The 278,779-nt window shown below is 39.9% G+C and overlaps 34 protein-coding genes, 2 long non-coding RNA genes and 1 other non-coding gene across 46 annotated transcripts in view; 16 read left to right on the top strand and 21 right to left on the bottom strand.

Moving 5' to 3' along the window:
* The window catches only part of LOC6738604 (catalase), a 5,568-nt gene extending 5,205 nt beyond the window's left edge, over positions 1 to 363 (bottom strand). The window contains exon 1 of the mRNA XM_002085372.4: positions 128 to 363. Coding sequence (XP_002085408.1) covers positions 128 to 184 — 57 coding nt within the window. The 5' untranslated portion in view covers positions 185 to 363. The remainder of the gene's footprint in view (positions 1 to 127) is intronic.
* Positions 364 to 932: 569 nt separating this feature from the next.
* LOC6738603 lies at positions 933 to 1,891 on the bottom strand. The gene is made up of 2 exons (XM_016171706.3): positions 1,799 to 1,891; positions 933 to 1,742 (listed from the first exon to the last, which is right to left on the bottom strand). The coding sequence occupies exon 2, from the start codon at positions 1,740 to 1,742 to the stop codon at positions 1,059 to 1,061; it is 684 nt and encodes a 227-aa protein (XP_016032447.1). The 5' UTR covers positions 1,799 to 1,891; the 3' UTR covers positions 933 to 1,058.
* A 283-nt stretch (positions 1,892 to 2,174) lies between these two features.
* LOC120284796 lies at positions 2,175 to 3,325 on the top strand. 2 transcript variants are annotated; one of them, XR_005544035.2, is made up of 2 exons: positions 2,175 to 2,651; positions 3,156 to 3,325. It is a non-coding gene; the product is annotated as an uncharacterized LOC120284796 (long non-coding RNA). The 2 variants fall into 2 exon arrangements; XR_005544036.2 differs by having other exon boundaries at positions 3,110 to 3,325.
* A 71-nt stretch (positions 3,326 to 3,396) lies between these two features.
* Positions 3,397 to 21,267, top strand: LOC6738601 (AF4/FMR2 family member lilli). The gene is made up of 5 exons (XM_016169283.3): positions 3,397 to 3,744; positions 13,744 to 19,120; positions 19,187 to 19,315; positions 19,502 to 20,160; positions 20,226 to 21,267. Exons 2-5 carry the CDS (start codon positions 13,753 to 13,755, stop codon positions 20,439 to 20,441), a joined length of 6,372 nt encoding a protein of 2,123 aa, XP_016032446.1. The 5' UTR covers positions 3,397 to 3,744; positions 13,744 to 13,752; the 3' UTR covers positions 20,442 to 21,267.
* A 619-nt stretch (positions 21,268 to 21,886) lies between these two features.
* LOC6738600 (nuclear hormone receptor FTZ-F1) lies at positions 21,887 to 63,178 on the top strand. Its single transcript, XM_016169284.3, has 10 exons — positions 21,887 to 23,167; positions 24,438 to 25,744; positions 50,710 to 51,243; positions 58,592 to 58,809; positions 58,961 to 59,331; positions 59,823 to 59,879; positions 59,944 to 60,142; positions 61,025 to 61,283; positions 61,350 to 61,450; positions 61,572 to 63,178. Exons 2-10 carry the CDS (start codon positions 24,559 to 24,561, stop codon positions 61,719 to 61,721), a joined length of 3,075 nt encoding a protein of 1,024 aa, XP_016032444.1. The 5' UTR covers positions 21,887 to 23,167; positions 24,438 to 24,558; the 3' UTR covers positions 61,722 to 63,178.
* A 799-nt stretch (positions 63,179 to 63,977) lies between these two features.
* Positions 63,978 to 65,816, bottom strand: LOC6738599 (ubiquitin-like-conjugating enzyme ATG3). The gene is made up of 4 exons (XM_002085367.4): positions 65,583 to 65,816; positions 64,983 to 65,118; positions 64,724 to 64,914; positions 63,978 to 64,669 (listed from the first exon to the last, which is right to left on the bottom strand). The coding sequence occupies exons 1-4, from the start codon at positions 65,652 to 65,654 to the stop codon at positions 64,076 to 64,078; spliced, it is 993 nt and encodes a 330-aa protein (XP_002085403.1). The 5' UTR covers positions 65,655 to 65,816; the 3' UTR covers positions 63,978 to 64,075.
* A 258-nt stretch (positions 65,817 to 66,074) lies between these two features.
* Positions 66,075 to 67,883, top strand: LOC6738598 (nuclear fragile X mental retardation-interacting protein 1). Its single transcript, XM_016169285.3, has 3 exons — positions 66,075 to 66,356; positions 66,413 to 66,693; positions 66,751 to 67,883. The coding sequence occupies exons 1-3, from the start codon at positions 66,165 to 66,167 to the stop codon at positions 67,829 to 67,831; spliced, it is 1,554 nt and encodes a 517-aa protein (XP_016032443.1). The 5' UTR covers positions 66,075 to 66,164; the 3' UTR covers positions 67,832 to 67,883.
* LOC6738597 (mediator of RNA polymerase II transcription subunit 11) lies at positions 67,866 to 68,667 on the bottom strand. Its single transcript, XM_002085365.4, has 2 exons — positions 68,512 to 68,667; positions 67,866 to 68,456 (listed from the first exon to the last, which is right to left on the bottom strand). Exons 1-2 carry the CDS (start codon positions 68,582 to 68,584, stop codon positions 67,999 to 68,001), a joined length of 531 nt encoding a protein of 176 aa, XP_002085401.1. The 5' UTR covers positions 68,585 to 68,667; the 3' UTR covers positions 67,866 to 67,998.
* Positions 68,668 to 68,785: 118 nt separating this feature from the next.
* On the bottom strand, positions 68,786 to 70,032 carry LOC6738596 (protein terminus). The gene has a single exon (XM_002085364.3). The coding sequence runs from the start codon at positions 69,973 to 69,975 to the stop codon at positions 68,839 to 68,841; it is 1,137 nt and encodes a 378-aa protein (XP_002085400.1). The 5' UTR covers positions 69,976 to 70,032; the 3' UTR covers positions 68,786 to 68,838.
* A 21,547-nt stretch (positions 70,033 to 91,579) lies between these two features.
* On the top strand, positions 91,580 to 92,700 carry LOC6738595 (E3 ubiquitin-protein ligase makorin). The gene is made up of 2 exons (XM_016169286.3): positions 91,580 to 91,733; positions 91,796 to 92,700. The coding sequence occupies exon 2, from the start codon at positions 91,800 to 91,802 to the stop codon at positions 92,577 to 92,579; it is 780 nt and encodes a 259-aa protein (XP_016032442.1). The 5' UTR covers positions 91,580 to 91,733; positions 91,796 to 91,799; the 3' UTR covers positions 92,580 to 92,700.
* Positions 92,701 to 108,513: 15,813 nt separating this feature from the next.
* On the top strand, positions 108,514 to 110,609 carry LOC6738594 (mitochondrial dicarboxylate carrier). 2 transcript variants are annotated; one of them, XM_002085362.4, is made up of 4 exons: positions 108,514 to 108,905; positions 108,964 to 109,207; positions 109,272 to 109,404; positions 109,482 to 110,609. In XM_002085362.4, the coding sequence occupies exons 1-4, from the start codon at positions 108,704 to 108,706 to the stop codon at positions 109,809 to 109,811; spliced, it is 909 nt and encodes a 302-aa protein (XP_002085398.1). In that variant the 5' UTR covers positions 108,514 to 108,703; the 3' UTR covers positions 109,812 to 110,609. The 2 variants fall into 2 exon arrangements, with proteins under 2 accessions (XP_002085398.1, XP_016032441.1); XM_016169287.3 differs by having other exon boundaries at positions 108,519 to 108,905; positions 108,964 to 109,203; positions 109,482 to 109,623.
* Positions 110,610 to 111,400: 791 nt separating this feature from the next.
* Positions 111,401 to 112,889, bottom strand: LOC6738593 (mitochondrial dicarboxylate carrier). Its single transcript, XM_016171705.3, has 4 exons — positions 112,657 to 112,889; positions 112,459 to 112,607; positions 111,888 to 112,261; positions 111,401 to 111,825 (listed from the first exon to the last, which is right to left on the bottom strand). The coding sequence occupies exons 2-4, from the start codon at positions 112,520 to 112,522 to the stop codon at positions 111,511 to 111,513; spliced, it is 753 nt and encodes a 250-aa protein (XP_016032440.1). The 5' UTR covers positions 112,523 to 112,607; positions 112,657 to 112,889; the 3' UTR covers positions 111,401 to 111,510.
* Positions 112,890 to 120,669: 7,780 nt separating this feature from the next.
* On the top strand, positions 120,670 to 122,497 carry LOC6738592 (probable cytochrome P450 12c1, mitochondrial). Its single transcript, XM_002085360.4, has 2 exons — positions 120,670 to 121,137; positions 121,335 to 122,497. Exons 1-2 carry the CDS (start codon positions 120,713 to 120,715, stop codon positions 122,482 to 122,484), a joined length of 1,575 nt encoding a protein of 524 aa, XP_002085396.1. The 5' UTR covers positions 120,670 to 120,712; the 3' UTR covers positions 122,485 to 122,497.
* A 472-nt stretch (positions 122,498 to 122,969) lies between these two features.
* LOC6738591 (charged multivesicular body protein 1b) lies at positions 122,970 to 123,894 on the top strand. Its single transcript, XM_002085359.4, has 2 exons — positions 122,970 to 123,153; positions 123,225 to 123,894. The coding sequence occupies exons 1-2, from the start codon at positions 123,132 to 123,134 to the stop codon at positions 123,812 to 123,814; spliced, it is 612 nt and encodes a 203-aa protein (XP_002085395.1). The 5' UTR covers positions 122,970 to 123,131; the 3' UTR covers positions 123,815 to 123,894.
* A 237-nt stretch (positions 123,895 to 124,131) lies between these two features.
* LOC6738590 (TCF3 fusion partner homolog) lies at positions 124,132 to 124,862 on the bottom strand. The gene is made up of 2 exons (XM_002085358.4): positions 124,656 to 124,862; positions 124,132 to 124,594 (listed from the first exon to the last, which is right to left on the bottom strand). Exons 1-2 carry the CDS (start codon positions 124,754 to 124,756, stop codon positions 124,270 to 124,272), a joined length of 426 nt encoding a protein of 141 aa, XP_002085394.1. The 5' UTR covers positions 124,757 to 124,862; the 3' UTR covers positions 124,132 to 124,269.
* Positions 124,863 to 125,031: 169 nt separating this feature from the next.
* LOC6738589 (SAGA-associated factor 11 homolog) lies at positions 125,032 to 125,846 on the top strand. Its single transcript, XM_002085357.4, has one exon. The coding sequence runs from the start codon at positions 125,203 to 125,205 to the stop codon at positions 125,791 to 125,793; it is 591 nt and encodes a 196-aa protein (XP_002085393.2). The 5' UTR covers positions 125,032 to 125,202; the 3' UTR covers positions 125,794 to 125,846.
* Positions 125,847 to 126,092: 246 nt separating this feature from the next.
* LOC6738587 lies at positions 126,093 to 129,482 on the bottom strand. The gene is made up of 7 exons (XM_016171703.3): positions 129,359 to 129,482; positions 128,576 to 129,307; positions 128,211 to 128,518; positions 127,954 to 128,157; positions 126,781 to 127,684; positions 126,388 to 126,722; positions 126,093 to 126,324 (listed from the first exon to the last, which is right to left on the bottom strand). Exons 1-7 carry the CDS (start codon positions 129,480 to 129,482, stop codon positions 126,127 to 126,129), a joined length of 2,805 nt encoding a protein of 934 aa, XP_016032436.2. The 3' UTR covers positions 126,093 to 126,126.
* Positions 129,483 to 129,486: 4 nt separating this feature from the next.
* Positions 129,487 to 131,683, bottom strand: LOC6738586 (gram-negative bacteria-binding protein 1). Its single transcript, XM_002085354.4, has 4 exons — positions 131,285 to 131,683; positions 130,324 to 131,108; positions 129,882 to 130,259; positions 129,487 to 129,827 (listed from the first exon to the last, which is right to left on the bottom strand). Exons 1-4 carry the CDS (start codon positions 131,400 to 131,402, stop codon positions 129,630 to 129,632), a joined length of 1,479 nt encoding a protein of 492 aa, XP_002085390.1. The 5' UTR covers positions 131,403 to 131,683; the 3' UTR covers positions 129,487 to 129,629.
* A 298-nt stretch (positions 131,684 to 131,981) lies between these two features.
* On the top strand, positions 131,982 to 133,939 carry LOC6738585 (gram-negative bacteria-binding protein 2). Its single transcript, XM_002085353.4, has 5 exons — positions 131,982 to 132,193; positions 132,437 to 132,869; positions 132,932 to 133,245; positions 133,310 to 133,366; positions 133,439 to 133,939. Exons 1-5 carry the CDS (start codon positions 132,070 to 132,072, stop codon positions 133,894 to 133,896), a joined length of 1,386 nt encoding a protein of 461 aa, XP_002085389.2. The 5' UTR covers positions 131,982 to 132,069; the 3' UTR covers positions 133,897 to 133,939.
* Positions 133,940 to 134,233: 294 nt separating this feature from the next.
* On the top strand, positions 134,234 to 139,334 carry LOC6738584 (caprin homolog). Its single transcript, XM_002085352.4, has 4 exons — positions 134,234 to 134,795; positions 135,800 to 135,982; positions 136,038 to 136,204; positions 136,303 to 139,334. Exons 1-4 carry the CDS (start codon positions 134,409 to 134,411, stop codon positions 138,452 to 138,454), a joined length of 2,889 nt encoding a protein of 962 aa, XP_002085388.1. The 5' UTR covers positions 134,234 to 134,408; the 3' UTR covers positions 138,455 to 139,334.
* On the bottom strand, positions 139,101 to 140,129 carry LOC27208329. The gene is made up of 3 exons (XM_016183924.3): positions 139,881 to 140,129; positions 139,678 to 139,823; positions 139,101 to 139,624 (listed from the first exon to the last, which is right to left on the bottom strand). Exons 1-3 carry the CDS (start codon positions 140,023 to 140,025, stop codon positions 139,493 to 139,495), a joined length of 423 nt encoding a protein of 140 aa, XP_016032435.1. The 5' UTR covers positions 140,026 to 140,129; the 3' UTR covers positions 139,101 to 139,492.
* Positions 140,130 to 140,298: 169 nt separating this feature from the next.
* On the bottom strand, positions 140,299 to 182,210 carry LOC6738583 (protein phosphatase 1 regulatory subunit 16A). 7 transcript variants are annotated; one of them, XM_039293532.2, is made up of 9 exons: positions 182,133 to 182,210; positions 181,107 to 181,259; positions 145,324 to 146,035; positions 144,137 to 144,839; positions 143,850 to 143,975; positions 143,712 to 143,787; positions 143,209 to 143,329; positions 142,649 to 143,145; positions 140,299 to 141,775 (listed from the first exon to the last, which is right to left on the bottom strand). In XM_039293532.2, exons 3-9 carry the CDS (start codon positions 145,467 to 145,469, stop codon positions 141,234 to 141,236), a joined length of 2,211 nt encoding a protein of 736 aa, XP_039149466.1. In that variant the 5' UTR covers positions 145,470 to 146,035; positions 181,107 to 181,259; positions 182,133 to 182,210; the 3' UTR covers positions 140,299 to 141,233. The 7 variants fall into 7 exon arrangements, with proteins under 7 accessions (XP_039149466.1, XP_016032433.1, XP_044778866.1 ...); XM_016171701.3 differs by having other exon boundaries at positions 182,039 to 182,176; XM_044922931.1 differs by having other exon boundaries at positions 140,299 to 141,472; positions 182,039 to 182,175.
* A 738-nt stretch (positions 182,211 to 182,948) lies between these two features.
* LOC6738582 (protein aurora borealis) lies at positions 182,949 to 184,964 on the bottom strand. Its single transcript, XM_002085350.4, has 2 exons — positions 184,670 to 184,964; positions 182,949 to 184,612 (listed from the first exon to the last, which is right to left on the bottom strand). The coding sequence occupies exons 1-2, from the start codon at positions 184,945 to 184,947 to the stop codon at positions 183,277 to 183,279; spliced, it is 1,614 nt and encodes a 537-aa protein (XP_002085386.1). The 5' UTR covers positions 184,948 to 184,964; the 3' UTR covers positions 182,949 to 183,276.
* Positions 184,965 to 185,539: 575 nt separating this feature from the next.
* On the top strand, positions 185,540 to 188,989 carry LOC6738580 (ubiquitin carboxyl-terminal hydrolase nonstop). The gene is given in 6 exon segments (XM_002085348.4): positions 185,540 to 185,708; positions 185,711 to 186,372; positions 186,988 to 187,389; positions 187,451 to 187,561; positions 187,624 to 188,438; positions 188,584 to 188,989. Coding segments are annotated over 6 exon segments (2,202 nt in total). The 3' UTR covers positions 188,627 to 188,989.
* A 388-nt stretch (positions 188,990 to 189,377) lies between these two features.
* Trnap-cgg lies at positions 189,378 to 189,449 on the bottom strand. The gene has a single exon. It is a non-coding gene; the product is annotated as a tRNA-Pro (tRNA).
* A 484-nt stretch (positions 189,450 to 189,933) lies between these two features.
* Positions 189,934 to 191,395, top strand: LOC6738578 (uncharacterized protein CG13380). Its single transcript, XM_002085347.4, has 4 exons — positions 189,934 to 190,076; positions 190,372 to 190,486; positions 190,543 to 190,904; positions 191,156 to 191,395. Exons 1-4 carry the CDS (start codon positions 190,044 to 190,046, stop codon positions 191,288 to 191,290), a joined length of 645 nt encoding a protein of 214 aa, XP_002085383.2. The 5' UTR covers positions 189,934 to 190,043; the 3' UTR covers positions 191,291 to 191,395.
* A 2,164-nt stretch (positions 191,396 to 193,559) lies between these two features.
* LOC6738577 (prolyl 4-hydroxylase subunit alpha-1) lies at positions 193,560 to 195,704 on the bottom strand. The gene is made up of 7 exons (XM_002085346.3): positions 195,467 to 195,704; positions 195,058 to 195,360; positions 194,808 to 195,004; positions 194,109 to 194,740; positions 194,001 to 194,054; positions 193,781 to 193,946; positions 193,560 to 193,720 (listed from the first exon to the last, which is right to left on the bottom strand). The coding sequence occupies exons 1-7, from the start codon at positions 195,673 to 195,675 to the stop codon at positions 193,662 to 193,664; spliced, it is 1,620 nt and encodes a 539-aa protein (XP_002085382.2). The 5' UTR covers positions 195,676 to 195,704; the 3' UTR covers positions 193,560 to 193,661.
* Positions 195,705 to 195,746: 42 nt separating this feature from the next.
* Positions 195,747 to 198,085, bottom strand: LOC6738576 (prolyl 4-hydroxylase subunit alpha-1). Of its 2 annotated transcripts, none has more exons than XM_002085345.4 (7): positions 197,860 to 198,085; positions 197,658 to 197,809; positions 197,169 to 197,319; positions 196,918 to 197,114; positions 196,237 to 196,865; positions 196,016 to 196,181; positions 195,747 to 195,955 (listed from the first exon to the last, which is right to left on the bottom strand). In XM_002085345.4, the coding sequence occupies exons 1-7, from the start codon at positions 198,069 to 198,071 to the stop codon at positions 195,882 to 195,884; spliced, it is 1,581 nt and encodes a 526-aa protein (XP_002085381.2). In that variant the 5' UTR covers positions 198,072 to 198,085; the 3' UTR covers positions 195,747 to 195,881. The 2 variants fall into 2 exon arrangements, with proteins under 2 accessions (XP_002085381.2, XP_016032428.1); XM_016171696.3 differs by having other exon boundaries at positions 197,658 to 197,795.
* A 108-nt stretch (positions 198,086 to 198,193) lies between these two features.
* On the bottom strand, positions 198,194 to 200,215 carry LOC6738575 (prolyl 4-hydroxylase subunit alpha-2). The gene is made up of 7 exons (XM_016171695.3): positions 200,013 to 200,215; positions 199,798 to 199,949; positions 199,512 to 199,662; positions 199,262 to 199,458; positions 198,684 to 199,207; positions 198,410 to 198,560; positions 198,194 to 198,348 (listed from the first exon to the last, which is right to left on the bottom strand). Exons 1-7 carry the CDS (start codon positions 200,168 to 200,170, stop codon positions 198,275 to 198,277), a joined length of 1,407 nt encoding a protein of 468 aa, XP_016032427.2. The 5' UTR covers positions 200,171 to 200,215; the 3' UTR covers positions 198,194 to 198,274.
* Positions 200,216 to 200,280: 65 nt separating this feature from the next.
* LOC6738574 (prolyl 4-hydroxylase subunit alpha-1) lies at positions 200,281 to 202,190 on the bottom strand. Its single transcript, XM_002085343.4, has 6 exons — positions 201,979 to 202,190; positions 201,627 to 201,929; positions 201,370 to 201,554; positions 200,686 to 201,302; positions 200,459 to 200,624; positions 200,281 to 200,398 (listed from the first exon to the last, which is right to left on the bottom strand). Exons 1-6 carry the CDS (start codon positions 202,179 to 202,181, stop codon positions 200,325 to 200,327), a joined length of 1,548 nt encoding a protein of 515 aa, XP_002085379.1. The 5' UTR covers positions 202,182 to 202,190; the 3' UTR covers positions 200,281 to 200,324.
* A 45-nt stretch (positions 202,191 to 202,235) lies between these two features.
* On the bottom strand, positions 202,236 to 204,261 carry LOC6738573 (prolyl 4-hydroxylase subunit alpha-1). Its single transcript, XM_002085342.4, has 8 exons — positions 204,047 to 204,261; positions 203,690 to 203,995; positions 203,435 to 203,634; positions 203,263 to 203,378; positions 202,782 to 203,207; positions 202,685 to 202,723; positions 202,431 to 202,596; positions 202,236 to 202,361 (listed from the first exon to the last, which is right to left on the bottom strand). Exons 1-8 carry the CDS (start codon positions 204,226 to 204,228, stop codon positions 202,267 to 202,269), a joined length of 1,530 nt encoding a protein of 509 aa, XP_002085378.2. The 5' UTR covers positions 204,229 to 204,261; the 3' UTR covers positions 202,236 to 202,266.
* Positions 204,262 to 205,611: 1,350 nt separating this feature from the next.
* On the top strand, positions 205,612 to 207,597 carry LOC6738572 (prolyl 4-hydroxylase subunit alpha-1). The gene is made up of 6 exons (XM_016169289.3): positions 205,612 to 205,848; positions 205,901 to 206,191; positions 206,249 to 206,448; positions 206,506 to 207,077; positions 207,137 to 207,284; positions 207,345 to 207,597. The coding sequence occupies exons 1-6, from the start codon at positions 205,652 to 205,654 to the stop codon at positions 207,365 to 207,367; spliced, it is 1,431 nt and encodes a 476-aa protein (XP_016032426.1). The 5' UTR covers positions 205,612 to 205,651; the 3' UTR covers positions 207,368 to 207,597.
* Positions 207,598 to 212,332: 4,735 nt separating this feature from the next.
* Positions 212,333 to 213,786, top strand: LOC6738570 (protein terminus). Its single transcript, XM_039293533.2, has one exon. It carries the CDS (start codon positions 212,478 to 212,480, stop codon positions 213,759 to 213,761), a length of 1,284 nt encoding a protein of 427 aa, XP_039149467.1. The 5' UTR covers positions 212,333 to 212,477; the 3' UTR covers positions 213,762 to 213,786.
* Positions 213,787 to 215,788: 2,002 nt separating this feature from the next.
* On the bottom strand, positions 215,789 to 217,269 carry LOC6738568 (protein terminus). The gene has a single exon (XM_002085337.4). It carries the CDS (start codon positions 217,098 to 217,100, stop codon positions 215,817 to 215,819), a length of 1,284 nt encoding a protein of 427 aa, XP_002085373.3. The 5' UTR covers positions 217,101 to 217,269; the 3' UTR covers positions 215,789 to 215,816.
* Positions 217,270 to 221,636: 4,367 nt separating this feature from the next.
* LOC27208457 lies at positions 221,637 to 225,564 on the top strand. The gene is made up of 3 exons (XR_001600877.3): positions 221,637 to 222,774; positions 224,615 to 224,737; positions 225,094 to 225,564. It is a non-coding gene; the product is annotated as an uncharacterized LOC27208457 (long non-coding RNA).
* A 5,091-nt stretch (positions 225,565 to 230,655) lies between these two features.
* On the bottom strand, positions 230,656 to 246,722 carry LOC6738567 (somatostatin receptor type 2). The gene is made up of 4 exons (XM_002085336.4): positions 246,182 to 246,722; positions 232,271 to 233,245; positions 232,166 to 232,213; positions 230,656 to 232,109 (listed from the first exon to the last, which is right to left on the bottom strand). The coding sequence occupies exons 2-4, from the start codon at positions 233,162 to 233,164 to the stop codon at positions 231,600 to 231,602; spliced, it is 1,452 nt and encodes a 483-aa protein (XP_002085372.1). The 5' UTR covers positions 233,165 to 233,245; positions 246,182 to 246,722; the 3' UTR covers positions 230,656 to 231,599.
* A 23,735-nt stretch (positions 246,723 to 270,457) lies between these two features.
* LOC6738566 (cell wall protein RTB1) lies at positions 270,458 to 271,026 on the bottom strand. Its single transcript, XM_002085335.4, has one exon. The coding sequence runs from the start codon at positions 271,005 to 271,007 to the stop codon at positions 270,504 to 270,506; it is 504 nt and encodes a 167-aa protein (XP_002085371.3). The 5' UTR covers positions 271,008 to 271,026; the 3' UTR covers positions 270,458 to 270,503.
* Between the last annotated feature and the right edge of the window lie 7,753 nt (positions 271,027 to 278,779).

Genomic DNA, 278,779 nt, shown 5'->3' with positions numbered 1-278,779 from the left:
ATTTTATTTCGTACAATGCTTCTCCCTTCTCTTTTTGCCTTTCTTGTTTTCTTATTTTCCTGCCGGCACACACACGCACACACACATGCAGCTGCGCTCTCTCGCGCTCGCACACCAACGCACTCACCGTTTGGGAGTTTTTGTAGTCAATCAACTGATTGGAAGCCGCATCGCGTCCAGCCATTTTGCTTGAAATTTAGGATATTTGCTCAACGGGATAACCAGAATTTAGAAACGCTCGAACTGGAAATTTGTTGATTTCTAGCCGCCTTCGGTTTTTTGCTGTGACTGCGTCGAGAATTCTGTCAACTAAAGCAACTGCAGCGCAGTTCCATTTGTTTTTATAGCCCAGCACCACGTACTTGTTGTTGTTCAGGGTTGTCGAGTGCGCCAAAGATATCGATATTTCCCTCAAGTACTCGATATATAAGTTGGAAATATATCGCTTAAATGTGATTAATTAAATAATATCCAATATTATTCATATTTATTTATTTTTGAATAGTATGAAATCCATTTTCATATAGGAAACTAATTTAAAACTACACTTTCTTTCCAGCTCTTTGCAATATCAATTCAAAAACGTGTTACAATATTATTAAAATTTATGATTGATAATTTATAGTACCATCGATGCGATTGCTTCCCAGAAAAGTTAATAAATTTGAACGGTTTAGTTAGTTATTTAGTGTTTAATATCATAAAAATGTTGGCCTCATTAAACTATAAACTAAAAAGTCGGCTATCTATAGGTGCTTCCTGCTTCAATGGCTTCTTTTAAAATAAGATGTAAACCTCTTCCAGTGTTCTCTTTAAAATAAATTTAAAAATGGCTTACTTCATTCATATAACAGATGAAATTATAGAAATTATCATTAATCATGTTAAAATTATAAACTTCAAGTGGCACATTTAAGTAAATCTCCAAACGGTTATCTTTCAGTGGCTCCTGCCAAACTAACATCTGTGTCTTTCTTTATTACAGCGTACAAAAATATCTAATTAAATGAAACTTAGAAACTAGCATCAACATATCTTGTCACAACTTAAAAAATCGACTAACCACCTGTGGTTCCCATCAAGTAAATATCCATGGACGGCTTGTCCAGGACGGTCGGACGCCTCTTTGGAATCGGCTGAATATGGGGCAGTCGAGTGCCATTCACGGCGTTCAAACTGAGATTCGAATTGGGGTCGTAGTCATCGCTATCCGAAGTAGTCTGGGCAAAGCTCACCCTCTGCGACGGTTTCCCCATTACGGTTGCCCTCGCAAGCTGGCGTTTTTGGATCGCTGCAGCGCTGGTAGTGGGTACGTTGTCTGAATCGTGACTTAAGCTTCCCTGGGAGCACAGCGCGTCATCGGCAGTCACAATGCCCTCACTGTATGAGGCACCGAACTCGGAACTTTGGCTAGAAGCCTGCAATTCCCGCAAAGAGGACGCAGACGAAGTGGACCTTTGGTGCGACGACGACTGACTGCCGCTTACGTCCGTAATGCTCGCGGCAGTCTCCCTGGCCATCTTGTGCCGTTTGGCATTGTCGTTCTTCTTCCGGTAGAGTCGCACCAGGTCCGTGTAGCACTTGCAGCAGATGAGGTTGCCCACCCGAATCTCGCTGTTCAGCAGGCAGGCGAAGCGCACCAAATATTTGTTGTTCAGTTGACGGTACGGCTTCCGCAGCGTGTGGCTGCCGAGTGCGCAGAATCTCCGCTCAACGCGCGAGCCCTCGTCAATGGAGGCCATCTGGAATAGATCATGCACCTAGTTCTCCACAATTCGGGCTTAAAAACAATGCTTACACTGGCATTTTAACTTCCAAACGCAACAAAACGAAACATGAAGCCAATTGTCCCGCCACTTTGGAAACATAAAGTGTGACCACATCTGGATTGCTGAAATATACCAAAATTAAGCGTAAAAATAAAATGCATATAACTAATAAACAAATTTAATTTTTTTAAATGTTATAAAATCTAAAAAACATACTATCATGGCCACAGTTTCTCACACTTAAAATGTGGCTTATTGTGATGCTCGTGAAGTAATTAATAAGAAGAATCTATTCGTTTAAAATTGACAATAATCATCTTATTGGAGTCTACGAGGTTCATGAAATACATATGTTATATCAGTTAGTTTGAAAATTGATTCTAGTTCTTTTGCTAGTTTTATCAGTTAAAATGAGTTTAAAATCACATTTTTTAATACCTTCAAACCACATTCAAATCGAACTGCAAATATACCAAATAATACTGAAAATACCGAAAACTGCAGAATCAGCTGCTCGCCGAACAGCACTCAGCGTGCTGTTGGACGCGAAATGTTAGCCCATTAAACCCAGGTTATTTTTTGTCATTCATTGTTCATACGTTCGTCTCGTCTGATTTTCTTTTTATAAAAACACAATTAAAATTTCAAACGAATACACATAATGTTTATAAATATAATGTAGTGCAACACGTATATGTATAATATAGCTTAATACCAAGTGCAATCCCCCGAAATATAACTTCAAATGGCAATCTAATTTACGTAAAGAGAAGAGACAAAAAAAGAAACGGCGCGTGTGAAATTTTTTCAAGCAAAGCAAAGGAGAGAAGTTGGAGCAACATAAAAAAAGAGGAGAGAAAAAATACAGCAACAACACACAAAGTAGGCCAACAACAACAGCAAGAAAAAAGCAAGCAAGCGGCAACAACAACAGCAAGAACAATAACAACGTCGAGCGAAAGAAGCAAAAACCTTGTAATTGTGTCAATAAATGTTTTAAATAATATTTCCTTTGGGAAAGGCAGCGTGTCTGTGTGCGCGCTTCGTGGTGTGAGTGTGCGAGACAAGTGAAATTTTCTTTGTTTCCCTGCGGGGGAGGAAAATACAAAAAAAAAAAAGAGTCAAGAAATAAAGTTGCCTTGAAACAACAAAAAACGCTGCCCCAAAAAAAGTGTATGCATGTGTGAGTGTCTGACTCGTTGTCTGCTGGTGTTGGTGAGTGTCTGGCCGTGTGTGAGTGTGTGTGGCAATGAACGTTGAGCAACAATAATTTTATTTATTTGGAATTTTGCTGCGCTGTTTGCTTGCTTTTATCTTTATAAATACACGCACACCTACAGCGCGATAAATGAATTATGAAAATAAAAGTCCCAAGTGCTCTTTTAGCAATGAAAATGTTTAGCCAAAAAACGAAAAGCAACAAAAACAGCGGCTTTAAGGCTGCTGGACAGGTTTCCCACGGCTAAAAAAATGTAAAATACGAAAAGGAGCAACACGACGGCGACGAAGAAGAAGAAGAAGCAGCAGCAATGCGTGAAACGCGAAAGCAAAGTGAAATTCAAGACAACAACAACAACAAACACGAAAGCATAGCGGCTAACAGAAACCGTTATTCAACAATTTCTTGAATAAAACAACAACGACAACAACAACAACATCGTAAAGCATACAAGTGAAAGAAGGCACAAAATACTGGTTTACACGAAATAAAAAAAGATAAAGCAGAAGAAAGAAAGCAAAGAGAGAAAAAGTTGCTGCACGAGAAATTTTGTTCGTGTATCGTCTCCCCATTTCTATCTCTGCATATATGAGAGTGTGTGGTGTGTGTGTGTTAGTGAAGTAAAGTGAAAAGCAATGCTGCAAGGAATTACAACAACCACAGCCAGTTTACAATAAATATATAACAGTAAACGGTATTTAGGACCACAACAAAGAGGGGAAACAAAGAAACGAAATATTTGGACACAATCTCAAGGTAAGTGAAGCAAAGCTGCATATTTCGATGATTTTCTTAAAAGTGCGTGCTTTAATTAAAGTGTGGTCATAAACATCATATAAAAGCGTTAACATGCGAGGCAGACAGAAAAGAAAAGGGAGGGAAGGCATGTTGTCTCGCTCCTTTTTTTTTGAGCATGCGAAATGTCTACAGGTGGCTTATTTACAGTTACTTTCTTGATAACAGCTGCTCGGCCTTCTCGTCTTTCTTTCGTCCATTCTTCTTTCGCAAAGCTCTTCTTTAAAGCTTCTCACGCTCGTCGAAGAATTTCGGCGTTTCATGTCTAATCGCCATCTAATTAACGGTAAAAGGTGATGCTCAATGAACACGGCTATTCCTTTTCATTTTCATTCACCCGAAGACAAATCACAAGCTTTTTTTCTTGCTTTAGCATGGTTTTTATTAAACTGCAGAACAATGGCCTTTAATGGAATAACAAAATGAACATGAATGTTTTTTAAAATATGGAAAATTGGTTGAAAGTGTATTATAAATTCAAGAAATTCCCATATGGCGTTTCGGATATTTAATATATATACTTCCAAGAATAATATTACTCTTGATGAACCTTTAAAACGTTGAAACATTTTTACAGATTCATAACTAAAAGTTAATTGCTATTCGAATTATGTTCATGACTAACTGCTTGTCATGGATGCACGATATATACATACGCTTTATCATTGAGATGTTTAATGACCTTAACATTCTACTGAGTTATATTTTAGCAACTCGGTTGCATCGTGCATTCCCAATGCCTATGTTTGCATAGCTTGATCAAATAGTTGGAATAGCCCGAGTTTCGTGGACTTACTGACCGCTCCAAGTCACGTTTCTCGGTTCGAGTTTGTTATCAGCCTGTAAACCGATACGATGGTCTATACATACATATGTACATATGTGTTTTATTTATACATATTCCTCTCGGGGAAATATGTAGTAGAACTGATTCACTAATTACCCAAATCAAACAGAACACAAAGTGGAAAACTTTGAAAGCTATGCACACATGAACATAAAATAAGCTGTCGAATTACTCAAAGCTAAGCTGGCTCAAATTGTGTAATTAAAATTTAACACATTTGTTTAGACTTATACTAACTGAAACCCGAAGTTGAATTTTACGGGGGTTTTCTCCGAAAATAGCTAACAATCCATACATAATTAACTAATATGCTAGTTGGGGAATTAAACAGATGATGAGAGAGAGACAACCTCTACCAGATTTTGATAGTTTAAATTACAATATAAAGCATAATAATTATAATTTTTTATTTTTTGTACCAAGTTGAATTGATACGTATTAGGTTCATTTAGGTCTCAAATTATAAATATAAAATAATAATGCTAACATTCGTTATTTTAACTGAAAGGCTATTATTGCATTATTTTCGGCTTTAAATAGATTAGATTTTAGTTTTGTTTATCATGCTCTGGTGTTGTGTTAAGGTGTTTCCTCATTTTGGGCTAATCTGTGAAACGAAATGGGTCGAAACCGTTTACCTCCGCTGATAAGAGCATAAAAAACAATAAAAATGCTTACAATGTTTGGCCGATCAGTATTCGATTGGTGATAAAAATGTTTCGAATGGAAATGGGAGGCCGAGAATAGAGCGATTTGAACTGATTGCGTTGTTGTACAGCTGTGCGCGATTCGTTAGGGTTGATAATTAGTTGTAGTCAATCTGAACCCGCCCCCCAATCTGCCCCCACCCCCTTTTAGATCACCCGAACCCTCTATAACTTAGCTATCTACGCCTATTGTACGCTTAAACGGTTTCTGTTTTATGTGCTGTTCTTTTTCCCTCGCCGCTGTTGCTGCTTTTTGCTAAAAGCAAAAAGCGTTTAACCGGTTTGTTTCGAAACAAACAGAGAAAACCGAAAACAGAACAAGCCAAGATTATGGTGTGTGTGTGTGTGTGTGTGCAAGTTGGCTCTGATGAATAACGTTAAGTTTGAAGAAATATCTGCTGGCTTTTTTTTTGTATCTCGTGTGGAAGTTAACCGGATCGGATCGGATGGGAAATGTAGTTATGAGCGGATGGCATGAACGGGAAAAGTGTTGACGCTTCTTTGCTGATTTTAAATTATGGAAATTACATACTTAAACGAGTATGGAATTGTACATATGTACATGTGGTTTAAACACTTTAATTTGCTGCTAATTTAAATAGGCAAAATCCACTTCTTAAGTACTAAAAGCAGGCCAATAAAAGTCAACTATCTTGGCCGCTGGCGACCTTATCTTTCAGATAGGCTATCAAGCAATTTCATTATTGTGCGAAATTAAATAGCTATAATTTAAAAAGCTATCACATTTCTGCCAACTCGACTTTCCGGCTTATATTACAATTATTTCCAAATCAATTGGGCTATAAATAGAACCAAAGTGAGTTAGTTTGCTGTGCTCAAAAATGCCAGGCAGCTGGAACGTGTTTTGAATACAAATCAACTTCAGTCGCCAGAGCCTTTGTCAATAAAATTTCACCGAGACCCTGAATGTTTTATGGTTTACCTTCATCCATCCGCTTAACGAAATTTACTGAGATAAGAACTTTTTCGCCTTTAAACTCCCATCAATTTGAACTTTGCTCGAAAACTTTGTGGGGGCTACGGAGAAGTGCTCATAAATTCAAGTTGAAACCCCTTCTATTTGCTGCTTCATTTCACCTATCACATGGCTGCACCACCTCCCCCTCAAAAATGTTTTTCCACACAGTTCCCTTCGCTTTTTTGTGTACTTTTTTTTGTTCATGTGTTCAAGCAACTATAAATTTACTTTGTCTGCCCTTTTTGCCAGCTTTTGTTTACTTGGTTTATTTTTAGTGAGCGTGTACATACATATAACACACACATATATCTAACAACTTACCAACCAAATTGCTGACTGGACAAAATTGGAAAACAAATACGAAAAATCACTTAAACTTCGCCACATTTCGCTGTCGTATTCACTTTTCAGCCAGGAAAATTTGCGTTCGCAATCTATGCAATATCATTTCACAAACAATTGTGTGACTAAACGCGAAAATATTTTATACTCCGCCTTCTTTTCGCCATCCAAATTGGCCACGTTTTCTTTGGTGGCTCAAATTGCTTGTCAAACTTGTTGTTCTCATTTCATTTGGGATTACATTGTGTTCTGAACAATTTGACACCTGTTGAAGTGTGAAGCGAATTTCAAAGTTACAAAACTCGGTTTACAAAGTTGAATGAATGAAATATGAAAACAAACACAAGTATTGGGGTAGATGAACCTTTCGGTAAATTATTTATATCGCGAATAAATTTGTTCATTTTATCAAGGGTATACAAGGTTAATTAATAATATAATTTTATAATTAATATTATTAAAATAATTGCTGAGAGAGTGAATTTAAATAATAAATAGTGGAATGAATTAAAATAGGCTTAGGTAACTTTAACTTAATTATTCAGATTGGTCAATAATTGCCCACTTAAATGTATAAATTATATAGAACTAACATGGTAATTCCTCAAACTAACTCCATTCATATGACATCTTAGCAAAGACCGTTATCATATTATATTTCTTCGTCGTCTGTTGCTTTCCCATGCAATTTCATAATTTTCCTGATTAGTTTGTCAAGTAGAAAGCAGAACGGAACTGAAGTAACTCTAATGACAATAATCAGAACGCATGCGAGTGGGCAATGCAATGCAAATGGAATTTGTGTCGCTCGTTTAGCGTGATCTAATTTCATATAATGGCATTTGTTACCTTATAAATTGAATCGAATGGAAATGAGGAAATGGGAACGTTACTAGGTGTGAAATTTGGGTTATTTTATAACGATTCACTGAATAAATATGTGCAATTTAATGCCAAGTTACTGGAAAAAGTGTGTGTAATTGGTGGGAATTTTGGTTGATAGTGTTTTCAATACTTTATAAAAACAGCAATTTGTTTTGAAATGAGATATACAATTTAATGGCTACAATCCACATAAGTGGAATTTTGTGCATACAAATCATTTTTAATGCAATATGCTTTGTTCATTTAAGATATATGCTAATTATAGCAGAGACCTTAGCATTGATGACTCAGAAATATATTTTTGCACTTGTATGTTTTATTAGTCATAAATGTTCTTAAGTATGCATACTTATTTATAAAAAACTCTTGTATATTTAAGACAATATTTGACTCATCAGTCGTTGTTTTGTTTAAATATCCTTTATTTATGTTCTCAAGCAATAAATAATAAATACTTTGGATATACAGTATAAAAAAGTAAAATTTTAAATGCTAGTTAAATACAAACTTTTTGAAAAATGGAGTTACATTTTACATTGTTTGTTATTCTACATTTTTGCTTTGAAGTCGTGTGTAAATTTTTTAAAAATGATGTAATTCGTTTCTCACTTAACTTCTTTCTTTCCATCTTTTCGCCCAACTTTCCTTGCCTTCCTTGACTTTGTATCTCTTCATTAAAGTTTTTGCCATCTATTTGCTCTTCCTCTTCTTCATGTACGCATTTCACAACTCATAATTTCGGGCAATTAAATCATTGTATGACAAATTGACTTCAAAAAGCAATGAAAAAGGGGCAGCAACAACAATAAAACAATTACAGAATCGATGAACAGGAAAAAAATGCCAAGTACTACAACAAAAAAAAAAAAACGAAACTTGCGGCAATGAAAAGGCAGCAACAACTGCAAATAAAATGCTAATAAATTGAAATGAAATTGACAAAAACAACAAGGGAAGCACGACAACTGCTGTTTGTTGTTTTTGTCGCCACTCGTTTTGTTGTTGTTCGTTGGAGAAGAAGAGAGAGCGCGACAATGTAAAAAAACGTGTGCACATTAGGTGGATGAGTGTGTGAGAGAGAGGTGGGGTGGGGGCGGTGCGAAAGAGAGGGCGGCAGTCGTTGACATTGTTGTTATCTTAAATTGTACCGCTTACTTGCTGGTTTCTTGTTGTTGTTGTTTCTTTAGCTTCTGTTTATTTGATTTTGTCATCATCTTAATGCAAACAGCCAGTGTGCGACAGAGATAGCAGCGCGTCAACGGCGTCGCTCCGTCCTTGTCGCGCACCGCGTTTTATGTGTATTACAACATTTTTTGCGGCGGCGACATTAATTCTACAGATACAGATACAAACAAGCGCACTTCAAGATACAGATACAAGGCAACAAAAACAACACACACGAACAAAAGAGTAAACAGATACAAACACAACAGCGATTCACTCACTAATTTATCTGTGCGTTTTGTTGGCCCCCAAAGGCGTACAACAACAACAACAACAACAACAATAGCTGTCAGCATGGTGAGGAGAAAATATCTCAATGATCATGTGTTCGTTCTGCCAACATTATCATAATCATTTGGACGATCATCTGCTCGAGTTTTGGCACACGTCTTCATTCTCTTTTGGGGCTTACACAAAAGTATCTCAACAGTTCATCTTAATATGCAAATACAAATCAAACAAAATCCATTTCGCTATTCACGGTGATCACTCGGTGTTGGAAAACTTTCAGATACAGCTGTAAAATCCGTACGATTTTATTGGTTTACTGTATTTGGTGTGCACTGTTTTGTTTATTAATGAATATTAACGATCTGGCTTGGGGTGTAATTTAAATTTAATTAAAAAGCATTGAAAATGAAGTTTGTGAAGTTTCGATAATTAAATTCCATATATTAATATATTTTGACTTATTATATACTTATATTTTACTGTTTATAGAATTACATTTGATTACATAAAAATCATATTTTATATTATTTTGTGTTTTAAATTCATAACTTAGCTGTATACAATGTTAAATAAATAAGAGGATTAACAGACACTATCATTAGTTATGTATTTAAATAAAGAAACAAATACCTATTTAATTCTATGGGGAACTTGGGGTTCCCGTAAATTCCCATGAAAATAAGGAACACTGAAAAATACTTACGAAGTCAGATCATTATAATGCTAATTTTCGTATTATAAATGCATTAGGTTTGTGTAAATATAATATATGTAGATTAAAATATTTTGAAGTTTCCTTAAGAATTATTAAAGAAAGATAGTTCCAAAGAAAGTTATACACAATAAATTAAGCATTCGCTCATTTCGAATGAAAATCTTTATCGAAGTTTCTTTGGCTTTAATGAGCATTTACCTGTACATCTATTCATCAACTGTCATGAATCACCAATCATTTGTTGGCTATTTTAATAACCAAATTAAAAGAATGAAATGCTATAAAATTTTTATGGTAAAACCCAATTTCCGTACATTAATTTGATAGTACACTGTATTGTTTATTTTTTAATATAACATTTCATAAACATTAAATTACACGGAAGACACATTAAATTGTTTTCCTTGCATATGTACAATATCAAGTTGATTGAATTCTGGGAAGTCGTTATCGCGGCCGAAAAAAAGGGAAAAATGCATAGTATATATCTGATAACTCTTTTAAGTACTTCCAAATATATCATACACCGGAAATAAAGTTTTAAACCGACTTGCATTAGCATATGACAACATAAATGAAAAGGCATTTTTACAGTGTTTTGAACTGATTTTTGTGGCTGTGCCAGTCCAAATATACGCCCGGTACAAAGTTTCAATTAAGTTGGCGTGCAGAAGCAAATAAATTAAATACACACAGATGTATAATAAAGCCAAAAAAAAGAAGGAGGAAAGAAAGAGAGAGCAATTTGGGGGAGAACGTTAGCCCGTGGCCACAGTTTGTAGATTGTAGAGGTCAAGGCTATAATGCTTTCTCTATATATGCATGGATGTACGTATGTATGTACGTTCGTGAGGGTCTGATACGAATAATACGAATAACCGACGGAAAAAGTGCAAATAAATTTGTGACGCATTTTTATTTTGTTATTGCAAATGATATAAATACACCGAGCGGCAAATGCACACAGTTGAACAAAAGGCACAGACAAACAAATGTACATATGTACACACACTTATGTATGTATGCCCCACTCAAGTGAAATGAAAAACGCGCTAAATGTGAACGAGAAAAAGAGAAGGCGACGTAAGAGCACAACGAACTTTTGCGAAATGTGAAATTATAAAACAAAGCGCTCGGCGTAGGCAACAACAACAATAACAACAACAACAACAACAACAATATAAAATAAAAACGAGCATTTAAACCACTACGAGTGCAGCGAAACCAATACGCATACCAATTCAATTGCCATACCAATGGCAACTGGCAACTCAACAAATGCCAAATTAAAGTGCTTAAAAAAGCGCCAAAAAGCAAAGCAGGCCGCAATGTTTGCCATTGTGTTGACTTGTTTTTGCCACTGTCTCTTTCCAACAGCACAACTTCGCATTGTTGTTGTTGTTGCCATTTTTGTTTGTTTTAAGCCAAGGCCAAGCCGATGAATTTTTCACTGCCCTCTTCTCTATTTCTTGTTTTAAGTTTTTATCTATTCATTTTCAAACACAAAAAAGTTTAAATTTTGAATTGCAAATGGGCACTCAAAACAAAGGCTAAAAGAAAATAATCAGCAGAGAGAGAAAAGATAAGGGAATTGCGAATAAAATGTTTGCCCAAAACACGAAGGGGAAAGCTTAAAAGTTGATAGCTAGAGATTGCGGCTTTTCAATGGGCGAACCAAGTTCATTCACATGAGGAAATCGAAAGGAACAAATTAATTAACTTGGTGGAAAATAAAAGAATTCAATAAATGATTGTAACAAATAGGTAGTTTTATGTAAATATTACGAGTGTAAAAGTTCAAAAGAAATTATTATTATTCGTATTTGCAGCAAGAAAGATAGTTTATCTCTAAGATACACAAGTAAGAACAAGAAATTTGTATTTAAATTCTTTTACTTTCGGCTTCAATAATCGCAGTGTTAGAAAACAGTTAAAAATAAGATGATGTATCTCAAAGATATTGCAATAAGGCTCTTTCCTTACTTTATGCCAGTTTGGCATGCTTTTTATTCATGAATCTTATTGGCTTGGTAGCCTCTTTCTTCTGCTTGACCCCAATTCGTTTGGCTTTCTAGACCTTGAGTTTGTGAAGGCGGTCGAGGTAGTTTAAAGTGTGCTTGTTCCCCCTATTTCCTTTCATTGTTAGTATTGTTTATATTAGTTTACTACTAATATTGTTGCACATTCGAATAAAATGTATTAATTCTTCGATAATCATTTTCTTTTTGTGCGCTAACAAATCAATAAAATCTATGAGCTAGCAGCCCAAAAAAAGAGTAAAAATTGCTCTGAACCATTTCGAAATCGTTTAAAACCTGCCATTCGTTTATTTATAGCTGTAGTTTATGCTGCTTTAAACAAATTAACAACTTGAATAGACACAGATGTACACAAATATATATATAGGTATTCACAATCTACGTATAGAAAATGACAATTAACAATGTCGAACACGCCCACAATACACAAACTAAAATGAATTTCGTTAAATAACTTTTGACGTGCCCCGTCAGCTATTTGTGCGCAAATCGAAAGAGATTTCTTCTCTTGTGTCTCTTTTAACAATTTGTTGCGTTTTATTTTATTATTTGTTTTTGTTTATTTTAGATGTGCGGCCTTTCGCCTTGTTGTGTATTCGCTGATTCGCGCTAATGTTTTTATCTCTGTCATAATTTTGTACAAATGCCTGTTCTGGCCATTATCGCTCTATTTGTTTATACACTTGTTAATCAGTCCACACGTGACTATAGTGTTAGTTTTGGGGTCGGTCAGTCCGTTAGTAATGCCCAAGAAATGATAACACAAAATGTGATTAGAAAATGAAGTGTTGAGTGCATCGAAGTATTATATTCACCAAAATGGAAACCAGAAAATGAATCTCGGGTTGCAGATCCACAGTCTTATCCACTATATACCATATGGTTCATATTCGAAATTTCGTGCTGAACACATGCTAAAAACTGCATATAGTTATCTTTTACAACTTGCAGCACTTTTTAACTTTTAGTTATGAGCAGGCAACTTTAAATCTTAAATAGTAGAGTTGCCAAGTCTTATGAATATCTAAATTCCTATTTATCTAACGGATTGAAAGAGATTAATTAATGTTTATTCTTTTTAGAATTCTACATTTTAAAAGAATTTTAAAGCTGCAATGCAAACTTATAGTCTTTTCTCCTAAATATACAAAGCATTTTTATGCCTGAACATTTTTGACTTAATCCAAATTTGTGTCCAATTTCTCTTAGTTTCGCCATAAGTGAATCATTTTGGGGCATTTTGTGCTGTGTTTCGGTTCATTGGAAAGTCAGTTTATTTTCGTGCACGTTCTTTAGAAAGTCGTTGAACTGTTTGCGTTTCCCTCGCACCCACTCTCCTCGCCCCGTCTCTTTCTCCCACGAATTATATTGTAAAAGGCAACGAGAATTTTTAGGTTTATTTGTTTATAGCAATTTCATCATCTTGCTGTGGAATCTTGTGCATATTAGAATGAGTGTTTTGTTGACTTCAAGTTTTATAGCCACAATAAATACTTTAGAAAATGATGAGCAAAAACCAAGAGAATATTAAACTTTGACTTTGACAATTGTTTATAAATCTTCTTTTGACCAAGTCAAATGCTTAAATTCAATGACATTTTTACGATATAAGAAGCAAATGAAGAATCGAACCAAAACTTTAAAACATATAATCAGATATAATAATGGTTTAATAATCGCGTATCTCTTTATCCACTTAAACCAATTAAAACATGATTGTTTAGTTGAATACTTTACTTATAAAGCTTTTTTAAAATATAACACAGAACTTTTAATAATAATAATACAAATTAAATAATTTTTCTTTTAGCATATTGCACCTGAATTAACATAAATATTAAATACTTTTAATATTTGAAATAGCTTTTTGTGTCATTATGTGTTAATTATCTTGTTAATAGTTTTTAATTATAAGGGATCTAAATATGGTAATTTATGTATTTATTTATGTATTTTCCAATTATTAATTGCTTTATATAATTGTTTTGCAGACCACCACCATGGAACCCAACAGACATCACGAATATCAGACACATCATCAGCCGCATCCGTCGATGCAGCACCATCCAACGCATCCGCATCACCAGCAACCGCATCACCAGCAGCCGCACCACCCGCAGCAACCGATCCACCAGCACCACCCGCCGCCACCACCACCTCAGCAGCAGCAGCAGCAGCATCAGCCACCGCAGCAGATCCACCAGCAGCAGCAGCATCCGCATCACTACCAGCAACTGCATCACCATCCCACGAGCTCCACATCGGTGGGCAGCTCCTCCTCCGCCAGCTATGTCAATCACCATCCGCAACATCATCCCACGTCCTTGGCCGAGGATCAGCGCTCCCGCTCAGCAATTTATATGAGCAGAAGCACTCAGCCGGGCTTGCCACCACCTCCTCATCCGTCGACCCAAGGATCGGGCGCCGCTGGGACGAGTGGCAGCGATCCTCACATGCAATATTACACCTCAAACCAGAATTTGGCGGTAAAGAAGATGTCCGATCCACATCCCATGTGGAGCTATAAAAGCCAAGCTGTTACGACTCCAGCTCCGGCGCCTGGATTGCGACAGCATGGGAATCCTGCCCTGTATCCAACGGGCAGCACTGCCTACTGGCCGCCACCGGATGAGCAGCTGCATCACCAGCAGCCGTCCCGGTATTCCTATGCGAAACCAGGAGGCCCAGTCACGGGCTCGAGACCCATTCAGGGACCCCTGCCAAACAGTCAGCGATACTACAGCGAGGACATTAAGTACTCCACTGTACCTGCCGCATCCAAGGTGCTTACCTACGCACCGCCAGCCAGCTCCTCGCAACCACAGCCACCGCCACCCACCTCCAGCTCGTCCGCCAACTCGTCATCCGTCCGCCACTATGAACTCGAGCATGTGGTCAATCCAAGTAATCCGAGCAACGAGCACCAGCAACCCAGTCCGAATTATGGAAGAAAGTGTCCGCCTCACTACGAAACTCCGCCGGAGCAGAGAAGTGCCGGGGCCACGCCCAATTCGTCGGGTACGCCCACATCCACGTCGCACCACCAGAGCCTGTATATTCCAATGCCCACATTCAGTACGGAAAAGTTCCAAACCACCGTGCATAATGCGATTGAGAAGTACATAAGGGAAACTCCGGGACCCAGTTTGGAGTATCCCAGAGGTGGAGTGGCACCAGCAGGGCGAACTGGTTACTACAATCAGCAGCCGGTGAAGAGCTCCAAAGCACCTCCACCTGTTCCCCAAACTGCCACTTCTAGTTATGTGAAAATGGAACCGGAGCATGCTCTTGCCGGAGGATTGGCGCAACCCACGAGATCATCGCTTTACCACAATCCCTATAATGCGGAGAGCAGAGAAAGGGACTCCTCACCAGCTATGGCCACTGTGCCGGCGCCACACGGCTATCCAACTAAATATGGAAAGCTGATACAACAACAGCATGCGGCCAGCGGAGTGGGAACTGGTAGCTCGGCGCCCTATCAAAGTTACTACCATCAGGGAACACCTTCGCCTGCGGCAGGAGCGGTGGCTTCGCCCACGCCAGCACCAGGACCTCCGCTGGCCGAAGCCCCGGGAACGATCTTTGGTCCTGGAACGGGTTTGAATCCCGGCATTCCTCCGCATAGTAGCCAACCGGCTCCACCACCCGCCAACAGCCAGCAACCCGCCTCATCCTCATCGTCTAGCAATGCCAACTTCTCCACCCTGCAGGTATATCCCCACGGACCAGATATCTGCTACCAGCCAGGAAGTCAGTCCCAGGCGCAGAACCAAACGCAGAACCATCCCAATCCTGCCAAAAAGTCACCAGCTGTAACGAAACCCAATTATCGTGCTTTAATCAACGATATGTTGAAAAGAAATACAGCCAGCGAACAAGAACTGAATCTGCAGATCATCAAGAAAACTCTAAATATGGAGCCGGCTTCCAGGAATCATCCAGCTCCAAGTAGAGTCATCCAACAGAGTGCTGCTCCCGCTGCAATATCAGTTCCATCTGCACCACCGCCCCCGCCGCCAGCGATTCATTCGCCCTTGGATTTGTCCATGCGCACGGTGAAGCAGACGGCGGATTCCACGGAGTACAAGTACCAGAAACCCAGCACGGACTACAAGCTACCGCAAGGGGGCTTGGGTGGAGGCCTGGGATTGCCAAGGTTCGATATTACACCCAACTTCTCGGCAGCCACCAGGGGCGGAGCACCCACGAGTCCGGCGCCCACACCTGTGATACGTCAGGCTCTGGCGATTCCGGCAGCTCCTGTTCCACCCACGGTTCCAGTTCCTCCGGCAGTGGCTGCACCAGCCTTGGTGATCAAAACGCTGCAACAGATGCGCCCCAGTGTGGTGGAAACCAATCCGTTTGCCAAGCGACAGCAACAGTTACCACCAGAGACGAGCATTGTGCAGGTGACCAAGCCGACAGTGGAACTGATGCCCACACCTTCGCCAAGCCCACACAACAGTAGTAATCCCAACTATTTGGGTAAGAAACGGCACCTGCAGGAGTACAATCAAGCCGCAGCGAAGCAGGCAAGATTGGACGCAGAATCGTCAGGATCTCTAGTCTCCGGAGCACCCGTAATTGCTGCTCCCACATCAGTGGTTGTAGTAGCACCAGTGCCCGTAATTGCTGTGAATGAACAGGCGCTGGCCGCCAAGCGGGAAAGGGAGATGCAATCCATGAGTGCAGAATCCTCCACTTCCGCCCATCTGGTACCCAAGATGGAACCACGCATTCGAACTAAAGCCGAGCTCAAGGGTTTCACATTTACGCCGCCGGTGCTCGTTACTTCCACAACAAATGCTTCTAGTACAATTTCACCACCCAGGACGCCACCCAACCAGGTTACCAATCACATTCAGATTAAGCTCGAGCCAGCGCCTCCGAAGGCGACCGATTTGGGTTTGGATGATGAACAGGTCGGTTTGGGTAACCTGATGGACTGGGGCAGCACATGTAATAACCTCGTTGAGCAACTTATGAGCAAGGTTGTGGTGCCACCGGCATTGCCAGCCAGCACCGGCATCAAACTGGAGCTCAGTGAAGATGACCTGCCAGTGGCTCGCATTTTAAAGAGACAACCTTTGGCAGCACCATCTCTTGCTGGCGGAGATGCCGAATCGGCAACTACTCAATTAACCACAACTACCAACGGAATCTCTTCGTCCTTGGGCAATGGCAGTGGCCAGAAGAAACTCAGCAAAGTGGAGAGGGAGAAGAAACGACAGCAGCAGGAACAGAGAATTGCCGCCCGCTTGGCGCCCAAACAGGGCCAAAGCAGTTCATCGGAGAGCGACACCACAGAGCTTCACAAGCGGAATACGGCGCGGCAAAAGAAACCTCTGCTGCGCAAGGGACGAACGAGGCAAAGGTCGCCGGAAGCAGCTAGCATTCAGCAGAGCAGCGATGAGGAGCAGGAGAAAGTGAGCCAGCGACTTAGTCGCAATCGAACCTCCAGCGAGGAAAGCAAGACAAAAGCCACCTCCGCCAAAAAGGATGTTAAGAAGGAGGCGAAGACTCCGAGCAACAAGAACAACAATAGCGCCTCCCTAACCAAGATCAGAAAGAAGACAATCGATTCTTCCGGCTTGAACAAAGCCAAAGGTGATGAGAACCCCAAGCAGGAGAGCCAGGAGAGCACCTCCTCGGAGAGTGACCAAGACGACAATGACAATGACGAGGAGGAGGAGGACCAGGAGGAGGATGAGGAAGAGCCCGAAGAGGACGACGATGAGGAGCAGGACAAGAAGAAGGAGAAGCGAGTGGGCAGGCGACCGGGAAACACGCTCAAAAAACGCATTGCCCACAAGCTGAACACCATGACCCGCTCCAAACATCGCAAGGAGCTCGAACTTCAGTTGGCCAATAGTAAGGTTCTCCGAAATGACAAGATCATCAGGAACTCCACCACCAAAATTAAGAGGAAGTATGTCCGCAAGGTGGTGGACAGCAAGAAAGAGATGATGGTCACGCGCTTAAGGAACAAACGTAGCCTGAACTCTGATTTAGGAGCTCTGAATGGTAGAAACGCCAAGATGAAGGGCAGCAAGGTGGGAAATAGTCCCGGTAAACCCAAGACCTCGCCTCAGCAGCAACTGTACCTGGAGGAGTATCGCTATAAGTTGGCTTTAAAAATCCCACACAGCCTGATCTCGATTAATAAGCTAAACAAAGTGGCTTCCTCACTACCGGACTTGGAGCGCCGTGATCTCAGCCAGGAGCTGGCCTGTTTTAAAAGAAACAGACCGAAGACCAAAGCTGCCAGCAAGCAGGATTTCACGCCGAAGTCCATAATCGACGTTCTCCACTTGAGGGTAACCAATGGCAGTACGGCTGGCACTCAAAGGAAGATCTCAGTCTCTGCTCCAGCTTCCACCAACCTTCAGATCCATAGTGAAACCTCGCAAACTTCCGCTTCTACTTCACTGTACGAGCAACCCCAGCAGGATAACCCAACGGAAAACCAGTCCCTGGATGATATGAGCAAGCGGCACTTTAGCATTTTCGACACCAAAGTGCTGCAGAGCAAAACCCGGACAGAAACCAAGCTGCAAAAGCACAGGGAGATCATCCGTGAAATTTTCGTCGGCCCGGAACGTCCAGCCTCGGCTCCGCCAGAATGTGTCCAGGAGGCAGATGGAGGGGAGGCCATTAGTTACCAGAAGTACGAGGAGTTCCTGCAGCAAATGAACAGCATTGCCAGCGCGAATGATAGCAAGTTGGCCAGGAGATCTCTCATGGAAGACAAGTCTGTCACGGCTCCCCAGTGTCCGCACAAGAGGAAGTATCGTTGTAGGAAAGGCAGCTCGGGATTTGACTATATACGAAAGAAGAAGAGACCAGCTCCGACCCAGACTCAGAACCACACCCAAAATCAGAGTCAGAGCCAAGTCTCCAATCAGATAAGCCAACATCTTTTGGAACACAATCAGAGTGCGGCGGATGAGCGATTGGAGGATACGGATAGCACCATCGCAGGCAGTTCCCATTTGCCTCCAAAGGTGAAAACGGAGATGGATGTCTGTCGTGAGATCCAGAAGTGGGTGCTCAACAAGGGAGTGGGCCAGAGCACCATGCACAAGGCTGCTCGCCAGGGCCTGATCGATGTGGTGGTTTACTGCTTGGATCGTATGAATATGAATCCTGACCAGAAGGATAACGCCGGCTACACTCCCCTCCACGAGGCGTGCACCCAGGGATGGCTGGAGATTGCCAGGATTCTGCTCCAATACGGCGCGAATCATTCGGAGGCGGCGCAATCTGGAATTAGGCCACTGCACGGAGCCATCGAAAACGATCACGAGGAGGTGGTGCGCCTGTTGCTCTCCTATGGAGCCGATCCGTTGCTGGCAACGTACTCAGGTTGGTGTTGGATGTTTAGCTTTGCATTTCGAGGGGATTGTAACAATTTTACTCTTTGGTTTTTAGGTCAAACCCCGCTAATGTTAGCTTCAAGCAAGTTGATGCGAGGCATTCTGCGCGCTCATCTCAGCGATGCACAAAGTGCCGCCGCTGACATCAAGCCAATGCGATTCAATGGACCCTGGGAGATATTTGGTGAGTGGAAGAACGAAATGTAATGAATTCTGACAAGCATATTTCTTGAATTAATGAAACTTGCGTTGTTCAAAGTGATTCCCCTGCAAAGAATCATATAGGTCATTGCCATTTCATACAATAAGGGATAAAACAACAATACGAATGATTAAGAATTTGACTAAACCATGCATTAATCTCTTCCAGATGCTAAGGAGTATGGTTATGATATATTCAGTAATGTACCGAATACAGCTTGTGATATGAGCAGAGCTCTACGTAAAGAAAGGAAGGAGGCCAAGCAGCAGAGGATGAGCAACAGTGACAGGACCAGCAACTTGAATGGTCTGTTACCGGAAAAAAAGGAGGAGCAGAAGCCCGAGGACTTCGACCAGGACCGGGTGACAACAACGATTAAGCAGAACGGGGAGACGAGTGCAACAAAGACTGGATCGGCGACTACGACGACGGCAACAACGATGGTTAAATTGGAACCAGGAACCGACGAGGATAGCAATAACAATAAGAACAACGAGGAGCTGAATGCTAATGTGGAAAATAATTTAGTAACAAGCGTTGTGAATGTCAAGAATGAAGTGAAGAAGGAAGTGGATGCTGAAGCAGAAGCGGAAACGGAAACGAAAGCGAAAGCAAATACGAATAGTAGCACTAGGCTAGACGAGGATCAGACGGACATCGAGACAATGGATAGTGAATTGAATGGTGATATTTTTGAATTTGAAGAGGCCGATGTGCCCTTGCCACCACTGTACTTGCTCAAAGACGAGGGCAGTGATAAATGGGTACTACTCAATGATTTGTGCAATTTACTTAAAGTTAAATCGAAGGATACGTTGCTCAACAAGGTATGTGGCATTTAGATGCGATGTTTAAAACTCTGAACTTATGATCAATCTTGTTATTTTTTCAGCTCTGTCCGAACAACAGCAATGCCTTGGCCAGCAGTCAGAAGCACCTGCTCCGGGAGTTCAAGATAGATGATTTCCTGGAGAAAGCCACCTGCCTGCAGCTGTTGTGCGCCGGTGAAAAGCTGAACATGTTCAGCTCGTCGAAGGTTGTGCTCATCAAATACAACGACAGTGTACGGAACTTGTTGGGCGTAAAGACCATTTTAATGAAATTTTAACCGAGATATCTTTAGCGATTGGACGGGGCAAGATCCAGAAAGATATGAATTAGATAATGATGAACGGATGAGCATAGTACTAACTGAACATAGAGTGTAAAGTGCAAACAAATATGGAAAAACTATTAGTACGAATATAATTGTAGATTTATATACTATACATATGTATATTTTAGCTAGTAGCTAGTTTTTACTCACACGTCTTTGTCTTTGGAAGATAAAGGCTTTTATAAAGGAAATTAAATTAGAGCTAATGCAAAGTGATACAAAGGTGCTATACACACTCAAAACGAAGAAAAAGGAAATGAATGAAAATTTTAGAGCGAGAATATTGAGAAAATCTGGAATCTTTAGGGATTGGCTGCAATTATGCAATAAAAGTAGAACAAAACAATGCGAGGCAGTTAGGAAACGAGGAAACGAACGGAAAATGTATGCCAGCCAATCAGCTAATAAATTGATATATACTTACAGATATATCTAGGGATAAAGTGTAATCTATGGTTTTTAAAAAAGCAAAACAAACTAGCTAAAGTATAAACTAAATAATAATTATTGTAATAATATTAAAGAAGCAACAAAGGCGTATTTATGTATTATGTATTTTTAAATGAAATTATTAACATAATATATAAAGTATATGTATACACAATATGATCCAACAACTACAATGTAAATCAATTTTCAGATAGGTTTGTAATTTTCTATGTAATGTACGTGTGTAAGTTTTGTGCAACTATAAAAGGAAACCACAAAAAACTGAGAAATTAAAAAAAAAAAACTAATAATGAAAAACAAAAATAAATGCAAAGTGAAATTTTGACAATTTAAAAGTGCGGTTTCACTTCAAAATTTTATCAATCTCCTAGCATTTGAAAACAAATATCGATGCGAGCTTTTAATTAATGATTCTTCAAAATTGGTTTAATGGCGATTTTACTACATGTCTGAAAGGCATATATTAGATGACTGAAAAGGTAATCTTAGATAAGTACTTAAATATACGTAATGTGATCCATTATCTTGAATTATTTCCTGTGAAATAATACAGCATTACAAAAACTTTTGTTGTTGTAATAATGTGTATTTAAATTCGTGTTCTATTTTTAAATTCGTAACTTATTAAACTAGATAAACTAAATATTCTCAATATAATTTTTATGGCTTATTAACATTTTGAACACGAATTTATGAAATATTTCATTGAGAAACCGCCAAAGTTTTAAATTTACGACCTATCGATTACTTTGCGATAGGTTCCGGCAGATGTCGCTCGAAAAAGCTCGCCACACGAGCGGTGCGCTAAGCGCGGGTGTGCGTGCATGTGAGTGCTTTCAGCTGAAAGCTTTCCGGTTTTCATATGATTGCCGTCCTTGTTCTTCAAACGATTTTTTAAAGGCCAAGAATGCTGCCTCTCTGTCCTTGGCCCCGCTCTTCGTTCCGGAGATCCAACACTATCCCGACCGCGCATGTGTGTGTGCGTGTGTGCGCGAGGGCTTTCGGTCTTCTTCTACCTACGCCAACAAACTTTTACTGTGTGTTGTGTTCCCGTTCGAGTTCGACCTAATTTCGCTCGAGACCTAATTTTTGCGTGCGGAATAGTTTTTCCCGAAAAAGTGAAGCCAGCGAATAAACAATAGCTGAAAGCGAGCGATAGCCAAGAAAGTGAGAGTGAAAGTAAACAAAAGCGGAAAGAAGAACAACTCTGGCGTTAATTATGTGTGTGTACATACGTATATATTTAATATTTCCGATGCGTCCATAACGGGAGTGTGTTCTGGTTTCTACCCGTCGCCCGCGCCCCAGTCATCGCCATTCTGTTCGCCAAACCCTAATTTCGGTGTGCAATTTTGTATAAAAATGACCACAAAGTGGGAAGATAGCGTTGTGTCATAGAATTGGAGCAGAGGCAAAAACAAGGCAAAATTAGCAAAAGCCAAGCGGAAAAACAACAACACAGAATGCCCAGTGGAACCCCAGTACATATGTGTATATATGTGCGGTGCGAGCGTGTCAGTGTGTGCGTAGCAGGAATTGCAATTTATAGTTGTTGTTTCTGAGAGCTTTCGCTTGTTGCGCGCGTGCGACGATTGTGCAAGAAGTTCTTGGTGTGCGTTCGAAATCGGGAAGAGGAAATCGCCGAGAATAGAGGAAGAGTAAATAGCAATAAATGCAAAATAAATAAAAGAAATAAGTAAAAAAAATAAAAATAAATTGCCAAATGCGTTTGGCGTCGCGTGTGTGTGCGTGTTCTGAAATATGCTGAAAGAGCTTTCGGAGAGCGAGAGCCAGAGAGAACGAGACGTAGAGCGATGCGATCGGGAGAAATAGCAACAACAACAACAGCAACAGCGACTACGATCGGCGAAATGAATCACACACAAGCTTTGTTTTGCGAATTATAAATTCGCGTTCCGTTCTCCACACATGCGAATTCCCACACTGAGAGCGGGACAGAGACAGCGAGAGAGAGGGAGAGCAGCTACGGCTACAAAAACAGAAACAACAAGAAGACCAAGACATAATAATAGAACTTTTGCTTTCGCTTCCAACTGGTTTTTGTATACATAAAAAGCGAGAGGGGAAGTGACGGAGACAGAGAGAGACGGACAGCTTCCAGCGCTTCTTTTTCTTCCGCGATCTTCGTCTTGGAATTCATGGAACCGGGCGCATGCGCAACACACAGTACTACAAAAGGAAAACCAACGACGTCAGCTGCATGAAAGGTAAATTCTCAATTCTCCCCGCTGCCTGACTTCCTCTCGCTCCCCTTCTACCCCCTAAAAACCCCCTTTTGCCTTTTGTCTAGTTGGGTGAGCTTTATTTCACTGTATTTACCATCTTTAATGGGGAAGTAGAAGCACGGAAAGAAATATAGTTTTGCCACGATCTTGATTTAGAAGCCATTCTTATAAGATACTTTTTAAATAAAATTACCTTTTTGGCAGTTTAAATGAATTTTATAAGGATCATTATTGCTCTTTTTTTTACAAAAATTAATGCGGCTCGTACAAATTTGGACAATAAACTGAAAAATAAGAAATATGAAAAATGCTAAAGTTTTTTATACGTTTTTTCTTTTTACATTTTGTATTCCAATAAGATATTTTCCTTTTAAAATATTAAATATGAAGTTAATGTCATTTGCTCAATTTTTTTTCGGTGGATTACACGAGGGTTGGTGTGATTCAACCACGAAAAGTAAAGAGCTTGAAGTCGAGTGAAGTTAATTAAAGTATCGTTAAAAAGGGTAACACAGGGCTTAAAAAATGGGGGAATCTTTCTAGTTGTCTGTTTCGCGAACTGGAAAATTACTGTAAATGGCGGAATAAACAATTTAGCGTGTTAATTTTTAAATGGATTTTAGTTACTCGAAAAAAAAATTTTCGTTTAAGGAGGTTTAATGCATTAACTTTAATGCAAACTCTTTTTTATTAATTTTTATTATTCTGTCAAACACTTGTATTTAAAAAAAAACAATTTTTTACTTTCTAAATTAACGATTCGACGTCTATTTTGAAATGTTATTTTTAGAGATGGTTTTATTGGTGAAATTGCATTGATACTGATAAAAAAGTTTCGGCACTCCTAAGATCTACAGAGGCTACATATTTTAGGCTCTAAACAATTAAGTTAAATGTCTTAAACAATAATTAAAAAGTAGAATAATAACAATAATGAAAATATACCATAACAAATTGGGTGAATATTGAAATGGTACAGAAAAAGCTTTGAAAGCTTTCTCTCCCCACAAAGAGTTGACCTTGGCCTGCTTCAGATTCCATTAGGCCTTTCCTTGGCCCACATTCTCTGCGACCTGACCTTCAACCTGACCTTGCATTAACCTAGGTCTTTAAAATCCTTGTCCTACTTCCTGAAAATTAATATTTATTACTAGAACGGATTGATTTTTTTTAAAGATAAATCTTAGACGGCTTTAAAAACGCTCAGAATAATTTTTTAAATACTAATAATCTGCTTTATTACCATTTTCAGGTCTTTAAAGCAATTATAAACTTACAACTACTATCGTTACCTGCCATTAAGATTCAACAAAACAAATCCCACACATCACAACGAAACGTACAAAAAAAAGTTAAATTATATTATTCATAAAATGGATACCTTCAATGTACCTATGCTGGCGGAAAGCAGCAACAACAACTATGCAACAGAAGCTACCAGCAATCATCACCACCTGCAACATCAGCATCAGCAGCAACATCCACATCAGCAGCAGCAGCAGCAGCAAATCCTAATGCCCCATCATCACAAGGATCAAATGCTGGCAGCGGGCAGTTCGCCCATGCTGCCATTCTATTCACACTTGCAGTTGCAACAGAAGGATGCAACTGCAGCAATAGGACCTGCAGCAGCTGCAGCGGCAGCAGTTGAGGCGGCAACAACATCGGCCAATGCCGACAACTTCAGTTCATTGCAAACGATCGATGGCAGTCAACTGGATGGAGGCATCTCCTTGAGCGGCTTGTGCGATCGTTTCTTTGTGGCCAGTCCAAATCCCCACAGCAATAGCAATATGACTCTAATGGGCACTGCGACAGCAGCAACAACTACCACTACCAACAACAATAATAATAACAACAATAATAACACTAACAATAACAATAACAACAACGTGGAGGCTAAGACAGTGAGGCCATCGAACGGCAATTCGGTGATCATCGAATCTGTGACGATGCCATCGTTTGCCAATATTCTATTTCCCACCCATCGCAGCGCCAACGAGTGCATTGATCCCGCCCTGTTGCAAAAGAATCCCCAAAACAATGGCACCAACAGTAGCATAATTGTGCCGCCCGTCGAGTATCATCAATTGAAACCACTTGAAGTCAATTCGTCGACTTCCGTTTCCACCAGCAACTTCCTGTCCTCCACAACGGCCCAATTGTTGGACTTTGAGGTGCAGGTGGGCAAGGATGATAGCCACATTAGCACCACTACGACCACAGGGCAAGGTTCTGGAACGGGATCGGCATCGGCATCGGGATCGGGATCGAGTGCAAGCACAATGGGCACTGCAACGCCCACAACGACAACATCCATGAGCAACACTGCCAATCCGACGAGGAGCTCATTGCACAGTATTGAGGAGCTGGCCGCCAGTTCCTGTGCCCCGAGAGCAGCGTCTCCCAACAGCAACCACACTAGCAGTGCCAGCACCACTCCGCAGCAGCAGCAGCAGCATCACATGCAAAGCGGCAACCACAGTGGCTCCAATCTCAGCAGCGACGATGAGTCCATGTCCGAGGATGAGTTTGGCCTGGAAATCGACGATAACGGAGGTAAGTCCTCTTTTTTGTGTCAAATGATTTATTTATCTCCCCAAAACCATCTTAACTCGAAAGGCAAATTGTTTGGCAAATATTCTGTTGTTGCTGCAAAAGTGAAAATGAAGCTCCAAGTGCAAAATAATACATAACGACTAAAAAGAAAAATACAAACTAATGACATACATAATTAACCAAAAACCGCGTATATTATCAAAAAAATTATCAATAAATCAAAAGCAAGCAATAATAAAAGTTATGAACAAATTGATAAGTTCATAAATAAATCAATATTTAATATGCAATCTACAAAATGATGAAACTTAATAAAAATTATGTAATTATAATGATAAAACGAAACAACAGTGTTACAAAGGCATTTAATTACCAAATATTTTTGGTTGCTCAGCAAATGGGCGTATAAACGACGCAACTTTAGAGCACTTGCTACCAATCGGGCCAATTAAAATGCGATTATATTCACACGCATTGCAACTGACATTTATTACATTTTACACATTCAATTTAAATTGAATCAGACCTTGATGTTTTCACTAACCTGTCATTACTGGCGGTTGCTTTTCCACTGGCTGCTCGGCCAGACGGTCGTCTTAAATCTTAGTGTGCCAAGTGCAATGCTAAGTTTAAATATGCACGGAGCACTCTCGGCGGTACAACCCACCCCCCTGCCCCTCCTTGAAGTCCCTCCTCCGCTCAGTTGGCCTCGCACTTAGCTCCATGTTTGTTGTGCGGCCTGGCGTCGGATGCAGCCATAAAAATCCATTTGAAATGTCTATAAAAATGCAACTAACCTACTTTTGGGTGATGATTTTGGTAAAGCCGAAATCGAAATGCTCTTCATTAAAACTAATGCGAATTAAATGGGAATTGAAGTTTAATCATACCATTTACAATGCAATATATTAATCTTTTTTTTTTATAATAAGCATTGTAGTTATCTCTTAATTCAGCAGAAAAGTTTCAGTAGTTAGATATGAGCTATTTGATTTTGGTATAAATAAATAAAGTTCCATATTAAATATACCAGATCTGTATCTCTATCTATTGAAGAGTATCTGTAAAATGCAAATGAGGAAAAATTCGCTCGATGCGTGAATAGCAATTAAATGGGCAAACTGAGACAGACCCCCCTGCCAAATGCCGATGATGAATGATCAAACATTACAGACATACAAATATGTATGTAAGATTTTTTATTTTTTGTTTTTTTTTTACTCGGCACTTGGTGGCATGATATGGCTTTTCAATTTTAAATTAACTTTATTGACATTCGGCAATGTCAGCTTGCAACTTGTGCACCCCTTTCCTTTCCAGCGTCACTCAATTCGCCCGCTTGGCCGTGGCGACCTTGGGGCGGGAAACCCCCCAAGTGCAGCTTAAATTCTCCAGCTGCTTGCGTCTCATCCTTAGAAAGAGAGGCAAAATGGAGCAAGGTCGCCGGCGGGGCATTAGAATTTGGGTCAAGCGCAAACGAATCGCTTTTGCGCTCGCTTGCGTTTTCTAATATTGGAGATTGGGCCCAAGGATGCGAGACAATAACAAAAAGCGAAATTGCATAGAAATTTGAAGGTCACTGTGTGCATCAGCCGCAGCGCAGCCGGCGTCGCAGTCGGCGCAGGCAGTCGCGTGCGCTCGCAACCTCTCTTTCGCTCTCCATTGCACACTCTCTACAGTGAGAGAAATTTTTGTGAATTCTACGAATTATATTTACATAGTAAAGAGGCAAATTAGAATGGTTTTTAAACAGTAGCATTTTATTTTGTTCTAAAATAATATGGTTTTAATGTTCAAAAACATGCAGTTCATAATATTAATAAAGAAAACAATCTGGGATTATTTTTATAACTCAAACTATAATTTTAACGCTAATTTATAGCAACCAGAAATCATTTAAGTACTTGAAAGTTCTCTTATAAAATGAATACCAAATATATCTTAGGCTAGCGATAGATGATGAATTAGTCGCACAATAAGATTGTACTCTATCTTTTTGAATTTGTTGAATAATTTTTCAAATTTACATTAATTGCCAAAATGGCCAATTTCTTTAGACTTTTCTTACTAAATTATTTAACAGTGAAAATCGTAAACTTGGTATGTATTTTTTCTGTGTGCATCTGTTGTTGCGGCTGCGTTTGTCGGTGGCGCGGTTCTGCCTCAGTTGGTTTTATTTGCCGACGACGCCGCCGCCGCCGCCGCCCGCAACGCCGGCTGACATTGACACAGATTGCGCCGTGCCGCACACCGCACCCCAACCCCCAACCAACACCCCACCCGCACCGGCGTCGCTGGCGTGCGTCTATGCTCACCTCAAAGGATTTAAATGGGTCAAAGTCAGCTAGCAGCTTGTTGCATTTTGAAAAATGCGCAAAAAGACGCAAAAGCGGCGACAAATTGGGGCACGACATTGACTGCTGCATATAGCATATGTACATATGTTGTATGTGCACTGCTACTAGCGTTGCATGCGGATTTCAAGGTCCTTTGGATGGATGCGAAGGTTGTCGCCGTTCTAGCGGGCATGAGTCCCAAGGACACGCCCACCTCCCACCGGGAGTATCCTTGGGCGCTCAAGGTCGTTCTATATGCAAATAGTGTCTGCCACGTCTGATTTAAGCTGCGGCTTTGTTGTGGCATGACTTTGAAGATGGATTTGGTGGAAATGGGAGAATGTTTGGCATTGGGAAGAGTTTAAAGATTTAAAATACACACTGACCTGGTTTCACTGTTGTGATTTAAAATGCTCTTTAAGATCGTAAAAGGGCTGCAATAATGAAAAAAACGAATAAGCTAATTGAAATTGGAAAATTTTAACTTAATTATAGCGAACTTAATTTAAACTAATAATTTAGCAATTCAAACTTGACATGTTACAAAAGTTTTTTATATATAATTAAGAATTTAAAATGTATTATTAAATTTATTGGTAACTATTGATTTGTTGTAACTTAATAAGAAAAGATCATGGCAAGCCATTCTTTGAGGTTTTTCTACATTTTTCTTTTTGTTTATATTTGTATTCAGTGATTAAGTCGAACACCAATCAATTATCGAGTTTTAAACTGTTCTGGGTAATTCCCTTAAAATATACACGGCCTAATGGCCAATTGTCTGGTCTTTGAAATGGTATTACGTGCAATTAGTGAGCAATTAAGTGAGGCAAATCGAAAAATCCCTCACATTCTATCCTCCAACACTGGTCATTCACACTTGCGTTGAATTCTAATTCTTTCTCACGATTCGCCATTGGCAAACCAAACCGCAAATTGGTAATTGAACCCAAACTAAACTGAACTGAACCAAACTAAACACTCCGAACAATAAGGCTTAGTCAAGCGATCAGAAAACAGAAATCTTGCAAATGCATTCAAGGATGGAACATTGAAAAATATCAAGTTTAGCTTCGTTTGTGCCCTTAAGAGAACAGAAATAAAACAAAGCCCAAGCATTCGATTGTAACAATTGAGCAATAATAATGATAATGCAAGCAATTAGAACGGGCAGTCAATGGGGGAGTTTCCGAGCGGGGTGGGCACTTTGTTTTGTTTGCAAATTGGTTAACTAAGTGCATAGTAATTGGGTTATTAGTTAGCATTTCGCAGGAGTGATTTTCTTTGAATGGAACCTCTGTTTGTTTTGTTGAACTGGTAATTAGGGTTCTAGTTTTCATAGTCTTTAGGATCGTTGAACCCTTCAGGGTTTTCAATTTATAAAAGGGAGCTGTACATATACGTTTCAAGTTTACTTTGATAAGTTACAAATGTATCTAAACTTTAACCGAGCAAAATAAATGAGTTGAGTAAGATTAGTATTTTAATACCAAACTGATGAAATTTGGTATTTTTTGGTAACAATTATGTTATGTATTATGCTTTTGGCAAAATAATAGTGGCATAATCCAATTCAAACCTAAAAAACAATATGATTTGAATAGATTTTCGTAACTGCATAATTTCCTGGCGGGCCTAAATTCTTTTTTTTTATACATAAATGCATGCCGCTAATCTTGAATAATCGCTCATAAAATTATCTTCCATTGTTGGTGCAACATTTTCCTTCTTTTTTTTTTGATGATGCAAGTGTGGCAAGTGTGTTGCGTTTTTCCTCTTGTTATTTAATGCTGTTATTGTTATTGCTGTTGTTACTGCGCCGCTTTGACCATTTTATTGTTGTTAACCTTAGCTCGGAAAAAAAGGCAAATGTCATTGAGAGTGAGTCTCGCACTCTCGCAATGTCTGGGGCGTCTGGCTCCTATAGCCCGGCATACAGTCATGCTGCTGCCACTCCCCCTGCACTGCAATACCGCCCACCGCCCACCACGCCCCGTGGAAAAGTGTGCTAATGGGTCGCCAGTTGACCCTGTGCCACATTCGATGTTTGCGATTCTGCCGACGCCTGCAGCGCTGCTTTGCACTAATTTTGCAATGCCAAATGGGTGGGGAATGGGTGGGATTTGTGCAGCGAGAGATGCAGTCGGTAAGAGAGAGAGAAGGAGAGAGAGAGAGAGCGGGAGAGCAGAGAAAACGAACAGAGAATGCGCATTGATTTTTCCTTACTGCGCTGCACAAGCTGATTCTCATCTTCTCTTGCCGTCCCCCTCGCTCATCCGGCCGTGCATCTCGCTCGCACTTGCACCCTGACCTAGTTGCATTCTATTTTCTTTGCATTTATTTATTTAATTGTTATTTTTCTTCGGGGTTGCACATTTGTAATTTAATTTATGACATTTTAGTTTTTTTTACTCTTCATGTGCTTTTATGGTTTTCATGTTGCAAAATATGTAGCGTAGCTTTAGAGGAAAATTACAATATTTATAGGTTTAAAATGTTGGTAAATGCTTTTAATTAATATAAATTTTCTCCTACGTATTACATTTGCATTAATGTTTTCCAGCTACATATCGAATCCCAGAATAAAAGCTAATCTAATCTAATAAAAGCTAATTTAATCTATAATTGACTATTGCTACTGCTCAAAAAATATAATAATTTTTGGAATGGTAATGCATTTTTCTGAATAATTGGCATTAATAAGTGCATTCTTCATCAATACAATTGAAAAATAAATGGTTTGTCGTTCTACTTTTATGTAACCCTATTTATTTAATATTTTTAAGATGAGTGGCATTTTTTATCCAATACTTTTTTATGAGAGTTTTATGTCAGTTTATTTGTTTTATTGTCATCAAAGGGTAATTTAGTGCCATATTTATGGGCACTGTAACCATTTCAATACTCAACTATCGCTCGTCTCTTCTTGAAATTGCGCTGTTACACTTACCACGAGCATTGATATCGGGCAAAAGTGGGCATTGCATTGCAGAGATACAGATACTGGCACAACTCGGCTCTTATCTTTGCTTATCGCGGCGTATACGTAATGTCGTCGTTTTGTGTTACGTATACGTCATGTGTCAGCGCGAATGATAGGTTATCAATTAATAATTATGTGGCGAAAAGGTAGAGAGTACACTTAACCTGAATTTAATTCGTAGCATTGATAGATTCGAAATGGGATTGTTTGTAGAACTATCGTAGCGTTTAATTGATCAAACAAATTGATCATGATTTAAAAAGGTGAACGAAACGGTTTGTTCATTATGGGAAAAACCAAATTAAAATGGGGTAAATTGATTTTTGAATGAAATAAAATGTATAGAGCTTTAAAGCCAGTTTATTGGTTTGTAACGAAAAAAAGCAACATATAGAAATAAAATAAAATATTTGTAATACAACCAAATAGTTTCTGGTGTTAAAATATGATATTCTTCTTTAAGAAAAGCAATTTATATATTTTCCATATGGGGAATTGCAACAAAGCAAAAATGCTTTCAAGCAAAATGATCAAAATCAATATACAGTAGGCAGTTACTACTCATTGTTTAGAGTGAGTTCTTGTCTCTTTTCCGTCTTTCTTCTCTTGCATCCTTCTCCATTTCCTCTCACCGACCCCACACGTAGCGCATTCAGAAATCGTCTGAGCTGAACGGTTTTTTTTTTAATCTTCCAGTCACAACTACACGCGCAATAGTTTATTCTTGAAAAAAAAATGTTAAAATTTGCTCTGCAGGCGGCAGTCTCGCAACACACAATCGCACTCCTCCGCACACACACAAGCACACACTCGCACATGGGCGTAGATAAAGAACCCGCATACTAGGGCAAATGGTGGAGCTTTTGCCGGTCGACCGGAGCTTTTGCAGTTTGCACATGTGTGTGTGCATTCTGGCTGTACGTATGTGTGTTTGTGTGCATAGTTGAGTGGCTGGCGCCAACTGCAAAAAAAAAAGCGAGCAAACAAACGGGAACCTAAACGATCCTCTAAAACAAGAGGCAGATGAAAAGATACAGATTTCGAATCAGAAACAGATACACAAAATATAAAAAAATACCCACGCGCCATAAAAAATGTGGCAAAGCTTTTCGCCAGCAGCATGCAGGGCAATGCAAACTAAACAAAAAGCAAAATAGAACTCATGTGAGCTTTCCGCCATAAAGCTCACACGAGGAAAAGAGGAAAAATACGAAATTCGAAAAGAAGAAAGAAAATAAAATAAAATAAAGTAAACAGCAGAAGCGGCAAAAGAAACACAAGCAGAGAGAATCAGCAACTGCGAAACGAGAACAACCGCTTGCAGTTTAGGTAAATGGCACACCAAACGCACTTTTTACAGATAAGCTCTCGCCACAATTTGCTCTTATCACTGCCACCTTATCGCTGTTGTCACATTTCCATTCCATTTTTATTTTATTTAACTCAAAATACATTTTGCTCGCCGATTGCACTTTCTGTTTACACTTCCTTTCTTCTTGTTTTCGCTTACATATACTTTTATTTGCATATTTATTTACGTACTTTTCGCTCGCGTTGCTTTGCAAAAATGTTGCGGCAGGTCTTGGCTGAGTTTTGCTTACTTCGGCCCTTTTTTTTATTGTTTTTACCGAAAGATGCAATGAAGTTATTTATGCAGCAATTATGATTATTTATGCTTCTCCTGTAGTTGTAAAAATGCTTTTAAATGATGAAATTACTTTGGGAAGACATATTACTGAAGAGTTTGTCATCGGCCTGGAAACCCTACACATTTGCTCCAGTGTTGTTATTTTCCTTTAAAATATAATAGTGGATCAATAAAAGGACTGGGCACACTTCCAAATTTAAAATAACAACCAAATCAAAGTAATAATTTAATGCTTGTCAAATCTCTAAAACCATTTCATTATAACTTTACTTAAAAATAAAAGTTATTAAATCAAGTTTATACGAATAAGTATGCAAAATATGTTATAAAATTCCATTCGTTTGTGCAATTCAATGCCTTTTATGACCTTAGATTGACCTATCTCGTTTCTAAAATTATGTGAATTTCAAAGTGTATAATTTATTAATGAGCTTATTTTCACAACCTCTTCCCCAATGAATACTTATCACCAACAAACATGTTTCAAAAACGGGTGAACACGTGAGAAGAAAACTACAATCAGGCAGCAAGGCCATAAACATGAAACATGTTTAGTCGCACTACCCGAATAAATGTCATAATCAAACCCCGGGACCTTTAAACCAATATAAAAATAAAATTGTTACAGCAAATAATGAAATAATTTACACCTCTGCCATATGTCGCTATGATGTAACCATATTTCTTATGCTAGTTGTTGTTGCTGTTCGTGTTGTCACTCTTCTCATATTTAAATAAACAAGAAATATTTTTTGGTAATGGGAGGGAGTGTGTAGTGTAGTGACGAAGTGTGTGCAGAAGGGAGGGAGGGGGTGCGTTTCGGCTTTATTTATTTTTATAATTTGCTTACAATTCGTGTTCGGCTTATCGGCTCATACGAAGAAAAACACGAAGAGGGAACGAGGCAAAGACGGAGCTTTCGGTTCGAATGGCGGCCATAGTTGATGTTGATATAGCTTTTGATAGCCACTTTTTGACCCACTTTGACTATTTGCATGGCCTACTGCACTTGGCCAAGTTTTTGTCTCGCTCCTGCGCACACACGACCGAAAATGTGACCGTTGGCCAGAGCGAGATGGCGAGCGTATTTAGATTTGGACAAAAAATGGTGATACGAGCGATTATAGTGACGCTCAAATGAATAGTGGCATTTAATTAAACAGGAATAAACGAACAAAATCTAAATTTAATACCAAATCTTAAATAATGTAAAATATTTAATTAAATTAAAACATTTTGAAGATAGTAACTAGTTTTGAAGTTTTCATTTGGTATTTTCTTGTAGTATTTAATGTCCATTAAAATGAAATCCAAAATTACTTTTACGCATTTTGCATATCGTACGCCTCTGTAAGTTTGTCGCAATAATTAGTTGGGAAATTTAGATCATGGCAGCCACATAACATTGTAAAAATAATTGCAGCTAGGCAAACAGAAAACTGTGAAAAACACAACATAAAACAGACATTGAAACAGTTTTTCGAGCTCCTGCCCCCCTCTTACACCCCTCTTCTATATTTTGTATATTATTATTTGAGTACTATTTCTCTGTATCTTGTGTTGCTGCTTTTCACGTGAACTTACATAATCTTTCGGCCTATCTGTGCGCGTGTATATGAGTTTTTATTGTCTTCACATCGCACACACTAACAACTTAAAAATTGCGTAGTTTTTTTTTTTATTTTGCTTCTGGTGCGTTTGATTTCGAAATCGATTTATACACATTTTGTACAAATATTTTTCCTCGTGATTTTGCCACTTTTAAGTTGACTGTTGCGAAATGGGATTAAATAAATGGGTGGAAATTGTGGGAAATAGTTGATGTCATACACAAAAATGTTTCTCATAAAATCTATATAACTTTTTATTATCTAATTATTATTATTAAATAAATAAATTATTTGAAAGGTCTAACAAGCGATTAAGGCATATTAAAGCACCATCAAGGTCCAAAATGCATAAGTTGGTAAAAATTCTTGCGTTATTTGCAAGCCAATCCGTCAGTTGCAAAATCCTTCGCTTGGCAAACAAATTAATTAGTTTTGACACCGTTTAACTTTAACCCAAGCTGTTGACACCATCGCATTGTCATTCGTCATTCCGCTCCATTGTCAACTTGCATATTGTTTGTCCTTCACTTGAATTAACATTGCAATGCACAAGCCACGAAAATAATAAAGAAACATTTCAACGGCTGTTGGTTTTATGACTTGCTTATTAAGTAAAGGTTTTATATGAAACGATCGCAAGAGAAGAAAAGAAAATCCAACAAATAAAAAATGTATCTACAGCCAGCTACATTTGTAAATTTCGGCTTAAGAAGTGACTCACAAAGTGTTTTTAAATTTAGTTGGTGTTGCATCAATGCTCGATCTCAAAGGACACATTTCGGTGCAGTTGTGCCTTCTTATTTGGTTTTGGGTGGCAAATCCCAACCCCCCGCCCACCCCCCTTTGAAACTGGGTCAATGCAATTTGGGTCACCTAGATTTGATTACCAAACCAACCAAGAGTCGTCGCCGTCATCGGTTCAAGCCGAGTGCGCTCTCTCTCTCTCTACCTCTCCACCCCTCTCGCTCACTCGCCTCTATCTTTCTCTCTCTATCTGAACCATATATATGTACATACATATGTACATATATGTATGTATGGAAGGAAGTATGTACAATCTAGTACATGGCTACAGCTGCGTGTGACTGATGGCTGGTGAAATGGGTTCTCAGTGGGTGGTGCATATAGGTACATATGTTTCTATATCCCTAGGAGGAAATCGCAGAGAAAGTACTACCAGGGATTTAACTAAACGAGATATAGGACTACTATTGAATAAGCACAGAACGGGATAAAATGCTAATCAAATAGTTGCAGAATATACATAAGTATGGGAAACACCAGAATTCAACTTATAAGGATATTTTTTTAGAGGATTTTGTGAGTAAGGATTATAACTCCTACTGAACTAGGGTTTATTTACCGTTAAGTACTAGGATCTCTATGAAATTCCTAAAAAATACGAACATTTGAAAACCTTTTAGATATGTATGGCTAATATAATATTATCACTAAATAATATTAATATAATCAGAACAAATGGCTTAACCGAACCTATCAAAAACTTATAGCTGATTGATGAAACCCTTGAAAAACCCCTCGAAAATGGGTCACACACCCAGTACATTTCGTATTCAGATCCATGCCAAATTCAACCATATGGCGTTGGAAACAATGGGACTTTCCCTGACAAAAAAAAGAAAAAACGAAACCGAAGTAAAAACTTAACGTAAATTGATGAAATTGATTGGAAAAACGTAGTCGGTCGACAGCAACAACGAATTTTAACCAAAATGTATTTCAAAACACAAAGCAAACCAAAAACCCGAAAAAAACGAAAGTGCGTGCGATGAATGAGCAAAATTGCGCAAACGATCGTGAATGCTTCACACTGTTCATTGTTTCGTTGGTTTTTTTGGGTATACTCTTCAAGTGGGCATTTAACTTTAGGTAACACAGTAATTAGATTAAATATTTTGTACAACTGATTAAATATTTTAAAATGTGTCCGAGCTTAGTACATACATATCTTTGCTCACAAAAACTAATCATACTGAAAAAGTTTTTATTGTAAAATAATATATAAGATATTACGAACATTTAAAGTGTAATATGATATAATATCGATTATTAATGCTCATACGCTGGAAATCAACTTCCTAACTTAAAAAACCAATCATAGGATTAAAATCTGATAAAAGATATCTACCTTTAATTTAAAAAAGACTAGGGTAATTAATGTCTCGACCTTTTAAGCATTTATTTTTGTAGTTTTTGTCTGTGCTCGCCCTTTACGCATTGGAAAAAGCTGCCAAAAATATCAACAGAAGCCTGAGAAAGAGACGGGAACAATAGGAGTGTGAGAGAGAGGGAGTGAGTGGGGAGTCTGAAAGCAAAATACAATGTGCGTAAGCTTTTTTTTTTTTGGTTTCGTTTTTGTGGCGTTTTCAGCGTTTTTTGTTGGGTTAGGTTCAATACTGAATAGTTTTCGTCTTTTTTTCGGGTGGATACAGTGGGTTGAATAGGGTGGTTGTGGGAGGGGGGGGATTGGTGGAAGCTTCGGTGCGTGTGAGGCGGGAAATGTTATTGCGTATGCTTTTTTTATGAAGCGTTTTTTGTTTTTGTGGGGAATCTCTCGTTTGTGGTTTTGGTTTTTCGGTTTTTTATTTTTGCGTTTATAAAAAAGCTCTCTTCGCTCTTTCCTCACGCACACATCCGTGTCTCCGTCCATTTTCATTTTCATTATTTCTGCTTTACTTTTTGTTTCTGTGTCGATTGCGTTGTTGAATATTTCCACTTTGTTTATATAATATTAATCAAAATGAAAAAAAAAAAATGAAGCACTAAGAAAAAATATACATTCGTGCGACTGCGAGTGTGTGAGTTTATACGTAAAAAGCTTCAACGTTTTCAGAAAAAGTAGGTTAGTGGGTCACCATATCTAACAACGAGGCAGCGCTGCTGCGACGTCAGCAGCGACGTCGACTTTTTTGACAGCCGCCAGACGAAGCGAATTTTATTTCATATATTTCCAAGTTTCTTCAGACGATTTTCCTCGTCTTTTTGAATTTTTTTTATTTTTTTTTCTGCTGCTGCTTTATTTTGCTTGGCCAAAAACGTGTCTCTGCTCCTTTTCCAAACACCATTAGAAATAGTTTTGGCATTTTAATCACCGCAGTTTTGCCGCTGGTGTTTTGGCATTTTGGGAATTTTAAGTAAATATTTATTTGTTTTCTATTTGGATTGGCGAGATGAAACGAATTTTACTGTTCTGGAATCCGAAAATATTATGGGAAATGGCTGTTCACATTTACAATTTTATGTAAAAGCCGCCGTCTATTTTAATGGTGTGGTTAAACATTCATAAAAACTATAAACATAGATTTTTCCAGAGCAGATGTAATGTACTTCCTACCTAAAAAAAAATAGTTTTTTATACAGGCAATTTGAAAAAATGTATAATTTTTAAGTCACATTTTCACTTGTATTTTACATTCAGCAAAATCATATAATTATATCGATTAAGTAATTTTTAATGAAATACACGAAATGCGCCGCACAAATGTTTGTAATTTTGAAAGTAAAGTAGCTGCTCATAAACTATAATGAATCGTTGATAAATGTGCACTTTTATAGTATGCAAATTGGCATTTTTGCGATTCATAAATCTGTTTTCGGCTTGCTCAGCATTGGAATCTCAACGATTTTGGTGTGCCAAAAACCCAAAAACCGCAGAGAAACAGCAACAAAGTTTATGAAAACCGCAGCAATAAAGAAAAAGCGAATCAGAGACGCACACACACACCGCTCTATTCAAATGTGAATTAAAATCGCAAAAATTGTTGGCTTGTTTAATTATTGTTGCCCAAGGCTCAAGGTGGCTGCAGTCCAAATTCAACAACAATAATCAGGGAAAAAACACAACTCATGTCTGCCTAATTGGGCAGATTTTCCTTTTTGCCGCTGTCAAACAATTAACATAAAACGTACATATAAATAATGTACATGCCATTTATAAGCATTTTTAATAAATAAAAAGCCATCTTGAGTAAGCAGTGTCAAAAATGGCATAAATAAAATAAAGACAAATGTTTGATACAAAGATAAAAGACGACGCCTCTACATAGACCATCATGTTTAGTTTTTTTGTAACAAGTTTTTTATTTATTCGCTTTTCTTATTATACCCTCTACTCTTAGAGTTAAAGGGTATATAAGTTTCGTTGAAAGAAAGAAAGTATTGAAAGTATAAGAAAGTATTGAATGGCCCCGTATGAAAAATAGAAAAAATTCGCATTTCACTAACTTAAAAATGGGTATCTGATAGTCGAGGAAGTCGACTTCTCTGCTTATTGATTGATTTTTGAGATATAATAAGCGGGTTGGTTGGAATGCCCATAAATAACTATGTACATATGTATGTATATATGCCATATATTTGCATATTTAAATATTTTGACAAGTAAATATATAAAATCTTAGGCCTATATTAGTTTTATGAACTTTGTATATTTTGATATAAATATAAAATAAATAAAAATATATAAAAATATACAAGTTCCAAGGATTCAGTTATACATTTTGTTGTAAAAATGATGCGTTTCACTCAATATTCGCAAGCTGTTAGTTTTTAAAACCATATTTTATTTTTTTAAGTTTAGAACTACTCAACTTAATTAGTGCACGAGACTAGCGAGTTTCTGCCGCAAAAATGCATGTCTAAAATGGTATTTTTTTTTTTCATTTAGTCGACTTTCTTTTGGGTGACCCAAATTGCGAACTACCAACGAGTCCTGTTCCACAGCAGCCACGCCCCCTCTCCTTTTACGTCTCACCTCCCGGTGGGCGCTCCCCGCAAGCGAACCTACCTACCGCTCCTTTCACTTGCAGGCGAATGCAACTTATTTGTTTCTACGCATCGGGCGGAGGCTTGAAGGACCAAAAGCTAGCCCACCCCAACCCACTGAAAGAGCGTCCACACGCTAGCACACCCTCGCTTTGGGGCCACAGACCCCCGCCAGCAGCAACACACCCCCCTCACCACCCCGCGTAAAAAACGCGCATTGCATTTTAAGCAGAAAAAACACCCGACGCCAAGCAGCCCCCTCGCCGAAAACCCCCCTTTTTTGCCGCCTGCAATTGTTTTTGTGGCCTCGTGACCCAGTTTCGAGCTTCGTCAACTGCAACGCCGGCAGAGTGGCTGTGGGGCAGGGGGGCAGGGGCGTCGGCAGAGGGGGCGAACGTTTTAAATGAATTGCAGTCGCGCTGTGTGTGTTTCTTTTTCTGTTATTGTATATTTTTCTTTTTGCACAAAAAGACGACGACGAAGAAGAAGAACCCAATCGGTACCATAAAATCGAGCAAATCAACAACAGACGACATATAAATGCAATATTTACAACGATTTTTCCGTTCAGCTTATTGCAATTGAAATTCCAGGCGGGGATTAGTCAGCTATTAGCACGTGGTCATCCGGCCAACTGAGACATGAATAAAATAAGGGGCATTCCATGGAACAGCGAAACGGAAAGCGGAGAGGAGTCATCCTAAAAAGGGAAAGTAAAATGGTGTTGGGAAAGTGAAAAGGATTCGTAAAACCATTTAATAATGTGTTAAAGTAGGCTGAAAATAATATTTTTTATCATATATAACATATTTTAAGTATATACATATATATAAGAGTTAATTAAGTTCTTTAGGAAAAATCGCGTATACGACCAGTGGTCGCTTTTTACTTTGATTTCAGTTTTTGACCTATTGAAAATGAAACTTTTTTGAAACATTGGATCATTTTATTAATTTAACAATATAATAAATAATAATTATAATAATACGCTAATTATATTTTGAATATTTTATTCAAAAAATTGTGTTTAGTCATAATAAAACGAATGATCTCAGAATGATAATGATTCAAAATCACATATTAATAATAAATTCCAGTTTAACCCAATTCGAAAAGCCCAAAAAATTCTTTCCATATTAACCCAACAAAGTGATTGATTAGTATAAATAAATAACTGAGCAAAGCATGGCAATCAAAAGCCCCATTGAGCCACACCTGTTCCAGCGGCACCTTTCGATTGGTGATGATATTCCACATGACAGACAAGATAGACCGGCGGGCAGCGGACTGCGAAGTCGGCGTCGCCGTCGCCGATCTACAGAAAAAAAAAAAAAAAAAAAAAAAAAGAAGCAACACTCAGCTGACCTCATTACAAATGTGCTATAACAAATATAATAATGGCTAATGAAATTAACAACGCAAAATAGTAGAGGCAAATTAAATATTAAATATTGTATAATTTATACGAGTTAATTTATTAAGTTTTCGCCAAAAGGTTTGAACAGGTTGCGTGAAAAAGAGTGAAATAGTGTTGGAAAGGAGGTTGGGGAGGGTATACGGGTGGTATGCGTAATTTATTGCGCATTGAAAAAGTGCACTTTGACTAAATGTTGAGTATTACGAGTTTTCTAAAGCGCACTGAAAATAAATAGCAGTCAGGACTTGTTTAAAAATGTTTTTTTTTTTCGTTTTTAATAATATTAATATATATGCAAACCTTTTGGATGGTAAATCCTCTGCCTGTTGTAAATTTATACGTTTTTATTGCTTATTAGAAAGATGAAACCTTTTTTGAGTTTTTTATGAGTATAATCTTAAAATGTATCTAAAAAACATCATTTTCTGTATCATTTTCTTATTTTTAGTTACATTAACTAAAAGGAACAGTAGATAATAAACTTCATATCTTAAGAACTTAATTATGTTCAAGAAGCGCTTTGCTTTTCAAATCGTTTTTTTTTTTTTGTAAGGTATACCTTCTTTTTCTTAGTGTACACGGACACATTTATATATAGAAATACACTATTATACAAATCTACATTAAGCTGACCTCCTCCTCGAGCGGCTCGCTGCGACGGCGACGCTGGCAGAGGCTGTGGCAGAGGCGCTGGCAGCGGCGGAGGCAGCGGCGAATTGCGGTCGAAACCGTCCCTGGGCGAATCTGTATCTGTATCTGTGTGTGAGTGTGCTTTGTATCTGTGCGCCGCGTGTGTGCTTGTGTGTGCGGCATATGAAAAGTGTGTCAAGGTTTTTTGAATAATATTTTGTGCAGCGTTAACGCGACGTCAGCAGAGAAAACGTTTGCTGTTGTTGTTGCCTCTTTTTCCCTTATTGTTGCTGCTCTCGATTGTTGTTGTTGCTATTGTTGCTGGCATTTTGTTGTAATCGCCGTTGTTGCCATGTTTGCTCTTTTCATTGTGCCACTCCCCCTCCCCCACCCCTTTCTCCACCCATCGCCGCCCATCGCCCACCCAACCCCCTTTGTGTTTGCTCATTTCACACTGTCATCGTTTCTTCTTCTCGCATTTTATTTGTACTTAATTTTGCTTTGTGGACAACACATTACTTGTGCTATTATTTATTGTTTACTTTTTAATACTGACTTCTTTATATTGAATTTAATTGAGATTCGCGCCTTTAATTGGGTTTATTCGTCAATCAACCGCATTTCTTTCGCTCTTTATCTTTTGTATTTGGGCAGCGTCCGATAAGAAAAGCGAAATGGAGACGATTGTAATGGTGTAATCGGAATGTGGGTGGCGCGAGATTTATTTCCGTGGGCTCTTCACTTGCCGTGGGGTAGGCTTAATCCGGCGTAAAGTTGCTGGAGAGTTGGCATAACCCACATGGGAGTGTGTTGCCAAACCTTTGCCTCTAACTCGTCCAATTAGCGTTCTTCTTTTTTATTGGGAAAGCCGAAACGAAGAAAACCGAACAACAAACGCAAACAGTTGTTTGCCTAAGTCGGTTATTTATGGGCACACACTTTTACCGCCTGGCAACTGTGATTCAAATGCAGGTAAAAGTTGAAATTGTTAGGTTGGAAGTTATAATTTCAATCCAAAGCTTTAAATATAACAAGCCTTATTTAGTTAGGATGTTTAAAATGCTTCTGTCTCACTCCGCAATTAGCAATGAGTCTTTGCAATATGCGTATGAAAGCAATTGAATCTATTGCGAGGAGTGTTCACTGTACCAAGCCCACACTCACGCACATGCTTACGTATAGGCCCGATTTCCGCTCTTTTGAGATCCCAACACACGCCCCACAAAATTTCCCATTGACCCATTAACATGGAAACCAGCCACAGAAAGCGAAACAGAAGCACACAAGAAACAGACCCCCACATAAATACATAAAACATACATATGTATATCCATACGTATGCGTGTACAATAAAAATAGAGTTTGGAACCTATCCTAAGGTATTTGTTGTTATTTTATGTTTCAACAACAACAACCTACACCAACATGGCAACAGTTTTCCATTACAGCACGCAGAGAGTTGAGGAGTGAAAGAGAGAGTGCAAGAGCATACAGGCAACCCCCAGCCGCAGGCATCTCGCTCTAGCTCATGGAAAAGGAGGCGTTGTTTGGGAGGGGGGTAGTGGTGCTGTAGTAGGCCTGAAACGAAAACGAAATCGAAATTAATCTCTCTAACATAGACCTGAATCTGTACAACAAAAAAGTAGGTCAACTGCGGCAGCGGCGTCGCCATACACACACACACACCCGCGCGCATACACAAAAACACACACAGCAACACACTTTCACTTATTACATTATTCAGGCCCCAAAAGCCGAGAGAGCGAGAGCGGCCGCTTGTGGGCGAAACTTGTTCGTGCTGTCGCAGTTGCCGTCGGCTGCGCTGCCGTCGTCGCAGTCGATTATTTCATATTGAAAGCAAAAGTGATCTGTGAGAGAGAGCGTGTCAGAGAGAGCCTCTCCCAGCGCCACTTAACCCCCCAGCGCCCCTCTTCGTAGCCGGCTTCTCAATTAAGCATTGGGGAAAAATGTTACAAGGTTTCGTTTCAGGTTAAGACGAGTTTTTTGTTTCTCTCTTTTCGGTTTTTTTTTTCAATTTTTGTATGAACAAATTTTGTGTTTTCTAAATTTAGCTCCAGTGTGTGCCTGTGTGTGTGTTGGTGTTTTTGTTTTGCTTGCGATGACGACAACGCAAAGAAGGCAAGAAGAAGATGGCATAAGATAGGTGGTTGGTAAGGGGGCAGAAGTGGGGCCGCGCGGAGCGACGTTGCTTTTTCGACTCGTTTTTCTTTCTTTTTCTCATTCCCCCCAGTGCGTCGACGAAATAAAATAAGTGACCTGCCTCATTTGAAATTTGTTTGCGGGCGGCTGGCAGCGTTTTTCCTTCTTTTTTTTTACACATACATACATACATACGTCTTGCGATGCAATTGAAAAGGTTGGAGGTTGCGTCTGCGGTGGGGTTAAAAGGGGGGAGGGGGTGGGGACCTGCGCGCTTGTCGACTAACGATCGCGGATGGCAAAATGTCTGGGAATGTGCGTTTAATTGAGGGCTTGCTTTCCTATGGGGAACTCGAAAAATTATTAAAAAAATCAATCGATCTTGTTTAACTTCTAGAAATGGTTGCAGTTAATTTAAATATTTAAAAATTGCAACAATCATAAGGTTTTGTTGTAAAGTTATTATCGAAACCATTTATTTGCTTTTACGATCTTTATTTCTTTAATAAACTACATTTCCCAGTTAATGTGTTTATGAATTTAAATCTTTAAAAAGCGTATGATTTTTGTTAACATATTTAAAAAGATACAAATTTCTGGCAATTGACATTAAAGTGAAAAAATACGTACAATTTGAAAAGGTATTTAAACTTGCCACCAAATAATTCGTACTTGCCACATTATTCCCCCAATAATGCTTAGTACCACACAATCCAAAAGTCACACAGCTCTGAATAATGGTCAGTGGCATACAAATAGCCAAAGATACGGCAGAAATAACAAATGTTTCCAGAAAATCAACACACAAATCTCGAACTCCGTACCCCAGAGTCGCCGAAAAAACTGAAAACAGAAAACATTTGGCAATCGTCACATAAATTAAAATGTCCAGCCCCGAATCCCACCGTTTGTTTTCCCCAAATTGTTCAGAATTAAGCTATGAAAATTAACTGCATATTGCGTAAAAACAAAAACCGGCACACAATAGCCGAAAAAAAAAAAATAAAGAAAACCTTCGACGGCTGACAAAATGACCAGCAAACCTCAATACGAATCGGATTCCAAATCTGATTCAGTGACCAAAATAAAAACAACAACAATTGTTGACAATTTTGGTGACTATTTGTATGCGGTGCACGTTCCACGTAAATTTTATACGTTTAATGTTTTATTATGAAATTAAACGAAGGCAGTTCGCCGTCAGTCGGTCAATCCCTCAGTCAATCCCTCAGTCAATCCCTCAGTCATGCCATTCCGTCAGTCAATCGTCAGTCAGTCAGTCAGTCAGTCGGTGTCCAGTCATCGCAAGAAAATACAATAAAAATCCAAAGGCCCAAAAAAAAACCTAAAATAACAAAACAGAATACAGTTAAAACAGTTGAAAAATTTGCCGTGCTTTTTTCCACCACACGACATTAACATTTGTGCCACCAGCGCAGGCGACAAATCGCCGGCGATTGGGGAGCTTTGGTTGGGGGCTGGCTTAATGTTTTGTCTTCTTATGTTTTGGCAGTCAAGCGCGAGCTTGCGCACATTTTTCGGCCAGTTTAATGTGCTGCCAAAACGGCTACAAAAGTGTCGCGTTTGATTTGGAAATGTCAAGCTGAAACTCAAGAAAGTGCGAGAAAAAAAATAGAATAAATACTTCAACCTATAAGTTTATTATCTAAAATATTAAATTACTATTTTAGAAGTAGGTTCACATAAATAGAAATTCTACAAATAATCATTAGGTGTACACCTGTCCCTAAAGTTGAATATTCTATTTAAAAATGGGAATAATATCTAATTGGCACTAGTTTATTTCCATTTGAACCCAACCATGCAGCACTTGACATTTTGGCCGCCTGTGTCCACTGTACAGTGAGGCATTTTGAGACTGAAACTCCGTCAGGCAGCCAGCCAGCGATTGACAAACAACTGTCGAAAAAGTCATTGCGCATGCGCACAAGTCAAAAAGGCAAACGTTAACGCAAACGAAACAAAACGAGAACCAAAAGAGTTAACCGATCTTTTTTTGGTGCATACATATGTACGTATGTATGTATAGACATGCACATACATATAGACGGACATATTTGGGCAACGGTTACACGGAGCCATTTAAATGGAGTAGCGAAGTGGAAGCTGATGCTGATGCCGATGCAAAAGTAGGTCTCCTCTCGCACACTCAGACAATCGGATATTCGGAGACTCGGATACTCGTATCTCTCGCTCGCTATCAGCCAAAAACCCAACCGAAACCCAAACCTGTTTGGCTGGCGCTGCCTGGAATGAATCAAACGGGACCGAGAGTGAGAGTGAAGCAGGGCCTACAGCGGTGGTTCGACAAATAGTGGCTACTTAAAATAGAACTTTTAAATGCAATGATTTCGAGATAGTTGTAATATTAATATTGTTTAAAGTTTTTCTTTTTGAAAAATATTAGTAATTTGTTTTTGGAACAATTATAAAATGTTATAGTACTATAAATATTTTATTATCCAGTTGATAAGTATTGTCTTATCTTTAATTAATTTTGCGTGGCAAAACTGAACATATTTTATTACTTTTTCTCTCTTAAGGATATGCTTTCAAAAACTTGGTTATTGAAAAGCATTGCATACTTTCTAGGGACCGACCGAGCTGCATTTCAAGGACTCCAAAATTAAATTTTGTTTAAGCATTAAATTTTGTTTTCATCGGCAACAAGCTCAGTTTTATTTTATAATAAAAAATACAATCATTCGTTTATTGGCACACGTAATACCTATTCTTCCAAAATAAATATATTTTTTTTATTAAAAATAAATTTAAGAAAATTTTTTTTAGGAAAATAAAAGGATTGAGAAATTTGAGTACACCGTTGCTATTTGACCAACCTCAACTGTGAGTGAGTTGTGCCTTTGGGATTCGTGTGTGTGTGCATTTTGTCATTACCTGCTGTCCATATGATCACAGATCCAAAGACTTGTTGGCTACGGTCACGAACATTTTTTCTTTTATTTTGGGGGGAAGGAAATGAAAAGTTGCCTTAGTCTTTTGTTTTCCGTTTCTGTACTTTTTCTTGGGTAAACTTTTGAGTGCGTTTGGTTATTTCGTAAGATCACCATACACACATATAGCATATCGGAGTTGTTTTAGTGGAGCAATGGAGCGGTAGACTTGGAGAAGGGGGAGGAAGAGGAAGAGGAAGCGGGAGAAGACAGAGCCGCGTCTCAGTCTCAAAGTTGCGTCTTCTTTCATCTTTGGTAATTGAGCGTTGAAATGTTGTAATCCCCCCAACCTACATGAAGGTGGCAAACGTGTTTCAGTTTTTTTTCGTTTCTCCTCTTTTTCATTTTTTACGCAAACAGAAAAGTTGGGAGACAGAGACACGTTTTCACGTGCATCGTTGAAAGTTCCCCCTTAAACTGCATTTTATGCACTTTTCTTCTCTTCGGGTTTTTAGGGTTTTTCCCCCACATTGAATGTTTCTGGCTCCTCTTTATTTGATTTTTTTTTTATATATTTTCGGCATTTATTTTTGGGACTCATGACTGTTGCATTTTAATGGGTGATGGGCCCCTTTTTCGCTTCATCGCCTTCAGTTCCGTTTTGGGTTAGTTAAGGAATCGGACTTGGACTTGGGTTCGGACCCCGGACTCTGGGGAGTGAAAGTTTATTTTGCCGGCCACGTTTTACCATATTGTGGGTATTTTATGCATGTGTTTCATGCTCCTTTCGGCGGAATCTTATGCAATCGCTGGGGTTTCTGCTTTTAATGGCCTCTCCATCGCAGGGCTTGCGTCCTTATTTGGGTTCGTGGAGTTGTTAAATTTTGGCTTTCTTAATGAGTGATTTAGTCGAAGTTTTTCGCCGTACGTTAATTAGCCGTAAAATATTACGTATACGCAACGCTAATTGTTTTTTGGGACGGTGAAGCGAGAAAGATTTGCAGACGATATAACATTAAAATCAGTTTTGGAGTGTAATAAAATTTTAAAACTTCAAATAACCTGAAAGCATGAAACAAAAATACAAAAACGCAGGACCACCCAGGCCTAAAAAATATTTACATTTAAAAAAGAAATAATTAACGCCAAAGTAAATCAAAGAACTAAATTTACGTTAATTAAGATTACCATATTAATAAAAAATGGACTACATTGTAAACCCAAAAAATTAAAAAGTAAAAACAAATAAATTCTTAATACATTTTATAAATTTATTATAACTATTTGATGTAATGAATTACACATTCTTTAAATTAGAATGACGAATGAGCTTACAAAAATTCCCCATAGCAACTTAATTATGGTTTTTTAACATCCAAACGCCCCAAGAAACCCCAAGAGACACAATAACTTTATATTAAACCAGCAAAAAGCCCAAAGCAATACTTATTAAATAAAAGCATGAATAGGCGAAACAATAACAAAAACATAGAAATAGGAAACGAAAACGCGCCACATGAAAACCGTGTCATGAACAAATGCAACAAAACCAGCAAAAAAAAAAAAAAAAAAAAAAAAACAATGAGAAACCCACAAACTAATTGAGACCAAAACACAGACACAAAACGGAAAGAAAAACGAAGAAACTAAACCAAGCAGCTGCAGTAGCAACAAAACCCAAAAATCCAAAGCACAAAAAATCGTACAAAAAACTGCTGAAGAAGAGACCCCAAAAAATTCCCAGTTTATTTGAGTGAGTAAGAAATTACAAAATAGCCACTTGAAAAGTTAAGGCTTAAAGGCTTTCATAATGCCAAACCCACAGTGGAGGATAGAAAAATATATACGACTTCAGAGACCGAAAACGAAATTTGTTTTATTTGTTATTTCAAGCAAGTGACACCTTATGACTATCTAATATTTATCAATGAAATATTAAAGGAAGATTTGATATTTCATTAAAATAGTCAATAAAATTTGTAAAAAAAATTTTATTTTCTTTATAACTGCTGTTTAAAATCTTATTGAAGAAAGAGCCACTTTGTGTATGAAATAATGTAATTGAAAGCAATATCTTTGGTTTTATTAACTAAAAAGAAAACATTGCTGTACCAAAACTTTTAAAAAATTTATTGAAAAAATAGTATTACAAAGTTTCTCCTAAAAAGTTGACTTAATGATGCTGAAAAAAACTTACCATTTCACTTGCCCACGACTGTGCGAAAGAATGACGTACTGTTGTTGCACTGCAAAGCGGTGTACAGTGGCTCAAAGCTATGCCAAAAAGTTTCACTTTCGCTTTCCGTTTGGGTTTGAGTTTGAGTTTCAACAGCAAAAACAAAGCCCCAAAAAAAAGGGGGGCACTAAGTCAAGCCAAGCAGCGCTGCTCGCTCTCTATTTGGCAAGAGAGAGAGAGAGAGAGAGAGAGCGAAAAAGAATACAAAGGCAGAGAGCGCAGCTTCGTTGAAAGTGAAACGAGCGAGTATCCGAGCGACCCACCGAGCGTATACGTAATAACCGAAATGGCCGACTGAGAGCGAGAGTGACGCCGTCGGGGGCAGCGACGCCGGCCGAGGCAGAGGCAGCGACGCCAGCCGAGCAGCGTATTGCGGTATCCTCGCCGTTTACTTGGGTTTAGTCAATCGAGATACGTGGTTGATGTTGGTCGTGTTTTTCGCATAGCTATCCACTTATAAATAAATATATATATACATGCAACAACAACAACACACACATAGATGACAAAGCGTTACACCTAACGAAATATTGTTAACAACAAATGTGCGCGTGTGAGTGACCCAAATATCGATCAAAATAAACAAAAGAGCCATTGCGAAATAGATAAAAAGGCAATCGAATTGCATGCACCGAATACAATACAAATACAAATACAAATACAAGCAAAATTGAAGTCAAACCCAATTGCACCTCACCCACACCAGCAGAACAGCCCAAGGATTATGTTCTCTTGCTGCGTTGCGTGAGAGTGTGTGTGTCTCAGTGCAACAGTGCATCAGTGTGTGTGCAATGCAAATTGTTTAAACAACAAATCCGATTCCCACATATAGTGCAATAAATTCGTGACCCACTTTCAATCAAAATACAAAAGTGAAAATATACTAAGCAAGCCAAAAAGTGTTTATACATCTCGTTTCAATTCAACGCACACAATCAAGCTTATATATAAAGTATATAAAAAAGTCCTACCTCTATCCAGGCAAACCAACCAAAAGTTTATAAAGAAATCATCCTTTTTGCTGTCTACTCTACATATAAATATACATAAACATACATATATCTATCTCACTCACCTCGTCAAAGTACCTGCAAAAAAGTAACAATTTAAGCAAAAGGAAAATAAAATATAAACAAAGCAAAAAGAAAACATCTTATCAAATGTCAAAATAATTGTCAAGCAACACACAGCGAGTTTGTTAAATGATTTTCTTGTAAAGGAAATCGATCAATTAACAATAAAATTACACATCTTCTAAAGAACCAAACAATTCCAAACATTTTTAAAATACATTTCTTTTAAAGAAAGTAAAACATAAATAGTTGTAAAAAAGCAAGTAAAACACCATTAAATTACTGTGTTAAATATGTCAAGATATTACGATACATTTTAACTGTCAACGTTGAAAACAAATCCAAGCAAATACAATTTGTTGCAGAACCCCAATTATTCTGTTCAACAATTGGCCTTAACAATGTTGCAAATAACAAATCTGCAAAAATTAAGTGCAAAAACCAGACCACCGTATGTTAACCGCAACCTATTTTACTACCAAATTTAAACCAACTCCGCAACACAAGTGCTGCTAATTGAGCCAACTAAAGCGAAAAACAATTTAACCTTCCGTCCAGGAAATAAAACAACAAACGATAACTCTTCGGCCTTCTAAAAAAGGGAGTTTAAAACCAAAAACCACTCGCCTTGAATTCTACGCAAATAAACGTACATGAAATGTTATTAGAAATGGATCAGCAACAGGCGACCGTACAGTTTATATCGTCGCTGAATATATCGCCGTTCAGCATGCAGCTGGAGCAGCAGCAGCAGCCCTCCAGTCCCGCTCTGGCCGCCGGTGGCAACAGCAACAACAACGCGGCCAGCGGTAGCAACAACAACAGCGCCAGCGGCAACAACACCACCAGCAGCAGCAGCAACAACAATAACAACGACAATGATGCACACGTTCTAACGAAATTCGAGCACGAATACAATGCCTACACGCTGCAGTTGGCCGGAGGCGGTGGGAGTGGCAGCGGCAACCAGCAGCACCACAGCAACCACGGCAACCACCACCAGCAGCAGCAGCAACAACAGCAGCAGCAGCAGCAACATCAGCAGCAGCAGCAGCAGCAAGAACACTACCAGCAGCAACAGCAACAGAATATCGCCAACAATGCCAATCAATTCAACTCCTCGTCCTACTCGTATATATACAATTTCGATTCACAGTATATATTCCCGACAGGCTACCAGGACACCACCTCCTCGCACTCGCAGCAGAGCGGAGGAGGCGGTGGCGGCGGCGGTGGCAATCTGCTAAACGGCAGCTCCGGCGGCAGTTCCGCCGGCGGTGGCTACATGCTGCTCCCCCAGGCGGCCAGCTCCAGTGGCAACAATGGCAACCCGAACGCCGGCCACATGTCCTCCGGTTCCGTGGGCAACGGCAGCGGAGGCGCTGGCAACGGCGGAGCGGGCGGCAACTCCGGTCCCGGCAATCCCATGGGCGGCACGAGCGCCACGCCGGGACACGGCGGCGAGGTGATCGACTTTAAGCACCTGTTCGAGGAGCTTTGCCCCGTGTGCGGCGACAAGGTGAGCGGCTACCACTACGGCCTGCTCACGTGCGAGTCCTGCAAGGGCTTCTTCAAGCGCACCGTGCAGAACAAGAAGGTCTACACCTGCGTGGCGGAGCGGTCGTGCCACATCGACAAGACGCAGCGCAAGCGGTGTCCCTACTGCCGATTCCAGAAGTGCCTCGAGGTGGGCATGAAGCTAGAGGGTGAGTCCGAAGTTCTATATATTCTTTTTTCTCTATATATAAAGTAAAGTTAAGTGACAGAATTTACTAAGGAAAAGATATGTTGGATGAGAAACATCTAGGCTACTAGATGATTAGGCAAAGCAAGTCCGTTTGATGGGATTCCCAAAATTCGGTTATCATTTTGGCAAAGAAAGAGAATTTTTAAAGAAGAAACGTAATTCAACTTAGCGGATTCATTTTGAATGTATTAAAGCAGTTACAGCTTCAAGTAAAAATGTATCTAAATCTAACTATATTATATATATATTTAAAAGAACCACACCTTATGATTTTCATTATATGTAGTGATTTCATACCTTCTAGATAGTTTTTTAGACTTCGTAAGAGTCAGCTCCAACCAAAGTCACGTATTTTCCCTGACCCTCGACAACAATTTGTTTACAACGTTGCGTATGAGTGATGTCCCTGGGGGAGCAATATAAAAATCGCCCGTATTTGCATTTAACATTGAAAACTTCTAGAAATCAGATATTTATAAGTTGACACTGAGTATTTAAGCCTGGAATGAAAATAAATATTTTAGATCAGGTTGCAACTGAAATATTTGAATTTGTACAAAGAAGTTTTTTAATTTCGAATTATTAAAGTATATAAAATGGTTTTATTTCTTGATCTTAGTACAATCTTGACAAAATTATTAAAAAGTCACATTGTGTACTTTGTTTTATTTCATCTTGTGCGTTTTAAGAAAAATGATTAATAATAAAGACAATATTTTAATATTATTAATATTTTTTAATTTAGAAAATTTGCAGAGGTAGAGAATTAAAACACTTCTAAAGTGCAATGTAGATTTCATTTGATGTTTTTAAAGATACTTTAAAACACAAAACGTAATTGTTTTTAATAGATTGTTTGGAAATGCATTTTGTAATATTTCATAATGAATTAGTTTACAAAGTTTTACTTTGATTGATTCGATTTTTTAGTAGTGCACTTGATATTGACTTGATATTGAATAATTATCATTTAACAATTGCTCGTATTCCTTGTTTCTTGATTTTCTGCTACAAAAAAGCGATATTTCGACTATTGGCAGCCTCAACCATGACCCCTTTTCCGTTTTGCGAGTCCGTTTGCATGGAAGTGCATATAATATAACAGGGTTCGTCTCTTGCTGGCAGTTTTTGGCATTCGGTTGCATTGCTTGGGCAGTAAATGAAATTAAATCGATATTTCTTATTATTTATAAATGTGCAGGCACAAAACGTACGAATGAGCCAGTTAGCACTAAAATTCTTTGGAGAATTGTTTCTGTTGCATATAGGGAACTTTAAATCCTGCTGTCCCATAGGAATTTCCACGATCTACGCAGAATTCACTCATTTCAGAACGGCTTTGAATGATTCAGCAAAGATTATGCAAAAGTGCATTATTGATAGCCTCCGCGGGGCTGTGCTCCCATTTCAGTCACATAAACAACGGCGTTAAAAATGTATTAACAAATGCATATGTATGCGGCCATATCCCAGACCTATCCCAATTATTTGTTCCGCCGCCTGTCTCGTTATTATTGTTGTTATTATTGTTATTATTGTTGAGTAGGTCGGTCAGTCTGCGGTTCGTATTTTCGATGTACTTGGCTCTGTCACGTCTTAATGACGCCAGCTTTTGTCATTGTTGTTGTCACTGCGTCAACATTTTTTGTCCGCCTTGTTTTATTTTTTTATTACACAAAAGTACTGTCTCTCATTTACCTCGTTCTCATTTACCTTTGCCTGTATATTTTTATATTTTCTTTGTTTTCTTTTTTTGCTTCCAGCATGGAGAACTTACTATGTATCTCAATGTTTCAAATATATTTAAAATTTTATAGAATTTGTTTTAACAGTTTTTAAACGATTAATAATCAATAAAGCTGAAAAATAATAATTGTTTTGTTTCCCTCTTGGATTTTCTTTTAATTTAAAGTACCTATTCATTTGTTTGTTAGATCAAAGCTTAGTTTGCGAAACGGTTTAAGCCCCTTTCATACTTATTCCATTGAAATTTAATACCGCTCCCTGTATTATTTTTGCATTTACCTTCTTACTTGCATAATTACTGTTCATCTCGGAAAAAATGCTCCCCATTTACCCACCCTTTTCCCATTTTCCTTTTTTTTTGCGTAAGTCAAAGTTATTTAAGGGAAAAACAACTTAAACCACACTAGTTGAGAGGGCGCCCACAAACAAGCATGTGCTGTGAATATAGTACACAGACATGTATTGCCATATGTACTGGGTTATACATACATACATACATACATACATACATATATGCATGAGACCCCATCTACAAATACACATACATAAATACATATATTCGTGGATCCAAGTGTACATGTATTCAGAGCCAGTGCAGCATGCACCGGTCCCAAAAGAATTCCACGCCCTCACCCACAAAACAAGGCTCTGCCTGCGTCGCTGCTGCGAGAGAGCCGGGAGAGGAGAGCGGGAAGGGGGCGGCCAGAGCAGAGCAGGGAGCAAAAACAAAGCTCGAAACCAAAACACAAAAAAGCGGCAAACCGAAAAAGAGAGACTTAGTCGAGCTCTCTCGCTTTTTTACAGGGCGCACTTTAAATAAGGAACATAAATTGGGTGGGTGCTGTCTTTAATATATATAAATTGTCAAGGAATTAACTTGTTTGATGTCCTGATTATATATTATAATAAGTAATTATACAGGTTTATAAACCTGTCAAAGGACTTTTCATATTTTGCATTTGTTTTCCTTTAAGTTAACAATTTTTAAATAATAATGAGTACATTAACAAACAAAATTCTATATTTTTTTTAACCTTAAACTATTGAGCGAATATGTGCTTCTCTTTTGTACTTGAGTGTTCTCTTTTCAAAAATTGTTTGCGTTTTGTAATAGATTTTTCCTGACTGACTGCTTTTGTGGACTGGATTCAAACTAGCACGAGCAATTTTTGTTTTGCGTTTCTGTTTTTCTTTTTTGTTTGTTACTTATCATTTGAAACGCTCACTTGACTTGCCACATGTTGTGTTGTTTGTGGGGCAGCGTCAAACAAACTGTGGAAATTATTATGCAAAGTGTGAAAAGCGTGAAAATTGTGATTGCCGGACGCCGAAATTGCTTTTGGGTGGAGTTTTTGAGCCTTAGATAAATTGTTATTTATTTATACATAAATGCTAGGAATTGTAATTGAATATGGTGGTTTTTAGCAACTCGAGTTGTACAATAAATGTTATTGTGAGATCAGTGAAATCTCTTCTTATCTTAAACAGTACTGAATAATTATTGCAGGAAAAGGATTCATTAATTTCGAGTATTAGTTTCCATATTTTAAAATAATTGTTGAAAATATATCAAATATTTTATCCAAGAATCGCATTTCACATTAAATATTAAAATTAGTAAATATGTTTGAACTTAAATTTTGTAACAAAGTTTTTCCCTGTAAAACAATTATTTTGATCTTATATCAAATGTAAATTATTGTAGTGTTTTTTAGGTTTACTCCATGCTAATTTCAATTAAATCTATCAAGTTGCACTTGCTAATTTCTGAAGGGATTGGCTTACTTCCGCTTATTTTCATTTTCCTTTTGGCTTTCCGTGAAAACACATTACCAACAAATATTGTCCATCAAATTTACGAGTGCTCGAACCAAATTCGTTTTTCATTTGAGTTTTATTTGTTGTCTTGTGTCGCTCGCTCACACACACACAGGCACATTTTCTCAAGCGGCTCTCCGGTCACCCACACAAGCAAATCACTTGAGTCAGCGGGCGCAGCGCAGTCGGCAGCGGCGGCGACGGCGACAGAGGCCGCAAAAACAACGTGTGTGCAATATACTCACTCATACGTATATCAATGTATCGCCATCTCAGTTCCGCCTTCGTGTACTTGGCCCATAGTGCCATCTCTTGCGCTCATGACCTAGATTCCACTGTGCGCTGGTGTGTGTGCACGTGATACGACAAAATGTTTGCCTCTCTCGTCGTTTTGCTGCGTGTAAGTGTGTAATCAATGCAACATGTAGTGTGATGTGCGCTTATGGCTGTATGTGTGTGTGTGCGAGTGAATTTTATTTTTAATACTCACTGAATTATTACGAACATTTTCGCTTCGTTGTCGTCGTCGTAGTCGTTTCTCGCCTTTTGCCTCTTTTCGTTCCGTTCCGTCTCTTTCCGTCCTTCCGTTTGCCTCTGATGAAATCTCTTTCGTCAGCGCCGGCTCGCCTCCCGCCCCCTCAGTTCACCCACCGACTATATCTCCCAGTCAGGCTTTGGCTTTGGTCTTTATAATTGCGGCAATTTTTAGCCGCTTTTGGATTTTGTGACTTGAGTGCTTTTTTTTTTTTTTATTTCAGGGGGCTATAAAGACCAGCGAGACTTTCGGCTTAGCTGGGTAACATGACTCACATGGCTCGAATGCCATATGTTTTTGTTACGGAGTTAGGGTCAATAGGGATTTCTTTGCCGCTGTCGAGTTTAATTGGGAGTTTTGCTTCATTTTGTTGCCAAGTGGAATTATTTGGGGTAACAAATTGTTTGTTATAATCGCAGGGATTAATTGTAATGATAAGACCATTTATTCACGGAAATAATAATCTATTATGGTTAAAGAATGAAATTAAGTACACTATTAAGAACAATTGGCTCGTTGCACTAATAATAATGGACGTTTAAAGAATATGAGGCGTATACTTAATATTACGTATACGCCACGTTATATGCATAATTACATTCATTCCTCAATATAAACTTAACGGTTTGTTGTTTTCTTTATCTCTAAGTATTATGCTTCATTTATCCTTAAATGCTCTTTCTTTGCCAAAGCATTGAAAATTGTTTTCAAAAATTTTTCAAAAATAAAAGAATCTTTTAAATAATAATATACTTTTATAGAAAAGAACTACTTCACTTTATTAACTTTAATATTTTTAATACTACGTTGCGTATAAACAATATTTGTAACAATTACCACTTATCGATTAACTATTTGTAAACTCAAAACAAATTGTAGCAGTGGAATAAAGCCTTTAGATTCCAGTGGAATCTAAAACACACTGCGACCCAACATCCGCTTGGCTGAAAAACAAACCAGAAAATAACGTATACGCACCACTGGTGCCAAATTAGTGTTTACCAAATTGCATATGCTGCGACCAGCTTTAAAAGTAAAGGCAATACACTAAAACGCCTACAAAAACGGCAAGTGACAGGCCTCGTATTGATTTTCCCGTTGTGTGAGAGATTTCCCAAAGAAAAAAAGAAAGAGTGAAATAAAGGAAGGGCCGGAAGGTGGGAATAACTTTCAACAAACAATTTTGTCGCATACAAATTGAACCACTTAACCCCTCTCGAAAAAAAAACTTCCAATAAAAAGGTGAAAATCTAAATAAAAGCCGAAACTGAAAGTGAAGAAATGCCGCTAGGAAATTATGTAAGAGTCAGCTAAAAAAAAAGATAGTAAAGACAGCAAAAAATGCGAAGGGAACGATTTTATGAACTCCATAAATTCCCTATCGATTGGCGATTAGCGATTTGTATTTCTCGTATTTTACCTTGCCCAACATAAATAGACTTGATACTGAGCCGGAAAAAGGAAAAGGCCATAAAGTAGCGGCTGTTGTAAGTCGTCCACAAATACAGACAACTTTCCCTACACACACAAGAGAGCGGTGAGAGTGTGAGAGAGAGTGAGTTTTTCTTTTTGGGAGAGTTGGCAGGCAACAACAATGGCCGTGTTGTCCCAGTTTTCACACACACTGTCCTTGACCTACTCCACTCGACAGCAACAACAAAGTTGTCTAATGCGGAAAGCCTCTCTGTCTTTGACGCTCCCTCGCTCTCTTTCGGGTTCGCAGGTGTGCCTGTGTGTGCCAGTGTGTGTGTGTCTGCAGGGAGAGAAATGTCGTAATAGAAAGCTCTTTCGCGTTGCCAAGCCAAAACATAATCGAAAGAGAGAGCCGCAACTGCGGCGTTTGAGAGCAGAAGTTGCAGAGGCCCGCTCTCTCTAACGCGCGCACAAACTCATTCAAATGCATATGTATGTTGATTATTTGTAAACAATACGCTTGACCTAAATTACAGTTACTTGTTCGCCGCACTAAAACTGCATATATCAAATGCTTGTGTTCGTATTCGTGTGCCTGTGTGTTTTTAATTTTTCCCCTTGCCTTTGGATCTGAGATGCATATTTTATGGTGGCCACCTGCCGCCCATTGCCACCCACTCGCGCGCTTTTTTTTTGTGTCTTTGTTTTTGTGCTACGGGTGTGTGAAAACAACCCCCGACAATTGCATCTTGTAATCAACATGGCGCTAGCTGCAATCGCAATCTGTTTTTGGCTTAAGCCGCCACCCTCGCAATTCTCACTTACACGTAGAGAAAATATTCGCAATATTAAGGTGTAAATTTATAAATAACAGTTTTATTTGTTTTCACAACTTTTGTAGAAGTGGAAGAAGTCTGTAATCATTTGACAGATAATATTTAAAATGTAGTTGCTAATAAGAACTTCGATTTACATGTAGTTAATATAATGCTTATCGGTTTTTGGTAGGTAATGTATTTATCACCTTTCCAAATTACAGATAATAAATACAAAACTTTGATTTTGACTTTTGTTTCCTATGATGTTGATTTTCCAACGATTTTATTTCTCTGCACACTTTACGCTCATTTTTCGTGCTGCGCCATAAGAAGCGCATTTTTATTGCGTTTCATTTAGCGTGTTCTCACACACTAACGCACGTAAATACACAGATGTGCGTTGTACAGTTTTTGTTTTACTACCGTTGTACAACGCGGAGTATGCGCAATATGTGTATGTAACCATATTTTCCATGTGCGTGCCCATATGTGCGTATGCATGTGCACGCTGCAGTTGATAGTGTGCGTTCGCCAGCTCGTTGTTTCTGTGAAGCGTTGTTATGAGTTGGCTTTTAATGAGGAGCATGTATGAAACGAATAGGATGCTTTCAGAACCCCTCTCCTCCCATACGTTGCAATTTTGCCAGCCCGAATTGTGGGTCAGTTAAGATGTGGGAGATGTTGAAAGTGTTCAAAATTGTGTAGAACCATTCAAAGTCAACAAGGGAATGTGTGTTTCATTAAAAACTGGTGTTCATTAATTTGAACTATTTTGCATTTTCTGAGAACCTCTGCTTATTCCCTAGTTTAGGAACTTCGCAGATTTTCATAAAGGTTTCCGTAGATAACAAATCAGACTTCTTTTAGCGCTTTGAGAGATAAGAACAATTTTTTGGGATATGGGGAACAGAAGAAACGATTTATTGCATTTTCCACTTAAAAACTTCATACTAATTTGCAATTGTGTTTTCTTGCAGCTGTTCGAGCGGATAGAATGCGTGGTGGACGCAACAAATTCGGACCCATGTACAAACGGGATCGCGCGCGGAAGTTGCAAGTGATGCGGCAGCGGCAGTTGGCGCTGCAAGCGCTGCGCAACTCGATGGGTCCGGACATCAAGCCAACGCCGATCTCGCCGGGCTACCAGCAAGCATATCCAAATATGAACATTAAGCAGGAAATTCAAATACCTCAGGTGAGCGATGCGATCAGGATTGTTTTCTCGATAATACTTTTTGATCGTTTTGATTGCTTTAATCGTTGTCATCGCTGTGGCATAAAACTGAAATTAAAAATTTATGGAATACACACTATAGTAATGAACGAACTTCTGCTTATATCTTCAGGTATCCTCACTCACCCAATCTCCGGACTCGTCGCCCAGCCCCATAGCGATTGCGTTGGGACAGGTGAACGCGAGCACGGGCGGTGTAATAGCCACGCCCATGAACGCCGGCACTGGCGGCAGTGGGGGCGGTGGTCTGAACGGACCGAGTTCCGTGGGCAACGGCAATAGCAGCAACGGCAGCAGCAACGGCAACAACAACAGCAGCACGGGCAACGGAGCGTCCGGAGGAGGAGGTGGCAATAATGCGGGCGGCGGAGGAGGAGGAACCAATTCCACCGACGGCCTGCATCGCAACGGCGGCAATGGCAACAGCAGTTGCCACGAGGCTGGAATAGGATCTCTGCAGAACACGGCCGACTCGAAATTGTGGTATTTAGACCAAAAGCCAGAACGAAACTCAATGAATATCCGAACTCAAACCAAATTAAACGACAAACGAACTCCAACAAACATTCAAAAGAAACTTTCGTTACATTACCCTAGTTGTGGAAAAGGATTCAACCTGATCATGCAGCAAGTGTGGAAAAGGGCAGTCTTGTCAGTTAACTATCAATATAATATAATAATAAGACTTGAAAAAAAGGCTATTGTATTGTAAATTATGCCTTGTATAAAGAAGAGAATATAAACTTAATTGGAAATATTTGAATTCATTATCAGATACTATATGAATTAAGCTGCTTCGGTTTCTACTTTTAAAATATATATCTGATAATGATATTATGGATCTCCAATTAAGGTGTTCATCAAACTGCCCTTTTACGAATTGCTTAGTTATCACTTGATGAGCTCTCCAATTAGAAGTCATCTGAACTTTTTATTTATAACTTTTCCTATATCTCTTGTTTTCTACCAAAAAGCTTCGATTCTGGCACACATCCATCGAGCACAGCCGACGCGCTAATCGAGCCATTAAGGTGGGTTTTTGCTGGCGTGAATTAAAGTCTTGATATCCATTTAATCACATTATTATTCATGCAGAGTCTCACCGATGATTCGTGAATTTGTGCAATCGATTGACGATCGGGAATGGCAGACGCAACTGTTTGCCCTGCTGCAGAAGCAAACCTACAACCAGGTGGAAGTGGATCTCTTCGAGCTGATGTGCAAAGTGCTCGACCAGAATTTGTTCTCGCAAGTAGACTGGGCACGGAACACCGTCTTCTTCAAGGATCTGAAGGTATGGACCGCTTTAAAGCATGGGGGTTGCCCCAACACCCCGATATCCTCACATCGAGTAAATCAGAAATCAGAAATCAGAAAATCAGCAAACACAGACAGCAGCAACATGGTTCAAAGCCAAAAACCAGTTTTCAAACTAGGGGCCAAGTCTGCGGCATGTTATGTAAACCACCGACAACTGAAAGCGACGTCGACAGCGACGCCGGCAGAATCTGCATTGAATTTCGATTTCATTTGGCGTCTGACCTACTTAGCCAGCAAAGCTGAACCAGTCAGTCAGCCAAGCAGCAGCGTCTCTCGCTCAATGACGCAACTGATGTGCTCACCCATACCACAGCCCATCAAGAGCGGAGAAACTGAACCGGAGACTGAGACTGAGACAGAGACATAGAGAAACCGAGAAACCGAGAGAATCCCCAAGAGAAAGAGACGGCGTGTTGTAATACCAGAGCATCCAAAACTAGGCCTTAACTTATCTACATACCATATCATCATTCAAAATGTATCTATTGACTTTAAGCGTGCGGTTGCTGCTTCAAAAAACAAAACTGTGATCACTATATTTTAAAAACATTTAAAAGAATAAGTAAATCAATTAAAAATGAATGTATAGAAAAGGTTTATTAGTTCAAATGCATATGATATTACTATTAGAAGAACTAGAAAGAAAACTTTATTAATACTATTAATCCGTATATTTGTTATTAATCAGCAAAACTTCTATAAGTGATTGTTATACAGAAATCTCTTAAGATCTTATTAATCAAAATCGCTTTTAAACCTTTTTTATGCATAGTGGCAACCGCGCCTGTTATGTTTAAGTCCCTTTTCATTTCCATTTTACTAATAAAATTTTTTTATATTTTTTTTTTACATTTAGGTCGACGACCAAATGAAGCTGCTGCAGCATTCCTGGTCGGACATGCTTGTTCTGGATCACCTGCATCATCGAATCCATAACGGCCTGCCCGACGAGACGCAACTCAACAATGGTCAGGTGTTCAATCTGATGAGTCTGGGTTTGTTGGGAGTGCCACAGCTGGGCGATTACTTCAACGAGCTGCAGAACAAGCTGCAGGACCTGAAATTCGATATGGGCGACTATGTCTGCATGAAATTCCTAATCCTGTTGAATCCAAGTAAGGCCGTATAAGTTGCGCTGCGCAGATTGACAACCTTCTCAAACCCATAAATAATTTCCATAGGTGTACGGGGTATTGTCAACCGGAAGACCGTCTCCGAGGGACATGATAATGTGCAAGCCGCTTTGCTGGACTACACCCTCACCTGCTATCCGTCAGTGAATGTGAGTAAAAGGATTCAGTTTTAATGTGTAGGGTATCTGAGCTAAAAACCATTAACTTTTGAAATCATGTGTAAATTGCGTACAAACAATTCTAAACCGCGTTTCTTTCGGCTGATTGCAGGACAAATTCAGAGGGCTAGTTAACATCTTACCGGAAATCCATGCCATGGCCGCTCGCGGCGAGGATCACCTGTACACCAAGCACTGTGCCGGCAGTGCGCCCACCCAAACGCTGCTCATGGAGATGCTGCACGCCAAGCGCAAGGGGTAGAGGTCGGGAGAACGTGACACGGAATACTTAATCATTTATGAAATGTAAATAACAAGGCGGGAAGGCCCTCGGGGCAACCGGGAAATGGAAGGCGAACGAAGGATACAGCAGAATTCCGTATTATGAATATGGGAATGCATCATCACTACTACCACCAACACCACCAACTATCACACCTATACACACACATGCACACATTTGTTGATTCAATGTTAATTATTATTACGTTTACGGTTAGGTCTAGTTTACGTTTAACTAATTAATTAATTTGTCTTAAATTAATTCGTGTTTTATTTGTAGTCCCTGATAAAGCAATTTTAAAAAACCTTGAACCTAAACGAGAATATGTAGTAGATGTATGGATTTAACTTTAAATACGGCAAGGAGAAACACACTTTTTTAGGCATTACAAAACAAAAGAAGCATGAGAAATTTTATTTTTATATACCTATATGAATACGATACTTATGGATAAAAATCTATATATATTTTTATGTAAATTGGCGTACTTTTAGCGTCCTACATATTTTTAATTAGAATTTGGTTATACTATAGTTTTCAAATTAGTATCGTTCCCACTTGAAGATCGATTCTTGTATTTTTTTGCGCCAAGTGTCTTGCATAGTATTTGCGTCTAATCTAATGGCAACAAGAAAATTGGAAAATCCATACAAAGAAAATGAAAACAAAGCAAATTTAGGTGTTCATGGTATGAATGTATGTGTATATTATAATTGTAATTTCATCTAAGTGTAAGAAAACAATGCAAACAACTACCTACAACAAGATAATGAAGAGCAAGAAATTATATAAATTAATAAAGATCGTGTTAAAAACTATATAGAAAATATATACTTACATGTATATTTAAATTTAGCAGCAAGTTTCAACTATTTGTAAATTTCAACCAAGATGTAATTGTTTCAATGTCAACAACAAAGAAAGTGTAAAGCTTATATTTAAAATACAAAATATATTTTGTGCAAGGAAAGCGATAAAATCCAATTATAACAATTTAAAAAAGCTGTATAACACTTTAAAACTAAAAGTAAAAGATGTTTAGTCATGAATTTGGGCAATGAGGCGGAAAAGAAATCGAATTAAAGAAGAACTTGAATATTGTAAAAATCAAAATCGGAATAAACAAACCAAATAAACTATTTTTAATGAATATCTATTAATGGGTCAACTTTTAATTCGAATATTAAGTTACCTGGCAAAGGATTCAAAAATTGTTGAATTTGTTAATGTAATGACCCCAAATCTTCTCGGAATTTCAAAATTTGCGTTTAATTTGTTCGGATCTAATCATTGCCTTAATTCTCGCCTAGGCATTGCGCTTAAACAAAACGTACCTTATAAAATTAAAAAGTTAAAGCTCCAAATTCAGTAAACAGAAACAAATTACCACACACATTTCAAATTTAAAGGCAGCGTGTATAAAAACAAACGTTTAATGAGGTGTAAAAAATCAGAGGTAGCAGAAAGATTCACGAAAATAATAGAAAATTCTGGCAGACGCATTAGTAGGGGACAAAAAATACAAAAAACGAAAGCACGACAACATCTATATAGGTTTGCCTAGGTATATAATATATATTTAGGTCTCTAGCTGGTATGTCTAACTTCTATATGTATTATAAAGTGTAAAAAAGTAAAGAAAATATGGGTAAATAATGTAAAAGTTGGCAATGCGAGTTGGCTAGATAGTGGATCAGTTATATTTAAAGATTATAAGTAATGGGCAAAATTGTTGACGTCTAACGTAACGCTGGCGGCATGTTGTTGAAAACACGTTAAAAGAAGGGAAGAGATGGAGGGGTCGATATACACATACAGATATATAAATGTTTATTCAGGTATGAATGGCGTTAGGTATGTTTATTGTAAAATTGATTACGATGTGAACCTGTTATTGCAAATGAAAAGTGATTTTAACTATTAAGAAATCTATATATATACTATAAACCCATAAAAAGTAAAAAGGATCTAACAGTTATACATTAAATGATTAATATAAATGCAAGCAACACACACACTTTAAGTTTGAAAAACTGTTAAAAATGCAAAAAAAAATCATTTAACTAGAAACAAAACTACCTAAAACTACAATGCATATTTGATCAATTGATTTCATATGCTTTATTATTATGTTAACATACAATTTCATCTCAGAGATGTTTCAAACATGCAACCAACCAACAACAACAAAAGCAAAGTGAAATAAAAAGTAATTATAAAAACGAATCAGAGGCGTAAGCGTTTGTCCAAATCTTTATTCAATTACTAGTTCACAAACTTGCGTTTAATGAGTTATATATTTATTGCGTCAATATTGAAAAGCATGGCGGGTCTTAAGACATGTTGAAGTTTTGCGTAAAATCGTATTCGATGGTTGGTATGACGGTCTGAACGAATTTGAGGAATATGATTAAGTATAAATGCACTCCCAGTTGACCGCCGCCCTCTTCTACCGTCTGTATAATCTTCTTCATGATATCCGCATGCCGACATGGATGCACAGAGGCCATATTGGGACCTGGAAGATGCGGATGCGACTCCATGGTGACAGTTTTCTTCGCGTGATCCTGCGAGACATCCTCGTACATCTGTTCCACGGTCAGCGGCTTGCGCTGCTCATCATAGCCCACCACCCAGAGTCGCGGCGTCTGATAGTACTTGTCATAGCTGATGTGCAGGTCGTAGGTGCGTGTGTGGAGCACTGAGTCACCGCTGGCCTCCGCGACGCCCGATGCGGCTGCCACTGGGCTAGCCTTTGCTTCCGGCTCCGGCTTGCGTATGGTGGTGGCTACAGCCGGATCGACCAGCTCCAGCATGCCGCTCTCCTCGAAATCGTCCATGTCAATAGCCTCATCGTCGTCCTCGTCTTCAGCATCGGCCCCAGCGCCCGGCGCAGATTTTTCGCTATCTGGAGTGTGCATTTCTTCCTGAAATGCAGTACTTGATTATGATAATCGTGGTAAAGCTTCACCCGCACTCACCTTTGTCTCCTCCATTGTCAGTTCGCAGATCTTGTCCTCCAGCTGGGTGGTGCCATCATCGTTCAGTTGATGAGTCTCCACCCAACCGCCGTCACCGGACTCCTCCTCCACCAGCGTCTCCTCGCCGACGTATTCCATCTGCTTGCAGCGACGATAGCAGGGAACATTCCGCGTTATCAGGAATTGCTTATCTAAGTGGGGGCGAAATGATTTTAATGAGTCAATTGGCTAGTTATTAGTGGCAAATCGCAGCACATACCCTTTGGTAGGTAGGGTTTTGTCTTCGTCTCATCGCCAGCGGCCCACTGCCAAGTGGGACAATGGTGCACCAGGTGATCACCGGCGGCCACGAATTCCTCCGGAGTGAGAACACCTGTCTCACGGAACTTCGATTCCTGCAAAAAAAATAATGATATTTGTACAACAATTCAAAAGCAACCAAAGTGGAAAGTTGTATTGAGAATTCTTAATTGATAAATAATCAGAAAGACTCTTAAACTTGGTTTCATTTCTTTAATCTTAACGCAAATTTAAGTATTTCCTTTAAACCGTTACATTATTGTAGACCGTTTTCTTAAAAGGACACAAAAATGAGCAGAGAATTCTGGGACGCCCCTAATTTTTGTTTGGAGACAGTCTGGCGGTGGATCCAGTTTTATAGCCTCTCGGGGGCCGTTAACACAAGTCTCGGGAAATGGGGAACGGGAAAATGGAATCAATATTTGAGCGAGGAAAACCCTTATCTATGCGGGTTTTCTTTGTCATGATGCATATGTACACCCTCGTTTCATATGTACGTATTGAAATACACATTTGATCGCTTTGATAGTCAGTTTTCCGTTTATTTGGCACTTTTTACCTTCAAAACGGGCGTCAGATATTCGGCCACATTGAGCGCTGTGCCCTTCACGGAGTTGAGAACACTCTGCATTTCGTTGGCCGCTGAGTATTCGCACTAATCTAAACGCTTAAACTTAATAAATACAATTAAGATGGCTCTCTCAATTGACTTGCACTTCGCAGCTAATTGTTTTTGTCTTGCCAGTCGCGACAACAACAGTGCGGTGCGGTCATACTAGTCTATCGATGTGGGTGGGCCTATCGATAGGTTGTTGCAGGAACAACGGCACTTTTTGCAATGGATTGCCAAAATATAAAAACAACCTTTAGTTTACATTGTTAACTCTACACTAACAAATCTAATAAATATTGTTAAGAAAAAATGACTAAAAAATTTCTAAATATATTATAATTCCGATTTTTAGCAAAATTCTTTTAAAATAGCCCCAAATCAAACTTATAAGTGATTTTAATAAAAATAAATCTTACTTTAAGAAACACATTCCATTTAATATATAGTACTTATGTTGGTATATTCGATAGCTTCGGTCACACTATGCCCATTCGCGCACATTTTTTCTAACGTTTGTATCGCGACGAAATGGAAGAAAAGGTTCTTCCGAAGTTTGTATTGCCGTCTCCAAAGTTCGGCAAGCCCAATGGATCCACCACGTCCAATCACCTCTACCTGACCCCCAGCGGGATGACCCTGCTGCCGCGATCTATGCAACCGCCGCCAATGTACGGCGCACGAGGATCAACAGTACCAGCAAAATATCTGCACCAAGAACAAGTGAGTCTGCAATAATCCAAGATTGTTCCTTAAACATTCCTTAATTGAAAACACAGAGCAGCCCAGTCAGCGTGCCAGCACCCCCGCCAGTTTACCACTCTCCTCCGCGACCGGAATATTGTCACACCTGTGGCATGGAGCTCGCCAACTCCAAGGACATGAAACTCCACCTGGAGCAACACGAGTTCTGCCCTGCCGATGACTGCGACTTCGCGGCGCTCCACAACATCCTGGAACGTCACATAGAAGCCAATCACATCACAGGAACCTACGTGAAAGTGAAGAAAGTTTGGACCGAGGAAGAATTGGCCGCTTGGAGGGCAGAACGAAGGAAAAAGTTAGTAAATTAGTAGCAATTTCTTTTGTTCTTTACAATAAATTGTTCAAATTGTAGATTTCCCACTGCGGCCAATGTTGAGTTGGCTAGATTAGCCAAGGAACAGCGAATTAAACGCGGAGAGCGCCTGGAGGCTTCGAAATCTCGCTTCGGAAACCGGGAAGATCGCCAACGGACCCGACCCCAGGGAGATCACAAAGCTCGTTTCGATCCTAAAAACAAGAAAAAGAGATGTGCCAAAGGGAAAGCCAACGAAAAGAAGAAAAAACAAGTGGGCAGTGCAATCAAATCTAATGATAAAGCAAACTCAGCTTCGAAGCAGAAAGAAACTGATGAAGATAAAAAAGAAGAGGAAGTTACTCTGTGCTCCTTGGGAAATGCTAAATTTGGAGGAACTGGACAAATGCCGGACTACCAGCACTTTAAGGCAAAAGTTCAAAAGAAGGATAATGCTTTGTCTGGCTTTCTTGGAATGTACGGGTCAGATAGTGACGAAGAAGATAGTGAAGAAGAAACTGAGAGTGACGATCAGAATACAGCAGCCTGCAGTAAGCAAGTCCCAGCACCAGTAGAGAGCTCCCACAGTGTGCCATCTGATATCACCGAAATGGCTCCACCCCTTGAGGCTTCAAATACACCTACCTCCCTTGAAAATCCTCAAACCTGTGAAGACTCTACACCAATGTCGGAAATGACATCAGCAGACCAAGTGCCGCAAGAAATCAACAACATTAGTGAAATAACTCCATCTAACTCAGAGCCTGCCAAGGAAGACGGCTCCTCTGACGAAGCACCCGATGAAGAGCCATTCCAGCGAGTAACCGAAACTATAACTGCGTCAGATCCAGTCAAACCACCCCCGGAACCACTGGAACCGAAGCCACAAACTGCACCCAAAAGAGCAGCTCCAAAGCGAATTTATGGCTTGAACTATAAGAGAGCGCGCAAGCAAACCCCGAGTACCATGTTGTCGAAACTATTAGAATCGGATATACGTCATGAACGAAATGTCCTGCTGCAGTGCGTGCGACACGTTTGCGAGAGAAATTTCTTTGGCATTGGTCAATCTAAATCAAATCAAGAAACATTGAATACCACTTGTGATAAATCCGTGGATTCAACACCGGATGCATTATAACTTTAGCTTCTAAGATAGGCAAATAAAGTACAAATAGTAGTATGCAAATGTATTTCTAAAAAAGACTGTCACTTATGTTTCGATTCACGCAATTGGTTGACAAAATGTGCTTATGTGGAATTCACTCTAAAAAATTTGAAACCCTTACCCTTAAAAATAGCGCAAGATTAGTTGGTTGACATTGAGGAGTCTCCTCCCATGGGATGATCTCCGCTGCCGGCATTTCCTCCTCCGGGTTGTTGTTGCTGCTGTTGTGCCGCCTGTTGCATCTGTTGTTGTTGCTGCTGCTGCTGTTGTTGTTGCTGCTGCTGTTGCTGGGCGGCGGCATGTTCCTGCTGACGCTTCAACTGCTGACGGGCAGCATGTGAGTGCTTGGCCTTGGTTTCCTCAAGTTCCCGCACTCTGGACCTAGCGTGCTGAATGCGATGCCAAGCCATTTGGAGCACTTTGGCGGATGCATAGCCGGAACCCTCGTGCGGCTGACCCGTGGAAACCTGGGTCAAGTAGTTGATCTGCTCGGACAGCTTCGATTCTACGCTGGACAGACTCTTGAGGAACTGCTGCGACTGGGTCTCCGCATTTTTCTGGGATGACTTTTCCTTGCCCAACTCCTGCAAGGCTTGTCCTGGAAAGTTTTCACATGTTACCCACTTTTTAATGATAAGCAAGTCTAATCCCACCTGCACTCTGCATGCACAGGATTATCTCCTTTTCGATCTCATCCAGAGCGTGTATTTTGTCCAGAGGATTCATTGCTTTTCACGTTCTGCATATAAACAAAACAATTCGGCCGGATAACAGTGTGACCAGAACACGAGAGGTAGGCCTTTAAAAATATAAATATACCAAAAAGTTGTAGTGACTGCAAAATACTACGGATTTCAAAATATCATTCGAAAATATTTTTAGAAAAAGAATAATTATCCCAAAAATCAGAATTCAAATAACATTTTATGCATTTTAATTAATTTATTAAGTTCTATCTCGAATTATGATCTAAAAGTACTCTAAATTCGCTTTCTTGCCAATCCGACCCACTCATATTTGAAGTACTCCTTTGGCAGAGGCAAGCAATTCTCGTGCAACTCGATGGCATCCTTGTCCATGTACCACACCATAAAATTCCTGCCACAGGCGATCTGCTTGTGGAGCGCCAGGTGCACCCGGTCCACAAAGTGGGATTGGCACTGGCGGCACTCGAATACCCGATCGTGGGTATCCGCGCGCAGGAACTTTCTAATATTTCGGATCTGAAGTAAGCCTTGAAAATCACCAACTACATCCGTTTGAATAATGAAGGTGGGTGTGTTTTCGACATCATCGCCACGGAGCAGATATGGCACTGCATATAATTCCTTGGAGGTGCTGCAGACCCGAAAAGTGTACAGGTTTATTTTTAGATTAGCCGGAATATGTTGATTTCGGTCCTTTTGATTTATATAAGTTTCAGAAAGTTGTGCTAAATCGGAGGACTGTTTACTACTTCCATTTCCAATGACTTCTGTTGCGTTTTTTACTCGGTACTGCAAAGGCAGTTTGAGAGAATTGCTTTTAGGCGAGACGCAAAATCTCTTGACCGTCACCTTCATTCTTCTGATGACACACGCCTCCAGTGGAACCTTCTGATGGAGCAGCACATAGTTGCTGATCTTCTCAAGCAGCATGGAGAATATCATATCCACCGCCTCACCAATATCAAAATGGTTTTCGATATTTAACGGACTGCTTTCGTAGTACATTCGCTCCTTCTTCACATCCACGTAGAATCCAACTGTGGCCTCCAATTTTTCGGTACCGAAACTTAAAAATCGCAGCAGTTGAGGAACTGCATCCATCCCAGCATCCAGAAGAAAGTCGTTGGTCCTGGCCGCAATGCTTCCATCACACAGGATAAACTCTTCGATGGCCTGGTCCTCGATCCTCTTCAGGATATCCTTTTCCTCAGAACCAATTTGAATGCAATGGCTTCTATTGTTCTCGATATCATTTCGCCAGTGATGATGGTATGGTTCGCTGACTGGCACTCGACTTTCACAGGTGGTGCAATCCGCCCTCCTTGCACCGTTGACGAAAAACTGATGGCGAAAAACTCGGAAGTTATCCTCGATGTCAAAGATATAGCGCGATTGTGTTCGACGGGCCATGCTAGAAAACTTTCTGATGCTGGGTGATTCGATCCGGTGATTTTATATATAAGTTGAGATTGCAAAATACCCTAGGTAGCTAGAATGAGCAGGTGTCGGTACATATCTGAACCAGGTGCTATTGACCGAATCTTAAACGCTGGCAGGTAGACATCAGGTCTGGCAGGTACAGCAGCTTTCTCATGTAAATCGAAAAAAAAAAGAATTAACAAACTCACTTTTATTACCCTGAAGGATTAACGATAGTATTTTACGAAGATCTGCGGCCTTAAAGGTGACAGATTTTTACAAAATTTAAGTAATCGGGTCTTCTTCAGTGTGGGCCAGTCTTTAATTGAACTCTCTCAATTGGCCAATAATCCAACTTTGCTTATCCTTTAAGGCCCAATGAGCCCTTTTTGCTTTTTCTATTATGGTATTTATGAGCTCTAAGTCTAAGAAGCATTTGAAAGCCAAGGAATCATATTTTACATTTTACGCGTTTGCCAAGTGCATATATTAATCTTCTACTTTACATGAGTAAGGTATTTACACAAAAGGGAATATTTTTCATAAAGGACAAATCCCATCAACAATTTTACCATAAATTTAACCACTAATTTTTGAATCTTCGTTTCCATAAAGTCCAACTTCTATACCATAAAAGTATACTTCCAGAAACACCGACGTTTTTGAGTCTCTCTCATATCGTAAAAGGGAATTTTCGGTAACACGAACAATTGCTTACTGATATAAAACAAATTGACGTAGAAAGATGTAATTTATATGTCAACATGCATGTAGAAACGATTGTTTTTAAAAAAATAATGTTTATGCAAGAAGCTTGAAAAAATGTTGTTACTGGTCCAGTACCAAAACTTTAACACACAATCTAAACAACTGTACATTTTCACTATTTTTTATTATTATATTTATATTATTATGTTATATATCTAATTTTGCACTTTTATTTGTAATTACATTAAATAACTCTTGTTTACAGTAAGACTTAAAAATAAACCTAAATAAAGATTTAAACTTAATACTTATTTAATTTTGTAATTACCAAATATATATTTAAATACTTTGTAGGACTTAATGTTAGCCTAGAGGGGAATCGATGAAATCCTTTATCCTAGGGCGGTCTCCCTTGTAACCGACTTTTTAACATACCCATCGCATCTTAAACTTTCCCCTGCAACTCGAACGGAGCGTACAACCTCTTGGTTGGAATCGAGCCCGGTTCGATCCGTGTCCTGGAAAATGTGTTCCCAGTTCAAAAATGGATATATTAACACAACAAAAACAAGAGAGAATGCTATTGTCGAGTTCCCCGACTATCAGATACCCGTTACCCAGCTAGTGTGAATGCAAAGGCGCAATTTCATCATTTTTCTGGGATATCGATAGATATTGGGGAATAAAATAAGAAACAAATTTAAAAATTGTTCAAAAGTGTGGTCGTGACCGGTTTGTCGACTTTAGGGCGTTCGAGTGGGCGTGGCAAAAAGTTTTTTTGCAAATCGATACATATTTACAGGTCTAATAATATTAGGAAAAAATACGAAAAAATTATGAAAATTGTGGGCGGGACCCGTTTTGACTGCTGACTGATGGCTGTTGCTTTATGGCTTCTTTAGTAGTTGAAGCATATTTTGAGGCGCTTCGTTCGTCCTTCACACGCACACAGACAGGCGGGCGTGGGCACACATACACACATATGTACATATATCTACAATATGTATATTATGCCCACATATTTCGTACTTTTGTCGCTGGGAAACCTCACGTGTCCCTCGCAGCTTATGTGGGTGAACTACAAAAATGAAAATAGAGTAAAAATACAAAAAAAAAAAATAAAAAAAAATGTGCATGAAAATAGAAACAAACAGAAACGCCGGCAGTAAAAGTAACGGAAAACTGCTGCCTGGCATCTTTTACGTATTTCGGTTGTTGATTTTCCTATTTCACTCCTTGCCGCAGTCGTTGAATTTTCCTTTTGGCCGTGGAATTATGAGCGCTCGTCTTTCCCCATTTTCTGTTACTTTTCGGCTTCCCATTCTGTATCGTTATTTTTGTTCTTTGGTGTCCTGGCATCCTGACGCCGGTTTTTCCAGCTATTTTGTTTGCTTTTATTTTCGCTCCTTTTGTTTTGGTCTGATTAAAAGTAAAGTTTTTCACGGGTTTTCGCTGGACTGCTACGGGTATTCTATTGTAAAAAGAGATTCTTACATTATACATTTATGTTTTTATTTTCACCTTGGGGCGGTTTTTAAAAGTGGATTAGAAGATAAATTTTAGGCTCTAACAGTGGCCAAGACTTTTATCTCATTTCCACGTTTAGCTCTTCATTAGGCATATTACTTTTAAACAAAGTTTTATTACTAATTTGGTGAATTTTTCTTAATTAGGTATTTCGCATTAAATCATAGCCAATGAGAACCCAAATTGTTTATATATCTTTTTTATCTAACGTTTCAGCTTTTGTGTATTTAAGTGCATGTCATTCGTTTAAAATCCTTTAACATTTTGAATATGATTGACCTTCTAACCCCTGTCACATCAATCAATGTGTTTAATTATGTATCTAGTTTTTATTAGTTCTATTTGAACCCAAACAGTTTTCGTTTGAGCTGACCCGTTTAAATGTACTCCTCATGTATCAACCATCAATTACTGAATAATTGATGAATATTAATAGCTTTTGGATGAAAAACTATACGTGTGCAGCGACGAAAATGTTTCAATTTATTTTTCCACTTTCCCGCAAACAGATACGCAAAAGGCTGAATAAACAATAAGTTAAAGGCTAAAGGTCAAGTTGGTAGCTTTTCGGCTTATTCGCTCTTATGTTTTTGAGTACACGCCTTCGTGCAAGGACTTTTCCTTTCTCTTTTTGGGCTCAGCCTCTGCTTTTGCTTCTCCCTTGCCTTTTGCCTTAACCTTGCTTTTACCTGGTAATTAACACTTTGTCGAGCTCATAAATCTTTAAACATTGATTTTTAATGGTGGCATTTTAACGCTTCGTCGAGCAGGGGAATCAGGAAGCCCCCGCCACCCAGGACACGTGCAATCCGTATACAGGGAAATCGTGTAAGGGGGTGGGGGCTGAATACCCGTGGGAAAAATTAATAAATTATTGGGGCCCGGTAGGCGGAGTACACGTGACTGTTTGTTTTTCCTTAGTCATTTTCATTTGCAGAAGGCTTTTAAGCGTGTTCAATGAGTTTCCATGGCAAGCAAATCATTGATTGTTGAGCTATATTCAAAATAAATATACATCATATATACAATTTATGTAATAATATTGAATATTATTATATATAGTCTATGGGTAATGCTCGCATGTTATGTATTTTATAATGTTTTAAGGCATATGGAGCTGAAGGATTTCACAGGATGTTTGTAGCAATCATTTTCGTGCATTCGAGTGCAAAAAGGGAAAACCTTTTAGTGATGTGCTGAAATTAAAACCTTAGCATTTGTTTGGCTACATTTTGTGTATGATTGGTTTTTGACCAGGACAGCTGAATCGTCCTTTATAGTTATGCTGCCGAATATTCCATTTTTTGTATGGGTTATGAAAAGAGCTTAAAACGATAAATGCACTTGAACTTGTGTTTGCATTCCGAGTTCTTAGCAATTTCTCTTTGAAGCTTTTTGTATTAAACGCATTTAGTGCACTTTCGACACAAGCAAACCGGAAAAAAGGAAAACCGACCAGCAAAGTTCGTTCACAATTTATATATAAAAGACACAAGCGCACAAATAAATGTTGTTCTTGGCATTGTGTGTGCTCCAATGTGTTGTATGTGTGTGTGTGTGTGTGTGCTCCAATGTGTTGTGTGTGTGTGTGAGTGTGTCAACGAATTATGTCCCCCAGATGTCAGTGCAATACAAGCGGGAAACATGACAATTCCGCCTGCGTCCGCCCACCAGAAAGTCCAACAGCAGTAGTTTGTGATGCGCTTGGGAACTAACCATAAGTATTCATGCATTTATGCGGGCGGGGTGCCACTCCCCCCAAGTACGCCCACTACCGCCCACTTCTTAGGAGAAAGCTCATGTGTGTCTGTTTCTTTCTTGTTCAAATCTCTACAGCTGACAGGGATGGCAATTTGTATTTTTAGCAACATTTGGAGCTGACATTCCTTAATAGACTTGTTTAAAATTTAAATTTAAAACTGTATTCGTTATATATTAATCGGGCTTAAAGGAAATTGGGCTTTAAATCAATAAAAAAATATTAAAAAAATTAAAAAAAAGTAAATAAAACTAAAATTTTCATAGGTAGATAGAAGAGGTTGCAAGTTAGAAAAGTTGATATTATTTTCAAAAATTGAGGCGATTGCCAACACTGGCTGGATTTTCCATAAGAAAGGGGCGGTGGTCCTGTTGTGGGTGTGGTCGATTGTATTCCATTTGTCAACAGCAGCGTGGGCAATGGGTGGTGGTGCAGGACGTGGGTGACGGGAAGTTGGAGGGCAGCAGACTGGGAATACACACTGGACGTGGCAGCCAAAAGGCCAGAGCAGAAAAGACGCTTCTGTGCGGATTCCGCTCCTGATTCTGGCACATCAGCAGCTTTATTATTATGCAAATACATACAAAATATGAATTATGTTAATGCCAAGTGTACACACCATACGCACGCAGGACACACAGCCTGGTCCAGGGAATGCAGCTCCTCCTCTCCACGGCCAGCAAAGCCGTCAACTTTGCTCCGCAAAGAGTCCTCTTTTCGCACGGAATCCCCGCTCTAAAATGCTTGGCTCGTGGGAAAGTTTTGTTTTTCCCGTCCAAGCGCTTTATTGAAGCGGCTGGCGAAGAGCTGTGCGAAGCTTAAGGCTTTGCTAGATGAGGCTTTCCGAGGATTTGGCCAAAGAACAATCTCAGATCAAGTGGCGGCGTGTCGGCGGCGATGAGTTTGCCAACTTCAGTGCGGTTGCAAGTGCCACAAGTCGTTTATCAGCTCTTAAAAGTATGTAATCTATGGAAATTCACATAAATTTAATACTTCTAATATATATATGTTGATTAATTTATTTTAAATATCAAATAAAATGCAGTTTACTTAAAACGACCTAATTGTGTTCTCTTGTTTTTATTTAATTACTTTGTTCCACAGGCAAAACTGCAAGCTTTCGCTTTCAAAACAAATACACACATGTGACAATGGTGCAAGGAAATGCATTCAATTAAATATGACCTGCTCAGCATTCTTATTATAGAATGCAGTTGAATGCATTTAAACTACCATTTATCCTATTCACTTATTTGAAGAGGGAATAATTTGCCATTATAATTGCTTATCTGTGCATTAAGATTTGCAATTCCATTACATTAATTACATAATTGAAATGGCAACCATAATATTTTCACCCCTACTACATTCCATTATTTTCTGCCCATAATTCCTCGATTGTACAGAGGCTCTTCAATCAAAGAGATTGAGAAACATTGCGGCTGTTCTGGGTTTGAATATTGCGCCTGTTGTCATGTGAGCCAAGTGAAATTGCTTTCCATAGCTCGTATCCTTTCAAACACTTGGCAAACGCAATCAATCTTCGACGATAAAGGCATATAGCAAAAGGCGAAATGTAATAATTTAAGCATATCCAAATGCAATCGCATATCTTCACATTCAATGCACCGGGGAAAATTGCAGTCTTTTGATTTAATACTTGATACTAGATTTATCACATATTTTATAACAATTAGAGAAAAGGTTTTCTATCTGTCCGTATGTCTGTCCGTCCGTGTATGTGCGTCCGTATGTCTAGATTTCGAAAACTTTAAGAGCTATTAGGTTAAAATGAAGCATAGAAATTACTGAGATGAATAACCAAAATGTCACAATAAAATGAAAAACAAACTGCCTCATTTTTTAACAATTTGCTGAAAAATATTTTTGACAGCGTAATATAAGATTTTTCACTATTTATTTGGGCTATTTAAAATGTTTGCATTTACAACACTGATGTAAACAATTTTTACCAGTGTAGATACGTTTCATACCGCTGCTTTGTGGGCTACAAAATGGCATCGCATGGGGCGATAAGTGCAGCTGGGGCAGGAACAGAAGCTGCAGCCATAGGAAACAATACTTTTATGCCCCAGCTTAGATCTGGGCTTCTGCAGCTTCGTAATAAATTGTTTTTGCATAAAATTGCCAAGAAAAATGCCTGACAGAAGTGGGGAAGTGGGGAGGGAAATGCATATAAAAATTGTTCACCTTTGCCTCGATTGCATATTTATCATTTCAAGCTGCCGGCAGGCAAACAGGGTGGTCTTGGGTAGGATTTCACCTGGTTGGCTTACAAACTTCACACACACACGCACACACACACACTTACACATATGCAGAATGCACGCATGGACTGTCAACACTTTGAACTGTTGCACCCGAGTTTCCATTTCCCTGGGAGCCTCGCATTCGAGCCATAGAAATTGCTAATGCATTCAACAGTCACATCGCAAGAGCCACATACATACCTCTTTATATGTATATATGGCTTGCGAAATACCTCAGCTTTATACATATATAAACTATATATATATATACATATAAATCAGTGCACCGTAGTTATCTATCGCCAAATCAATGCTTTTCATATTATGCTGTGCTTGCTGTTGCAATTTTACACAATTTCCCATTTGCCACTCGTTATTGTTTAATGCGCTTAGGAAAGTGGGCTATTATGATAATTTTAAGGGGTTTGCCATTTCTATATAATCCGATGCCACTTGTTAGATATTTGGGAGTGCATTTGAATACTCAATTTTAGATTAGAATCAAAGCTATGAATTTGTGTAGCATGAGTATCAGCTAGAAAAAATAATGGTTTGCCAGTGGATTTATAATCGTATTGCATTGATTATGTTATCAAATGCAAACCATTTTCCCATTATCCAAACTGTTAAATAAATGTTCCTAAAAGTTGAAATAGCTCTTAAATTTTTTATAAATAAATAGAGCATTTGCTGGTCATCGAACTTTGTTTTCCCCCTCTGTTGTCATGGCAAAGGACAAAAGCATGCTTGATAAAACAATTGCAATTTGTTTACACATGCATCCAGCCCCGCAGCCCCTCGCCCACATTTTCCGATTTAATAGTTTATTATGTGATATTATTATTATTTTGCCGTACGGATGCATAAGAGTGAGCATTATTGATGGGAAAGTGCTGTGGAAGGGTTTTTGTTGCCACTATTGTTGTGCCATTTTGTATCCTTAATTATAATTGCGCTTGTGATGATTTAACAAGGACAATAGACAAAGGACATCGCATGCCGCCAGATCCTTTGAGTGGCTTTCGAACAGATACATTTGCGAATTACGGGTTAAATGTGCATAATTTCTGTATCGCAATTCGACTAGTTGCTTGCGGGCTTAAATAATTGCCAATAGCGCGGAAATCTTAATCGACTCGCTTGGTTTTTCACTGGCCAACAACAACGAGTGTAATTTACATAAAGAGTTATTAAATATGACTTTTCAATTTGTAATTTGAGTGATGAATTATGAATAAGTGGTAGTTAATTTACGGAATACATTTCAAATTAGACCACATAAGTCTTGTTGGTAAAGCAAACAAATGTAATATTATAAAAATATATATATTATTTATATATTTTATTGAAATTAGCTTTAATTTTAATGGAGGCACTGCTAACCGCTAATATAAATTGTAAAACCCATTGTGATTGCCCTTTTTCCCGATGGAGCTTCAGCCATCAAAAGTCTCGAATTTCCCACAAAGGATGCAATAAAGGAATCAATAAATTGATTTCAATTGAAATTACCACCTTTGCCAAGCTAGATGGATGCACATGCTCGCCAGCTGGATTCTCCCACTCGGATTCCGCACCTGTTGATCCCTTTTCGGGATCTGGGCTGCATCTGCTGCGAAATTCGTGCTTTCTGGCGGAATCTCCCCATTTTGTGGCACGTACACGTGCACCCATCCACACCCACGTCCATTTCAATGGCCTCTAATATGCGCTCAAACGCTGGCACAATTTGCAGCGCAACAACGCTGCACCTTTCGGAAAACCCCGTCGTAGTCGCAGTTTTTCCGCTCGCAATCCGGGTACGTAATGTTTGTGCTGCTTTTCCGCATGCAATTTTACGGGCATCTAAGCAGCGGCAACAAATTTCCGCAGTCCGTCCGCATCGATCCCCGAAAATCCCTTGTAACATTTTCATTTTGCATTGCGAAATTGATTTGGTCAGCAGTTTGCTGCCATTCCCATTCCCATGGAAATGAAAATGAAAACGCATATACAATATATAAAGTGAAAAGGATAAAGGGAAATTGGGCAAGTTCTGTTTCGGTTGCGGCTTATCCGGCCAGGAGTTTAATTACAGTGCCGACCAATGCTGGAAGATGGTTTTCAAACTTTCGTTTAAGCAAGGATTTATTAAAAACGAATCATTAAAAGATTCTATCTACCATATATCGAATTTAAGCAATCATGAATTGCGCTCTTTAAATTTTATTAAACTTGCACGTATGCTTTTTTGAAACGTGATCTTCGAAAGTGCGTTAATATTCAGCACACTCGCGACTTTTGAAAAAGGTGATAAATATAGCAATTTCAATTTTTCAACTATTTAAAGACCAACTCTATTAACCAAATAACATTCGTATGTAGATTCAACTTAAACTTAAGTCCCCAAGAAACCAACTCGTATTCTATTCCAAGTTGTTTGTTTTTTTTAACGCATCCAATTGTGCAGCATGTGTTTGGCATTTAGTTGAGTTTTTATTTCAGCTGGAATTTATAACAACCCATTTTGTGTTGCTGGGCAATCGTGCGCTATAAATGGAGTTGTGTACAACTGTACGTGTGTGTTTGTGTGTGTGCCCCGGAGAGCATACATATCCATCATATAAACAATTTGCCTGCCGCGCTTTAAGTGCCATCAGTGTAGTTTTGCTATTGCGCCGTCGACGACAGTTTGGTTATCCTTATTCTGCGCCAGTTTACCTACCCACTGGCCACCCAAAAGGACGACCCACCGAAACGATACCTGCCCACAATCAATAATCAAATAAATCTGCGCTCTCGTTTCCAGAAATGTTGCTGCAGTGGAAAACTGAAAAGAACTCAATGGATGCGACAAGTGCAGGCATTTTTACCCATCTAGTCGAGTAGCACATGTTGGTTTTTGAAAAAAATATGGTTTCTAAATCAATAATATAGGAAATTAAAGTGTTATTTATTCTAGTCCAGAAATGTATTAATTCTAAATTTGAGTATAAAAAATTGAGTACTGTAATTGAAAGTTGCAGTACTATATTAATATCTGCCATGTTTTCATATTTATTAATAATATTTAAAGTACATAGACTCACAGTTTTAAAAGTACCACTTATATCTAAATAATCCAATTGTCTTTTATATAGGGTTTACATGGTATCCCACCATCTAATCAGTAAAACTTTTTGTCCGCCTGCAGCTTTGCCGTATTTTTGCGGAGCAGCCCTTGTTTGCATTTTTACCCTGCCATTAGATAAACAAAAAATTGAATAAAATTTGTTTGCCAGGTTAGAGCAGGTATTTTTTTTGCGAAATATTTTTTCTCCGCTCTTTGTTTATTTTCTATTGCATTGCATAAAATCCCGAGCGCTTGCATATTTGTTATCCTTTTACTGTGATGTTTTTCGTTGCGCCCTGAGAATTTGTAGCTTTCGGCAGTTGGTCACTTTTTGCTTTGCTCTGGTTGTTGTGTGCGAGGGGATGTCCTCGTATTTGCTTGGGGTTTTAATTTAGCTGGTCATACGAAAAAAGTTTTTTGCCAATTTGTTGCATTTTGTTGACAATCCATGTGACAGGCCCCCTCGTCCTCCGCAGCCACCGCTCCATCTGCTGTATGTCTGGAGGGTCGACCCTGCAGTTGTTGACTTTGAGTAGCTTCAAAGTTCGGTTTTGAAGTTGGTTAAACAGTGGGGCGTAGGTGCCTCTGTGGATATGTGGGCGTGGCCATGTCAGCAGCTCGGTTTTTGTTTTCAAAACTGGCCAAGAGTTTAGATCTAGTCTTTGCCCCTCCCTTTTTGCTGACTAATTTTACTGTGCAGGTTGCCGAATCAGTGGGTTCTTGCTAAAAGGTACATGACTTTTGCCTTAAGCCACTTTTGCCGGCGAATAACACATTCAAACTTGTTTGGCTTACCCCATTTTACATTTGCTTAAGCTGTATCTTCTTCCTATTTAAGAAAGCGCAAGAAAGTGGCTTTAGTATTTAGTTAAATAGATGTAGAGGAAAACTTAAGAATATCTATTATAAGTACATATGTATCTGTTAGTAGAAAACAAGTCTAATGAGATTACTAGTTTTAACTCGATTTAAGCTTAAATAACTATATGAATAAGATTATCTTTAGCGGTGGAATCCAATCAGATCAGCCCATAAATTTACAAGGCAAAGAGATCACTTACTCATCTAGACTGCTCATCTGCTATTTCTAGTTTCAGTTTCCAGTTCATTCGCTAATTTACTACCGACATCCCTAATTAATCACCAATTCGCCTAGCATAAAGCCTATGCAAATATCACGCATACGCCTAGTGTCCGGGCAGCGCCATCTGTCGTCCATTTCGGGCAGGCATTGAGGCGTGAAGCCAGCACTACCCGCGTCACATTCGCTTTCTCATTCCCATTTCCATCCACATTTCCATCCATAGACTAATGCCACGGCAGCCGGCGGCGTAGAGATTTTCCGATTTGTGGGAATGACTTATGGGCCACTTTTTGGCGCCAGGAGGGGGGCGTAGTCCGGAGCTATATCCTTTTTAAGGCACCTTAATCATGGCAAGGAACTTTTGGCTCGCATGAGGGGGAGCCTTTTAGCTTTTTGTTTGTAATGAAAATTGACATGTCCTTCGTCGGATTGTTGCACTGGCAGACGTGCCATGGTCTGGTCGCCCTTTTCGCTCCCCACCGATTCCCTTTTCCGTATCCTCATCCTCATCTCATCCATCTGCTGTAGTTTGCCTTTGTTTGGCCCTGACGCTTTGTCTTCGCGCTGTTCATTTACCTTGGGCCATTCACAAACGGCCGAGGACACAAATTCTACCCAACGTAGGCATATCCCTTAATGCATTCCCCTTCCCCTTCCCCTTGCCCTTCTTCCTCGCCGGGAGCGCAGGCGAGGAAGCACCTCGCAGCTCCCCTAGAAGCTCCATCGTTATGGAGGCACCTTTGTGACGAAGATGTATCGGCTTGCTGGAATCCAAAGCCGTGGGCATAGGATCTCCACACGCCCTGCCCCCCAACTTGTTGATGAATTAAAAATCAGCAAACACCGGGGAAAATGCGCTTTTGAGAGATGTTCAAGTGGGGCGGATAACAGGGGTTTAATGGATCATGCCAGTAATTCTGGGATTAATTTCAACGCACCGCCACATCGGGGGAGTGGCACAAAATCCTTCAAGTTACATGAAGTAAATCCTTCAGCCTGGAATTTGCATAGCTTGACTAATGCTTATTACCATTTTACAGCGAACATGTAGGAAAAGCAAATAGCTAACTATTATAATTAAAGCATAGTTTATTTTTCCCCTGAATGTGTTAGCTATTGCTGAATTCCGCCGAGACTCCAATTAATTTTCGAAATATTTTCAGCTCCCTATATATTTTTTGGAAACCCTTTTAATGCCGGCTAATTCCTCGCACATAGCATTGCAATCTTTTCACCTAATGAATTTGGAGTGGAGGGCTCATTATCCTCTAGCTGAGACCGGCGTTCTTTTATGTCCTTTCAGCGGACTATTATCTTCGTGTTATAAAGTTATCTGGCCGTCGCATCGTTCTCTTTGCTCTCTCTCTCTTTTTGGATGGCGACTGTGCGGCGGACAGTTCTCTTAATTGCTTGCCCGCGTAATTAATTTAATTTCGGAAAACTTAAAACTGGCTTCAACTCCTGCCCCCCCTTCGTCCATCCTCCTAATGTCTCCTGTCTGGTGCATAATTAAAACAAAGCATCGGCTTGCCCGGTTCTAATGAACTTGATTAAAGCAGAGCGGCGAAGAAGAAAACTTTTAAATAAAGTTTAAGTAAAAAATGAATATGCCAATTTCTGTTACTTTTACGTTTTTTTTTTTTTTTTTGGTCTGTTGTTGTGGATAGCACGGAAAAAATTGTATTACACGGTTCGGTTAACAAAGTCTGCTATTGATTTCCTCTCCGTCGAATAGGTGAAAAGGCTCGCCAGAAAAAAGAAAAGGTTTTTAATAAAAATTAATTGAAAAGGAAATGGTTGAAAAAGTTGCCCGCTGCTCGGGTTTCGAGGGGAAATGTCTGAAAAGTTTGATTTTTGCCCCAATAATGATTGGGATCATGTTGGTTGGTACGCGAATGGAGCGTGAGAAAGGCTATTAAATTGATTAATTGCTCGATTTTTGTTTTGGGTATTCGAATTTTGGTCAGAAAGAAAACGGGTAACCTGATAAAATGATTACCTTGGCAAATAATAAATAAATTATTACCTGTTGAGGTTGCCGAAGCTCTTTAATGCATTGAATCTTACCATTTGCTTGAGAATACTTTTACATTTTTAAATGAAGTGTTGAACTCCCACACGACCAAAACACCAAAAACTAAACAAAACAAAACAAAACACTCAGCCTCGGCTTAATTGAATTTCAGAGCGAAAAGGCTTCTGGTTGGGGAAATCTTTTGATGTGACTCCCCTGGCGCACACACTGAGTGATTGCAGTTGAGAACTCATGTCCTGGACATCCTTTGCCTTTTCCTTCGGATTTCCACTTTTCCCACTGTCAATCCGACAAATCCTTTGCCACCGTTTGTCGCAGCACTTGCCTCGGATTGCAGACACATCCCGACTTCCTCCGGCAGCATCTCGCTTTTATCAAAAATTAATATGACGAACTACTCAGACGAGGCGGGCTCCTATCCCCATTTCGCTCCTGGGTGTGCTCCATTCAGTCTGTCTGCGCTTTGCAAAAAAGTTCCACAAAGGGCATAAGGATTTGATCTCGCCTTTCGCATTCAATTTTGCAAGGAAATCAAAAATGTGACGACAGGCTATGTATTCATGTATGCATAAGTTGGTTGATGGAGCGGCAGCGGGGCGGGGCGGGGGCGGTAGAGATAGACAATGCATTCGGTGGAGCGTTCTCATTAAGTCGGAGGACCCAGGCGCCTTGTCAAGTCAGCGTAATGAAGCGATAAGCTGCTGACATATTGCCAAGTGCAACCTCAATCCATATATGGCCCCCATAGCCCGTAACCCCTGACCCCAACCCCTTACCCCTCGGCGCTGCAATTACCAGACAAACAACAATAACAGCGTGCCATGCCAAAATCAACGTCAAAAGTTCAACTGTTTGCAAATAATTTGCAAAAATCGTTTGAGCTTCGACTTGCTGTCTCCCCAATGCCGATTCCACCCACTGACCCCCCTTTTCCCCTTTAGCCTCCACCGCCGAATAGTTCATCTGCAGCAACATTGTTTGACACAGATTCATACATCTGTAGCACTGAACACTGAGAGAAAAAGGAGTTCTAAAGACAAAAAGAACTAAAAGCTATGATAACTAAAATATAATGATATTATAAGCAATATTGTAATAATATTTGCTAATCGAATTATTATTTGTTATATACCATATATAGTATATTATTATTATTTATATTTATGCTACAATTATTATTATTTATATTTTAGATACAAGATACAACGTTTTACTTTAATGCGCATTCAAGGTTCCATTTTAAAAGAAATTCCTTTTATTTTCATATCCCCATTATGTTAGCTTTGGTTTGTTTCTGAATTAATTTTTTAAGATTTTCAAAGTAATCGTTATTGTTTTCAGTGTGCCTACATACACATACAAACAGAGGGGCGGAGTCTTATCGGCAGCTCAAAATAGCGTTCGCGTTGTGCCTTCTGGTTCGACCTCGCCACGCAACGCTAAGCATTTTGGCTATGCCATATTTCACAATCGTAGCAACAAATAACTAGACATATGTATGCATTCCCAACGGTAAAGCTATCTCCACTTACACATATGCAAATCGGTAGAGTATGCCTTTATTGAGTAGCAAGGTATTGACTGGGATGGCACAAAATCTTTAGAATCGAAGGATTCGCGCTGCTGTGGAAATATCCTTTTGAAATGTGCACATAAAGTTTAATAAAATGTATTTGCTTACTAAAGTACAATTTGAAGGCTGTGAAACACTTTCAATAACTTTAAAAATAAGTTCCTAAGTGGTAAGTTTAGCTCATTACATAAGCAATTATGCCCGATACACAGTGTAGAGTATGAATAACTGGGCATTTCCCAGTTTTAGCCTCAAAGCGAGATGCCAGGACACGGCTTCTGCATTTTTGCATACAATTTTGAAATGCGTTGCGAAGAGAAGTAGGAGAAAGGTCCCGCATCTTTCCATATGCAGCTCCACTTTCAGTTCCAGTTTGAGTTCGAGTTGAGTTCGATTGCAGCTGCAGCTGCATCTGCAGCTTGTTTATGGCATTGGCATGTATGACAGTTGCATTCAATCAATATGCAGGCGAGCTGAGAGCGAGGTGCATCCATCCACGTTACCCCGCCAGCAGAATGGAAGAATGGGGCAATGGGGGTCAGAGTGGGCCAGCTGGCGAGGATCCCCGCCTCTGTGGAATGTCGAATGTCGGATGTCGAGCCCAGCGCCTCGGTTCTATGCATTTCGAGATGCATACTTTGCTGCTGGCGGCTGCATCTCAGCCTGCCGGATTGGCATTCGCATTCACGTTTCGCGTGGGGAATTGCAGATTCGATCGGGCAGGAATGTGAGTTTGTCGTTATTCTGCATATATAATAAACATATAAGTTGAAAAATTATTAAATATGATGCAGACTTAAACTAGAGTTCCTCAAAGGAAAATTCTAAGATATATTTCATTTAGACATTTTATGTTACAACTTTCTTCACACAACTTCTTTTTGAAAGCTTGTGAGTGTGAATAAATAGAGAAATGTTTAAAAAAATGGGTAAAAATAATTATACTTGCTTTCTAGCTTTGTAGTTAAGCTGCTACCACTGGTATTTTCCATAATTGTACTTCACAGTTGGCATCTCTAACTCTCGAACCCGAGAAATACTTCGCATTGTATCTGGGCCTCCCATTGGGCTCGTTGTGCTGGAATTTATCAATATGCATTCCGATTTTGCATACTTGTGAGTCACCTTTCGCAGGACTACGAGTAATATTAATTTCTTGGGTTCTTTTTACTCGGTTTTCCATCCCTTTTCGTGTTGTATGGGGGCGTGTCCGGGGCTTAATGTTTGTCCAGTGCCACACGCCTATAATGTCTTCTTTAGTCGCCAAACGTTGTCTCTCCATTTTCACTTTTTGTTCTTTTTCGAGCTGGATTTTTTTGTGTCCTCAGGTCACTCTTGACATTGCGTTGAGCATTACCCCGCCCAACCGACACTTGTCACTTTTTGGTGGCAGTGGGAGTCATGGAGCAATGCTGGAAATACAATAAAAGTAACACTTCAAATGCCAAGACACTCAAGGTCAAGGTGAAGTGCAGGGAGTGCTCCCTTCATCGGGCTCCAAAGTGGGGAATCTGAGTGAGTAACACGGTCTTGGAATTGTGGCAATATTTCAGGTTGTGGAATAATTTTCCGGGGAATTTGGGGATTTAATTGGAACTGGGAATTCCTGCAGGCAGGAAAAATGCGAGGCGAAAACAAGACAAGACTTAATGCCAGGGTGTGGGCATCATCGATGTGTGATTGCTTTCTTAGAAAAGCTTATTGAAAAAAAGGAAAACAAAGAGCACAAGTCAATATTTGTATACATATATTTGCAGACCAAAACGTTTTTAAAGTCGATTTTTTTTCTGTATAAGCTAGGAGATGTTTAACTACTTGCTTAGATTATGCTGAGTCACATATGTAAATGGTTTCACATTTCCACAATCGATTACTCTAAACTAGCGTGTGCAGTGTTAAAAAAGTGTTTTTAGTATTTGAAACCATGTATGCTGTAATATCAGCAAGTGCCCATCTACTTACAATTTAATTAACCTAACAGTCTGAAAGTATCCTAGCCATTAACCCGTCCACCTTCCTCGACATGACCCCTATTGTGCGAAACAGTTTCTCATCTCTGGCTTTTCTTTATTTGGCTGCGTTAAAAGCTTTTTTAAGCCGTTTTTATCAGGTCTTTCATGGGAGGCCCACCTCATTTCTCGGGTTACGTATGTTACGTATGGCACAACTCTTTTGTTTACTTAGGCATCCATCCAACACAACAGCCCCTACGAACCCAACCCCAAACCCAATGCGAACCCCAACCCACTGTGTACATGTCATTACAAACAAATGCCACATCCTCGGGCTGAGGCCATTTGAGGTCTATAAATAAACGCAACAATGGGCCTCCGTCTAACAGATTTCCTACGCACCACTCCCGATTACCGCCCCCTATTTCCCAGCACCCCACCCCCCATTTCCCAGCCCCCATTTTCCCGCAGAAAGCGTTAGCGTAAAAGATTAAATTCGTTACATGGGCAAAAGCCCAGGACAAGAAGAGAAGAATGAAAATGGGCAAATGTGACCCGCCTGGGTTGAGATTCTACGAATTTCCTTTCTTTTCGGCTGCGGAAAAGTTTCCCACGTCTCTCATATTTTTCTTCATATTGTTTCTTCTTCTTATTGTTTTTCCGCGTCAATTTCCTATTTGTATTTGTGACAATTTCTTTTCGCTTTGCGCCGTTTCCTTGGCTTTATTGCTTTTCTTTTACTTTCTATTACACTTGATTCTTTCTCAGTTTTTCCTCTTTTTTTGGGCGGTTTTTGTTTTCCCCATTTTCAATGAGCTTTTGTTTGACTTTCCGACTTGTAGTTCTTTTCCTTTTTTTTGCTTCTTTGCAGTGCAGAGTGTTTTTTTGGAAACAAAAGGTAAAAGTTTGTGATGCTATTTGCTTGGAATCTTTGCGCCATATATTATTTTTTTTTTCTCCGCCGAGTTTGAGTTGAGACTTTGATTGGCATTAAAAGTGTTATATGAGCTACGCATAAGTTTTAATAGCCTTGCGGGTACGTCGTCGTCACATGAAGTCGGCGGCTGTATAATTTCGGCTTTTCCCCTGCCAATTTTCCATTTTCATTTGGCTGTCTCGTTCTTGTAATTGCTCACTATCCCCCATTTTCCGACTCTGCGACTGTTGTTGTTGTGTGTGACAAAGTTTCCTTTTGGTGCTTGGACTTTAGTGTCGGCAGTAAAATACTAAGTATCCGTCTGTGGGTGTATGTATGAGTGCACTAAAATAAAAAATTTAATATAGTTTGATAGTTAAGATAAAAAAGAAACAAAAATCATAAAAAAAATGGTAGTCGATATAAGCATTTCATACATTTTTAAATCTCTTTCACTATCTGATTGTAAAATGTATAATGTGTTTTATTCGGTTTATTATGCATTTAATAGCAGCATTTCTCTTTGGTTCTTCATTGAAAGTAATCATATAGACTTTTCTCTCACTGTAGCAGTTGAATCTGGAATGGAAACGCTTGTTTTTACACTCCTTCCTTTATGTTTATTGTTATGCCATCGCCATCAACCATCAGTTGTAGCTCCATCATCATCAGTGGAATTGTCATTGTCCTTGGCGGTATTCAATCAAAGCTCAAATAGCCAGGATTAGAAGGAAAATTCCGGTCTTGTACTTTGTACGGTTTCATGTGCTTTTAATTACTTCAGAATAGCTGATTTCATGGCGGTTTTCAGTTAATGCAGGTGATAAAATCTGAGGGAAATCAAATTGCACTAATTGATTAATTCGAATGGTTGAAGCACGGGGTTATTGAATTGGCTTTATTAGTTCCTTACATTTTATTATTTCTTAAATATTAAAATATTTTCTTATTTTTTGAATATGAAAAGAAATTCAATCCAAAATGCGGTTATTACAGACCTAAATCCGAAATAAAACTTTTCCTTTAGCCTCAGCATTTCATGCAATCTACTTGTATTACTTTCTGCCAGGTAAAATTCAGCAGAAGTTTCATTTAATTTTCCGTAAAATTTTGTGAAGCTCAACTCTCCCTGGCAGACCCATTAAAACAACTAAACAATAAAACGCTTAAAGAAGCAATGGCTTGGGATTGAGCAAACTATTTGCTACCCATTGTTATACTTTTTTTGTTCTTCGACTAAGTATTTCGAGTACTCTTTTCCAAAGAGAATTCGATGGCAAATAATATGCTTTTCTTCTTATAAATATATATACTTTAAATATAAGTTTTACGATTCCCAACAAAGTTATTTGGTTACAAAATATATGCTTAAAAGGGTAAATAAAAACAATGCACTCATATTTATTCGTTTTTAGTTGACTTTTGAAGAAGTAGTCATCTCAGTTAAATATTTTTTTATTTGCTAAATTGTATATACAACGTACAAATAGGGTATTTACTATCGGTCTGTAAGCATTCCTTGTATTGTTTGAGTTTAACCATAATAGATCGAAAGTAACTGCAAATCTGACTTTGAATTTTTCATGAGTTAAGTTTCCATTTCATTGTTTCCACAAAATTTCCCTCGCATTTTCATGTTTGTGCCATTTTGCTCAATGCGCATCTAGAAATTGTTTTCGCTACTTGTTTTCAGACGGAAGAAAAAATATTGCTGCAAACTTCAAATGCAATTTGCTGCACTTTAAAGGGTTGCATCCCCCTCGACCCCTCTGCATTTCTGGGCAGGATCTTTGCCCAGTTTTTATTGTTTGTTTTGCCAGTGCAGACACGTACAACGAGGAGGAGCACTCCAATGAAGTTGAGACACACGACTGGCATAAGTTTGCCACTTCTGCATTTTCATTTTTTTGCACCCGCTTTTTTCTACAGATATTTTCCTTTTATTATATGATTGCCATAAGTTTTTGTCGCGCTTGCTTTGTTTGGTGATTGCAAACATATAAACACGTTTAATGGATGGAAATCAAACGATTGGGGGCGTCGAGATTTTTCAATTCGGTACTCACTATTTTTTGCAGAAGTAGTTAGTTTAGTTTTTAATATTAAGAAATGAATTATGAAGACTTAAGAAAGGAAAACAATGTAAATCAATGTTTAAAATAGGATCGCCACTTCATTTCCTGCCCGATTTGGTAGCATAAAATTCTTTAAAAATCGTTTAATTATTGATTTCACTTGAACTCAATGTGATTTGCCTTGCTTGTGGCTTTCTTCGAGATAAATACCAAAGTCCGTCCCACCGGAAATCCATCAAGCAATCTGTCATCCCCCCAAAACGACCTTCCAATCAAAACGCCCATAGAGCTTTGCTCATACGTGTGGGTGGCGGCTGAAAATGCATTTCCCGTATATATGTGCGCAGATATCCTTCCATTAGAAGGAGCCTCTGAGAGGCCGGTCGCCTTCGTTAGCTTTGACCGCAACAGGCAACAAATCAACTTAATTGTGTGTAGAACCGTCAGGGGCCAAACCATGTGACACTTCCTCGGCTTTGAAAGTTTTTGGCCCGAATTTGCATAGCAGCCATGTGGGCGAAGAGGTGGCCGGAAGTGCAGGATGGCTGTGGATATTTTCCATCATTTAAAAGCAACTCAAACGGCAATATGCTTGCGTCGCTCCGCTTGAGAAAATAAACATCCGCTCCATGGGCATTTAATTAGTGTCACTTCTCCTTCGGGCTTCTTCCGATTGCTCTGGTTTGATGGCTGTGGAGCGGTGGAAGGGGGGAAATATTGCCAGCAACAAGTACATTTAATTACACACACGAAAGTTTACGTCTCTTTTTACACGCTCCTCCCCTTTCCCCGCCCAGCAAAACTTCTCTAACTCAAGTCAACTTTTTATATTTCTTTGGCGCTGGCAAAAATTTTATTTGCCAATTTGCTCTGCTCTTGATTCTGTACTTCAGTGCTCCCCCGACCCCACCACCTCACATTTGTCATCTTCCTCTTCCTTGCAGTCACTCCCCTTCACATTTTGCAATAAGAAACAACACTCGCGTGACCCAGGGCAAATTTAATTTGAATGAAGCAGCATCAGCAGTGAGCACATTACGCATACGCCGCGTTGTACGCAGTTGTCTCACAGCAGCTGTTGGCAGCTGTTACTCCGCGTGGTGGCAACTTGGCATGCAGGCATTTTAGCCAAACGCAGACGAATAATAATAACAATATCATGCTTTGTCTGAGTAGCGCCTCCTGAAATTTTAATGACTAAATGTCACATTAACAGCCGAAATGGATTTGCACGACACAACAGTGCTGAGAAATGTGGCTCCTGCGAGCGAAGCGGAACCAAGCGGATCCAATACCTGGATACACTCTGAAAATTGGGGATAGCGTACATATATGCAGAGGTTATTTGAGATAAGTATCGATATTGATAATAGTAGATCCTTAAAGATACGCTTATGCCAGTTCTCCTAGTTTTTCCCAGTTAGACTGAAAAAATGTTTGGAAATTGAGTTTAAATTCAATTAAGATTTATAAAATCAGTTGCTTTCAATTTATTTTTCTGTCATCAATCTGTCGTGCTATTGCTGGTGCTGCAACCGCTGGCAGCTCCTCCGCGTGTCATGTGGCATCATCTCCACCTGGCGGATCTGCTCCACTGTTCATTTACCTCAGTCCATCAGACAAAGCTTATTTCGCGCTCGACTGCTCGACTCGGCTTGGGCCAACGCAGCAAACTGGCTGACTGAGTGAATGACTGACTGAGTCAGCGAGTGACTCTCGACTCCACCTGCCCACAACGGGAATATGTATACGTACCTGTGCCTTTATTATTCTTTCACCTCCATCGCCTTCGCCTCGCACACACATATGAGCAATCAACTTGGTGCTGCACGTAGCAAGGTAAATCTGGAACATAACTGCGGGTAATGACGGGGGATTCGGAAGGATGCGAGGATTGGCACGGAGGCGTCCTCCTGCAGCGTTTGATTTCAATTTGATTGAAATTGTTTGTTCGCTGATATCTTAAGCTGATTATATGCAGAGCATGCTTTGTGCGATTTCACTTGTTAACTGACTGCTAACAGAACATCGGTGGAAATCTACGATACATTTAATTGCGCTCTTATACCCTATTATTGAAAATTTGAACAACTTTTGTGATAAACAACAGACGCTACTAACACATACAAAGTTCATAATTCTGCTAATGGAAGCAAAGAAAGTGCCGTAGCATGCAGAATTGGAATGTCTTAGCAAGCAGTAAAGCGACTGCTTTAAATAGTGTCCATAGGGGTTCCCAGAATCTGCATGCGTAATTATCTTCCAGATCTTAAAGAGCTCAATATCTGAAAAGCACGAAGATTAACAGGGTTTTATCCCCACTAAAAAATAATTCGAAAATTAAAAGACGCGTCCAGTTTGGTGTTGCCACCTACAATGTAATATAGAGTTACCAGAGTGTCGAATCACCACATAACGCTTTTAAGCTGAAAGCCAGCGAAATCGTGATTTTGTGTTTCTACTCCAAAGATTCCGAGCATATCTAGCCATTATAACGTGGTCTGGACATCACATAAATACAGTATTTTGTCATTATGATATTGGAAACAGTTTCGTAAACTTTTTTCAACCCAACTGTTAAGTAGCTTGTTGGCAAAAAATTAGGAAAATAGGTTAAGGATACAAAATGCTCTGGTCACACTGCAGAAAGGAAATATCACCAGTCATAGCACGTGTGTGAAAAGGCAAAGTTGAAAATTGTGATTGCACTTGGCATTAAAGCTTCTTCGATTTGAGAAAACACCATTCCAATAAAGCAGGTAAATGTCCGCACCTTTCAGTGATTAGAAACCGTAAAAAAAACATCTTGCAATCATCGCAGCAAGATGAGTACAGTCGCAAGCAACGATCAGCACGAGGACACCGGTGTGTTGCCGATGCCCGGCACGGGCAGCCCCAGCTCCCAGATCCAGCAGAGGGGCAATGGCGCGATCGTGCCCAGCTACGAGCGTGCTACTGACGGCGAGCAGAGCGAGGCGCAGGCTTCAGCTAGCTGCACTGCAGTCGCTCTGGGTCCGTCAGGTGTTGCCGACGTAGTGAATGGGTCATCATCTGTGAGCAGCCCCGTGCAGCCGTCCTGGATGTGCTCCGTCGCCAGGTCCCAGGACAAGAAGTGCGGCATTTGCTTCGAGACGATCATGGAAAAGGAGGGAGGAGATAAGCGTTTCGGCATCCTGCCCAGCTGCAACCACGTGTTCTGCTTCCAGTGCATTTCCACATGGCGTCAGGGCAAGCAGTATTCCTATCAAGTGACGCGAACTTGCCCCGAATGTCGCGTTTGGTCTAACTTTGTATGTCCCAGTGTGGTTTGGGTGGATGAAAAGGAGGAGAAGGACCAGCTCATCAATGATTACCTCGCCGCTTTGAGTGCAAAAGACTGCAAGTACTTTAAAAAAGGAAAGGGCGTGTGCCTCTTTGGCAACAAGTGCTTTTACAAGCACGCTTTGCCCGACGGACAACTCATCGATGCGGGATTGCCGACCTATGCTCATTGGCTACCGATTCCACCTGATTTTATGGGGTTAGCCAATTGGTTTGTTGCTGATTACAGTAGTTCCGACGACTCCGATTTCTCGGATTTCTCGGATTCCTCGGACGAAAACTAGACTGCCAAAACTGGAGGAGATAGGAAAAAGCACCAAGTCGTTTCAGTTGGCTTACATCACAATCATTCACCACTTAATTCCAAGAATTTTGAGGCACTTTTTACTTGCATTCGATTTCCATCACGATTTCACTGAAGAAATATTAGTATCAATAAATAAGCAGTATAATTACATTTTGAAAATAGGTGCTGGTCTGGAACCTACAACTGATAACCTACAAACCTTAGACATTTAATATCAAGATATCAATGCTTTAACATAACTATTCTATTTTGGAGAACTTTCTTTCAAAATGAATCTCTATGATATACAATCACATTTTTTACAATTAAATAAAGGGGACTAAAATGAGAACTTTGTTTCTTTTTCTTTATCGGGGTCACCCCGCAATTCGAACTCTTTCGATTGTCCTTGGAGATCCAACGACATTTTGAGCCACACCTGAAAGGAACATCGCTTTTCCACTTGGCCATGTGCTCATTATCTAGCCAACCGCAATACGTAGAAACCCCGAGCCCCATTAGCAATCGTTATCTTCAGAGATGGCCAAGCGAATTCCCATTAACTGCATTTCAGTGAAATGTCAACTGGATTTTTCTCGTACCAGTTTTCCGCTTGGCTCGTCGCTGATGTGTTTCAGTTGCCTTTATCTGTATTTATTTTTGTTTTTGCCCGTGAGTATCCTTTTTGGCTGAAAGGATTATACGAGCTGCTGCTGACGTCCTTCTGCCGCATAAGTTGTGCAAATATATACACATGCAATGACTTACAACTGATTTAATATGATAATTGGAAAGTGAGTCAGGAGATAAAGCAACCCAAAGCCCTCGGCTTTCCCCCACTAAGTGCCACCTTGGATGTCGCTTTAAATGCCCCCACCGACTAACTAACTGGCTGACTGGCTGGGTCCTGAATGAATCACTTGCTGGCGTTTAGCATTCATGCAGGAAGACTTGAAAGGCTTCGCAGCCAACACCAAACATCGCTCTTTTTTTCAATTTTCAACTGCCTCAATTAGGCGGCTTCCCACACTCCCACTAACTCGTATATAACCCAACCGACTTAACTTAGCCAACCAAAAGCAACCAACTCGAGTCTAGCCAAAAGTGCAAAGGAAAGAAAAAGTTAGCATAAAATGCTTGTTATAAAATTTAATGAAACCACACACGAGCGCGGAGCGCATATTTTTGGAATTCCTAACTTTTTCAGGGTATAAATGAGGTAGATTACTCTGGGAAGCCAGGATGATAGGATTCGTTGTAGATTTTTAAAGGGTATCTATAATTGAAGACCACTTATATAATCTTTCCTTTGCCTCCAATAGAACATTTTGTTTTCATTTGACTAAGGTTGAGTAGGTTATAGTTAATGTTGCTGAGTTGAAGTGCATTTATGTTTCGGCTTTAAGCTTACCTAGGGTATTCTATGAGCCTTCACTTGAGAGTCGGAAAACCTTTCTTGTTGCTCTTTTCCGCTGACGTTAGCCCACTTTCCGCCCCTCATTTTTCGGGAAGCCAGCGCAACCATCTTAATGGTTTATGAATTTGCTTATCACGTATTTTTCTGGCAGGCCATATACGCGGTCGCTTTTCGCCAAATTAAATGGGTCGTACGTGTTTGCATAAAAGAGCTAAATTTCGTTGAGTGAGTGGGTTTTTTTTTCCTTTTCCCACCGAACGCTGAAGCTCTGGAGCCCCACAAAATGGTGGCGCTTCATTAGCCAATCGCTCGTCCATTCGGCCAACGGGAACCAGATGGAGCCGGAAAAAATAACCCTCACTTGGCTTCACTCGTTTTAATATTCGTGGAGTGTTTTCTTGGTCGCCATGTAAAATTTATTCGCTGAAAACTCATTTCGTTCTCCTCCCAGCGAATAAAAAGTACACAGAAAAGTTTAAGTTCGGAGCCAAAGTTTTCCATTTAACGCTTGCTTGACCAACAAATTCACTTTTATCCCCGAATGTCGCCGCCATTTCGCTTTGATGATCCGGATGCGGGTGTGAACACAACCGAAAGAAGTCGCAGTCCAGTGCCCCCATTATGTTTTCGGATTCCTTCCAGATTAGGCGAAACTAGTTGGTTTACTTTACAGAAAGCTATTTTAATGTGAAGGTAGTCCGACTACAGGACTACAATTATAAAACAAATGTAGTAGGTATACAAATGAATAAGTTATTTTTTAAATTTGTTATTTTAACTTTTATTAAGATTATTTGTATGCACCGAACTTCTTACGCAACTCCACTGCTCATTCTGATTATACTGAAGGAATATCTAATGGCTTTTGATTGGGTCTGGGGAAACTGCGGTCCAAGCCAAGGCAATCAATTACAAAATCCGTGAAAAAAGGGACGTCTTCCTATTTGTCTTAACCATCCCGGTGATTCTCTCTGCTCATCTTGCTCCGCGGGGACTTGCCATCTTTTCTAATCAGTTTGATGCAACCCAAGTAGCGGGAACAGAGCCTGGCTCATTAGGAAGTCAACTAGACCGCCAACAAATTGTCTTCTTTGGGTTGTCCCACAGCTTCCTAGGGGTTGGGTAGGTGGCTTTTTGCACCGGCACGTGCCCGGGAAAACGAGTGAAAAATACCCAAATAGTTAGCAGTCTTGCACTTGTCTTTATTGAGCGGATCCAACTGTTTGTGGGTGTGCCAAGCTGTCAGCCAGTCATCCAGTCAGTTTGTCAGATGGTCAGTTAGGCAATCTGTCAGTGGTCAGTGGTCTGTCGGTCCATCTGTCAGAGGTTTGTCCGGTGGTTTGGGCTAATAATCTGATTGACTTGGGGCCGCCGAACTGTTTCCTAACATCCTAAGTCAACAGAAGCACACAGAGTAAACCATTTTGGCATTTTCATTTATGAAACTAGAAGCCGTCCTTAAGTGATTTTCGGGTGGCACAAGCTGAAAGTATTATGATATATACATAAATATATCTGCTAACTCGTTTTGCAGCTTTTACTTTTCCATTAGTGCAGATATTTTGTTGAATGCATCCCCAAGGTAACCTTTGACTCACATTTCCTGTTCCCCTCCGCCCCCCTGGCTGGGATTTTAAAATCCATTTGAAGATATTTGCTCGATTTCTGCTGTATGGGAGCACGGCAAAAAAGGAAGATATATACGGAGTACCCAGAGCGTCGCATTATGAGACGACAAAAATTGAAAACTAAAGTGCACTTGTGCGTCCTCCTCGGGGATCGAGGGATGGAGAAATGGAGGACTATATATATATATGTATGTATGCAGATGGGGCCTGGCACGGACCCGATGGAGAGTGGTTCGGTTTCGGGCATGGTCGACCGAAATCCAACCAGAAAAGGCATGCTCGTTAGCATTCACTTGACTTGGCCGGCACTTGGCTCCGTTTCTTTTGGTCCTGGCTGTGTTTTGGTTTGCATATTCCCCGAATTTTCAGTTCATTATATTTGCGGGCATTCAAGATATGGGACACTTTTCAAATTGACTAAGTGTTCGGGGAGCCAGTATTCCACACGTGATAAATATCTATTATTAATGATATATACGGAACGTACATACAGGAAGAGAAAGTTAACAAGTAAAAGGTATTTGCATAAATTCTGTCAATATTTTAACTACAAAGTTAGATCCAACTTCGATTCGTATTGTAGTAAAGTTGGTTTTGTTCTTTAACAAGTTAAGTTAGGAATAAACTGAATAAGAATAACAGAAACTTTTTGGTATTTACTAAATAGTTAATTAATATATTTAAATTCTTCGTGCTCCATTTAATGCTTTTAAAGTCAGATTCCATTCAATAAAGCTCATTTATTTGTATAGCTCAAAAAGAATACTTTTTGCTTACTTATTACGCAAAATCGAATGTTTGCAATGCTTAATGCATTGTCATCACATTCGTTTTTTATTGAAAGCGTGTTCGGTTGGAGTGCGGTGAAGTAAACAAAATCCTTAGTTGTTATATTTCCCCTTTTCTACAGTTTGTGTTTGATACTCGAGTGGCTCTTGTAGCACGCGCGCCATTTTTCAGGATAAATAACGAGGCAAATTTGGGTAAACGATAGGTTGGTTGGTTGGTCGGGAAAACGGGGCACTTTTCTGCCTTTGGGCAGAACGAATTGCGGCAACCGCGGATCCGCTGGAAAATCCCCATCCAAAATCCAACTGAAAGTGAGGCTGGTGGAAGGATTTGGCGTCGACGGCAATGGCAGCCGAAAATGTTCACGTTTTGAGTACATCCCATACGCGGAATCGATGCACGCTGATTGATTGACAATAAGCGTAAAGTGCCGGCTAAGACAAATGTGATTTGATTCTTTTGCACATGTGAAATGCTGCAGTCTGACAAATATGATTAAATCGTGCCGCGGATATATACCCATGGCATTTGGCTTTGATTTGCATTACCATCTGCCTGTTTGGGATGGCTTTTCCAGCCAGCCAAATTGATTAATTGGCAGCGACACAATGACTCTTACACTTACTTCCTTGTGGGCTTTTCCATTGTTTTTAGAATGCGAATCGATGATAAATGAAGTGAAACGTGCCGAGCGTGGCTGTCCGCAAAGCATTATGCAAAAGTTCTTGGCCGTTTCATTGGGGAAAATGATGCGTGAGCAATTTTCCAAAAAGTTGAATTAAATGGAAAATGCCATCTCGCCATTGGGCAGTCGGCAAATTCTTGCGGTCTGCTTTTGTCTTTTCAATTAAATCGAATAATGCCAATCGAAGCGTGTTGAATAAATTTTGATTACGTGAACTTTTTGAGAGCGCATCGCACTTCAAGAAAGTGCTAATGCAAAAGTTATGTACACGGGATTATGTGGCTGTGAAAAAGTTATGTAAGTGACAAGAAATAGAAAACTTAAATGCTTTGTTAAGATATGTATCAAGTATTAAAGCTTGAAACTGAATCAGGTGGCTATTAAACCTTTAGAATCACGAACATTTCCTTCACTGTATGTGTTATTTATCACAATTTTGCGACTTATTAAATCTTACGAAAGTTTCAGACAGCGTTGCAATTACATTACCGAGCTGGCCCAAATTTTTCAGAAGCCCTAATCTGTCTTTGAGTATTTCGTTGAGTGCTCAGCCACCCACAGGGCGTATGCGTAATGCACTGCTGGCAGCGGCTAAACTCCGTTACTGCTTCCCGCACTAATTGCTTTAAGCACATAATTATACAGTCATCCAGCCCATGACAACACACATACACTGCGAAAAACGAAAAACACAAACAAGGGGAACGCGCACACTGAGCTGCACACACGGCGTATGCGTAATATGCTAATTTATCATACTTTTTATGCCACTCGCCCAACTCGCACAACTTTATGGCAGGGCAAAACATGAAAAATGCAAAAATGTAAAACAGTCGCCGACCCCGGCACCTATGCGTGGCTATAAATTTGCTGGTTCGCCCCAGTCTCGGGAGTGGAGCCCCTTTTTTTTTGGGGTTCCGCTCCTCGTTCTTCTCACTTTGCTACACTGGAACAAAAGGCACTGACATGCGCCCCAAACACACACACACACGTGCGGGGAAAATGAAAATTGCTGAAACGAAACCTCGTTTTGGACTCTTGAGTTGAGAATTTGAAAATTAAATGAAGTCAGTGACTGTGTCAGTGACGGAAATGAGTTTGTCTCCTCGCCAAGGACCTCCCTCGACTTCCCTGCCCCGAAAATACACACAAAACAGTTAACGTTGCATGAAGTCGGCACTCGGAGTATTTATGACTTTTGAAGTTGTATGTTGAATGAATTCATTAGCATTTGGCATTTGCATGGGGACTACCAGATAGAGACTGGGGCCAAGGCACACATTCAAACTAGGTGGGGTGGTTAGGACCTGCACCCGCGTCTGCTCCGAAACTCCCATCAATCATCTGCTAAAATGTTGAGCCATAAATTCATCGTGTTCAATAGGCAGTCGTCGGTCAGATGAGAGCCGGTTATTTGTGCTCGGCAGTAAACTAACTGCTCAAGTGTTGCAGTTGATTGACCAAATTGAATTATGCTTTGTGGCTCCAACTACGGCCTGTGCAGCTCCATTCCGATGGCTTGGACTGCAATAGTTCCTACTTCCAGTCGGGCCGGAACAATCAGCAAAGTTATATTAAAGTGCACATGTGAGATTAAAGTCTGTCAAATGCTTTATATGATTAACATTTTAAGTTAATAATTACCTACTGTTTGGCTTTCTTAGTTTAAAGTGAGCTTCCAGCAGTTTGTACATAAATAAGCTTACAAAGTATTCAATTTACCATCGTAAAATGTGCTCTTCATTTAATTAAAATACTTTACTCACAATTACTTTACTGTACAATTTCCGATGAAAAGTAAATTGTCAGAACAATTTAAATGCTTAAGCGCGGGAAACAATTAGTTTTGCATTTACTGACCAACATTCTCTTTTGTTTGGCTTTGCTACGTAATCAAATTAAGAGTTAAAAATAAAAAAAAATTCTACAAAATTAGGCTGAAGGCAAAGTGTGCTTGTGAACCCTTGAACTTTTTGCGACATCTTAGAACACAAAAAGCGACAAGGAGGAAATTAATACGCCTGAATGCTTGGCTAATAAGCAAACAAAATTTTCCGCAATTTGTGTCAGTTGAAAATGTGAACAAAACGATCAAATTGTTTGATGCTATTTGCCTTTTGAATCCGCATCTGCCATCTCTTTCGTCGGAAGCTATCCATCTCTGTCGCTCACTGTTATTTTCTGGGGACAACAGACAGGAGTCTGTTTACTGGCGACTTTATACTCGCTGTTTACTTGCGTACAAACAAACGCAATTTGCTTTTATTGAGTGCAAATGTTTGTTTAATATTTTCCAATTTAATTTACAGCCATTCTCGGACCGGAGTCAGTTCGGTTTAATATTATATCATTTCGGACCGATTTATTCTGCTTCGTTTGTAGTTCGCATATTAAATCCTTTTTTTTCTGAGTGAGATATATAATTTGATGGATTTCTTTATTTACTTACTAGCTGGAATGGCTTTATGCATTTTTAATCATGCGCCCCCGATTTCGATGCGCATTTTTTTGACATGACTTGTGTTAAAATGTTGTTTGATTCGGACAAATTAATGAATTCTACTTTAAAATGGAGTGTTAAAAATTGTTGGTGAGCAGTTTAAGAAACAAGCTCATGCTCAAAATTTCCTAAAATAAAAGAAAGGATTATTTAAAATTTATGTTTACATAACAATGAAATAGCATAAAAACAAAGACAAGGTAGACAGACCATATCATCAGCTTCCTTAGCAGCCTTTGTTTAATGGAAAATAGTGCAGATGGCAGACTTGCTGAATATCTTTTTTGCAAATAATTTGGTATTCTGTTCTCCAGACTCCATTGTCTAGTGTCTTGCAGTTGGATTTGAATAAAATGCAAACGTCTGGCTTACATTTAAATTATCAAATGTCTGGGAATGTGCAAATAATTTTTACCTTGCATAACGGTGCAGACAACTTATTGCGTTGCGTTGCCAAATTTGAATAACATGAGCAGCGAGAAGTGTTGCCTACTTTTTGGGGCAAATTAGTTAGATATGTTTCGCGCATAATTACCCCTCGAAATTGAAAGTTTCATTATGTCATGCTGCCTGCTGAGTTATCAACACTTGGCAGGATTCTTCTCGACACTGCTTAGCCATTCAAGAGCACCTTTCAACCGCTGCCGCCCATAATAAAACATTTCCACAGCCAGCGAACAAGTTGCTAAGCCGATTCAACCGCAGCTGCTTCAGCCGCTATACACTAAACAGTACTATATTGCTGCTCCTCCAGCTCTTGATCCTGCTCCCAAGGCTCTCACGGCTCCTTTGCATCCTTTGGCTCCTTTAACTAAGCCCAAACTCAGCTCGGGCTGTTCAACAGCCGCGTCACATTTTGCTAATTGCCAAGCGGCAGCAGCGGCACAAACTTCGACAAGGACACGACAACTTTGCGCCCTCTCTTTCTTCTGCTTTTGCCACTTCTTTTAGCCAAAACACTGAGGGAAAAGCAAATAAAAAGGTTGTACTGGTAAAAAATAATTAATTAATTGTACATTTCAGACACCAAAAATTGCTACCTTTGGAACGGAAATTTAAGGAAACGACTAGTTTTGTAATTGGTAAAAAAATTCCTTAAAAATCAGTCGCCATTATGAAGGACTTCGCATGCATTATAAAATAAATTTTAAAGTTTACAGAGCGCGTCCATGAGAATATACAAGTAGCTTTTCTCGCAGAGTGCTACCTTTAAATTAATGAAATCATAACGCAGCCCGGCTGCTCTTGGCGGGGGGAAACTGTTTTCAGGTTGCCCTTACAATTTAATTGCTAATTTTTTCTATTTTCGCCGTTGCTCCCCTTCTCCCCCTGCACCATTCCCTCACCTTGAGCCAAGCTTGATTGCTGTTTTTGTGTAAGGGCAGCGAATAGCAGAAGGGGGTGCATATTTTTAAATTCCATTAGCCTGGGGCGCTGCTCGTGCTGGGTAAATTCAATTTACATTAGATGGCAGCGCTGCGAACTAAACTTGGCATAACCCGATATCCGGATAAAGTTTGCCGGCCCTAAAAGACCTTGCCTTGGAACGCTCCCCAGCAAAGTTGCCCCAGGTTGCATATGAGCAGGCCGATGCAGTTGCAGTTGCACTCGATTAGGCTCAACTGGGCACAAATCTGGCTAATTGCCGAGTCTTGCCTGAGCGCTGTAATTGCTTATTACACGGCAAACCAACTCACAAATCCCAGCAACTAACTAACCCCTCGACCTCGGCCTTCCGCCCCCTCGGGCGACACCACCCCAACTACGACATTGTCAACTCGCCGTGTGGCACTGCTGCACTGAGAGAAACTTTGCAGTCGCATGCACTTCTGACTATAGCATGTGTACCATATACCTCACGAGTCGAACTTGAATTGAAAAGTGGCTACGGCTTCATCCTATATCTTTTTTAAATCCCATAAGTGGTAAGGTCGCAGTAGAAAATCCCTAATTGAGGACCAGTTTAAATGGCTTTATTCAGTGCCATAGGTAGCAGACGTGCAGTTACTGTGGCTGTAGTAATTGCCATTCCGGCAGTCGGCCAGAGGCATTTTGATTGCATTAAGCGGCTGCCTGGATAACGCAAAAAAAAAAAATGTCCTGTGAAAGGGGAGAAAGTGAGTGGAAAGCCAAGCGACCAAGTTGTTTGTCTCGGTGGTCCACTTATACCCCATGAAAAGCCATTTAAAGGGACTCAGCCTCAGGGCTGCGCGAAGTAGCTTAGTTTACCTCCTTATAAACCAGTTTACACCAATCAACTCGTTACACAACACTGTTTAATCAGCGCACATTTCAATTATAGTAAGCCTGGGCCAATGCGAATAACCCAATTACCTCAGTTGGAATTACGTCATGTAACTCCACAAATTGTTGTAAATTGATAATAAAATTAACCTTATAAAAAACCGAATAAAGTTGCCAAGCATTGGAACGGATCGCAATAAAAGCCGGAGTCATGAAGTCCTTGGTGATGGTTATTTTTTTTAAATATTCCCCACGACCAACGGGAATCGCGCGACGTCGAAAAATCAGTTAATTAATTAAGTATATTTACACACAACACACAAAAGAGAAGCTGCCATTAAAAAGAGGGGAGTGCGAAACTAAGAGGTGGAGCCATTGGCATTGCCTTTTGCACTTTTCCCTTTACCCTTTGTTGTTGGCCCCTCATCCTTTTTTTTTACTTTTTTGTATTTTTTATTCAGAAGCAACAATTGAGGTTAAGTGATTGTTGAGCGTGTAAGTGGCGCTCGTTAGCCGCTGACAAGACGTGTTCATCAGCATGTGGCCCACACCGACAGACACTCACACAGACAAACACACACACAGACGAACAGACTCGCACACAGACGCATTCGTCAGCAGGAGAGCCAAAGGATATTCCTGAAGTCGACAAACGACTGGCAGTTAGAGCTGAAAAAAGGAATGCAAAGAGCAAGAGCGACCGCCATTTAAATCGGTAATTTTTCATTTGACATCCCAAAAAGCTGAAAACTTTTTACCTCATTCCCCACACCCATCTCGCATTTTGGAACCACAGGTAACATTCACCTGACCAATCGCCCCAAATGTTGTGCAATTAATTAGCAGCTGAGTGCCATTTTCCCTGCCCTTTTGCTGCGAGAAATTAATTTACAAGCCCACTTCGTTGGAAATTCTGCATGCAATTTGTAACCACACTCGATAGGACATCTGTTCCAAACCTCTATAAAGATTTGAGTATGATTGGGAGATATTTTTAGAACATATTCAAGTTCATAAACTTAGAAGAAACTTCTATATATCCACTCATAGAATATATATCCATACTTAGAAATATATTATGTTATAATATGGTCTTTGATCTTAATTTGCCTTGCCTAAGTTGATGTATGTTGGTGAAGCTGATGACTGAGCAGAGTATCTTAAAAGTTCCACTCAAGGAATAATAAAGAACATCTTACTCAAAGTGCGCGTTCCATTTATCGTGCAGGTGCTCCGCTCCTTTCTCCTATTAAGTTTATCTCGTTTCTGTGCTTCAGTTGTAGATAATTCATCATATGAATTACTCAACCCATTTCGCAAACTGTCAATCTCGGCGGCACGAACACCTACAACTCGCCCTTCGCTTTTCCAAGTTTTGCCCCTTACCACGCCCACAATCACAGCTGCATGAATGGCTCCACTTTTAAGCGGTACTAATGGGTATGTTGAATTCTTAACAGTTCCTAACTATATACCAGGCTTATTGTATACTTTTTTTTGTATTGTATTCTTTAATAATAGAACAACTTAGCACTGAAACATTTTTATTTTAAAAGTAAATGTAATTGCATTACAATTAATAGGTATTCTTTAGTCGACTATAATTATCCTTTATGGCTTCTTTACCAAGGAGCTGCTCATTTTTATGGCCTGCCATGTTGTTTTGTTCTTGTTGCTACTGGCAGCCACATTCCTTACCCCTTTGGCTTTTCCCGCCGTTTTTCACTTCGGTTACCGACACAACGCCATGTGTCTTGGCCTTCCCCCGTTTTTCAAACTCCATCCGCTTGGGTTCTTTTATTATTTTTTGTAAATTTTCAACTGTAATCACATCATTTTACATCATATTTCATACTTCATCTTGTTTCGGGCGAATGCAAAAAAAAGTGGTATGAAAGGTGGGTAAAAAAACATCAGCTGCTGTCCCCTGTTCTTCATCCTGTATTCTCGTGTCCTTGTCCGGGATGCCACGTTTCCAACTCGCTTTCGTTTGCCATGAAACACCCATGTGATGGGACTATGTGTGGATATGGAGCAACCCGAGGATGGACATAATCACAAATACTTGCTCCCATCGCACAGGAAATTACTTTAATCAGCGACTCAGGGAAGCACAACAAGCCATCAGGAATAGCACAAAAATAGTTTTAACTTTGAAAAAAGAAGCGAATTTAGCGCATTTAAGAAATAATTTTTATTAAAAATGCTAGATTATTCGGAGATTTATATGCATTTAAATTACAAAGAGCAGATAGTAGAAATTGTTATTAAATTAAGCGTGTTTCTGCTTTTACAAATATAAATAAATATTTTAGCTTTGCATTACCATTACTTTGCATTAGCGTATAACTGGTATCGAGGAACTTGATTTTGGAGTTCTGTTAGCGTTTGATAATATACTATAAACCTATAATTAGAAAATTGTTATTTTCTTTCATATATGTATTTATTACATTTAAGATAAGATAAGCGGTAAGTTTTAAGACTATAGAGAACATTTACATATACTGGCAACATAGAGTATCTTTGACAACGATCTCCATTTAGTGTCGGTCAATAAATAGGACCTCGTAAAATTATCGGATAAATTAAATACTTAAATATGGAAGTCTACGAATAGTCATAAAACCAATCAAAGGACAATGCGAATAAACGTTTCGGCCCGCAATTTTATTATCAACAAGCTTCGGAGAAAGTTTCGGACTTGAAGTTTTGCATAATTTCCAGTTGAACGGTCACAAAAGAGCGGAACAAAGCCCTCAAGGGTTGAGGAAAGCCATTCCGACCAACATTTAACGACGCATAAAATTTATAAATATTGGTGGGGGAATCGGGCTTCCTAGATGGGTCAACTGCGAATATATTTTGCATAATTAATGCAAATTGCAATTTTTATGTATTTGTATTGGCCGAATCCTTGGGATTTTCCCGGATTTCTCTGCCTCTTAAATCAGTTTTTTTCGCTGCCTCGCTAAGGACATCAATTGGAAATTACAATGTAAATTAACTCGATGTAAAAGTTTTCCTGCAGCTCAAGCTGTTTGCTGCATACTTGATCAGATGAATTAGGACTCGGTTCGCTCGACTTGAGTTCATTTGAGAGTTGGAGCATGGTTGGTTGGACTGAGGACTCCCAAGTCCGGAGTCCGAATAGAAATTGATTTCTGCCCACCCAGATTGCTGCCCCCATATTGCCCCACCCAGCGACGGAAACTGGCAAGAGGCGGAAACATTCGCGTCAACATAAGCTCCCACGCTCCTACACATTGGCAACAGTTTGGCACGCGTATCGGATGGGAATCGGGTAAACCGGGAAAGTAAGTTTCGAAATTGGGCCGACAGGCTGACAGCCGGGAAAGCTGCGTGCCAGTCCCCTAAACATGACAGGCGGACAAAAACAAAGCAGTATTAAAAACTCATCATCCGGCCGCGTTGCAGCGCCACAAGGAAAAATGCCATGCAATGGAAAAGCGCTCTGCGAAGAAGCGAAGGAAAAGCGGGGAAAAACGGGCAAAAGCAGTGAAAATCTGCCGCCTTCGCTGCTGCTACCGGCAATCGCAGGTTGACTGACATTTGGAATGCAGCGGAGCTTCGTTCTCGTCGTCCTGCCGCCTGGGGGCCCACTTAAGTGGTAAGGATAACAGCCAACTGTTGTTGGCAGCTGGCGATGGGACAATGAACTCTCCAGTCGCCACTTGAACCAAGGTAAACCGATCTAGCTGGATGATTTAATTGCTGTCTTTAATATTCGTCCCAGTGATTTAAAATCATATTTAAAAAATCAACAAAAATCCTTAAATCAAGAGGAAAATAGTTAGTAGTCCTCAAACAAGACTGTTCTATCGATAGAGTTAAGACGATTTGCTTAAACATCGTTTTTAGATTAATACATAAAATGGTTGCTTGAATACTCAATGGAAATTAGCCAATATAAAAAATATCCTTTGAGTGGTGTACTGATGTGCTGATGTGTCCGCCAACAAACCAAACAGTTCGGGCACGCCATAAGATCATAATGCGCTGGATTATATGCAGCTGGCATGCCAAGCAGCGATTACGAGTAACCATCCACCGCTCATTTGGAGTTGGTCGAAACCTTAAGGTTGAATACACACTCCCTGTAATCGTATGTGTGGCGGCTCTTCAGTTTCCGTTCGAGTGCATTCGGGAAATTAATTGCTTTGCACTCAAATATACAACTCTTGGTGTTCACCGCCACCCACTCTGCGCCCAGTCGTGTTGACATTAATCAATGACAATTTGGCATGGCCAGGCGCGTCTTCGAGTAGGCAGTAGCAGAAAACCGGACGAGAGCCACTCCAAAGTGTCAATATCAAATGAATTGCAATTAAGCATAATCCATCAGGCCATGTGTGAGTGGGCGGAAGTGCGAGAAAGAGTTTGTCACCCGCTGGTAATGCCAATTAATGATTGTCGGGCTGCAATCGCATTCTCGAGCCACTTAAACACTCTGGGCGTTGACAATTAAAATGTTCCCTCGTTTCGCCACCTCCTTGTGGTCCTCCTCTCTCATTATACAAAAGTCCTGCAGAGCTGCAATTGGGACAGAAAAAAGTCAAACATTCTGCAACTGCTCTGAAATACCTCTTAAACGGCATGCGAAATATTATCAGACAAAGAAATGAAATACTTTCTATTTTTAGCTATGCTTAATCATAATCTGTAAGCAATATTACACACTTCGGTTTATTGAATGAAAATATATTTGAATTCCATTTTCTTATAATTTATATTAATTATAAATACCCTTTTGGACCTCAAATACCCTGTAAAAGAAAAAAAAAACAGCGGACGTCATACGGTTGTCCCGTTCTGCCTGCCGGAAACGGAAATGATAAGCGAGTGTCAACTTGCCAACTGCTTTTCAGCTTCCTCTGCCGGTCGAGTGTGTGTTGTGGTTTTATTTTTGTTGAATTTAATTAGAAAAGTTAGTTGGGCCTGGGCCTGGTCAGGTGCATGACCTGTTCCCCTCACCGCTCACCTCGCCAGCTGCTGAAGACGCCTCATTTACTCTTTTGGCACAAAAGTCGAAGCCACTTTTGATAAGTGCGTGCTGCGAAAAAGTTGCTCAAATTTCCAGCACCACCGAAAACGTGACAAAAACTTGTCAATGCACACGAAGTGGCGAGGAACCGGGATGGTGCCGAAAATTGCCAAAATGGAGAGGAGGTCCACCAGCAAAGGTCCGACAGAGCGTGTCGAGTATGCAAAATAGGATGGGTTGCAAGGACAGCGACAAATGTCCGACATTAGCTGGAGAGCCCGAGCAAAAAAAGTGGAATAACTCATATTTGTGCGGCCCGAAAGTCGAAATACCCTATGGATTCCATTTTTGTTGGAAGCTAAAGTGAAATACCCCGAAGCAAATTTATCTTAGTTTAAAAAGGACTCTAGAAATAGACACTTAGCTCTTTACAAGAGAAAACGAAGAATCACTTTGCTGCACATGAGTACAGAGTAAACAATTCTTTGAAATAATGAGTATCTGAAAATTGATTACAGTTTGTGCCAAATTATTATATGTTGTTTTTCATTATCCGTATTCTGTGTGAAATAATAGTTTTGTTTATCTGGAATTAAAATATACAATTAAATTAAATTGAAATAAACCACATCATTTTATTCAACTTAATTCTTCCTTTTATAAAATATGTTTCTACGTAATATCTATTTAATTTTTAGCATTAGTTACAATGAACATCAATATATGTCAGATTGTTTTTAGCTCACAGAAAAACCAAAGGACAACCTAGAAGTGTGTGCAATCGATGAGGAAGTGAGAACTTGGGCCAGGACAAAGTAGAGGAGCAAGTTCGCTGCTGGTAACCTCGTTTATTATGTCATCGGGACAGCGAGCGGGGAAACCATTTCGAGCGCTCTGCAGGAGGTGCCAATGGGTTGGTGGGTGGTGCAGCACCCACAGGTGATTGGGCAGGTGTGCAAAAAGGACGAAGGCACGTGCTCGGGGCAGAGGCGCAAAAGAGTGCGCACGACCAAACCGCGCGGAGGAAAAGTTTCGCTGGTGGAATGCCGTTGGAGACCCACTGGAATGCAGCGGGTCGCATCGGGGTCTCCAACTTGCTGGGCCGGGATCGGGTGTGCCGGAATCGTAACTGTAAACTTATGCAACTGGGCAACTGAGCTTGTTTAGATTTATAAGCTGCCACTGTCCTTGGATGGGCGTTGTCCGGTGGGCGGTCGCTGGTAAAATGCATTGAAGGTAAAAGTTGAGTGCGGAGTTGATGCTTCCTATCAGCGAGCTGCAGATATTGAAGTTAGCCTCCTCCTGCAGACATACACAATGAAGTTCCTGATTGGGGCTCAGAATATAGAGGAAATTACTTTGAAAAATATAAAATCTAACTATTAGGGTCGCAAAAAAGGATAAACATAGTGCATTTTTAAACTCTAACTAGGTAAATGTGCCATAAACATACAAAGATTCTTCAATGTTGACCAAGTGTTGCCTGGCTAGGCATTTCACAGATCCCTCTTAAAATCCAGAAACTGACTTTCACACAATTCTATTTTTCGTAAATTAATTTATTTTTCTTATGTCATAGTTAATGTAGTTGCTGATGCACAAGCCAGAAGTGTGCTTCGTCACTACTTGGCTTCGTCACAATCCAAATTTATCCCAAGTAAAAAAGCTCAATCTGTATTGATAGTTTACAACGATATACAATATTATAATGTTAAAATTGTCAGTGAAAGCAAAAAAGAAACACATAAGCCTTTCCCTCCCAATCAAAAACCAATTTCTTTAAATTGAGGCCAATCTGGTACCGTCAAGAATCCGAATGCACGGTGAAAGGAAGTGCGTCGACCATCTGGAGGAATGCCGGTTTTTGATGACCACTTCCTTGGCGACTGCCATGATGAGCCGGAAGGACTCTTGCCGCGTTGGTGGTTCGGTGGCTTTGCCTCGATATGCGTTGCCTTCGCAGTGGCGCCCATTGATATCGTGAAAACGCACATGCAGATCCAATCAAAAAAACGGACAATTTTAGGCACGATCAAAAGAATATACACTTTGAAGGGTATACGGACGGAATTGTAATATATATAATGAAATAATAATAATATTCCCGATTTTAGGATACTTGGGCTTCTACGATGGCTTCTCGGCTGCCATCCTGAGACAAATGACCAGCACCAATATCCATTTCATCGTGTACGATACTGGCAAGAAATTGGAGTACTTCGATAGGGATTCATATGTAGGAAAGATTATTTTGGGCTGTGTGGCTGGGGCATGCGGTTCTGTGTTTGGAATACCAACGGATCTGATTAACGTGCGGATGCAAACCGATATGAAGGAGCCGCCGTACAAGCGACGCAAGTATTTTGACCTAGCTCGCGAATAATCGCCATCAATCTTAGAGTTCCTTTCGCCTCGATCTCAGCTATAAGCATGTCTTCGATGGCCTCATCCGGATTCCCAAGGAGGAGGGCTGGAGAGCACTTTACAAAGGAGGATCGGTTGCGGTTTTTAAATCATCGATAAGCACTTGCAGCCAGATAGCATTCTACGATATTGTGAGTACCAAAATGACAGTATTTAGTCAGCTCTTGGCTTATCATTAACTGCGAATTATATGTTGTTATCTTTTAAGATTAAGACGGAAGTGAGGAAAAATATCTCTGTGAATGACGGATTGCCCTTGCACTTTCTCACTTCGCTGGGCACTTCGTTCATTTCGTCTGCGATCACTCATCCCCTGGACGTGGTAAGGACCATTATGATGAACTCCAGACCCGGCGAATTCCGCACTGTCTTCCAAGCGTCTGTTCACATGATGCGGTTTGGCCTAATGGGACCCTACCGAGGATTTGTACCAACTATAGTGCGAAAGGCACCGGCCACCACTTTGCTATTTGTTTTGTACGAGCAACTGAGGCTCCACTTCGGAATTTGTCCCCTGGGAGGGGGGAAGTACAATTAAGACGATCGTACTACTACGCATTTGGAATTTGACAAAAATACCATGTGAACTTTTACCAACGATTTTGTACGCTAAAGATTTCCATTAATTCAAAGATTTTGCTTACTAATGGAATAAGAAGTCCTCGTAAAGCAGAATTAAAGTAAATAAAAAATCGAAGCCCAGTATCACTGGATCATTGACCCCAAGAACCTTTTCCTTCCACCGAACGAAACATCAACCACAACTGGTCGCATTATAAATTGATTACAACTCGCAACGTGACTAATGAACATTAATTTGTCCAACTCCTTGACAAGGAGGACGCAGTTGTGCCACCGAAGATGGGGCTAAATGCCAGGACGTGCCGTGTGTGTAGTTCTAGTTTAGATCCCGCCACGATGACAACTAGGCGTATGAGCAACAATGCCCGGACAGCGTTGGCGGACTCCGCCATCCCATCCTGCCGCCACACATCCATCCAGTGCCGCATACTACGCTGTGTGGGTGTCGTGTCACGTAAACGTGGGTAAATGTTGCACGTATGAACAGCATTGTTGTGGATGGCTGGCGAGCATATGGAGGACACTCCGGCTATTACTCCACACGCACCCACTCTCGACTACCCTTTAATCGTGATTGCAATCATTGTGGAAATTGAATTTGTAAGTAGGCAATTTTAGAACGATGGCGAAGAGCAAAAATAAGAATAACGCGACGCAATTAAATTGAATAAAAGCTCTATAGAAGTTGCTCTCACACCCTTAAATCGTATTAGCACTTAACAAAATTATTAAATTCCGAAATTGTGTGTTTTTTAAGAAGATAAATTTAAATAATAAATAGAGGTTTATTATTTATATGCTTTGAAATAAATGAAACGATTACCATTGCCTGTAAAAATCTTCTTTAAAGTCTCATAAACTCGAGCATAAACTTTTTGCGAGTGTTTGATTATGACTAGTCCTTTAGCCCAAACTAACACTCAGGCGGGGCACCCACGATTTGCATAAATGCTTTGAGCCAAGTTTATGGCTGACTTGCGATTGCATCGACGATGAGTTGTGCCTCAGATGTCTGAAGACCTGGGGCAAGGGGTCAGAGGTCAGAGGTAGCGGGTTCGTTGCTTTCTGTCCCACTTGCCAGGTTATTAGTCGTTTGGCTGGGACATTTGGTTTGCCATTAAAATCATTTGCATAGTTTGTGTTTCTTCAGCCGCATTGGTCGTTGTGGCAAGCTCGCCTTGGTTTGCATTATTAAATATAACGCATACGCACTGTTGACCCGTTTTTGCGAGCAGCTCTGTGTGCAATCAATGCGGAATTGAATGCCTCATGAAGGTGCATGCGCCGTTTATTTAGCCTGACTCTGGTCGAGTTTGCTTAACAAATAAACAAGAGTCCGAGGCCAGGAGTCAGGAAGCTACCAATTATTTGACCAGCGTACAGTGGATGCCATTGAGGTCAGAGGTTAGAATAGGTGGCTTTGGAAGCAAATGTTTGAATAGACGGCTTCGGAGCTGAATGGCATAATATAACTTAGATTAAATTTTGGTGGTTAAGTATAAATGAAGGCAAATAATCAATATTTTAATATAAATCTTCATTCTATTTCTTGTGTGCTTCTTGTTACCAGAAAAGTATATAATTCTTTCTTTTGTGTTAAAATACATATACAAAAGGTAATACTACTTTTGGCTGTCACACATTGCTTCTCGCAATCATTCATCATCTTCAATTTCAATGTACCCAAAATGAACACGAAGCTGCTCGAAACTTAAAAAAGTAATGACCGTATTGGGCACCATGCGCAAAACGTAGGGCACCATACCGCGGAAAGGTCCGCGACTTCCGAAGCGCATCATATAGGAAATGGAATTTAACAATCTTCTGGAATCCACCATCCTGAGGTATCGCAAGTTCTCAATGGGCTTGATGATTGGACCGCAGATGAAAGCAGCCGTCACGGAACTTATCAGGTGCAACAAGGTGTTGTCGTGCTTCATATGAAAAACTTCCGCATAGATCTGCTTGGCCTGCGCAATTAAACATGGAATCAAATAACATTCATATTAATTCTATATTTATAAAACCATACCTGATCGTAAGCCGCATTTTGGCTGATGGTGATGAGACTAGACCGCATAAATGAGAGGAAACATCCGCTGTATAGCTTAGTAAAGCCCTCTTCCCTGGTCACGCGGTACAGTCCATCAAAGACGTTTCGATAATTCCATCGCGTTTCCTTGGGCAGCGCGCGATTGACCTGCATCCGGGTGTTGATCAACTCCATGGGTGTACCCACCACACCAGCCACACAACCAGCCAATGCAGCCACCAGCACTTTGTGCCACAAGCCAGCAGGATCATCCAGGTGCTCCTTTCCCATTTCGTACAGGTGAAACCGCAGCGATGTGTACGTCAGCTGTCTCACCAACTGGGCACTTAAACCGTCGTATAGTGAAATGAAACCTGGGAAGGGAATTTTCTATCAAATCAGGGCTCTGCATCCACACACAAGTGTGCCACAATAGGAGTCTTAAAAAAGCATACCTTTCAAAAGGACCCTCATTGATTTTTATAACAGCAAAGTTAGTTTTGCAAACTTTTATAAGTATTTAGATAGTGTTATGCTAGTGATTTTATATTTAGTTGTTCCCCATAATTACCATGCGTTCGAATTGCCTGTTGGAGATTTGAAGCCATTCCTCTGTCCTTTTTGATTACCACCATTCGAGCCTCGATCAGATCGAAAGGTGCCGTAAAGCATTGCGCAATAGCACCTGCCACACCGCCACTCCACCAGCGTGGACGTATTCTGGAATAGTTGGTTAGAGACAGAAGTTAAAGAACTGCACAGAACTCACATCGCTTTGATCTTTTCGTCTTTTGGGGCTTCAAACCGAATCGCCAGCTTGCTGGATGTTGTCCTATCCGCCACACTCTCGTCTTTATAACTCTTTTTGCTCGTATGTCCATCAATCTTTTTTTTCTTTTTCGATGGGAACTTTTCCGGATGGGATTAATTTGACAGGAATGTGAATGTGTACTTTTGAGTATTTGGCCGAAACAGAAACTGTCAGCTCTCTGTGCTTTCGGGCATAAATATTTCCAGATTGCCAGATTAGACTTTTATTGACTTATCGAACATTATTGTTTCACAAAAAACACTATAGTTTCATAACACTTATATTTGATTTCGTATGCGTTTCCTTATTATTGGAAGTTTATTAGCATTTTCACTTACCAACTATTGGGACTCCTACTTGACATGCGTCGTTCACAACCTCCTGCTGCTAAAGAGAACGATCCACGTTGCCCAATTGCTGGCCAGGAGTCCGAACTAATTGGTCCAGGACCTCCTTTTTGTTGCTCCGCAGTTGCTGGTTGGAAAGGAGCCACATCCACGCAGGTGTTGCAACGTTGTTGAGTAATTTTGGCACAGTTCCGTGGCTTCGAACTCGACAGACTGCCACGGGAGATGGCAGAACTTTCGGGAGTACTCCGATGTTCGCACAGTTGTCATGGCATTATCACGGCCATTAGGCATCAGCCACTGATGCGAGTGTGCACCACCTAGCTGCAGTTCGAAATTGGTTGCAACTTTTGGACATATTAGAGGCAAAGCTGCGGGGCGCCACTGAAAGTTGCATTCGCTGGGATGGGAAGTTAGGGGACTCGTGGGTTTTATTCTGTACACGTTGAGTGGTTTCAAATTGTGGATTAATCTGTAATTTACAAAGTTATCAACAATAGTTAAGTAGTTCATTTTGTGCAGCAATGGGTCTTTTAATTGTCTTTGCAAGCTACGAGTGGCACGAAAAATCATTAAATTCTTTATCGGTATAAATGGGAAGTAGCTCGAAATTATTACTAATCTCACTTTCAATAGAGTGGGTAAAAAATTTTTATTTAAAACTTATAACATATAATGAAAAAATTGCAATTTCAATTTTCATTCTGAATAAATTGCTTCGATTGGAAATGTAAAGCATAATCCAATATTTAAACAATGAAATTTCGGTTAGTGCTAAATGATTAACCAACACCAATATTCAATGCATTCAGTGCGCAAAAATGGTTTACTCATTAGGCGGTGAAAGCGCCATCAATCAAGTGCTCAATCAATCAATTCGCCATTTATTTTACTGCCTGCAATTTCAGTGCACATCGGCAATCTGGAATTGAAAAACAACAGCACAAATATAACTTCCGCACAAATTTATTTATTTGAATTTTTAGGAGCCAACACTAAAAAATTGATTCATAAATTCCGGCTGCGCAAGTAAACTAACACAATAAGCCATATATATTCCGTTCGTCCATAGATATATGTATCTCAGTTTACAGTTAGACGTAACTGTAGGGCATAAAAGGGGAAACGGCAGTTAAACTTGCGTATCCCCTACTTCCCTACAAACACTTTCGCCGGCCTTAGTGGAATATTTTCCCTCTTTATTTGTGTTTGGAATGGCTACTTTCTTGTTTTTTTATTTCATTGAGCTTTTCAATTTGCGCGTAATGTGAAATAATATATCACGTATGCACTTGCTCACACTCCGGCTAACTCGCTCGGCAAATTTACTTTTGCAAATTTAATGCCTCTCCTTGAAAGTTTTCGAAATAACGCGTCAATTTGATATGGCTCTACATCGACGGCATGTTCGGCTCTCTGTTTTGTGCCCTGCAATTTTTCTGGTGGCCCACATTATTCGGGGAGCCCCTCCCCGAACTTCCGAGAGCTCCTCACAGTGTCTGTTTGCGAGTATCTTAGGTTATTAGAAAAGTTTGCGGCCTGACTAAGAGGCTACAAAAAGTTGTCAGTCGAAGAAAATTGCATATTGAAGTTGTTTAGGACATTTCGGACCACAGATGAAGGGCAACTTGGGGCCTGATCTTCAATGGAGCGTTTTGCAGCTCAGCTTGGCATTTAACCATTGATGGTATTTTAAATACGGACTTTAACTTAGTTTGCCAAAAGACATTTGATTTCATAACGGAATCTGATTTTTATTTCGTTTAAGGTTATATACCAGACATTATTCAGAAAAGAAACTTTTCATTTAACATATATTTCAAAATACTTAAAGTTCTGATTGAAAAAATCATCCTCTACAAAATGAAACAAGAAACGAATGATTGAAAATGATTGGTCATACTTTTATACTGCTGTTTTGAATGTAAAATTTGAAAGTGTTGTCCAAAAAAATGTTTCGTATATAAAAACAGCTATCAAAGGGATATGTGTAAAGTACGGCCAGTTTAGTTGAGCCACAATTGCAGCGCATGCAACAGTCCATAAACGTACTTCCAGTATATCCTTGCCGCAAGTCCTGCTAAGCCCCATCTCACCACCATCGCCCCCGTAGGCAACACTTGCCCCCGCATCTGATGGCAAACTTTCGCCAAGTATAACAAACAAGAGCTTGCAACGGCTGTCGATGCAGCTCCGCCTCGACCACATGTAATGCAGCTGCAAGCCGACAAACTTGGCAAACTGAGTCGGGAAAACAGGAAAAATTCGGGGAGGGGGTTGGGAGGAATTGGGATGAGTGACAAAGGCGGCGAAGGGAGTGTCGGAAGATTCTATCAAGTTTTTCCGTTTTCCCTGTTTTTTTTTGTCTGCTTTGGCTTTTGTGGCTTGTCTGGTCGACCCCGAACCCGGCTGCTCCGTTTTGGCCAATTTTCGTGTTGAGCTCTTTTGTAAAATGTTTTTGGGCAAAATATCAACATCGGTACAACTGCAGACAGGGATCACAGGTGGCAAGTGCAAATGAACCAGGAAACAGCAACGAACGGGGTGTTAAGGGGTTAAAGGGTTAGAGGTCCTCGGAGTGGCGACAATCAACTGGTCAAAGCTTTCGCAGGAGTCACTCAAAGGACTAGAACCCGGCGCAGTCACGAATCGAAGCAACTTTAGCTCCCGCAAAGTGCTACGAAAATTCTAAATTCCATTTTACGATAATGCATCCTGGCAGGAAGCCAAACACACCAAAACCATACAAAAAAACAAAAACAAACCCAAAAAAGTAATGAAAAAACATGGCGAAAGATTGATAGTACCGGCGAGCCAAGTTGGCCCTTGGTCCGAATAAGGCCAACATTTTTTGCCTGCCCGGGCATCTGGGCAACATGTGCCGTAATAATAATAACAATACAAACACCCAATACAAACAGCTGCGAATTCACTGCAGTTATTGGCCAAACAATCCGTTTCAAGCCGAAATAAATTACCATGTGCTCGTATATTCTCGAGAGGAGACGGTTTTTATAAATTTATAAACTTCAGACCTTGTCCTAAAAAAAAATATATTATACATATTATATTTTTTAACCTAGAAGTCGCCTTAGTAGACAAAATATTATTCCACAGATTTATATAAATGTTTGGACAATGCTTTATATGTACATATTTATTTTAGTTTTTATTATATTAAAAAAATATCAACATTTAATATTTATTTAGTTTTTCACATTATATTTAAATTTCGATTACCCATTCACTTTAATTGCAATTAGCTTATTTATTTATACCTAACCGCAAGAACTTCCTTTGAGCTGTTCAAAATTACTGCCTAGTGTTTTTAGCCAAATCGGGATGCCTCCCATAAATATTAACAATTAACTTCAGTTTTCTTTCCAGCCCCAGACGATCAGGATATCCGCAGCTCGAAACAACCCTACTTCCCAGGGCAAGAGCCCGCAGAATTCCGGATATTCCGAAAATGCCCAGACAAGCGCTCAAGCCCCGAGGCTCTATGCATTCAGTGCGGCCAACGTGGCGTATGCGCAATTATCAAAGAAACGCCGCAGGACGCGGCATGCAGAAAGGTCGGGCGGCAGGAGTCGACTTGACTTGAATCCAGCTCTTCTGGCCAGGCCTGCCTTAAGTTCCGTCGGGTTATTTAAAGTTCGCGTTATTAATAAATGCCTCAGTGGGGCAGCCGTGCCCTGCCTTTAGTCTGATATGCAGCGCTTGATTAGTGCAGGGCCTAACTTATGGCCAGAGTGCTCCCATCGGCTCCTCGACTTCTGGGTGGGAATCGTGCTGGGCGCCGACTTCCTGCAAATTACTGAGAGTTTTGCTGGGCGCAAAGTTTGGCGCGTTATCGTGGAAAGTTTAATGGAACTATGTCGTGCCGTGCAGCGCCCCCAAAACAGGCGGTTCCAAGTCAGACAGCCCGACCCGCTGAAAACACCACGAGCAACCCACTTTGCCGCCGGGTGCAGTGCATCTGCGGTGGTGGAAAACGGGGTGTTAGTTGTCCGTGCTAAGCCTAGCTGGTTCTCTCAGCAGGGTTTTGGCTAATTGCTGAGGACACCCACACATTAGACAGATTTGTTGGCTCGAAAACTAGCAACAAAACTGGGTGGTGCAAGTAATGAATTAATTATTGCGGCATTAAATAGGAAAAGGAGATGAAGTTGATGCGAAAATGGTATAAATAATGATATAAAGCCAACTTTTAAGTCAAACACTAGGTTCCCATCCTTACATTCTTGGGTTTTTAAAACATAGTCATTTGGCTTTAATACAATTGAATTATTACTCTGCTTAATAGAAACCCAAGAAAATATAATAGTTCATTATATTAAGATTTGAACAGAAGATACTTGTAATTTGTAGTTATTTGTATCAAATATGGAATGGAATCTAAATTGATTGCATAATCCCGATATCTTTAATATTAAATTTCACTCAGCCTTGAGTTCAGCAGTTGAGTAACCACTGTGGAGCAATTACGCGTGGCTTATGCCAATAATGAAGATGCCGTTTCGATTGTTGACTGTCATCCATCCGGCGGCAGAGGCCCAAGAATCCCAGGATCCCATGTCGCATCAACGCAATTTGACCCACAATCGATGGTTTATGGTTAACCAGGGGGCGTGGCCGCCGGCAAGCCATGTCATCGGATAGAGGGCCCGATTGATGACTGACGGGGTGGCGGGGGAGTGGATCAAGGATAAGGGACGAGAAGTGCACTATTGACTCTCCACTGTCTGTTTGCAATTATCAGAGGAATATCTGAAATGGTTTCCTCTTGCCTGCAGTTAATGCGCCTTAAATTGTTTGCCTCACGGGGGGAGCAACTTCCTCAAAAGGCATTTAATATGTTGAAAAATCTCCGCCAGCGATGTGAGCTTTTTTCTTTATTTGCCCCATTTCCTGTTTACAGACATTTAGCAAAGTTTTCCCTTTCACTCCCTGATATGCAACTTAATTATTCTGTGTTTTCCACACTTGTTTGCCTTTAGTTGTACACAAACAGCGGTGCTCACTGTACTTAAATAAAAACTGCAATAATTAATGTTTGCCCCTCGCGCTTCGTGTTGATTTTGTAGTCCGGATTAGCAATTTATTCCCATATGGTACGGAGCTGAAAGGGGTGTAATCCTATTTAGATTTGGATAACAAATAAGGGTAGGCGATTAACTTCCCCGAGGAAAGACTTGTTGTTGAGTATCTCAGCAGATAGTGCACGATTTGATCAACCTACTTTACAAATTGCCTAAGCTATTAACTTCCTTCATAAGTCGAGGCATTATTAAATGTCAAATACAGTATACCCTATATTATATATACAACAGCTCTTTTGTAAACTATTTCAGTTAGTTTACTGAAAATAGAAGGAATCCCTTTACAGCCCCATTAATTTAGGTCTATGAAGTAGAGTTGCTATCTTGGCAGAAAGGACTTTCCTTCGGCTTACCTGCGACACTATCGCTGCATATCGCATTGCCAGTTAATTTGATTGACATTTATCCGTTTTACTCCGGGAGTGTGTTTTTTCCAGGAGCCATGGCCATATCGATGGCGTGTGTCTTTAGACGGGTTTTTTTTCGCTTGGTCTACACTTGACACAGTGTTTGCACTTTGCGCTGATTTAATCTCTCGCCCGCCTTTGGCTGTGGACTTGAGAATGGGCGGAACTTGAAGTGGAACTGGGAATGGGAATGGGAATGGGACTGTCTGGGCCCGATTGTGGGATCTGGATAGCGATAGCAATGGCTGAATGACCGCCCTTTCGTCCCCCGGCGCTAAATTGGGCGCGTGATAAAGAGCAGGAAAAGATGGAGCACGGTCTGGAAAAACTAGGAGAAATAAAGAAACGGGTGAAAGAAATCCGGCTGTTTGCCATTGGTCTCTAGGTGTCTGCGTGGCAGCGAGGGAAAATTATTGAACATCTGATGCAGTTATGATAATGTCAAAGCATTTCCACTCAAGTGACAGTTTGGCTACATTTCGATTATGACAGCCAAATGGAAGAGTTATTGCAAATTAATTCCAGCCCATCTAGTGGGCGGACATCGATTTGGCCCAGTCATTGCTAAATGGAAGTGGAAAGAGCCAGCTCTCGTCTTTAATGGTCTAACTTTAAGATATATATGAATTTGATATATATCAAATAGTTGTCGAGGGTGCACTTTACATAAAAACATTAGATTTGAATACACTTCCTTACTATATTAATAATATTCAATATCTGCGAGTAAATCATAACAACACAATGCAATTGTTTAGCTAATTCCCTTTTATTGTGACTAGGCAACACGCCCATAACTCGTAAGTTATATGCTCACTACGCTGGTAACAATGTACTTTCTATATTGTTTACAAATGTAGGTATTTTATTTTCGGTCTCGCCGAATTGTAATAATTTACAAAATTTATGTATAAACTTTTTTATGTGTTTGCGCCACAGTCGCAGTTAATTTGGCAAAGTTTTGCGGCTTGTTCGGCGGTCAATTGTGTAATTTGTGTACAATTTATATCCTTAAGCTTAGGGGTGGCCACTTACTTCAATCAGGACATACATATATTTGCATATTCCACCTGAGCACTTTATCATTGATAGCTGAAGATAAAAGCTGAATTTAATATGAGGAATGAACTGGAAATGCCTGAATTAATACGGAAACTACATATAAGCAAAGCAGTTATTTCTTCGTTTAAAACGTTAAGTGCAAAGTGAGTATTACTTTTACACAAAATAGGTCGAAAAGGGATTCACACCCACCCTTTGTACTGCAAGCCTTTTGAAACTCGATGATACCTGGAGTTCTGCGCCCCTCTTAAATGGAGCAGTAGATGCAAATTGAGCTTACCTACACTGGCTATTTTGGGCGTATGGGCTTAGGGGCGTGGCAGTGGCTATAAAGGGAATGGGCTATAATTTAAGCAGGCAACGTGTTATCAGACTTAATATGTAATACATTCTAGTGGTCAGTTGGTATGGGTGTTGGGTGATGCACAAAGTTGGCCAAAACAATGGGGCCCTCGCCCTATTGTTTCGGATTTGACCCTACGCTCGAGTGTTTGTATGCATGGCCGATTTGGCCCTTTTGTTTTGGCTTATTGTTTTTGAAATGCACATAAAATGCGTTTGTCTTTGTCCTCTCTGTTCCAATGCAAGCGTTTTAGAATCATATTTTATTGATAGCCGGCAGGGTGGCTGATGCCAGTGCAATCGAGTTTTGCGGCCTTAATCGGGGAAACACCATTAGGGCACTCGTAGCTTATCAATGATAATATATAGAATATATATTTTATTTTAAGTATGTAAATGTCTATTTTCGATTATCGCACCTGACCTAATCTCTACGCAATTTCAAGTGGGAGATACGTTAGTATACAGTAAAGGCTTATATAGATGAAATACTCATTAAAACCACTTTTGTTTTAAAATGATGTTTGCTTATTTTATAGAAAAAATTTTAGCTTCCATACATTATCATTTGTTTATAAACATATATGAAATCTGCGATCTTAAAAGCAAAGCTCCCTGAAAAAGCACAAAGATAATGAAAAGCACTCTCTTCTGTTGCCGATATTTGTGTAATTAATTAAAAGCTACATATATAGTAGGGGTTCATGTATTGTTGTTTACCATTGACAATTCATTCCACGGAGAGATCTTGACCATGTTGCGTCTCACAGTAAAACACGGCCTGCGGGCCAGTTCCCAGCTGGCTGCCACCAGAAACCCAGATGCATCATCGTACGTCCAGCAGCTGGAATCGGAATGGGAGGGCGCCAAACCCTTTACGGAACTTCCCGGACCGACACGCTGGCAATTGTTCCGCGGCTTCCAGAAGGGCGGTCAGTACCACCAGCTGGGCATGGATGATGTGATGCGGCTGTACAAAAAGCAGTTCGGCGACATATGCCTGATACCCGGATTATTCGGCATGCCCTCCACTGTGTTCACGTTCAATGTGGAAACCTTTGAGAAGGTCTATCGCACCGAAGGTCAGTGGCCCGTCCGCGGTGGCGCCGAACCTGTCCTCCACTACCGCAGTAAGCGGAAGGATGAGTTTTTCAAGAACTGCATGGGATTGTTCGGCAAGTGAGTTAAAATAAGTTTAAAACATAATCTAAAAAAATATCCGCAAAAAATCAACCTACACAACTAAAGCTTTTTCCATCTATTTATCTTAACGTACGTTATTAGCCAATATAGTTCATATATCTCATATAAAATAATTTAAATTATTAACTTATTTCATATGCTGGCTCTTTTAATCGGCTTACATTCAATTTCAGTGGCGCGGAATGGGGAAAGAATAGGAGTGCCGTGAATCCCGTCCTGATGCAGCACCGAAATGTGGCTATCTATCTGAAACCGATGCAGCGCGTCAATCGGCAGTTTGTGAATCGCATCCGCGAGATGCGCGATAAGGAGTCCCAAGAAGTGCCCGGTGACTTCATGAACACCATCAACCACCTGACCTTCGAGTCAGTGGCGACAGTGGCCCTTGACAGGGAATTGGGACTGCTCCGTGAAGCCAACCCGCCGCCGGAGGCCAGTAAACTGTTCAAGAATATCGAAGTCCTGATGGATTCCTTCTTCGACCTGGGCGTGAGACCATCGTTGTACAGGTACATCTCCACACCCACCTACAAGAAGTTCAGTCGGGCCATGGATGAAATCTTCGACACCTGTTCGATGTACGTAAATCAGGCGATAGAAAGGATCGACCGGAAATCTTCACAAGGCGATTCAAGCGATCATAAGAGTGTTCTCGAGCAGTTGCTGCAAATCGATAGGAAGCTCGCCGTTGTTATGGCCATGGACATGCTGATGGGAGGAGTTGATACCACCAGTACGGCTATCTCTGGAATACTGCTCAATCTGGCCAAGAATCCGGAGAAGCAGCAAAGGCTAAGGGAGGAAGTTCTAAGCAAACTAACTTCGCCGGATAGCGAATATACTGTGGAGGATATGAAATCACTTCCGTATCTGAGGGCGGTCATCAAGGAATCGCTACGAGTGTATCCAGTCACCTTTGGTAATGCCCGATCCGCCGGAGCTGATGTTGTCCTCGATGGCTATCAAATCCCCAAGGGCACCAAGCTTTTGATGACCAACAGCTTTTTGCTTAAGGACGACCGACTGTATCCCCGGGCAAAGGAATTCATCCCGGAACGCTGGTTGCGCCAAAAGGACGACGACAAGTCGGATGTCCTGATGAACAAGGACTTAAATGCTTTTGTCTACTTGCCGTTCGGATTCGGACCACGCATGTGCGTGGGCAAACGGATTGTGGATCTTGAAATGGAACTCACGGTGGCCAACTTGGTGCGAAATTTCCATATTGAATATAACTATCCCACTGAAAAGCCATATAAGTGCAGGTTTTTGTACAAGCCCAATATTCCTCTGAAATTCAAGTTTACCGATCTGAAATATTAAAATGTGATAAAGCCAATTTTGTGTTAATATTATTCAAAGCTCTGTGGTGCTTCACTTTTTGTGAAGCTTTCATGTGAATATCTATATATCCAGCAAATGAGGTAAATTATAATTAATATCTTGTATCTGTCCAAAATCACATAGTTCTTTTTTAAATTTTGTTTACCTTGGTTATTTGACCTTGATTTGTAAAATATTGAGCTTTTGTATAACTTCATTACTTTTTAAAATAGCACTTATAAAAATGAACGACCTACAGCAAAGTACATTTTCCTCTTTAAGTAAACTTAGTAAAAGCATTCATTAAACTAAAAACGTGTTTTTAAAATATATTGGTCTGCAATACAGATATCCAATTGGTAAAAGTTAAACTTTTAGTTTGTGTGTAATGTAAATGTAAAGAATGTTATTCGTTAACATTTGACTAGGCGACGTTAGTCCAACAAGAATTTTTACAGCAGGGCAACAGCTGTTGCTGGGAAATTCCCCACGTCTGGTCACACCAATCCTGACAAACAGAAGTGATTCATACAAATCCTCCAATAAAAACAACGTAAATTGATCAAATTCATCGGTTTGAGTTGCAAACCAACACCTAATAATTTTTCTTAGTTCGTCATTGTAAATTCATCAAGCTGGGTAACGACATGTCTACGAGTTCCATGGAAAGTAAGTGCAGCATAGCAATGACGCCAGACGAAAAGTCCGAATGACCCACACCTCTTTTTTTTCGCCCCCAGAACACCTTTTTAATCTAAAGTTTGCCGTAAAGGAATTGGAACGAAATTCCAAGAAATGTGAGAAGGAGGAGAAGCTGGAGAAGGCCAAGGCCAAGAAGGCGATCCAGAAGGGCAACATGGACGTGGCCCGCATCCACGCAGAGAATGCGATCCGCCAGAAGAACCAGGCGGTTAACTACCTCAGGATGAGTGCCCGAGTGGATGCAGTGGCCAGTAGGGTCCAGTCCGCACTCACCACCCGCAAGGTCACCGGCTCCATGGCCGGCGTGGTCAAGGCCATGGATGCAGCTATGAAGGGCATGAACCTGGAGAAGATTTCCTCCTTGATGGAGAAGTTTGAATCGCAGTTCGAAGACCTGGACGTCCAGAGCTCGGTAATGGAGGGCACCATGTCCGACACGGTAACCACCTCTGTGCCCCAGGGCGATGTCGACAATCTGCTCCAGCAAGTGGCCGACGAGGCTGGCCTCGAACTCAACATGGAACTGCCCAGCGGAGTCCAGAGCCAATCCGTTGGAGCCTCGACAGCAGTATCCCAAGAGCAAGACGAGCTCACCCAGCGACTGGCACGTCTCCGCCAGGCTGAATAAAAATAGCGAAGCCCTGCCCGTTGAATTTCTGTTTTAGCAATTAAGTACATTCAAAATATAAATAAGTATAAACTCAGTGATTGGAAGTCTATTGATGTCGCTTGGTATGTCTACCATAATCAGAAGAATTGTCATGAACCTTTAAGTGCGTGCTGTTTGTATAGGCTTCAAACGGATTATGATTTAGATGCTTTTCTAATACAATATACGATAATCATGTTTTAAAGGCTTTGTTGTTATAGTTATTTGAAGACCTGCCAATTTTTGTTACTTGTTTCCTTGGAAAGATATAGCTCAATTTGAAAATAGAAATGGTACTGAGGCAATCACAACTTTCATTGCTTTGGTTACTATAATCCATTTGTGGGTTCAGCTTTTAATTGTCTTAATAATATATTTAAAAGTATACATGCACTTTATCTTAAAACTAGAACACGCCAAGCAATCGCTATGACTCAGGTCAACAGTTGAGGTTGAGGTTGTGGATGCGGAGGCGCAATGACTGGATTGGGATTGATGGGAGGCTGTTTGGCTTTTTGCTTTCGGGGTTTCCGGGCAGCTGGAGTATTGGGTCCAGGCTCAGACCCGGGTGCTCCGGTTTCATCCGCCGCCTGCTTGTTTTTGGGCTTCGGTCCTCGGCGTTTCTGCTCGGTTTTTCCCTTGGGATGTGGAGCCACCATGGGAACGGATCGCCAGTTGTCTCCGTGCTTATCTAGTCGCCGTTTTAGAAGCTCCACGTCATGATTGCGCCTTCTTACTATCTTTTTGATCCCATTTACTCTGGATAATAGGTATTGCACATGTTTGTTTACGTTTCGTGGAGCATAAAAATGACGGTTACCTCATCACACATCGCTCATTTTCCGCCTGAATCCTTTGGCACCTGTCATACAGCTTTTCCACCAGCTGCTTGTACATAACTTCTTTCTTATTTAGCAACATTTTATACAGATATTGGTTATAGTAAAATATTTAGAAATGTTTTTATTTACGCCATGGCTCAGTGTGGCCAGATGGGCTAATTTGTACTTGCTCCGTCTGCTGAAAAGGTGCTGCCACCTTATATTTATTCAAAAAAGGACTAGTTCTATAAGCAAAAGTGAATAAAAACTTGTTTATTTTGTAATTTGCTATAACAGTTAATGCTTTTATTTTTAAAAGCAAACTATTTAAATTAAATATTCAGTTCTTAAGAACTATTTACGATTTATGTATGTTATTCCGCACCAGCCTGGCAACTCTCTCATTTTGCAAACAGCCGTGTTAAGCAAACCGACAATTAGTAACTTATGTAGTTCCACAACAACAACCGGCATGCCAAACAAATCTTCCAAAGCAGACAGGAAGACACCCAGAAGCAAATAGATATAGTATTTGCACCGACTATTATGTCTGCAGCCAACATGCCGACGACAACAGGAGCTCAGGGATCGGGAAACCAAGTTCCCACAACTAGCACTACGATTGTAAACCACTTCCGGGAGTTGATCAAGGAACCGAAGAACCTCGACGAGGCTGCCAACTATCTGTTCCAGACGCTGCTCGACGACGCCGTAGTCGGAATCTTCAACGAGACACATCACCTGCGAAAGTCCGGGAATCTAGCCGCCCTGGACGGAGTGCCGGAGGACTCGACCTATCGGATGTGCGAGATGCCCAACCTGGACATATTCGGCATCTCAACGGCCAAAAAACCAATGGACTGCACCTGCCCCAACTGTGATCGCCTGGTGGCCGCCGCCCGCTTCGCCCCGCACCTGGAAAAGTGCATGGGCATGGGCCGTATCTCGTCGCGAATCGCCTCTCGCCGCTTGGCCACCAAAGAGGGCGCCACATCCGCCCACCTGCACTCCTCGGGAAATACCGGAGGCACTGATGATGAGGACGACGTGGACTGGTCGTCCGACAAGCGCCGAAAGAAATCAAACCAGAACTCAAGGAACAATGGCTCCAAGAAGAACAATGGCAAAACCTTTTAGTCAGTGCTAAAAATCGTAGTTTATTCTGCCATAAAAGTACACCTTTAAATCAGTCACCAATGTATTCTAAACTAATGGGATTTTGGTGATCAACTAGAGCTCTTATTTCAGATGATTACTGGTTTTCTAGTAACCATTTGAATAGGAAAGAAGTTAGTGGCAATATCTAATCAATTAATATCTAGATATTGTAGAAAAAAAGTAATTTATTTTTAAAGTAAATACGAGGTTTCAAACATAGACTTTCCCGGTGCTAAATGAAGTAATTCAAAGTAATAATATGAAAGCATGCCTTAAAATCCTATTTTACAACTTAAAGAGTATATATTTTTTTTAATTTCCCTCCTTGTCAATGGCAAACACCCGGATATGGTCAACCACCAATGGTGTCCAGTCAGAATTTCTAGACAACTCCTCGAATTGTTTGTCCGCTTTGGGGTGGGTGTTTGAAAAGGGCTTGTGTTTCATCTCCAGAATGTCGTCATTGAAATTAACATTTCCGCCGGCGGTAAGTCCCAGGACTAGATGACACTAAAAAGGAAAGATCATAGAGGTTTTAAAACTTTAAAGAACTTTTAAAGAGAGGGGTCTTACCTCATGTTTTTGAAATGGCTCAAGAAGTGTCGCATTGTTTACTGCTCCGAAGAACTCGCCATCGAACTTAAAGATAATTTTATCAGTCTGCCAGATAATAGTGTAGTCGTGAAATCCGTCCCCATAGTAATAATCCTCATTTCTGACTACAAAATGCTCAATTGGATTCGGTTCGGCTCCTGTTTTGTTCCACACCACAATGCCTCCGAACAGAGAACTTCCGTCGAGGGCAGACTGGTGTTTGTCCTGCAGAACATAATTGCCCCTGGCGTACAAGCGAATATGATCGAAAAAATCATCATCAGACTTATCCATATGGGGCACCAGAAGAATGTCTAAGGTAATCAAAAACATGTTACGATTTCCAGCTATAAAAACTAAGTATCCACTCACTTGGAAATAACCAATCACCCTTGGGCATTTTAGCTCTGATCTCAACTCGCCCATATTTAAAGGTGAAGTTCGTGTGCATATTGGCGGATCTGAAGGTCTTGGAGACCCAAGGCTCCCGTTTCGATCTTCTTGACCCCCTGCCACACTCTTTTCTTTTGGCCAGACCCTCCTTTTTGCTGGTGCAGCCCAGAAGAATCTTACTGCGCTCATCTTTGGTGATTGATATGTGCAAATTGTTGTTGGTTATATTCGAATTGTCAGGATCGTCCACAAAGGCAACAAACTCCTGGTTTTTCCCGCCAGTATTGCGATACCTTACCTCGTGTATCCAGTTATCCGTGAGCTTCTGATCGTTCTTAAAGTTGTCTTCGAAGAGCAAGTCCCCGCTGGAGAATCCACTTCTATGGGAGCATTCTGATAACGTTGCTGAAGAATTCTTCTTAGCAGGCTTGCATTTGGCGGCCATTTCAAGCAGGTCAGTACTTGAGGTTAATCTAGGCCCATCAAGTAACTCTCCCATTCCATTATCGTTGATTTTATACTCCGAAAACTGAGTTGCAATCTTATTCTTTCTCTCCACCACAGTTTGAATTCTTAGTTTGGCATTGGGCTCAATGGTACTTTGTAGCTCAATCTTTGCACTCCATGGTCTCCCATTTGCAAACGAATATGCATTGTTATCGCACTCTTTGTCAACCAACTCGGCTTGAAAGTATATGGACTCAATCCCTTCCAGATCCCCGGGTAAAATTATGGATACCTCCCTGCCCTTCACATTTACCACTGGATGCGGCACCTCCAGGGCAATCATCAAAGAAACAAGACTGCCTAACCAAATTAGAAGAACACAGCCTTTCCACATGGCGGCTAAGTGAGACTGTCGTTTTACATGGATTCTTCTTAGCTACCAGAGAATCCAGTCTTGCAATCATTGTGATAACCTGTGGGTTACTGCATTCCCTGATTAAGAGCATATACGCTCTCTAACTTTTGCTGTTCTCTTGTAAAAATATGATAGATATGATCAGATTGGTTTAGGTGAATAGAACACTGCAAATAGCTCAGATATAGTTTTTTTATTGAAAGAAATCTTTTTTTCATAGATCACAGTTTCTTTAGACCGAATATTTAATTAAATGTTGTAGCTTAATAAGATCACACAAGACATATTTATTCCTCATACTCATCGGTTGAATAAACATTAATATTTTTTATGACCATCACAGCTTGGTCCCAAATGGGTGCATTGGTTACGGCCTTTTTAATTTTCGATGATAGGCCCGTTTCGAAATTGCGATAGCTCTTTTGCTCTGGCGGAATGCGGTTATCCGGAAAATTGTACTCTCCGCCGACAGTTAGGAACAATTCGATATGGCGCTGAGAAGTTGGAATTTTAATGCAAAACAATTGGTATTATTAAGTAAACTTACCTCTGTTTTACTTAGTTCTTGAACGATCGTTGAATTGGTTATTTGAGCAAAGGTGCGACCATCTATCTTAAAATTAATGCTCTCCTCCTTCCAAATAGCCGTGTAAGTGTGAAAGTCATTCCCATAGTGATCGTCGCTACTGGCAAACTCCTCCAATTCGTATGTCCGTGTTCCATAATCATTAAGGATTGCCCCGGCATAAAGGGTTCTTCCACCGATCTCGTTGCTGGCGAAATCAGTCAGCTTCTTATTGCCCCGGACAATGGCAATTCGAATGGCATCGCGATTAACAGAAGACAGTGTGAGTCCTAAATGAAGGATTGCATTTAATTATCCTTGTTACTATTCATTAAGTTCGAAATCACCTGGGAACAAAAAGTCTCCAATGGGCATCTTGGCTTCTATGTCTATGCGGCAGTACTTAAATGTATCCAATGAGATTAGTTTTGCCGAATCGAAGGGAGGCATAAACTTTCGAAATGGCAATCTGTACTTCTTCTCGCCACATCTTTGATTGGAATCCCTTTTCGTATAAGTGCAGTTCTCCAAATAGAAGGGGTATTTCGACCCATAGTTAGATTTAGTTACCTTTAGGTGGAGCATGTTATTTTCCACATACGAGTTGGCTTTTCGATTGACAAAGGCCACTCCCTCATAGTGAGGTTCCAGTAGCTGTGATTGCACCACGTGCTTCCAGTTTGTCCAAGGATTTTCATTATCTCCAAAGGACTCGGAGAACAATAGCCTACCGCTGCAGCTAATGGGTTTGCCTCTGTGGTGGGAAATCGTGGGCAGACAGTATTTCGTGGAGCTACGTAGCTTCTCACAATCTATACTTTTCTCGGATGATGGGAGGAATTTCCGTAGAGGTTCTACCGAGGCACTGTTTTCTCCCAAGGATCTGATCCTGAAGCTCTCTATCACAGTTTCGTTTTGATGGGTCTCTACGACGGCGGATATTTTAAGGGTACCATTGCCCAGGTATTCCCGTATAGCCCACGGATGCCCGATGCTCGGCTCCAATCTATAGTCATAGAAGGGACACTTCTCCCCTTCGTACTCAGTGTAAAAGAGCACCGACCTAATGCGATGATCCTCTTTTTCTTTTATTAATAGATTTTAGGCAGCAAAATGTGTGGCCATCTTACCTGGCAGCGATGCCCAAATCCATGGATCGTTTTCAGTGACATTCACCAGAAGCTGAGGAACCTGAAAGGAATCCAAGCCGATCAACTGGCTTAGTATTAATGCCAACCATAGACTCATCTCCATCCTGTCAGATAAGCAACCATACTGAAGCACCCGAGTTCACTGAGTTTCTCTCGGAGCTTTATTTATTTATAGATCTATAGATTTCGATCGGCACGTTCACTTATATGTAATTATATAAACATCTACATATATCATGGATTTAAGTTATCAGTTGGCGAAGACTCGAACATAATCGATCTTCAAGGCGGGCTGTTTCCATGTGGGTAGCCACTGATCTTGGGCCTGGTGGAACTGCAGCTTCGCCTGGGGATGGTAGTTGGCCCAAGGCTTCTCATAAGTGGCGGTGCGAAGATGGTCCACAAAGTCACCAAATCCGCCCACAGAGACGCCCAACGAAATGTAAAACTGCAATGGAGATAAATTTGAATTAAATTCCTTAAATTTAGCTCACTGGCTTACCATTTTATCGAACGGGGCCATGGGACCACCCTGCTTCCACCTGGGATTCTCGTCCAGTTCAGTGAAACCATTCAGCATTTCTCCATAGACCTGACCATCCACGGAGAAAAGCAGTCTATTGCTGCTCCAATCCAAGCTGTAGGTGTGGAAGTCATCGCCGAAATGGGATATCTTTCGCTTGCTCAGCCACAAGTCCTCCCTTTGGTGGGCATCCGTGGAGAGTACGGGTCCTCCGTATAGAGATCTACCGTCGACGAGCTTTCCGCGCGGCATCCTCAGCACGGAGTTACCCCTGGCCAAGGCCACTCGCAGCTGTCCGGATTCGTAGCCCGATTGCCCGTACCATTCGGTGAGGGGTTCGAGTAGTAGGAGTGGTACCTTATGAAGAGTGGGGAATATCAATTTCAAAGCTAACATGTTGTAGTTGCATAATCTCACTTACTATCCAATCCCCCTTTGGTAGCTTGGCACGCATCTCAATGCGTCCGTATTGAAAGGCAAATGTGTCCTTGGTGCTGACTCGGGGTGTAACAATTGGTGGCATTATTCCACTGGGTCCACTGCCCGTGGAATGTAGGATACACTCCTTATTTCTGTTGTGCGTTCCGGTACAACGCTCTGAGAGATCGAGCCTGGAGTTGGCTATGGAGAGATCCGGGCGATAGCTGGACCAAAGAAGCGGCTCAATCACCAGGTTGCCATCGTGAACTTTGGCCTTCCCGTCGTACAAGACGAACTCTGCATCCTTGGAGTCCAGGGGCAGGCGAACATCATGTATCCACAGAGATTCATTCAGCTGATCAAAGGTCTCCTCAAACAGAAGTTGTCCCTTACATATGGAAACACCAATTTGCGGCGAAACCTGTGTTTCAGAAGGTTCACAGACGGAGGGAGCGGTGGGTTCCAAAGCACTGCCCTCAGTACTTAGCTGGTTGTCATCCGTAAAGTCATCATCACCGGGCGAACATCCCTTTGGCCGATACTCTCCGCCGAGATTGCAGACTGGCAGTGGCTGCGCCAGATCTTGGTACACAGCCTTTTGGTGCTGCACACTTGTCCAAAGGTATAGAACATCTTGGGCTCTCAAGGGAACCGAACTGAAGTTGGTTGTCCACCTGCCGTTCTGGGGTTCAGTTAATCTCACGTTGTACTGTCCCTCGTTGATGAAGGATGTGAAATTCCGATTGCGATTCACATTAAAGGCCACCACTTTCACGCCCTCTTCATCTAAAAAATATCAAAATGGGATAAGTTAGCAAGTTCATTTGCAATGAAAATAAATTACTTTGTAGCTGATTATAACTATAAACATTGTTCGGTTTTTTATGGCTCCCCAGAGATCGTAAGGTGAAGAAAAAGATTAAGAAGCTATGTACAAAGAGGCTGGCTCATCCCTTACTTACCCGGTATAGAAACGCTGAATCCAGTCTCAAGGAGCTCCACAGTCGGTGTGGGGATCTTGTAGCCAGTGGTGCATCCAAAACCAATGAGCAGAAGGATTCCAATGCACAATCCTGACATTTTGAATCCTCGATTTTAGCACTTTTCCCCAAGAATCCGAAGCCTCTGACTCAATCTGTGTGTCTATCTCACTGGCAGACCGGTTTCTGTCGCTGGTGAGGAGCGATTACTATTATTTGTTTACTTTAAGTTGGTCCGGACAATCGCGATTCGGCGTATGCAAATCCACGTTGATATCAGCTCCGGCTGCGATCTGGCCTCTCTGGGACTTAGACATTTTTTAATCATCCCATAGACCCCGAAAAATTAGTTCTAGCGTAGCCCCTCCTCAGTGATCCACCTTCGAGTGAAAGCTTAAACAGCTGATGAGATAACAAAAGCTCGTTTTACACGACTAAAAATGTATGCTCACAATTTAAAAAAATTCGAAATATTATTTCTCAAAGAACTGGGAATTAAATAATGTATTTATGGGTTTTTATTCTCCTTATTCCGCTTACTGTTAAAATAAAAGTTCATTAGATTTGTACAAAAATTTAACAAAGTTATTTTTATTTTGAGTATTTTGATTCCAGTGCAACTATAATCGAGGGAAACTTGAATCGGGACAAGCTTTTGAGATCAATATTTTCAATCTGATGCAGCAGTCCCACCGCAGAGGTTCTCATGTTAATACGTTAATCGGATTCTAGTTAGTACATATATTAAGAGTAATTAAAACTGCGTCATGAGGTGGAAAACTCTGCCATGTTTGTTATTGCTTATTTCAAGCAATGAAATCTTGGGTTTTAAGATCCCCAGTATTGATTTTGAAATGCTAAAGAACGAAGGATTCGAGGTGTCCATACCAGGTGAATTGTACAACATTTTAATGGTTAAATGAATAACATCATAAATGTCAATGATTTCGCTAATTTATTCACATGGGAAAAGCTTTGAGATGTATTTGAAAAGATCGAACATATGTATGTTCAATAGTAAAAAATACGTTTTTAAAACAAATAAATTGTTGGATTAGCAAATTCAGTCTAGACTAACTCTTATTTGAATAATTACTTTTAGTAACGATACGTTGTTGCTTTTTTTCGCTCCAGATGAGCCTGGCATACAGCGGGTTTTCTACATGTTCCAAATAGACGACACTTGTCCGGCTCTAATGGACTACATCACGGAGGCAGTGAACGGAAGTTGGGTCTCCAAGCAAAAGATGAGTCTGCAGAACAACGACAAGCTGCAGATATCAATGCTGGTGCAGTTCAATGAGGAAATCTTCGAAAAGAGTGAAACCAGGGTGATCATAAACACCCGGCTGCTGACCACCAAAGACTCCAGCTCGCGAAGCATAACCTTCCTTACAGAAGAGGGTGAGTGCCAGGCATACCTATCTCCTGCACAGCAAGCCAAACGCTGCAAGCCCGCCCAAACGATAGTGAGCAATGGACGCCACACTTGCCAGGGTGAACTGATCTTCGAGGACAACTTCTCGGAGGCGCAGCTGAACAAGACCACCTGGAAGCATGACATCCGGTTAGTGAAATAAGTGGACTCATTGGATGTGTCTAAGATACTTATGTTTGACCACTTTTAAGACAGCGCATGTACCACGTGGAGGAGGAGCTGGTAGCCTTCGACGATGCTGCACGCAACTGCTTTGTGAAGGAAGGAGAACTACACATCGTTCCCACTATCGCCACCGAGGTCACCGATGGCAGCTTCAAGCTGGGAGATCGCTGTACGGCCGTCGAAAGTCCGGAGCAGGAATGCAACATTGCGCACGGCATCTTTTATAGCATCAAGCCTCCAGTTTTCTCCGCCCAAATTCACACCAGAAACTCTTTCAGTTTCAAATTTGGCAAAATCGTCGTGCGGGCCAAGTTGCCCAAGGGGGATTGGCTTTTCCCCTGTGAGTAACTTACTAACTTACCTTTTCTTATTACGAAAACTGTTTCATTTTTAATTTATTCAAGATCTGATGCTCCAACCGGTTTCCACTTACGCGGAGACCCACTATGCCAAACAACTGAGTAGGTTGCAAAAACTTCAACAGCTCTAAGGTGTCCATTTTGTTTTATCCTAACTTTATAACTTACTTTCAGGAATTGCATATGCCCGAGGTAATGCCAATTTGAGGACGAAACAAGGAGATGATATTTCCGGGAACCACTTATATGGCGGCGGTGTGGTTTGGCACCACGGGAATGCAGTGCAGTTCCTCAAGGACAAGATAAGCAACAGCCACTACGGGGACGACTTTCACAACTACACCATGATCTGGCAGAGGGATAAGATTACCCTGATGGTGGACGAGGAGGTTTATGGGGAGCTGTACGACGGACTGCCGTTCTTCAACGAGAAGTGCTTTATTATCTTTGGCGTTACGGTGGGCGGCTTCCTGAACTTCGACGATAGTCTATTGGCCAAGGATGTCAAGCCCTATAAAAACAGGGAACCCCGGGCTGCACTCTCATTTTGGCAGCACCGCGACGCTTGGGCCCCCACTTGGGGCAGGCACAGCGCCATGGTCATAGATTATGTTAGGGTTTATGCGGAGTAGCTGTGGCAATTGTCACAAATATATAAATAAAGTACTTAATCATTAATCATCGTTTCATATTCAAAAGATGTTTCTGAAGTCGAAAGACACATCGGTACCTGGAATTGTGCTCTTACTTCAAAAGTTGTTAAGAAGTAAATGCACAGAATCCTTTTCAGAATTTACATATTTCCTTCCAGAATCTCATAGTGAAAAAAAAGTGAACGAATTGAAAATTTACATGAAAAACATTTGAAAATTCTTCCCACATTTTCCATATCGCACACTGCAATCGATTGTTGCCGGATGCGACAATGTGCATCGTTATCGAACTGTTAGCCCCATCGGCATCGATACTATCGAACGCACATCGGCTCGCCGGCCAGCTCTAGTTTTTTTTCCCCGAGAGGAGTAGACAAGCGAACTGGACTGGGAAACAGCAGCAGCAGCAGCACTCGATTGAATTGAATATCATTCCCCATTTCGAGCTAAACGTCGTTGAGAGCCAACCAGGAAGAATCCAACGGCGCACCATGCCTTCGGCTGCAAATACCGCTACTGTTACCGCTGCAACTGCCACCACCGTCGCCGCCACAGCCAGCAACACCAACAACAACAGCGCCAGCAAGGAGAAACGCTCCTCCATCATTTCGCTTGGCGGTTCGGTAATCCCAGGAACAGCAGTTGCAGCTGGAGCTGGAGCCGGTGTCGCGACCACCAATGGCCAGAGCAACAGCAGCGCGCCAGCGACAGCGGATGGCAGCCAAACGGATTTGGCGAGCAGCAACAACAATGGAAACGCTGCCAAATCGAAGGCGAATGCCGTGTCTGCCGCCGCCGTCGTTCCAGAGCCGTACAATCCGCTCAAGCAGCTGCTGGTGACAATCGAGCACAAGATTCGGAACCTGGAGAAGCGCAAGGTCAGTGTTTGGGAAACTGCCGCAAAGGATTCCTTTATCGGCAGCATGGCCCACCATTTTTATTTTCATTCCTCAGTGTTGCTTTGTTTCGTTTTGCGCGCACCCCTTGCCCCCTTCCTTCCCCTTGGCCTAAGTTCTCGGGGCTGGCAGATTTTTCGCGACGCCATGTTTTCTAGAGCCCAGTGTTGCCAGATCGCACGCAGCGGCCGGCATGTCAATTAGAACCAGTCAAAAAATTACATGCTCCGATGTGCTGAGTGTTTTAAGCTGCTACCTTACGCGTCAGAAAAAGTTATTACATTTAATGATTATAGCGCGTTGATTCCAGAAAGTTCTTGCATTCAAAAGCACACACTGACGACAGCTGTGTTGCCGACGGTCTGGCAACGTTATTTGCCGGCTCGTTTTGTTTATAGATTCGCAGAATTTATATAGTGAAAAGAATAAAATATACATTTCAACACAGGCCACAAATAGAATTCGAATAGGAACATGCAAGTATTTGGTACGAAATTGAGCTCACGTGTTAGTTCTTTCATCAATACTCTATATTATGGTAGAGCCACCGAGTTTTTGTTACTACTGTGTTTCTAAATTGCAAATTCTCCTGTTTTAAATACCTTTTTAATTTGAAATGCAGATTGTTTTAAAGTTTAAGGTTATTTGGTCACGGACATTGCGACAGTATCGAGTTTAATAATTCCACTTGGCAAAGTGTTGACGCAGTCTAAATATCGTCCACGTAAAGTTATACCACATCGAATTGTAACATTTAGTTAAAAGCATCAAATAGCTATGATAAAAACCGCAAATCTTCCGAAGAGGACATTAGTAGCTATACGAAATAATCGAGGCTTCTTTAAATTGAATTACCGAAAGCAATAAGCTTGTAAAGCTTATAGTATGACTATAGTTTAGTCAGTTAGTTAGTATGTATTTCTGATTATTAACGCTGTAGGCAAACAAATGTGACTACGACTGACTCATCAATCCCTCTTATCTAGACCAAACTGGAGTCCTATCGCGCTATACAGAGCAGCGGAAAGGAACTGAGCGGGGACCAGGCTTCGGCTGTGGCCAAATACGATGCTGTCCTGGCCAATCTGGAGTTTGCCCGTGAGCTGGCCAAGCATATTCAGCAGCAGTCCAAGGAGGCCGAAAAGGAGCAAAAGAAGCAGGCGCGCAAGGTAAGCTCGTTCAATTTCTAATTTTCACTGATGTTCATTTTAAATTCCACCTAAGGACAACCTGGCAAAGTCAATTGCTGAGACGGGCAAGATTCGGGAGGTTTTGATCATTCAGAACGTGCTCAACTGTTTCAACGACGAGCAAGTGCGCAGCGATTTTCTAAGCGGCGAGAACGGAGCGAAAAAGTTGGAAAACACCGATCTGGAAGTGCTGGAGAAGTTGTAAGCAACAACACGCATATTTTACACGATTTTGATAATTAGTAAAGCTTCCCTTTGGTATATATTAAACCACAATCCATTTCTTTTCTTTTTTTTAGTTTCTTTGAGACGCAAACACGCCGTCCGGAAACCGCTGACGATGTAAGCTTCATTGCCACTGCCCAGAAGTCTGCCGAACTCTTTTACTCGACCATCAATGCGCGTCCGAAGACTTTCGGCGAAGTGTCCTTCGAGAAATTGCGATCTATCTTCCAGCAGATCCAGGATAGTGGGTACTTGGACAAGTACTACCTTGTTCCACTGGCCGAGAACGCGGTAGCCAACAGCACGGATAGTGGAACTGGAAGTGGCGATGGAGAAAGCGGTGACTTGTTGAACGATGGCTCTGGCGAACTAGACGCGGAACTTCCATCTGAGCCATCGGCCCGAAACTCTTTGGAGGAGGGACTGGACAAGTTACATTTGGGCGTGCAAGCAGAACTGGACCAGCATCAATCCTACCAGCAACAGCAGGAGCGTCCGAGCCATCTTCTGGAGCAGCAGCAACAGAGAGCTCCATCTCTGGAACATCAGCAAAACTCGATGGTGCAGCAGGTGCCGACCCAGGTCTACCAGGCAGCTCCTCAGGCCGGAGGAACCACCACGCCAGTGCATGTTCTGTACGCTCCAGCGCCACCTGCCCAGCAGCAGCCCCAGCAGCCGCCGCCGCATCCTCACCAGCTGTTAAGCAGCCCCGTGAATCTCCAAGCCTTGCAAACAGGAGCAGCTGCTCCACCAGCACAACAGCAGCAGCACCCAACCCACTTTGCTCCGAATGTGAGGGCCGTGGAGCAAAACTACTTCAAACAGCCACCGCAGCACCCGCAAGGTCCTGGAATACAGGCACAACAAACGCCCCAGCAGCAGCAATTTATGCAGCATATGCGCCCCTTGGCGGAGGTCTTGGGCACAGGACGCTTCCATTTTCTGCAGGACAGTGAACTGGACAATCCTGAGGCTTTAGCACCGCCGCCACCTACCAATCAGGGATTGGTATTTGAGCAGCAGCCGCAACAGCCCAACCATGTCGAAGAACCACCGCAGGCCATACTAACGCTGACCTTCACCAACCAGTCGTTCCCATCGCAGCAGCCCAAGCCCCAGCAACAGGGTCCGCAGCAGCAGCAGCAGCAGCAGCTCTTCTCGCCAGTGCTGATCCACGAGCAACGTCAACAGCCACCACAGCAGCAGCCGCAACCAATGTTGATTATGCCGCGTCTGCCAACCCAGCAGCCGCAGCAGCCTGCTCCTCAGGGCATTGGCATGCAGGCGGGAGATGTGACTTCAGGGTTCCCATACGAAAATGCTGTGGTCTCCTATGAACAGCAGATGCAGCAGCAGCTGAAACAGCAGCAACAACAACAGCAGCAGCAGCAGCAAAATCTGCAGCAGTTGGATGAGCCATCATCTGTGAACAGCTCCTCGAGTGTCGGTGCTGGTGGAGATGTCGAGAACAATGAATGGCATGCCCGCAACAATGACACTAATGCTGCCGCCACAGCTGCGCTGACGAATGTGCTCAAAGGCGAGACCACCCAGGCCACGCCACCGGCACCGCCGACCAAGTGGAGCTCGGAGATGAATGCCATGAGTAGCGCCGCCTCGAATGGCAGCAGCAACACCAGCAACAAACAGGAGTGGGCCACGCCCAGGGACCACAGCACTGGCGGAGGCAATGGCGGTTATCTCGATAACAACGAGAGTAACAACCATTGGAACAACTCGCAAGGAGAAGGACGTCGCAACTCTGGCAATTATCAGCGTCGTGGCGGAGACAGGGATAACCGGGATCGTGATCAGGGAGGGCGAGGCGACGAGCGGCGCAACGGCGGCGACAGGGGCAACTACCGGTCGCGTCAATATGGCAACTCATCTAACACGAACGGACGCAATTCGGGCAATTCGAGCGGTGTGTACTTCCGCAACAATGAGTCGGGCAATGGTGGAGGCAACAACTACTACCAGAACGGAGGAGGTGGCACCTACAACAAGGAGTCGCGCTACGAATCTTCCGGCGGCGGCGGAGGAAGCTATCGAGGCCAGCGCGGTGGCAACCAGCAGCGTAATGTGAATGGCTCGTACGGCGGCGGCAGGCCCATGGGCGATCGTGGTCGTGGCGGAGCGGGCAACCAGGGAGGTGGTGGTGGTGGCTACATAAACCGTCAGAACCAGTCGCAACGCATGCCACTCGGGCTGGAGAACAAAAACTGAGCATACAATACGTATTAACCCCGCAAACAAAACACACATACAATTCATGCAAACCATAAACACAACCTCCATACAGAAAACAAGGAAACCAATCATCAACATGCAAGTAATGGCCACGTAGACGTACAATTATTGTTACGCAAACCACTCTCAACCATAAGAAATGGAAATCTATCAAAAAGAATCCTTTATAACGCAACTAGGGAATCGAAAATGAAGCAGACACACAAATCAATTCTTGCGCATTTTTCAATACGATTTATAACTATTTCCCTTGATTTTGGTTTATTCGATAATGTATTAATAATAAAACAAAATAGTTGTTAGAAACACGAAAGAATTACAACTAAATACAGGAAAGTAAGCGCTCCAAGGGTTTCTAAAACTCCCAGACAGGACAGGACAGTACTTCGTCCAAGGAAAACAAACGACAGATGGGCAAAACTTGTATGTAACTTGGATCTGCCATTTCTTGCTTGATTTTACTATTTGTCTGTTTGGCTGCGTTGAAGCTGATGATGATAACAGATGTCGAGAGAAAGAATATAAAAAGTATTTATACGTCTTAGCAATTAAATAACGATTCTGAATTATACAAATTAATTACTATTACCTATATATATAAACAAACGAAGGGATAAATATATTTATAGTTTGTGCTCTTACTGTCATGCTCTATCCCATTTCAACACCTTTTTTTGTTCTGCCAAACTTTTACACACAAACGATGAAAACAAAAATACAAAACCACGTAAAACATAATAGTTGTAATTATTGCCGCGTGAATGAAGAAGCGTGCACACTAACAGTGCATTATAAATGAAATGAAAACTATGTATTTGCAAAACAGTACATACATTAAACAAAAGTATATAAACCATTCGTTTTTTTGGACTAATTGGGGTGCCCAACATTTTCATATTTTGAATTTACAAATGGAAAATGAAGTATCATTTTTTATTTTTACTTCCGAAGAATATATGTCAAATGAAAATAATTTGTAAAAAAGAAGCTAATCTTAAGCAAATTCCATTTAAACTATTCAATTTTGTCCGGCTTTTTGGACTCTCCTCCGTCGCAAAGAAACCAAAGACCAGCCAGAATTAGGGTTATTCCTATGCCAGATAGTACTGTCAGTGGCTCCTGATAAACAAGCGCACCTAGGATAAACTATATAACGAACGTTAGTCATAATTAACCAAATAAATCGGGGGAGCACCTACCGATAAGACATAATTCGAAGCAGCAGTTAAAACTACGCAGGTTATAGTTTGTTCAGTCATTTGCAGGGCCTTTAAAAAGAAACGCAAGTTGCAGACATTGCATGTTACCATTAACACCAGTGGCAGCAGTTGCAGTAATGTTATTTCTAATAAATACAATAAAATGAATAAATATTGCTTGTTTTAAGAAATCACAATCTTGCCTAAATAGGAAATGTCTCCACTAATTTGCGTAGTATTCAGTAGTTTTTGGGCGCTGAGGTGGCTGGGGAGTTTTCCGAAAAAGCTTCCTGCAGCTGCAAAGGACCCAGCCACCAAACTATATCGGTATTTTGAGAGGGATTCCATTAGGTTAAATCTTTTAACTTGTAATTTTAAACCAATAAAAATGTAAACAAAAGTCAAACGGCACAACAGCTGATGCGCAAAGCTGCCAACTTACCTCAAAATGACAAGCTTGCTTTTGCGGAATATGTGGCCGCGGTTCATCAAAATCCCACCAGGTGGAGCACCTTGGCGCGCAATTCAAAAATGTAAGTATTTCAGTCACTGCATTCTCCATTAAAAAATATAGGCACAGACAAATTAAAAACCAAATCAAAATCAAATCACATTTGTGTGTAATTTTTTCGTATTTCATTTGTTTATTTTACAAAACGTTCAGCTAATGCCTTGACATTCATCGAAAAAGTCTCATTTGCTAATTGCGCGTTGTTTTTGCATCTTTTGGAATTGTTTAGGTTTATATACAAAGACCGCTGCTACATAAATAATACATATATTCTTGTACCTCTCAACAAAACTCAACTTACATAACGCAGAGCAAAGTAGTTGCATTAAAAAATAAATCTCTATGCCGCCTGGCATTAACATTCCTCAAATTCAAACATGTAGACACTTAAATGGGAAATTGCTTGAGTGCTATGCATTTCGTTTCATTGCTTTGCTTTACTTTGCTGTCACGGTTTAACTACAATTTCGCTATCATACTATATATTTAGTTAAATATTTACTTGTCGCATAATACTTTGCCTGTTTCGGTTCTAACACTCACACACGGAAAAACAGATATTCCTAATGCACTCCAAGCAAATCTATTAAGTTAGGTTCTTACTTAGCATTGCTATATAAATATTTTTTGATGTTTTTCCATTTTTGATTTAGTTAGTTGTTATATATCGCCTAAGGTAAACTGCTCACAATTATTTTATATGTAATTCTTTTAATATTCTTTAAAATGTATACATATGGTTGTATATTTGTATAAATTTGTTTCGTATAATTGGTTGTGTGTCTTTAGTGTGTTGTTGTGTCTGCTAGGAAAATGCAACGACTTTCAGCCGTTTTCTAGGAGCTCACAGAATCGAACCCCGTTCTCAAAACCAACATGCATTTGTGTAATCAACATTCAACAATTCACTCACTGAATACGGCTAATCTAATAAAAAGACACTTTTTTCTTGCCATTTAACAAATGGCCTATCATCCCTCTGACAATTCTGGCTGCTCTAATACCCTGTGACTCTAGTAGTTAGCCAAGTTAGCTGCTCTAGCTTCTACATCAGGACGCAACACCTGCGACTGGAACTGGTGCTATCGGTGACCACGTCGCCAGTGATGCCGCTGAACTTGTTCAGCGAACTGCCCGCCGGTGAGGAGCCCTCGAAGTCGGATAGCACGCTTCCCGCGCCCATGTGACCCAATGTTGGCTGCGTCGAGATCGGTGCGGATCCGTTGTTGTTGTTGTTGCTGGTGCTCAGGTTGTTGTTGTTGTTGCTGCTGCTGCCGCCGGCTCCTAAAACAGAACCATTAGTTGTTGTGGCACTAGCTGCGGCAATTGGATGGGCATTGCTAGCTGATTGGGATGACAATTCGAAAGTATTGAGGACATTGGCGGTGCGTGAAAGCGAGCGTTGCTTCTTCAAGTTGGCCAATGTGGCACTGTAGCCATCCAAGGCAACATGCTGCTGCTGCTGCTGCTGTTGCTGTTGCTGCTGAAGCTGCTGGTGTTGCTGCAACAGCAGTACGTGTTGCTGGTGGTGGTGTTGCTGCTGCTGCTGCTGTTGATGTTGCTGATGGTGGTGCGTGCTATTTGTGTCTGGATGTTGGAGGTTTTTGGCAAGGCGTTGGGTGTGTTTGGTGTTTAGTGGTGCGGTGGTTGTTGTTTTTATTGTTGATGATGATGCGGGCAGGCAGACGACACAGAACGGGCGAAACGAGGCACAACAACGACAACAAAAAAGAATGAAACGGAAACAAGCAAATGTTATTTTACTTTTCTTCTCTTTTTCCTGAGAGCTAAGTTAGCAGATACCCCTTGACCAGTTGGGAGTGATCGGGTAGGTGGGATGGAGGTTACATGCGAGTCAAATGCTAATGCTGATTGCAGCCATGCTCCTCTGTCCTCTAAGTACGATTTCTAGTATCAGAATGGCAATAAAATGGCAATAATGGCAACTCTATCCCATTTTAGACATTTTAATAAAGCAGTCATTTACAACGCATATTTACAAGCTAATGAAATCAAAAGTATATTACTACAACAATGACTGTCATTTCCATACAATATATTTAGAAATATATACAACAAAATAGCTCTAAGTCAATCTGAACTAAGCTATCCATCTCCCGAAGATATCCTATTAAAATTCTCTAACCAAGATATCGAATATCATTTCCTACAGGGCATTCGCCATTCGATAGTCTACTCATGCTGTTAGCTGTGCTTGCTTGTTGGAAGTATTTTCATTTCCATTTTAGTAGAGTCGTTAAATAAACATTAAACATTGACATTGACACGGGGACAGAATGGCGCTTAAGCAGAACTCTAGTGATACGTTGACGCTCCCTGGAAGCCAAACAGGATGGTTGGAGGTGGCCGCTGGATGGGGTGCTTGAGTAAATGGTTGGCTTTGGTTGAAAGGAGGAAGCGGAAGCAAGCCTGACACGTGGCCAAGGGCGCTTGACTCACCCACGAGGACGGTGACCTGGACATTGATCTTGCCGTTGGCAGCCTCCTTCGACGACTGGATCTGAACGGCCTCGGCACTGGCCGCCGTACCCTTCTCGGTGAGGATGACGGCCGCCGCCGAGGTGGCTCGCTGCATCTCCCCCGCGGCACCTGCGGCTTTCAGGCGGAGCAGTTCATCGTTTTCCCGGCCATCCGGTGGCCGGCGCGACGGATAGGAATGTGTGGCATTGGCCGACAATGCGGCGTTGGCATTATCCAGCGCATCGGCGGACTTGGAGTGCGGCAGTGGTTGGCCATTCGAACTGCCCGTCGAGGGACGCTTCTCTCCGTTGTTGTTTCCGTAACCATAGCCATTGGTCAGCGGATCGCCTCCCGATGAGGGAGCCTCCGAGTCCGTCGCCTCCTGCGCCTGCAGACGCAGCCGCGTCTCCTCGACGGCATCCTTTTTGGTTGTCAGCGTTTTGTCTCGCAAACTAGTGCGTCGCACTGATTGGGCTCTGTGGATAGCATAGTTAGCTTTAATGGTTATGTTTAATGGCTCATAAATGTTGTATAAGTGCCTTGTGTTGTTGCTCTGTGAGCGTCGAACGCGTCGTCGCTGCGCCTCGGCCAGTCGTTTGCTCTCCTGTTCCGTCTTCAGCTGCTCGATTCGCTCCCTGATCTCGGGATCTTCACAGATGTCTAAAAAGGAGGATGGATGTTAAATTGAGTTGTTACTATTCAGTTGAAACGTTTAAGTGTATGTTTATACCAACTAACATCTAAATAAACGTATGTACTATATGTGTTATTTGAAATACTTAGCTAGGGGAAACTTTATAGAAATGGGTAACACATTTTCGTATTAGCCATTATAAATCGTTGATCCTGCCAAGCTAAAAAATTAATGCAATCTTTCTTCACACCTGAGAGCGCTTTCCTACTCCTACTACAAATAGTCTAGATTTACACATTTTCCGTGTCGCATTAACAACAATTTATAGCTCAATTTCATATTCATGGTTATTTTGCTCTAGCCGGATAACCGTTGATTCAGTGCCGCAACCTTTTCGCATATTCTCACCTGAAGGAGTCTCGTCGTCCTTGTTGCGAACATTCAGATCAGCACCACACTGGGCCAGCATCTCCAGCACCTCAAGCTGAAAGGGGGAAATATTTAAAATTATTATTCCCATTTATTCGGCTTCGAGGCTTCACTTACATGACCCCAACAAGCGGCGGCATGCACCGGAGTCCACAGATCCTTGTCCATGGCATCTACGTTGACATGCTGCTCCAACAAAAACTCCACAACGCGGACGTATCCATTCGCAGCAGCTATGTGAAGCTGAACAATTGAGATAAATTAAATGTTGCACACAGGAAATAAGTGAGGATTTAATGAAGTATAACTTGGGGATTCTGTTTTTGTGTAGCGATTATTCTTTGAATTAAGTTTTATTTGTTCTTCCTAGGATCAAAATTCCTAAGTTTTTTTTCACCACTTACCGGCGTTGCACACTGATAGTCCGGCTCCTCCAAATCCCCTCCTGTGCGGGCCAACTCCATTAGATCGCGCAGCATAATCCGCTCCGTGGAGGAGCGCGTCTCGTCGATGAGCTCCTGGGTCACACCCCGTTGAGCCATCTCGCCCTCGATGAAGTCCAAGGTGTTCTCGTCGTCGCACAGGTCGTAGGGCATGTTGCCGTCGGTGTTGACCGCCAGCAGATTGGCGCCGTGCCGGATGAGGATGCGTACGAGCTCGAGGTGGCCGCAGGTGGCAGCCGCATGAAGGGGCGTCCACTTATCACTGTCCTGCGCATCCACATTCGCACCGTACTCCAGCAGCAGCTGCAGCATCTCGACGTTGTTATCGATGCACGCCTGATGCATCGCCGTCAGTCCGTCCTCGTTTGCGGCATCCGGCGTGATTCCGTGCTGCAGCAGGGCGGCCACCTCGGGCATGTCGTTCCGGGATGCGGCTTCCAGGAGGACCACGCTGTTCTCGAAGGATATGTGCCGCCTGCCGCTCAACGTGCCAGATCCATTGGCGTGCCGGAAGTGGTGCGTGGTATCTCCGTTGCCGTTCATCAGCCCATTGCCCAGCGAACCGGTTCCGCTGCCGCCGCTGGAAGTGTTGCCCTTCGCCCGCTGCAACTTGGCCCACTCCTTGTCCTTCTGGCGGGACAGCTTCAGCTGCTGCGCACGACGTCTAATTAACAAGAAGGGATTGATGGTGAGATTTGGGATTAGTTGGGTAAGTTTAATGACTTTAAAAATGTAGAAGGGGCAATCTGGGCGGAAGTTAGGGGATTTACTTAGACAAAAGCCATCAATTTCTTTTCCTTTTCTGAGTTTTATTGAAAGAAAAATGGTAGCGGATTTTTATTGTGCAATCCGAATTAATGAAGATAAGAATTAGAAAGGCTCGCCTTTATTAAGATGTCTAAAAAAACAGCAGGCGAGTATCGAACTTCACAATTCAATCATTTGATAAATATATCTGCTCATAATAAAGTGAATTATACATAAAAAAAAGTATATTATCAAATTATCCAACATAATGCTGTGAATAGAATATATTTTAATCTCTACGAAAATCAGGTAATAATATTCTAGCCCCTTTAAAAACTGGTTTATATTGTATATTCTCTGAAGTTAATGCTATATACTAATTAAGTGCATTTGGAACTCACAGTCTGGCTAGCTGGAGCCGCTCGTGGGTGGGCAGGCTCTCCACGGTCTGCATCTCGGCCACCAGATCGGCGTGCTCCATCTTGAGCTGCTTGGTGTAGCTGGCATCCTCCTGGCTCTTGCGCTGTATCAGAATGCCCTTGATCATGTTGATTTGTTGACTTGAACCCTACCCTGCCCGCTCAATGATATGTTTCGCAAGTGTGCTCCAGAGTTATTCCGTTCAATTTTATAGCATTTGACAACAATTTGCGAGGCTTTTGTTATTTGTGCTGCAGTTTGTGGTGATGTTGCTCGTCTGGTGCGCATGCATTCGTATGCAAATTGCAATTTGCATCTTTGAATTTGATTTGATTGCGGGTGTTGTCTCTGGCGGCTCTTATTGTTGCCCTCGTTGTTCCCAGTTGCTCGATGCTCCTCGTTGCTCGTTGCTCTTGGATGTAGCAGCTGTTTGGATTGCTGCAGCAGCTGTTGCGCTGTTGCTATTGCTGCTGCTGCTATTGCTGCTGTTGCTGCTGCTGTGGCTGCGGTCCACTTTTCCCAGATCCTTTCACTCCTGGTCAACACCCGAGGCTGCTCTCATGGCAACTACCACGTTTATCCCTCGTCCTGTGCGGTTGTCTGGTCCTGTCCTCAGTGTTTACTTATGATTTGCTTTTTCCAGCTGTTGATATTTGCCGTAGCTCGTTTCTCTGCAACTTTTCGTTGTAAACTCTGCAAGGGGAAAATCGAAAAAAAACGGAAATAAAATACATATAATATTTCATAAAACTGTAAAGTTTCTTAGTTCCTCCCATCTAAAATCTAGCTGTCCGATAAAATTAAGCATGATAAATGAATCCTGAACGGGTGGGGCCTGGGCAATTGAGTTAATGGATTCAAAGTTCATGAAGCACCAACCATTATTCCTTCTGATGCACTTTGTTTTATACTACTAATACGAATTCCTTAATTTAAGTTCAAGAAAGTGTTAAACTATAAAAAATATATAAGTATATAACACGGTTATTATGCCATTTAACACAAAAGGAAGTTTGATGTATTTATGTTGTAATTCTAAATTTTACTAGTTAGTATTGATTTAATTTGATTCGAATATCCTTCGAACGTTCTAAATTTAAAAAAAATAACCCTCCTTTTTCATTTCATTAGTTACAATTAAGATGCGCAATCAAAGGGTTGTAGTTTCCCTAGAGTATTTGAACTTTGATGTGCCCGAGGAAATTTCCCCCAGTAATGGTTTCTTTTTGGGTGCGTTGAAGCGCAAGGATAATGCTGATGACGCATGTGTCCTTGGATCCCTTGCTTTAACCCACTGAGGCCCCGTCCCACACTCGACCTGTCATCGATAGCCTGGCCAATGCCTTGAATAAGTATTAGCCTCTGCTTCGTGGAAATTGCATGCCAAGGAGCCATCATCGAGTTAAGTTTACTTTACTCGACTGAAGCCACAAGCCCAATCTCATGTGCAGCCAGCTTGATCCTGTGAATGTGTCTTATCCTGGTACAGTCAACAAAGAGAATTACTAAGTGGACTTGTAACGAAAATTCAGAAAAAGGAGCAAGGTTTTTAAAGACCTCGCTGAGTTGGCTCGGTAAAAAGCACTAAGACATTAGGTGGCTAATTTACTATGCGCTAAGAGCAAAAACGTTAAAAGGGGAAAATGAGAAAAAGACTACCAGATTATTTTAAAGGACTATTACACGGCAGTAGTGCATAAAAAACATATTGAGTTATCTCAAGTCCTTTGCGAAAATTTGAACATTTTCAAGCTAAGCATTCCTTTAACCAATTAATTAATAATCCAATAATTGAAACCGCACTTGGTTTACTTAGTTACGTTACAGATAAACAAGCATCAAGCATCACCATTACAAATCAAGACAATTAATTAATGCGATTCATTAATTATTTGCCTGTTTTCTTGCACAATATAAGTCATTGAGCAAAATCAATAAAATTCATTTTCCTTCCTTCCGTATGAGCATTCTCAAGCCCAATTTCACAGCAGAGTAAAACGAAACATTTGTTAAACCAACAATCAATCATCCTCCCGCATTCGAAAACATTTTCGCTCGAAAACACTTAATCCGGTGCTTTCATTTGAGTATCTCGGCAAAACTGTATCAATTCCGATTTGATGCGAGAATAAAGTTCATTATCATAAATTGAAAATTGTAATTATTGTTTGCCTTGAAATACTGCATGCGCGATAGGAGACTGTGTGCGTGTGCACTTTCCTCTTCCATATTGCAGCAGTAATAGTCATTAAATGAACAATTTAAATCGAATATCGATTATGGCTGGCTGCTGGTAACACACTTTTCGGCATCCTGTTACGGCACATGAATATCCTTGAAGTGGATGGATGGGAAATTGCTGGCATTAAGGAAATGTTCATTTATGCGTTTTGTCAGATGCAATACAAAAGCCATTGCCATCCGACGTGACTACGAAAGTGTGTAACTGTGAGTGTGTGTGCCAAAAATTGTCGATAGCAGGACCAGGCAAAACAAGAGCACTACGCACTACTGAAATAACAATGGTGACCCCATCTACACCGCACACCATGGCGTATGCGTGTTATCTGTGCGGTTAGTCCGTAGTTCTTGCTCTTTCGCACTTGGCTGTGCGTGCCTGAAACTTGGTGTTATTAATTTTGCACGCCTCGTTTTAAGCTCAATATTTATGCAACTCCATAATGGCAAGAGCTCGAATAATTTATGACTTAAAGATAAGGAAGCCGGCCGCAGCACAAAAACCAAACAGCATTCAAATCACTGAAATTGGAGCAGCTGAGAATAAGATGTTAAATGCTGATATCCACGAACTGTGCAGCTCATTTATTTGATATTCTGCCTTATTTCAGTACTTCTTATCAATATAGCCACTGGCTTAATGTAATTAAATATAACCAGCCTAATTGCAAGAATATGAAAAGTTCAAATAGTCAACTGACAATAGCCTTTTGTTAATATTAGCCAGTAATTTATAATTTCTCGAATAAAAATCGCAATGTTTTGTCTTTGCTTTTACTTTTCAAATACTATATATATTGATTTTGCGAGAACATACACTTTGCAATATTAGTTTACCCTGCAAAAGTGCATATAATTTACGACTTAAAGGCTGGCATTAACCGATAAGATAAAAGAAAGCTTAACTGAACGAAACTCAAATACACTCAGAGCAGTTTAATTTGTCTTTTTCCCACTCACGGTGCCCAAGTGCCCCCAAAACATCAAGGCAAGTGACGAAAGCCACGTTGACCTCAAGGGCCGGATGAAAGGGCGGCGAGTGGAGGGGAGGATGTGGTGGGCACTGGCAAATGAATGGCACTCGACAGGCGCAATGTGCAACACGAGAAAGCAACAACAACAACAAGGGCTGGATAGAACAAAAAAAAAAGAGTAGAAAAATCACCTTGCCAGCATTATCCTTCGGATAGGTCAGGGGATCTAGCTGGCGACGAAATCTGCCGACGGCCAGCGGCCAAGGAATTCCCTCGTCCTTTCTAATGAGCGCCAGCAGCATCCGAAACAGCACCAGCTGTACATGCCTTTGCTAGATGGCTACAGTAGTAAACCGATAAGATGGAATCGTTATGTCCTGGATTGTCCAGGAGTGTTAGTCCTAATCCGAAGGATAATTGAATGCAATGTATTTTAAAACGTATTTTTAAGATTTATAGACTTGATGAACTAAACTAATCTTCTATCTTTCAACATTTCCGATTTTATTTCAATATTGAAAATTGCTTATGGTTTAATAATCGAATGTTTAAGGCATGAATTTATGTTGGAATAATTAAAAAAAAAAGAGCATTTTTTATAACCAATAGTTAGATTTGAAGAGCCTCAATTCCACTTGCAAGCAATATCCCCTTTGAATTGGAAACTCATTTACAAAAATTAATTAAACCCGTCCATTCAGGACCTGTGTTACCTTCCTCTCACTTTCACATAATTATTATCCGTTTTTTATTTCTCATCAATAAAAATGTGCAATTAAAAATTTATTCAGTGCCACGCGTTGCTCATTATTTTCTCGTATGGTTTATGGCCATCGAAGCGTTGGAGTTCCGCTTAATTAGCAGCCACTGTAAGCGGGCAGCGGTGCTCCCCAGGGGGGAGGGGGAGATGGTTGGGTGGGTGCTACTGGAGTGGGTGCCGGGTCGCACTGTACTTGTGTTGGCTCTCGAGTGTCGGCTGCTCTCGCATGTGTGCTCGAGGGCAGCGAATTATGTGCTTGCACTGAGTGCAAGTGCATTAGCACCCAGCCAAGAGGGGGTGTGTGGGGGATTTGGGGGTTGGCCGCCCAAGAGGGGGTGGTGGTTTGCCGTGCCGTGGATAGGAACTGCCGATTAGACGGGGGAACAGGATGTTTGCCTTAACTGGTGCCCAAGTGCTTCTGCTTCCTAGCGAGGCCATTGCAATGTCTGCCACTGCCACTGAATGGGCCCAGAGTACGACTAGTTTTGGCCTGGCCGAAAAGTGTGCCACGAAAAACACACAGACTCACTGGCCAAACAACGCAGGGCAATGAAAATTATAGTTGCTGCGTCTGTTGCTGTTGCCCTTCGTTGGGGATATTATAATTTTGGGCAATCTATGGGCGGTTTTATTGCGAACTGCAATTTATCAGCAGCACTTGCCAAACATCATTAGCAAAGGTTCTACCGGAAACTTGTGCTAATAAAATTCCTAGGTAAGTACACTACTCAACAAAACTTTGAACTAAAAGCCACGAAGGAGTAGTCCTTAAAGAAAAGTAACTACTTCTATAAAGAAATGCACAATTAAACAAATTTTAAATACGGTTACTACCCGAAGAGTTTATTATTCATTCATGACACAAAAACAGACATTAAATTCATAAGAATTTTGGATTTTTAGCATTAGTAATCTTACTTTCCATTTTACTTTAAAAATAGATGGCCACGTGGCACTTTGGATAATGGCAATCACCTTCCTTTGGCAAAATCAGCCAAGCATCCGATCCTTTTTAAATCCATTTGACAAATGCGTGCTTATGTGCAAATCGAAATAGCATATGGCGAACAGATGTGAACGATTTGGAAATTTCCACCTTCACAAACATATCTAAAAGTTTTTAAATTTCTGAAAGGAGCATCGGCATTTCAAAGTACTTAACTCACATATTGGTAATAATCTAAAATTCTGGGAATTTTGCCAGCACTCCTACTACCATGAATGAAAAGGGTATAGGCTGATTCCGTGCTGTGCTTTGTAACAATCGTGTTGCTTTTTTGCTATTGGCAGTGGCACTGGCATGTAGCTTCTGTTGCTGTTGTGTTTGGCCCAAAAATGAAAATCAAATAAAGCGATTGCACGTGAGCCAAGTCTCGAGTCAGGTCGACTTTTGGCCGAGATGGGTTCGGAATACGTCCATGGGGCGAACGGTGCGGGGTTTTGGCTGAGCCGGCGCCGAGACTGGGAAAATGCGAATTGGGTTTCCAACTTTGTTGTTTCCGCTTTGTTGACTCGACTCGGCCCGTCCCGTCCCGGCCGGTTCGACGCCCATTTTGGCCAAGAGTGGAAGAGACGTGGCTCATGCAAATTAAATTTCAGTGCTGATTTGTCTGCAGTGCCTGGCCCGCTGCGTCTAGCGAACGGGGTCACAGGTGTGTGTTGTGCCAGTTAAGTTCCCTTCGCATCGCTTCCTTTTTGTTCGGTTTTTGTGTGTCGCCCTGGGTTTTTAGGACTTTGACTCTCTGGCTCGGTTCCCAAGGAACCAGGGACTGGGCCAAAATGGTCAGGGCATGTCACCTTGGGGTCTAAACGACCCAAAGCTGAGCAGCTTACCATAAGCGACACAAAAATAATGCTTACGAGCAAAAACACAAAATAATGAGAGTGTGCTTCACATGAGATTTCAACGAGTTGAAATGAATTGCACTCATGGAATGGGATTCCTTGGCAACCGAATGTTTGCCGGAGTTGCCGAGTTGCTGCCGCCTGAATTTAGCTACGTAATATTGTCACTAAAAGCACTCTCGTAGGTTTTGTGGTGATTTCCAGGAATTTCAACTTAGTTTTAACCTCATTCAGGCAATGTGCCAGCAGCTGGAAGAAATGGTACAATAAATGTTCTGCAAAGGCTTCTCCAGCTGAGCACGCACATGTCTGGAATTCTACAGCCTTGTCATCATTTAAACTTCTGGGCTATTCATTTAAACTTTGTTTATTTACATAAGGTGTTTTCAACATTTAGCAGTGCGTGTTACTTTTCACTGCACCTGGCAGCTTACAAAACAGAAACTAAGCTTGATATTAATTTAAATTGTGGTAGATTATCTACTATTTGTTAGAATAATATTAATTCAATATTTCTACCGCATATCCTTAAAAAAATAGTTAATGTTATGAATGTATGTACCATCTAATGGAGTGAATTGAGTTAAGGAAGTTTCCTAATCGTATTCTAAACTGTTATCCACAACGCAAAAAGTGTGTGTGTGTGTGCTGAAAATGGCTTTTCGAATGCAACTTCCTGTTAGTAATTTCCAGCAGAATATGCATAAGCAGTGAGTAAATATATTAAAACTGCCGGACGAACTTCCTCAAACCCTTGAACATCCCTCCGCTTTCCAATTTCCCAGTAACACACACTCCTTCAGAGCAAAAGTGTCCACAACTGATTATCATGGAGTGCCGTATATCCCATTTGGTCCTGCAGTCATGTGTTCATTTCGTTTGCCACATCGTCCTCATAAACTGAGAGAAAACCATCCAAAATAATAATAATAATAATAAATATGATAAAATAAACTACAAATTCCCGAATGTGAATGTACTAAAATAGGGAATTTCCATCTCAAATGGTGATCATTGATTTATTGTTCTTAATAATGTTTAGGAAATGATTTTTACTTTGTCTCATGTCTGAAGGCTTATTGGTGTGATCAAAAAATGAATTTGTAAGAACCTGTCTCACTGCAAGTGTAAAATGTAGAAACACCTGAAGGATTTCGGTCAGCGAGTATGCTTGCCTCACTCTCCTGAAAGCATTTTCAACCATCTCGGCGATTTCCCCGTGGCATTCGCATAACTGAAAAGTCTTGAATTTTCCGTGAAAAGTTGCGAATTTCCCCCAGTGCAATTCGTTGTGTGGCAGTCAACTGGCCAACTGGCGTACACAATTTAAGAGAAGCCTTGGTCATCTCTCAAAATTTAGCACGTCGTCGTGTTAAGACCCTTCACGGCACCACCAGCCCGTCCTCCACCCCCGCCCGCTCTCTACTCAATCAAGTTTACTGATGACACATGTATATATAGCGAAAGGACCCCAACGAATTCCGCCCACTGTCAGCATGACGTGGCATGTCCTTGCTGTGATCCCACTTCCTCGTTTTGGACACCGAACTCCCCCTCTCATTTCATTTCATTCATTTCATTTTTGTTTAAGCGTCGCCGGCCATTATTTCTGTAATTTTTCTTGACCAGCTTAACGATGTGTTGGTTGTTCCTTTTTTTATTCCTATAAATACAGAGTATTTGCGGTATAGGTATTGTTCAACACTAATAAACAAACAACTCGTTGATAGTTAAATCTATAAACACAGTTCGTGAAAGATTGCGAATTAAAATTATTATTGTCACGACATTTTTAAGTACGGAAAATCGATTGAGCACAAATAACAGAGGTATTACCAAAATTATGATGTGGAGACTTTTCTAATAACAGATTGCAGTTCTAATATACGGTTTTTCATCGATTACATGATTCGTTAGCAATAAAGTATATATTATTATTAAAGGAAATATATATATATATATATTTAATTTTCTTTAAAGTGCATTATAGATAGTTCAAAAGTCGATAAAGTTGACTTTTTCACGAATTAAGTTCCAATTTGCTGTTTTAAAACCCATTTTGTCCATCTGCCTCGCATTTTCTTCTCCCCCATTTGACCTTTTTTGTTTATCGCAGCTGTCATTGCGGTCTTGATGACCTTAAAGCGCCCACGTACAGTTCAATTGTTTGCGTATCGAATTAATTATTACCTTTCGCCCCCTATCATTTACCGCCCAGATGCTGTCTCGCTTACTCCCGCAGCAGGCAGCCCCACCCCCTTTTACCGCTTGTCGCCTGGCCCGTTCATTTATTTATATTTACGCCCGCGGCTTATTTTCATTTCGCTGACCCACTGCCGATGCCCCGCCCACTTTTCCAGCTCCCACTTTCGCTTATTCTGCCGCCCTTTGCCCATTTGGCACGTGTCTTTGTTGTTAAATTGCTCTTTGCGTCCTGGGTGTTGTTTTTCCCGCGGTTCGCTTTGTTGTTAGTGTAGTTGTACACGGTAAAAACATTAATAATATTTTCAAAAAGCTTAACATGACGAACCCACGACAGAACAAACACTAAATAATTTTGCGGTTTTAAATGCGTGTTACCACTAATTAGGTAAAATTGCTGAGAAAGTGTTACCATTTCAGCACTATTATGACCAACATTTCTATTTAAAAAGTTTAAAACATCACCTTAATTGTTTCGAACAGATAACATTTTTAAACAGTTTGTCACTTTGTTTTTTTTTTAGTGTTGTTTAAGGTGTTGTTTTTGTTCTTTGTTCATATCGTTGTTGGTATCGTTGTTCTTGTGCGTGGTTGCATTTATTTATGCGAGCGCAAAGAGGAAAATTGTGTCGGCGCTTTTCTCGTTTTTTTTCCGGCTTGCCTTTTTTCTACTTTGCAGGTGAAATATTTTTAATTAAAAAATCTTTTATTTAAGCGAGTGTCAAGCGCTCGCGTCGTCATCAACACCTCGTCCCCTTCGTCACAACTTTTTCCCCTTTTCACTTAGTGTTTTTGGCATATGCGCAAACAAATTTCTTGTTAGCCAACTCTTTTGCCTCTTTTACACTACGCGTGTTGGCTATTAACAACATTAGTCACTTATTTAATATTCGTGGCCAAATTGAATAGTCGAAAAAACACGGTAAATGGGGAAAAAGTTAAAGGAATTTTAAGTGCACAAGTGGATGGGTATTGAATTTCAACATAACAACTAGAGATGGGATTCAAGAATTCTTACCAATAAGATATATATACTAATGTGATATATGATAATATGAATGTAGCAGAAAGAAAAAACATATTGTATATCATAATATATAACATGATAAACAAATATGTAAATAAGTCAAACATTAGGTTTAATAGTAAAATAATATGTTATTTTACTTATTTATTTATTTATTTATTTTATATTATGTTTTTTATATTATATTATAGGTTCCATTTTTTATTTTCATATGTTAAATTTACCTATTCCGTTTTGTTCCTTCATTAATTGACTGTTAACATACCTGAAATAAAGAGAAAAATATAATTAGTCAGATTTTCAATCAATATATATATGGTTATAAATAGTGTTGTTTTTAATATATTTTAAATAAGCAAAGGCTGAGCTATTTCAAAAACTTTTCAACAGACCCTTTTTTTTGAGTATCTTAAGTATCGCAAATAAATTCTTTCCCATTCTTGGCCAAAAAACTATTCTTCAAAGCCCCGACAATCCATCATCCAATGTCCATTATCCATTTTATCATAGCTTGTTTTCTTCAATATGGTAAGCGAACTTAATTGCATTCCCCTTACAGCCCATCATCTTTTATTTCCCATATCTGCGTGCATATTATCCGTATTTTTTTCTTAATGTTGGAGCCTTAATGCAGTTTGCTTGTTGTTCTTAAAAACCACAAGCAAAAGTTGCGAAATCCCTTTGAGGGAGTGTACACATCCCTTACGGCAAATGCACTGCAAAAAATGTAAAATTCAAGATTATGAATTATTTGAATTATTACGATCATGTTGAATACTTCGACTAAATTATTCAATTCCAAAAGTAATACATTGATTAGGAAGTAACATATTCAACTTGATCTTTAGTAAAATAAGAATATATAAACACCGAGATTCTTAGTATTTTCCCACTGTAGTAGAGCCGAAAAGTTGTTATCGTCCTTTGCCCTTATTGTTGCTGCCACTTTCGATGCCTTCGCATGCCACCTCCCATATATCTATGCGTCCCAGATTTTAAACAAGGTTAGCATAGACGTGCACATAGTCACAACACATGGCCAAAAGTTTTTCCATTTTCCATTTCCCCCAGTTGCTGTTACCGTTTCACTACCCACCCAACCTACAGCCATCCAATTTCTCTTTTTCGGTCATTTGCAATGTGTACGCCATTTTGTAGAGCCCCGCTAGTCAAGCCCCAACCCCGGAAAATGCACAACACCCCCAGTGATATAGTATTCCCTTTAAGGGGGATGGGGCTCCACCGTGCGCAGGGGTGAGTTGGAGGCTTTGGCGAAACGGTGTCAAACGGATATGCATGTTGATTTAATTTGCACCTTCGTTTAAACTCTTCCAGGCCCCGCGTTCCACCCAAATCGAGGGAAAACCATTGTCACCCCCCCTTGCGTTCGAAACGTAAATTATTTTTGCACCCTGCTCGTAAATTAGACCTACATAGGACCGCTTCGGCACCGTTCTAGTTCTATATATATACTCCTATAATGTGTTTCTGTGCCGGTCTTCGTCCTGTGTGCGAAAATCAACGCCGGCTAATTGCGCGATTTTTATCATCCCAATATAAACGGGGTCGCAACACCTTGGGGGGGAATAAATTATGGCAAAAAATTGCACACAAAGCCACCTGGGATGGCAATGCGATTGGTTTTTCTCTCATAAAAGTGTGCCCATTTGAAATTTACAAGAGGACTACTTAAACAGCCGCTTTTGCTTGAAAAGAAAATTAAAATACAGCAGGACTCATTTAATAACGGCCAAATGAAGGTCTCACCACAAATTTAGCATTCAGTTAAGCTTCATATATTTTTTAAAAGTTGAAGCACTCATTGACCACAATATTACGCTGAATTCTTAATTATCCCATAAGCTTAAATGAACTATTAAAGGCCCGCTTAATAATCGCATTCTTTTGTCCATTACATCACGTTATTAGCTATCCTTGTGATTAATTAAACTGCGGAAGCCGCAAAACGCAGACGTCATTCGAGGCAGCGGGCCAACACTGCGTATGAGTAATGAGACCATGAATGAAATTCCTTTTTTTTATTCCATGCGCGTCTGTGTGTGTGTGTGAGAAAGTTTATGATACGGACGGTTGGAGGGGCATGCCGCATAACTGTCAGGGTATAGGAGTGATTTTGTTAGATGGGGCACGTGTCGCTGGTCCGCTATTTATTTATTTAGTGGCTTAATAATTGAGCACGTGATCTTATAAATGTTATGTTCAGTTTGGCTACCATTTTCCCGACTGCTCGGCCTTCATTTGGGGCACGTAATTGGCTTTTGAGAGTACACACCCCATGGCAAATTTGTATTAAAAGCGACTTCGTCCAGTGAAAGGGTTTAAGAGGAGCTTATATGGGCTTATTATGGACAGAGGGACAGACGGAGCTCAGAGGAGCCGCAACAGACGGAGGCACGTAGCAATCAGTGGGCGGGTGACTTAATTGGGTGGGTCGGGTTTCTGGAAGTGGGTGTGTTGGGTGGCGGGGCAGTAGTTTGGACACCTGGTGGTCTGCCGTGCTTCCTGTTATGATTTCAAACTGTTGTTTGGCCCATGATGATGATGATGATTATGATGAGCCCATGACAATGGCAACAATTGAAGGCTTAAACCAGAGTTTACAGGATCACAGAGTGAGAATGAGAGAAAATATAAAGTTTGTCAGGGTAAGCCCCCTGAGGATTAAATTAAAAATCAACATCAAGGTTTAGCATTTGGACTTTCACATCAATTCCACCTTCTTTCTTCCAAAAAGGTGCACGTTGGACTAAACAAAATTAAATCTCTGTACTTAACCGTATTAAGTTTAAAACCAACAGCTAATTCCCTAAATTGTTCATGCTACGCTTAGATTTAATTTAGTTCTTCTTTACAGTTGATACAATTTGTGTGTAAATTATGTTTAATACTTTTTGGTACCCACCAGAGAACTGCAGCCCGCCACTGGCACTCTACGTCCACCCGATAAACACTCGGTCTCTAGGCACCCCGTCTTTTTTGACACCCTACTTGCGGCAACAGAAAATATTCGGGTGTTTTACCAACGTTGTGTTTTTGTTACGAGTAAAAAAAACACCCGAGGCCTGCTGCGCAAGAGCCGTATGGGTGAGTGGACGCACAGTCAACGATCGGCCGCAGGTCATTTTTTGTACGCCTTAAATTTGTATGGGTGGAAGCGCGACGGGTATAAGAAATGAAGGGTAAAAGGGAATACCCAAGAAAAATTTCGTGCTCATGTCGGGTGCCACCCGTTTCGAATCATTGCCTTACTAATTTTTCACAAGTCGCTAGCTGAATACTCTAATGACAAATATTCTTGCATAAATTCATTTTTGAAATAAATTTTGTGACATTATGTACATAGATTCGGCTATTAGGATTATTACTATTACTATTATTTTTACTATAATTTACATTTAAATAATAAAAACGTTAATAATATATATAATATATAATAATATATAATATAATATATATATATAGATATATATATATATATATATATATATAATAATTAAATTACATATATATATATATTTATAATATATAATATAATAAAATATAATATAATGTATATAATTATAATAAAATATAATAATAAGATGAAGGGCATATTTTACAAAGTATTCGACAAAGTCTAGAGCCACGCCGAAAGAATAGTGTATAAACGTATGGAGTGTAAAACGTATGGAGTTACGCATCTTGTCTGTGACTCGACTATCTACAAGAGTAGACAGACTGATAGAGACTATTACCCGAGTATTTTTCGAAACACCCGAGTATTTTTGGAAACACCCATGTGTTTAACGGTAAACCCACAAGTGTTTTTGTCACTCATCCCTTTTTAGGCATGTGTCTTTTTCTGACTGTTTGTCTTCTCTACCCTCCGTTATGGGTGCCGAGTATGATCGGCACCCGCGACGCAGGGCACCGTATTGATTCGGGTGCGCGCATAACGGGGTGTCTTGTCTGCATGTGCAGACGTATACTGTGTGTTTGTAAGTACCCGCGATGTGCGTGGCGGGTAGCACCCGCACACAAAATTGTTGGGTGTGAGTCGAGTGGTAAAAAATGCCACCCTTGCAGTTCTCTGGTACCCACTCGTATTTTGTAAATCAGCCATGCATATTTTTCCCATTCAGCAAGTTGTAATTTAATCAATTCGAGCCTTATTTTTGCATAAATTATTCAAATTTCAATGCTTTTTGTGAAACTGTCAATTGTAGTGAACATTTCCACCGCCCACTTACTCAGCCGCAAAAAATTGTGGCACGGAAAATATTTTGAAAATACTTTCAAGGTCGAAAGCGGTCCTTTGCCAACTGAAGGAAATAAATAAAATTAATACGCTTCACCTGCAGTTTATGACCAATTTTGCGGTTATCGGCGTTTTAATTTGAAAGTTCATTAATATAATCGTCAATTTGCGATTTAATTTGTTTACAAATATATAAATTCTTATTGCCCACGCCACGATTGTTTCTGGGATTAAAATATTAAAATCGCAGAGCTATGGAAATATTTCGCCCAGTTACAAATTGGAAGCAGATGAAGGACGATGAAAATTGGCAGCAATCGAAACGAATTATTGGGTTCAGCGAGCGATTCGCACATTTTCAGACTTAACTGCCCATATTTTGTGGGGGATTGAATGTGGTATGTGGCATTTAATGGGGTGGGAATTTACTTTATAGCGCGCGGACTAAGAGGTCAATTAATCACTTTATCTTAATTTACTGTGCATTTACGTTGCTATCTATTGGCAAACCCTTATCTGTAGCACACACTATCTAACTTTGATATCACCTGGCAGTTCGTTTATCTCAACTTTCAATACGCAACTTATCTAAAGGAGTACGAAAGCTTAACGAGTACTGTAAAAATTCCATTCGATTATCTTCTTACTTTCTATTTAGCCTAACGAGCTTTATGTTGTCCCCTTAAAAAAGGTATCTTTACTTTGTGACGAATCGAAAATAGTGACTAAGACATAAGTTAAGCATTGAAACTATTATTCTCTTATTAATATAATTAAGACGAACGATATATACAAATTAATTCAGTAAATAAAATAATATCCAACTATTGTATCATATTGCATTTAAAATAAGTATGGAAAATATACTACAAATTAAGTGAAGTTAAATTTCCATTTTTAGTGTAGTTTAATATTTATTTTTTTTTATTATTTTATTTAACCCTTAAGGGTACATTTAACTTCGGATTTAGCACGCTTTTTAATCTTCCTTCGGATTCACATTTTTTGCCCGTTCGAACACAAAAAAAAAATGTGAAAAAAGCCCGTTGACGAGCCAAATTGCTGTAAGGATGAGCATATGGACTCCAATCTGTGGAAGATGGCAGAAAAAGTGATAAAGAGGGAAATCGGAATAGGCAACCGTGTGTGTGCTTCTGCCGAAGCTCCTTCCTTCCACACTTTGCCATCCAATATGGTTACCCATGCCCCCAAGTCTTCTCCCATTTCCGATTCTACTACTTTTCCTACTTATTTTTGTTTGACATTTCCGTCTGCATCTAGAGTTCCCTGTTGTTGTAGTTTTTGTACCGAAAATTTCATTCCTTTGAACTGGGAAATTTACCTTGAAAGAAATGTGGGCTGCACATGGCATTTGCCGATATGCAAAAACCTGATGTGCGAAATGCGAGGTGTGTTTGCGATGCTTACACACAATAAGTTTGTAATGAAAGGAACTATTTTGGGAAAAAAATTACAAACGAAATAGTATCTTAGTTGTTTCATATAAACATGACATATATTATCAAAATTATCAGTATTGGATAAGAACTAAAAGTTTGAGGTAGTCTACAATTGTTTAAAGAACAATTTGTCATATTAAGAAATGGTTTTTAGGTGCCTGACAGCTTTTAAATATGTTCGGGATCCGATTCATCGTAGTCCCTTTATTTCCACTTCCGTCGGCCGCACAATGCACTAAAATAACAGTAAGTAACGAATTTGCAACAGGATGTGTGAAAGACCGCAAGCACACACGTATAACCAACACCCACACGGATAAATATGGACTCACATACGGGGGGGGCACACATATACATATGTGGGTTCATTGTGTAAGCGTGCCAGACAGGGAGGGGCTGAGAAAGGGAGAGGGATACAAGAATTGTGGGACGAAGCCATGTGTGGATGGGTCTATAAAAACTGCAAGGATGCAGCAATAAAATGTCGGCACTATAACGGTTAAGCAGCAACAAAAACCAGGAGAACCAAATCAGGAAACACATGCCACACTAGACCTTCAAACCAGAAAACACCCAGTACAATTTTTATATGCTAATCTAAAATTTTTTAATAGCCAACGAACATTATTTAATAGCTAATCAACATGTTTAAATACCTAATCAACATTATTTAATAGCTAATCTACAGTATTTATATTCGAGAGAGATTTTTTAACTAATAAACTTAAATTGCACGACATTAATTCTAAAATTGTAAAAATATTATTTTTGTTATTTATTATTTTTGCATGCTGAAGTTATTAGTCGAAATCATGGTCAATAAAAATAACGAAAACTGGAAAAGAAACTTTTGAGGAATATTGAAGTTATCAATTTCAATACGTGGTCTAAAGTTTCATAGTTTGGCTCTTTTGGTCAAATACAGCTGTGATAATAAATATTTTTTTTATAATGGAATGCCTTTCGATTTCAGAGATTCCACATTCTGCAAAACAACATTTTTTTTTCAAGTAATACGCATTATTATAGAATTTTTAATTTGCAACCACACTGTTATATACCAAAAGTTGGAACCAAGTGCTCTTCTGTACCATCATACCCTTTGGCTGGCCGATCATCAAGGAGCATAGAAATCAGGGACCACAAAAAACCCCGCAGAGACGATAACGTCGCTTTAAAAGCGCTGAGGGCGACCACTGACAGGGTTGCCACCACCAGCGGGGGAAGTCCAGCATATGCAGGACCCGATTGTTTTTATTGCCGCTTCTGGTGCCGGCGCCTTGGCCAAAAGCGGGTCGGCTTGGGGTCGTTACGTTGACAACCTTCCGACCTTCCTAGCGGACCCCTCTCTTCCGCCTCCGCCCCGCTCCAGCAGGCAACAACAATTGCGTGAGAGTGTGCGAGTGTAGTTTGACCCACATTGGGGGGCGTGCCGCCGCCCACGATTGTCCTTAGCCGCCTTAGCATGCCGCCAGGCTTTATATTGAAATTGCGAAATATTTTTTCCTACGGCTTCCTTTTTCAATATGTCACGCCGTCAAACCCACTTATTTGTGGTCTATACCCTTTGGGAGAATGGGCAGTTTCTGATATACAACGTGGAATGGTGCAGATAGTATATCAAGGAAAATAACATTTTTTCATTTTATTTATAAGTTTCAAACTGACGCGAATAGTAAAGAAACATAGGTGGAGAATCAGATAACTTTTAATAAATAATTTGAGATATAATACAATATTTGAGCAGAAAAATCAGAAAAACAGAAGGTCGCAACTTTTAAATGGGTCAATAAATTTGCTAAAAAATTAAATTCTAAATAAATTTTATAAATTTTATGTATAATAGTAATTGTTAATAATATCACAGAGAGAAAATCATTTCAGCTGATGAGGGTAAAAGCAAGAGAGTCCCTTGAAATAGCCTCAACTTCGAAAGCAACGTGTAAATAACCAATTTAAAACACTATTAAGCCCGACAAAGGGATTGGTCCGTCTTTATTTGCACTTCGCCCACTTGGCACTCTCAAAGTGCATATAATATTCAACCAGATTCACCTTCAAAGTGCGCAGTCCACTTGGGTCAATGGGAATGCTTTCACATTTTTCCCATATTGGTTTCTTTTGCATTCATCTCGTGCCATTCCCTGCCGCACTGGAGTACACACCATTGCCTGAGTTTGACATTTTACACTCATCCACAGATAATTCGAACATGAACTGGGGATACAAATATATGAATTTATATGTTTGCCGGAGCGTGGGAATTTACAGCACACATTTTTCGACTCCTAGCATCGGGGTTTAAGTGGCCTTAAGTGGATTAATTTAAATCATTTGTTTCGTGTTGTTGCCGCTTGTTTGGCGTCAAATTGTGCGATGCGTTTGCGGTTTCTTTGGACGTCGTTTTGATAAATGGATTTTCCATTCGGCGAACTTCACCCACATTTTTCCCGACACCCAAGGCCTCTGGTCGCAATTTTGTATAGCCCGCTTTTGTGGGTACGGCATCCATTAAGCCAATGTCTCTACTCGCTTGCCATTTTTACACACGAATGAATTTTGAAATCATTTTCACATTTTTTGCCCTCTGTTGGTTGCATAACCCCGAGTCGTAAATATTCCGCCTTTAAGTTCGGTGAGAGACCTGCCAATTGGCTGCTAGGGATTGGCTTTATTGATCATCTCCTGAGAGATATCACGGGAATGGGCTGTCAATTTAATGTCATGCCCCTAAGTCCCCTTGAAAGTAAAGATGGCCACAACAATGGGCTGGCTTAACTTTAAAAACCCAGACAGTAGAAACATTACCACTTAAGTGGCTTGGCTTACAGCCAACGGCAATCAGATAGCGCATTTTTATAAGCATGCCTGTTATTATTCCAATCGTTGCCTTATATGAAATGAATCTTTAAGCAGGCATGAATTTATGAATGGAATGTGGCTGGAATTTATTACAAAAATATAAGAGACATGTCCTTGCAACTAACATGATTAACTCAATAAACATTGTATTATAAATAAGGTTTATCCATACACAGATATTTATTAAAGACATTTGTCAAAGCTTGTAACTTAAATATCGTACGTCTTTTCACTTAAGAAACTTTGCATATTCAAATCTCTGATTATCAGCAAAAATGTGACTCTTGTCTACTTCACCATTTTTATTAAGATGCTTATGTCATGAAAATCTCAGCTTATAAGAAACAACTTATTCACACGCATATAAATTCAGAAGCATAAACAGTAAGCAGATTTCCCGAAATAATGCAAAAAAAAAGAAGAAGATGGAGCACTTGGCAAAGCATTAAACCCCACAATGTTTGCCTCTTGAAACTTTAACACAAAAACTCTTACCATTTCTTCAAACAAAAGGGAAGTTCCTTGAAGCGTGCTTTTATTTTTTCTTTCCCCTGAGATCTGACTTTATCTGCATAAATTTCGGCAAGGCAATTGAAGCACGCTTCTAATTAGCCAAAGCTAACAACAAATGAGTGATGAACGAAAATCTGTATGAAAACAGAAATATTCAAAAAATAAAACCTGCTTTGAATAAATTCTAAAAGCAGGCTATAGCGCTTGCAATTAGCATAATACCATTTTATGCGAATGCAAAGTGAAATGCAGGCAAAGGAAAATATGTAAATCTCATTTTCCAGCCCTCAACCTAACAGCTGGAAAAACCTTTAAAACTACTGAAAAGCACTTAAAGCCTTTGCATAACGACCACACCAAAATTGACGGCCGAATAGGGCAACAAATTGGCAACAGATTAGCCCCGAAAACAGTTGCCCATTTTGTGGTGGCAACAAAATTGCAAACAATTGCAACAAAACATTCACCTGCCCCCGCGTTTCGTTTCGCTTAATCCAAAAAAAAATGTCGCTCAGAATTTGTCCAGCTAGCGGAAAACGGAAACGGCTGGAAGCTACTGCCAAAGCGAGGCAGCTCTCGTTTCCGCTTGGCCAGTGTTGCAAACTGAAATACAGTCCATCTTCTATAGCTCTATCTTGTTGTAGAAGTTCAGTCTATATTGTGGAAAGCCAATCCTAGAAAACCCGGAAAATTTATAATATTTTATAATCAATTTCTGAGATGAATTTATCTGTTCAAAACCTAAAAACATTGCATTCAATTTATAATGCGTACTTTAGGAATATGTCACATTTTAATCGGAAACCCAAAATCAGTTAATATATTTATCAGGTAATAAGTGTATTTTCCCGATTTAAAAAAATTAAAAATATAAAAACATATCAACAATAACTTTTCAAACTTCATATTTTGTGCATAAAGTTCACACTTTTTGATTCCACTGTTGAGTTTTCCGAAAACACGGCGAACCAGCAAATTACGACCGCAATTGCGGAAGAGCAGTTAAACGGCAAAAGAGTGGAAAAGCGAAGTGGAAAGAGCAGCAAATCTATTGCCCAGTTTGATAACAATCTTTTAAAGCCGAAAATGAATTTTACCTTTGAGCGATTCAGCCGTAATCAATAAGTGGGCTGCCATAAATTATGGGAGCTGTCAGCACAAATTGCGGGCGTAAATAAAAAGCAAAAGGAAAACCCCAAGGAAAGCCAACAGAAACTCACTTACTCAATGATCCAAGGGAATGAATGATTCCATCTAATCCCACACACTCACACACGATATATATATATCTATATTTGGATAAATCTTATAAGAGCGGAAGCCAATTGAAAAAGTTATTCCTGCTGCGTGTTATTGTTTTTCTTATTTTTCTTCTTTGGGCTTCAAGTTGGCGGGGTATGATAAAATTCGAATTCTACCGATATATAATCATAATAAGTAAAATATTTACATTCTCAAGGAAAAACCTTGAAGGCTATTATATTATCTTCATATATTTTTATATTAACTATATTAAGCAAGTATTTAATTTGATATTTTTACCCACATATGCATTATATTCTGCATTTTACAGGGTATTTCGACATGCCCCATATGACCGCACTCCACTATTCTCCATCTGTTTCCTCCCACATTTTTGGCAACTAAACTTTCATGGAGGCCAATTTGGTGTCTAAGGACAAGTTGTTATTGGCACTCGATTTTTGTATGGTTTGGCTTTTATTCCGAAAGTTTTCCCCCATGAAATTAAAGTATTTAAAGTTTTGTTTTCGTTGCGGCAAAGCTTCGCAACTGGAATAGGACTTGGTGAAATTTCTGGTTTGGGCAATAAATAAATATTTTAATTAAAAGTTTTAAACCGAAATTGGTAGCAATCGGCCTTGGCTGCTCCATGAATTTCAAGCAGCAATAACCAAAATGTCCTAATTAATTAGTTAACTCAATTTCCTATTTCTGTTAGCTATTCAAATTTAATGTATTATATTGAGTGATTTTTAGACATAGATAAGATAATAAGATAATTTTGCTTGAATTGATGAAAATATTTCTTGGAACACGGATTGTACAATTATTAGTTTTTGAATTTATATCAATTTAATTTTGGAAAAATGGACATTTGTCATTTTATAATAAATAGGAATATTTTTTTATTTATTTCGGAAAATTTACAAGTTCATTTCATTGGAATTTTAACTAATTTTCGTGGCATCTCTATTTGTTCAGCATATGGCCGAAATTCATATGTCTTCTGCCAAAAGTTTAAAGCTGTCATCGACAGCAATCGTCAATTGGTCAACATATAGTCCAATTATTGGCTAGAAAATGGCAACCGAACGGGGAAAAGTAAATTATTCCCAGAATTTTCTGTTGACAAATATGAAAGAATGATAAGCATGTGGAAAATGTGAAAGTCGAGTGCAAAATGAAACTCACACAGAATTCATATTGGTTTTCGTGTTATTTAAAAATGTATCATTGCTGGGCATATTTTGTTAATTTAGTTCGCAATAGCATTCTACTTAATAAACCAACAAACTTTACATTTATTAAATATAAAGTTCTTTAAGGTGGAAAGATTTTTAACTAGTGACGATAAGGTTGGTTTGAATTGTAGGCTTATAAATTTGGGGCAGATGAAGAGTTATTTTGTTATTCAATTATTGTATTAGCTATTATTAAACCTATTTTTTCTCTAATGTCATTGTACTTATTTAATTAAAAGATTTTCTATTATGTATATCCGTTTTTAGGTAAACAAACTTTGGGTCAATTGTGTCTTTTGTTATTCTATTATTGTGTATATAAGTTTCCTGTTGTGATGGAACTAAATAGTTTGCGTGTATTATTACCTCCTTTTTGTTTGTTATTCCCGTTTCGCTTGGCTTTTCGTTTCCATATTTTCACTATCACAAGATTGCAATTAATACGTTCGGGTTTATTGTTTTATGGCATTGCTAATATTTGTGTTGCATTTTCCGTAGAATCAAACGCGCCGGAATGGTGGAGTGTGAATCGGAACGGAATGTAAGAGAACTCTATTGTGCTTGATTTGTTTGTTTATTTGTATTTGCCCGCCCGGCACTCACATTAAATCGAAATCGAAATCGGGAAATATATGTCCCCACCTCTTGAAAATTGTGCATACAATCTATATGTCTATCTGAGGTCTTTTACCATTTTCTTATCACGTGAATGGGCAAAAAAAAAAAGATTGAAGTGGCAAAAAATTACAATTTCCTTTTATATTCGGCTTGATTTGCTTGGTGCCTTTTCAAATATTTTTTCTCTGATTTTTGCTGCTTTTACTTTTTTGTGTTTCTCGTTTATTGATATTGGTCTTTGGTTTTTTTGTGTTCTATTTTAGTTTTTATTTACTTTTCCTTTGAATAATAGTTTGTGTTTATTGTTGTTGTATGCCTTTGGGTTTCCTTTATTTGTTTTGATAAATTTTTTACATTTTATTTCACTTTAACCACTTGCTGTTTCTATTTTGCCATTCTTTTTTTCAAGTATTTGACGCCTTATCGTCATTGATTTCGCTCAACTTTTGTTGTGTGCCCAGCTGTTATCTTTTTTGCGCTTCTAGACTGGCCCGCTCATTTTCATTTACATTTCGGCTTCATATTTGCCTTGTGACACTCATGGAAAATATTAAAGTTTGCCAGGCGGCGGCACGCGGTTCGTATACGTAATAAACGGCTTGAGGCCCGTGCTGCAAACGACGTATTCCGTATCCGTACGCACTCGTATTTACGGCACTAAACTCAACTGGTTGCGAGTCCGCTACGGAACTTTGTTGCTGGCTTCGCAGCAGCAGAACGGCGACTGCGGAGCAAGTGCCGTTCCAAACCATTCGAAACATGGCCAACATGCCAAACGCCAAAATGCCGCAGCGTCGTTTTGCAGTCGGCGACGCCGCCTTCGTTCTCCCATTCGTGTGCTTGCCCGCACAGGCAAGGGCAATATAATAATATTCTCGTAAAAAAAAGGAAATTAAAATAAAAATTAATGTTAACAGTACATCCTACGTTGATCAATCTATTTAAGGCTTTTATAAAAGCATTATTAGTTTTAAGTTTTATACAAAAATTAAAAACTCTTCGTTCATATTGTTAACAATAAAAATTACATATAAAAAAAAAAATCGACGAATTATAACAATCTTTAATGCAAACAATTAAACTATAAAAGAAATAGCTTTTAAGCGAACTCTGCTACTATTTTAACCTGAAGTGTAGTATTGGTTTTGCCAATAGGCGCAGCTGACTTTTATGAAGAAAAGCGGGGAGAAGAGTCCTACAGTCTGGCCATGAATGAGTGAGTGCCATACGATAGGTGGGCGGTGAGCAATTGTACAGGAAGTGCCCCAGAGAGAGAGAGATTGCGATAGAGCGGGGAGAGCCTGGCAAAGTGTGAGAGAAAGCAGGCAGGTGAGAGAAGAGAGTGCTTACAGTGGTGGGATGGAATATTGAGATATCTGATGGTTGCTTTAGCCTTGATATTATTTTGAATAATCTAGTTAACAATAAATAAGCTGCAATATTGTATGTCTATTTATGATTATGAACAAAACTCTTTCCGCTTTCCGAGGGACTACTGTAACCGACATAGAGATGTTATAAAACCAACGTTTCTCGCCATTTTCTTTCTCTCTCAATCCGCTCTCTATTTTTCTCTCCGTGGCGGCGCCAAAAACAGCTGCTTGTTGTTTATTTGTTTGTTTTTGTCGACGTTTGCCGCCTTTTCCTCCGCCGGAGTTTGCTTCTTTGTTGTTTGCCGTACTTGCCACATCTTAAGTGCCGTCGCAGTTTTCACCTAGCTTCTGGAGGTCGGAAAATGGGGGTAGAATCTGTGCCTGGTGTCGCCTCCTTTATGACAGCCGCCACATCAAGTTTTATGGCCTTCAAATTGTTTCCGAAACGTTGCGCTATTGGCAATGTCTGTCCCGGCGGGAAAAGGGGCAGGGGCAGGGGAAAAATGCGCCACTGTGTGTTTTCCCCCCCTTTTCAAGCTTTTCCAGTGTTTTTCCCCGACCTCTTTTATTGCTACTCTATCTGGTGCAGTTTATCTATTGCCGCCCACACGACATTTGCTTAAAGATTTGCTCCATTTCACTTGTTTGCCGTTTCCTGTTTTTTGTATCACTGATTTTGTTTCAATTTTTTTGATCTGTTCAATTGGTTTAAAAATTTCCAGGCTTGTGCACAAAATACTCGATGGGTACAGTTGGCGTATACGTAATATTTCATATTATTTTTCGAAGTCTAGGTTTATTTGCTGGTTTTCAAAATAAATCCCACTTAGGCACGCGCAAATCATTAGTTTAATAGTCACACTGCGTATACGTAATTTTAAGTAATATTTTTTTACTTTTATTTGAACTCTTACTTGTCACAAGTTATCAACAATATATTTTTTATGCAAATTTGTGCTCTCGTTGTCACTAAATGTCATCAATCATGAGCATCATGATGCTCTTACAATAAACCTTTAAAAATAACAATTTGCACAATTCTCGATAATAAATTAAACAAATTTGAACCAAATTAGAACGTGCTAATATCAAAATAAATTTATTTAGGTATTAGTTATTGCAAATAAGGAAGGTAATCAAAGTATAAAATGGCAATCAATAATGATGAATTTGTTTAATTTACTGATTTATATCTATAACTATAATGATTTAACTGTTTAAAAGTCAAATGCATAGTTATAAAAAATAAATCTATGAGAAAAACTTAAGAAATTTGTGATTTAGCAGATTGTGAATACTAAAAGAAAAGTTTTTGCATTATTTTGTGTCAAATCATGAATTTTTCTTATGCCACGTGCTTTAAAAATGTCCAGGATTTTCCAACCGAGCAAGCCCCATGAATTAAGCCATTTTCTCTCTATTTTGTTTATCCCATCTCCATTTTGCTCGGTTGGCTCCTTCTTCTCTGCTTAGCTCGTTCATTAGGAATGGTGTAGTTATTTTTCCACTCCTTTCCACTTCATTTTCCCACTGTCTGCCACTTGGTCTGCCCTTCTCGAGTGCAAATCTTTGCAAAGTATGCATGCGCAAGCTCAAAATAAAAATAAAAACAAAACACAGGAAAAGAAAAACCTTGCGAGGAAAATTCAACTTGAACCGGCTTCAGTTGCTATTTGTGCTTTTGGCATTTTCCTCTTTTCATCTTTTCATCTGCTGCTATTTCTTCTTGTTCATCTGCTGTGCATCTTTGGCCTGCATTGTTTACATTTCTCTCAACGGTTATTTATTTGCCTTTTACTTTTACGTGCGGAAACAGAGGGAAATTCGCCTGGGCTTGTATTTTTCTCTGTTTTTTTGTTTTTTTTTTTTTGCTCTTTTGTTACGGCTGCCTTTGCCTGCGCCTTCTTCCTCTTCCCAGTATTTTTCTGTTGCTTTTTGCAAATGTTTTTTATGGGGTGTTGAAAACCACTTTGTTAAACAAACTGTTCTTTTTCTGCACACAACAAAACATGCGTTTTAAATTAATATCGAATGCCGAATTTGTGGTAACCAAAGAGCAATATGGTCTATTTTAATTAATTTAAAATTACCTTTAAAAACGTCAAAAACGAAATTAATTAAGGCGAAACTAAAAAGTTATATTAAGATACATATTAAAACTTTGGGCTCAAAAAACTAATAATTATGTTGTAGGTCGATTTAAACATGGTACTAACATACATTCTCACATTGAACTTTTTTTAAAATTTCTTTAATTATTTCTAGTTAATCAACGATTTCTCTCTGTGTAGCCAACTTGTTTTGCCTCCTTTTATCACTATTTCCCATGGCACGCCGCTTTCTTTCTCTCCCTTTCCTAGTGTTATAAAGAAGCCTTAAAGACCTCAAAAGGGCAAGTTCCATAATTTGTATTGGCATTGTGGGGTTTCGCCCTGTTTCACCTGATTCACCTTTTCTAATTATTTGATTGGCGATAAGAGGGCTGGGATTGCGTAATATAAATAGCGATAAATGGATGACGCTGAACGTTAATGGGCCTGGTCTTTATAAAGCATTTTGAGGGACCCGCTTTTCCCGAATGGGATGTGCCAAAGTGCCTTAAATGGGAATGTGTTTGCTTTGCTAATCTAATCAAACATTTAATATATGTTTGAAAAGGTTTTTGTAAAACAAACAGCTGTAGACGATTAGTCACGAAACTAAACCAGTTTAAAACTTCAAGAACACACAGTATTCGAGTGGAAACATTTTTTGAATCACAAATCCTTATCTAGGCGGATTTTCCAAATGCGTATTTGCTCACTTCAGAAGAGCTAATCACACATATAGTATATTTATTTACATACTGCATCAGTGATGTTTTATCTTATTAAGCTATCTATCTGCTTAGCTATTTTGTTAACATTCTAACGAACGTTCAACTTTCAAGCAAATCCCTTTTGAAAGAAACTCCTATATCTAAATTAAACCAAACACATACTGACACCAATACTGATTCTTTCGCACTAGAAATTCCCAAACAAACAAGAACATACACATCCATCTTAAAGCTAAATCCGGATTTCTGCTCAGACAACCGCATCCAGCCGTTACCTCCCTTCGATACCAGGACATTCGGCTGTCTCGGATTGGTAACATTTCCGACACCACGTGCTGCCAGTGAAGGTCAACCGCTGCGTCTCTGCCGGCGTGGGAGTACGAGTGGGTGGGGTGGGGATTATATTATTTTGGGGATAATTTGGGGATATTTGGGGATTATTTTGTCGCAGTACTGTAGCTGAGTTTGTGACTCCTATCTCGGTTTTCCCCCTCCTCAGTCCCCTTGACCTTAACCCCCGCCCATTTTCCCGACGCCCGCGGTCTGCCCCAACTTTGTTGTTTTCGTTGTGCGTGGTCGCTGCTGCTGGCATTACATTGTTTGCCTTTGTTTAGCGGTATAGACCGCCTCGGCCACCTCTTTTCCGCCGGGCTTTGTCTGCGACTCTTTCTCTTTTCCGACGAATGCAGCTGCAGATGAAACTTTTCACCAAATTACCCTCTGGGGAATAGGACACTATAGTTAAACAAAACTACCAAACAAACCGGTCGCCCTTGACTGGGATATTAATAATAAATAAACCATACAATCGCGATAAACAATAAATTCAAAAAATATTTACTCTGTAAGCCTATAGTATTACACTCAAATGTGTGTAATAATAACACAATCGGGTCTCTAAAATAATAATAATAATAAATAATATAATAATATTCATAAGAATTTTTATGGTAGTTTTTATAAAATACAAAAATGTTCATTGATATTCAAATCGAAAAGAAAGGGTATAAAATATCCGCCATGCTTAAAAAAAAAAAACTCCACTCGGCAATTTTGACTATCTGTGTACAGCTTTTGGCCAGAAAGTTAGTTGGCAACAGTGTTGCGCCGGATCCGTCGGCCGTGTTGTTGTTGACATTGTAACTATTACAGTTAACTGTGGAGCAGAGTGGAATCCACGTAGGAAAAACTCGGGGGAAGCTGTTACATGGGAAATATTTGTACGACAGGAAATGCGCAAATATTGCAGCAAGGAGCGGCGCATGGAGATGGATTCGCTGATGGGTGTTTCGTTTTAAAGAATTCGCCAAAGTTTTGTCTTCGTGGGCGGATGGGAGTTGCAGTTGCCGGGGGATAGTTGGAAAATTGTTTTCCCGACACGTGTTTCTGTGAGGGAAATGGCTTTAGTTTTAGTTTCGAGCTTGAGTTTGAGTTTTGCCTCTGTTCGGGTTTCTATTTCTCGTTTGCAGGTGCGTCAAGGTAGGGTAGCTAACTGGGTTAAAAGTTGGCTTACTTGGCTAAGCGAGTCCAATAGATGCGCCCGAAATTCAGTTGAGTATTTTTAATAGCTTATGGCCACCAAAGGGCTACTGCCAACAACCCTTGACCACTAATTAGTATGGCATTTTCAGCGGCTATCGGGAAGTTGGGTTTATTTATTGGCCGGCGGGTTCATTAAAATGGCAAACAAAGTAAATAAAGCCGGCTGGAAAATAGAACGAAAAGTTATCCAGTAGCTTTAGCATATTGGCACTGTTTTTTCTCTCAGCGTTTTTATTTGTTTTGGTTGGCGTTTTGGTTTTTCAGCGGTGGTGGCACACAAATTTTGCTTTAATTGAATTTTCTCGCCGTCTTTATTGAAATTACATTTTTAATGGCATTAATATTTCAAACGATTTTTGTGGATATTTGTTTTTATCGTCCTGTCAAGTGTCGCTCAGCGAATTGTTAATGGAACATAAATATTTGATTGGTTTGCCGCGAAAAGAGATTTTCTAGAAATAATTGAAAAAAAGCACAGATATTTTACGCCTTCTTTAAAACATTGCGCCTACATAATGCCAACGATTTATGCAATTGTTGGTTTTAATTTACGACATATTTAACTGCATTCGGTTAACCATTTCCCAAAGTAATTCAAATAAATTGCAATTGATCAGCATTAATAAATATTTGTACTTTTTGTGTATTTCACGCAAGCATTTATGATTTATAGCGAGCAATAACATTCGGGGGAAATTAAATTATCAGCATGGTCAGCTTTTATATCAGCTTATAGCTTATCAAAAGAGTTCAAAAGCAAGAAAACAATAATCAAAAATATATAACGATTGAAGGGTAATGACTAGTTAATACCCTATAAGTTTTAAATGATTTATTTAATATTAAAGAATTATTAGCATATACTATACAATATATATCTTAAAAAATTTATGATCAATTAAAATCAAACTTTTTTGTACATTTATTCAGTTCAGTTCAAGACAATTTGTTTAAAAATATCTCTTGATAATCAACTATCAGCATATGGTTTTCCTCTGCTGGATTACAGGGTATCACGACCGAACCACATTTTAGGTGACTAATTGGCCACGAAAGTGGGAAAAACCAGCACATGAATTTCATGCAATTTTATGGCCAATTAGTGGTATCTCATAAACTGTTTCTCCTGGCCAAAAAAGTCGACAGAAATGCGGCCTAGGACAGCCTATAGATAGCGATCTCTATCACAGAAACCACAGAAAAATATTCGGCTAAAATTGAGCGAGAGAAGTGGAAACTAGATTTCAAAGAAATTCTTTGAAATGCGTTTCGATTTCAAATTGAAACCAATTACGCCAGAAGAAAAGTTGAAAAATAGAAAAATAATTCTCAAAGCAAGTTGTGAGCCGAGCGAAATTGCTTTTTGTTAAATGACCAACAATTTTTTTCTCCATCTCGTCAAAGAATTTGCTTCCTCCTTTGCAGTCGAGATTTCCAGTTCTCCCCCCATCGCCCCTCGTTTAATGCCATTAACAGCTTGTCAAAGCCATGGCCAAAGTCGTGAGTTATTAAAAAATCAGTGAATGGTCTTAAGCACCTGGTGCGAAGGTAGCTGGCAGTGGGATAAGGGAGGCAAAAACTTTTGCCACGATTGCTGCAGCAAGAAAACTGAATGAGTTTCACTTTGGTTTAAATGGATATTGTAACTATGATACATTATGATATAAAACTAGTAGCTATTTTGGTAAGTAATAATATTCTAAAACAATAATGTATTCATTTAAATATCCAAATTTTTAAGTATAATCTCTTTTATACTCAAACCAAAACTAATTAAATTAATTTTCTATACCAACATTTCTAACAGAGTTTGTACAATTGGTGTTGTGTACTAGAAATTTCTTTGAGTGCATGCCAAAAAGTTTCAAAGCCTGTCTTTTGGCCCGGCTTTTCTGGCCCTCTCTCTCTTCTTGACTCAATCGGTCTTCTTTCTTTGCTGGCTGTTTTTTATGGCTTTCAGTGCGGTACTTCTTCTTGACATTTTTAACTAGCCCACTTCTGCAGTCGCAGTCTCGTTGAGAAATGTAATTGCAACTCAAGTGCTTAACGACACCCCCATATGAACAGAAATAAATGTATACATATGTTCTCATATCTGCACATATATAGTACGTTGCAATATTGATATTATTAATATTTATTATTATTAATATTGATATTATTAATCATACGAAAGTTGCAATTTTTTCAAGGTGCTCATGCTTACTACTACAATTTTATATAATTTAATTTATAATTTTGTAAATATTTAAGCATATAAATATAGTATTAGGATTAAACAGATTATCAAAGTAGAGACCGAACTTTAACTTTTAAGTTCTTCAAAAATACCGGTTTCACTAATCACAGAAAGCATAAATATTTCAAAAGAAACTCGTATTAGTTTTAAATTTCAGAGAAACCAAAAGTGATGTTTGAAATGCAAGATCATCCATTCAGCACCTTTGAAACCCACTGTACGCACATAGAGTATGGATTTATGTACATATGTATATCTGTGTAGAATGTCTTGTGGCTGACTGACAGTCACGGGTCTATTTCAGTTAATTATCGCAAGCCACGGGCAGGTTAAAAGGGGGAGGGGGGGTTGCTTAGAGCCAAAGGGGATGGGGTGGGGTCCAAGTATAACCACCCCGCACCTTCCCCTCGACGCCTCCCTTTATTGACTGACATTTCGCCTCGAATGATCTAATCAAAAACAAGTTGAATTTGAATTGTTGTTGGCGGTAATGTCATTGTTTTTGTTGGCTTGTCACTGGAACAGAACCGCTTTATAAGGCCCAAAGGTAGGGCGAGGGCAGGGGGAGGGACTTTCGGGGCACAGTGTTATGACACTCGCCTATATTTAGACTAATGTACAGCCAAATCGGATCGTGTGCGCTTCTAGATATTGCATTCTCCCTCTATCTGCCAGTCGCCCATGGACAATAAATTTTTATAATATTTTTATTTCGGTTGACATCGAATTTGCTCAGCTATATTTAGTACTTAATAGTTGTTGCTGAATTACTGAGGTATACACAATTAATTAACTATAAATACTTATTAGACACGTGTACATGTGTTCACGCTTAAACGGAATAGTTTTCTATTTGACTAATTTTATCACAAGGCATAAACAAATAAGACATAATTGTAGTTTGTTGCTATATTAAAATAATTTATTAAATTTTCATTCTAATTGCTTTTTCTATTTCTTCCCCTTTAAATTCCTTACTTTGATAATAATGTTATCACGCATTTTTTTAATATTTCCTTATTGGGTTGCGATTTCCCAACTTTATTAATTGACCAATAAAAAAATGTAGTGATAACTTGACACTCGGTTATCAATATCAGTTAGCTGGGGCGACAAGAAAAACCCCATGACCAAATACAATATGTATATATTAATATGAATGTGTATGATTTCCAGCTAAAATATTTTCAATTTGGTTTTTGTTTGCTCTTTTTGCTAGATGGCTCTAATCATATCTGGAACATATGACCGAAGTTGAGTGACAAGCCTTTGTTTTAGCATGCCACAACACAACAGCAATGAAAACTGGAAAAAACAGTTAAATAATCACAACAACAATGGCAAAAAAAAAAATTCTATTTATTTTGTTTATCTTCCGACTGCGTTGACAGTATTTGTTTCTCTATCGCAAATCAGCTGAAAAAAGAGCCACACAAAAACGTATCACAAAGTCGGTTGGCAATTAGAAAAAGCGTGAAATATTCACGAGACAGACTGGGAATTGCGGTTAGCAATAGAGAGGTAAAAATCGCGTGCGGGGTCATCAACTGGCTGAGACCCCAAGGGCAATATGCCCCTTTTGAAGAATAAACTTTATGCCGCAACAATGATAAATAACAACAAGAGTAAGCCCCTAGAAATAAACTGGAAAAAGAAGCAGCAAAAATGCTAGAGCAACACAAAATAGAAGAGATTGAACAAAGACCAGAAGTTTGATTAATGGATACGCTGGGTGAAACTGGGGGGAGATCGCCTAACTTGGTCGAAGGAAAAATTATGAGAGAAATGAAAAAGTTTCCTCACAACAAGGAAATTGCTCTGCAGAAGTATGGGGCCAACTTCCAACAGGCTAATTGCCGGACTTGGATGATAAAATGGCTGACGAGAGAAGAGCTCAGGCAGATAAGAGGTGAAATTAAATTCCCTTCGGGGGGCACAAGCAACAGGTAAAGGTCAGAGGTCGAATTCTCGAGTTGGAAAGAAATGTGCATTCCGTTTTGGGTGAAAGCATTTTGCCATTTGCCATTACGTTAATGGGAATTGACATAAACTGCAAGTTTTTGCTTATTACACATATTTTCAACAATTAGACTAACATGAAGTATAAATGAAGAAGTAAAAGAAGTATAGAAGTACACAAAGTTCTGGTCCTAAACTTCACTAGCCTATACAAGTTATACTATCTTTTGTTTCTAGATAACTACACAAACTGTCATAGAAACTATAAAATGGCCGGAAGTCCAACAAATGTCAAAATAATTCAAATTTCGCTAGCCCCAAAAGTCAAAAACTTCACTTTGATCTCACTCTCTCTTTCCGTTTTTCATCTCCCTTGCTGCCCGCATAACTTTTGCCATTCGCCCCCAGAAATGAGGGGGTAAAATTAGGGGAGAACAGCATAAACAAAACAAAAAGCGCAATAAAATGAAAATACGAGTAGCTTTCGAGCTATTAGCTGGCAATTAAAACGGCAAATGAACTTTCAACTCGGCAGACAGAGCAGCAAATAGCCAAAAAACTAAACCAAGCCAAAGAAAGTAAACAAACCGGCGATAAAGTCAAAGCCCCAAACTTCTACTTCTGCTAGCAGTCGCAGCAAAAAGAACTGAGACAGCCGCAAATTAGTAAACAAAAGCACAATTGTTTGCCATGTTTAAGGGCGGTGGGGGCGTGGCTGTGGGCGTGGGACTTTCGCACTAACAAAACCAAAACAACGTTGACACCCACATCCAACTATCCAACAGAAAAGTTGTTCTTGCTGTTGTGCAATTTTCGGGCTTGCCAAACTCTGGGATAAACAAAAAAGAATTCACAGAACGGCTAACAATGCCAAACGAAACTGGCACAAAGTTTCCTCTTCCATGTGATAATAATGAGCCAGAATGGCCAGCGGAACAAGCCGGGCCAAAACAAGCCTATTTAACACTACTGGCTGGCTAATTTGCACTGAAACTCTAGCTGGTTGAAGGGCCAAAGGCCACAGATGGGTCAGCAAGTGGCAAGAAGGTCAACGGCGATTCGCGAATTCGATAGCAATAATTTGAGGGCCAGATACGAAACTTAAACAAAGTTTTACAACTCAAACTAGGGACTGTGTAACTAAACTTTCTGTAGAACTCAATACTTTAGCTCTTTTTATTTAACTTCTAACTTGTAATTTAAGTGTAATCCTTTTTAAGATGTATAGATACTTTGCAACTTTCAATATATCTATATATATAAATTCTAATAGAGACTCGATATCTCTTTAAATTCTAATAGATACATATTTCTTGGATGAACTTTGTTCGTTAGTTACTTTGCAATACCTCCAGTTTTAGCCTAATGACTTTGTATATTACACATTCTATATATTAGCTGCTCGATCATTCCCATTTTGAATTGCTTTTTAAATAGGTATGCAATATTCCATCACCTCAGAGGTTACTAGTTTTCTTTGCATTCCGAAAAGAACATTCATCGGCACTCGTGTCGTTCTCAATCAAAGGTGGTTATATTCAGAACCTTATCTAATCATATTGTTCGGTGGAGGGTTCCGAGAATTGTCCACCTCTCGGTTCCCTTTTCTTTACCATTTCCATCGGCGGGTCCATTCCCGGTGCCCTCCGCTTCCCTCGAGTACGAGTAATCATCTCGACAGCAGACACAATGGGATAACAAAAGTTTCGCCTCGTCTCTGTCCAGTTTGTTGCCTGCGTTTCCCTCGCTCGTCTTTCTTGGCCCATTTTCCATGACTTTCGGACGGGTAATTCACGTGGCACTAATTGAATTAGTTAACTGACTTTTGAGTCAGTCGAGTCTTTATCCCTGTACTTGAAAACGAAACCGTTAGGCATGATGAACTTGCAATAGAATGCAAAGTGCGCAATTAACAAGTGGCCGGGAAGAAGCAAATAACGCTTTAATAAGTAAACCCTAACCAACTAACTGAAGGGCCTGTTGGGAAGTTTGTCATGTTCGAGGTTCTTGTTCTTGGACTTCTGTCTCAACTCAACAGCTGCTGTGTTGCAAACCGATGAACATATGTTAGCAAACAAGCGGGAAGGGGGAGGGGGCTGCGGTCGAGACTTCCTCATTGTCAAATTTCAATTTAAGGAATCGAATTTCGAACACAATTTGAAGTACACGCAGACAAATTTCGAGTAGTTGGTATTTAACTTTTATTTCGATCGTCATATATTTCCTTCGTATGCCATGTTTGTAAAAAACTTAAAAATGCAACCATGTATGTTTAAAAACAGGAAGAAGGGCTATAACAAATGTTTATATGAAGGAAAAAGGTCCTTCTATGACGATGTTTTATATTAAGTTGATTCTCTATCGACATTAATAATAAGTTTAAGGGATACACAGTAAAAGGATCTCCACATTTAGGAATCTAAACACTGATTATGTAAACAGTAGATTAAAAAGAGCTCCTTATTAAAATGGCACAGCAACGGAAGCTAATCAAGCTGGAATTAATATGATCTTAACCCATTAAATCCAAACTGTATCATTAAAATATAATCCAGTTGAAGCATCATCACTTTTATCTCTTCTCTATTTGAAGTGATTTGGTTTAATTCATTCACCACTTTTATGGCCAACTTTTCTGAGAAATATACTTAATCTCTGACCCCAAAGGAGATGATTAAACCAGGAAAATCGTACCGAAAGATTAGGAACTGGAGTGTGGGACAGAATCCTTGGCGATTAAAGCGCTTGAAATGCCCACACACCATAAATTAAAGCCAACAAAAGCGGGCGCTGATTAGTTGGCCATCGATGTCAGCCAGGTAAATAACAAAGTTTAACAAATTACGTCAGGCTCGAGTCGAAACGGCCAATAAAAAATTTGCAAATCAATGCAAATGACGGGGCCAGCAACGAGCGACTGGGCGAGGGGGGATTGGGAACCGAGGGGGGTGGGGCATTGATAGGTGGCGGCACACAAAACCGAAAACAGAATTAATTAAGCAAAGTGTGATGGGAGCGGGCAGGCGGAGGGCGGAAAGGGGGAGGGCCCGAGATTGGCTAAAGATGTCAGTGTGTCACAAGGATGCCGATAAACGAGTTTTTCCCTCTTTCGATTTTGAATATTAGACAAATTGAATTAGTTTTTTTTTCTTTTTTTTTTTTTGCAACCGAAACAGGAAAAACGGGAAAGCTCAGCGAAATGCTGATAAAGAAGTTGAAATGCTCTGCAAAAGTCTGTAATACCAAAATTAAGCTCAAAAAATCATTTCTCATTATTTATTTCATTAAAATGTTAATAAGGGTTATACCAATTACTACATTTAATTGAATTTTATAATTATCTTAAACATGTTTCAGAATAAATGTCTAAACATGTGCAACTTGTTGCTTCATATAATTTAAACCGCAGTCATTACGATTTTCAAAAAAACCTGCTCTAGTGAATTTTTGTTAATTAGCGCACTTTATAAGTGCCTCGGAAATCGGTTGGTCTTAATTTTATTGATAAAATATGGATTTGTTTTAGACCTGTTCCTCACCACACACTTTCTTTCTATTCATAAATCTTTCAATTCGTACGTCTAATGAAAGTGCACTCGCAGCAGCATGCAACATGCAACACGGACGGCGGCGGCAACAGTTGCTGCAACAAGTTGCACTTGCATGCGCCACTGTGCAGTGAGGCGTGCAGGTGGGAGCGAGAGGCAACGCGCTGCGAGCGGGACGGCGAGCCAGAATTTTAGTTTAATGATTTGTAACCGGTTTTCGAGGTGGCAACTCCCGTGAGACGGCGGCTGCTGCATTTGCTGCTGCAGGGTTACCTCCGCCGCGCCCCTGCCCCTGCCCCGTGCCCACGCCACTGTTTAATTACACTTCTTCCAACAACGAACAACTAAAAAATAATAACAATAGCGGAAGTTATACAAAAGCCGCAGCAGAACCGGCCATATAATACGGCAAGAAGAACACAAAAAACAAACAAGGGTTGCGATAAGGCACAAAACTCGTCGACGAAGGGCGAAAAAGAGTGGAGCTGCGGGCGCAGAACATGTGACGAAAGCAGTCGCCGGATTCGAGTTTAACAACATTTAACTGTTGTTTACACTCTTGATTGCCCTATCCCGTTCTAGCTAGTGCAGAAAGCACTCACACACCAGCGTTACGTGGAGTTTGCAACACTGTACAGTTTATGATCTAGCCAGAAAGTTTGAGATCATTAAAGATCTTACGAATATATTTCAAGTCAGCCCCAATTATTAAATTCTCAATATTAAATGGAAAACACTACATTTTGGTTTTAAAAATCTTCAGAATCTTGTAGATTTCCAAATTGGCACTCTTTAAACCAATTAACCCTTACAAATGTGTAAAATTTAACTGAGAAAAGTTGAAAAGGAATCGATCAGTGAAAATAGCAGAGAAATGCGAAATTAATTAACGAATAGAAACTTGAAATATTGTTAATGTTTTTTGTGGCCACTAAAACGAATCGCTTGCATACAAGTTAATGAAACGTGTCGTTGCATACGATACCCAAATAATTTGTCGCCTGCCTTAAAATGCGAAGTCGGCGTGAAAATTAAACAGGCTTACCTCGAGTCCGGGTGCAAAAAAAAGGCCTTTAGAGCCATTCAAGTCCAATTGCAAGGCGAGACTTTCCGTTTTTGTTAGTTGTTTGAGCGCAAAGTTGCTTTCAATCGAGTTGAAACGAATCGAGTCGAATGGAAGCGCACAAAAGGCACCGGACTGCAAATTGTAAAAAATTGTATTTATTATAGACATTGACTTGGCGCACACTTTCACGGCACAATTAATTGGCTAGATTTTTCCGCATTTCCCCATCTTGGCCACTCCATCCTCTCCGCTCGGCGAACAGCTGGCCAACTTGTTTGCACACATTTCGCACAGTGGAGTAGAAACTTTCGCTCAAAACGGATGCAGCCAGAAAAAAGGAGAAGATTGGAGGTGGGTGGGGAGTTAGGAACTGGTTTCTTGTAACAGGAATTCTTTTTGCAATTTTTCCTTTTTTTTATTCGCTACTTTTTGCCTTTTTAATTTTCCATCAATTTGCACATTTCCGCGCGGCTGCGTTTGCGAATTTAATTTAATTTAATTTTATTTCATTTCGTTTATTTTTACAGCATTTCCTCTGGCGCCCGACTTATTTACGAGTTGTTCTAATTTATTTTGTTGGCCCACAAACAAATATTTTTTTTTTATTTATCCCGCTCCGCACTTTCTTTCGGCATTTTTAATGGCCCAAAAAGCGATCTGCTTTTTCCTCCTCTCTTTCGCTATTTATAACAGAACTCACGCACGCACACACAAACACACCAGGTGAAAATTAGTGCAGAAATCTCCGCTGATCGTACGAAACATTTCGGTTAAATTGATTTCTTTGTTTGGCAAGCTAACATGTTTTCCCGTGACCCAAACAACGCGAAAAAAGGACAGCAGCTTGGAAAAGTAGCATCAATCTAACAGTATAACAGCCACTCGATTCGATCCCCAAAACAAACAATTACATTTCTGCTGATCGCTTCTCAAATGCCGACAGTTCTTCTCGCGTGCGCACTCAAGCACTCAAAAATATTTCCGAGAGCAAACCACATGCGTTACCGTTGATGTTTGGCGATATACTGAATTTTTTAAACGGTACGCCAACGTCAGCTGTTGAGGTAGCGATAGTTGTGCACAGAAAGGAGATAGATATGTCTCAAATATCGAATAGATATCGATATCGATTAAAACAGTCCGAGTGCAGATTTGAAAATTCGATGTTCTTCGGGATATGGAAACTTATCATTTTCTCGGAAAGACTTTTTTAAAAAGAATATAAATAAGTATTTACTTACAAGTAGAGATGTTTTGTAGCACAGTGCCGAAATAGAAAGGAGTTATTTTTTTAATTTATATTATATTTTACGAAGGGAATCTAAGATCGTCTAAAAAGTCAGTTCGCACAAGGGCGACTTGGGCTTCTAGAATATATCTATATAGCAGAAATTTTATAAAGCAAACACAGAGTTAGTACCTGTCAGATCACAACAATCCACATTCCCCTCCGCAAACGAAAACAATATTTTTAAAGAGCATTTTTGATTAAGGAGAGATTGCATTGAGCAATCTTGATCATCGGAGCCCGAACCTCTTCCACATAGATTAGTGGAATTAGTGATAAGTAATGCTGATTAATTTAACTATTAATGAACTTTAATGGATAACTAAATAAAATAAAGTAAGTAGTATTATTTTCAGAACGATGACGGTGATCCAAGTTGAATGTGATGTGAGCCATCTCTGACGTTCTCAAGAGTTCCCATCATCATAGAACATATATTATTTCCAACCAACTTCCACGTCCATGACCACCACTATATGACAGGAGTTCTCCAATATGCCTCCAATGCGAATTCCTATTTAATGGTAATTTCGTTTTTAAAGCAGCTAGAAAATGGCACAACTCCGGATCTTTTTATTACATTAAATATGGCATCGAACGAACTTTTATTAAGTACCCTAAACTAGACAAAGACATTGAGTTAAGTTAATAAATGACATAAACGCACGGCTTAATTCACTATTTGGCAGATTTCTATAAGAACACACAATTACGAATACAAAATATATATAAACGGTGGGTGTACATTGCAGTTAAAAAACGAGTCTTCCTCTCTTTAGCCTGTGAAAAGGAGTTATTGCATAGATTGCCTATAAAACTACATATGTAGGTGCTACCATCTAGAACTGCGAAGGGCAGAGGTCAAGATCGGGTGGAGGGGGTGGAGCAGCAGGCCATGGACACATCCAGCGGGAGATCCTGCGAGAAGGCAAAGGTCGTGCTAGAAGTCTCGTTGAAGCCGCTGTCCGCCCGATATAGCGGAATCCTGGCTCCTTGCTGGGGCATCGCAACCGATGGTGCCTCTGCCGGCTGGATGGAGCCCGCATCTGGTGTCTGATCCGCTTCCTCCTCCAAATTGGCACTAAAGGACTGCGAGAGATTCTTGCGTTGTGCGGAGCGATGTCTTTTATGTCCGCGCGGAGTATCTGAGTTGGAGGAGCTGCAGTTGAAGCTCACTGTCGATAATTGCATGGCCTCCGCCTCTTCGTCGTCCTCGGATTCAGCCTCCTCTTCCTCCCCTTCCGTTTCCTCGAAAAGCGGCTGATCCCCTGCCTCGATCACAACCTGTCGCGTGCTATTCACACGCAGCCGACGAACCCTCTGATTAATGCTACAATCGGAATGCTCCAGTGCGCCCATGGGCGAGGAACTCCTGTCTGGCGTGAACTTCAATGCAGTGCGCTCTGACAACGTGTCGTGCTGCTCCGTTACGCTGACCTCTACCTTGGAGTGCACCAATCTCCGACTGAGATGCTCCGACGGGGCAATGGGCGACGGCAGCTCCAGTTCGTGCATTAGAAGTTTCCTCTTTCCCGAGCAAGTGCCATTATCGGGAGTGCCTGGCGGCAGTCCGCATAGGTTTCTAATGGGAGAAAGGCAGCCGAAGCTGCTTTCCCCGGATGCGGAATCCGACAATCTGCCCGCGAACATTGTTTGCTTGCCCTGCGGACTGGAGCCCACCATCGACCTCGACTGCTCCGCCGTGTCCTGTTCGCCCAAAACAATAACATTGTGCAGATCGAAGAGTTTCCGGCGCATGGAACTATTAAAGATGTCGGGACCACCACTGGATTTGCTCCTGCCAGACAAGCGGCCAGCCAAGTGTGGCTGCAAGTACGGACGCAGGGCATCCTCTAGGGCTTTTGGCAATATCGGCGGCAGAGTAAGTTCCGTTTGCACCTCGCAATCCCGCATCCTCCGCGACTTGTTCGATATGGGAGTGTTGTCCTCGCTGCAATTGAGTATTATGCGCTGTTTTCGCAATGGACAATCCACAGGACTGGGTACAATGTGTGACTCCTTGAAAAAGGCACTGATGGCCAGCTGGGCCTTGGATTCCTGCTCGGGATCGGGGGAATCGTGGAACTGGGTTTCATGGGGCTCCACGTCGGCGGGTTTCAGTTGGGAGACCTCGTCAATGTTCCACTCGAACTGGGTGGACGAGAGTTGGGGTGTCCGCGAGCGGAAAAGCGAGGGGCTGCAAGGAAACGAGGGTCGCGATAAGAGGGTTTTTTCGACCCCACGAAAAACTCACCTGGCGATCAGTGGCAGGTGTAAACGATCTGCCATCGCTCCCTCGAAGGGATTCCGCACCTTGTGCAGCCTTTTCGGGGGCGGGGTGCACACATTTCCCGACATCTGGGGGCTGTATTTTCCATTTTCTTTGCCGCCATTCGTTGGCGTTGCCGACGCCACCGACGAGTTGCTGCTGTTCGAGTGGCTGTTCCGGCGCGCCCGGCACTTCAATCCGTTCACATTTGTAATGTATCGATTCTTGAGGGCTTGTGGCGTTCGCACCTCGTCGTTGTACATCTTTTCCAGTCACTAATTCGCCTAGTTTCGACTTAAAATAAAACAAGCGCGCCTGCTGCGACTCGCAGGCAGATGTCGGTATTTTCAAATGCAGCAGTGTTGTAAAGCGATGCAGCGGACTTATCGAATCGTTGACAATTCAAATAGCGCCATCCGAAAGTGAGGGATGTTCAAGGAAAATTAGTTGCTAGCGACTGAACTGTCATTTAATATTTATTTATTCGCTTATCTACAAGTGACTGCAAATTATATCAACTCTTGTCTAACTTTTAGTATTTTTATTTTGCGCGCCACCCGCTGCTTGATGTCGATAACACATCAGCTGGGCGATGTTAACCGTTTTATATTTAAATGGGACCAGACCAAAAATAAGGAATGGTTACTGTTATAAAAAATTGTAACCTGTAATAAACGTGAGGGATAAATAGCTCGAAATTATCCGAATATGGAAGCATTTCAAAATTGAGGCTGCTAGAACCTTTTATTGTTCCTATAACTTAATTAAAAATTCCATTTCAATATTACTTTATCTTTAATAGATATTAGTTTACATCCTATTTAAACTACTATTCCGTTTTGATGCTAATTTGGAATGTTTCAATACTCTTATATTAGAAAAATACCAATGCCAGCATTTAAGTACGCTTTCGCAACTGGTCACACTGACAGCTGTCTTCCACCAACACATATGCGCGCGTGTGTATGTGTGTGCGTGCAGTGCGAAATAGAAACAAGAAAAGCAAGCGAAAAATCACAGAAATTCACAAAAAAAAGCCCAACTAGTTCGAAAATTGGGCCGCCCGGCGAAGAACCGCAAAAGTGGCCAAAATTCGGCGAAAACAGCGCAAGTGTGACAAAGCATTCGTGCCGCTGCAGTCGTCGGCGAAACGGGCGAAAACAAAAGAGAATAGTGTTGATAGTAATACGAGCGTATTTAGCAGTAGCAGCAGCAGCAGCAGTGGCCGAAGCTTCGGCAGGGGAACGGAACGGTGGGCGGTGGGTGCGGAAGCGGGCCGGGGAACGGCCGAGAACGAAACATTAGCAGCAGCAGCAGCAGCGACAACAACAAATGCCGGTCGCTTTATCACCGCCGATCTAATCAAAACAGTTAACAGCGACAAGCAGCGAGACAGAGTAGCAAAGGGCCACAGGGACGCGAAAAACCCCCTAGATGCCACCAAACATTTGCGCCTATCGGACTGCTTGCGTACCGTGCAAAAACTTGCTATTGAACTTGAGAGCGCCGACGCCGGCAGCGACGCCAGCGCCCAAGCCAAAGCTAGTGCCGACGCCAGCAGCGCCGTCATGTCCGAGACGGGTTGTCGGCACTATCAAAGCTATGTGAAGGAGCACAGCTACGATACATTCCGGGTCATCGACGCCTACTTCGCTGCCTGCGTCAACAGAGATGCGCGCGAGCGAAAGGTGAGTTCAGTGGCGTGCGAGAGAGTGGGAGGTAGAATGAGAGCGCTGCTGCCGTGGTGAGGTGAGAATGTGCGAGTGTGCGAAGGGGAGAGAGAACGCAATCACAATCAGAGGTGAGCCGTGAGTCACGTGAAAGGTCACTGACACACCGGCTGGAATGATAGTGGCAGACACCGCACCGTTCTCACCACAAAGCAGTGCAGGCTTTTTGGAATGGGTGAAGCATGGAACAGCTGTTTTAACAGCTGACAAATGAGCACTGTAATAAATACTTTTGCACCGAAAGTTTTGTTTTCTGTTTTCATTTGTTTTAGATTTTACATTTCGGCGAAATTACATATTAAGAAAAATATATGTTATTATTGAAAAGACTTAATATTGTTACATGGCTTTCATATTTTTAGCTACATATTAAATATATATTAATATTGTTTAGGAGATTCTTACTTTTCAAACCATTGTTGCACTTCTTATGCACGGAAATCAGATTTTTATTCAATGTAGGTTTTGGTATGCGTCGTATTTTTTTGCAGTTGCAAAATGTATCGTTTACCTGATTAGAAAAAATCGAATGTCATATTTATCGGCATCATAAAACCATCCTTCCTCCCCCAGGCTATTCACTGCAACTGCTTCGAGTGCGGCAGCTACGGCATCCAGTTGTACGCTTGCCTGCACTGCATCTACTTCGGCTGCCGGGGGGCCCACATCACGAGTCACCTGCGATCCAAGAAGCACAATGTGGCCCTGGAGCTGTCCCACGGAACGCTCTACTGCTACGCCTGCAGGGATTTCATCTACGACGCGCGGAGCCGCGAGTATGCGCTGATCAACCGCAAGCTGGAGGCCAAGGATCTGCAGAAGAGCATCGGCTGGGTGCCGTGGGTTCCCACGACCAAGGAGACCAATCTGCTGCTGGCCAATGCGAGGCGTCGGCTGGTGAGGCCCAATCAAACGATCGGACTGAGGGGTCTGCTTAATCTGGGCGCCACTTGCTTCATGAACTGCATCGTCCAGGTGGGCTAATCCAATTAAACTGGCGAGTCTCCTCTCACTGACTTACTCCTGTATCCTCCAGGCTCTGGTTCACACACCCCTGCTTAGCGATTACTTCATGTCAGATCGCCACGACTGCGGCAGCAAGTCATCGCACAAATGTCTCGTTTGTGAAGTGTCACGTCTCTTCCAGGTGAGTTATATATGCTGTGGTGTTTATGATGAGTCTTTTCCATATGCTATCCCCCTTTGTAGGAGTTCTATTCCGGCTCCCGTTCGCCGTTGTCGCTGCATCGGCTACTGCATTTAATCTGGAACCATGCGAAGCACTTGGCCGGCTACGAGCAGCAGGACGCGCATGAGTTCTTCATCGCCACTCTGGACGTGCTGCATCGGCACTGCGTGAAGGCAAAGGCGGAGCACGACAGCAAGAGCAACAGCTCTGGCTCGGGAAGTGGAACTAATTCCAGCAACTCTAGCAGCTCGCATTGCTACGGCCAGTGTAATTGCATCATTGACCAGATCTTCACGGGCATGCTGCAGAGCGATGTGGTGTGCCAGGCGTGCAACGGAGTGTCCACCACGTACGATCCGTTTTGGGACATTTCGCTGGACCTGGGCGAAACAACAACGCATGGTGGTGTTACCCCAAAAACGCTGATAGACTGCCTGGAGCGGTACACTCGGGCCGAGCATCTCGGATCGGCCGCCAAGATCAAGTGCTCTACCTGCAAATCCTACCAGGAGTCCACCAAACAGTTCAGCTTGCGCACGCTGCCCAGCGTGGTGTCCTTCCATCTGAAACGCTTCGAGCACTCAGCTCTGATCGATCGCAAGATCTCCTCGTTCATTCAGTTCCCCGTGGAGTTCGACATGACGCCCTTTATGTCGGAGAAGAAGAACGCCTACGGAGACTTCCGGTTCTCTCTGTACGCCGTGGTCAATCATGTGGGCACCATCGACACCGGCCACTATACGGCGTATGTGCGGCACCAGAAGGACACGTGGGTCAAGTGCGATGATCATGTGATAACGATGGCATCGCTCAAGCAGGTGCTGGACAGCGAGGGGTAAGAATGACCAATATATCACAACAAAACCAGCATTCAATGTTCATTTACTTAAGTTGATTTCACGTTCATATACAAAGTTTCTTAGCTTTTTATTCGATTGTCAAATCATTATTAACTTACTACTTATTTTCACTTCTTTCAGTTATTTATTGTTCTACCATAAAAACGTGCTGGAATACGAGTAAGAAAATCCGCTGAGATCGATTAAGGCAGCGATTGTATCCATCAAAAAACAAAATCCCACAAGCAGAAAGCAGAAGTCAATGCATTACGAATTACGAATAAACACAAAATACAGACAAGGACGCGGCAGCGCTTACATATTAAGTAATATTAACATAAACACGAAAGCAATCCTATAATATGAGGAGTGTTCATTCGATTCGATTGGGGTTATTCAAGCTCACAAACTCAAAACACTGGAACAATAGAGAACAAAAAGGAAATTAATGAAAATGTAATCTATCTGAACACTCGATTTGTGGAGATACCCGTTTTGCTCTAAGTATTTCAAATCCATAATACTAAAAACAAAAACAAAACAACAAGCAGATGACTTATACATTTATATTTTAAAAATCAAACAAGGGATATGCTACAAACGCCGTATTGCAAATGGAAAGAGAACGTTTATCACTTCTCTTGAAATGCCTTTTATTTGGAAAAAATGTTAAAAACATTTTCAGACATAATCCGTTAGAACTGAACCAAAATCCAAATCATGCTTATGAGTATCGTGAATATTTTTATTTCGTCTTCATTCAATTAGGAGAGCAATAATTGTAAATTTAAATTAATCCATTGCACAAATTAAATAACTACATTTTTTGGGGGCAACTGGGATTAGGATACATTACACATTGCACTTATTTAAAAAAAACAAAAAAGTTACAAACTTATTTAAAAAACAAAAAAAAATTACAACCGACATCACTTGGGCTCGTCCGGGAATTGAACCCGGGACCTCTCGCACCCGAAGCGAGAATCATACCTCTAGACCAACGAGCCTGCGGTACTGGGAGCGATCAGAATGATGGTTTTTAATGTGCGGGCCCTCTCACTCCAACGCTCTGGCTCGTGCTATAAGCAAGCTAAAAAGAGACAACTATAGTGTGCGCGTGGTTCGAACACTTGCTAACTTAACCGACTCACAAACCAGATTGAATATTACAGGCGAGTGGCCATAACGTACGTTATTTTCAAAATGCAGTCTCGGAATATAATATGCTATTTATGAGCATACATTTTTTAATTCCGTATAATGAGAACTTTTTCTGTTGGATAAAATAAGTAAATCGTTTTCGTCTGTCCAATTAATTTATACACAGTTTCAGATATACATAATTATTTCCTTAATTTTCGAGAAGAATTCAAATTATTTTAAAGTGTAAAATCCTTTTGCGGAGTTATTAATTTATTAAAGGGAAGGTATATGTTATCGGGTCAATTACTTTATCGATAAGATCGGGAGCTTTGCAGTACTGTCGCAGTGGGCGGGCTAAGGTCTTGGTCTCATGAGATCGCGGATTAAAGTGGAATTTCAAAAGTCGTACAATTATCCTAACTTCAAGTTTGCTGCATACATACTCTTATGATTTTTCAATGCGCTTTTTGCGGCGCTCATCCAAATTATTTGTAAGTCTCCGAGATTAAAAAAATTCAAAATATACGCAATATTCAATTGTAGTAGGCAAAATTGCGTTTGTTTACTTTTTGTATTTCACAACAATGTATTTCGACTTAAGGCGCTTTTGGATTTAAATAATCATTGATAGCAAAACAATAAATAAAATAAAAATTTATAAATCCATAAATCACCTATTCCTTAAGTACAGCGATAAAGCGTAGCTCTGTAGCGAAATGATTGTTAAAAAAAGATAAATAAATACACATACCGATAATTTGTTTTAATACTGCGCGCATTTCACAGCACTGCCAAGCGGCGTTACCTCAAGTTGGCGTCGAAAAACAATTAAAGTTTTGCTATCGGGAATATCAAACTCACAAAAATTTTGTACAAATATTTGTAAAAAATATGCCATTCGGTAACTATGAGCTTTATATAGCCACATCTGATCCGCTAAAGCAGCGTTTATTTCAGCCAACAATGAAACCGAGACCATAGCCGTTCGCCTCTCCAATCGCTATAGGAATCTTTCGTCTCCATTCTTGAAGGATGTCAAAAAAAAGGGTCCGGCCAAAGCATCCAATCGCAAGCCGCCTACCCAAATGAAATCGGATGAGGAGGAGTACCACAATTTCGAGCGGGGTCTCCACATTTCTGGCTTGGGCCCCGAGTTCGATCAGACGGAGGAGCACCCTAAGCTTAAGTACGAGCTGGCAGAGGACTACAAGAGCTCCAAACACTGCATCTGCATGCGCCCGAACACCGCATACGAGTGCGAACGATGCCATCAGTACTTCTATGGTCGCCTCTTCCAGATTTGTGAGCAGCATCCCAGGGTATGTGGTTCTCCTAACGGACAACACCTAAGACTAGCCGCACTGAAGATAACCAGGACGCTTGAGAGCGCATTATAGGTAGCAACACCAACTGGTGGTTGCCCCATAGGGTCGAACTATCAAAAGGATTAGCCTAGGCAGCTATATTTTATAGAACATATTTACAATGCGTTGCTCCATTTCATTCTCCCTACCCATTTAAAATTCTTTATTGCATTGTATAATCTTATTTTATTTATCTTCCTTACTAGGATTTTTTCCTTATGGACAAGCGCTCTTGTCCATTCTGTAATGCCCCCATTGAGATGATTAAGAAGTCACCAATCAGCTGGAAGACAATACGTAAGATTGAAGAAGCCGAATTGCCCAGTGATGGGGATCTGTGATTAGGAGTTTGAGACTCAGCCGCATGTTACCCTAAATACATTGTTAAATGTAGAACAAAGTGTTAATATTGTTAATATATACCATTCGGACTTCGGTTAAAAAGAGCTGAGTTTGATTGTCCCTTGGCCCACATGCCAGTTTTCATTTTGCAGCGCAACATTTATGTATGATGTGCACACACATAAGCTGTTAGACAGGAACTGCGGCACGGACATGACCACGATAAACCCTTATAGCCCAGTCTGCGGATTGGCACTGCGGCAGTGACTCGACGCAAAGTGCATGGCATGGATATGCATGAGCTTACAGCTGGTTCCAAAATGGTAGTTGCTTAAAGTTTGCTTTTATTAAAAATCTCTTGAGTTGATGCAAAATTAATATTTTAAATTCTGATTAGTTTTAAGAAATGGTTATTTAAATGGCTCATAAGTACATCCTTTAAATTCAACTATTATTTGTATCGTAGAAAGTTGCCTATTTTGTTTCACAGTACTTCAGTTCGCAAGAAATTCCCCGTACTTAGACTGCACTTCTTTCAACATGCTGATTCATATCAGGTTAGTACATAATATTATGTGAACTTGCATTAAGATATCTGCCATCTTCGCAGTGCAACGCGGAGTCTCAGCTTGGCACCATTGAAATCAGCGGACAAATTCATGTCACCAGATAACAATTCAATCACTTAAGAGTTCAGCACATTTTGAAATCGCTTTACAATGCCCCAGGCCAAGTCTCCATGGGCACATTGTGGTGTCCTCCTTGGTTCTTCGTCCTGCGCTGCTCTGGCTAACTCCTGCTGGTCTGGTAAGTGGCGACGCTTTAGATTGCATTTGCCTCGACTTATTTTCAGTTCTTTTCCTCCGTCGTTCTGGTTCCATGCACTGCAGTTTTCCCAACGACTTGGCAAGCCATTCTATGGATTCACTTGTTCTTGGACTTCCACTTGCGGGTTTTCTGCATCCGCATTCTGGTGCTTCAACAGGCGTCCATGGTAAATCAGCTCGGCTGTGGATCGCCAGAAGTTCTGCCTTAGTCATTGCTGCCCTCGTTCTCGCTTCTTCAGCATTTTGAATGGCACAATGTTCGCAGTTGGTCGCTTTTCATGGGAAGTTTTAATGATATGGATAAGTAATCATTGTAATGATGTGGGTCCGTTTATGAAATTCATTTAAAGTTAGCTTGAAGGGATACATCTCCATCATCGTTATATGATAGCTATATCTGAATGAAGTGAAGGATGAACGTCCTCGTCCTTTTTACCGCCTGTGTCAACAACTGCAGCCCATGGTTAACTTGTTAATGCTTAAATACGGATCACCGTCTGTATGGCTACATAAACAACATCACTGGCACTTCCTTTCTGTGTCGGCAAGGACACCATCCGGCAGCGACCTCCCCTTTAACCCGTTTCAAAAACAGCTCCGGCTTCGTTGATGCCAACTGAAAGCGGATTCGGTGCTGGTCGTAGTTTCCATTTCTGCCAGTTGTCCTGCCAGTTGCCTCCGCATGCGAGTGTCTTTTGCCTGTGGGCACTTTGGAATAACTTGGACAATTGCTTTCATGCTGATTTCGTTTCGCTTTGCTCCCCCACTAGACCTTGTTGCTTTTAAACTCATTTCAGTTGCCAGATCAACTTGACCGTGCTTAGTAGCCTAGTTTAAGTATGCCACTTCGAAAATATTCCAATTAGTGTAACAGTTTTTTTTAGCTTTTATGATTGCTCTCTAACTAAGTGAATTTTGTTTGGTACAGGGATGCAAATTAGGAAAGTTTGTGTGGCAAAGGCAGACATATCCAAGTTAAAATAATTAGAAGTATTTCCGAAGCAGAAGGACTAATTGTTCTTTTGATTCTCACGTACAATTAAAATCCAAATAGTCTTTTCATAGGGTTTATGTGCGTTTTTAAGCTTTTAAGCGATCTAGGTCAGCGATCTTTTGCATCCCGGTTTTTGAATACTGTTGAAAGTCTGTCCGTTGCCCCTTTAAATCACATGGTTGCACCCATTATGTGACTCCTGGATGCGACATAGACAAAGTTGGCTTAAGTACGCCGGCCCGCCTGGCCATTGTACTCCGTGCCTAGCCTGACTGCTGCATCTGCAGCTGCCCCCTTTCCATTATTGAAGTGTGCACTTCCGCAAAATGGTATTTGGAGCAAGCACATAAGCTTAACCCCTCGGTGCAGCTAGCTCCTCTGCCAATAGAAGCTGTGAATTTAGTGGCACTTGCAATTTTATGGCAAACAATGAAAGGGACACCAGACTGAAGGAGCAAAGTGCGCCGATGGGAGATTCGTCCCTCGGCAATGGCTATTTATTTGCATGCCCCACTAATGGCAGCTTTTATATACGTTTATATTCCCATATTAGGCTAAACAAGGCTTCTTAAAAACTTGCTGGCGTTCATGGATCCATTTGGATATTACTGTGAATAGAAAAAGAATTTCACATTTTTTGTTATACACACATATATAGATAAACCTACTCCATCTGGAGCCCAGGACGACAGGACAAACGGAATGTTCTGTTAGCGGATCAGGCTCTCCGGCGTGATTCAAGTTGAACCAAATCAAAGCATTGCCTTTTTTGGGCTGTACGGCAATCTTAAGTTTTGTAAAAACTGTAGTTCCTCCCAAAGGAACGTCAGATGCCTAAATTAAGGAATACAAATAAAATAAACAAAAAAACGTTTAAAAAACACTTACGTAGAACACCGCTGTAGCTATGCGATCGCCTCCGAAATCAGCAAAAAAGTCTGGCTAAAAGAATTGTGTGCTACTCAACTATGTTTCACTAATCTCAGAACAACTCACAGGTCTTTTGGCCAACTCCACGTAGTCAACATGCTTTCCAAAATGACCACCCAGCCCGTAATTGGTCAGGTACAGAACCATATTTTCGCGCATCTCAAGACCACTCATATCCGCCAGCCGCCGATTGATGCTCAAAGTGAAAGGTGCCGTCGTGCCTTGAAAAGAAATTATTTTCACCACTCGGTCCTGCTGCTTTGGATTGCCCTTTTTGTCAAAATCTACATATGTCCAGCCATCAATCATGGAGTCATTATACATGGCTATGTCTCGCATTGATTTGAATTCGTTTTCATAGAGCACGTCGTGATACAGAAGTATCATAGGCTGTACGCTCAGAAACTCCAACTTAAGTGGGGCTAACTTAAGGAACGCAGAGGTGTCCCTATTATAGCGACATATTAGTTCTGGCGAGGATTTCCTTGGCCACTCTCCACGGCAACCTCGCTCCAGCTTGGTTGGTTTGCGCTTCTGTCGGGCTGCTACCTCTTGGAAGATCTTCTCGTCCCCTGATAAGTATTCATCAATTAACTTCTTAACGTTGTCGTAGTTGTCCTCCCTTGTGACCTCTTTGGCCAATCGGTTCCATTCAGACTTCTCTGTCGGAGTGGGCTTAGTTTTATCCAAAGTTAGGGCTTTAAATGGAATTGAATAGCATTAGTCGGCATCTCCGACACGTTAATGTTCCGGAAGTTATCTTACATTCTTTCAGCAAGGCCTTGGCATACTTTTTGTATATCCTTTTCCTCTTCAAGCCCAAAACTTTCGCGTAGATCATGCCGTGAGGATGTGTGTGAAGCCTGAGTGCCATGCGATACCAGTGCGTGGATCCTGAGAATTGAGTTTGATTGTAGTAATAATCAGCCAGGGCAACGCAATCCGGAGCAGTCAAATGGGAGCTACAAGAAGACACTTTGGATATTCTTAAGATTGCATATTAAATTAAACCCACTTTAATTTCTTTCCCATGAGGACACCTTTCGTCAAATCCTCTGCGTGCAGATTGTGAAATTTTTCAATGCGCGTCATACCCTTTAGGGCAATTTTGAGGTCATCGTCAATCGGCGCGGACTTCAACTGCACTTCCATTTCTTTGGCTTTCTTCGAAGCTATAGCCAGCTTTATATATCTCAGCCATTTGGGCCAATCTTGATTAAGGCGTCTGAGCAAGGGAAACGCATTAAGGGGATTGGACACATACTCTTCCTTCTCCTGCAGCGTTGTCCAAGTTTCTCGTTTCAGCGAGTCTCGATATCTGAAAGTATTATGTATTGTGTGAAATGTGTCTCATATAATTAAATTTATAGTATAATCTACACAACATTTCAATAGATTTTTATTGAATAAAAATAAAAACTTACAATTTAATCAGATCTAACTTGGACTGCATTTCCTGAACGTAAATATCCAGGATCGTTTTGAGAGATTCTTCCATTTCAAAAAGTTTCACCATGCTCATCACAGAAGTGCTGTATATCATTTTCTCCTCTGACGTTTCATTTTTGTCCTTGCAAAAGTTCTGCGGTACCCAAATTAATACAAGACATAGCTGAAGCACGAACCACTTCATCTTGGCTTGGGTTAACTAATGCACTGAACTTCTGTGCTATTTATTAGACAAATCGACAATTTCATGGTATATTGGTTATGGCTGATATATTTGCGGTTCCACCAAAAAAAATTTGTTTGGAATCTTATAAGTAACGATCTAATAATATTGCCAGCATAAAATCTTTTTAAGACCATTATGAACAAGGTGACAATAGAGTTGCTTAACTAGAGTTGTGTTAACTTCGATTTGCATGGAAAGCTAAACATTTGCGGAAACATAGGAACCCACTTTGTGAGAGCTGTAAAATAAAACAACCTATATGTAGTATAGTCGTACATATATAAATAGGCTAACCTACTCCATCTGTCTCCATTGATTACTGGACACACAGAGTGTTTGCTTCTTATATCAGGTCTTCCGTCATCATGCAAATTGAACCAGTACAACATGCTGCCTTTTTGTGGGAAGACCGTAACATTTATTTCCGGAAAAACAGTGGCACCTCCTTGTGGAACTTCACTAGCCTGTAAAATGGAATCTGTGTATATATTTGAAGGGAAAGCAATCATCTTCACTCACATAAAAAAGAATGCTGGCCAACCTATCGCCCAACGTCGTAATATTTGGAGTTTCAAAACCATCGGAGGAGTAGTCAAAGTGCGGTTGGAAATAGGTGCCCACTCCATAGTTCGTGATCTGTAGCTTTTCATCTTTTGAGAAGTTGAATTCTGTCATATCAATTATGCGCTGATTGATGCGCTCTCGTACTAAAGAAGTATTTGACCACCAGTCATATCGGGCCACTGTATCTCGGATTTCTGTGCCATTTCTCTCGCTGGCGTAGCCATTAACCATATTCATCGATTGCCCTTTAAGTTCATGAATCTCCGAATCATACAGAACTTCGTGATACATTGCTATAAATGGATCCAAACTAATTTCCTCCAATTTTAGAGGAGCCAATCGCAGAAACGTATTTGCAGTGCTTTTGTATCGACACACAAGGTTCGTCTTTTGGCGATACAGTCCTCGACAACCAAGTTCAAAGTTGGAACTTCTTCTTTTTACCTGATACAGCTCTTTCTCTACTTCAACGTCGCTATGCGGGTCTCTCAGGTCAGACATAATATTGTCCATCTCCTCTTGACTGGCCTGTACCATTATAAAGGCTTCTTCAATAGACTTCGTAGGCTCAGATATAGTAGAGCCTAAAACTAGTTGAAATAAGCCAAAAGAGAAAATAATTAGGGCCAGTCTTACCGTATTTGAAGAGGGACTTAATGTATTGCCGATGAAGGTGTTCAGAAGGGTCGCCCAAAATCTCAATTAGTAATTGATCGGCATTTTCCAATTCACGTTTGCAAGCAACTCGATACCATTTGGCTGCTGTCTGATAGTCGCTTTGCTGGTACATCGAATTACCCATGGCTATGAGGTCACGATATGTAAGTTGAATGCTGTAGGGTCGATTTGACTAATAATTCTGTAATTTTAATTACTATTCGAAATACTTGTACTGAACTCCATGCAAAACACCTTGTGCCAAATCGTCGATTTTCAAGTCATATATTTTTTCTATGCGTTGAATTCCATGCATGGCCGACAACATGTCCACATCGTTAGGAACTTTTTCCACAAGGTCATCCAAAATATTTAAATCTCCTGTATATATAAAATTGGAACAAATTATCTTTGAGGTTACATATACTATTAAGGTATTATATAGTGCTGCAATTTCAAGTTACTAGTTCCTAGATACTAGTTACTACACACTAGTTACTACTTACTAGTTACTACACACTAGTTACTACTTACTAGTTACTACACACTAGTTACTACTTAATAGTTACTACACACTAGTTACTACTTACTAGTTACTACATACTAGTTACTTTTTACTGGTTACTCCATACTAGTTACTACTTACTATTTATTACTTACTAGTTACTACTTACTAGCTAGTACTAGTGTAATAACTAGTTACTAGTTACAACAGTTACCTTCTCCCATGGCCTCTTTAAAGTAGGCGTGCCATTTTGGTAAATCCTCGTGGGTGCGTCTTAACAGTGAAAAGGCATTTATAGGATTTGAAACGTATTGCACTTTTTCATTGAGGCTTCGATGTAATTCATAACCCACTGAAGACAAGTACCTAAAATTTTTCTTTTACTTGTGATAAAAACAAATATTAGATTGTGTTACATTCGAAGTGATTCGAATTTTTCTCCCAGCTGATCGGCTTTGTTTATAAGGCTATCGGCGAATTTTTCTTCCACTTTGAGCAGTTTTAGAAGTCCCAAAGTAGATGAGCTGTATCGTTCTTTTTCCTCAATATCATCGACACATCCTACAAAACTTCTTAGAACTGCAAAACCAAGCAGAACTGGGAGTAAACTATGACACTTTCTCATCATAACTAAAAAGTATTCATACTTGTTTAAACCATTGTAAGTTCTTCTTGACTTAAATGGATTCTTTAAGGTCATAGCCGGTTAAATTGATTAGTTACGTTTTTTTTTATTAGCTATCGTTATATATCGAGTTATTTGATTTTTTTATTGCTAAGATCTTTTATTTTACAAATATAAAGTGCTATTTAAAGTTAGTTCTAAAATTATTAAAAAATATTGGTTACTCTTTGCTTTCTTTTACTGCATAGGTCGTCCATTGTGTGCACCTTTTTGGTGATAACTAAAAAGAAAAATCTAGATCAATCAAATCTATTTCAATAGATTTCCATTTTTTCAGGTACCCCATTTATTTCCTTGTAGTACTGGGCATTCCAAAGGCTCACTGCGGGGATCAGGTGTATTATACCAAATGAGACAGCTGCCCTTTTGAGGAAAGACGGATATTTTCAACTTTGGAAAAACCGTCGCACCACCGAGCTCCACATTGTTAAGCTGTTTGGAAGTAAATATTTTGTGGATAAATAATTAGTACAGGTGGTATTAATAGGATAGTTTCAGTGATAAAACCGAAAGCAAACTTATGTATATGTATATTGCAAAACTAAATGTACTTACAAAAAATAGCAATGTTCCTTTTGAATATTCTTTTATATGTTTTTGTGTTCCAGGACCGTTTTTGGATACTATAAGTTGATTTAGAAAACTGAGTCGTGTCAATTCGTTTATGCGTTGAAAGATGCGTTTTTCAATAGGATTGACTACCTCTGCGGCATTATCATTCGAGTGCTGTTTGAGCTTATCGATCTCATCGTCTTTCAGAACATTGTGGTATATGACAATGTAAGGATCCCAATTTAAAACTTCTTGTTTTAGGGGAGCTAGTCTCAAGAATTCTGTTATGGTGAAATTATAGGAGCAAACATGATTCCTACGCCCAAGAAACTGGCCACGACATCCAATTTCGTAGTCTGAGGGTTTTGTCTTGTTAACATTCATTTCGTAAACAATTTCATCGTCAGTTTGACTTAGCAACTCATTTAAAAGAGATTTTACATCTGCTAGGCTCGCCTTACTCAGAGCTTCGTAAGATATTTTTTTAGCTTCTGCGATTGTCATGGAAGGATTTGACTTGATCATACCTATATGTTTGTAAGGGAATGATAAGATAGGCCTTTTGGGTTCATCATACTTACCGAATATGAGCATTGATTTGGCGTAAAGAGTATACAATTTAACCTTGGGATCTCCAAGAATGCTATTGATAATCTCGGCATTTCCTTCGGGCTCATGTTTGATGGCCATTCGAAACCACATAGAAGCCCGTTGGTATTCCTCCCTTTTAAATTTGTGCTCGCCCAAAGCAACGCAATCCCGAATAGAAGGCCGAAAGCTAAAAAGTAATCGTATTAAATTGATAATAACAAAAACAAATGTTTTCTATACTTATATTGCTTGCTCTGAATACGACCTCTTGCCAACTCAATGGCTTCCAAATCGTAAATCTGTTCAAGTCGGTGCATTTTTCCCAGGGAATATTCCATATCCTTGTTATCCGGTATCTTATCTATAATTTCTTCCAAGGCAAACAGTTCCTCTATATATATAAAAATTGAATTATTATTTGAGTACGGTATTTCGTGATCAAGCTAATGCTTTTGTAAATACCAATAATTTATGTTAATTAAATAAGAAAATTTAAAAATTCTTTTAAATTGTGACAAACACTTACCAATTCCTACGATCTGCTGTGAATAGTTGTGCCATTTTGGTAGATCTTGATGTGTCCGTCTCACTAGACTAAATGCATTAATGGGATTACCGACATATTTCTCTCGATCTTCAAAACTTTGTTGGAATTCGTAGTCAACCGAGTCGATATAACTGTGGGAAACATCCGGATTAAAAACTTGTAAATCGTTTATCAAAACTTGTAAACTGCCTTACGCTTGGAGGTTTTTAACTTTTTCGGCCAATTTATTGGTATATGCCTTAATATTCGTTATGAAGATTTCCTCCAATTTTAAAAGTTTTAAAAGTCCCGCGATTGAACTATACACAGTATTATTTTCGACGTTTAGGAATTCACCGGAGTTATCGCCCATAATTGGACTCCAAAAAAGGAGAAAAATGAACGAACTCCAGAAGCTTTTCATTTTGACTGACTTCTGTATTTATCAGGTAGCTAAGTAAATTAAATACGACATGGATATACCGTAACTAATTCATTTATGTATACTTTTATCGTTAGGGAACACGTCATTTCTTATGAAATCTTGGGCTGCAGGGCTTCACAAACAATTGGGGGGCGTAGTGTAACCACTTGGTTATCGCTGAAAGTATATACTCGTAGTTATGCCTGGAGCTGTACAACTTTTTCTCATAATACTCACTCCATCGGGAACCCACTATAACTGGACACACGGAGTGCAGGGTTCGTGGATCTGGCGATGAATCATCGAAAGCATTGAACCAAAATAACGCATTACCTTTTTTCGGCTCCACCGCCACCTTTAAGTCGGGAAATACGGTTTGTCCACCCTGTGAAACTTCTCCAGCCTGCCAGAGAAGAGCAACAATCGAAATTGTCAAATTTTGGAGAAACAATTACAATACTTACATAAAATATTATACTGCCAATTCGATCTCCCAGGGTGTTGTTCACATCCACCTCTTTTAAACGATCTGTATAATAGTCGTAATGTGGCTTGAAGTACCCACCCACTCCAAAATTGGCCAATTGTATGGCAGGAAACTCTTCCAGTTTGAAGCCCGTCATGTCGGAAATGCGTTGATTGATTCGCTTACTGAACGAAGATTCCTTCCTTATCCAATAGACGCGGGAAACAATCTCCTTAGAATCTCCCAAGCTAGTCCACCCATTCTCCATTTCCGTAATCTCTCCTTTCATTTCTTCAATTTCTTTATCGCTAATCATTTCGTGGAACAGCACAATATAAGGATCCCGGCTTACTTCCTCCATTTTCAAGGGTGCTAGTTGTAGAAAAGCATTTGTACTTGAGTTGTAACGGCAGACGAGGTTGGATTTCTTGGGAAAGAGTCCTTGACATCCAAGATTATGGCCAGTGGGAGGTGTTGTGGAGTCATCATTAATCCATTGCTTTAGTTCTGAACTGATCAGTTGTTCCAAATCCATTTGTTTGGCATCTTGTAATTGGCTATTTACCATGTTATCAATGGTTTCATTAGTCAGTGCTTGATTGGACAAATAAATACCTGGGAGGAAAACATGATTAGGATAATACGGCATTAATTTCGCCTTAATTTAATATAAATTACTTACTTCGTTTGGCTACGGCTGTTGCAAAGCCTTTCAATTCAATTTGCTGTAATCTATTCATAGTATCCAAACTACCATCTGCGTTTAACTTTAATGCTTCCCGAAACCACAAAAGTGATCGTTTAAACTCGCCGATTTCAAATTTATGGTGAGCCAAAGACAAACAGTCCCGAAATGAGAGATTATAGCTATTGTACAAATATTTTTAATAATTTTCAAATATAATGATTACAATTAGTATTAGTAGTTTTTGGACTTACTTAAATTCTGTCCGTTGAAGAAGTCCTTTTGCTATGTCCTTTGGTTGGAGATCATAGGTTGTCTCTATGCGGTGCATCGCTTTCAGTTTTTCATTCATATCGAAGGATTCAGGGGCTGCACTCACGATATCCTGCATCGCAGTGAGTTGTACAAGGCCCAAAGGCTTTTGGGTGTAGTTTTGCAATTTTGGCCAATCCTGATTTAGTCTTCTGATGAGTCCAAAAGCATTTAACGGATTGGAAACGAACTTCTCCCTTTCATTGTGGGTTATGTGATTGGGCCGCTTCAGGGCATCTAGGAAACTGAAACATGTTATGGAAATGTGTAAGTACTGCTGAAAGTTCAACTCACATATTTAGGTTGTCCACTTTCTCCTGCAAGATGTTGGCATACATCGAAAAATTCTCCATAAACGCTTGCTCCATCTTTAAGAGTTTAACTAGTCCCAAAACTGAGGAGCTGTAGTATTTTCTATTAAATAGATCATTAGGATCCGTAGAATTAATTGATTGAACTAGAATAAGCAGAACGACGGCTCTCACAACATTCAACATTCTCTAGCAGCTTTTAAAAATATTGTAAAAGGAATCACACCAAGACAACACAGATTAAGTCAATAAAATAATTTATTTAACGCTTTTAATTTATGCTTTCGTCATGCGATTTAAATTTCCTCTCTGTTGTACAAGGTCTGGAGAACATTTGAGGTCTTTCGTGTAACCATTTCATGAGGGCTGCAAAGAATATTTATTTATTAGTTCAAAAATGGTAATTTTTAATTTAAAAGCTCTTTTCCAACTCACTCCATTTTGAGCCCACTACCACAGGACATGATACGTGCAAAAGGTCTTTGTTAGGCTGCATTCTATGATCCAGGTTTCTCCAAACTAAAGCGCTGCCCTTTTGGGGCCAAATTGTGAGATTTAAGTTCGGAAAAGCGAAGGCACCACCTTGAACTACATCGGTCATCTAAAATTTTAGGGTTGCAAAAAAATATCAATTCAGGAAAAATGTCATTCCATATTATCTTATCATAATGCATTATCATTTTACTTACAAAAAACAAAATGCTCGTTAAGCGATCGCCCAGTTCCGCCTGAAATATAAGAATTATTTTATCATTAATACATTCGTGTTTTTTCTATACAGCATACCGTTTGATCCTGCATTTCGATATTGTCAGTATGGAAATTTCTAAAACCACAGATACCGTAGTTATCTATCTGAAAATCCGAGTCCTCTTGCACGTCCTCTCCTGTCATGTCCTTAATTCGCAGGCTTAGAGGGCTCTGGTGATCATCGCGAATTTGAGCAAGCTTTAGGTTATAGTCAACAGCATCGATAATTCGCAAAGGACTCTTTAGTGAAGGCAGTGAAATATTTTTGACTTTTGAGATCTCGCTGTCATAGATTACGTCATGATATAAAACAATATGCGGCTTTAAACTAAGCGTTTCCACCTTAAGAGGAGCAATCCTAAGGAATTCAGACGTGTTCTGTTCGTAGTGACAGCTGAGATGTTGGCTGGTCTGCCAAACACTTAGACAACCAGTAACATCGAACCATGGTGATGTGACAAACTAACCATAGAAAGACATGAAGTTTCCTCAATATTTACACTAAATTACAACTTACCGTAGGATCAGGAACATCGATTTTTCCTACCTCATAAATATCTTTGCGAAGCAACCAGAGTGTAGCGTCTAAATCAGCGACGTCCTGGAGGACTTTCCATGCGGCTTTGCGAAAACCTTTTTAGGGCTAATTATTTATCTTGTCAATGGTTGGTGCCACAAAACTAACCTACCTTTAGTTACCAAAGCTGAGGTGTAATTTATGTATAAATCAGGCAGTCTAAAATCAAATACTTCCCTGTAGACCTGCCCATCTCGATCGTGATTGTAGTGTTCTACAGCAGCTTTATACCAATTCAAAGCATATTTATCGTAATTAAAATTCATACACGCGTTGGCCAAAGCCTGACAGTTAAGTGTGGTCAAGCTGGTACTGTAAACAAGAGTTGTATTCAACCTGATAAGATCCTGATAAACTTATAACTCACTTGTATTGCTTTCCCATTAGTAATCCATTTGCTATGTCACTTGGCTGTAGATTGTAGAATTGTTGCAGTGCGATGATTCCAGCGATGGCATCGTCAAGATCATTATCGGTTGGCTGGGCTTCGTCCAAGCCAGTTTCAATAGCTTGAAGGTGTTCCAGGCCAACGTGATTCAACATCAATAGCTCGGCTTGGGTCCAATCCTCGTGCAGCCGTCGAATGAGGGAAAATGCGTTGAGAGGATGAGAAACGAACTCTTCTGGGTTCCTCCGGGAAATCTCTCGTTTGGATTGCACTTCATGCAGCAAACTGAAAGTTGGATACACTGAAATAAAATATTGTTACAGCTTATCCCTTCACCTCTCCATCACATCGATTTTATTCTTCAGGGCTGCAGTGTAGCTCTCCATCTCGCTGATGAAAAAACCCTCCAAGTCCACAAGCTCTTTCATTCCAGCTATAGACATTGCAGAATTTGTAATATCACATAGGCCTATTGGAAGACCAAATGAAATTAGGCAGATTGATAGGATCATACGCATGTCTATTTCAGTTGGGAGTATAAAAATTACTAACTTAGCTATTTCCTTTTATAAATAGCAAATAAATTGTGTGTCAAGGTATAACAAATGCATTTGTCAGGGAAGTTTTATTACATATACTTTGTAAGTTGCATACACTTTTAGTTATCGTGTTTAGTTAACGCATTAAATGTCCCATAAATTCAGGTAACTTGTGCTATAAGCACAAGTTTCATAACAACTATTTTTTTTAATATACACTAATTGTTTATGGCTAAATTTTCTAAAGGAAAGGCAAGGTGCTGAATATTTTCTATTTACGACATTTGCTCCATAATATTGCTACCTAAAATGGTTGTAATAAGGCATTATCATCTGCAGTTAATTTATGGCCTTAATACAAAAGAAAAGCTATATAAACCATATTTACTTATATGTGTTAAAATGTATTTATTGCATCTGGATAAGACTTTAATTGACACTTGAAAAATACTAGAAGGATATTAATTCCATGCTGTTTGATATCTTTGCTAATGAAAGCTTTAAGATATGCCGAGAAAGCATTGATTGGGCCTAATCCCATATTATTGGCGAAAATCCAGATATTAAATCATGAGTTGAAAAGCCAAAATACTCAAAATAGGGAGAGCAAACAAATATCTATTAAAGCTTGCATTTAGCATGGCAATGCAATGCCATCTTCCATTCTCCCCGCAATTTCTTCAACTAGTTCAAGTGAAAGTGGAGGTATTGAGCCTGAATCTGCCTATTAGCATGTTTCACAATCTTATCCAAATTAATTAAATCTAAAGGCAGCAAGTTTTACGCATCCTTAGAAAAATAAATTGAATATCTCTCCCACCGTTGCACTTGTATGACAATTTGATTGGCTCATAATACGGATGAAAGATTATTAGGGAAATAATTAACGGATAATAAGTGTTATAGGTCTAAGTGTCTTTTAGTCTGACGAGTTGCAAATTAGTAACTATGGCATTGGTGACTATGACTATGAGGACCAAGACCCTTCACACAAACTGGATGGCGACTTTTGGAGTCCGAAAATCGTAAGAAAAGCCAGATACTGTTGCTAATTAATTTCTTTCATCTAAGCGACGTGAAATGCTTTTTCCATTTCTAGGTCTAAAAAAGGTGTGAAATAATATGTTATCAATTATAATTTCATTATCATTTCAATCACAAATTTTAATAAAATAGTTCAGTTCTAAACTCTTATTATAATTATCTTAATACAATTTATGAAGAATTTTGTATTTTTACCATTTAAAATCTTTATACAACATTGTACTAGGAATTTTTATATTGTATACTTGCATCTTTTTCAACCATGATGCATAACAAATTAAGCCTAATTAGCCTAAAAATAAACGACATGCTTTGTGCCAGCAATATTCAGTTTAAACAAGTTAATGTATTGGTTAGAATGCTGTTTCTTTTTGTAGTTGTAACTGCCTGCCTTGGTTTTCTAGTTAAGGGAGAAGTTGTATCCGCTCCCGCATCTTATGATTTTGCAATATCCTCGGAGTCACAGTTGTCATTGCTAAAGTTGAAAGAAACACAAGTCAACAATCTCCAGAGCTATAAAAAAGTCTTAAAGAAGCACTCACAGAAAATTAGACGGTATGTTTAGAAATTAAATAAAGCATAATTATCTAATTATAATGCATTACAGAGCCATAAAGCAATCAGAAGAACTGTTGAAATCGACTAAAACCTCAACGCGTAATTTAATTTATGGATATAAGGTTCTGAGGCACCTTCACAATGATTGGCCCCAGTATTTCAGGCTATTAAAGAAAGATCTAGGTCGTGAGCAGATTGCGGTCTCTCAGAAGTTATTAACACAGCAACCAACATCTGTGGACTTCGAAGAATCAATGGGTGCTATGCATAGACTTCAAACGGTTTACAATTTGGACTCCTATGCCATGACTGAAGGCTTTATAGATGACAAAGATAGGAAGTAAGCTCTACTATCATGCACACACACGGAAGAATACATTATTTTAAATATTTGCAGCATCAAAAATTGGAGTGCTGATGAGTGCCTAATGCTCGGTCTGATGTATCTATTCCTAAAAGATTACAATCAATCGGAGAATTGGTTGGAATTGGCTCTTTATCATTACGATGATAATCTCAGTCCTGAAGTTCTCAAAATTAAACTTTGGAACTACCCGAACCTTTTGGAATCCCTAGTGGAGGCCAACAAGGGACTTGGTAATATTCGTCGTTAAAAATAAAAATGTATTAATCTTACATAACATACTTTTATAGGTCGCTATCTGGAAGCTAAAAAGTATGCGAATGAGCTGCTTTCAATCAATCCCAATCACACTTATATGCTGACACAACTGCCAAAGCTGAAACATTTGGAATCGAATCCTATCAAACTCACAAAACCAAAGAAAGTGTTCCAGCTCCAGAAAGAAATATGCTCAAAACGCTATAGGAGGAAATCAGGAGTGCTTGTGTGTCGCTATGCGGATTGGACACCATTCCTTAAACTGGCACCCTTAAAAATGGAGGAGTTGTCCATGAAACCCCATATAAGCATTTTTTACGTATTCCTTGGTCAAAAGGATATAGAAGTTTTAAAGAATGTATTCAGACCAAAACTTCAACGAATCGAACATTTATCAGGAAATTGCAGTTGCAAAATAGGAAATCTTTCCAGTTCTTCACATGATGTTGTACGCAAAGTAAATGAGTTAATTCTTGATATTACTGGGTTTCCATCGAAGGGCAATCAAATGCTAGAAGTTATAAATTATGGTATTGCTGGAAACTACAATCCCGAAGACACTGCAAAGCCCAAGATCCACAACAAAGCAAATGCTTTTATATTTGTAAGTATATTTATTGGCAGCTTATAATACAAACTTAATTCTTTTTTTTTAATATTTAGTTGGAAAGTGCTGGAAAGGGCGGAGAAATAGTTTTCCCTTCTCGCCATTTAAAAGTCAGACCTCGAAAGGGTTCAATGTTAGTTTGGGAAAATCTCAAAAATAGTGTTATTTATCATCAGTGTCCAATTCTAAAGGGAAATATGTGGGGTAAGTGAGCATGGAATATATTTATTATATGCACAACGCATTTTTATCTTTTTCTTTTAGTGGCTAACAAAGTGTTAAACTGACGCTTGTACTTCATAATTTATGTACTATTGAAATGCGATTTTATTTCAAGTTAAGCACTTGACACTTTCTGAGTTATTGCGAAAGTCTGCGAGATGTATTTTATATTGATGTGAATTGCATCCAACGAAAACGTAAACTTTACGATTTAGAAAATATATTTTTTTTATTTTATAAAGTATATGTTAATTAAGAATACAATATTATAATGTTGAAAGGATAAACTGATAGATAAACGAATAACTTAAACGGATAACTTATTGTGTAAAGAGTGTGTGAAAGTTTCATATATGTATTCATTTTATTTTTGGGATCGTTATGTGCCTTCTATGTTATTCCATCTTGATTGCCTTTCGGTTGATATATTTCTAAAGCAAACATGTGGTGCTGCCGTACTGGGGCCAACTTTTAATGTGTCTACCATAAACAATTCGAATGGCTCGAGTGGCATATATGTTCGACTGAATTATAATGACGTGACACTTAAACCATAAAAATGGCAAATTTACACTTGTGTTCTTGTGCGACTGGGAGTGTGTCCAATGAATGGATGGATTTATACGACCTCCGCGTGGGTCTGAGCTTTTGGAACTGATTCTCATTCGGATTCGAATTGTCGGGCCGCAGCTGGCTGCCTTTGTCTTTGTCTGACACGATTTTCGTTGCAATCAATTCCCCTTGAGTAAACAAATCACTTAAGGGTCCTGTCTGCGTCGAGATGAGCTGAAGTATGACTGCGCCAGACCGTGGAAAATCAAATGTACAAGCATGTGATAATCGTATGCGGATTAAAATGCTTTTGTCGAACAATCGTTGGCATTAAAAAGCAATTTATGCTAATAACATCCATTTGACGAGTCGTCAATTTGGCATTTGTTTGCTGTCTTGTTTTCAGGATATCCCTTCTTATGTACTCACATTCGTATGTTGTAATACCAAGCTTAATCACATCTAAGGCCTGCCAAATATTAATTTCTATCTTTGCCTCTTGATTGCCTGGCATGTTTTGTGCCGCGCCATTTGGATTTGGATTCGAAATTTTCATTCATACGTGTATTACAATTTATACATTCGCATGGATGGCTTACTCTATTTCATCCGTGGATCTGCGCCACTGCACGCAATCTGTATTCATGAAAATGAAGCTGAGGGATTCCCGTGGCTGGCTGGACTTATTGTCCATTTGGCTATTGTGAAAAATGAAAAAGCTTACCGTATTGCAACCAGAAGCTGTTGTATTAAAATTGACTATGATACAGTATGCACCTGAAATCCTTTTAGGTTTTTGCGTTAGCAGAACGTTGAAATAAAAAAGCGCTTTTCCTTTTTGTACAAACATATCTGTAATTTTTAAGCAGCTTACACGGCGAACGTTGAATTTAGTCTCTTAATTTAAATCAATGAGAAGCTGAGAACTCACTTATTGAAGCACGAAATCCCAAACAATTGTCCTGACTTACACCCACTGCAAACCAGACAAAATAACCATTTGAATTCGAGCATTTCAAGGTTAAGCACTGCCAAGTCTGCCAAGTCGCGATTGATGTTAAACCTTATCTTCTCTGTCATTCATGCGATTCACATACGATTCCCATACTCCGACAGTCCATTGTTCCTTCGCTGTCAGGCAGAAGAACCTGGAAGATTGGGACCTGGCTCCTTGCTTAAATGATTATTTTTATATTAAAGCTGGAGCTGCTCGAAATTCCTTTGCGTTTGGCATTAGCACTGAGAAGTATTACTGCTACTTTTCAAAAATAGCTGAATTAAAGGCAAAATTAAGAAAGTATTTGGGATAATGGTAGCGTTACTCACGAAAGTCGGCTTATTATATTATCTTAAATATTACCTTTTACATTTAAAACACTTGTCCCACATTTATTTACAATCTTTAGACTGTTTTTCGAGTGCACAATATCCCAAAGTGTGCGGTAAGCATTTATTGTGTAGGAAAACAGTTTTCATTGTGTATAACAATTGATTTCGATTTCAACTGTGGATGTGCCTTCGCCTTTGAATGGCAACTGAGAAACGAGTATGTGAAAATGGAAATAGAATGAAATACTCGCCCCATCGTCTGGGAGGTGCCACTACTCATCTGGAGTCTGCATTTTGCGAGGCGCTTCATTTACTTTATATCCTTTGTCTGCTCCTTATGTGCACATGGCAACAATTTGAATGAGCTGGTGTTGTCTTCTTTGAGGGAGCTCTTTTGGGGTAGCTGCATTTTTATGGTTCCACGTCAAATGTATCTGACTGTTCTATTATTTATTGTATGGCTACTTGATGAACATTTTGCCAAAAACGTTTTATGGGCTCATGTCTTCCGATTCAGAGTAGGCCGCCATTCTCCTTCCTCCACTGGACTATCAATCATTATGTCGTGCACTGGAAATAATAACCGAGCTACAACTACGAAAATAAACAGCAGTTTGATGTTTGATCACGAAGGAGTCCTTTAAAAGTGCGTTGGTTTATTATAGCATACTTTTCTGCGCCCTTGTCAGTGATTTCACCATTAAATTCAACATATTATTACCACTGCTGAAATAAATAGTGTACATTTTTTTCCAGGTGCGACGTTTCGCCGACATTTATGAAGTGTCTACAGAGTGTACTAGCCTCCGGTCTCGACCAAATCCACTTGTCACAACCTGTTGGTCCATCGTTTATTGTACACTGGCTGCTCAGAATGGCGGAACTAATGTGCCGCCGTATCTGAATTATTATTACAAGGCTTTGGGATTGGGGCGTGACGGCTATAATGACTCCCACACAAAGTGCAAAAAATGGCCCCGCGTAAATTGCGTATGATTTATATACGTAGGTTTGGCCGGCGATTTTGACGAGGGACGCCATGTCATTTCGTTTTGTAATTTATAGCCAAAACATAACCGAGAAAGTGAAATCGATTTGCGATCCGACTGTCTAGGCGTTGTGAGAAATGGCTTTAAAGCTTTAGTCCTGCGTGACCGACCATATCATGCACTCGCTGTCCTGCCGATTGCCGTCTGGGCTATCAAAACAATGACCAATGTCTGGTCGCAAGTTGGTTGGGCGTTTTTTGCCCTTACAACTCGGTTAATATGAACCCAAAAACATAAACTTTGTAATGATTTAGAGTCTAATTGACAGATAGCGGGACAGACTACGGGCCCGAGTACGGGACCGACTGCGGGACTGACTACGGGAAGTGCAAAAGTGCAGTTTAAGATTACATTCAATTGAATTACCTACAACACAGTATATATATTGTAGTGAAGTTAGGTGATGTTCATGTTTAAATCTCTAGTTAAACATAAGTTATTGTTTCAGCTAATACACCCAAAAGCGCAATTTACAACAATCAACTACGGGGACAGCCACAAGAAATTCAACAATTCATAATCACAAACACATAGTACAAACCAGTCCCTTTCGATCCCATTATCACTGGTTTAATAAAAACGTTTCTTTGTTTATTTTTTATTAATTTGTTTGTAAACAAGCGATTGTGCGCACGTCACTCCGAACAGCTGTTTTAAACTGCTGATATCTTAACCGTGCGGGATTTTTTTTAAATTTCTGGTACGCAACACTAAAGTCTAATCTTATACTAACATAATGGCGTAATAAAAACTTAGTATTACGGATTTTTGAAAAATGGCTTTTTGGCCACAAAAAGGTACCATTCAGCCTATAGTGCACTGCTCACTGAATTATGGATGCCCCTTGAAACGCATTCCTATCCTGGGAGTCCTGGACTTCTGGCTCCGTGCTGAATTTCAAATGGCGCCGCATTCCTGGGACGCTTGTTTTGTGCCTCGTTGGTTATCCAATCGACATCGGTCGTCGTCCTGGAGTACTTGCAGACCAATTTGCAGGATCCTTCGTCTGGCATTGTGTCCTGTGTACTCACGCGCCGTTCTAATAATCCAATTTTCACGTGTTGACTTACGTGTTGTGACACTTGAGTTTGGCCCTTGGGGAAATGTATTCTGTTGCTTAGCTGATATAGTAACTGTTGTCCTGCAACGCTTCTTTAAGATTTTAAATTCTTTGTCTTTACCAAACTTTCAACTTTCAAGGTTTTACTAAAAGTTGCTTTTTAACTATCAGCTATTGTCTGCCTAATCCAGGAATACATTACATTATATCGGGTTATATTATGTCCCATGCCTCTACATTTATATTTAATTTAAAATTATTTAGCGTAAACATCTAATTAATAATTATTCCCTAAAACCCTTTTAAAGAAATATTTTCTTCAATTTCACTCCCATTCAACCCGTTGGCTACTTAGAAAGTTATTTCATCAGGTTTTTGATTATTCCATCTATCTGGATACTTTATTTTTTGGCTCTTTGCGAATAAAACCGCAATAAGTGGCTTGCGGTGCGATGTGTTAGTAATTCGAGAAAAGGTTTTTGTTTAATTTTCATGGAAAAGCTGAGAGGGAAAAACTAAAATTATTCACAAATTATTGGGGAAGTCACTCTGTCAATTAAAAAAGTAAAAGCGCACTAAAGCGTTATTGATTCGTTTCAATCCAATGCTAATTTGATCAGTAACAATTCGTATCAATATTTGATAGTATCAACACCTTAAATAAAGTGGCTACGATAATTATGTGCTTGCGAAGATTTAAAATAGTTACATTCTATGATAATCTTATAATTTTGTTCCAGAATGTTTGAATCTGACTATGCAGGCGAGACCTATCTCCTCTCTATTTAAGATTATTGGAAACGTATCCGCCTGGAAAACCTATCATTTTTAAAACAGATTATACCTTATACACCTCTACCTAATAAAACTATGACCGCGCAGCTGTTGTTATACTCAATTATAAGCACAACTGAATGATCATAATTATATGACGGATTAGGTAAAGGGAAAATCCATATGCAGATGTTGTCGCACCAAAGGATATATGTACCTGCACTGTCTACCTGTTACCCTGTAGTGCTAGTTTGCATATAAGCCAGGTCAACGAAGAGAAGGATATCAGTCAGCAACTGAATCTTGTCATAGACACATCTCAGTGCTTCCGGAGCAATTTAAAAGTGTAATAATCTATTTCTGCTTCAAATATCCTTCAGTTCCCGAATCCAAAGATTCCATATCTCAATCATGTTCGACGAGCCCATCTCCAGCTTTGTTTTTACCAACGAGGAGACCACGCAGACCTTCCACCACCAGTGGTTTTCCCAGGGCCAGTTGCACGAATGTGCCACCTGCTACAGCTCCATCGACGCAGATGAGCCGCCCTCCCAGCATTGGCTGCGAGGAGGAGAAGCATCACAGGGCCTGCAGCTCACCAAACAACAGCAGGCCGTCCTGGACATCATCGAGGCCCGCCGGATCGAGACTTTCTTCTTCTGCGACGAGAGCTCCAAGGACAAGCTGGAACACTTCATGGGCGAGACCTGTGCGAGGGGAATCCCCGAGCTTCTCCGTTGGATGTTCCAGAACAACACCGTGGCCGTGGAGTTCAATCTGGCCTGTTACGTGAACGCCATGGACCAGGTGCTGATCTTCCAGAGCGGCTCGCTGAGGGTGGACCACCACTACGACGTAGATGAATCCGTAGGCGTGGTTTACGAGATGCTGATGCAGAGGATCGAAAACTACCTCAGCTGCAGCAGCGAGTACGGCATGGCAGAGTGCAGCATCACCAGGTTGAAGGTTCAGGTGAAGAGGATTAGGGTGGAGGCGGAGGGCCAATCAGCGGACTCGTCCTTCTTCGCCCTACCGCTGCAGCTTCAGGAGGAGGAGGGGCTGACCGCCACTACCGGCTGCTCTACCAGCGAGACAGAGCTTGCCAGCCTGCGCTCCGCCTACCTGAAGCACTTCCGCGAGTGCAACGGCTACTTCCCGCCCAACATGCGCGTCAATCTCTACGGACTGCAGCAGTGCAAGACCACCAAGGAGCTGTATGTGGTGCCCTACCATGTCAGCGAAACTCTCCAGCAGCTGCCCAACAAGAACTTCCTCATCCTGAACAATATCATGGGCCAATTCCAGCGCCTCCACGAGCTCTCCACCCCCGTCAACTCCATCGAAAGAGATCAGACCAGCTCGCCGCTAAAGGACCTCCACTGCCGGAGGTGTCGCACCAAGTTCTCTCGACGCAGCAAACTGCACATCCACCAGAAGCTGCGCTGTGGCCAGGACTTCTCTGTCGACAGCATGCACGCGGACATCGTGGAGATCTACGAGCAGTGCCTTCCCATCTCGAGGAGCGTCTTCCAGCACGCCTGCTACGGCATCACGAAGCCCAAGACCATCATGCGGAAGGGTCAGTTTGTGCCCATCGAGTGCGACTGGCGCAGCGAGAGCTCCGTGAAGGTGCAGCACGGCCCGTGTGTCGTAATCAGCAACGCCCAGCATAGTAGTCCCTGTAAATTTTATTAAATAAACGATAACTTTTAAGTTCCAACTTAATTCTTTCATTTTACCAGAGGGCAAATTAATGAAAATATTCCTAAATATCAGTAGTGCCTGTTGCAATAATGGCTAACAACTTTTAATAATAGGTGGAAATCTAATCCAAAGGTCTCTAATAGTAATTAATCCGATTAAGTCGATATGGGAGTTACAGTGGGCGGGAGCACAATTATTTATTATTAATTGCCAGCACCTTTTGCATTGGCGTTAGCAACAAAAGATTCAATAATCTTGAATCTGCATGCTACAATCTGAGTATTTTCGGAATTGACGAATGTACGTTAAATATAATGAAAGATACTGTGAATGCATAAATATAAGATAAAGTCACTTAACACAGAGGTTTTAACTGAATATTCGATCAGAAACAGAAGGCTTGGAAATGATTCGATTAGGTTTAGATTAATTACAGAAACTAAAAAATTACAATTTAGAAAGTTAAAAAATAAACATATATCGAAAGACACTTCTATTTCAATGGTAATATTATAAACATAAGTGGGAGTGGACGAGAAAGTTTAAAACAATGGCATGGCATAATAATATGAAAAAAACTTTTCAAATATTTGTGTTTAAACTCAACTTTCAAGCGTTTATAGCTACCTCATGAGATTGAGGCCTTCATACGGAAGGACACAAGGACATAACCCAATATATAGTTTATTGGGTCTGAAACGGCCCCTTCTACCTGCTCCTTTTGCTTTACAATGAGTATAACAAGGTATAATTTTCCGAAGATCGCACAATCAAAATATAGTATACAAATATAAGATATAAATGCCCAAGCACACGGTGGAGATAGTGAAGGGAAGGGTTGGCTGATGTACTTGACTTACAGGCATTACTGAAATTCTATGGCAATTAATGGCCATTTTAATCATGTATGATTGGTTATTGTATTAAAAGTTCATTTAAGACTGCAATGTCTCTTGAATTTATTTAAAGCTCGCTTAACAGTTTTAAATATTATTTTAAAAACTGTAACTTTTAACAATTTGTAAATAATCAAGGTCTTAGCAATAAGGTAGTAGAAATATGTTTAAATAAATATTGAATGCAAATTTTATAATTAAATAATATAATATTATAATATAATATATTAAATAATACAATATTAGAATTAAATAATAATAATAATTAAATAATAATATTATAATTAAAGAATAATTAAATTATTACTAATTCCAAGAAGAACTACAACCCTAACCCCATTCAAAAAGAAGCGCACTATATTGGCTTATTGTAAAAAGTTTCATTATTTGTTTGACCATTTTCAACCGACATCCATAAAAAACACGCCCTCAAACCCGAAAAACCGTCCAAACCGCTCACATTGTTTTAAAATGTTTTATTAATTTATTATTAAATTTTGTATTATATTTGTCCGATTTCTCAAAACATTTTTTGAAAGTCTTCCTCAGAAACCCTCTGGCTAACTTACTCGACTATAGCGTTTCCTATTGTTTCAACATCTGGCACGCCATTCTGATATCAAAGGCATTCTATTCTAATGCTTATTCTAATGCCTTTGTCGGTATGCTATTGTGGAACGAATTTTATTAAGGTATTCTGGTAACAGATTTGGAATGATCTGGAATGTGTGTGCGATTTTTATGTAGTTCGCGGGAGGTTCATATCTCTTTCGACTGCGGTTGAATTTGTATTGGAATAGAAGACTAAGCATGAATTTATTCGAATCAAAAGAAATGGCCTTTACTCAGCTAATGCAAAAGCAGAAGAGAGTTTCAAAAGCAAAATTTAAAAGCAGGGGAATTCTGATACTCGTTATTTAGCAACATGTATTAAAATATATAGTTAGTAAGCGTAAAAGTTAGTAAAGTAAATGGTTTAGGCTTACAGTTCTTACAGTTCCGGATATCTTGACATACGGAGACATTTTAACGATAAGCAAGTATCGTCGATGAAAACTGGACTAACAGGTATACAAATATTGGTAATTAATTCAACGAATAGTGAATAAAAACAGAAATATTATGTAGGTACTTAAAAGTTATCGTTTATTTAATAAAATTTACAGGGACTACTATGCTGGGCGTTGCTGATGACGACACACGGGCCGTGCTGCACCTTCACGGAGCTCTCGCTGCGCCAGTCGCACTCGATGGGCACAAACTGACCCTTCCGCATGATGGTCTTGGGCTTCGTGATGCCGTAGCAGGCGTGCTGGAAGACGCTCCTCGAGATGGGAAGGCACTGCTCGTAGATCTCCACGATGTCCGCGTGCATGCTGTCCACGGAGAAGTCCTGGCCACAGCGCAGCTTCTGGTGGATGTGCAGTTTGCTGCGTCGAGTGAACTTGGTGCGACACCTCCGGCAGTGGAGGTCCTTTAGCGGCGAGCTGGTCTGATCTCTTTCGATGGAGTTGACGGTTGTGGAGAGCTCGTGGAGCCGCTGGAATTGGCCCATGATATTGTTCAGGATGAGGAAGTTTTTGTTGGGCAGCTGCTGGAGGGTTTCGCTGATATGGTAGGGCACCACATACAGCTCCTTGGTGGTCTTGCACTGCTGCAGTCCATAGAGATTGACGCGCATGTTGGGCGGGAAGTAGCCGTTGCACTCGCGGAAGTGCTTCAGGTAGGCGGAGCGCAGGCTGGCAAGCTCTGACTCGCTGGTGGAGCAGCCGGTAGTGGCGGTCAGCCCCTCCTCCTCCTGAAGCTGCAGGGGTAGGGCGAAGAAGGACGAGTCCGCTGATTGGCCCTCCGCCTCCACCCTAATCCTCTTCACCTGAACCTTCAACCTGGTGATGCTGCACTCTGCCATGCCGTACTCGCTGCTGCAGCTGAGGTAGTTTTCGATCCTCTGCATCAGCATCTCGTAAACCACGCCTACGGATTCATCTACGTCGTAGTGGTGGTCCACCCTCAGCGAGCCGCTCTGGAAGATCAGCACCTGGTCCATGGCGTTTACGTAACAGGCCAGATTGAACTCCACGGCCACGGTGTTGTTCTGGAACATCCAGCGGAGAAGCTCGGGGATTCCCCTCGCACAGGTCTCGCCCATGAAGTGTTCCAGCTTGTCCTTGGAGCTCTCGTCGCAGAAGAAGAAAGTCTCGATCCGGCGGGCCTCGATGATGTCCAGGACGGCCTGCTGTTGTTTGGTGAGCTGCAGGCCCTGTGATGCTTCTCCTCCTCGCAGCCAATGCTGGGAGGGCGGCTCATCTGCGTCGATGGAGCTGTAGCAGGTGGCGCATTCGTGCAACTGGCCCTGGGAAAACCACTGGTGGTGGAAGGTCTGCGTGGTCTCCTCGTTGGTAAAAACGAAGCTGGAGATGAACTCGTCGAACATGATTGAGGTATGGAAACGTTTGAGTCGAAGGTGGATATAGCTCTGAGGCAGGATTGACCAATTTCAGGCACAAATGGATGATTACTATTTTAGATTGCTCTGGAAGCACTGAGATGTGTCTATGACAAGATTCAGTTGCTGACTGATATCCTTCTCTTCATCGTCCTGGCTTATATGCAAATTGAAGGAGGAGGTAACAGGTAATCTGCGAGTTTACCTGACGCAGGTATATCCCTTGGTAGATAACATCTGCTTGGGGATTTACCTAGTTCCTGATCTATTTATGGTTCTTTAAGAACTTTTATGAAGTTTGTAGAGTGATTAGGGAATCTCGCATTTTGTTCGTTATTGCAGCAGTATTTCAGAACCAGGCAATCTATGTGCAATTCCAGCAAATCTCATAATACACACAGAGTTCATTAAATCCATTTATGGCAGGGACATATGCTGCAAATTCTGTCATTATTAACTATTTACAAAGAAATATAGAGCCCAGTCCTATTGCATCAGAAATATACGAATAAGAATATGTCAACCTTACCCATTTCAAATAACTGACATAGGTCAAGCTTCGTGCCTTTCAAATTAGTTCTTTCTATATATGCATTTGTCCCTATTCATTAATTTTAACTAGTCATAGCTGCCTCTGAAAAAAGCCCCTTCAACTCACTAAAGTGACCGAAGGCAAAAAGATCAACCAACAGAGAGAGAGAGTAAACAAACGGCGCCACCGCGTGCAATTTGCAGCAGTCAAACGCAGGGCGCACCGTACGGTGGAGCCTCCCACTGCCACCGTTTTGAGCCATGGCATCGTGGCCGTTGTCTCCGCTGTAAAACCAAGTGCACAATGGCCAGTGGAGAAAGAGGACACTGGACAATGGCCACCTCGTGGCAAGTGACGCGACAATGGCGACGGCGATGTCCTGGATCCACAGGATCTGGACTCTGGAGCCAGTTGCACTGCAGTCGCTTAATTTCCGTTTCCGCTTTTCACGCTTCATTGTCCGGCTTGGCTTAGGTTTTGGTTTCGGTTTCGGGTGTGGTTACCTCCTCCCAGAGTTTTCCGCACTCAAAGCAATTTAAAGCCGCTTCCCAGTGAAAAATGCTTGCAAATTAACAATGGCAATTAGAAGGTGCTTCAAGTGGACAGTGCACAATAATTATTTAACCGAGTTTTACTTGTTCCCTGGTCGTTTATCTAGCTTTCATTGCAGTGAAGTTGTAATGCATATATAGAGTCATATTAATGGCTGACAATCATGGAATCCTTTGTTTTATTTCAATCAAGAGAGAATAATGTCAATGCAAGCTACATTAACTTTAAAAGAGAGATATAGAATACATTGTATTTGATTGAAATACAATTGGCATTCATAGTTATTTTGCTCAAATATCACTGAGTAAATACCAATTAGTTTTCTTTGAAACTAATTTGTTTTCAATGCTCTTCTACTACTGGATTGCATTTAATGAAAACTGGACTCCAGGGAATTCAGAAAACAAGAATTTTAAGGTTGAAAGTCCAAAATAGAAAGTGTATAGGGTCAGAAGTAATGTAGTATTTTTCAAAATTATGTTATTAAAATAGCAGCGAATACAGAAAACAAAAAAGTTTCGGTTGTATGAATTTTCATACAACAAATTACATAATTCCATAAATTATTAAAGTAATTAGTTTTAATGTATTGATTTATTTCATTGTTCAGTAGTTTTTTGGAGGTAAAAAAAGGTGTACTGTTGTCAAAAGATTTTCTTATGAAAATGCGATGTTTTGAGACTTCTAAGAGCACCCTATAAATCTCTTTTGTACTTTGTTGCGCATTGTCAGCTTTTCAGCTTTTATTTGCTTTCCTATTTTTCTATTTGTGTGTTTATTTTTTGCAGCTTGGGCATTTGGCTGGCATGTAAACAGTGCCACAGAGCAGTCAGGACAAAAACTTAATTAAGTCTGATGCAGAACGGGGGGGCTGCTGCACCCGTCTGAGTTGGTGGCCAAAATGCAGTGAGGCTGGAGGAAGTATGGCAAAATGGATTGCCACTGGCAAATAAAAATGGCCGCAAAGTTGCAACCGGAGTGGTGACTTCAACTGACACCGATGCCATCGCAGTGGGGCAGACACCCATCCGCATCCATCAGGTTAACACTCAAAATCAAATCAAAGACCGACTGTAAAAATGTTGTTTGCCCTGCAGAGTGTGAAACCGAAAGCGAAATGCCAGTCGAGCAATCAACCGGACACCCGGATGCACATCGGATAAATGACGGAGTCCGCATACATATACTCGCCTGTGCATCTATTCCGTATACATATATCGACCCGGACTCACACCATGCGTATCCGGGTCATACAAATTTCAACCTGCAGCCTGGCCATTGCATCCTCATGCTTTCATACTCGCTCCTCGTCCAGTGAAAGCCTTCTGGGCACGCTGCTTAAAAGCTCAGACGAGGGTCGTCTAATGGATGCGCCAGGATACCTGGCGGGGCTCGAGTTTGAGGTCCTGGCGACTCGGCAAATCCTGCAAAATTGAGCTGGATGAAATCTGTGCATTCCGTGTGTCTTCCTGCTCCTCCTTTGCCATCTCCATGTCAGTGTGTTGACATTTTGCGAGATTTACTCATCTTTTTTATCTTGCCCTGCTCCGTTTTAGAGCTCACTAAGGACAGGATCTGAATCAAGTGTCCTGCACACATATTGAGCTTTTGAAAGTTTGCTTTCTTCGCAACACTTTCACCCATTTTCACAGAAGGAGAGACAAATTCGTGTGGCTATGCCATGAATTTTGCTAATTGAGTTATAAACTGTTGAGTCAAATTTCTAGAATATTTGATTTGTGAATATTTGCTTAGGTCAGTTTCATTTTAGCTACTTGTTTCGAAACGAAATTTCAGCTTAAATAGTTTAGTTTTAATATACAGAAGCAACCTTAAAATTATTTTACTTATTGGGGCATATTTTAATTGAATAATAGCTTTCATTTTATAACCTACATTTCTGAACTGCAACACATTTCCTTTCAAATTTACAGTAGCTTGTATTTAAAAGATTCATTTCACAGAAATACATCTTTTGCCCAAAGCCCCACTTTGTAAATTCACTTCTACAGAAACTTGATGAAGGAAAACTCTTATAAGATTTTTAAAGGCGGGTTTCTTGGAATTCCAAACTTTTGTCTTCCCTTGAACTTGGTGCAGAAAAGGATTTCCTATATTTTAAGTAACCCTATTCATTGTAAATTCCGATTCTTAAGCTGGATGCACCAGAGAGTCACTAGATTTCCGAAGTTTATTTTCTTAAAATTTCAAAGTTAGGCATTGATTAAAAACACTTCACTAGTTGTGGAAAAGTAATTATTCTGGCGCTTAACCTCAGTTAAAAGTTCCAATTTTAAGTTGTCCCATTTTTATTTCACATCGTGTTTTTTTCCAGAAATCTTTTCCACTTTATTCAGAGCGGGCCTATAGGGGAAATGCGAGGGCAAGAAGTGTGTAACTCGGTTGCAATTTATGTTAAAATCAGCATATTCATGCAGCCAACAAAAAAAATGCACGGAGCTCACTTCAAGTGTCTGGCTCTGATGAAAATTGCCATAAAAACTTTGGCTGTCTCAATGGCAAAAGTCGTCAACAGCGTCGTCGTCGTTCTTTGGCCTCCTTCGTCCTTTTGGCTACAAATTTCCACAGACGGCGCACAGACGCACAGAGGTGAAGTGGCAAGGGGAGGGTGCGGAATAGGGCTAAATCTGTGGGCGGATCTGGGGATTTGAGGTGTCGACTGGGCCACAATTTGTCAGCAAGTTCTGCTAACAACTAAATTCCACGCTTGGCTTGAGTGCAATTGCATCGCCGCCCCGCTGCATACAAATTATGCAAATTCGCCCGCCCTTTCAGCCTTTCAGCTCCCTAGCCTTTCACTTTCTAGCTGACTGAGTGCAAGGTCAACATATTTATACCCTTTCATTCCCGCCTGCATCGAGAATAAAGCTGGGGAGCAGAGGCTAAGGCTGAGCCAGCATCGCCCGTTGAGACAGCAATTAAAATGCTTTAGAACCCAGTTGGCTGCCAGTCAAAGATTGAGTCACTCGTACTCATCATCCTTGTTTGACAGCTGCTGGATGTCATTAGATGGATGCGGATACGGATACCGATGAGATGCCACTTGTGGGTTTGCCATTCACTACGAAACTGCCGTTCACAACTCTTTGGCGCACTCGAGTGCTTTGTAAGCAAGTCGCGTGGGTGGATTTAAGGGGCATTAGCGTGTGTGTGCTGGAATGGCAAGTACTCAGCTGAAAAGTGCACCCAATACAGATTCTTTAGAACTCAACTTTAAGATATAAAGATATATATATATTTTTTAAAATTATATTTAGGCAATTGGATTGGATCTTAAACAACAACTTAATAAGAACAATATATTTGCATATGAGTGTTAATTTTACCTCAATAATTCCTGAATAATATCTTCTTATTATATATAAAAACTAAATTTATTTAAGAATTTAATTCACAAGAAAATGATGTTTAAAGTGTATTTCTGCAGAATTTTAACTGTGTGTTTTAAGGGTGCTATATATCCGACCCTCGCTATTGAAAAACTATTTGCAACTTCTGCTTGCATCTTATTTTCTGCATAATTTGCTGTCTTTGTAAACAAAATGCAATCTGGTGGTGACCTTGTTTCTCGCCACATGCTTGGCTAATTAATTATGCAACATTTTGGGGGTCAAGTTACTGGTGCGGGCATATGGCTAGATGGTAGTATGTGCTGGATATATATATTTAATTTATTGCATTTAATTGAAATGCATTTCGTATGAGTTGCTGAGCATCTGCCAGAGTGTTTTCATTGTTCTCCGTTTGTTGCTTAGCTGATAAAGTTGTCTGCACTTATGGTTGGGTGTTTAATTATTTTGCAGATGGTTGTTTTCATGCAAATCTCTGATGCATTTGCAGAACTTTCGCTGCAGTTGAATATCTCTTTAAGCAAAAGTGTGGATTCCTTGAACGGTTCTAGGAATCTCTTTGGTATTTGTACAAACTTTTGTTCCAACTTCTTCTTCTTCGTTCTAGCACCAACGAATTTTAATCATTAATTTTCAGACACGTTGAACATCTTGTCTTAGTTTTCCGACCATCTTTTTTGTCTTCATCATCATTTTTAGCTCATTGTAAATCACTTTAGCTGCTCGTTTGAATTTTCTCGCATAAAAAACCCATTGATTACTTTATCTTGAGTTGCTTTTCATTTGCTCACTGTTTGAGCATCGCAGCTCCTTCATCCGGCTTCCGACATCCTCTTCTGCGAGCTTTCAGCCCGATGCATTTCTTAATAAATCTTTAATCCTTCTAAGACTCGGCTTCCAATTTACCTGTGCGCTGCCTTTTTCATTTATCCTACTCTCGTGTCTTTCGCCGTCTTTTTGTGTATTTTATTCGCTCATTAAATTGGAAAATTCGATCAATCGTAAAATTCATTTACGATTTGCACGCTCAGCAGCTGGACAGATGATGGTGAATCAAATTGGAATTGTTTGAATTTAAATTCGATTGATGCTGCTGTGCCTTCAGTATTCGCTGTCATTTGCACCTTTTACGATACCTTTAAAGTGGTACAATTTTTCATTAAGCGCATTCTGTTTGCTGTAAACATAAAATTTAACGTCGCGCATTGTATGATATTAAAAATATTGATTTACTTTAACTCCATAAATGGAGAGCATATTGAAATGAAATATGCTTCGGTGAAAACAAAGTTGTGCACAAATAAAACTGATATTATAGAAAAAAGCTGTAAAATTACTGAATATAGCTGTTATGATATTAATGAAATGTTTCGTTATATTAAATTGGCACAGCTACACACTTTAAGAGAATTATTTACTTTATATTATTATAATTATTTAAAGAAATATTAGGGGATACACGCCTTTAATTTAAAAGGATACTCTCTCTGGATTAAATTAAAATAAATTAAAAATGGTTCTCAATAAATAAAATTTGCTTAGATCATCTTTAGTTAATGCTTCTGCAAGTCAGGCTAAAGCATTCATTAATTAACTTACGCCCTTTCACCAGAGGTTCATATTGCATCGCAATGTAGTTTCTGCAAGCATTCCGTATCCGTATCCGCAATCAATTAAATTTCCACCGGACAAGGCACGCTTAATTCAGCAGTAAGCCACTTGATGACTTTTGACCAGTCCACAGCCCTGGTAACTGGTAACTGGGTGGTACTGGGCACTGGGTGACTGGTTGACAGGTGCTTAAACCAAGTGCCCAGAATCACCGTCACCCTGGCCGTCACTAGAATCAAGATATAAACTCGCCCACGTAGCCATCTCTCAAAATCACAGTTCAAATTGCAGAATGCAAATTAAAACGACGACACGTAAATGGCTTAATAATTCTTTCTTTAAGCCGAAAGAGTGGGATTCCTGTGGGCAGTGATGGCGAACTCATTCTTTTTTTTTGCTTTAACACACCTTTTAAAGCGTGCTCTGAGGTTCAGCTTTCCAATTTGGACGGAACTTCAATGGAAATTAATTATTGGAATGTTCAGATGAAGTCCTCACATAATTAATGATATATATTTTTAAAGAAGCATTGCAAAATCATTTTAAAGGTAGAAAAATGTCATCACTGTCTGCGAATCCTTGGTGGAAGCCGGCCTAGACAAAGGACGAGTCTGCCAACACGGCATTAAACTGAATGGCGGTTCGCTTTTATTTACTTTCTGCGTAATTTCATAATTTATGCATAATAAAATGGGAGTTGAGGGGTCGCCTCCACAGTTCCACTGTACCGGAAGTGAGCTGCCCCTCGATTCTGCCCCTTCGCCACAAAGTTGGCTGCCTGCCATCCAACTGACATTTTTCATAACTGCTGTGGGATTGGGCCGGGCTTACATTTTTCTGGCATTTTTTCCAGCGCCCTCCTTTCTGTCCCGCTTTGCCATTTACTAATTTAACATTTCAGCGTCCAATTAACATTTTAAGACAAAAAGCTTTGGGGAGTTGCACGCAGAAGAAGAAAAATGCTAGTGGAAAAGCGTGGTGTGTGTGCCTTTACTAGGACTGAAAAATTTTGATTATGAAATTTTTAAACTTACCGAATTTATTGATGTGGGGCAACGAAAGCCAATTTGCGGAAGATTGATTAGAGAGGAATTTAATTTCGATAAATATTTCATTGAATCTCTTGAAACTTGTGTTTTGCTTGTATTTTGAAATTGAGTTTGAAAGCACAAATTTATCAAAGCAGGTTATGTTATCATGCTAACAAATTTCACTCTCTTTTGTAATTGTTTTTGATTGTTAAATTATAACTTTTTAATTCAAAGGTAGAATTGATGTAAATATAATTTTAGTTTTATTAAAAAATTTACTTTTATGTTCAGGCAGGACATATATGACTTATCTCCATTTGTTAATTAGCCAGATTTTTAGAGACTTTTGTTTGTAAATAGCTTAGTGTTCTGAGAGTATTCTAAAGTTTGGTGCTTCCTTTTTAGTTCTCTATACCTGGAATGTGCGTTTTCCCAAACCAGTTTGTGCGAAATGAAAATGGGGGAGCTTGCGTCGTCCATTAAAAGGGGAGCCTCAAATGCCAATAAGCCTCTTGGCATAACTGAGTGGTAAATAGAAAATTATGAGTGCTGAAAATTGAGTGTGTGTCTGTGGAGGCCTCTAACCAAAGCGCAGCGCAACTCCTGCTGCAATTTGCCGTACGAATGCGTATCCTGGTTATTTTTTATTCCACTGGCAGCGGCGCGCACTTAGGACTCCTGTTTTTAGTGCAAATGCATTCCATTGGCTGTGGCACATATGCAACGTGATGTGGAAATCCATTCAACGGGGGAATGTCTGCTGCTCTAGCTGCATTCCAAGATATAATAGAAATGCATTTTTATTTAACGCAATTTTTCCGAATAATTTCCAGCTGCTGCTGCTCATTAAAATTGAAATTATGTTTTTTGTTTTTATCCAACAGCTCTCAGTCGCTCTGTGTGTTTTGCAGCCCTTTGTCGTTTGTGTTTCGCAGTCGTCCTGGATGGCAAAAAGTTCCAGTTGCCAGCGTGTTAATTTGTGCGTAAACGTTGCACTAACGAAGCGGAAGCTTTTGGCCCCACGAATAATAGAGGGTTAAGAGGCAGGGGGGTTTTTCCGGGGGCGACGGTCCTGTTGGGATAGAGCGCGTAATTGAAATGGCATTTAAATGTTTCGGGGGACCTGTGTGACGGCGACGAGCGTGCATTTTCCATGCGAGGGAATGTCATTCAAAATTATGGCGGTTGATTAAAGGATGAGCGGGGGTGAAGAGCTGCAGCGCGGGATGCATGCCCGTGTCAAAGGTCACAGGCGTTTTGTAGCCATTAAAACGACGCCGGAGCTTGGTAGTAAAACTTATTTTAAGGCTTTTGATTAATAACGAAGTTCTTGGAAAATAAGTACGTGTCCTAAATATGTAAACCTAAAAAAACAATTATAAGCTCTGGATTTAAATGTATACCAAAGTGTAAAGACTATAACCTCTATGTTTAATATATTTATTTGGGCTTGGTTTTAATCGATAGTAAATACAGTTAATTTAAAAATATATTTATTGCTTATTCAGCGCTCTAAAAAAATTAATGTTTAAGAAACTCGTATTAAAGTTTTTCCGATTTTTTTTCGTGCGCATCCTTTCTAACAGAATTTCTCGAATAACCGATTAGTTGGCCTTAAATTGAATTTTCGTAATTGCCAACTCGTGTTGCGTTTAACCTTCGGGTTTCATCTGCAGGCATGGCATCCACCGCAAAACCAATTACAATCTAGTGGGCAAATTGTGTCGAACTTCACTCTTCAATCTTCAGCCACGTGTGGAGCACGACCCCCATTTTCCGGAGACCACAAACTTTTCGACACTGTCCACCAGGACGTGGCTTGCGTCTGCGTTGCAGGAGTTCCATTAGAAAGTTGCCACCACACACATATCAATTACACAAGTTTTAGTTAGTCGGCGTCGCCAGCGCCATCGTCTTGGTTCTTGGTCGTGCAATCATCCTGTAATTGCACGGAAAATGGCAACCTCAGATGCCGAGAATCTCCAGAGTGTCTCAAAGTTGTTAGACGGCGTCTTTGGTGCGCACAAGTTAAATGGAAATTTGCATTTGACTGGACGGAGGAGTCATAACTCGAGGTGAAGTTATAACAAAACATTTCCGTTTGAAATCATTTTCTTCAAGTTCCACTCGTTTTATACTCTTTTCAAGTATGATACGAAAGTCCTGAAGAAAAATATGTTTTTTATTTATTTTCTGAACCGAAGAACAATTTTTTTTATTGAATATGAGTATATTTTTCATTGAATAATAAATGTTAAGGTCTTTAATAAGTTAGGGCAATTAATAGGTCCAGCAAATAATTTTACATCTGTTTTTGTTTCGTGTTTTTTTTTTATTTACACATTTTATTGCATCAACAAATTTCCTTATTGTTATTCCCTTCCACTTTATAAATAATTTCCTTGTTTAACTTTACTTTAATGAGTAAACATTGTTGATATTTCGCATCAAAAGCAGCCAGAAGGCAACCCGCGTACGAATCTCATAAAAACCTGAACAACAATTGGATTCCACGGACATGGTTAGATTGGTGGTTAAATAATTGTTAAATAATTTCGGTTTCCTATTTTGTACGTCCTGCCGTCGATATTAAATGTAGCTATGTACAAACTTCTGCATTCGTAGTTTTTGTTGATAATGTGGTTTCGCCTGGGTCGAGTTGCAAAAGTTTTTAATGATTGTACAAATCAAAAGGTTGCCAAGGTCAGCCAAATGTTTCAAAAACAGTTCTCGCACGTGGAAAAAACATTGAGACAACTAGCAGTCATTTTGCCATTGGTATTTGTTGTGAAGGTGCATTTTGAATTGGTTTAACTTTAGTTTGTCAGAAACAGCAACAAATGTAATTTGTACATAAATCATGCAAGTATTATGAAATAGAAATCTGTGCAGTTCTAGCGCTTCTGGCTGCAAGTGTCTTTTTAAATTATTTTTTAAGAAATTATAGATTGCTTTGAAAAGGAAACCTGTAAACCTGACATGGTTAGTTTAATGGCAAATGCTTTATACCAAATGTTGAACAAGTATGCCAACCATGGTTTTATGTTAAAGCCGTATCTTGATCCTTTCATTGGGTCATTTCTCTTCCCACCATATCCCCGTAAGAATTTTCGATAGCAGTATCGTTTTAAGGCGTTCACCAGTTGCCCTAAGGAGGACCATTTGGCCGGGCAAGGACCTTAAGGATAATTCTGTATACGGCCAGCCCCGACGACAACAGCGAAATGCATTTACGGCGTAATCCAATCACGGCAATAATGAAATGGTAAGTGCAGACGCAGGAGCCGGAGGTGGGCGGTCAAAGTGGAACATTCCCAGTTGGAGTTGCATTCTACGGCCGGAAGCCGCCAGCTGGGCAGACCAGAGAACTGCAGCCCGCCACTCGCACTCTACGTCCACCCGATAAACACTCGGTACTCTGGGCAACCCGTTTTTTTTGACACCCTACTTGCGGCAACACAAAATACTCGAGTGTTTTACCGACGTTGTGTTTTTGTTACGAGTAAAAAAACCACCCGAGGCCTGCTGCGCAAGAGCCGTTTGGGTGAGTGGACGCACAGTCAACGATCGGCCGCACGTCATTTTTTGTATGCGGGCTGCAGTTCTCTGGTCATTTTTTGTACGCCTAAAATTTGTATGGGTGGAAGCGTGACGGGTATAAGAAATGAAGGGTAAAAGGGAATACCCAAGAAAAATTTCGTGCTCACGTCTTTGATGGACTCAATGGGTGCCACCCGTTTCGAATCATTCCGTTATTAATTTTTCACGCGTCGCTACCTGAATACTCTAATGACAAATATTCTTATATAAAGTTATTTTTGAAATGAATTTTGTGACATTATGACTATAATCTATATTTAAATAATAATAACGTTAATAATATATATAATATATAATAATATATAATATAATATATATATATATATATATAATAATATATAATATAATAAAATATAATATAATATATATAATTATAATAATATATAATAATAAGATGAAGGGCATATTTTACAAAGTATTCGACAAAGTCTAGAGCCACGCCGAAAGAATAGTGTGTAAACGTATGGAGTGTAAAACGCATGGAGTTACGAATCTTGTCTGTGACTCGACTACCTACGAGACCACTCGAGTATTTTTGGAAACACCCGAGTATTTTTGGAAACACCCATGTGTTTAACGGTATACCCACAAGTGTTTTTGTCACTCATCCCTTTTTAGGCAGTGTGTGATCGGCACCCGCGACGCAGAGCACCGTATTGATTCGGGTGCGCGCACAACGGGGTGTCTTGTCTGCATGTTCAGATTTATACTGTGTGTTTGTAAGTACCCGCGATGTGCGTGGCGGGTAGCACCCGCACACAAAATTGTAGGGTGTGAGTCGAGTGGTAAAAAAGTGCCACCCTTGCAGTTCTCTGGGGCAGACAAAGCTCATCCAGCCGAAAATGCAACAGATCCTGCGAAAAAGGCCCTTACTCCTTTCTGGGTCACGTTTTGCACTTTGCACAGGGATTTTTCCGAGAGCACTGTTTTCTACAACACTAAAGAAAAAAGTGCGTTTTAGAATTCATAATGTTATATTAATATTCAGATAATTGAAAATAAGTCTCATATACTTTACAGATGGAACACTTTACGGATGGAAAATATAAAATAGTACATATATAACATATGAAATGTAATTTAAACCAAAAAAAAGTATCTTTCTTTTCAGTGCTGTTAACTGAGATTTTTGAAAGCTCACGTTTCAGATTGCATGCTATAGCGGAGTTTCAACCATTTTAACCAGCGATATCCCATGTTAACGCTAATGACAATGATGGCTCCCTCTTGGTCCTTGGTCCTGTCTGACTTTGATTTCGAAGCTCTTGTCCCTGACACTGACATCCTTGCAGGGGTTCAGATTGGTTTGTCCGGTTAAATCGATCAATGGAAAACCGAAACAGCTTCACAAACAAAGAGTTGCCAGCAAACCGCAATTTCCACAATTATACTTCAATTGCATTTCGGGAAACCACAGGATTGTGATGGTGAGGCACTCAAACACGCAAACTAATCAACTAATTAAACCAAATTTCTGCAACACACAAATCAAATGACTTTACTTTAAGTGAGAATATTCTGTATTCAAGAAGTTACCGAAGTCAACTCCCAGCTGAAATTCAGGGATTTAAAGACCAACGCAGGCGCGGCTTTACAAAGTCAGGAGTAATAATGATACAGATGCCAAGGAGGAAAGTAAAATAAACCAACCAAACCAAACACGGAAAATTCTCACAAATTTGCACTCCAAAAGTTGCTAAGCTGTCGTTTCCTTTTCCCCATCTCATGGCTTTCTCAAATCCCCCAGTAAACAGCTCAAAGCTCAAACGTTCTTGCCATTTATTTATTTTTTTCCCTTCAATGAATTGCTTTTCCATATTTGAGTTAACATTTTCACTCCTCACCTTTCGCCTGCAGTCTGCAGGTACGGAATCAGCCCTACGGATATTTCAGAAACCATTCCGACCCAACTCTTTATGCCGGCGCGCTGAAACGCATAAATCAATGGGGAAACGCAAGCTGGGAAAGTGGCAGAAAGCCAAGTTCCTAAACTTGATTTAATGCCGCTAGTGCAGCTAGCAGAATACAATATATTGGCAGGTTGTTCTCCGAAGTGCGCTGGCTTAAAAGCTCTTAACTCGACTTCAGTTCAATCGCATCCAAATAAATCAGCAACAAGGGCAGCACGAAAAATACCTCTGAGGCTCACAAAGAGTCTCAGGTTTGTTCGCTGACAAATGAATGTTGGAAAACTAAGTTGTCAAGTCGAAGATCCTTTCAATATTAAATGGGAATGGGCGACGCGAAAAAATTCAATTGAAATTTTTATATTCAAAAATATGGTTTAATCCACTTGCATATTATATTCTCTCTGAATGATTCCAAGAAAAATTTGTAAACAAGAACAAGACATCTTTTAAATAAGGTAGTTTAACTAAGAAGATATTTTCTACTAAATAATGTTTAGGTATTCTCTCACAGGATCACTAGCCGAAACCACCTGTCCGTATAAGTGCTGTTCTGCGTACTATGAAAGCTAGAAAGATTAGATGGATCATTCTAGAGAATCTATAGAATCACGTACCGTCTACACTTTAAAACATATTTTAGATTTTTTCCATTTTATTATATTATTAATATTTCCACCCACAAACCACCAAATTTGTGTAAAACTGAAAGGCATATAAGCTTTGTCTTGCCACAGATAGCTTACTATCTGGTTAACGATTTTGTACAAGTTTTCGAACTTTCTTAACCTCCGACCTCCTACACGTTTTCTGTGAAAAGGGGCACTACCAACATTTTAGAAATAAAATTTGTATCATTTTATTCAGTTATCATACTCAGTTATACCTGTAATCCCAAAGCATTACAATACACATACACATTTTTCATACAAACATTGCTTTATTGACTAATTTTTAAGCACATTTACCATAGCTATATTATTTAAATATTTAAAAATACTTAAATACTAGATTATAGAATTTTCAGCTTATTCCATGAGATACTGTTTGTCAAACAAACAGATTTCATCAGTTTTTGTTTTTATAATCCTTTTTTTTACCGATTCTCATATATTTACAATTAAAATCTTGAATGATAATTTAAAATTGTCTGTATCTTAACTTACTATATTTTCAATTAAGTCTCAGCCCCCCACATCCGCGGACTTTTATGGTAGCTCTGACCCAAGTGGATGCATCCTGCGTCTTTCCTCGCAGAAAAGTATTTTATTTCACATTTTACGAGCATCTTGGCTGGCTGACTTACCTCTGGCTAAGCTGCTTATTTTATACAAATCCGTCTTTTGCGATTTTAATTGCATAAACCAGCGTAGTTACTTAATTGGTTAATTAATCTACGAGAAGCAAACATTTTATTTTAGGTAAGCACTAAAAAGAAGATTGGATCTTAAGATTCCGATATTATTATTTAAATTTATTTACTTAGTAAGAGGATGGGGACATTTTATTTAAGAGGGTATATTGGCAGTAAAATATTTATTTAAATATGGGGTTGTACAGTTAATATTAATTATTATTATGTTATTAACTGTCAAGGCATATTTATGTATGCTTTGCAAAAAATCGATTTCAATTAGAAAATGTAATACGTTTGAGACCTCTCCAGTTAAATATATTGCTAATATATCGATGTGCGGTTGTACAGACTTGTTTTCAAATCTTGGTTGAATTCAAATTCTGATCTCGGTTTTTATTACGTAGACACATATTAATACTGCTTAGTCTTAAGTTCTTCATTTGTTTGGATAAGAAAGGATTACAAAATCATTTAAATGCATACTATAATATTGGTTTGTTTAAAGGAAATTCCTACTTAAGCTGGGTTACAAATCTGTCTGCTGCACTGCACCCGATCCTCTTCTCGCGGTGGTGCAAAATGCCTCCTGCTGCTCGCTCAAACATATAATCAAATTCTCCGGCGGAGCTGTCACTTTGCCATTGGAATTGCATGATTTCTGTGTCCCCGTGGTTCCGGTTTTTTCCGCTGTCGTGGTCGAGGATGTGGTGGTCGATGAATTGTTGTTACCCGCATTCAGTGGCAGCAGCGGAGGAGTCTGCGGATTGCTGGTCAACAGGCGCTTGGAGCCACCCCTCTTTTTACTGCCCTGTTTGGTGAAAACACTGGGCTCCAGCTGCAGTTGAGCGTTGATATCCTGCTTATTCATACAGGTAAAGGCCTTGAAGAAGCTCTTCCGGAAGTTCTCACTCAGGAAGGCATAAAGTATGGGATTCACCGCCGAATTCGAGTAAACCAGTGCCCCCAGAAGCAGGAAGATGAGTATTTCCAGTCGGGAGAGATCCCTCTGCGCGGGATTCGAGTGAATCAGGGCCACCTTGGAGATCCAGTGGTGTGTAAATAAAAAATGAAAAATATTTTATAATTAATTACCTGAGAAATCCAGTGAGGGAGCCAACATAGAATGTATACACTTATCACCTGCGGATTGAAAAGAAGATCTACAAAGGAATTCAGTGATAATTTCGCCATTATTACCGTCAGAACCAGTCGGGTGACCTTCCTGTGAGCCCGCCTCTTCTCCTTAGACTTGGTGCCTGGTTTGGGACCCACCGATCGCAGTTTCCTTATAACCAAGTAGTAGAAACTCAGGATAAAGCACAGCGGTGTGGCGAATCCTAGGAAAAATGTGTACAGTATGAAGGTGGTGCCCGAGTGCTTCTTGTACGCATCTGGCCACATTATGTTGCAGGAGTAATTGATGCCGTCCTCCTGCTCCACAGTGCTGGCATAAAGGATCACCGGCAGCATGAGCACCGCTGAAGTTGACCAGGCAATTGCTGAGACCACCTTTGCTATATGGAGAGTTCGATATCGGGGCGAGGAAATCGGGTGGCACACCGCTATATACCGATCCGCGGACATGATGAGCAGGAAAATCGACGAGGTGAAGGAGGTGATGGATGTGCTCACCATGTAGGCTTTGCACATGAACTCCCCGAATCGCCAGCTGCAAATTCGCATCGTGTACAGCAGAAAGGGTATCCCAATCAGGAAGCACTCGTCTGCCACCGCCAGATTCAGGATATATATATTCGTGACCGTTTGCATTTTGGAAAAGCGCAGCACCACGTAGATCACCAGTGTATTGCCAAATAATCCGATAATGCACACAAATCCGTAGAGCACCACGGTGAACAAGTCAGCAAAGGAATTCCGCGTGGCTATGCAATGTTGATAGGTGGGCAAATCGGTGCCATAAAGGGACTCCTCTGGCTGAATTGTGGAACTACCACTAATCCATCTATGGTTCAGTTCCGTGGTATATAAGCTCTCGTTCGTATTATACCAATTTGTGGTATTTGCCTCTGAATCGGCTGTCATGTCCCCTTTCACAAACTGGAGGACGTCCATCATCAGCCACGTAAACATATTTCCACCTAAGCGCTGCCCAGTTCAAATTTAATTATTTTAAATAGGTTTCCCGCGTTGTGTTTTTGCATTTTGGCGGTCCTGCAAAATTCATTTTGTTATTATGTGAAATATTTTCAGACATAGTTGTTTGCTCCTTGCTTTAATATTTTATATAGTAAAATTGAAACTGGCGGTATTTGCTGGCTAAACTGACATTCGTTACTAATTGAAATATTTTTGTGCTATTTAAAAAATGTGGTCTACAATCTAGTCAATTATGTTTTTCTTGTAACAATTGATGCCAAATATTTCATTGGAATTCAGTAAAGATTGCAGCTTATTGAAATGGTCAATAAAAGCATAGTTTATATTTTTTATAAATTATGAATTTTCTTTTAAGTGGCAGTTAATATTTTATTTTTGTCTTATCATCTTTGAATCGTATGTACCCAATTCGCAATGCCGCTTCACATACAGATTCTTTTGCAACTTTTCTACAACTTTTACTGACTTTCTGAGATATCCCATTGAAAATTGAAAACTTTCGTGAACAACTTGTAGAAAAACAAACCTTTAAAAATACGACGTATGAAATAAATCGTCTGTTTCCTGCTTTTGACCTGTAAGCTCCAACTCATTTGGCTTTTGAAAAGTGAGTTACCACAAATTTGGTTTGTAAGGCGAAGGAAATTAACATTTATATTTAAATTAAATTGCTCACAGCTTGACACGTCCAACAAACGAGAAACAACAAATTTTTAATATTCTGACCCAACTCGACACTTTCTGTAAATAAATTAGGCGTAAGGAAAAGCTGTGCAGCATTTATGCAAATATCAGGTGAAAATATTTGCCTTCTCGGAAGTCGGAAAACTCCAGCTATGCGGATCCCCATGGTTATGTATGTATTAGGAGATAGAAATTTAAGCCGATTTGTTTGTGTATGCCATGCACATCAAATATTGTTGACTGAGCTAAAACACATGTGGGGATTATTGCTTAAATTAACTTTCACCAGAATGTCCTCTAATTTGTTAAGCCAAATTAAAATCGCTGTGCGTATAAGTCAGTTTATTTCAAAGCTATAAATCAAAATTTGGCTTCTGCAAAGCTGACATAACTTTCAAAACTAATCCCAGGGTGAAATGTATAAGTTCCATTCACTGTACGCAATGATCCGTAAAATTTAGAAATATTTATTTATGAAGTACATGACACGTTGTGCAACTAACATTGTAAACCTAATATAACTAATTGCATGTATTATAATTGAAAATTTAAGGAGGGTATATTGCATATTTATTTATGTGAGCTTTAATTAACCTCAAATAAAATCAACTTGTTCTTGGTAATTAAATTTATTTAACTTAATTTTCATTAAATTTCCAATTTTATGAGCTATGAAAAATGAATGGCATTTTTAATAATCATTAATAAATATAACATAATTTTAATTAATTGCTCAAAGATATTGGTTCTCCCAACTGTTATCAGTCACCCATTATTTTTAAGAATATCTGCGCTTCACAAATCATAAAAGAAATTCAGCATGGTCCATTAAACATAAATGGTTGAAAGCTGTGGAGTTCAGGTGGGAAAAATATAAATAATTCAGACAATTGAAGTTAGAATTGACGAAAATTTACGTAACCAAAACCAGAACCAAAAACGAAAATTAAAAGGCTTTAGCTAACTTCAATTTAAATTGAAAATATACAAATAATTAATTTGTTATTTTATAAGTATCTAGCTTTCTAACCTATAGCATACTTTCAGTGTTAAATAGTTGGTTTTCCTGGAACTACAAATTGTTTTCAGTGTCACCTGGCCTTGTTTGTTTGTTCACGGAATTAAATCCCAACCGAACGACAGGTGCAAATTCCCCGACAACCCCGAAGCGACGCCATCATCATCGTTGACTTCTAAATTGTTGTTCGACATTTATTTGTGCTGTTGGCTGCCGTCTGCTTTTTATTGTCGGTGTATGTAAGTGCAACTGTTATCGGTAAACCGCAATGGGGAGGCGCAAATCGCAAGATTGCCTGTGTTGCAAGTGCCCCCAGAAGGGGCAAGTGGGGCAGCCACATGCGCTGCAATTGTGTGCCTGCAATTCACTTGATGACAGCCGCCGGCAGGCAGCTGAGGGAATTTTCAAGGAAAGCTGCTGACTTTCTTTTGTCCTATAAGCTTAGAAGAGTGTCAGTCCAAATAGAGGTGATGTGGGGAAAAATGATGCGGTGTACTTCAATAATTCCTCATTTACATTTATTTAAAAGTACTTTTCAGAAACGTATAAGTTTTAAAGTTTTTTGTTCATAAGTGCACTAAATTGGCATCGATAAACTTGAAAATTATAAATTTTCATTTTGCGTTTGATATATAAATAAGATTTTGATAACATATGATATTCTTTCGAGTTTAACATTTCATGCTCCATTTTATTTGATTTTACTTTTACTTTATTCTTATAGTGTAGAAAGTAGCTTAATGCTGAGGTCTCTTATAAGCTTGCGGGTGTAGGACACCCAAAGGAAGGTGACGAAGCCATCATCTGCTCATCGGTCCCTTGACCACATTTGTCTGCTTTCCCTCACTTTCCCCATTTCTCTGCATCCCTGAGACTTTAAGTGTGAGCTCTTGTTTGTGTTCTGTGTGCGCTGCGGCATTTATTAAAAATTTATGCATTTTATGGTACCCTCAAGCCAGGGTCTCAAATGCACTTCCTTCACAGCTTTTCGTTGTGACCCTTGACGATGTGACAACAGGTTATAAAAATCAGAAATTTCAGCTTAGAGAGCTTATTTGGTAAAGAAGTTCGATCGTAAAATGCAAACCAGGCGGTCAATTTAAAGTTTGATGTGTCGAAAGTTCAGCGTTCATAAAAATTGAATGTGACAAATTTCGTTGTCGAAAATCTGCGAAGATTTTCAAATCTTTTGAGATCTTAAATAGATAATAAACTTTATTTCCTTTTGTCTTTAGAAAGATTGTCAAAGTTTCAGCATGTTACAAATTATCTTATAATCTGCAAAACTGAAAGAAAATTTACAACTATTTTGCAACTACAACGTTTTCCACTTATTGGTCTTTAAATGGGACACAAAATACTCAGCGCCTGCCCTAATTCACAGAAACAGAGCCGTTTGCCTTGCAAAGTGCTCTTAATTAATTAAAACTTTATCAAAAGTTTACAGAAGCCGCAGCCGCTGAGAATTGGCAAGTGTGGCGGGTGTTCATGTGTTTGGATTATGTTGCCACAGAGCAGACCAAACAAGGCCTGGCACAATATATATGGCCACGGGGCGAGCGGTAAAGGATACGCCAGGAAGAAGGACTCGCATGGCAGCCAACAGCTTGCCAAATGTTTAGCCGCTCACTTGGGTTCAAGCAGCACCAACAAACACAAACCAAGTAATTCATGGTCGGCGGCATGGTAAAGTGAGAGGGGGAAATGACAGGGGGGAGGCAGGAAAAAGGATGACCGAGAGGCATGCGAAGAGCATAATTTTTGGGATAAACACCAAGTACAACATGCATACAAGCTAGGTCAAAACACATGTTTGCACTGAAGAAAATTAAATCAATACTCAATGCTTAAAAAATAAATTTCCCGAAAGTCTACGTTTGAAAATTATAGCGCAGCTTACGGGGCGTATGAGCAATGCGTTAAGACCAAAGACATTAGAATACTAGACACTTATTCTATGGTCTTTGGTAAGACTGATTAAACTTTCAAATTGAGGCTTATAGGTGTCAAACCAAAAGCAAAACTTAATTCTAAATAATGAAATGAAAAAATGAAAATTTACGTTTGATAAAATTAAAGCTCATTTAACGGGGCGTATGAGCAATATGTAATGTGCATAAACTTTCAAAAACCATTTTTTTTGCGAATTAAATTTTATTTATGTAAAATTCACAATAATATATAAAAATAAAATTTTTGAACTTGTTAGTCACTTTTGATTAGTAACAAATTCAACAAAGCGCACCATATTTTCTTTGATGTTTTGCTCAGTGTACGCGCTCAGGCCTGCATGTGTATGTATGCAAATATGACTAGCAAATTTGCATGTGTACACAGCACAAACCAAACATACTCGCTGCCTGAAAGGCTCACCCACACATATACACTTGGCACTGCCATGTGTCAAGTGCACTTGGGGTGGGCAGAGGTCCTTGTTTTCGGATTGGTCCTGGCTAGGCGATGGCTTCGCTTTGCTTTGGATGGCTGCCTTTGTTTATGGAGGCAGCAATGAGCATAAAGTGCAACATAAACAAAACTCACTCACCTCAGCAGCCACTAAAGTCCACCCAGCTCACTTACACTTTAACTCGGATTTCGGTGGCGGCGCACTTACTCTTTGGGACACATTTTTGGCTTTTTGGCCACAGGTTGCCACTCAGCTGACCTTTGGGCCCGATGAAAAACACACTGAAACAAGTGTTGCATAACAAACACGAAACTGAAAGCAACAACCAACAGCCCCCGGAAACCGACGACAACAACAACTAGTGCAATTATAATCCCATGGGCTTTTGTGTTTGAAGCTTTTCCATTTTGTTGTACCTGTTGGTTTTGGTTTGAGTAGCAGCACCCACTAGAAAACAAAACAAAATGCGGGATAATCACCCTTTGTTACATTTTTGAAACCAGCAAAGCTGTGTGTGTATTTTTGCACACTTGTCCTGATCCCAATATTTGTTATAAAATTTTTAATTAAAACAAACACCGGAATTTGCTAAAGATAACTTATCAATTTTAACTAAGCTTCAGTGTTGCTTCCATATAAAATTATTCATTTGTGGCAATAATACAAATATTTTAGTGTTGTTAAAGTTGAACTAAACTTAAAAGTCTCTCAAATGACGCTGTGGAGTTTATCCTTTTGCGGTTAGTTTGTCCTTCGAGTGCAGTTACATTTAGGATCCGGAGTAAAAACCACCTGAATGCGGTGGAATGTGCTCACACGTTGGCCTGACTCAATTATGCTGGGTGTCTATTGTAAACCCATTTAGGGAAATAATGGCACCCAGCCTCACGGTCTGGCTATCCTTTGGGATGCTCCATTGGGTTTCTTTATATTTATGGCAAGCACTGCCCTCCAGGACACTCTATTTGCTCTATTCCCTTCATTTGTCAGGCACGGAGGATGAAAGGCAACACTGTTTGGCCTTTAGTACACATATTTGCACCTGTGCATGGGGGAAAAGTCAGGTGGTATACCCTTCTAGTTTGCGTTCCCTTTGATGTGGCTCCCTGTTGTTGTTTTATGCTGCTTCTGCCGCCCCTGCTGCCTTTGGTTTTTATGGCCTCAACTGCAGGCGGCTTGCCAAAAACTGAAATCTACCAGCGCTTTTCCACTCTGTTTCTCATTCCACGTGGCTCTTTTCATTGTTTAGCCACAGCCACGGTTCTACTTTTTTCGTTTCGAACTTTTCAGCGCAATTTTTTCATTCGATTCAATGGAGCTTTGAAAAATGTTTGTCAATTGCACGCTAAATGTTTTTACTGATTTGTCACTGGATATGGGAGTGGCTGAAAAGGTGGGGAGGGGACTTTAAAAGTCCGCTGACATGTTTAGAAAATATTTGCGGGATTACACGCCATTTGTTAACAACTTTAGGACTTGCCAATAGAATTAATCTGAGATTACTGCATATCTATTCGGGAAATAATAGTATCATTTCAATGTGGGAGTTAGTCCACATAGTGACGAAGTATAACAAGGGAGTGTGGCGAAAAATTAAAATATTTTTCCAATATACAGAAATCATAAATTTACCCTTCTAAAGATTTTATTTACAATTTCTTACCATTGCCCGTTTTTAAAGTCCAAATTTAATTTCTTCCAGCTGCAGGATGAGCATCACACATTGCCCTTAAGCTTCTTAGACAAATTGTAAAAAAAATTAATTCGTTTCGCTTCCCTTTTCATTTCCATGGACACTCTTTCGGTAAGAGGTTTAGTCTTAAGTCGTCTAAATTTGCCTCGAAAGTGGGCCACGTTGTAAATCGCATAAGAAAGGACAATTTGTGCGAAAATCGGTTTATCAAATATGGGGTTTGCTAGCTCCGAGGGTAATCCTTTCGGTAATCCAATTTGCCGCAGACCCGGCAAACAATTTGGTTAATGTTCAGACCTCATTGAATGGCTTAGAGCGCCTAACACCCTATGTGCAATTTGTGCCGAGTTCCTCCCAAAACATACTCAGCAATTTGCATAAATTAGCACCAAAATATGGTAACCCCCTCTATGATTCGATGTGTTTATTGTTCGTCGGCACATTACCAATGTGTTCGCATGGGGATGCATCGATAGTTCCGCGTTTGCAAATTTAACATAATTTTGAAGAGACCATTGACAATAATTGAGCTGTATTTAGGGGGCTGTTTGGGTGACTTTTCGGACTATGTTGCATATGTTGTGAGCTAACGAATCCATGCAATGCAACCAGACATGCAGGATTTTCACTAATTGGGCGGCAATCGAAAATCCTATGCCGCGGGCCTTAATGGGCATTATTTAGTGTAAAATATAAACGCCTTTTCGTGGCTTGTAGCCATGGGATTGTGGTAGATGTGCCTTGGCTAAAATATGTTCATCGTATGTTTAGAAAAATTATATTCGTAAGGAAATAAAATATTGCGAAAATGTATAAAAATGACTTTAAGCCAACTTTCATTAAAAACAAAACATGAAGATCAAAAATGATTTCAAATAAGTATAAGAAATTAGGAACTTTCTTTAAATTTTCATTGACTTTCACCATGAGCTTGTTAGCCTTTTAATGATGCGTTTTTCCACCGCTATCTAATCCAATCAACCAACATCATTCATACGCCCTGTTTGCCCTTCAATTGAATATTCCTGACTCTCTTTCTGGGCTATTTGCTTTGCACTCGATGGCGACCTTTGACTTCAATCGAAGTTCTTCGTTCTTCTTCGTTTAACAGCGATGTCATCATCAGCAAATGCCATTACCTAGGTAAATAATATCAAATGGGTATGGGGCGATTTCCCAGGGACTCGAAGGGATTTCTCCAGGCACTTGGCACTTTTGATGTGCCCGACGTGTTGATTGCCGCCAACTCGCTGACCAACGATAAAAATAAATAAATAAATCGTCGGAAAGAAATCGGAGAAAATGGAGAAATCTGTTTTGAAAAGGAAAACAAATCGAGCAAATTGCAAAGGGGCAAAATGGCCAATTGACCCAAAACGTTATGTTAGAGATTCCAGCGGCTCTATTCGATGTGCAATTAGCAACTTGAATAGCCAATTAATTGTAGTTTTCTTTACTGTTTATTTGAGTTCTATTTGTTTTTGTTTTTCCAGCTACTCTGGCATTCTGCCATCAACATTTTCTATGCACTTGTTAAATAATCCCTTGTATTTATTCCATTTTAGTCAAAATCTTGAACTAAAGTCTGTGTAAATTTATACGTTACAGTTTTCTACGAAAAGTTTTGATGGAATTTTATGTTCTGTTTAAAGCTGAATTGACTGAATAAATTTAAAGCACAATTTTAGAATCGCTTTAACAATTTTCCTTCGCCATTAGAGCTCTTCACGCTTTTCATTTTGTTTACAAAAGTTGCCAGTTCTGCATTTTCGTGTGTCTGGTTTTTGGCTGATTTTCTTATTATTTTTGCCGCCGCCTTTCCTTTTCGGCCAAAATTCTTCTGGCCTTTTTGCTCGTTGAAGTGTTTGCAATGCTCTTTTTTCGTAGCCACGGCCAAGCGAATTGCCGTTTCTGTTGTTGATTCTCAATTTTATGAGTTCAATTAACCAGAAGCCATGAAAATAATAAAAATGATGAACTTTTGCCAATTTCAATTGATTGCTTTATAACCATTTTGCTTTGGCGGGGGGAGTGGAATTATGTGACCTAGAGAAGTCCTCCGATAGTGTGTACATTTTCTATATCTGGCCCGCTGCGTCCACTTCCCAATTAACACTAAATCATGCTCTTTATTAATTATATTCCCGATTATGCTAGCATCGACGTCATTGAATTTTCTATCATATCATCGGCTTTGGGTGGAAATCCAATCAATAAGGCCAGATATTGATTGGGGTCGGCTGGTGGGATGGACTGACTGCTGGCTGGTGTCAATTGGGCAATCATTCATTTCGTCATTGCCATTAGGGCCGCTAATTGAATTGCGAAATCGAATCGGATGCGTAACGAAATCGATCGCTGCTGACTCTCATGCAAAATGATTTCACAAATGAAGTGAAAACTCCAACAAATTTGCTGTCGGTACCATTATTTTGTCTAATTCAGGGGTTAACAGGACATTGATTGATTTGGTGACTTGGCTGTGAAAAGGGCAGTAAGCAAAGTTTGTTTTGTAGTTTCATTTGAATTAAATGAATTTATTTTTGCGAGTTAATTTTTTTAATTTATGATAGAATTAGACGTGTGTTTTAATAACTGAGTGAACTGCATTTCTTGTTTCGTCTTAATTTTACATCATATTATTTATCCCATTACATTAATAACCAAGTCGCCTATAACAACATTGTTATATGACCCACAGTTTGATAACTTTATGCCCCAGCTGCGACATTGAGTAAGCCCCCAGACTAATCATTTTTGTATAAACTTGGCCATCATTATCTACCGAACGGCATTGTTGTTTTTGTTTCGGGTGTGACTAACACTTTTGTTTTAGTTGTGTTTTCCTGCCGCTGGTGGCATTGTTATCGTGGCTGCTCTTTTGTCGTCATTAACGTCAGTGCGGCCTTGTTTAATTTGAACATTAATCATGGTCTGACTCTTGACGGGGCCAAAACTTGGGGGGGCCCGTCGGGAAAACGCTTGCAATATTGCGCCCTGAAAAGTTGCACCTTTAATGAAGACGGGCAGTTTCCGCTGTTATTACTTTTCCGCAGACTTGCGTTGCACATGCGCAGCACATTTTCCGATAGCCGTGAGGAGAAAGGTAAAAGTGCTGCAAATTCCTGTGGTGAAAGCTACTGATGGACGCAAGGTGCCAACATTCTGATGCAAAACTTTGCTCCTTCACTTTCTCATTTTTTCTCTATGGCGAGGAATTCATGTTTTTTATTATTTGCTTTTAGTAGCGCCTTAAATTTACGGTTTCTTATATGGCATTATATTTATTTCACAAAAATAAAAATAGAAAATGTCCTTTAAAATAAAAAAATAATATATTTCTTCTACTGGTGGAAAGTTAATATAATTTCGTTATTAAAATTCATAAACTTATAATTATAGGTTTAAAAACTAAAAATAATCAAGATTTCTCAAATGATCATATTTTATAGAATTGTAAATAAAATTTAAGTATCTATAAGGTTTCAAGTACATTTCATACCTTCAAATCTAGAATTTATCTGGTCGGACCTTTATATTTCGAATATATTGGGTAAAAATTTAACTGGCGCCAACTCAGCACAATAGTTGGCATCACTCTTCTAAGCTTCCAACTGTTCAGACTCAATTCCCCGCCATATCCCTATACTCGTACATCCCATCATCAGCCACTGCTAGCTCGCATTAATTGACAGTTTCGCCATCAGTTGGCCCAGATGGAACCCTAACTAAGTCCACATTAACTCGTCAATCATGATGTGGATGTTTGGATAGAGCCGCCCTCCCTCTGCGCCCATTCTCATTAATTCTCTTTTAGTAGGCCATTGCAGTCGGGAGGGGAGGTCATCACAGTTGAATATGATATGATGCCCGTCCCTTACGGCCCGTTGAATGCATTTCCATTTCCCCTTTAGTTCTAAAAAAATACTAATTGCAGCAGATCTCTCTATTACGGAGCTCCTCTTATCACGTTCATATTTATTATTTAATTTTTGTATTTTCTATGGGATAAGTTGAACGTAACCCACCGCCCGATCTAACCCCTTCGTAGTTTAGGGGTCTTGTCCGTAATTAATTGCAAAAGTTTTGTTCGTTTTCTGTCGTCTGATGCAGCAGAAAAAGTTCAAAGTTGACGGTGCTGGAAAGTCCCAACCGTCCGCAAGTGATGAGTAGTGAAAACTGAATTGTCAATTATGATGCATAATTATTGGAAATTCTCTAATTAGCAGCAGAAAACTTTAACCCAGGGGTTGATTCTAGCGGAAACACTGGTTTGTGCCACTTAATTAATTATTTGGAAAATGTGATGGAAAGTTTAACGCACTTTTCAGGCTGGAATTTCGATAAAGCACAAGTTTTCAGTGTTAAATGTAAATATAAATGCATCGCAATTTTGAATATCCACTTTAAAAGTACTATAGTATATAGTAGTATAGTATACTCGTACGTGAAAACTGTTATATACACTTTGGTGTGTATATATTATTATATTTTGTTCAATATTGAATAAATTTAAATATTTAAGTATTAAAAATGGTATTTTTTTGTGCTATGATAAAATAAAGAAAATATCTAAATATATATTTTTGAGGCACTTTTTTGAATATTTTTTCGTTATTAGTAAAGAGGAAAAGTGAATTTTCTTTTGGAAAAGCATGAAGGATTGGGATATCTACAACGGTCTAATATTTCAGAACGGTTTCCCCTTTAAGTGGAGTTTGTGGGAATCCCTTGTGCGTTGACTAATTTCCGAGAAATTTCTGTGCATCCTTGGCCATCAATTTGTTGTCAGCAGCTGAGGAGGCGCCACATCAGCATCTCTGGCACTTGTTCCGCCATTTGAATCCGGTGCTCATCCTCTCCCCAGTTGGCTGGCCCCTACTCTTACTCCTTCTCTTTCCCTTGCCCGTGTTCTTGTTCTTGGCTAAGTCGGATCCTTTGAGTCGGGAGGAAATGCTATCATTTGGTGCCTGTCATCGTTGTGTTCGTTGTTGCTGCTGTCTGTTTGCCTGACGCCGACGAAAGGTTAAGGCATGCATCGCTTCCATCAAATTAGACGCATTTTCGACGCGCTTTGTCTGCCAGGCCCTCTCTATCTAGCTCAGTCGTCCGTCTCTTTCTCCCCGACTGTGTCTTTCTCTCTCCCCCACACTTTTCCCTACACTTCCTTTACCCCATTCCCTACCCACTTTGGCAATTTTCGAGCTGACGCCGCTTTGCCTTTACGTTTTATCACTTCATTTGCACTGAAATGTCAATGTCTGGCTCGTTCCTTTCCCTTCTTTTTTCAATACCTTTGCACAGACTGTTCCCATTTTCACTTATTCAATGGGTTTTAATAAAAGTGGGGGGTGTTTTATATATTTTTTCTTATCTTAACCATATTTTTGCCAAATGCTACTTCGTATCTGAAACATTAAAAAAATATGTCACCAATGGTGCAAACCAATAATTTAAGACTACAATTTTTAATGTACATTCTGTTAAGATCGTTGATTTAAAATTATAAAAAAAAAAACAGATTAAAAATATAAAATTTATAGTTTTAAACTAATAAAACGCAAAACGTAAAAACTAAATTGAATACCCCAAATCAAACCAAGGCCAATTTAATGTATATAATGTATAAGCTTCATTACTCATGAACAAAGATTTGTAAATTATATAATTAAAGGGAATATCTGATTTGTAAGAGCAATCCCAGCCTCGTCGGAAGCCCAGTTCAGTTTCAAAGAGCATGGCCAAAAGTCAGGAAGGAAGCAGTTTTGTTGCAATGACGTGGGCGGTATTTTTTCGGTTGGCTGTGTGGGTGGGTGGGAGATTGCTGAGTGTGGGTGTGCAGGAAGGATTGGATTGGATTGGATGGGAGGGGTTGTGTCCTGGCGCTAAAAGAAATCTGTCTGACAAATTACACGCCCCGAGTTGCGGAGTCGCAGCAGCAGCTGCTGAAATGCTTCGTTTGCTCCTCCTCCGTGACTTGCTCCTTCACTTTCGCCTGCTGTTTGCGTTGTCTTCCCGTGCTGCTTCTTGCTCCACATTCGGACTCAGGCCATCAAACCGATTGACTGAAGGATTGGGCCAGGGCACGTCATTCACTCAGCTAGTCCGTTAGTCAGCGAGTGCAACGGCCTTTTGATTGGGCTTTATGGTCATGGGGTGGCGGTGGCTATCTCCGCCTCCTACTGCCCTTTAGTTAAGCGTAGTGGGAAGGGGGTGTTCGGTTTTAGTGGACTTTACTTAGCTGGATGAGCTCATCCGCCGGTTTATCTGGTGTGAAGGGGGAACAGGCTAAAGGAACTTCAGTTTCATAGCTGAACAACATAAAGGGCTTCTATAAAAATTGCAAGTAGCTCATAGCTTTGGTTCTGAACAACTTGGTTAACTTTCTCATAATAAAATGGGAATTACTCACATTTAAATTCACTTTACAACTTAGGAGTGTTGAGCCAATAACAAATCATTTCTGCGCCATTTTAAGATGTAAGCAGGAAAAATTAATCTCATATTTTAAGCATCTTAAATTAAATCTACATACATTAAGAAACTTGTGGCCTTGTAATTTTTTTTCTTAAATTGGCATTTTTATTCTGCACATCTCACAAAACGAATTAATCAACATGTCTCCGTAACAATTTCTGCATTTATTCTAAGCATAGCACTTCTCTGAATAACATTTACCACCATTCCACGGCAGCAATCCCTAATTTGTCAAATTTTGTTTCATTTTCCCAAAATCCTTTCTGGTTTACTGCGGCTGCCGCCGATGGTCAGCCCTTCTCAGTTTCCACATCATCGGGCAAACCGATTCCTTATTCCTCAGTCCACAACCCATCCCGTCGACTCGTAGGAAGTCCAACCCCTTTCCCTCAACGCAAGACATTCAACAGATACAAATTGCTATTCGCACAAAATTTCAGTTATCTGATAAATTTCAACGCACACAAATGGAAAACCCACGCAGAGCGAAAGTATTACAAACAATTTAAGCTAAACTATATTTATATTTATCTATATTTCTTTAAGTTCATAAACTAGAATTAGGATTATATTTACAGATGAGGAGAGCTTAATTTTTATTTACTATATGGTGCATATTTCTAATCACATTGCAGATAGATAGCACCCAAACTTTTTAGATGTGCACACAAGGCAACCCGTTCGATGTTCCTCTAGGCACATTTTGCTTACCACTTGAATATATTGTGTCATCTAGCCACTCATCCTTTCGAATCCGATAAAATGGCACACCACGCACTTTTCGGGGTTTTCAAAATATTTGGCAAGCGTTTCTGCAATTCCTCGGATTGCGACGCTAATGTTATTTTTCACTCTACGTCGGATTTATTTGTGATTCGACGGCGGCTGGTAGTAAAATTATTTGTTTATTTTCCTTGCGTTTTGGCCGCTAATTTGGATTGGATGCAGGCAGCAGGAAAAGCCCCTGGGGTTATCTATCACCCGACCAACTTTTTCGCCAATCTCACCCTATTTAGTTTGAGTTTTTCGCGCACGTTCATCGAATTCGGTCTTTGGCGCTGGCGAAGTTTTTGTTTACTTTACCCTAGGTTTGCTCGCCGTTTGGTTTTATATTATTATTTTAGATTCAGATACAGTAGCTGAACTGCACGTTCCGGCATTGTTTTGCATACTGCGCGCCGCATTTGCCGGCGAATTTTGTTGTGGTGCATGCGAGTTTTCCGATGCGAATTTTCCGATGCGAGTTTTCCGACTGCAGAGTCGCTCGGTTACACAGTTGCGCTCGGTGCTCGGCTTTCAGGTTCGTCGCCCGATTGGCCTGATGCCTGATGCGTGTTGCGGTCTGCTGCCGTTTTCCCAGCTGCAATTTTCCTCAATTAACAGTTGGTCGGGAGAGCACGCGGTGGGGAGACTCTCCCGCCGACACTTTCTCTCTTATACGAACTCTCACTTTCGTTGGCCAACAACAGTCGAATGTTAGCGCTTGCAGTTCTGTTGCCATTTTGGGCCAGAAGCTTGTTGATTCTCCTGGGATTATTTAGAAGGATATAAGAACAAGGATTTTGAGAGTATAATAGTGAGATGTGTTAGTCGCTATAGCTTAATCAGAACTACTTCCATGTGTTATCTATCTCATTTTAAACTCAGTAATTATAAAAAATTTTACCTTCTTTTGAAATCATTCTTTCCGTTATAAATGTCAATATTTTTCTAGTTATGCTATTTATTTAAGATCTAAATTATGTTACATGTTAATTATGTTAAATTTTTCTAAATTTAATATATTTTAGCGAGCCCTAATTTTAACAAATCAAATAATTGTTTATAATTAAAATGCTTAAAATCGTTTATGGGATGGCTTACCTGTCGTATACGTAATATTTTATTTATACTCTTACCAAATTCCAATAACACAAATGTGTTTGCATAACATATTATATTCGGCACAATTGTATCGTAGTTCAGGCATTGGACTGCATTTAAAATTATATCGGTATGGAGACAGTCAATGCTATAATTATAGTTGCAAATGCACGTGTATTAGCTTGAATTCGGAAAGGCTTTGATTGCTGATTGATTATTCTAGCCTTAATTGCATGCATTTTGCACATAGTTGTTTGGCAATAATTGAAATCCTTAATGAGATGGAAAGGAGGACGAGAATTGCATGCTCTTACAATTCACTTAGGATAGGATATAGCAAGATTGTGATTTTTTAATAAACTAAAAATATGTTATTGCCTAGTTACCAAACATCAAGCACGATATAAATCATTCATACATATTTTACCAAAGTTTACAAAGTCAGTGTGCAAATCTATCAGATATTTAAATTAAGTTTGGAAAGTGATTTCGTTTCAGATACCAATCTTTAGTTTCCTCCTCAATTTTTTGGGTAAATAAATCATATCTCAGCACGGCTACCGTCTCAGAGCTCCAACTTAAGAAGCCCCTGGCATCGAAATCTAATTTCCGTGCACTTGGAAAACTATTCACCTGGCCCAAGCCCGGAGTTATCTCCCTTGCTCTGTTGGTCATTAGAAGAATATGAAATTTTCCGTTTTTGTTCGCACCCAACTGGGAAAGAAATTTGCTGAAATAATTTCCATGTGGAGCCAGTTGGTGTTTTCGTTTAGTAAAAAGTTCGACTTGGTTAGATGAAAGTGAAAAAATAAAGCTGGCAAACATATGGTAAGAGATGGGGGATATCTAGAAGAAAATTCGCAAAGAGAGTGACACAGAAAATATGGCAACTGTCGACGTTCTTCGGAGTCTAACTTTAGTTTGGCCTTTTGAGCAAAACTTTTAATCCTTCTGGTTGAATTTCCGACAGTTTGCTTTAATCCTTTTCCGTTGGCACTGAAAAGCGCTTTAAATGCGACCGAAATTGCGAGATGTTTATTGTTTACCATTCCTCAAATCGTAAAAGTTTTATCCATAGCAAAGTCCCCTCTGTGTCGTACAGAAAACTTTAAATTAAATTATCTACCAGTGAAAAGTTTATATGTTTTAAATACCGTTCGAAGCACACTATAAAAAATGTAGTTCTTATCGATAAAATGTTGCAGGAAATGTACATTTGCATGAATAAATTTAAATGGTTTAAAAAAAGTAACTACCATGTTAGATTTTTGATATATTGTAAAATTTAAATAACAAAAAAATATTTTTACAAGACACAAGAAAACAAGAAAATTTGAAATTAAACCAACTACAGCAAAAGTGCTAACCAGTCAAAGTCAATAAAATGAACCATAATCTATGACATTGTACTGAATGGCATTGTCTTCTCTTAACGTATTTAAATTTGTTTTGTTACTGAAGGGCATTTAAAGATTTCATTACCAGCTTTTGCTTATTTGCCAGCCTCACTTTGACAACTGGCCGCAAAAATATGTAGCTTAATGTAGATAATTGAATTTCAAGAACGCATTTTTGCTTGTCCAGAGTAATTACTGCTGCTAGGAATCAGCTCATTAAAGTTTGCTTTGAAATCACTCCCACAAGAATATTAAATCATTTTCGACTTTAAAGCAATTTTCGCTTGATTGAATTAAGATGGCCAAAACACAGACGACGTGGCTGGGAAAGTTTTGGGCGGTTTTGTCGGGTGCGTCTGGGAATGCAGACGCATAAGGACGACAATCTCGGTGAGGGTCAGTTTATCATTTTAAAACCCATTCCCTGGACCTTTTCGTGGTTGCTCTTGTTGTGAAAAAGTTTTCGGTGGCAGGCAAACTTTTCTTATAAATTCTGTTAATTTTTTCCCTTATACTTTCCTGCACCGTTGAATTTCCATATAAATACCAGCAATTTTCCGAAATTGATTTCCAACAAGCTCCGCTAAATATTCAAGTGAGTTGGCAAAGTCGCGAGCCCCAATGAATTTTTAATGAACTCTGGCCCACGTATGCAAATAAATGGAGTTCCCTATGCAGCTATTAGTTTGGTGTAATTTCAGAACTCCATTACGATAAATGGTTCATTTTGGTAGATTTACGCGCTCAGCAGTATCACAAAAATAATATGCAAATTAAATGGTTTTGAAATCATTAAAGCGATATATGGCTGGGATAACACTTAATTAATTAGTTTAATATCGATTGAGCAGGTCGTTAAATAAAAATATCTGTGTTGTTAAGCTAATTTAGCTTTTGTGTGTGAAGTGGGCCAAACACGATGGTTGTATCACTTTTAATTGGAAAACAGTTGTGGTAATAATATATTTTTCATGCATTTTCTCCTCCACGAATAACATAATTTGCGTTAATAGTGCAAGTGCTCTTGTTCTTTGAAGTAACGCCCCCCTTTTTTCTATTCACTTGACACTTGAAATTATTTCCCCATTAAATTTAACCCATTCTTGCCAGTGCAAATTATGTCTAATGCAAATGATCACAGCGTATAATAAATGTCGCACATTAGAAATAATAATTGCGCGCAAAACATGAATTAATAGTTTGGACAGAAATGGCGCGTTTTTATGAGCGGTGCCATGAAATATGTATTTCGCATATTTAGTAGGTGTTTAGCCGGCTATTTCTAGAATGCCATTAAGCCAATTAATAATTGAGTCATTATTTTAATTTAATTTCCCCTTCGCTGTGAAGATTTAAATTCCAGATTTAATTTCACCTGAATAGAATTTAATTAGCCATAAATAATTGAGAACTTTGCTGTATTTAATTACCAGCAACACGGGCAAATAGCTCTGCTTTGTGATTCTATGGGCTGCCACCGTTTTAGGCTGTCAGTCAAATGCGGCTATGTTGTCTCATCGTCGCATCGTTGGCAGTCAGATGAGGATGGATGTAGCTGGGATAGATGGATGGATGGCTATGAGTGGATGGATTTGGATGCCTGTGGTCGGGGATCCGCGTGTGTGCGAATGTGCTCTATATGGCGGATGCTATATGCCTCCGCAGTCTGCTGTCAGAATGTGATTGACATGCACAAGTGAATACCCCACCCCACATACACGCATTTTGTGACCGAAATACGAGTGCGAGTATCTGGCGAAAAGTAAAAACGAGGCGAGCCAAATCTCAGGCTAAAGCACCCAGCCACCCACTCATTTGCATTTCGTCAGCTCCACTGCAGTCGCAGAAAAGTGAAGTGATTGCGTATACAATTTGCATAAAATATGGCTCAAAATAAAATGGGAACAAGAAACAGTGATATTATGTTTTAAATTAAATTACTACTCTCCTGTGTCCAAAGTATGTATAATTAGAATTAGGCAAAAAAATCAATCCCAAAGGATCACCAAATAACATTATAGCATTATATTTTGAAAGTTATAGGGAAGGATATTATAAACAAAAAATATTTCTGAAGTATTTATTTCTGCAAACCCGTTTAAATTTTTCAATCTTGCTGCGCTAAAATTTTCAAAATGTATATAATAATACTTATAAGAAACTGCACTTAAAAGGAACGAGGATATAAATGTATAGTTATTTAAAATATAGTTTTTGATAACTTGCTAGATTAACAAGACTTTAGTATGTATTTAATATGATTGGCAGACGGTCTGCCAATTTTTAGTATTCAATTTTTAAAAATAGATAGCATATATTTTTCGCAGTGTTGGGCATGCATTTCCCTTTTGAACAAGGGTTCAACGTCCCCAAGAGCACTTTCCTTACATTATATGTGCCAAGTGCCTGCAGAATATTGGCATGTTTGCTGGCCCACTCCACTTGACTTTCTGCACCGTCAGTTGGGGGCACCACCCAGCGTCCCACTCCGTGGGAATGTCATTCCGTACAAAAGTTTTCAATTTTTCCTTGGTTGTTTGCCATCGTGTCTGGGAATTGTCGGGCTGTGCTGGACGGACTGGTCAGATTGGTCAGTTATATAGCACCGCATAAATCTAGACCGGCTTCAGTTTCAGTTACACTTACTCGCCCATGAGTCATGCCACATAAATCACCCAATCCGAACTGTGCTGCAGAAACTCAGCTCGCCCGTCAATATTTATTTTATTTCACATTTTTCGCCAGAGATGTCACGAAAGTGAAATGTGAAAGTGGATGGGGGAGATTTTGGGAATGCATTGTGAAAAGTGCGAATTTGTCTTTGTTTTAAATGGTGTCCCAGTGGGCAGAGTGATGAGATTTATCTGCTACCAGCTTGTTGATCTCGTTTATGGCCTGAGTTCTTTAACCATTCGCTTTCAAAAATTAAACTGGTCAATATTTCAGTACTCATTTATAAACTATAAAGATTAAATTAGGTGTTAAAGCTTTAATTTTAAAATTTACATTTCCACTTTGATATTTTATCTCAACTCTTGTCTTGTGTATATTTAGTGTATGTAGGGGAGATAAATAATATTACTAGATTTACGCTAGACTGTCCAATTTTAAGAGGTTCTTAAAATAAATAAAATACTGTGCATACCATGTACAATTTTACCTTTCGCTGCTTGAAGGCATCTCCGATCTACTGCCACTTGTCCGGAGAACAAACACTCTTGAAGCCCCCCTTGGCCGGGAAAGTTGGCTAATGTAATACCGTGTCAAGATGCTGCTACTTTCCAACTCCAACTGGCCCCAAGTCAGGAGATCCCCCTCATCCGGAGGACTAACCCCGACTGCATGTGACATAAACTGCAGGGAAGCAAAAGTGCCAAGCCAAGCAGATATGAGCTGCTTGAGAGCGGAGTTTTCCTCCAGCGGGGCTATAAAAAATTCATTTCCAAAAGTTGTCGTCGAGATAGAATGCATGGTAAAAAAGTTTTCGTTTCATAATTTTTGAGTCGCAGTGCTTTGGAGGTGGATTTGTCATCTGCAGCTGATTACAGCAAATTCTGATTATGGCGAATGCAAATGCTATTCTTATGCCTCATATATCATTGATAAAAGCTTTTCCTCTGCGCATTTTCCCTAGCATACTTTTCGGATTGCGTGTGGAAATCACGAACAGATCTTTGAACCCTGAACTTTATGATGTCTGGGTTTTTCCATACCTTATGGCTAAACAAAACAGACTAAATAAAAATGGTTAATTGCTCCTAATGGTCGAGGGGTGGCAGTCCGGCCGCAGTGCTTTCTGGACGCATGTCAAATATTTTAGATAATGACTTTCTGCGGCCTTTCCAAGTCGCAATAATTGAGCGGTTTATGGCCAGTGCTCAGTTCATTTGCCAGCTGAGGCCCGACTTTTGTGCTTTTGCGGCTGTTTCAGTCGTTGCCACCAAATTATGGCCATTAAAAATATTTCGCTTTGCTTGGCTGTTTTGCCTGAATTTGTTTCTGACATTTCAGCTGCGGTTTTCTGGGCAGACAGCAGACGATGGCTGAGCTACACTGTATTTATTCCCTTTTATGGTGCAATTTATAGAGTGCATAACTGTCAACGGCCTGGAGGTGCTTAAATTATTCAAATAATTTTACAGCCTGCTTATTATTCTCGGAGATGTATTTTATTATTAATTTATGAATGACGTTGGCAAGCTTCCAGCTAAATCCATAATAAAGATCTTATTTGGGTTCACGAAGCTACAGATACATATTTTTAAAGTAACATACTATGTAATCGTCTTATGCATTGGTACTAAATATTCTAATTAGTTCTAGTTTCGATTCAACAGGACATCAAAGTTCTTCGAAAAGTTATGGAAATAGTTGAATATAATCTCATAAAAGGTTGATATGTAGTATGACATGTGGAAAAATAGGAGCAGTTCCAGGAAGCGAAACTCAATTGCAGCCACCTATGCTCAGGCAATTAAATGGCGAAGAGCAGAGTCAATCAAATGACTGCAATGAATATGCCTGATCGCCCCTCAATGGGCAAGAGCAAAGTTCAAAGGCTTTTCATTAGGGACATGACACAGGTTAATGGCGGTTAGTTATGCCCACCTGATGGGGAAAGTAGCACTAACTGTGCGCCACAATAATAACGATGCTCAGCATACTGCGATTCCCCCTCGATAGTTACCCATTTGGCTCGAAAGGCCATCAGGTAACAGATGTGTATAAGTTTCTGGTAGTGCAGGGGAAATACTAAAGCTCCCTGAAATAACGCAACCAAACATGCAAAAATGGTTACACTCCAAATTATATTTGGTCAATATTCAAAAATTGGTAAAAATGTTAGGCGACTAAAGTTCCCTTTTGGTTAATCCTGCGAACATTTTAAAGTAATTTGCTACTTAATAATGTTGCTTATTTTCTAGAATTAGAAGCAACTGCGGGAAAACTGATATCCTTAGAATTATGAAAACTCTGACGTCAAAGCTTCACAAAAACTTATTTATAAAATCATCAGGAAATTTGAATTTGAATAAAATAAAATAATCAATAACTAGCTAAATGATTATCATGATCAAAAGAATGAATTTTTCTTGTGTGTGGAGATGTCTAATGGAGAGGGCGCATATGAGGTTGCGTGAGCTTGGAACGCCCTGGGCGCGGACGACATTGACAAATGATGTCCTGGCTGTGGAACACACATCCTTGCTCGCACTTTCACAATATGGGCACCGAACAATGTGCTGACTTGGTTGCGATAGTTGGGGCGGGAAAGGTTGAATATTTGTAGACCCACTGGGTCACTGCGAGACCGCAGCTCTAAAATGCCAAAAGGGCAATGTCCTGAGCTGACCAATGGCAGGAGCCGCCTTATAACAATGCCACCGAAAGTCCTTTGTTGCAGCCCAGGCCAAAAGGAAACTGCAAAAAGTTGCAGCTGCATTTTATGGCCACGAAAATAGTCATAGCTGTGTAAACTTCCTCCTTGATACAAGTTTCCAAAGTAGGGTGTTCCAAAGTGTGTTTTAGTTTGTGTTTTAAGGCGTGATAATTATGTGTTAAATATTGAATTCATATTTGCGCTTAAGGCACTCGTAATAATGCTCATCCTAAAAAAACTCTTAGTGAAAACCATTAACGTTGATTTACTGAATTGAATAGCAATAGAATTTAAATAAAAAATGGATGGCTATAAACAAAAAATAAGCATTTTAAGAATTTAATGAAAATATATTTAAATAAAATTCTACTCTCTGTTCAAGTGAACTTAAAACTGAATGAGGTGTAATAAAAAATTCATCAAAAGTAATAAATTTGTTAACACCTCACATAATAAGTTGCAAGTAACAATAATGTAAAAGAATTAGAATTTTAAAATTAACCCTGTACCGAAGGTCCGTTCAGTGGCCATCATATACACATTTTTGGGCGCTTTTTGAGAGGCGGCAGTTTAAGAAGCGAAAAAGTATTGACAAAGTGGCCAACGACGTGACACAGCAAATTCAATTTGCAATAAAAGTGTGCAAGAACCGTTTGAGAGGAAATAACAGAATCGAAAGGAGCAAGTGAACGGAGTGCGAAGTGCAAACAAGGATCAAGTGAAGTCGTGCCATATGGAGGTGGCAGTCTGTCGATAACTGGCTGTGGATAAGTTAACCTAATCCGCAGCCAGACTCGGCGGACAGGACCATTACACATGTGGGACACTAGTTTATCTGCCGACTTCCCCAGCTGAAGTTCGAGTTCGAGTTGCAGCCCGTGCCCGCGATAATTTGTCAGCCAAAAGTTTATTTTATTTCGGAAAACTTTTCCTTGGCGGTTGGCAAGCGTAATCCTAGCTGTCTGCAGCTCACAAACTTGGCAGTCTGCTCGGAAATCTCGACACCAAGCGGGACATTATGCAAATGAAAATTTGTCCGAGCAGCATTTAAGTGTCAGGCAAAAGGATATTTTAGCACTTGAAATATCATTAAAACGTAGAGTTACTCAAATTGCCAAGAAGAGTAATTTTGCACAGTTAATTTTGCAAGTCTATGGGGAGCTAATTTATTTATTACTTTTGGGATATTTGTACATATATTGTTTTGTTTATTAAAATTGTTATTTTACAATTCCTTTCTGTTTATAGTACTTACTGCCGGAAAAAGAAAGAAAGGAAAAAAGTACTAACAGCAACATTTTTAAAATTGAATTCTTAACTTAAATTTGGTTTAGCTCCAAGCAATGTGTCATAAAAGCGAAACAATATGTTTCCTCACTTTTCAGACCTTTTCGCTTAAGTACTATGTAAGCTCTTAATTGGCATTCAAGGTCACTGCTGTGCTGAAACAGGAAACTAACTCGACCTTGACCATGTAAGAGCAGCAGCCGTAGAATTGAGCAAATGCTCCCCTAAATATTCATGAAGCGCGAGTGCAGAGCAGTCCATCATCTCAATTGCAGAGCAGCCGTCATCATCATCAGGAGAAACAGCCTCTGACGAAGGGTACAGGTAGCTCTGGCTATCCCTTTCTCTGCCTCCATGTCCTGCAGGCAGCTCAAATCACTTCCGCTGTGCGCACAGGAAATGAGCAGCCATATTGCCTGCCTAGACTGACAAATGCAAGGACCCGGGACTCGCTCATCCTTGTTACGTGATCTGTGCTTAGATATGACTGTTTGGCTTCTTTTGAAATCACATAGATGGTCTGTAACTTTCTCGCATTTTATAGATATATAAATTAAACTTAATATAATTTAATTTAAAATATTGGTATTCTCAAATATTGTATATTCTAGGTTTGGTATTTATTTATAATTTGTTATAGCAGTTGTTCCTACTTTGTCTTTATTTGAAATATGCCCATGGGCATCTCTAGTACGCACACACACGCTGTGGGTTGGCCCACATTGCTGCTGGTGTTTTTATTGGCCTTCTTTGTTGTTGTCGGATGTTGGCAATTTTACTGCAACTTCCGCGAAACGTCGGCAAGTACACAAAGGAAGAGTTAAGTTTCTTTTAATTTTCAGCATAAGCGAAACGCGTACGTGGGCAACAATATAAAAAATACAGCAAACCGCGAAATAAGGGTTTGATGTGGTGGGTGGCAGTGGGTGGTTGGGGTGTAAGAGAAAGTGGAAAGGTCGCATCAGACTCGGCTCATTTCCGCTCAATAATAAATGGCGGATGCCTTCAGATTCCGATGCCAGCTGGGAATGTGAGCTTCGCAATGTGAAGAATACTTATTTTATAGGTATGATAATTCAATATTTTTAAAAAGTGGTGTGCTTTAATGTTATTAATAAATGGGTTATTTTAAAAATAAATAAATGATAAATAAACATTTACATATATTTATTTGCCGGAATTATTTGTGCCATCAAAACTATTATCGAAATTCTATAGGCTTCCATTTTGAGAATATTGCGAGTAATTACGCAGTTCCGCATCCTTAAGTCACCACACAGTGTGCACAGCTCAGCTCTTCGCTGCCGTAATGCCGCACTATCTTGTTATATATTTAAGCTGTCGAATTGATTGGCTGCCGTTGGAATCCGTGCACCAGGACACAGCCCCTGGGTCCTCAGAACATGTGCTGCCGCAAACTCGTTGCAGATTCTCAATCTTCGACTTTCTCCTTCCGCCATTCAACGCCCAGCGTAGCTTGTGCGCGGAAATGAAAACCAAATTAAAATGAAAATTTAACATATATACATATCAATATGGGCGCGAGTGTGAGTGCGCATCCGCCATGGTTGCCGTCATGTTGCAAGCGCAATTAAACGAGAAGGAAACGCGCATTGCCTGCCCGCGAAAGCCGCGGGGATAAGTGCAATCGTGTTTGTATGCCACATATTGTATCTGTTTTTCTGCACAAAGAGAATAACTAAATGTGTATTACATGTGCCTAATAAATTAATGAATGTTTGAAGTCAGTGCAAAATGTTCGTCTAATTATTTTCAGTCTTAAAATTCGGTTTTCAAATTCCTTTTTTTAGTAATTTAAAAAATTACTTAAAAGTCAAATAAAATATTCTATATTACTGCAGATAAATCAACTGAAATAAAATCAATTAAAATCTTACATACTGAGTGGCATTCTATTTAGGAGACTTAAATATGGGAAAGCATTTTGCTTTACTTTGCTTACTTACTTATTTTGCTCATTACTTACTTTGCTCATTTACTCAATTTTCTATTTTGATTCTAAGATAATATTATAGAAACTTAAATGTAATAAATTTTTCATTTAAAAAATGAAACTGTTTCGTGCAGTATGAGCACTTATTTGCGTAGGGGTCTCCACGGCAATGCCTTTTGTACTCATATCTGTATCAGCACTTGTATCTGTATTAGTATCTGTATCCGAATAAGTATCTGTATCTGTTTCTGTTTCTGGTGTCCTCACACGTGCACATGCAGCTTATATTTACAGATAAACAGTTCGCATCAACGTGCTGAGTGGCTGCGTGTGGGTGCCTTTGTGCGTTGGTATGTGTGCGTGTGTGGGGGTCAGGTCACCAACGACTTGATTGTTTTTCCGCGTGCGGTTTTCCTCGCCTCAGGCATAGTACCTCCTACCATCCATTTTCCGTATCTCCGCCCCGCCAGCATTTCAGGTGCACAAAAGGAGGCGTGGCAGGTGGATTTGACCTTGGGGCGCAGGCGAAACGAAGTTGAAAGCAAACACGTGCCTTTGTCTCTGTTGATCTTAATTATAGAAAAATGTTTATTTTAAAAATTATATAAATACGTTTTTGCTTCGAGTGCATACCGTTTGTAATTTGCAATTTAGAAGCAAGTGAATAAAATGAGCATTTTTAAATTACTTTAATCAGTTTCAGAAGGGCATGTTATTTTTTAATTCATTTTAATAACTTATTAGTTGAGCTTCTAACTGATCTGTGAAAATTATGTTTCTTTAAACATGTGTGTAAGTTTAAGTTTAGTGTAAGCTTAAGTTTTTATCACAAACTGAGCTGCCTTCGTCCTAATTTGCATAATTTAATTTCGCTCACAGTTCACATTACATCCGATCAATTTTTAATCTACTTAGCAGTCGCACTTTCGACCTGCTAATAACTCAATTTGTATATACGACCTAGCGTGTTTTGAAATAAATAATCAACGTAATTATAACTAATTAACACATATCCTATGTAATTATAGCAAGAGTAGTAAGGCATACAATCTATTTAATTATAACTACCAGTAACTGTTAATTGCAATTATTTCTTATTCTTAGAACTATGCTATTTTTATATAACAATAAACATTATTGATTTGCTAGGACAAACGAATTGCTTATCTTTGCCACCGATGAATATTATTGTTATTGCCGAACAATGCCTGTGTCCCTGACCGGATATTTCATGAGGTCCTTGGGGACCGCGAAACAAAAAACATAGTCGCTTTGTGGTTAACCGACATGCGCTAAAAAAAGGTGTCAGCTGAATAGTCCCTAAATTACTGTCAATTGTGGACTGTGATACTTTTTGTTTCTATTTCACAACTGAGTGCATTTAATTGGTTTTTACTTTTGTTCGCATCATCAGCAATACCAAATCGATTTAATATATAGGGTTTTTCCTTGTTTGCCGCAACCGCAAAAATGCTGCCAACAAACAGTCGAAGAATTACATAAAGCCAATTAAGCGAATTGTGCAATGTGCACAGAAAGCGCTTTGCTACATACATATTTTTTAGCAATTTGCATCACACATAGAACGCTTTCGATTTCAGTTCAGATGTATGCAAATCGATGGAAATTTACGACTTTATTGCAATCCGACGTCCATGGACCCACCTCATTGCCAAGTCAAAGGAGTGAAATCTCTTTGATAAACACCTTTCCCGGTCTGGCTAAAAGCTCCTCGTTCTGAGGATGTTGAGCATGTGTATTGTGAACATTTTTCACATTGGGGCACACACGAAAAAAGCAATATCTTGCTACCAAGGCTAGTACGTTCTCCATAAGCCGCTTTCTTCTTGTTATGTGAACGCTCTCACGTCTTTTTGCTGGGGACATGGCTTATTTCTTTGTGGGCCAACGGAAGATGGGCCTGCTCCTGCCATTTGGAAGGATATGAACGAAGCTTCCATGGCACCCACCGCAAATGGGGCGTGGTGCGGTGCAGGAAGGATAACCCAGATGACTGACTTCGCAGGTGAAACTTTTTCAAAGGAGTCACGTTGATTTTTTTTCGAAAGCAATGCAAATTTCTTCATGCCCCGTTAAGATTAAATTAAATTCTTTGGGCTGGTATTTTGGTTTATTAATTTTCAAAAATCTTTGATTTTTAAACACAACAATATGTGTAATCTATACTAAAAAAAATCAAATCAAATTATATTAAGCATCAATAGGTAATGTTTTACTAATGATTGCTATTCTGTCCATGATGCAATCTTGAAGACAATCACACAAAGTCCCATCAAAAAACTAAGTCCCGTTTGAGTGACACTCGATTTGGTATCCGTTTGCTTGTAATTATTTGGCCCTGGGTGTGTTTCTTTTTTGCTGTCCTGCCTTTGAAGGGGCTTACATTGATGGACATTAGGCAATTACAGAGGGAAATGATGAAAAGCCCAGCAAAGCAATTAAAGTGAACATAATCAAAATGATGGGGGCCAGAAGAGCGTAAAGATGAAGGTGCTTCGCCTCGATTCGGGCGATGGGAATCAATGGACTTGAAGGACATTCCTCTGGGCAGATGGTCGGGCTTTGTTGATTGACATGCCCCTGATTTGTCCGAGAGTTATTCGCCTGGCATTTTTTAAGGATGAAGGTTATTTTTGTAAACTACTGCGAACAACGGGGCTCATTGGGGAAAATGAAATACAAAAGGATATTAAAGCAAGGTACATTAAAATATATAAATATACATAATATTTTTCTTTAATCTCACTAATTTTTCTTTTCAATATCAGCGAATTTTGATTTATGATTTAATTTCCTTGTCAGTCTCTAGTTTGACTTCAAAGCCAGCAATTATGGGATATCCTTAATGCCACGTGCTGCCAGCCTCTTCGCCATATAATGAAGTGTCATTTAATTTTCAATTCCATTCGCTGCCTTACGGGATGAAACACGCGCTTTGAGTTCCCTGCCGTCTCCACATGAACCCGTCTCCAAATCCTTCGCATCTCACATGTCAGAATTTAAATGCGACCACGCCCACGCCGAGTATCGAGACCCGAATTTCTGGGCAGGCTCCTAATGAATGTCTCTAGAAGTGTTTCGCTCGATATTCGCCTGACCGCCGCCGACTCATTGAACCGTACCGTTGATAGAGATAGGGATATGGGCGGAGATGCAGACGGATACCGGGGCGGATGAGGGGTGGGACCGACATTGCCGGCGCCTGGAGGAACCCCCAAAGCTGAGGGAAACCGCCGGAGCAAACAACTCAAGTGGTTGCGGAGCAGACGAGGTCGTACTTTGCGCCACTCCTCCGAAGACCGTGGACCGATTTCTATTATATCTACGATGCTTTACTAACTTAAGGTTAGTTTGGCTTTCACTGAGAAAAATAATAAGGCTTTCAAAGCTTAAAAATTATTTTTGTATTAAATTAACAAATATATTAAAAAGCAACATTAATGTACTACCTTACCATTTGAATTGAATTATAACAATAATTTATTTACAATTTAAATACATGTATGTTCTGTGAATTAGTAGGAGTCTTCTTAAAGAATTGGAATACCGTAAAAAGCTCAAGCCTTTTAAGATCTAATAACTATTTTTGGTCAATAGTTGTAAATGGTAAATAATGAGAGAATCATTTAAATAAACCTCTTAGTGTACCCCAATTCCTTTGTGCACTACACAGTGAACAAACACATGGCACGAAAATGCGTTTGTTTTGATTAATTAGCAAACAATAGGGGGCTTTGTGTAAGTTGGGAATGGGGCATTCGGTTGGTTCGATTTGAGTGCGATTAGCACAGACCTTTCAATTTGTGCTTTCCACTGGCTCTTCAAGGAAAATGTCTAGCAAAGGCTGATTCCCAGAAATGTTTTCTGATTTCAGTGGTTTTTGGTTAATCAATTTAATGGGAACAAAAGCTGGCTTTAATGGCAGTAATTGGATTTAATAGAATGTGGTGAACTAAATAAACGTTGTGGCATTTTAATATAAATGAGATCTTTGATCAAGTATTTAAAAAATATCCTATAAAGAAGATAAATATAATAATATGTGACACTTATCGCTTGTGCATTACACAAAATGTTAGAGAAGCTCTCTAAACATTCTGAATTAAGACCCTTAACTGAAACAAAATACCAGCTGTTACCAACACCGTAATTAGGTAAGAATTTTAAAGCATTTTGCACACGTGCGTGTTTTTGGCCTTCCACCTCAGCATATCTTTTTGGCCCTGAGGAGAGGCAAATTTCGACAGAATTTTCTGCTTCCATTAGGACAGAGGTCAGGCAAAAAAAAGGGAGGAACCACAGAATTATGTTGTGAGTAAGGGGGGAAATGGTCATGAATGAGGAGCTCAGAAATGGAATGCTCTGACATACAAGTGGCTACATCCGCTGCACGTGCGTCGAACTCAAAGACTCAGTGCCCAACACTTGAGAGTCCGGGCATCGGGATTCCTGGGAAAAAGGTTAAGGAGTCCAAGGACCAAATTCCGAGCTCGGCAGCTGCCTTGTTATCATAATCGAGTTTACGTTGCTGTTATTGTTGCCTTCCTGTTTGCCGATACCCGTTCGAGTGTAAACATTTAATATAAGCAATAAACGCAAAAATTTGTCTTCGTCTTCTCCGTTGATTTTTCAACACGCGCCGTGTCGCGATAGCGGAAAATTTGAGAAGTGCGGGGATTATCTTCTGTTTGAGTACAGCTCGATTTTCTTTCCGCTCAAATTAGTTTTCAAATTGTTTTGTTATCCAAAACCAAAAGAATGAGACGCTACAATTAACCTGAATGCGCCATTTCCCTTAATGATCATTAAAAATTATAATTATGGATGGATGATATCATTCATGGAACATTCTTTCAGACTTGATTTAAAATAAGACGAATAAACCGAAAAGTGTTAAATCACATCCTTAATCACGATTGCTTTTTTCACGATTTAATATATTTTAATTATTATGATTTCGATATTAGGATATATAAATTTCTATAGGGAATATTAAATATGGCTCAATCCTTTTATATTGCCTTTTATCTATATTGGTTTGTTAATTTTAGAAATATTATAACGCTTAAATTATTTTTCCCTTTCAATAACTCAAAATCAGCAATGCATGTAAAACACGCTTACATCGATCTAAAGAATTTATTGAGAGGAAAACTTTTCGTGAAATGAAAAATCGCATTCATCTGCAATTTATTTTTATATTTCATGCGGAATTCAGTATCAAACATTTCCAAATCACTGAACTTGCCCGAAAAATGCCCGCATATAATTGCCAATTCATTCATCAAAATTCCCAAACTTTTCTGGCACGCACTCAAACTGAAGAAACCGGAGACATTTCACACCTGTTACACATGACAAGGATACACAACGAGGAAACCCAAACCGAAGGAGCAACCTTTCTCTGGTTAATTAGCACAGTGAGTGTCGTCTGGCAGACGAAAACTTTGTTGCCAGTTCAGTGAACCCGAATTTTCAAATCCGTCAGGGTTCAGCGACGTGACAGGGAAGGATGGAATCACAGACCAGACCCGCTAACGAAGTGCTCGTTTCAACAGTTTATTGATCTTGAAGTGCAAATCTGACCACTGGCCATCAATCAGGGGCAGGTAAACACACCTGTCGGCAACAACACGTGGAAGCCCGAAGCGTGAAGGTCGCTCCACGACTAAGCCATCAATCAAAGGCTCTGACAATGTCGCCACCTCGCAGGCCCCTCTAGATGGAATTCAATCAATGTGATACAGGTAATTTTGAAAATTCATATGTGCGAAATCCATGACGGAATTGAAATTTCAAACTGCTGTTTGTTCTGCAGCTAGTCGGAGGAAATTTCCCAGATAAATTGGAATTTCATCTCAAATGATATGCAAAATAAACAATGATTGGGGCGGGGTATCACTCATCCGTGGATTTGCCACTGAAGCGACAGCTAACTGAATTCGAACAATCCGAACTTGGCCGAAAGTTTTCAGAGAGCCCCTTTTGTGTCAAACTTGATTAAGTTTTATTACGCCTTGGATTTCGAGGGGCCCAGCAAAATGGGCAACTAGTTGACAATCGTTTTTGTGGCGCCATTTTGCGCGTCAAATTGAGAAAAATCGGCTCTTCAGTATTGAATTTAATTTGGGATTTCAAGAAAATATTTTCAATTAAACATATTATAATATATATTTATAACAATTCAAAAACATAACCAGCGGCTTTTAATGAACATGTTATAAGAGCTTGCTACCACTCACTTTTCGTTTGTTATATGATGAGTACTTAGAAACCCAAAACTTTGTAACTATTTTAATATTATTAATATATTATGTTAAGACCAAATCATTGGTGAATGCCTCCATAAAGTTGTACTATTAGCTTCCACCTTGTATGTAATCCTTTGAGCTTTAGCCCATTGCAACGTTCCAATTTCCCGACCCTTTTAACAATTTTACCCCGAAACACCCACTGGCTGCCACTCAACATGAGTGTCACGCAAATGCAGTTAGCTTATTTTATTGGCCAATTTTCATTTACACACTTGGTTCAGCGCTCTCGGCGATAAGCAGTTAACCAGAAAAACTCGACTAAATGTTGATTTAAGCAAATTGAAATGACAGCACGCAACTCCTAATTGCAGGGACACACTGAAAGGATATGGAGTCTCGGGCATGAGGACTTATGAACACTTGCGAGCTCATGGTTTCATATTCCCATCACGTTTCTTGCCCGTCTCCTTGGGACTGAGATCGGTTATGGGTATGGCTGGCTTGGAGCGATGCAGATTAGATTTACAGTTTGCAGCCCAAAAGGCGCTGATTTATGGCCATTTGCGGCCAAGGCCAATCACCAGTCTGCGGTCATTGGCGCTCAATGTCTCGCGGTGAAAACACCGTCCACACAATGCCACCATTTTGGCCAATACAATGGCCATGGTCAAGTGTCTGCTGGGCGTCTTCTTCTAAACGCCGTTTATCTGAGACTAACTACTCCTTTGGGTGTCTGCCTGGAATTAGCGCCTGCCACGCCCCCTTCGTCGCCCTTCCGTATAATTCTAAATAGGATATTGAAGAAAGAGTGTCTATAAGAAATACCGATCTGATGATACCCTCTCAATTCCAATGAAACAACTTTAATACAGTTTAAACTTATACTATTTTATTTGTTTACATCTGCAGCTTGCATTTATATTATGTAGAAACATGTTGTATTATTATTCAGAATTCTTTCCTAATCTGTTCCTATATTTTCCTAATCCTATTAGGTTTGTGGAAGTGAGCTAACATTCTCCTGGAATTTCACCATCTGATTTTTAGCAAGAGTATAAAAATTGAATGCTTAGTGAGGAGAGGGAACGGTCTAACCGTACAAAAGGACAAGACGTCGCATAAAAAATTCATTCATAAAGTGGGTTTATCTTTTTCATTTATATCCATTGCGTGTCCACCCCCTCATCGGGCGGAAAAAGGGATTTTCCACCATCTATCGCTCATGAAATTTAAGTTTATGTTTCTCGGCTCTCGCTGCTCTGACATTTTTTTCGGATTTGAAGACAACTTTTAGCGTCCTCAAGGCTGTCTTTTAATATTTGCCGGGATTTTTTCATCGTCGCTGTTTGAGCTTTTTGTGTGTGATTTTTATGCTTCGCCTTTTTTGGCTCCTACCAAACGGTTTTTGGTGGACTTTTACTTGACGCCTTATTTAAGCTTGTTTTTCCTTACATAATGGAATTAAGGAATATTTTAGACTTTCCTATTTACAGCTTTTGATCTCTCAAAGTAAGGAAAACTTAGATTTGTGCTTATTAATATTAATTGGCATTGTCATAATTAATATTCAAAATTAAATTTAATTAAATTATACAGGCTTATCGAACTGAAATTTGAAATTGAACTTCAGCATTAGCAAGGTTCAGCAAATATGTTTCCCTGAAATTGAAGGACCCCAATTTAAGCCAGACAAATTCTGCGTAGCATTATTACAAATTGCGATAGGAGGCTGACCACAAAAAAACGCACCCAATCTGCTGACTATTTTGCACGCTTTTGGCCATGTTTTGGCGCAAAGCGTCCAAATCTGGGCCAAATAGCTGGGGCCACAGTGAAGTTGGCCCTCTTTCACTTTGCAATTAAAACGCGACACACAAATGGAAAAACAATGTTCGCGGCTACGATATATATGGGTGCAGATATAAACATATATACATGGATTTGGATTGGATACATGAGTGTGGATATAGTAGTGTCGGAAACAGGCCGCAAGCATTTTCATTTGCATTCGGAATGGATTGCCGGACATGGAATAAAACCGTTTCCAAAAAAAAAAAAAGTGAATGCAAGTGGTCCAGAAACAGAGAAGCGGAACAAAAAACATAAAAATTAATAACAGAAGTTGCCAGCCTCAGTGGGAACAATTAGATGGCGCCAACTGGAAAATGCCTAAAGTGGCTCAGGGGGAAAAAAGGGAGTATTTCAGTTTCAGAAGGACTATTTTTATGTGGCAACTTAACTGGCGCTTTACCTTTTTATTTATTTAATTCCAAAGGGGAGATATTATTCAGATTATTTCCATAGGAAAAGGTGCAGCTGTGTTTTAAAACTAACCTATTCAACTAAATATATATTTTGTTTTATATTTCCTAAAATATTTCTTTAATTACATTCCATTTTTTTTCTCGAAGCCAATTTGTGTTTAAGCTTTATCAGAAAATCAACAGAAAAGATTTTATGCGTAAGCCAACTTCTTGCGGCCAAAAAAACTTGGTTTGAAGAAATATTCTTGTCGGCAACTTTTTGCACACATTGGCAAGAAGTCAGAATTTATGCATGTCAAGGCCAAATTATGATAATGTGCCACCCCACTCACGAGTGCGATTATATTCCGAGAAAGGAACATATTGAAATTCTCAGACAAACCAATTGTCAAATTAGTTGTTCTTGTATTTCGCTGTCTGCCAAAGTAAAATTTATGTCCTATTGAACAAGGAGAACAACGAGAGACTGATAAGCATATATAAGTTAAAAAAAAATTGAAGGCAAGGAATTCGTGCAAATAAATTGCGTAGGTTTTTCTGCCCAGGGGCAAGTGTTTTAATTGCGCATACGCCATGTGGGCTTGCCCTGAACCTAAATCATTTTGAGTGTGTGTTTGCGTGAGCTGGGAGAGGGGGTGGTCTTGCGGGAGGGGTGTTGTGGGCGCCATTATCCGAAAGTGTCAAAGGCTGTGGCGGCGATAAAACCGTTTTCCCAGCAATTTATTTATGTCGATTTCCATTTCCATTTTGTTTTATTTCATTTTGCCCTTTATTTACTCAGCTAGCCGGCCTCGCCCTCGAAATGCGATTTGGACACGCACCATTTGCAGGACCCTATACGGACCCCCTAGGACCCCCTTTTCAGGACCTACGACCGTATGGATTCGGAGACGTTCCGGTTGGACTTCAGTTTGGCCCATAAATTAAACACAATTAAATTGGTTAAGGCGACTTTGGACGCGATAAACGTCAACGATCTGGTAGGGAAATATTTGTTATGGCTGGCTCTTGCCTCCAACCCCAATATATTTCAACATTTTGAGGCGACTTCAACGTGTTGTAAAGGGATGCCGCATCGAACATCTGCTTTCGACCATGTTGTGTTTTGTTTGCGCGTTGCTTCTTATTCCACGAAAAAAAGGAACAGCTTTTCCAGTGAGAGACACTGGAAGGTCCAACGGGAGAGTCGAGAGAGCGAGTGCCAAATATTCGGAGTAAGAGCGCAACAGGATACTGCTAGTCAGCTGTTAAATATTTTGCACAGAAGGAGTGCTGTTATCAAAAGTGTTGTAAGGTTCACAACACAAGGATAACAACTGTCGATAAGGGGTATTTCAAGAGTTGATTTTGATTGATGTGCAATAGAGTTGAGTTAAATTTCTAAATTGAAATGGATGGGCTTGAGAGTAAGACCACCATCATGTAGTAAAATATCTGGGTTTTAGCTTTAGAATGTAAGAATTAAATGATCTAATAAACTCCAGTTTTAATGCAATTAATGCCATATTAATATATGTCCGTATTCAGCTAAGTTTACAACTATACACAATTATATACATCATTTTAAAGTATTATTTAAAATTAATAGGCGCTGTTTGATTTCAGACTTCGTGCTTTTAAGTAGGTCTTTGCTCTTCCTTGCATTAATTTATAAAGTTGTTTGCAGTTTAAATGAATTTATTTTCAAAAGTATCCATGTTTGTCTGGCAGCCGTGAAATGTTTGACAGTATGTCTTGGTGTTGAAAAGGGTTCGTATAGGGATAAGGCAGCTGGTCCCTTCCAGGAGTATGAGCTAATGGGATTCAGGATAGACAAAACAAATCTGACAGCTTGAATCAGCAACTGGTTACCTGTAAAGGGCATTGGGCTTAAACTTTTAATTAGTTAGTTTAACAAGCAGCGTAATTTGTAAGAGACGCGTTGGCGAATTAATTAATAGATAATGGACCACATATTGTAGCGGAAAAGGGTTTTGCCCTTGGGTATATAAAATATGTGGGCCAACTAAACTACGTACTTAAGTGTTAGAAAATCAATTTTTACTCAAGGTCAAGCTTTGTTTTAAAACAATCAGCTTATTGCCAACCCAAGCATTCGCAAACAAGTGCTTATTTTTAAATTGCGATTCGCCGCCGACGTCAATTAGTGACGCAGATGGCAAGAAATTCCATAATTTCATCCTTACTGGTCGCATCACCTGATTTAGATACATTTCCTAGGAACAAAAGCTTTATTTAAGGCGTGTTAGCTCACCAAATGTTGTAATAATAATACCACACAAAAGGCCGGCAGCAATTTTCCATTCCTTTGAGGGGATTCATCACAATTAGACGCCGAGGATAACCAGGACACTTGTGCGGCTCGTCCACACCTCTCCGCATAATCCTGCTCCACTCATTATGGTCTCACCTGGGACCTTCGCAGTGGTAAAGGAACACGTGTCTGGCCCCGTCTGTGCTATAATTACGCACAGAGAGTCCTGTTTTGCTCTGGTTTTCCATCTGTGTGCATAACCAAACAGTTTATGCAAAACTCTCAATGACGTAGACGATTCTACGTCTGTGTCAAGTGCCATCGCCCACTGTCATTCTCAGAAAACTGATGAACAAAGCATGGTAATATTTGCTTCGAATCAATTAAATTGGTCGGTCAATGTTATAATTTATAATAGACATTTGTTTAGCTTACAAATTGCAGTCCACCTTTAAGATTTCATCTATTAAAGGATTAAGTTGTGTACGTCTTCATTATGCAATGCATATAAAATAAATTACAACATACCCATTAAGTCCATAATAATAAAGATTACTTACAGATTAAACGGCTATAAAGCTGAAATGGGATCACGATAAGATTTCAACAAGTTATAAGAGTAGGTAATAAAAATGATTTAAATGTAAGTAATTTTTATCAACTGATTGCATTTACATAAATCCAATTTGTTGCACAATTTTAAACATTTTATCGTCGTAATGTAATGAGTATCCTGTATTCGTTTAAAAGTATGGAAGACGTAGAATTTATTTCATCCTAGGGGAGTGATTTTGTCTTTTGGCTATAAAATTGTAAATTTAATTCAATATGAAATGTTAGAATTCGCTTATACACGACTTTTAATTCAGCTTAAAGATTAATAAACATGATATGTCAATTATTTATTATTAAATGTTACTTACTAAATACAAGACTTAAAGAAAATCGGAAATATTTGGATTTTAAACCGATCGAGATTATAGGACATATACTAACAGTAATCAGATCGCAATGAAGGTTTTTAATCGATGGAGGAAAATCTGAACACTATTGGCTTTATTCAACATAAGGTATTTAAGTGTCAAGTCTATTAGTCCTACAGGATGAGGCGGTCGGCAATAGATATTAGTAATTTGTAAATAATTTTATGACATACAATGCTCGTTGAGAAGTAAAGACAACGCAGAATGTATAAATATTTAAAGCGAACAAATGGCATCAGAGATGCAATTGTCACAATCGCCAATCGAGTCAGATTAAGTGAATGAAATGAAATGCGCTGTCAAAAGAAACAGAAATTCAGGTTCGCCCCGCCCCCCTGGAAACCGATTTAATTGTACAGCCCCTCGATCGAACTTTCACAATTTTTTGCAGTCGCAATTCGACAGTCAAAGGCAGGGAAAAGTTGATTTTATATGACAGGACCAATTGTTCGGGTTGGTTTTTTCCATATTGTGGGGCCATCATTTATTTGATTACGCTTGGCCAAGTCAAGTTGTCATCTCCGTTTATTTATGTAGGGATATTTTTTATGTTGCCGGACGGGCTTGTTGAATGCTGAAATGGAATACATTATTTAAAAAGGACTCGTATAACGATATAAATATTCAGCCTCAACCAAATTGAATGTGGCGACGCACTGAAGAGGAATCGCGCATCAATGGCGCACTGTCAATGAAATTTAAGAGATCGCAATACCCAACCATCTCTACCCATCTATCACCATTTTCGTGCGAAATTAAATTTGCCCTGTGCTGCAAAAACTTGTAATGTCCTTGGCCAATTTTCGACGCTGCATAGCTAATGGGGCAACAGCAGCTGCAGTGTGCTGCCTGCCTTCCTAACCGAACAAAAGGGCAATATGACGGGAAGTTGGGTGGGGATTTCGCACAGGAACTGAAAGAACCCTCCGTCTACCAACTTGTGCATTGTGCCGAGATCCAGGCCATAAAGTTGAGCCTAACCAGGCCGAAACTAATCGCGTTTGCAGCACGGCAGACTTGACTGACTGCTAAATTAATTTATAATAAGCGCACCTTGGTGCCTGATTAAATCTCACCCCACAAGTCAACTGGAGAGCTTCCATTGTACACAGAATTAACTTGCGGTCGTGGTTTGTTTTCAGTGAACTGTTGGGTTTAAGCCCAAAATTTGCGAACTACTAAATTTTTAACTATCCAGACAGCTCTATTTCTCATTAATAATGTTTTGTTATAACTCTGATAACGAGTTTCCAACTATTTGTAATGAAATAAGATATAGGCTCTACTATACCATAAAGTTTTATAAAAATAATAGCAAACAGGCAACCCGTTAATTCATATTTTGATTTATTTTATTAATGTTTTCCTTATAGATCTTAAAGGATGCGCTCCAATCCACGCTCACGGATCACGACTTCACGGACATTTCCCTCACCAAAACGGCGACCAGCGAATTCGCCTTCGCGGAATCTGCGTCCACGAAATCCGCGTCCACCAAATCTGCGTCTACCGAATCCACGACGACGGTTGCCCCTCCTGAACCTGCGGATTCGGATTATCCTGCGCCTGCGTCTGCGCCTGCGAGTCTTTTCTGTGGTAGTGGATGCCGTAGAGGGGGCGGCAGTGGTGGCATCCGGTGTTGTTGGTGAGGTCGGCGATGTGGGAGAGGTTGGAGAAGTTGGTGAAGTTGGAGATGTCGGAGAAGTTGGAGAAGTTGGTGAAGTCGGGGAAGTTGGAGAAGTCGGCGAAGTTGGAGATGTTGGGGATGTCGGCGATGCGGGATCATCGGCAGCATAGACAGCAGCGATTATGGCCACTAGCCCCAAGAAAAGGGTGAGTTTGGAACACATCTTGAGCTGTGTCGCTGGAACACTATACATCTTCCGAGTCCACCCAGCTTTTTATAGGTCGAAATCGAAATGCTCTTGTCTTCAAAGCCAACCAATCTGTGTTTGTTCTGACTCTTCTTGGGCTAAGACAGTTGGATGGCGAGTAAATAAACGAATCGCTCTTTGGTGGAAGAGCTAATATTGTGTGGAAAGTTTAGCATATTGTTTAATTGGAACAATGAACGGTGTGATACACACTGTGATATACAGTGGAATTCCGGGTACCAAAGCCAACAGCTTTTGTTCAAATAACGCGCTTGCTTTTGTTAGGCCAACTGTTTTCTTATTATTTACCTTTTCACAACTCCCGATTTTCAAGATGAAATTATTTTTTACCAAAAAATTTATGTAATATCTTACATATCATTAAATTCTCATAGCTGATTGTTATTAGTTAATAGGGAATAGAGATGTTCAAATACTAAACGGGTACCAATCTTTCATATTTAAAATAATCAAATTTTATTCATTTAAAATTGCATTTAAAATCTTTTAACGACATAACACCTATGTCGTATAATTGTCAACTCACTCCTTAATGAATATATCCGCATTCACACACACACACATATTATGTATCCTTCAGCATACTCACAATTTGCCATGAGCTGGCAAAAATTTATCGCTTATGGCATCAACAACTGTTGCCCATATATAAATTTGTGTGTGCTATATTTATCAGACGACGCAGCATGACGCTCATTATTTTTCAGCCCACGCTCCGGAGGCTCCCGTTTTCCCCATATATTTGTATATGTAATCCCATCCAGTTTCCCCCGATACGAACCCATGGAAGCCCTTGGGCCAGGCAGCATTTCGGGCTGAAATATAATGAAAATGGGAGACTATACAAAAACATTTCGTGTTAAATATTTTACATGCAGATTGCTGAAAAACTTGCCCAACATCCTTTGTCTTGTTGCACGTGGAAACTGTGATTTCCTTCCCAGTCTGCGGAAAACGCTTGTAAACTTTTCGCCTGGTTACACTTGGAAAGCAATATTCAAGCAATTGACTTTAGTTTTATTTGTATTAAACATTATTGTCATATGTTTACCGCAGCGATATTAAGTTGATTTTGAAAACATAATACATAATATGTACAATGTTATTACCAACAGTTTCTAAAGATCTAATATTTCGCTAGTTGATACCTTGAAAAACTTTGCAACTCAGTTATCTTTAATTGCAGTGTGATTTTTATTCTAAAGGCCATCTGGCCGTGATTGCTGAAATTCAAATTGTCAACAGCTTTCAAGGGGCAGACTGTGCCTTTTTTTGGGTCGTGTGCTTTGAAGACAAGGCTCATGACTTGGCCAAAACGTAAGAATGGTGGGATATCGAGGGAGCCAAAAATTAGAGGCAGAAGTGGCAAAGTCATGCATGGATCAGCTGCTCCCTTTTTGGGCCTCTCCTTAGCAGCCCAAAGCTGTTTTTGCGTCTTGATTTCATGTCAAGACATTTACAAATTACGCCTGCCCCAAGGTTCACACTTGTTGGTCTGCCGCGGTTGCCGCAAATCCCACTCTTACTCTTGGCCAAATCAATGGCTGCAGTTTTTCTTTTTGGCCAGAATGTCTGGCCCACTCGGAAGGTTCAAACAGTTCAAATGTCAGACCAGCAAATTGAGTGACAATGATGCGGTCGATGCCTTAACTGGAGGTTGTTTTTCTCTATTCACGTCTATTATTATTTTGGGTCAAAAGTGATTTCGGGTTTTATTTCTTTTTACCTCCAGGAGCAAACCTATTTTATGTTTCTATGTTGATGTATAGCTTTCTATATGGTTTCGGGAAAATAAAAGCATAACACTTTCTTGTAGGGCAGACTAACTAACAAGTGTAATTTGCCTTTTGAAAATATTTTTCCAGCAAAGGCCCTGTGAAGACTTCTTGCCGGTGTAATTACGTACTAGAAAGTGGCCTTAGGAGCTCGTAATCTGCCAATTGCATGGTGAACATATTCAGGAGCTACATCAGCATCATAATGCCATCCCATCGACCCTACTTAGAGTGAGCCAACAATCGGGGCCAAGTGGCTGTGGCCCCGCCATTCAAATTGCAATTGAGGCGAGGCTCCTCCGCCCACGAACACATGATGGCAATTTGCTCGACATAACAAGGCGGGATTTCCCCAACATCAGTGGCTTTTCCAGGGAGTGAGGGGTAGGAATGGGAAGGGGGTAACTAGCCGCTTATTACCCCGTTCATTAATTTCCAGTGCAAATGTTTTGCTCGACTGGGCCGAAACGCCACCAAGCCATCATCATCATAGGCAGCATGAACACCGCCAGCCAAATTGGGTTAATTACCATTGTGTATGACATTTAGCCACTTTGTGCAGTGACCTCCACTGTACTTTTGTGTGCTGGGTGATGTATGACATATAAAAATCGCACACCATCAGCTGAGCAATTTGCATAAGCTTTATCCACGCATCGTCGTCTGGAGCTGTAAAAACAAATGCCACGGCAAATTGGTAAATTTATAGCAAAGAGCTGCGCAAAAAAAAGAAATGGCCAAGATGGCTAAGGGGGTAAACCAGTCGAGTTATGGCATTTTTATGAACTCAGCTTGGTCTCCTTCCCAGACGGAAAGCAATTACTCCAAGTTTGAGTCCTATTGGGGCTCAATGGTGAGACGAACTGGCTCATCTCTCATACGGGGGCTGATTCATGGCCGTAGTTTGCATGTCTGCCTGTCTAACCCCTGACCCCCAAACCTTAACCCTCTAAGCCCATCGCTAAGTGCCTGTCTATGATGTCTGCTCGCGTCTGCCAATATGTTTGTCTAAACAAAGAGATAAGATAACCGACAAGTTTATGTCCCGGATCAATGAGGCATTGGACAGGCGGAGAAATGCTCCATCAAGCCCACATTGTCTGGCAACATTTGATCAATTTAATAAGTAATGATGAGACAGATTCAGATTTTTATGGTACATAAAAGACGGCGAAACAATTTTTAAAATGCCCACAAATTCAGCGTTAAGCGATGTGGTAGTTGTTCTATTTTAAGATTTAAATATATATATGCAAATATGTATATAACACTTAACCGATTTGTTTTGATCTTGACTTTAAGCGGATAAAAAACCTGAGGAAAACAAAGAAAAAAATATGGTATTTCCGTTTATCTGTTTGATTAGCATTTCTCGTTGTACACCAGTGTAATTAAACAAAAAGAAGCACTGTCTTTGTCTGCTTTAACTGAAGATATTGATATTTGTCATGCAAACAAGCCAAGACCAATAAGCCATCTTCATAACACTTGCCAATAATTCACATTTGACAAACAAAGCTCTCCTATCAATACTCGTGCTTCTGACTTGACTGCCAGCAGAATGTGGTGGAGTGGCACACACATTTCTTCGCTCCAGGCACTCGACTCTAAATCTGTTTATGCACAACATTTTCCATTAAATTTAAAGCTTTTTCTATTTGCCGCTGGAGCAAAACATGCCGTGGGCCATCTCGAAAGCAGTGTTGACCTATATTGCTTTTCGTTTTATTTTATTCCACCGACCCTGTTCAGTTCTGGCAGCCAAGCTCCGTCAAGTTGCCCGATGTTTGTGCACTTTTGTGCACTTTTTGCCCAACATCCTTTGACTGATTTGCTTACATTTTTGATGCGAGGCGCAAAAAGCAGCAGATTCAAATCCCGTTATGCATGTCACAGAACAACTGTAGGAATGGCATACAATATTATCCTGCGGCAGCAACAACCTACAATCCTACCATGGACCATAGACAATGCCAAATAGTACATATGGAGCATGTGAATGCGATGGGTTTCGACTCCATTTCGAGCCAGAAGCCCCGAGGTCCCAACTCTGCGTTGTTGATTTAAACCAATGTCAGGCTGTCGTTCGAATAGTCAAATCCCTTCATCTCACTGCCTTGAACTCCTTGGCTGGTTGGTTTTTCGCTCAGACGCGGGCACATGGCTGGTTTTATTTCAATATTTTCATGGATAAATGTCCGCCCTTGGGTTGGAAAAACCTCTGGGAAAATGCTGCCATGCTGCAAAGCGCGTCTATGCAGTTTGCTTCAAATATGATTTGTGTAATTTGCCCTTCACTCTACTTGTAGTAAATCAACTTTGTTTGACTCATTTACGGGCAATTTGGCAGTTCATTTGGACAGGTATGTTAAGCAAACACTTGGTATAAATTAATTGTGCAATAGAGATTTACAAGGCAATTTAATAATTAGGCAAATGCTTAGCACATCATGACAAGTAAATGTTTCCAGCTACAGCAATTTGTCATAGGGCTTTAAACAGGGAACATCGACTGAAGTCTATCATAACCAAATGAATTTATTTTGGCAGCAATTTGAAGAATGTGTGTCATGGCTCTATAAATAAGCAAACCTTAATATTATGCCTGTTGCTAAGACAATACATATATGTATTGTGGAACCTTTTAGGTTCAGCCTACTCAACCTCCGCTTCATTTTCCAAGCCAGTGTCCCGAAAATACCTCGCTCATTAAGTATGCCTGCTTGACTGCCGGCAAGAAGTAGGGAAAACTGGGTGAAAACCCCACAAGGAACCCCAATTCTTGGCTGGTATCCACTTACCCAACTCACATGCCTTATGCAGGCTCTCCTTTTTATCGTTTTAATTTTCCGTTCGGTCCATCATGAATTTATATAAAAGGCTGGGAACACCCCTAAAATCCCTCTGCCCTGATCTTTATTTGCTTAGCTTCCTCTTCTGATAACGTAATTTGTTGGCTCCTCTAAAAGCGGGCTTTGGCACAAATTGATTTGTGAGTAAGTTGATTTCGATTGATTTTAATCAATGAGCGCTTGCGAACTGCTATTGAAAATCAGTTTAGGAAACCTGCGAGTGGTCCCAGCTCCAGCACTTGGCAAATTATTTGATTATTGTGCAAGTCAATCCCGGACACTTGGTAACCAATTCAAATTAAAGTTTGTCCCCCAATATCCAGTCAAAGGAGAAGACCAAATGGAGCGTATCATTTGAATGTTTTCATGGTGGGTTTCTTCTCCGAATTCCCTATTTTTTCGGGTATCATCATTTTTAAGTTGAAAGTTGCATGCAGGCAGAAAATAAACGTAGTATAATGTTCAGAATGATTCCTTTTTAACACCCAATTATATACTTAAATGATTCTTTTATATATATTTAATATTTATCTCATGTTTTAAAACTTTTAAACAAATTTAACGTTTTCAAATTCAAATTTAAAGTTATAGAATCCTTCGCCAGTTGTTAAAGAAGTGTTTGCTATCATTCCAACACCTGTATAGGTAGTTTTTTTAATCAAGTTTTTCATTTTTATCTGTGAGGGCATCAAGTCACCGACTGAAACGTGGTTAATTTCCGATGGCCGGAAAGCAAAATAAACAAAATCACCATAAAAAAAGGGCATAACGGCAAAAATGGAATATAAATGGGAGGGGAAAGTCTGCTACGCAGCTACAAAAGGGAAGCCAGCTGAAAAGGGGCCACATTGGGGGCAAAAAACAGCCGAAATTGAAATGCAAAAAGCAACGAAAACAAAGCGTTTAGATAACCGCAAAGAGCAACAATGATAGCAACAACAAAGACGGCGGTTGGGCGACAAAAATGGCGCACAAACCGGAAATAGACAAGTGAAATCCCCATTCCCCATTTCCCTTTTCCATTTTTGGGGCCGTAATGGCGGCTTAAATGCGGCATGTGTGTAGTTTCCACAAGGAAAGTTCATGGCATATAAAAATATATATGTTTTTATTTTACTTTATTTTATTTGATTTTATGCTGCTGCTCCTTTGCCATCTCCTCACAATTTATGCAAAAGCCAATGGCCAAAAATATTTGTACACACTCGTATAAGTTTGTATAGTGCGACTCTGGGCTGTTACTTTGATTATTGTGCTGAGCTGGGATTTTTCTGGATGCCCTGCTTCCATTCAGGGTTCATGCATCTGTGGCAAATTTAATGCAAAGTGATACGTGAAGACGTTCTTCGACTTTCTTCTCGTTCACATTTGCGTAATTTGAATGACATTTTAGCGCAGGGAAAACAGACTGAACGGAAAAGGAAAAGCAACTTCAAGTGAGTTGGAGCATCGACAGAGATTTGATTTGGACTGAAGTCAAAAACCTGCTTTTGTGCTTTTTTGCCTGAAATTTAAGAGAAATTAATGGAACAGACAGGAACTTAAATGCTAAATTTCGAATCAGCTTATTTACCTAATTTACTCATTATTACACTCTTAACACTAGTACATTTTGTTCATCGACATGCATTTAAACTGCAAGCAAGTCAATCACTTGTGCAATTGTTCAGCAAGCAAAGAAGCCAATTTATTGATTATTGAATGCAAAGTATGGAAAATTCAAAATCTACAGCAATAAAATTTCATTAAAATGCACAACACTAACACGTGCCCCTAACGATTTCGATCCAAACGTGAGCAACTCATTGGACCATTTGGTAAAAGGTTGCCCAGCTCCATGATCGGAATATGGTAAATTAAGCATTTCATTAGCGCCACTTCGTCGGCGAATATGTATAATATATATAACCATCCCCATGGGCCCCACTTTCCCCTCTGTTGGCGAATGTTGGCCAGCATGTGTGAAATATCAGCAGCCAATTTATGACGCTTGCGTGGCGCTGACTTTGTTTACTAAATGCCCTGGCTTACCCCCTTTCACCACCGAGGACTGTGCATCAAATCAAATTAAATTTAATGGGTAAAGCGATGCCACAACAGCAGTCTCTTGGTCAGAGAGAAAAGGTTCGTTCAGCAATGTGTCTAAATCAAATTAACGTCGAGATGAAAAGCTGGATGGAATGGAGGTATCACAGGGCGGATTGTATGAATTCGCATAAATTCCTGTGTTTCTTACGAGCTGTGACGGCGAGTGCTAGGCAAAATGTTCAGTATTGCGCTAACAAAAAGAATATAATCAAAAAAGACAACGTCAGCGAAATTGTCAACATTCCAGATTGCAATTAACTAAATGGAAATTGTTGTTAAGAAACGCAGGAAAACGTATAGTATTTTAAGACAATCAAATGATGTATATAATTCTGCATGTTCTTTTAGAAGAGATTTAGATTCTTAATTTTTTCCGATATGTTCCGCTTCCAAATAGAAAAAACAAACTGCTTTAAACGTCTATTAACCCCGAACATCATTTGTTACCCACCAAACCTATCTTTTTTTTCTGAGGCAGCAGGGTGGCAAAGCGGTAACAAAACTATAAATAATATGTACGAAATATGGCGAGCAATAAGTAAATACTGGCCACGCCCATCTTCTTTCTTCCATTCCCCGCCCTCATATCGTATATGAGAAAAACTCAAGCGAGAATCATAAATCAAAGTTAATGGAGAGCGATTAATTTGTGCCCCTTTCTGACAAAGAACAACAACATACATACATTCATACACAGAGCTCCAAAGCTACGTACCAATTGTTAGTTTACCAACTAGTTAATATAACTGCTTAGAATAGACATTTACTCATCTTATTTCTTATTTAATAAGGTTCAAATGAATATATTGGATTTATTTATATTTGGAATTTCGAGCTCTTTAAATAAATTTTCTATAAGTAAGTACTTTTTAATAAAATGGGAGTAAGAGTACTACATTTTAAACTTCGCTGTTGAGCACGCTGCACACTTTGGAAAACAAACTCGTATATCACGCACGCCTGGTCAGAGATCGAGGGAATTCTCTGGATGACAGGTGGCTCAGGTGTAAAGAGGAGTCCACCAGGTGAGGAGAGACCCGAA

The sequence above is a fragment of the Drosophila simulans genome, chromosome 3L (genome assembly GCF_016746395.2).
Source record: "Drosophila simulans strain w501 chromosome 3L, Prin_Dsim_3.1, whole genome shotgun sequence".
Taxonomy (NCBI): Eukaryota; Metazoa; Arthropoda; class Insecta; order Diptera; family Drosophilidae; genus Drosophila; species Drosophila simulans.
The sequence above is the reverse complement of the archived record's forward strand: the minus strand, read 5'-3'. Positions and strand labels throughout refer to the sequence as shown.

What these genes read in the sequence shown, in the direction of transcription:
- LOC6738603 (XM_016171706.3), bottom strand. Translation starts at nt 1,742, where the DNA reads ATGGCCTCCATTGACGAGGGCTCGCGCGTTGAGCGGAGATTCTGCGCA.
- LOC6738601 (XM_016169283.3), top strand. Translation starts at nt 13,753, where the DNA reads ATGGAACCCAACAGACATCACGAATATCAGACACATCATCAGCCGCAT. An exon ending in GTTGCTGGCAACGTACTCAG is followed by an intron (nt 19,121 to 19,186) that starts GTTGGTGTTGGA and finishes TTTGGTTTTTAG; the next exon opens with GTCAAACCCCGCTAATGTTA. An exon ending in AGGATACGTTGCTCAACAAG is followed by an intron (nt 20,161 to 20,225) that starts GTATGTGGCATT and finishes TTATTTTTTCAG; the next exon opens with CTCTGTCCGAACAACAGCAA.
- LOC6738600 (XM_016169284.3), top strand. Translation starts at nt 24,559, where the DNA reads ATGGATACCTTCAATGTACCTATGCTGGCGGAAAGCAGCAACAACAAC. An exon ending in GGAAATCGACGATAACGGAG is followed by an intron (nt 25,745 to 50,709) that starts GTAAGTCCTCTT and finishes TATTCCCGACAG; the next exon opens with GCTACCAGGACACCACCTCC. An exon ending in GCGCTAATCGAGCCATTAAG is followed by an intron (nt 59,880 to 59,943) that starts GTGGGTTTTTGC and finishes TTATTCATGCAG; the next exon opens with AGTCTCACCGATGATTCGTG.
- LOC6738599 (XM_002085367.4), bottom strand. Translation starts at nt 65,654, where the DNA reads ATGCAGAGTGTTCTCAACTCCGTGAAGGGCACAGCGCTCAATGTGGCC. An exon ending in AAAACCCTACCTACCAAAGG is followed by an intron (nt 64,915 to 64,982) that starts GTATGTGCTGCG and finishes GCCCCCACTTAG; the next exon opens with ATAAGCAATTCCTGATAACG. An exon ending in TGACAATGGAGGAGACAAAG is followed by an intron (nt 64,670 to 64,723) that starts GTGAGTGCGGGT and finishes ACTGCATTTCAG; the next exon opens with GAAGAAATGCACACTCCAGA.
- LOC6738598 (XM_016169285.3), top strand. Translation starts at nt 66,165, where the DNA reads ATGGAAGAAAAGGTTCTTCCGAAGTTTGTATTGCCGTCTCCAAAGTTC. An exon ending in AATATCTGCACCAAGAACAA is followed by an intron (nt 66,357 to 66,412) that starts GTGAGTCTGCAA and finishes TTGAAAACACAG; the next exon opens with AGCAGCCCAGTCAGCGTGCC. An exon ending in AGGGCAGAACGAAGGAAAAA is followed by an intron (nt 66,694 to 66,750) that starts GTTAGTAAATTA and finishes TTCAAATTGTAG; the next exon opens with ATTTCCCACTGCGGCCAATG.
- LOC6738597 (XM_002085365.4), bottom strand. Translation starts at nt 68,584, where the DNA reads ATGAATCCTCTGGACAAAATACACGCTCTGGATGAGATCGAAAAGGAG. An exon ending in CCTGTGCATGCAGAGTGCAG is followed by an intron (nt 68,457 to 68,511) that starts GTGGGATTAGAC and finishes AAAACTTTCCAG; the next exon opens with GACAAGCCTTGCAGGAGTTG.
- LOC6738596 (XM_002085364.3), bottom strand. Translation starts at nt 69,975, where the DNA reads ATGGCCCGTCGAACACAATCGCGCTATATCTTTGACATCGAGGATAAC.
- LOC6738595 (XM_016169286.3), top strand. Translation starts at nt 91,800, where the DNA reads ATGAGTACAGTCGCAAGCAACGATCAGCACGAGGACACCGGTGTGTTG.
- LOC6738594 (XM_002085362.4), top strand. Translation starts at nt 108,704, where the DNA reads ATGCCGGTTTTTGATGACCACTTCCTTGGCGACTGCCATGATGAGCCG. An exon ending in CCGCCGTACAAGCGACGCAA is followed by an intron (nt 109,208 to 109,271) that starts GTATTTTGACCT and finishes CCTCGATCTCAG; the next exon opens with CTATAAGCATGTCTTCGATG. An exon ending in AGATAGCATTCTACGATATT is followed by an intron (nt 109,405 to 109,481) that starts GTGAGTACCAAA and finishes TTATCTTTTAAG; the next exon opens with ATTAAGACGGAAGTGAGGAA.
- LOC6738593 (XM_016171705.3), bottom strand. Translation starts at nt 112,522, where the DNA reads ATGGTGGTAATCAAAAAGGACAGAGGAATGGCTTCAAATCTCCAACAG. An exon ending in ACAGGCAATTCGAACGCATG is followed by an intron (nt 112,262 to 112,458) that starts GTAATTATGGGG and finishes TTCCCTTCCCAG; the next exon opens with GTTTCATTTCACTATACGAC. An exon ending in AAAATGCGGCTTACGATCAG is followed by an intron (nt 111,826 to 111,887) that starts GTATGGTTTTAT and finishes TTAATTGCGCAG; the next exon opens with GCCAAGCAGATCTATGCGGA.
- LOC6738592 (XM_002085360.4), top strand. Translation starts at nt 120,713, where the DNA reads ATGTTGCGTCTCACAGTAAAACACGGCCTGCGGGCCAGTTCCCAGCTG. An exon ending in TGCATGGGATTGTTCGGCAA is followed by an intron (nt 121,138 to 121,334) that starts GTGAGTTAAAAT and finishes ATTCAATTTCAG; the next exon opens with TGGCGCGGAATGGGGAAAGA.
- LOC6738591 (XM_002085359.4), top strand. Translation starts at nt 123,132, where the DNA reads ATGTCTACGAGTTCCATGGAAA. An exon ending in GTCTACGAGTTCCATGGAAA is followed by an intron (nt 123,154 to 123,224) that starts GTAAGTGCAGCA and finishes TTTCGCCCCCAG; the next exon opens with AACACCTTTTTAATCTAAAG.
- LOC6738590 (XM_002085358.4), bottom strand. Translation starts at nt 124,756, where the DNA reads ATGTTGCTAAATAAGAAAGAAGTTATGTACAAGCAGCTGGTGGAAAAG. An exon ending in AATGAGCGATGTGTGATGAG is followed by an intron (nt 124,595 to 124,655) that starts GTAACCGTCATT and finishes CCTATTATCCAG; the next exon opens with AGTAAATGGGATCAAAAAGA.
- LOC6738589 (XM_002085357.4), top strand. Translation starts at nt 125,203, where the DNA reads ATGTCTGCAGCCAACATGCCGACGACAACAGGAGCTCAGGGATCGGGA.
- LOC6738587 (XM_016171703.3), bottom strand. Translation starts at nt 129,482, where the DNA reads ATGGAGATGAGTCTATGGTTGGCATTAATACTAAGCCAGTTGATCGGC. An exon ending in AAGAACTAAGTAAAACAGAG is followed by an intron (nt 128,158 to 128,210) that starts GTAAGTTTACTT and finishes CCAACTTCTCAG; the next exon opens with CGCCATATCGAATTGTTCCT. An exon ending in AGCCATTTCAAAAACATGAG is followed by an intron (nt 126,325 to 126,387) that starts GTAAGACCCCTC and finishes TTTCCTTTTTAG; the next exon opens with TGTCATCTAGTCCTGGGACT.
- LOC6738586 (XM_002085354.4), bottom strand. Translation starts at nt 131,402, where the DNA reads ATGTCAGGATTGTGCATTGGAATCCTTCTGCTCATTGGTTTTGGATGC. An exon ending in ATTCAGCGTTTCTATACCGG is followed by an intron (nt 131,109 to 131,284) that starts GTAAGTAAGGGA and finishes GATATTTTTTAG; the next exon opens with ATGAAGAGGGCGTGAAAGTG. An exon ending in TGGCCCCGTTCGATAAAATG is followed by an intron (nt 129,828 to 129,881) that starts GTAAGCCAGTGA and finishes TCTCCATTGCAG; the next exon opens with TTTTACATTTCGTTGGGCGT.
- LOC6738585 (XM_002085353.4), top strand. Translation starts at nt 132,070, where the DNA reads ATGAGGTGGAAAACTCTGCCATGTTTGTTATTGCTTATTTCAAGCAAT. An exon ending in ATTCGAGGTGTCCATACCAG is followed by an intron (nt 132,194 to 132,436) that starts GTGAATTGTACA and finishes TTTTCGCTCCAG; the next exon opens with ATGAGCCTGGCATACAGCGG. An exon ending in CCACTATGCCAAACAACTGA is followed by an intron (nt 133,367 to 133,438) that starts GTAGGTTGCAAA and finishes ACTTACTTTCAG; the next exon opens with GAATTGCATATGCCCGAGGT.
- LOC6738584 (XM_002085352.4), top strand. Translation starts at nt 134,409, where the DNA reads ATGCCTTCGGCTGCAAATACCGCTACTGTTACCGCTGCAACTGCCACC. An exon ending in AAAAGAAGCAGGCGCGCAAG is followed by an intron (nt 135,983 to 136,037) that starts GTAAGCTCGTTC and finishes ATTCCACCTAAG; the next exon opens with GACAACCTGGCAAAGTCAAT. An exon ending in CTGGAAGTGCTGGAGAAGTT is followed by an intron (nt 136,205 to 136,302) that starts GTAAGCAACAAC and finishes TCTTTTTTTTAG; the next exon opens with TTTCTTTGAGACGCAAACAC.
- LOC27208329 (XM_016183924.3), bottom strand. Translation starts at nt 140,025, where the DNA reads ATGGAATCCCTCTCAAAATACCGATATAGTTTGGTGGCTGGGTCCTTT. An exon ending in TGGAGACATTTCCTATTTAG is followed by an intron (nt 139,824 to 139,880) that starts GCAAGATTGTGA and finishes TGTATTTATTAG; the next exon opens with AAATAACATTACTGCAACTG. An exon ending in CTTCGAATTATGTCTTATCG is followed by an intron (nt 139,625 to 139,677) that starts GTAGGTGCTCCC and finishes TTCGTTATATAG; the next exon opens with TTTATCCTAGGTGCGCTTGT.
- LOC6738583 (XM_039293532.2), bottom strand. Translation starts at nt 145,469, where the DNA reads ATGATCAAGGGCATTCTGATACAGCGCAAGAGCCAGGAGGATGCCAGC. An exon ending in CGGCTCCAGCTAGCCAGACT is followed by an intron (nt 144,840 to 145,323) that starts GTGAGTTCCAAA and finishes CTTGTTAATTAG; the next exon opens with ACGTCGTGCGCAGCAGCTGA. An exon ending in GGACGACGAGACTCCTTCAG is followed by an intron (nt 143,330 to 143,711) that starts GTGAGAATATGC and finishes CCTCCTTTTTAG; the next exon opens with ACATCTGTGAAGATCCCGAG.
- LOC6738582 (XM_002085350.4), bottom strand. Translation starts at nt 184,947, where the DNA reads ATGTACAACGACGAGGTGCGAACGCCACAAGCCCTCAAGAATCGATAC. An exon ending in CACCTGCCACTGATCGCCAG is followed by an intron (nt 184,613 to 184,669) that starts GTGAGTTTTTCG and finishes GTTTCCTTGCAG; the next exon opens with CCCCTCGCTTTTCCGCTCGC.
- LOC6738578 (XM_002085347.4), top strand. Translation starts at nt 190,044, where the DNA reads ATGCGCTTTTTGCGGCGCTCATCCAAATTATTT. An exon ending in GGCGCTCATCCAAATTATTT is followed by an intron (nt 190,077 to 190,371) that starts GTAAGTCTCCGA and finishes CGCATTTCACAG; the next exon opens with CACTGCCAAGCGGCGTTACC. An exon ending in TGTAAAAAATATGCCATTCG is followed by an intron (nt 190,487 to 190,542) that starts GTAACTATGAGC and finishes CGTTTATTTCAG; the next exon opens with CCAACAATGAAACCGAGACC.
- LOC6738577 (XM_002085346.3), bottom strand. Translation starts at nt 195,675, where the DNA reads ATGAAGTGGTTCGTGCTTCAGCTATGTCTTGTATTAATTTGGGTACCG. An exon ending in TGGAGTTGGCCAAAAGACCT is followed by an intron (nt 194,055 to 194,108) that starts GTGAGTTGTTCT and finishes CAATTCTTTTAG; the next exon opens with CCAGACTTTTTTGCTGATTT. An exon ending in CGTCCTGGGCTCCAGATGGA is followed by an intron (nt 193,721 to 193,780) that starts GTAGGTTTATCT and finishes TTCTATTCACAG; the next exon opens with TAATATCCAAATGGATCCAT.
- LOC6738576 (XM_002085345.4), bottom strand. Translation starts at nt 198,071, where the DNA reads ATGATGAGAAAGTGTCATAGTTTACTCCCAGTTCTGCTTGGTTTTGCA. An exon ending in TTGCATGGAGTTCAGTACAA is followed by an intron (nt 197,115 to 197,168) that starts GTATTTCGAATA and finishes TCGACCCTACAG; the next exon opens with CATTCAACTTACATATCGTG. An exon ending in AATCAATGGAGACAGATGGA is followed by an intron (nt 195,956 to 196,015) that starts GTAGGTTAGCCT and finishes TTTATTTTACAG; the next exon opens with CTCTCACAAAGTGGGTTCCT.
- LOC6738575 (XM_016171695.3), bottom strand. Translation starts at nt 200,170, where the DNA reads ATGGGCGATAACTCCGGTGAATTCCTAAACGTCGAAAATAATACTGTG. An exon ending in ATTCAGAGCAAGCAATATAA is followed by an intron (nt 199,459 to 199,511) that starts GTATAGAAAACA and finishes ATTACTTTTTAG; the next exon opens with CTTTCGGCCTTCTATTCGGG. An exon ending in ACTACAAGGAAATAAATGGG is followed by an intron (nt 198,349 to 198,409) that starts GTACCTGAAAAA and finishes TTTTCTTTTTAG; the next exon opens with TTATCACCAAAAAGGTGCAC.
- LOC6738574 (XM_002085343.4), bottom strand. Translation starts at nt 202,181, where the DNA reads ATGTTGAATGTTGTGAGAGCCGTCGTTCTGCTTATTCTAGTTCAATCA. An exon ending in AAAGTGGACAACCTAAATAT is followed by an intron (nt 201,930 to 201,978) that starts GTGAGTTGAACT and finishes AACATGTTTCAG; the next exon opens with TTTCCTAGATGCCCTGAAGC. An exon ending in CTTCAACGGACAGAATTTAA is followed by an intron (nt 201,555 to 201,626) that starts GTAAGTCCAAAA and finishes TTTGTACAATAG; the next exon opens with CTATAATCTCTCATTTCGGG.
- LOC6738573 (XM_002085342.4), bottom strand. Translation starts at nt 204,228, where the DNA reads ATGCGTATGATCCTATCAATCTGCCTAATTTCATTTGGTCTTCCAATA. An exon ending in AAAATCGATGTGATGGAGAG is followed by an intron (nt 203,996 to 204,046) that starts GTGAAGGGATAA and finishes TCCAACTTTCAG; the next exon opens with TTTGCTGCATGAAGTGCAAT. An exon ending in GGTAGTGGGCTCAAAATGGA is followed by an intron (nt 202,362 to 202,430) that starts GTGAGTTGGAAA and finishes TATTCTTTGCAG; the next exon opens with CCCTCATGAAATGGTTACAC.
- LOC6738572 (XM_016169289.3), top strand. Translation starts at nt 205,652, where the DNA reads ATGCTGTTTCTTTTTGTAGTTGTAACTGCCTGCCTTGGTTTTCTAGTT. An exon ending in ATAGATGACAAAGATAGGAA is followed by an intron (nt 206,192 to 206,248) that starts GTAAGCTCTACT and finishes AAATATTTGCAG; the next exon opens with CATCAAAAATTGGAGTGCTG. An exon ending in TCTAAAGGGAAATATGTGGG is followed by an intron (nt 207,285 to 207,344) that starts GTAAGTGAGCAT and finishes TTTTTCTTTTAG; the next exon opens with TGGCTAACAAAGTGTTAAAC.
- LOC6738570 (XM_039293533.2), top strand. Translation starts at nt 212,478, where the DNA reads ATGTTCGACGAGCCCATCTCCAGCTTTGTTTTTACCAACGAGGAGACC.
- LOC6738568 (XM_002085337.4), bottom strand. Translation starts at nt 217,100, where the DNA reads ATGTTCGACGAGTTCATCTCCAGCTTCGTTTTTACCAACGAGGAGACC.
- LOC6738567 (XM_002085336.4), bottom strand. Translation starts at nt 233,164, where the DNA reads ATGTTTACGTGGCTGATGATGGACGTCCTCCAGTTTGTGAAAGGGGAC. An exon ending in TCACCCGACTGGTTCTGACG is followed by an intron (nt 232,214 to 232,270) that starts GTAATAATGGCG and finishes TTCAATCCGCAG; the next exon opens with GTGATAAGTGTATACATTCT. An exon ending in TCCCTCACTGGATTTCTCAG is followed by an intron (nt 232,110 to 232,165) that starts GTAATTAATTAT and finishes TGGATCTCCAAG; the next exon opens with GTGGCCCTGATTCACTCGAA.
- LOC6738566 (XM_002085335.4), bottom strand. Translation starts at nt 271,007, where the DNA reads ATGTATAGTGTTCCAGCGACACAGCTCAAGATGTGTTCCAAACTCACC.